This window comes from Xiphophorus couchianus, chromosome 10, assembly GCF_001444195.1.
Source record: "Xiphophorus couchianus chromosome 10, X_couchianus-1.0, whole genome shotgun sequence".
NCBI lineage: Eukaryota > Metazoa > Chordata > Actinopteri > Cyprinodontiformes > Poeciliidae > Xiphophorus > Xiphophorus couchianus.
The window spans coordinates 15,966,156-16,229,387 of NC_040237.1; the positions used below are offsets into that span (position 1 = coordinate 15,966,156).

The window sequence follows — 263,232 nt, forward strand, 5'->3', positions numbered from 1 at the left end:
GGAGCAGGAAACCACAAAGTGGCAAAAACCCCGACTGCTCCCAATCTGACACATTCGGGAAAGTGAGAGCGGGACATTCTATAATAGAACAAAAAACAATTGTTCTATTGTTTTTCTCGATTCTCTCAGCTGTCTGTCTCTGTGTCTAATATTCCTCCTCTTCTTGGCACTTCTTTTTGTTCTGCCCTGCTAAAACGACTCCCTCGGTTCTTGAGGCCCGTGTGAAGCCAGACCTGAGGAAGGGAAGCCGAAAGGAAACAAGTAACAGATGGTGCAGGTGTTCTTGCAGGGCGATTCCTTTCACCTCGCAGGCGACTGACACCTCCTCACTTCTCGTCTCCTGCTTGCACTCAGAGCCTCCAGGGAGACTCTAGGAGGCAAACCTGCTCGCCATCTTGCTCTTGCTTCTCACGTTCTTTCAAGGACAACATCTTTGAAAAGAAACTTCAGTTACCAAGTGTACATTAATACGTCATGAACGCCTATGTCAACTTTGGGCTCTCAGAGACTTATTTAAAGGGGCAGTACCATGTATTTTTCAGGTTAACAGTGCCATTTTATAGCATAATCAAGTAACTGTGTTAATTTCAGTTGGTATAAAATTGATATGTACATCAAATATGATGCACGTAAATTTGACTTCATTACTTAACACCTTGAAATTGGGCCTCTGTCTCTTTAAAAACAATTTTTTCTGGAACTCTGCCTTCAGGAAGTCATCACACCATGGCTCCTCTATTAATTCTTTAACGATGTTTTTACCAGCGTTTCACCGAGAAGTAGCTCCTATAACGAGCTCAGCAGACGTGCAGATAAGCCAGGTGTTTGCTAATTGTTGCTGGCTAGTCTGAAGGAGTTGAGTGGGGAAATTGCGGGGGAGGGCTGCTCTGTGAGGTGGAAACTTGGAAACTGCAACTTCGTCTTCCTCGAAGGCGGGGCTAGATCCACCCAGGCGTTTTGCACAGCTGAATGGTTGCTACGGGAGATTAAAGGATTTCTCAAGCATGTATAAAAGAATCAAGGCAACACTCCAGTGTATGTTTTTGATGAGTGAACAACATTATAACATGATGTGAAGCTCAAAAGAGCTGATTTATATCATACTCCCCCTTTAAACCTCTGTTGTTCCATCATGAAACAATTCAAACAAGATACAGGCTGGTTTAACAGGCTGGTAAAAAATGTGATGTTTTTGAGATTTTCTAAAATCCTTACATGCATAAGTATATAAATACACCCCCAAACACCTGGATTGATACTTTTCCATTTAAATGACAGCAGACAAGTTATTGATTACAGCCGTCTGTGGCTAGCTAAAATCCACCAATGCTTCTGATCCCCACTAAATATACCTAACCACCAAATACACCTAAATGTGAATCCTGAACTGTGAATGGCAAAAGGTCGGCTGCGGTTGGTTTCCTGCTATAATCCAGATTTGTAAGGATGGAATGTGAGAATGTTACTAATGCTTCTTTTTAGCTTGCTTAATCAATGGTCAATTTGTTTTGATGTTTGGTAACGCATCTGGTGACATTATAAAACAGTAACTGGTGTCAAATTTCTCATTGAAATGCATTTGTGGGGCTAAGAATCAGAGTTGAGGCTTCAAGAAAATGTACAAATCTCAACGACTGAATATCTTGAATTCTCCTTTCAGGTCATCCCAGTAGCTCCTGTCAGACAAATACTTTTTATGTTGCCAAAGAGAAACTTTCAGCTGCCAAAGAAAAGTGTATAAAGCTTGAGAACTTTTAGAATTGCAAAAAAAAAAATAATAATAAGATAAAATAAATAAACTAAACATTTTCTCCCCCTTAAAATTTTCTCAGTATTAAACTGATTAAATGACCAGAAGACATTTAGCAACAGAAGCCTCACTTTTACTGTTCAGATGCGAGAAAATAATTTTATTAAATAAACAGGAGGAAAAAAATGCATGCTTTATATGCATTGTGTTTTGTTCTTTTTTTCATGTCATAGCCTCAGGATAAAATCCACAACAGTTGCATTAATAATGTGGCAAAGCACTGCTTGTTTGCTGCTATTAATTTACAGAAATTGGTACATGAAGCAGTTTTAACTTAAAAAAAAAAAAAAGGCTTGCTTCTACCTTTAGATTTGGGCAACCGGATGACAACAGTGCTGCACAAATTAATTTCCATACGGCTCACATCGGTGGTTTGAAGTTGTTTTCCATTAGCAGTCTGGCATTTACAGTCAAGCCTCAGTATTTTGTACAAGTGTTGCATATTTTTTAATAGGATGCTGCTGCAGAGGTAACGCTTTACCACTAATAGAAAATATTAGACGGTCGAAGACGATGTTTGCATAATACGGTGACTTGCAAAAGTGTTCACTGAAATGTTCAAGTTTCGCCATCTCACCATAAAGTCGAATGCTTTTTATTGGGATTTTATGTTCTATACCAATGTAAGGAAAATTATGGTCCACAATTAAAAAAATAAATATATGTGCCTTTTATATTAACCCCCTTTAACTCAGATGTCTCTAAATAAATTCCAGTACGACCATTTTCCCTCTTATATTAGAGAACAGGGTGTCTAACGTGCGGCCCTGGGGCCACATATGGCCCTTGAAATGATTTTGACTGGCCTCCCTGATCACAATTCAAGAAAGGTAAAAATTTGGCCAACAAATTAAAAAAAACAACTGATCCTCAAAAATGTGGAAATCATCTTTTTTATGTGTTCGATCTTTAGGGATTTACAAATTTCTTAAAAATCATGCTTAACATTCGAGCAGGTAAAACAAAACAAAAAAAATGCCGAAATTATTTTTGCTTTTTTTTTTTTTATTTAACAAATTTTGTGGCCAAAAGATTAGTTTAAATTTTGACGTTTTGGCCGCAGAGGCAAAAACTTCAAGTGTGAAGAGGGTGGTTTTGTTTAAAATTTAACGTTTGGACCTACATGTCAAAGCCGCCACTGAACTCACTGCACCTCATTGTAAAACCTGGCAATAGCAGCATGATCCTGTGGGGCTGCTTTTCTTTCAGCTCAGGGAAGCTGCTCAGGAGTCGATGGCAAGAAGCTGAATTCTGGAAGAAAACCAGGAAGAGGAATTTATTTCGTTATGTCTGCGAGGCACTGCACCAGAACTTTCTAAAGCTTTGGTATTCACTGAGGGGGAAGTCAGGAAGCAGCAGATTTTGCAGGATGCAGTCTTGTCCTTCCCATAGTCAGTGGCCCTCCTGCGCCATGGCTCCGTCCAGGAGCAGCTGCCGCAGTTCCTGGGGCTCGGTGACAGGCAGAGAGCAGGTGAGATCCTGGCAGACGTAGGCCGTGGCGGCGCCGTCCAGCTGGGTCATGGAGGACAGCGCTGGCAGACGTTGGCACAGGAAGCTCTCTGGATTCCCATCGGTGTGCATCACAACCTGTCGGGGGCAACAAAACAAAAAGCAGGCGGGAGAGAGAAGTCAGTGGCTTGGCCCTAAAACACTGCTCCGCACATGCTGGGCACCATTTCAATCAAGGGACTTAAAAAAAAGAAATCAAGAAAGGAGGAAGAATTGTCCTGTTAAGACTGTTTAGTCAAAGAACGCCAGCTGACAATCAGGGAGCTGGTGTCAGACCTCTGATTTTTGGAGTTTGATGCTTCCACACCCATTAAAGTGGTAGTATTATGTATTTCTCAGACACATAATCCCATTTTATAGCACAATAAAGTAAATATGTTACCAGCACTTATAAAGTTATAAAAATCAAGCGAGTACAGACTCAGACATCTGACTTTGTCATTTCATGCCTTGAGATTGGGCCTCCGTCTCTGGAAGAAGCTCCTGCTCTTTCTGAAACTCCGCCTTCAGGAAGTCAACATGGTTCCTCTATTAACCCTTTAACAATGTTTTTACCAGCGTTGGGGTGATTTTACATGTGTATCCATAGCGATGCACTCTGAATCTCGTTCTGTAGGCTCAATGACAATAAAAGGCTTTGGACTTTTTTGTTTTCTTAACTAAAGTCTGAGGTCCTTGTGAAGCAATTCCAAGAAACGCCTCAAATGCTTGTGGGATGAGTCCTAGTCCAGGCTCAAATGCCTAAGATATAAGTCAGACAGGTCTCATGTCATTAAAACCCAAGTTCTGGTCCAATAATCAAAGTCATCAATTCACAGAAGAATTTGCTGTCTGTGGCTTGTATACCAGCTATTTCAGTTTCCTTGATGTTTACCTGAGTGTTGTGGAATTTGTTATTGTATTCGCGGCAAGTCTGTCTCAGCAAATGGATATCTTGAAATCTAATGGTTGTTGGTTCTATTCCACCTTCCTCTTGCCACATGTCAATGCATTTCTGAGGCAAAGTATTTTAACCCAAGTCGCCTGCAGATTTGCATATCTGTGTGTGATTGTGAGAAGATTTGTGGGTGAATGTGCTTTGAGTGTGGCTAGGGAGGTATAAAAAATAAATTCAATCCAATTAGGATTTATTTCTAAGAAAGAAAAATGGAGAAAATTCCACGACAATGACATAAAGATTGATCATGAGTCTAAATCAAGTCAAGACTGTTTTTGCTACTTATGCGTTTAAGTCCAAGTCTGTAAAAAAAAAAGGAAAAGTAATGCAATCACTTAAGCCTTAACGTTTCAATCATTTAGTGTCAAGAGAACCCTCCAGGTTGGATCATTATCTAGCATGTCTTTTTTGTGTAGCCATAAAATGCTGCAAAACACACACACACACACACACACACACACACACACACACACACACCCACACACCCCTGCAACCAACCCAAAATAACATTCTCAAACTGCCGTGTTCAGTTGTGGCTGATTGACTGTCATGGTCCTTTGAACACTAGCCAGTAAGAAGAACAGCTTCTGTGAACCAATCCAATGTTCACCTGTCCACTAACATCCATGCTAGCTTATCAATAAAATGTATTTAAAGATCCAAAACTATTGGTCGTTGATGGATTATGTCTCATGATGACTGAAGAGCAGATAGAAGAGTTGCCTTAACTTTGTTTCTGCTCATGATGGCATGTTAGTATTTCAGTGTGCTGCTAGTCAGGTAGCAGAGTGAAGTTAAAGAGGGCTGCCCTGTCTGTGCCCGAGGCTGCTTCCTGTCAAACGTGTGTCATTTCACCAGATTCAGAACCGAGTGAGATGAGCACATAAACAGAAAGCTGGGCCAGAAAGGATAGACAGGCAAGGATGGAGTGGAAGACAGCATCGGAAAGGTGACTGTCGTGTGATGGGCTGAACATATTTAACATCGGAATTTACCTCATAAATAAGGAAAAGCGGCAAATTTTGAGTAACAACACATCGAACAAAACCTGGAGCGCTAAGCACAGTTTGGCTGACCTGTAGGATAATGGAGATCTGTTGTTTAAGGTTACTTTAAAAAGATTCAAAGAAATTTCTTGCAATATTTAGACGGGGTCTTCACAGATTTAATGCTATTTGCTGGCGGGTGTGGTCCCCAACGCCCTGAAACACGGAGGGGCAAACTTAGCTTTTACCCCTCAGTTTTAATAACAGGGTGAAATCTGTTTTGTGTTTTGAAGACTTGAGGTAAGAATTAACTCATTTTAGCGTGTTTTCACACCTAACAGCCAGGCAGATTTGCATCGATTGGAGACCAAAGTTGCAACATGCGTTACATTTTCAGCTGATGCGATTCAGTTTCACACTACACTGCATAAAACGATCCAAACTAATTGAAAAACGTGTTCCCCTCCTCGCCTGTGGTGGCGCTGGACCAAGAACCACTGAAGACAGCAACGTGAAAACCTCAGAACTTCCTACTTCACAGAATGTAAACAAAAATGGAGTAGCGTCAGATTTTAGTGGTTGTAGGATTTCTCTTGTAAGAACCACGAGCCATTTCTCCCGCTAGCGCTAGACTCACACATTTATTTTGGTCATATTTACCCAGAATGCCCTGCGCTACAGTTCGCTCCCTGCTTTTGGATTGCTCTCCGGTCTGCTTGAAGCCACATATGCATTCAGACCACGCCAGAGTTCACGCCAACCGAACCGAGACCTAGATTTGTAGGTGGACCATAGCTCACCTCGTGAGTTGTAGTGTGAATCTAAAGGTAGTAAAGAAACTTGTTTGGACTGTGGGGTCACTCTAAAATCCACTTTGTGTGCAGAGCATGTCCAGGTTACGGCGCTATGTGGGAGAATTTTATGAGGACATTCTCCTGCCTGGTGATTTCCCCGTTAACAGGTCAGCAAATGGCATAAAATAACCTCGACTACACAAAAGTATCTCTACATGAACCTTTACAACAACTTTGTTTGAAATGTTAACAGCTGGATTGGTGCTTCACATTTTAAAATAAAGTTCCATCAATTTAAGTACAGGGTGATATAAAGGTCCAGTACAGAATGCTCTATGAAATAAACCTGTAGCACCTTTAAATAAAAACCTTTATTTGATACTGTTCTTTAAAAATGTCCATGTTAATGACAGATTACATCACTTCTGGTATAGGCATTTTATTCCCTTGCACTGTCTTTTCTGTTTGGAGATGAAGGGGGGCTGTACAATATATGTGTTGCTAATGATTTGACTCGCGCCAAATAAACAAATACTTAATTAAACATCGTCTTTCTGCTTTGTGTGCCTTGCAAACATAGACCCCATATAATGAGTAATCTTTCCAGCCACTGTGAAAAATTGTGCTTCTGCAAATTTTTCTCATTAACACAAAGTTCTTTTCAGAAAAAAAGAAAAATGAAATTCCTTATTTCCATGCCAACACAAGGGTATTATTGGAAAAGTTGCTTCTAGCCTACCTCTGCTGTCTTGACAACCAAACATCTTCCTACCTTTCCACCACTCTAATTTCTAAAACATTTTGATTTTGCATCAAAAAGTGTCACTAAATATATTAGTGACAAAGAGGCCTCAATTGTATAAGCTAAATAATTAGCCACAATCCAAGCAGTGTTTTTGCGACATGTTGTGCTGTGTGCAGAGACATTGTGTGCTATGTAGCACCATATTCTAGAATAGAAAATATTACTGTTATAATGTATGACGTATGGAAACAAGACAAGAGGAACACACTTATTATTCTGGGCAAATTTTGCATCAACTGTTTTGCTACAGTGACAAAAAACAAAACATTTAAATACTAAGAAAATGATAAAAAGCTAGGAAAAATGTAACATGCAATCAATTATAAGGGCAGTCAAGATAGATTTTCTGCCTGAATGGGGGGCAAATTCAGTTGGCTAAATAGTATACCTCATCACACCACAATATATAATTTCAATCTGTGTTGCTCCTTCTTACTGGCTAGAAGCACCTGCAGACAATCACGCACTGACAAACCGGTTAAGGCTCGGTGACGATTGTGCTGGGATGTGGTCCTAATCAAGTGACCGTTGCTATGGAGACAGGAGAGGATTTCCCTGCCGAACCGAGCCCTTCTCTCCCGTCTCGACGACTTCTCTCTGCTGTCGGGTTCGTGCGGTTCCAAACTGGGCCCGGACCGCGTCCCGGCCACGTGCCCCTCGACGGAAAGGTCACCCTGCAGTCTACGGCGCGGATGTGTGCGTGTGAGTGATGGAGGCCGAGGGCGACGCGGACAGACAGGAAGACATGTAAAGTGCAAATGTGATGAACTGAAAGCAAAGCGTGTCGTCTCTCAATCCGTGTAGCGCAGGCTGTAGCAGACAGCACAGTTGGCTGCACATGAGAGCACAGTCAAACTCCCACAGGGTTAATCCCCCCCATACTGGGCACCCCTCGGAAAAAAAAAAACCACACACACACATCCACACCTTCACACGTATACACACGCACAAACTCACGCCCACCCGTTAGACGTCCCTACACTGACAGCTCCCTCCTACTCTGCCTCTCTCGCTCCTGCCAAAGCCGCTCAGCTCAGAACAGTGTGTACCTGCGCCGACAGTCACTTACAAACACACAACTTTAAGAATCATTTTAAGTTATGACCTCATTTAGCCTGAAGGCAACTACAGGGCCAAGCTTAGTCAGGGAGGCAGACAAACAGAGTGACACACCAAGTGACACGTTAAGCTGCTGTCATTACCTGAGAAAGACTCATGACAGAGAGAGTGTTAGAAACACGGCGGCAGCCAGAACCTGAGGACGTTTACTCCTTCTGATTAAACACTCACAAAGGAGAAAAAAACCCAAACAAACAAAACAATATTTGTTCTGTGTTCACAGGGAGGCTGATTTGGCAGTGAAGCCCTGAGACAAAACCAGACACATGTAGTTACACCTGGACATACAATCCAGGGAAACCGGGAGGAAAATGTAACGCTTTGTTTTTCTGTTAGAAATTGCCCATAGCGTTCATTTCCCCATCTTAAATGATGGGGGAAAAAATTTCTCCTGGAAAAGATTATCACTTGGTATTTACTGCAATGTCAGTACTGTCTGAGTGTAAAACTGTGGTTAAGAAAAGAAAAAAAAAAAGGTGTTTTCTGACATTTAAAAAAAAAACCTTTTCACAGTGTGTTTTTTTTTAGGATTGCATATGTTAGACCAACACAAAGTAGTCCAAAACTATAAAGGAAAAGGGAAAAAAATACATGGATTTCAACATTCTTCAAAAATAAAAATCTGAAATGATTTGAATACAAATGATACATCTGTATTCAACACACTATTATTCAACGACCTGTTGTGTTTTGGTTCCTCTGATTTATGGGAATGGAAATTTCTCTTATTCGTCAAACGAAAAGTAATCAGAAAAAAATGTGATGAAAGCTTTTAGAAGTGTAATCAACCACTTTATTTTGAAAGTAATGTTTTGCCTACATGACCTTTTTTTCTGTTTAAATCACTTTTTCCCACAAAACAAACTTATTTGCGCATGTCAGAAATCTTTGGCTACGATTTTCAAACTTCTGGTTTTGATGCTTCCTGTTTTTGGTCGAACTGAAAGAGTTTTGAGTGCCGAGTACATGAACATCTACGGCGGGGCCTAAGGAGGAATGATACCAGATAGGTTTGGCCGTTTATCGTATTGTCATTTTGATTTATCGTTGCCGCCACAATAAATTCCAGTTAAAAAAATTTAAAACCCCCCAAAACTGTCCGTATTGTTGGGATTGTTATTTTTACTATTTTCTTCAACTGTTTGTTCAGTTAAAGGTGTATAAATTAAATATCAATAGATTTTAAAATTTGAGTAAATGCATTTTCTGTGTATTGCCGTGACGCAAATCACACTTCATGTGACTCGTGTCCTAAAGGAGCGTACAACAAATGGGAATGTTTTTCAAGAGCAGTATTTGTGTTTGTGGGACGAATTGCTGAGACACACAATCACAGCCATACAGTAACCTAAACAAAAAGGTAATAAATGGTTATAGTCACCTTTATTATTATCACAATATAACCAAAGAAATGAAAACAAACTGTAATATATATTAAAAAAAAGCATTCTTGTTTACTTGATGCCCAATTCACATATGATAGAGTACTGGAGCTTCTTCTTAACTTGATATCTGTTGCTTTTTCTTACTGGGCTTCACTCTGAGCTGCTGACAGCCTCAACACAACCCTCTTTACTAAATCAGTGCTGTGTGGACCAAGGGCTGAAGATGCCTTGGTGTCTGGGTAGAATTAATAGCCTCTCTCTTCAGCCAGGCCCCGACACCTACACCACACTTCATCAGCTCATGCTGAGTTTAAGATGAAAGGAACCTCTCGTTCGTTGATGTCAAACAGATCATGTCAACGTACAATGCTTTGGCGATCAGGTCTGGCCTACGAGGTCGCACGGACAAGGAACACACGCGTAATAGTACAATTTTTATCTCAGCAGGGCCGCGTTGTTCCACTCAAATATACAGTTTTCACAACTGCCCTACAGGGGGCGATAAGGTCGATGTTAAATATACACACAGGAGAAGAAGAAAGGAGGGGCGATTCAACTAAATAAACTCATTTTATTATTCGCGTCATGTTCCCGTAAAAATGTAGTTTTTTTGTCATGGATTAACATCCCAAATTCACCAATGTGTTTCTTTTTATTACTTCAACGGACGTGTTCATCCTTTTGAGATCCACAGTAGAGACTGATAAATTGGTCCATAACAACACAGGCTGCATGCAACCCGTTTTACTAAACACAATCAGTCCACAAAACCACTAAAAAGTAACACAACTACCTCCATTTTTATTTTTAAAGTAAGAAGAATATCAAACTGGGGAATATGCATTCTTATTATTAGAGTCAATAAAACTTTTCACGGCACTTTACCAAAGTGCACAAGCTATTTTCCACTTTGACATTACATTGATGCAATGGTTCTTTTTTTCCCCCAACTGTTCATAAGCAGAAAAAGTAACATCTGGGCTCCATATGATGTGTTTCATTAGACCTCATGTCACACAGTGAGCCAGAATCAGGATTAACAAAATTTTTGTTTTCTTCCGTCTTGTCACTAACCCCAGTCATGTTTCCTACCATGTGTTCACATAGCATTACACCAATGTATGCTGTTTTTTATGAAACAAAAACCGGTCAAGGTTTATAATAGCGAATAAATATATTCCATAAGTGTTATGAATAAGGCAAATAATGAAGTTTATCAATCAAACCTTTTCTAGGAGTGAGTATTTTTGGTCCAAAATCTTAGATGTGATGCCACAAGGTTAATTTAGCTGATTTTACTCATGTATTTGAAGAGGAAAATAAAAATTTCCACAGCGCTCCGATGTAAAGATGTAAAACAAAAGTTTATTCCACAGTTTTTTGCGCCGTCCTTTACAAGAGCAACCAAATTCCTAAATAACCTCCACAAAACAAACTACGGTTGAAAAACCGTGTGGCTCTGTTGATTTTACTTGCAGCGCCTTTCCTTCTCTCTGCTCTCCTCTAACCATCGTTAAGGCTCCAGCGCGGCACACCTCATTTACAAAAATTGCAAAATGGCCAATTAAGTTATAAAGCATACAAACTTAAATTAAACACTTATTCACAATAAAACATGAAATTAGCTACATGCAATATAATAATGATACCTAAACCTCAACAAATGCACTTATTAAATTACTAATTAAACAAATAAGTTTTAACAGTAACTGAATATTTTGTACATTAACTTGGCCTCCACATTAGATTTCTTATTTGTTTTTTTTGCCAAGTCTTTATTAGCACTTTTCTACATTGTGCTAGCTAAAACAGATTCTCCCCAAATTGATGCACGAAGCTGCCCCGATGGAGCCTTATTCATAGTGGCGATATTGTGCAGAACCGTGGTAAAGTTTGATTCCTTTCTGATTCAACCTCAGACAAAGACTCAAGCTTCATCGAGGTGCTGGCCTCGACTTCTACATGGAACAAATTCACTCCAATAAAATAACTCCATCTTCTGCTGACCAGCGTTCTTTGGACAGACGTGACTTCTTTACTGCTGTTCCTGTCAGAGATCTGTCCCAAAGCAGACCTACTCTCACCTGCTACCAATTAATCAAGCACTTCGTTGGCAGCAACAACAGACGATCCGGGCGGTTGGTGGACACTTTTGGAGTACATGAAGTTCTTAAAGGTCAATAAAATTGTTCTCTTGACAATAAAAAACATTTCTTTGATTACGGGTGTACCTTTTAAGCCAATAACTCTCTGTGGCAAATTCATGTGTACCTGATCACTTTGCACAACAATCTAGCAACACTAATGTACTTTGTAACCGGAGACACCGAAGTTTCCAAAGTTTGTAGAACCCAACACTTGTGTCACTGCTTTGATTATTGAAGTTTCAAAAACATCAAATCTCTATGACATTAAATCTGGATTTCTACTCCTAAATTTTTGAGGTGCTTTAAGTAAAGTTGGGCTTTATTCATACAATTTTTAAGAAATAATAGAAGTTAAGAACGGTAAACAAACTGGGAGCATTAGATTGGCCATAGTGGATGGTACCAGTGGGTACCATCCACTCTTTTCTTTGTTTTTCTGATAGTTGAACTGCGACTGACCGAGCGGCTTGTGTCGTATCTGTTCATCAGAGAAATGTTGAAGCCGAGCGTTCTGGCACTGTTAATGAACGAAATACTTTGAACTGCTTTCCTTCCTCCGACTGCCAACGCAATCCTGGTTTCCAAATATGAGCTTTCCAAATATGGGCGGTCCAAACAAACAGTTTAGCTGTAGTAGTTTTCCACTGTTCCTTTTTTAAGTTTATGTGATAGATTTTACAGGCTTTTATGAGCAAAGCAATGTTTTTCTGTATTTAAACAGTGCTGTAAACTGTGGGAAAGCACTTGCAAACTTTGAACCTTCCCCCGTTTTCTCACGTTACAGAAACAAACATTGATCTATTTTATGTAATAGATCATCACAAACTAGCACAACATTTTGAGGGAAAATTCTCACCATTTTTGCCAAATAAAGACCTGAAAAATGAAGTGTGTGTTTGTATTCCTCGCTGCTGAGTTGCTGCAGGTCTTTTGGCGTTATGCTCTTCCAGCTTTGCACATCTAGAGGCTGACATTTTTGAACATCCTTCTTTACAAAATAACTAACTTGGTAAGATTGGATGGAGGGTCCTTGAACAGCATTTTTCAAATCCTGCCATTGATTCTCTGTTAGATGTCGGTCTATACTTTCAGCCAGTCTAACACATGAGTAATGCTTTGATGTAAAACTTTTTGTCGTATGTATATATGTTCAAGGCTGTTGACCTGCAAGAAGATGAATCTCACACAGTTTTCAAGCCTCTAACAAATTTTCTTTTAGTACTGCCCAACATTTAGCCTATTTAACTTCCCATCACCTGATGATCTTCCAGTTTGTTTACTATGTTTTCTGTGGCAAACCGCATTAGGGATTTCTTATCAGTTTCTTCCAAAGTTCAATTATGAACTGATCTGATCAGTTCAGAGTGCCTTTTATGTCTCCTAAATGACTAGAGGCAAACTACAAATAGGACCTTATGTGGCTTTCTACTTCCCACTCTTCCATAAAGACCAGATTTATGTAATTTATGAAACCAATAAATACAAAATAAAAAGATTATCCCCTGGGTTGTTGACCTCTGGAGCTCCTCCATAGTTAGCATTTGACTCTCTGAGGCCTTTAAAGAACAATTGGTCTTAAGTTACCCACAGATGGACTCTTTATGAAATTGACTGTAATAGTGAAATATTTAGTACTATATGTTGGTCTAACACTTAAAATCTAAAAAATGGAAAAAATGCTCAAGGGTTAGAAATACTCAGTCAAAGCACTTTAGAAGAAAATTAAACTCCATTAAAAGTATTGAAAAGGGGAACTGAATTATGCATTTACGGTACACATTTAATATGTCAAATAGACATCTATTATCCCACTTCCCCACCCTATGGCCCAACAGGATCCTGCAACAACTGAATATAATTTGTGCAAATTGGTTAACCCACATTAGATCACTAATTACATGAGATGAAAACATTCGCATTATTACAATGGCATATGATATTAACAGAGAGGGCCAAACGTAGGCAGGCTGTTGGCGTGATGTATTCTCAAACTGGCTTCTTCTGTGTTCTGCGAGGGTGTTTTTTAGTGAACCGACACATGGGATTAGCAAAGAGTTCAACGGATTATACAGCATCTCAAACAACAGCAGGAAAGCAGCTAAGATTGTGAAGGTGCAAGCTCCTCCTCCTCACATACAAGCTTTTGTGGATGCATTTGCAAATGGTGGAAATGACTTGCTAAGAAGTTATGGGCGACCCTTGAGGTTGAAACGACTGGATTTAACATAAAATAAATACGTGAAAGTGTAGCGTACAGACTGATGATCTGCAAGCGGCAGGGGAAAGAGAAGAGGATGCGTGACTAGCGTGTGGTCAGAACTTTCCCACAGCTGCCAGTCAACCTGTGCTTTGCTCTCCAGCTGGTTATTGAGCACAGCGGGTCATTACGAGAGTACAGACAGATCGATTCTGCAACAAAAATCAAGAGACAAGCACGCGCATGCTTCTCTTTACTTGGAGCTTTAAAGAGTGGGAAGGCCAGCGAAGGCAGAAGATTGAGGTGAGGAAGCTCAGAGATCACCACGGAGGCCCGTGAGAGCGCCTGGCTCTAAATCCTCCTCTCCACTGTGGTTGCCTGGGCTCTCTGTATCTCCACCCAGCTCATTCATCCCTGCACTCCATGTCGCCCCGCCAACTCTTCCACAGGTCTCTGAGGTCTTGTTATGGATTCCGCGATGTTTCCCCCCTTTACAGATGGGTTCAAAAATGAGTCTCTCTGCGCTTAAAAAGGCCATGTTCCTCAATTCCCCCGTCATATTTAGCTGCCATTCCACCCTCTAATGCGCTTCTTCCTGAAGGACAAGGGAGATGGGAAACATGTCTGCCCATAATTATTTCCCCCTAAGAAATTCTCACACCTCGTCTTTTAAATCCTTTATAATCCCTGGAATACTTTTCGCTCTTTCAGTCGCGTTACCTGTGATTTCTTAACATCGTCGGGATTACACGTATGTCACTTAGTTTCCCTCTCTAAATAACCTCCAGATGGGGCCGCCTAACCACCTGACCGCACCGTGGAAGCGTAGAAGTGCAACACCGACTCGGAGCTGTGTGGCAGGCGTTAAGGGAGTACGAGCAAAGGATGATTAATAAGCAGTTCTAACAGCGGCATTCAGGCCGGCAGCCATCGGGTCTCCGGTGGGAGTTGTTGTTGTTCTTGTTATACAATATTCAACACACGAGGGAGGGCACCGGAAAATCCCAAACTGATTTATTTAAACCGCTGTCACCAGTCGCAACTAAGCAATCCGTCCCTGCCTCGTCATCAGAAGACACAATGTCTGTCAAAAGTGTGCACACCCCTGTCGAAAAGACTAAGACTAAGGCTAAGACTATTGTTTTCAGAGAGGTACAATATGTAACTTTTATGGAAAATATGTTTTTTTTACATATATGCTAAAACTGTCAACATGTTGTGACAGTTTGTTACGAGACTGATAATCTGCGAAAGTATTGATCTCCTCCACTTCCTCTCTGAGCTACTATTGCTGTATTTTGCAAAGTAAGGGCATTTAGTGGTGTGACACTGGTACAGTCATACACCAAAAAGACAGGCAGCTGGGATTGTTCTTTCTACAAAGCATTAATTCAAAGCTGAATACAAAATACGTCACCATGGTAACTTTTGTTTTTAAAAACATTTTGGAAAAACATATAATTTTCCTTCCACTTCAATATTGCGCACTGTTTTTTTGTTGTTGTTGGTCTGTCATTAAAATAGCAAAGATCTGAGAGCAGTTGTTGCTTCTAATGTGACAAAATGTGGAAAGGTTCAAGAGACATTGATATTTTTGCAATTTGTTAAATGTTATGTATTACCTTGCAGAAAAGATAGGGGAAGCGCGCGCGCACACACACACACCAAAATAGCAGAAATTGGTAAGTGCTCGGATCTGGCTAATTGCTGGAAAGAAAGCATCTCTATTTGTTTTCCAACTCCCACCCTGGTGTAGTTTCGCCACCAGCACATTCAGCACAAACCTCGCCTCGTCTCTAATCATGATATATTTCTGCTTGATAGAAAAATTAACCACAATTTAATGCAGCAATTACAATCAGGCTCAATGTTTCAGCATGGCTGAGTGCTGTAATTGATTCAAACACGCAAAGAAAATGCAGCAGATACTCAGACTGCTTGTGAAATTAAATAGTAGATTAATCAAATAAAGTAAAGATTGCAGTGTGTGTGCTTAGACCAGCATGAGTTCATTTCTTAGCTCCCTATTCACCACAATTAGTTTGTGCCTGCTTAAAATAAGGGGAAACAGATGAGAGGTAATTACACATAAACTAGACATGTTCTCTGTTCATAGCTACCTAATGTTATGTGGAGCACAATCCCCTTACGCCTTCTTTCTTCTGCAACTTCCATTTATCGCATTTAAACATCCCTAAATCTCTCATCCCATTCTTTGGCGCTTTAGCAATTCCCTCCCTAGACCCCAGCATACACTTTGTTTTATCCGCCTCCCATTCATCCCCCTATTACAGCAGTTAATTTTACGAATTACATAACAGGACACACATTTTGTTCTGCTGGTCTTAGTGTATGTGCTCACATAGTTTTTTTTTTTTTTTTTTTTTTTTTTTTTGGGGGGGGGGGGGGGGGTTGCCAAACAAAGGAATTAATTACAATATGTATTTAATAAGTCTACATGCCAAAAGTAAAAGGAGTGTGTTGAGGAAAACATTTACCAACATGTGTGTTTGCTTAAGTATAAACTACAATTGCTAACATGTCCCATTGTCATTTCTATAAAAATCGCATTGATCGTTTGCAAGAAACTTAAGTGAAAAAAACAATACAGCCATTGTCTTGTGATGCCCACTAACAGAGAAGGGCATGTTGGTTATCCTTTGTAACTATAGAAGTTACAAAGGATAACATAAGAACTTCAAATGAATAAACTACATGAAGTTGCATGTCAGGTTGTTGACATGCAACTTCAGCCCAGGGTTTCCCCCAGAGTAATATTATCTAAGCCTGGCGGGCCACCAGCCTTTACCCCCGCCAGGAATTACTTCCCCTCACCCCCAACCAGGCTAAGTATAGTTTGCCTATTTTAAATAAGCTAGGTTGATAATTGACGTATTGAACTGGGCTTGAGTTTCCACACTATGAGGCTTGCTAGTGCATGTTAGAATTGTAACTTTTAACACAAAAACACGGTGGGCCGCTAATGGACGGCCCTAGCACCCCCTCCCACTGGGCTTAGCAGGTTTTGTGGGGGAAATCTTGTTAAAGCCTTTTAGCTTTCAAAATAAGACTGAGGCCTTTTTAAGAATTGCCTATATAGGGTTTTCCCTGCAGGGTAAAAGCAGAACAATCCAGTAAGACAACCTGCCAAAAGAGTTGAGACTGGGGTGGACAGATCGGAGTATCTTGCAGTGAAAGGCATTTCTACAAAACACATTGACTCATGAGGGATGACAACAAATCCCCCTCACAATCACTAGTTTGTGTTGGCTTTATACACATTTTAAATCCCAATAAAATACAATAAACCTGAGCTATAGTCTGTACTCTGCACTGTCTGAGTGAAGTGTGCGAATAAATGTGACTCAGCTTATTTTTAATATGTATGCAATAGTGTGTTATTGATAATTCGATAATTACCAATTATGTAAAGAGTGTTTTTGTTTAAAATGACAAACTCTACTTCTAAAGCAAATGAGCCGCAGGCAACAGCTTCCCCATGTTGCCAAGGGTTTCATGGGTAAATTGGCTACAGGTAATTTAATCTGTTGATGGGATCTGTGTTGTCAGCAGATGAGAACATAAATTCCAAATAGAAATGATAAGCTTAGGCAATGTGCACCAGTGCGTAAGGGAAACAAGATTTTGATTTAAATTTTTTTACACAATTAATGAATTGTTCAATAACTGGAACTGCTATGTCCAGAATGCTCACTGACCATTTCTACATTATGTTCCTACATTCCCACTGCATCTCAGGTTTTCAATTAAAAGTGGAGATAAATATTTAGAGAAAATGCTGACATTTTATATAATTTTATTGTATTATTTCAAAAGATTTAATATGAACCTGTTTGCATTGAGTGTCTTGATTCAAAGGAGTCAAGGTACACAATACCCTGTACAGAGTTCAGTGCAGAATGTTTGTGACCAAAGCTTAGTTGTATCCACAGGCGACATGAATACGGAACGTTTATCCAACGTGTTTAAACGTCGTGGTGCGACGTGTTGAGGAATTAAGTAAATATTTTGTGGTTATTCAGTGAAGAATCATAAAGACATTTAAAAGGCTAAAAAACTTGGATGAAAGACGTGGCAATCTCTGCGTGACCATTTTGTAAAAACAAAACGGAGGATGCAGGGACTAGGGCTGTGTTGATATTGATTCTACGATATTCTACAACTTTCTAAGAGAGTTTGATTAAAGCAGACTGAACAGGGGTTTTTAGTTGCTAAACCCTATTTAGCAACTAAATAGGGTTGCTATTTAGTCCACCTTACTACTCGCATGAATTGCAGACGTTAGTAGGATAGTGTAGCTGCTGGATCGTCAGCTGATGTAATCGGATGCTGTCCCATATTCAAATTGCATTTCCTCTACTGTGGCTTGTGGTTTGACCAGGCCTTTATGGTTAAGTCTCATTTTATGTCAAGGAATGCATCACAATGCCGACATTTATTCTTGTGGCAGTCAGCTGAATCGAATTTCTATCAATTGACTTTGAGATGCTATAGCTATCCAAAGCATTTCCTCCACCTCTGTGCTCGCTACTGATTTGATGTTCTTAGGTTAGAGCGCCATCTGAGGATTGTCACCTAAAATATAATAAACTATACTGCATCATGCATCTAGCCCTGACTGAATGAGATGATCCTCAACATGCATCCTGCTCAATTATAGATCCATCTTGTTATCCATTTCAGTGTAGGTCTCTTGTCTCTCTGCAGTTATCTGGAATAGCCTGATGTTGCTGCTGCCACTGGCTGATACTGCACAGCTCATTTATATTTCAGATGGGCCTCTGTTGCCTGACGGTTTGTGTGTAAGGAGGAAGGAGGGAGAGAGATGGAGTGTGTTACTGGACAGCTCCTGCGTTAATTCATTGTTCTAGTTTTTTTGGGTGCTGGCTGATGGAGTTAGAACAATTCAGTGAGGCATGAAGCTGTGTGCGAGTATGTGCTTTTCTACTTCCCACAACAAACTATTTTCACCCCCAATGGATTTTCTTATACTTGTTCCAGACATTTTCATCAGGTTCCAAGGACGTTGGAAGCATCATCAAATCTGCCAACCAATAAATCAAAGTTTATCATGAAGTGGTGAGACTTTTTTTTTTAATGGATAGAGGTGAAAGCACTGAGAAATATGGTCCAGGATCACATAAACGGTTGGATGGTTGAGAGTTATTGAGCTCTTCACAAATAGTTGGGTGTCAGGACTGGCAGAAGAACTAGCACTCAAAGAAAAAACAAACAAATTTCAAAACCTTGAAGCTGCAGTTACAATTTAGACCTTCTACTGCAAGTCAACAAAAAGGCTTTTAGGTCAACTAATGCCTGAAAAGAGATGCTTCTGAAGTCATTACAGGGAGCAGAGGGATGGAGAGAGACTCAGGCTGACCTTTAAAGGGCGCTACTTACAACAGCCAGCACCCCAGGCACTGATCTAGGCCAGTTTCAGCCTCCATCTACGTGTTATGTGTCTGAAAAATGATAAGTATCTACTGCAAATCCACTATCGGCTGAATAAACTAAATCACCCCGAGCTATGTAGGGGTTGCTGCCAATACGGGGAGATGAGAACCCGCAGTACTGACAAGGGGACTGAATAGCAAGTATTTTCTTTAGCATTGGCTCCGAGTTTGAAAATAGTGGACCCAATTCAATATTCAATTCAATATTACTTTATTTATCCAGAAGTAAAACTAAGTACTATAACTCATCATCGAAGTGTCTTCAAAGAGATGATGGTGATGTGATGAGGAGCGAGCTACAGTAGGAAACAGTCTGATTGAAGACACTAGCTGCGTTTCCATTACAGCTAGTGGCAAATCTTTGTCAATATTTTACGAATGTTAAAAAAAACACAATTTCACACTTATTTTCCTTCACGCTGATTGGCTGTATCCTTGGATAAACGTTAGACTGTAGCTATTACCTTCAGTGGAGGTGCTAAGACAGTTTCCACTGTGCATAATAAGGCACAATTGGTGTTTGAACCATTAAAATAAGCAGATATGAATGTCTGGCGGTACATGACAATCATGTAATTACGTTCACAAACAAGTTCTATGGCTAAGATAAGACATTTTGAATTACTGGTACAGCGGTGGATGCAGTAGAGTTCTTGGTATTTAAACAGACCCACCATACTGTGTGCCTAAGCTAACCAGGAAAGGGAAGACACACACAAATGAAATGTATCTAGGTTGTAAACCACTGCATGTTCTGGACAAAAGCTGAGTATTTACCTTAAACGGTAAAAAGAGGGAATTGACTGCTGCAAGAAGCCCTGAGGTGTCCGAAGCCTCCCTCTGACCGCAGATCACAATCTGAGGGAGAGGAAGGAAACACAAAAGAAGACAATAAAAATGTGACACAAAGAAAAAACAATAAAATAATAAGATGGGGAGGGCATGACTAGAGTGAAAGAAGACGCTTGAAAGGTGGCTTATAACAGGAAGGAAGAGGGAAAAGTGGTGGTGCAGGTCAGAGTTTTATTTGTAGCACTAACAAGGGAGGCAGGTGGTTTCTCTGAAACTGCCTGAATCCTTTGCTCGTTACCTTTCACCCAATCAACCTGAGACATCCCCTGCAGGTCATGCATGACGGACAAGAAGCGCCCCAACCCGGAGTCAGACCTCGTTATCTCCATCTGTGTTCTCCCATTCCTTTCACTCCAAAACCTTTTCCCACCGCGTGACTGAGCAACGCCATCCTGCTAGCGTCCCGGTTTCAGTGGTTTCAGGCTAAACTGAGGATGTTAATATTTCAACACTCGATTATATAACCCGAGTTGAACAGCTCAAATAACCCAGTAAACACACAAGAGGGGCAGTTATAACATGAGAAGAAAAAAAAATCCTTGCGTCCAGGGATGGAACGGGCGTCCTGGTGCGGGGGATTGTCCTCAAACAACCTGGTGAAGTTGAAATGAGGTGGAAAAAATGCGGTTCGCTTTTCCGGCTTTGTAAGTCACGCGAACGGGAAATTCCTAAACATCTGTTGAGTGTGGTATTTGCAAGAAAAGCAATTGCTCTTTCAGTTGTGTTTTCCTTCGAGGAACCGTCCAGGAGTTATGTCTGGTGGAAGAGGAGAAAGCTCTGAGGCCTGGTTTGAATCTTCCAGTCGTGGCCACTCTAAATGAAGCAGAAGCTGTTTAAAACACTGATAAAATCCCATATCTGTCATGATTGCACCTGTGCTGTAATTACCTTCTCTAAAACCTAAGATGGAAAGATCAATCTTGAGAACGAAATGTCAAAAAGATGCAGATTTGAAACCGAAACCGGGTAAATTCTAAAGAAATAGTAGAGCAAACGCGCTTTGGTGAGGAAGTTCATTTCATAGAATAAAAAAAAATGCATACAACAGGATACGAATCACAATCATTAACTAAAATAATACCTTCCTGCTTATTCACACTCCTTTCCTAATAGAACTTTCTCTTTTTTATTTTTTTTCAGTGATGCATTTCTTCTTTGCAGCGTTCCCGAACAGAAATGTTCCAGTGCAATCAATACGCAGACGCTCATTGTTTAAACAGCTTCTTCCTCTCGTGCTGCATAATGTTTTGTTCAGTTTTTGTTACTCGGTAAAAGCCGTGTCTATTATGCTTGCTCCATTTGTCATGCGAGCAGAAACACTGACTACTTTCAGTAGGCGGACATGAAAATGAGTTCCAGGGAACATTCAGGTAAACAAACCCGCTCCCCCCCCAGCTAAGCTGTCTTTCAGGCCTCACGACCGACAGATGAGAAACAGATGGGTTGGGTACTGCACAGTGGTCTATGATAACTACTCTGTCAATATTAACAATCTTGTATAGCGGGAATAGTTAAAGTGACCCAATAAAAGTCTCGATCTAATGAAGCAGCGTACCTGTTTAAGTGTGTAGTGCTGGGCCATGAGAGCCCGGACCATCTCAGGCAGAGCTATGGGAATACTGGTCAGCCGGTCGGAGAATGCTGCCAGCAGCTGCTGGGACTTCTGGAGCCACTCTTGTCTTCCAGTGTAGTGGTATAGTCGCAGCAGATTGGAAGCTGAGACGGAGTTGGCGCTGGGCTCTGCTCCATCCTGATCTGTGACACACAGGAAGGTTCAATAACTTCATAAGCCTTTAATAGGTATCGACCTCTGACCATTCCACATTGAACAAATTGTAGATATATAAACTGTAGAATCCTGGTTCCTCTCTTAGGCCATTGTCTCGTTTGCGCCCCCTACAGGTTTGCCATAGAATTTAGGTCATGGAAGAAGATTGATTTTTATGTCTGTTGAACCCTTTCTGTATTGATCTGGCATATTGTTTGGATCACTGACCTACTGAAAGTCCCAATGAAAGTGATACAAGTTATTGATTAATCTAAAGTTGATCGATCCTACTGATCAATCCTATCGATCGACTAACCATCAATTAATAAAAACCAATGAGGTGGAAGATGGTGGTCAAAAGGTGCATGCATATTTCAACTACATGTTAAAACAACAGTGCTATCAAGTCCCCTGGCATGACAACTGCAGCGGATCTTGGCGGTGCTGTCTAAACGTGGAACCTTTTCTCCACCAACACTGGAAAATACGGTCTTGTGTAAATGTAGTTTGAAACTACCATACTGCAACTAATCTTGTATTGGGAATTCATATTCTGATGTGTTTTTTATTAGAGTTGTATATTTGATGAAACCATTTCAGCTATTTGCTGCATAAAAAAAAGAATGAAGTCCAACTGCCACGTATGGATAACGTGTCCGTTGGACACATTATCCAGGACATTCAAAATGTCCTGGATAACCAAGAGCTTACACCAAACTTTGTGTTAACAGAATCTTTGATTACAGCTACAAAGATGACTGCTGAAAAGAAACAAATTATTTTTGCTGACATTTTTTGTTGCCCTCTGAACAAGGTTTTCAGATAATCATTAAGACCTTAAAAAGGTGTGTTTTGTGTTCGATCCTCCCCCTAAAAACACACATTCACCCCAGAGCTATAAGGGGTTTTGATGTGCTCTGTGAAGTGATTCTTATCTTATGCCAAGGTCTGGTTAGAGCTTGGGGACGATTTACAAATGACCTTTAACCTCTCAGCACATATGTATATCAAAATAATGCCTGCGTTTGTGAGTGCTTCAGAATCCAAAGCCATTTTTACGTCTGACTGTGTACCTTGGACGCAACCTAAAAATAGCAACAGTAACCCGACAGAATTATTCAGCTGAAGCCACATGAACGTAACTATATAACGCATATTCCATCGTTTTTGTGACAAGCATGAATTAAAAATCCCAAAGAGACACGTGCACACTGACGCATGAGAGACTTACAGAACGAGCGTGATTTCGCCCAGCTGTATGCTCTTTGAGAGCCCCCTGGTGGGGAAGACTTTAACAAACCTTCAAGTACACACACCAGGGTTTGGTAGGCGAGTGTGTCGATTTCCACATATCACGTTTTCCTTCTCTTAAGGAGCTCCGTCAAAATGAGGTCGCAAACGCACACAGAGAGAGAGAGAGTTGTGGAGGGAATTGCTGCTGCCATCGACAAAGAATACAGTCGCTGAATAAAACACCGCCTACACTGTCATCAAGTTTTAAAGTCATAAAACAGATTTTTTTTTTTTTTTTTACCTGGTGTACTCTAACTTGATGCGTCTGTAATATATTTCTTTCACCTGGGAGTACGTCTGAAAAGTGCAGCACTGCCTCAGGAGACAGAAACAGTTTGCAGTCTCAGGAAACTCAGCTAACTGAAAATAAATTCAAAGAAAAGCAGGACAGACAGTGTGGATGACTTTAACCTTCCTCTTCCGACACAAACACGCAGGCATACACACACACGGGAGTCTGGCAAAGGCTGGGACACGTACAGAGACATCGCCTTGGAGGTAATCTGTCTACAGCTGACAGGCTACGCTGCTGGGAAAGCCATCCGACGCCGTGTCACTAATGGCTTTCAACCCGATGTGGCGCAGACGCCATAATGGCACCTTGAGTCCCCTCAGAAGGGAAACCACTCTCGTGTCAGCTCCAATAAAATACAAGTGGGGCACACTTTTACATATTTACATGCATTCATGTGTGACATATGTACTGCTTACCAGGAGGCAGGGGTCAGAAAAACTTGTAAGAGAAAGTTAATGGAAGCATTGACCTTCTCGAGACAGAGACACAGCTGGGTACAAACAGACTGGAAGGGGAGCACGCAAAGTTAATGGCAGCAAAGTGTTTATCAATGGCTTTGTATAGGAACGAGAGAGAGTTGTTTTAATTATCCAACGTCTGTACAGAGTGTGTGTGCTGCTTCTTTTGGTCATTTTCCATAAGACAGTGGAAAAAGTATAAATGTTGGTTGTGCACTTGTATTGAAACTATAATTTCAATAAAATCTGCTTTTTTCTTCCTTTATTTTTCAAAAGGATAACTAAATGAAAAAAGAAAGACAGCAAAGCAAAACAAAAAGTATTGGCCCAGGAGTATTTGCTTTCACTATGTGACAGGAAAAAAAAAAGTACGGTACACAAAGTCTGAGGCTGTTACGCCCAGATTGGATTATCTGGAAAGCTGTAAAGACAACATTTAAATAAAATATGTCTGCAAGAAAGATCTCAGAAAGCAACACATTGTGTCCCAATCTAAAAAAATGCAAGAACAGATGAGAAGTTAAAGGAGGAGTATTATGTGTTTTCCAGGGGCAGAATGCCACTTCATAGCACAATCATGTTACTTTCAGTTCATATAAAAATGCTGTATCAAATATCACTTAAAAGAAATTAGACTTCATAATTTAATGCATTAAAATTGGGTCTCTGTCTCTTTAAAAACTCCTGCTCTTTCTGAAACTCCGCCTTCAGGAAGTCATCACAACATGGCTCCTCTATTAACCCTTTAACCACGTTTTTACCAGCGTTGCACTAAGTGAGCTCAACAGATTCACAGTCCGCAGGGCTGAATTCAAACATCCCGCAACCACTTGACCACACATCTAAAGTGTGATGAAAAATAGAAAAAGTAGGATCAACAACAAAACAAAAACCACACTGGAATTTCATCAGTGACTTCATAAGTGAAAGATGGCTAAACACAGAGGAACTAAGCCTGGAGTACGTCTGATGGAAAACACAAATTCAAAAGGAACACTCGAAGATGACAGACGGATTATCTTTGTTAATAACATGATCCTGGAAAAAGACACAACAAATATAGAAGCACCAAATCAAGTGTATCTTAAAAAAAACAACAGAGAAAACAAAATTAATTCATCAATTTGAGACATTTTGAATGCAGATGATGACTAGATCCAAACCAGAAGCTTGGACCCGACTGATCAAAGGTAAACAATAGCTTGCTAGCAGCTGAAGACAGGCTAGAGTGCACATCAAGGTTACGGCCATTTATCTTCATATCTGAGCTTTCACCTACTGGCACGCAACATTCAAAAGATACGTTCTTATTTGAAAGGCTGCAAAATCATGTGAAGAAAGCGGGGAGAGTCACAAATTAAGAGGAAAAAAATAAGGAGGTTAGTGAGAGACGACAGGAGCAGAGTCGGGAAGTCGATTTCAGACTCCCGCTGTACTTTGCGGCGCTGTTCCAATCTGTCAGAAGCAGATGGACTGGAGACGAGTTTGACAGCTCTGGTGATCAAAGCAACTCGAGAGGCAGGGCATCAGTGTAGTAGGGGCTTTTTATGGCAGAGGTTCGCCGTGAGTGACTGACGGTTGCTAGTGTTCTTTCGGCGGACGGAGGAGTTCAATAATCCTCCCATCTTTTATCCTTTATCAAGTCACCTATCAGTCCATCCATCTCCTGCTGGCAGCCTCTTTTCTTGAAGTGTAGCAAATGAGTGAAAGTGGCAGGGATATTACAGTAAAGCCTTCCAGATCCTCTGAGCTTGAAACGATCAATATGGCGTAGGGTAACAGCGGGGAAGCAACAGATTCGTGATGGACGAATAAATTAGTGAGTTTCTGACAAAAACAATCCGTCAAATTGTCTGTTGTTCCAATAATACAGACATGTGTTCATACCTCTGCTTTTCATCAGGGTTGTTTTAGCCAAACCGTTGTGATGCGCAGCCATCTGCAGTGCCTGTGCGGTTCAAACCTCGAATTTATTCAGTGTTCGGAGCTCTCCATCCCTCAGACTGGCCAAAAGCACAAAGGTCCACTGCAGCAGGAGTTCTAATCATCCACCTGTCCATCAATCCTTTCTTTATTTCACCCCTGAAGCTACGAACCAATACAGAAAACTGATGTAGGCAGAGTTTAAAGCACTCCTCATGAAACGTTGAAAACACATCGAGGTAAAAGACAAGCCCCGACACCATCAACAATGCTGGCTTATCTTTAACACAGATCTGCACCAAGCATTGCTACAGAATTCATGCGAGTTTCACCAACTCAACTTTAAGCATTTTTAAGACCATAATGAATAAAATTCAAGACCTATCGGATGACAGAAGTGTACAAAAGGTTGGCAACAGAAGTAAACCAGTGGCTAACACGAGCGTCATCCAGATAACTGCTGATAAATTTACACTTACCCTTAATAGACAAGAAAAAGCCAGCTAGATTTTCTCCACTGTTTGTTCTATGAGAGAATTAATAAATGTCAGTAAATTTTAAAATATGGTTAAATGCAGTTACTGTGTGCAGTTTAGTGACATTGATCATAGTTTTTCTTAAAGTAACTGGCATGCTGAAGAAGCCTTTTTAAAATCAGAATGTTTTTCTAGAGCAATATTTGTGTTTGTGGTGCTATGAATGCTGTGATATGCGGTTACCTAAAAAAATAATAGTTTTATTTATCATAACTTTTATACCACAAAATATTGTGGTAAAATTCTGTCCATATCTCTCACCTCTTCTACTCGTCAGAGAGTGTAAATCAAACATCTCAGCTCTTCGTAAAAATAAATAAAATAAAAAATTAGCCGCTCTTATGAAGATACATTTGGAAATCCTGGGTTTAAATAGGATTGCTCTTCAGTAAAAGAGTAAGTTTGACGTTTTGGTTCTCTCTGAACGTCAGCCACTTTTATTAAGGCAGACTTGTTCAGATGCTCGTTAACGCAAATAATGAGCGAGGCTACCACGCACCCTCCTTCAGTCGCAGCAGAACCGCGGCGTCACTGGGCTCGCTGCAGAAGTAACCTCCGCCCTGGTTGTCCCAGAACACCGCATCCTGCCGGGCCTGCAGCTCCTCGGCCCACCGCAGCCACTCCGTCTGGAACGTGGCCTCGTACAGGTCCAGCAGGCCACAAACGACAAAGGCGTAGTCGTCCAGGAAGCCGCAGATAGGCGGGGATCTGGGCGACGCACAGAGGGAAAAGAAGAAATGAGGACATTAATCATTAAGTATTTATTGTTGGAGCAACGTGGAAAAGCACTGTGATGAGCTCCACTGGTGAACTAGTTCAGATCTTGTTTTTTTTTTACACTTCATATTTTATACAGCAACTGTCTGTGCAAACCAGAATAGAAATCCAGAAAAAAAACCCCACATTCTCAGGTAGGGCGGAGAAAAAGATATACTTTCATATGTCTGCCACAGGTATGATTTACAATATATAAACAGACAGATCTGCAAATAGTAAGTACACCTCTAAATAAGAAGTTATACATACTCATCAAGGGCATGAATACCATTAAAATTTAAGATCTTTAATTATTTATATTTATTATTATTATATAATAATATATAATTATTATATTATTATTATTATTATTATTATATAGCCCGACTTGGCGATTCCGATTTTGGCCGATAACGATTATTTTAGAATAGAATATATTTTATTGATCCCCAAAGGGAAATTGCTTATTTGTTGAAGTCTACTCCATCTTAGCTAATCAATACAAAGTTTGTAAAATATATATACTGTATATATACCTAAGACTGATCATTTGAAAATGACTAGATATAAACAAAGAAATAAATAACAAGCAATCACATGCAATATATTAATCAATAAATAATCTATAAATGAGCACAGAAAAAATTTTAATGAAATAGCACAGACTTTATTTATGACTGGCACTGTGACAGTCGCTAAGACAGTAACAGTGGTGTGCTTACTGTTTATTGAGTGGGAGTTGATTTCATGGCCAATGGGAAGCTGGGCTTCACAGTGAACAGTGATGGTGTTTTTTTCTATAATTTGTGGCAGGTTTAAGTCTTGGTAGTTCCTTGTACAAATCTATCGAGTTAATAGAACTTTCCCATTAATCTTCAAGCTTTGATGAATAGTAAATCTGAGCTTTACAAAATCAGAAATTCCATTCAGTCAAGAAAGACGTCTAAAAGCAAAGGGTACATCTCTGTTTCAAATTCTTTAGAGTCGTCAATCCCTTCTTCTCCATGTCTAAAACAACCTTGTATGGCTGATACCGATTCTGAAGTACTTTCTTCCTCACTGATAGTACTGCGTCACCACTTTTTATAAACTGTTGTTATTCCATTGTTTCCCGTCCCTCCAGTTCTCACAACGCCACCTCCCCCTGATGAGTGAGTGCAAGAGGACGGACTGTGACAGGAGGCCAGATAGTGCTGTGTCAGGCGAGGCTGATGGTGGAGAGGGTGAAAACCTAAAAGTGATTTGGAGGAGATGAAGTGCATTCTTGTGAGAGGTCATAAAGAGCCATGAAGTCACGCTGCAGTGAGACAAGAAATCGGTTGCGGCATCATTCGAGTTAAAAGGAGTCAGCAAGAATCAGGATGGGTATGACAAGGTCGCAAATGTTCGGGAGGGGGAACTGATATTTACAATTACAAGCAGCTGTTGCAATATATAAATTAAAATACTTGAAACAAATTTGTTTGAATTGGCATCAGTGCTTTCGTAAAAAGCATGCAGCTACTAGCAAAAGGTGGAAGCAACACTAGAAGTTGTTAACAAGAAGAAGATGGCCCTCAGTACATGTTGCAATGCAACAACCGCAAGGTGGCAGCTCTGTGCATCAAGTGAGATGCTGTAAAAGTTTAAACGATTGGATCTGATTTTACTCAATGGCTTACGTTTAGTCATTATGTAAGTAATGCGTCAGCTTGACCGTAAATGAAGCTGCGCTATGAAGCTTACCAGAATTTGGGTGTGTTGTAAACAACTATACCCTAAGGTGAAGAGAGAAATGTGGAGCTTAACAACGTCTTTGCTAGCAATAAAATGTCTTAACCCTCCCACGGTCTAAAGAGCCAGGGTCCTTTGGACGGCGGGGTTGCACTGACAATACATGGGCTTTTACAAAAGTTTTTTAGTGTGGTTTATAGAGCTGACAGTTTGACTAGACAAAGACCGCCTCCTCTCTTCCCCACTGTCTGACCATGACATCTGCCGCACTCTTCCTGAGCGTCGCACTAAGATAGCGGGAGGGTTAAACATTCCTCTTGGTTCAATTTTAATAGCTCAATATTAAGAAGATTGAACGACTTTGTTGACTTTTTCCGCTGTTGCTTCTAAACTTACAGGCAGGAATCCTTAAACTAGCACAGAACGTCATCGTTCACAACTTTTCCTTCTGTTTGCCGATTTGCCTGGTTGAAATTCTACCTTGAGGAAGAAATCTACCTCGACGGGAGAAATGGAATTGCGTAGGAAGACAATTTCCGGGCTAATTGGGAACTAATTTATATTTAGCAAACCAGCTCCATATGACATTACTGGTAACAAAACAGCTCATTCCCAAAGTAAAACTACTTTCCACCTTCCTTCTGCTCCTTATAGATGTAAATGCATTCAATTTTTGGTTGGCAGGAAGAAACCCCAGAAAATCCACAGCACCAACTCCACATCCTATTAACCCAGTTAGTCTCAGCCCCTACTATTCCTCCTGGTAAATGGGCTCACGGCCCATACCTGCCCTGGTACATAAGGAAGCTGAACCAGGTCTGAGAAATGAGCCTCTGTAAGCACTTTCGAAGACGACACCATTCTGAACGGGACGGTAATGAATGAGACGGGCGCCGTGGAACAAGGCCAGGGCGGTTAGGCACAAAGTGTGCATTTGTTCATGTATGTGTTTCAAATTGATTATGTTCCATCGAGCAGGTTGTGGGACTCCTGGCACATTTTTCTGCTGATTCAATAGCATTTCACACTCACTCATTCACAGTAACTGGGACACAGTGGCTGGCCAACGGAACAAGGCCAACTGAAGTTGTTGTGCTGGATCAACAAGAGAGTCGGTATTTGACTAAGGGTGTGTTCTGAGTCTTTAAAAATATTAAAATCTTAATACACTTGCTGAATGATATTAATTTAGCTAGTTAAAATTAAGAGTAAAAAGAAAAACTCTTGTCTCAGCCATGAGAAATTTAGTCTGCAACATCAGTTATTCAATAGGCCTTGAAAATGAAATTAAAACAAGGCCAATCATGATAAAATATGCAGCCTGATGGACGCTAGAAGAAAAATGCAATAACCAAGCTGTTGGATAAAAACAGCGTTACAATAACCAGGTTGCATGGGACCATGACGGCTGAAAACTTATTTACCCAGCTATTATGGTTGCCTGTTTTCATGTAAACAACCATGAACATTTTATAGGTTTCTACAGTTTTAATACAAAAACCATCTTTTGATGGAATACTTAAATATTTTTATGAGAAGGTGAAACGTGCTTTTTATTATTTATTATTCTATTATATTTAGGACCAAACACACAAGTAAAAGTCTGCATAAAATGGCCTCAAAAGGCAAAATTAAGTGAGCATATTTTAGCTCAAACAACAAAAAAATTTCAGTGACACTACAAATATATTTATACAGATACAGGGATTTTGTGTTTTTGACTAAATAGTGTAAAACAAGTTTAACACTGGTAGACAGAGGTAGGATTTACTTGCGTGTAATTGCTGATATGCATCTGCAATGTAGGGTGGGCTCTATTTACTAATTTGGTATTTTGATTAAAACTTTACCTATGCATGCCTCACTATTTGTATTTTTATTTGTGAAAGAGTTTAAAAATCATGGCTTTTTATTCCCCCTGCCATTTCGCAATCATTTGATCTTTTGTGGTGGTCCATCACATAAAATCCAATTCTGTGGTCGCAAAAATCAAGCAATTTAGGGATTTTTTTTAAAGAAAAGTTATGTCTAAATCCAATCTGTCTGCTTGTAATTTTTTCCAAATCTCTTTTTTTCTATATGTAGATTTTGGACGGGGTTTATTGAGGAAAAAACTACAACATTTGTTGGAAAAATATTTCTCAAGGAGCACCACAAAATCAGTGATTTTAATTACAAAAAAAAGAAATCATAAAAATTGAAGGGATTGCCTGATCAAATATGTGATAAAGTTTAAGCGGTATGAGTGCTTCACAAAGTACCGTATCTTACATCTGTTCCAGCTCCATCTGGTCTCCGCGGTAACAAGATCGGAGCATGTTCTGCTGATCGGGGTCCCACAGGTGCACCTTCAGGAAGTTTCCCGCTTGCACCGCTCTCTCCAGCAGCACCTCGTTCCCCAGCACGGCTCCAACCCGAGCGAAGGCAGACAGCATCAGGCCTGCAATGGAGGAAGCGGTAATAATGATGCTCGTGGTGGTGATTAGCTCCAAAATAACTCCATCTCATGTTAAAACATCACGTTCCCTTGCCAAGGTGCCAACGTGTAGCCCGCGCCAAAATTCCCAGCGCAGTTATTTCTGCCCCCCAAACCTCTATTTCTCTCTTTGAAGTTTCCCCACGTTCTCTCATCCTTCACTACATCCTTCCCTTCCTCCCTCCTTCCGTCCCTCCACACCTCTTTCATGTAGAGTATCAAAGCCAATGGCGCACAGCCCGGTCTTCAAAGTGCGGCGGTGGCGGACAGGTGATTAATGGAGGAGTTTGTTCATTAGAGAGGAGAAGAAGAGGCTCGGGACTAATTGGAAAGTTCTCGGGATGGCAGGGCCTCATTACCTCGCTAACATACCATCAGGAGACATCCAGTGAAGGAACCCAACTTGTGGGTGAGCATGACTGTTTGTTTATGCGTGTGCTTAGTAATTAACTGCATTTTATAGATGATGGGCAAAACAATGGAAAGGATCGTTAAGATTAGCGCCACGTTAATGTGGAAAAACAAAAGTTTTATTAATTGATACACTTTTTTCCCACCTTGAAAAACTTTATCATAGTTTGTCTCGTCACAACTGCAAACCTCAGTGCATGTCACTAGCTTGTCATCTGATGTGGGTTACAATCCAAAATGGAAACCGTACAAGACACGGCTTTCCACTATTGATCCTTCACTGAATGGACAATCCCCACTGTTAAGCATGATGGTTTGACTGCAGTCTTTGCAAGTTGATGTCAATGGATGTTTTCCATCCAGTCTTTGGGTTGGGTAGTTTTACAAATAGATTAGGCAAAAACGTACCCCAAAGTTCATATCCCAAAAAGCTAACAGTTGCAACTGCAGCAAAAGGAGCTCCAACAAAATGTTGAGTCAGTGGAAGAGGAAACTTAAGTTTCCACAAATTTCAGATTTTATTTAAGAATAGCTGGAAAAAAAAGTTGAAAAGATTGCTTCCACTTCACACTTAGGCACCGCTTTGTGCTGATAACATGAAATCCTAATAAAATACATTAAAGGTTTTGGTTGTTATATGACAATCAGTAAAAAAAAAAAAAAAAGAAAAAAGAAAGTAGGTATTGAAATCTGAGATCTGCTGCTTTTACTTTTCGCTGCCTTGTCAGACTTGGGCTTTACCATTCCAGGAAGCCAGTATCTTGGTGTCCAGGTGGGGTCTCGGGCGAATCTGCCTCACCTCTGCCATTCTGCCTCTGGCTGAGGTCATGAGTTCGTTGAATTTCTCAAACGTGATGCCAAAGTGAGCAGCTGTTAGCTCCGCTGAATAACGGACGATCAGCACATTTTTCCCCTGCAGCTCCCCGTGTGGATCCTGGCAATAGAGAGCATAACGTCTTCACCAACACTGACCCTTAACGTCTGTGACAGTCGCCATGTCGACGAGCGGAAACCGTCAAAAGCAGATATGGCCGTAATGTTAAAATAATACAATCAGACCTGCTCGGCTGCAACGTTGCCTTGCTCCTTGACTCCGTAGTGGTGCATAAAGACGTCTGCGAGCGTGGCGGCTCCAACCGCGCCCTCTACCACATCAGGCAGGAGCTCCCGCACTTCTGAGGCTGTCCACACACAGAAGGCTCCCTCTCGCTTCTCCAGCCCCCCTGATGCTGGGACAGAGTCAGCATCTTCTGCACTGTAAAAGCCTCCAGACTGGAAAACAGCGCAAACAGTGCTAATTTATTAACACGATTGGTAAAGGTGTGGTAAAAGGATCTAAAATAAATAAATCCATTAAAAATTTATGAGGAATCAACCATGACAGAAATTTTCTGGGGACATAAATTTTCACAAAAAAAACAGTTACGACAAAATACCTGGAAAAACGTTTCTAGAAACTTCTACTTAGCGACCGTTGGCACAATAAACAGTGGCAAGTGTTATTAAGGTGAGAGTTGGGTCTTTCATCAAAATAGTGATCCAAAATATTAAACCAAATCAACTCATGACAATTAAATACTTCAAAGTACTGACTGCAGGAATACCACTAATACTGCAACCAGGGATTTTGATCAAAATAATTATTTCCTAGCAGATGTTTTTCCCCACTGAATAAGTGTTATAAAATTAAAGACGAGATATTTTAAAAAAATCAGTCAGATATTGGGGGGGGAGGGGGAAACCCTACATTTTAAGATTTAACAATTCTTAAAAAATTTTTACCAGAGGGGACAATAAATGTTGCCAGCAACATAAATAAATAACAACACTATAAAGACAATTACATGATTTTTAAGACATAAATATGCAGATATAAGTTATTTCTGCAGCTGTACCTCCTTCCCTCCTATAAAATATTTCCAAAAACAATTTCTCAATAATTGTTTATATTTCTGTTATTTTTTTTGTCAATGCATAAACCAATACTTTCAGGAGTTCCCTCAAGGTCCGTTCTTAGCCCACTGCTGTTTAACTTTCTTCGTTTTAGGTCAAATACAACATTTTGCAAAAGTATTCTCATGTCATGCACTTTGCTAATTAGCTAATTAGGTGACTTCTGAATGTAGTTTTATTGGTAAAACCTTTTCAAACTAAGAACCACTTCCTGATGGTCTCTGACATAAAATCCCAGAAGAATACAAAATGATTTGCAGTTGCATTTGGAAATGTCCAAGGGGTGAGAATACTTTTCCAATATTTTATGTCTGACCGCCGATTAAACAATGCTCTTAATCTAAGCCTACGAAAGCATTAACATTACCGCCTTATTTGACGGTACTTTAGAAAGACCTACAAAGCCATGTAAGCTCTCTGGTTGTAATGTAATGTAACGGTTATCAGAACTCAGGGATTCTGCCTCCCTAAAGGAAGCGACACAGTAAGTCACACAAAAAAGTGGAGAGAGTCTACAGAAAATTATCCTGGGCATGGTACTTCATTAAATTATAATTACTTCATAAATCTAAATAAATTCAACAATAAAAGTATGGTTTTAATTGTATGCTCTGTTCACTACTGTCCCCTCATTAATCAAAGAGGAGAAAGGCTGACCTATACACGAGAGCGAGGCTTTAACAGGATTTGTCAGCAATGTTCCACTCAGGGCCCCAAGGGACGTACGAACATACTAGCAGTACTCAAGAGCAACTAAGACAGTTTTCACACAGAAGACAGCAGCAGCCGAGCTGTCGATGATTCACCTTGTCACTCAGGTCCCTGGAGACGTACAACAGTATATCCTTAGCCACGTCGGCATAGAACTGCTCACCTGATACCTGGAAAAGAATGGAAAACACCTGCATGAGGACTATGATTCAACCAGAGCTCGACCCCTAACGGTATCGTCTTGTGATTTATCAACAGGATGTTCCCAGCAGAACCTTACAAGAGCACTCAGGCTACTTGTATATCATCATTAAACACAGCAAGTGTATGTGGCTGTATTTCAGCTCGTGTCTGTTGGTCTTTGTTATTTAGTTTGAGTCTACACACCAAAAAATAAACAGGTCAGTGCAGCAGACTCTGAGGAAGATACCACAAACTCTGAGACTCGGATTCAACTAGTTTTTACCTAATCCTAAACAAAACACAACAAAACCCCATCAATTGCGAAATGGTAAAGGCTCACCCAAGTCTCACACTCACGGTTTTCGTCTGGCTCAGTAAAGTGCCAGTGAATAACTTCTTTACTGTCCTCAACATTCTATCTGCTGTAATTCACTGACCTTTTCTCTAGATCTGTGATGTTTGTCACACAAAGACACTGTTGGGAAGAAGGCATAGCAGAGACTGTACTTCCTACTACAACGAAAAAGTACCTTGGTAAAGTGTAATTTAAGGTACAGTCTACGACGCCGCCATCCTGGACACAAACTGTTTGGGTTTTTACATTCAAGCCAATGCTACAGAGCATCATTTGCAAAATCAAGAAAGTTTCATCTCCCATGTTGCTTCTCTGATGAACACAATTGACACCTTACAGAAAGACTAGTCAGCTACTTTACTGTGAAACAGAAATACACATACTGGCACCATTCTATAATATATGTTGCACAAAATATGAGTGTAAGTACATATACACTTTGTTTTTATCTCCTCTAATGAAGTTTACATTTAATGTCTATAAAGTCTGAGCATGTGAAGCTAAAGTCAAAATCCTTGTTTGTAAGCACAAACTCGGCCAATAAAGCTGATTCTGAAGAGAAATCCAAACCTGAAAAGCGGTTATGTAAGCCACAGCCAGCTGAGCCTGGTCATACAGCATCTTCTCAAAGTGAGGAACGTGCCACGAAGAGTCCGTGGAGTAACGATGAAAACCCTGGAAAAACAGCCGCAAGAATGAGGTCATTTCCAGTAATACTGTTAGAAAAGACATACAGCCAACACCAATGCTGTATGACTAAGAAAATGAAGCTCTAACGGTCTCATTGGGCTTTTAAACTTGGTGAGATAAACTAATATTTATCTCACCACAACACACACTGAGGAGAAGGGGAAGGAAAGTTTTTTAAAAAATACATCTACAGTAAACTCTTGGTTGGAGAACCGCAGCACAGAGTGGCATCTTAGGGTCATTGACCCTTTTAGAAGTTAGGTTTTACAGCAACTGATTTACAGACTGATGTTATACAGAAGACACAATATTTGCATGATAAATTTGCAAACATTTATGCATGAATAATTTCCTACGTTCCCAGCATGGATATGAACCTGTGCAATGTGGTCGTGGATGCCTCCCAGTGCCATCATTCGGAGTGTGTGCAAGGCCATCTGGAGTGCCTCGACCCCCTCTGAGGTGGAGCAATTCACGGACCAATAAGACATGAGGAACATCAGATTCACTGTAGAGGGACAGAACAACCAGCTCACATGAGTTCTCATCCAGCTGGTATACATCTGTGAAGCAGATCTGAACTATGGTGCAAACAGAACAGAGGATGGGAAGAGCTACCATTTTCTTTAGTCATTTAAGCTAAACCATCAACCATCAGGACAAACGGAAACTAGAACGTTGCAGATGAGCACTCTGGCTCCAGGTGAGTCTACCTGGTGAGGGGAACTTTGGAGCATCTTTAAAGCCTCCGTACTCTTCCTCATAGGAGTGGGCCAGCTGCTGGAAGCAGCGATTAGCAACGTCTGGGGCCAAGGGAGGGCTTTCTCCTGGGTTCGCAGTGATGGTTGTGCCTTTCTTTAGAGCGTCGATTATCCTCTCACCATTGGACTCTAAAGTCGCTCGGTTGTTCTGCCACTGCAGAGACGAAGCACTTTTCAGAGTCTCTAAATGAACACATTGCAACGTGACGTCACGCATGCAAGATCTTGCCCCAGCTCCCTGCTGGAGGGCAATAACTGCTCAATAACAATGACTGCAATTGGTTTTAGCTGTCAAATTGTCAACATAACGCGCTAAATCTTAAATGTAAGCATGATGCATTAAAGAAAAAGGGATGTTGTGCTTAGCTACTAATTGCCAACACTATGACATCTAGATGAGGTTCAAGAGAATCACAATTCACAGGTCAGAAAAAAGTTCTAATTAAAAAAAAAAAAAATTGCGATGGTGAGGGAAGTAGGCCAGTTACAGTAGCTTGACTTTGACAACCTTAACATATAGATAGAAGAGCGGTTGAGTTATTCTTCAACGGTTTTTCTGCGTTATTTTCCTTTTGTTGCAGCGCACCTCACTGAATTCATAGCACCTTCATCTCCAGGTTTCATTTTGTTAATGGAACTGTTCTACCACAGCTGCGTAGCTATAGATGGCATGTAAAAGAGTAGTCTTTTTGCCCTCCAGCGTTGTGCACATGCACAAAATATCTGGATGCAAACAATGACGTGAAACATGTCTACAAATAGCGGTGCACCGAATGTCTTCTGGCCCATCACCAATCTTTGAAGAGCCTGACCTGTTGATTCTGACTTTGGCTGATATTGATTTTTTTTTTCTGAAAAGTCCCCGGATACAGAGACAGAGTTGCCAAGTTAACAACAATGGAGTGACTATTGTTAACCGCACGCATGCAGACGCGAGTTGATGGACTGGTCTGCCTGCTCACAGCAGAGGGAAAGCGGACAGCGGCAGATTTTCAGACATTTGCAGAGGCAGATAAGACCTGTTTGTCATGCAAGTGTGGGCTGTTCTCCCAAAATTCCGACCTATTGGTGCACGCCTAATATTTAATATTTACTTCTTAATATTTTCAGTTTAATTATCGAGTGTTTCTACAAAGTGCTGCCACCTGTTCAATGATTCTTATCAGAACTGTCTTGAAGCCTGGTCTTCTTCCTTGGTCCCTCGGGGGGAAGTAAGTACCTCCGATAAAAGGTCGAAGATCAGGAGTTAACCACACACTCATGGGCCAGCCTCCACCACCACTTGTTGCCTGACACGAAAATAAACAAATAAAACAACCAAATGCGAAAAACAACCTTTGTTGAGAAAAAAAGTCTAACAAGAAACACACAAACCTGCACAAAGGTCATGTAGACCTTGTCCACGTCGGGTCTCTCTTCTCTGTCCAGTTTGATGCAGACAAAGTTGTCACTGAGGATTTTTCCAATCTCCTCATCTTTGAAAGACTCTCTCTCCATAACGTGACACCAATGGCACGTTGAATAGCCCACTGGTGGTTGGAGACGATCGTAGAGAATCAGTAGGCATAACTATAGCAAATGCAGAGTGCTGAGAAAAGATTTCAATGTAAATCTTTTGATAAGTGGTGTGAAGGTTATATTGTCTTAATCTTACAAAATCAGAGCCTGGCAGCTACTTTGAATAATTAATTGAGCTTACTGTTCAGTTTGATAACTGGGAACAATTGGAATATATGTATGTATGATTAAGTTGAAATCAGTTGAAATTTGTTGTGAATTGGCACTATATAGATGAAATTGAATTAAAGCCTTTCTTTATATTTCATGAAGGATCCCAACTGATATATTTTTTTCTTTTGAGATTCTCTGTTTTGAACTGACTGAAACGCAACAAAATCCAATCATCTGGTCTTAAGTAATAATAATAATAATGTTGAATTGAACGTCTTACCTGATAAGAAGATGGGTTTGTCTTCCCTTTTTGCCTTTTCAAACGCCTCATGTCCCCATGGATACCTGCAAAAACAAACAAACAAAATCACATTCCAACATACCAATTTATTAAGATGAATAAATGTCAGGTTTAAAAGGCCTCACCAGTCGACGGGGTTGTGTGCATGTTGTAACAGATATGGCGACCGCTCATTGGCCAACCTGTTTGTGTGTTTGGGATGAGTGGACGGTGGATGGCTACTCCCTGATGCCATGCTCAGGAACACAGACGGACTGTACACACAGCAAAAATACAGCCACTACAACAACCAGTACTTTTATCTTTATTTCAATATACAAACTTGGTACTACTGTGTATTACTTTGACATGCATAAGCGGAAAATGTAAAACGGGCACACTGTTAACTGGCGTTATAACTATACCAGGGCTGCAGCTAACCATTATTTTATCAATTGACTATTCTATCGATTATTTTTGATGATTAATCAATTCATTGCATTAAAAAATGGCATATTTTCCAGATTTTCATTTAAGCCCTTTTTTTTTTACACAGTATTTGAAATACATTAAAATATGCAAGCAAGCAAATAATTCAGATACAATTTTCAGTAAGAAAACAAAACTTTTGCTTAAAATGCAATAACATACAATTCCTTGAATGAATGCTTGATCATTTGTAGCAAACCTGCATCTACAGCAAAAATAAATAAATACGGTCTACTAATCTGTTGATTAATTTTGGGTTTATAGGTGAATTGAAAACGGTGCTTAATGGGAGACATGGTTTACAGAATTTGAACCAGATGAGGCTAAAACTGCCACTAGAGGAGTTCATCCTAAATTCAAAATAAATAAGTTATTTCAAGAGTTTTGGCTTAATCACTGCTCTCACTGTGTTGTATCAGCAAATGGCCATTTTTAGAGGCTGTATCCTCCTATTAATGTTTACTCAATTGCTAAATTAGTTGACAATTATTTCAATAATCAATTAGTCAAGATTAATTTGATTAATCGATTCAGCACTAAGCTATATACTCTTTCTAGAATTGTGCCGCTCAATGAGACAGTCATAGAGCCACAGTCTTCAGTCAGAGGCCTTTTCAGTTTCGTTGCCAGACTGACTGCCAGACCTCTCCGACCCACAGCATCACAACAAGCAACAACTCTTTGAAGACACTTGGATGATATGAGTTATGTCAGCATTCAATTTACCTTCAGGATAAATAACTGACTTTTTTTTACTGAATTAAATTTCTGAATTTATTTTCTATTAAAAAAAAAAATTAATAAAAATGCAGCTGTCTGGCGCTAAACTGTAATAAATTTACACAGTATAGGTTACAAGGTTAAGAAATTGCTAACGTTAGGCAGGTACACCACTCAGGAAGAGCTAAGTCAAATTTCTATTTGAGGAAAGTGCCAGGATTATAAACTTTGGTTGCAAAGGAAAGTAGGTTGCAGTACAAGAGTTATATGAAAATGCAATTATCGGAAGGGGTAATTATACTTATACATTTATTTATTTATATGTTGGCTGCAACAGATGCCTTCAAGTGTTTGCAATAAATGGCAATGATACTTTTAATTTGCATTGACAAATTTTGGATAATTTTTTATTGCAGAACGGTTTGTAAGCAGGCACATTTGAGAACTCCAAACTTAAATATTCTTGTTAGCCTTCCAAAAGAGGGCTTCCTGGAGCGCCTGAGCTTAAGGTAAAACATCTCGTGACTGGACATGGTCTTTTATTATTTTCTGCTAGCATGCTAAATTTATGGTGTCCCCAATTAAAGCAATTCGTCCAGTACCTGAAATGGAAGCTCCACACCATTCCACTACTACCACCATGTTTCTCCAGAATGCATAATATAATAAAGCAATTATATTCACAGTATGCTAACAGCTATAGGTGTCGATATGAGCCAAATGGTTGCAAGACGAAAATTATTTCATATTTGCGCAGTACTAGGTAAGCGAACTATCTGTCAAACTCCATTTAATTGTTTTACAATTTAATATAACTAGACTTCCAGGTGTAGATTCGTCCTCGTGTACGTATGAGCGTATACCTTAAGACAAATTAAGTCTTTTCCCTACTGTCGGGGAAAATATTTACATTACAAAAGCAATGAATAAATGAATTTTTGACATGCGAGCCGCACCGGTATGGCTAATTCTCAGTGTTAGCTAGGACACGTCTGGTCGTTCTCATGGTAACCAGTAACAAAAGCTAACGTGTGCTATGAAGATAAGTGCTGTAACATTTTTATCTGTGCCGAATTTAAGGAAAGGGTCTTTTAACTTGAATTAATCGTCTTTGTTCAGCAGTGCTCTCCTCTTGACAAAGGTTAACGTTTTGTCATGTTAAATACCAGTTTTCGACATGGAATTTCAAGCGGCGCTAACTCTCCACTGTTATAATTCCACAAGGAACAAAATGACAATGACGCACTGTAAAATATCGAGCGCTCCTTCCTCTCATTGTCAGTTGACAGGAGGGTTGTTTAATTATTCCGAGCTAGCCTTATTACCTGAGGTAGCTGGCCGACACCGGCTGTGGTTGGAGGAGCAGCTGTGACCCTCCTCTCAGAGGATGGGGAATGTTTTGGAAACCCCTCGTGAGACCAGCTGAGCTCCGCCGCGGACTGTCGGCTGCCAGAGAGGACGCGGCCACGACGCGTGCGGTCCCCGCACGAGTGTCTCTAAACGCCGACCAACGCCATGCTTGTCTCAACATCCTAATCCACTAAGTGCATTACTTTAGCGTACTAGCGTTAGCTGCTTTATTGACATACAACAGCCTACACTTGAAGTGTAGGCTGCATTCTCCTCATTTGACACAAGATGGCGCTCGAGGCAAAAAAAAAAAAAAATCAAGTTCACATGAAGCATTGAACTTTGTTTCAAGAGTTTTCAAAGTCTGGCAAAATATTCAAAAGATTATAAGTTTCGAAAAATATTTAAATTTCTATTACACTAACTAGCTTCTGTTTTTTCCTCCCGTTCTTCCTTTTCCTTCCACCCTCCATTCTTTCTTTGTGTCTTTTTCCTCCCTGCTTTCTCTCCATCCATGCTTTTCTTACGTACCAATTTCCCCACCTTGTGCCATTTCTTCCCATCCTTCTGACCGTCCTGTTTTTAAACTCCCTTTTCTGCCCATTGCCTCTTTTCTTCCTTATGTCCTACTTCTGTTCCTTCCTTGTATCATTTACGTTTTTCTTTCATCCCCTGTGGCCTTTCTTCTTTCCGTGCATCTTTTCTTTATGCCTTTCCTTTTTTGCTTACTGCCTCACTTTCTTCTCTCTCCTTTCTTCTGAGTCACACCTCACTGTGTTCCTTCTATCTTCGCTTCTCTTCCTCTGCTCCTCTCCTTCCTTTTGTCACATTCAAGCTGTAGAAATATCAACAAATCCCGTGTTGTAAACTGTTTATACTGAAAATAAATGTTTTTAATTTTCTCAGAACTGTTAACTCTTTTTAAAAAAAGAAATAAAATCAAGATAATTATGGAAATTACATGACAATTGTGCATTAAATCTGTAACATTTAAATTTTGCTATCTGATGCCAATTTATGCAAAAGATTGCTGTCATTCAAGAATAAAAAACAATGCATAGAAACAAGTAAAGCATCCAGTGCTTACTTTATATTTATATTTAAATATAAATATTGCATATTTATATTTAAATATAAGTCTTTAAATATAAAGACTAATATTTATCAAGTCTTCTTGATAAATATAAAAATGTATCTTTGACAAAAAATAAATTAATAAAAGAGGTAAACACGTTTTCATCGTCCTTTCGCCCGTTTCAAGTTGAGCTTCACAATCGTTGCGACGAAGTCATCTCGAGTCACCACGTCTGAGGCGACGATGTTCATTGGCGTCTTGTCGTATTGCTGGTTCACCCACCGTAGCAACTTCGGCAGACCCCGTCGCACAACGTTGGTGAAGTTGTCACAAATGCGAAGGATGTACCTGAGGATTCCGGTGTCGTGGGGTAGGGTCGGATTCAAGCCACAGACAAAGAAATCTGGACAGAAAGGGACACAGATGTATTTCAGAGGCACGGAACGTGGAGTGAAGACACGAGTCGTAGTCACCAAAAGGGAACTAAGCCAACAAATAGTTGTAGAAACAAGGAATACTCACGCTCGAAGGATTTTTCCTTTTCCAAAGCCTGACAGAGTTTGGCCGTAATTACCGCACGGTCCATGCTGTTGCCATAGTAATAAGTTATTTTTCTCCATAACACAGGCTGTTGAAATTGTGTGTTGTCGTATGAGACTATTATGTTTTTGCCTTGATTCCAGCAGCTCTTCAGGGTGGGAGAGTTCTGTGGTGACACATTATTGTTGCCCCTTAAAAAGCAATACTTCTGAGAGATTCGTGACCAAAAGATGGTCAGCAAAAAACATTACCGTCTTTGGGAGGAGTTTGTTTCCAAACAGATTTTTCATGAAGGTGATGAGGTGGTCGTGAAGCTGTTTGGAGATGTTTTTGTCAAACCCCTCAAAGTGGGATAAAGACAAGATGACGATTTCTTTAGGATGACTCTCTGCCCACGTGTTTATTTCCCTGAGTACAGTCTGAAATTAGGGTGTTGGGGGAGGGAATACACAGCCACACTCAATTAAATCTTCTTTATTATAAATCTTCATTGCCTTAGCTCATTAGCACAATGAGCTAACAAACCCCCAAGAAACATGAATGACTTATGGAGGATTTACACTTTGGTCCACGCTTACCCTTCAGAGATTGTTTACCTCAACATCAGTTCGGGTGTACAGGCCGTGGTGAAAGAAAAGCCTGGTGGGATTTGTGTCGGTTGGCTTGCGGGCAATCCTAAGGTCAAAGTAGCGAGCACCGGCATTCAGCTGCTCGGTTATGCACACCTCCTGTGATCAAAAGACCTGGCAGTTCAAAGCCCTTTTCCATCCCCCTTAGAAATACATTTGCTGTTAAAACGTTCCTTACCTGAGTGGCTGCCCAAGTGTGGATGATTTTACGCAGGAAGTAGATTCTGCTAAACCTCCTCAGTCTCTCGGGCTCGATGATTCTAGAGTCAACGTCCAGGTCATAACTCATCGAGTCATGGCTTCCTAGAGATGACACAAGAAAGATCATGTAGGAATGCCACTGCTCTGGGTTATCGGTATCTACAAGATAACCACTTGTATTCAAATTTGGTTTTCTAAAATGTTGAATCTAATATAGCTTGGGCTGCCAGTGTTAATTAGTCAGTGTCGCTGTTTTTTGAGGATCTTCTTACTTTTCCATCAGAAACACCCATTCCGCTCACTCCAAAGGATTGACTGAGATTTTATGAAGTTCAGTTCAGACTTCTTGAATGAAGATCATACAGGGGGTTTAGAAATTTCTTCAAACACAAATATGAAAATCGTGCTAGCTTTTGTATTCACCTCCTCTGACTCATTAGTTTGTAGAACCATCTATAGTTGCAATCAGAGCAGCCGGTTCTTCAGGTACACCGCCACCAGAGTAAAACATGCAATGAGTTTTGTATTTTTTTGGTTTTGTTGTATTTAAAACAATATTGAGGGTTTGAATATTCTGCATTCAATGGAATATTTACTATTGAATATTCAATATTGACTAATGAATATTCAATACTGAACATATGTTCAACATATTGATCATGTTGAATGTTGCGTTGTTTTTATGAAATTAGTCTGATTGTTCCTAAAAAGGGATTTGCAAATTAATGTTGACCCAAAGGATAAAAATCACAGTTTTGCACATTCATCTTACAAAAGTAGACAAGGTTTTAAGCAGTCGAGTTTGAAAAAACTTAAGTCAATGCCCGGCAACAAGCATCAGATATTGGTCAGTCAGTCTTCAGGCTTAGCCAGGTTTGATGAATGGTTTTGACCAAGTCTGCTTTGGAGAAAAACTCACTGGATATTTCAAGCTCTATTTGATGTACATATAAAAAAGAAATTCCCAAAATACCAATGTTTTTTTTTTGTTTTTACAAGATAAGTTAATTTCCCAATAACTTTCTCGAGATCATGAACTGATTGGTGTGGTGTAGTGTGTTAAACCTGATTCCATCCGTCAAATGCACGCAACAACAGTGATAGAGGACTAGTGAGTGTAAATACACTCATTGAATAGTTGCACTTGGAGGTCGTGCAAAATCCCAAGGGGTAACAAATAAACCTCTGGTTGCACTTTGGACACGCCTACTCCAACAGAGACCATTTCTCCATTACCTTTGACCCGCTTCATATGTCCCTGCTGCTGAAAAGTAACAAAACGCGAAAAAGTTCAAGGCTTGTGAGTATTTTTGCAAAGTGATGGAGACTGTTTACAAGATTAATTCAGTTGATTTCCATTTTTAAGGCACTCTAAACTTCTCGGGTAGGGCTACACCTGTCGACGTGGCGTTAGATTAGAATCAGCTTAGATTCTGATAAACAAGCCTACATTCTTTGATCATGACTATGTTCTTGCCACTGTGACAGAACCGGAGTTTCCCACCTGGTATGGCCAGTTTAAACAGAGGAATGGTGTGAAGCTCAGCTGGCAGTTGCGACATCCAATCAGTGTAGCTCATGGTTTTTCCTCTTTTAGTATCAAACGACCCAAATCTGACTCCTAATCTCCTAAAAACAGAAAAATCCAAGAGTAAACCTCGCCTGTTCCAGCTCATAAACATAAATGGTCCAGGTAGTACTCACCCTGCTGAGGTATACCTCTCCTCCTCCTGTATTCCGGCAGGTCTGGCTGTGCACTTGTGACTTACTATGCACGAGTGGCTGAATTGTTACTGTTCTCTGAACCATTGTGGGAGGAGAGAAGCAGTTGTTTCTCCTGTTTGGTGTTGAGGTTCTCTGATTTCTTGTGTAACTTCCTCATACAATCATTACTACCTAACCTGCCCAAACAGACACAAAACAAGTCTTTCAGCTTTCAACGTAAACACTATAGCAGTTCAGCTCCTGGTTACATCATATTTTATCTGGACCCAGCTTTAGTGTCTCTGAACACAAATGAGGCATTTTTTTAAACTCATAAGCCGAGTTTATGAACTACTTGGAATTACAGCCCTACAAGTTGGATGGTTAAAAAAAATTCCTTGATTATCAGGCGACCGGCTACAGACATTCTAATGACATGTTTGTGTGTGGCAGACCGGTTGAGCCACAACCAAAGCTACGTCCCCCGTCATGCTATCACGGGCAGCCGACCAATCCCTGCTCGGTCTGGGCAGATTTCCTTTTTGTACCCATGCAGAAAGTAGCAGAACAGTAGAAACCATTTTTAGAGTGATGTACAGTGACAGTTTTTCACCACATGTATTTTACATATAGGTCAAAGGTTCTGGTCAAACCAAATATAAGCAAATATCCCCAAAATTTTCCAGATTTTTATTCCTAACCTACAAGAAAGACCATTTGTCATTTCCCTTCTACTTCACGTTAATACACTAAATCAGGGGTGGGCAATCCTGGTCCTCGAGGGCCGGTCTCCTGCAACTTTTAGATGTATCTCTACTTCAACACACCTGAGTCAAATAATGAGGTCATTAGCAGGACTCTGGAGAACTTGACTGCACTTAGGAGGTGATTCAACTATTGGATTCAAGTGTGTTGGACCAGGGAGACAGTCAAGAGTTGCAGGACACCGGCCCTCGAGGACCAGGATTGCCCACCCCTGCACTAAATTGTGCTGCAGGCCTCCGACATGGTGAGGTGCTGCATGCAGCGTACTGCCCTCTAGTGACCGAAAACATTCACTGCTCCATCGTCTGCCTCAAACACTGACACAGAGCAGTGACGCACAAACTGGCCCGCTGTTGTTCAGGTAAGACGTCAGCTTGACAGAGACAGACATTTCTGCCCTTCCAATCTGTTGGGGGGTTTTTTAGGAGAAATTTTCAAGAAAAGCACACATTTCTTTAGCAAAATGAGCAATCAGGACAATAAGCTACAGAGAGAAGTCCGATTACTCAGAGCGGGGACGGAACGATGGCTCCCTCTGAGGAGGGGGTCAGTCTAGCCCACTCTCTCACCGGGAAATCCTGGGATGCATTTAGTCGTCAGTCCTGCTGGGAACACGTCCCAGATGCATCTTCAGGAGTACCTCCTGAAGATGCATAATGCAGGAGAAATGCTTTTAAAATTCATAATTGAAGCAAAAACGTACAGATTTACACAAAGGTTAACAACTGGGTGCAGCATTTCCTAACTTTAAAGCAGAGATGTGGGTCTTTATGAGCATTTGCACGTTATTTCATGAACATGTCCTCATGCTGAAATGCAGTTTAATGTCATGTAAGAATAAAGACATTGATAAAAAAAAAAAAAAGGGAAAATTTCCAGGTTTCTGAGTCTACTTGAAACATGTCGAGTAGATGTTTTGTCTTGTAAATTATCTCTATAAGTTACAAAGAAAATTTACAAAGATAAAAATCTTTCATTCTTCTTAATTATGCACAAAATATTTGGGAGTCAGGAAATGAATGGTTCTTATTTTGACTCGATGCCCGATAGTTTATCAACATATGAGAAACAGAAAAATAATTACTTTTCTTTGACCTTGTTCAGTATTAACGTATTTCGATATCATCACAATAAATTGATATTTTGACTCCGTTTAAATCTACCTAAAACTACTAAGGGTCAGGTAGGCAGAAGTGATGAACTGCTCTGGTAGAGCAATCTGTTGCAGAACAACCATTTCGAAATACATTTAATGCAACTTATTTACTGCTCTGAAAGTGTTTCTAACATCAAGTGTCGTGGCCATTTATGCTAAGGTTTTGTAGTTTATAATTTCTACCAATTTTTAGTTCAGAGTCTAGGATTATCTGGCACCAGCTGGTGAAGACAAGAGAGAGTTGGGTGTCTCGGCGGTAGATTGAAGTGTTGCACTGTGGCGAATTTGAACAGCAGCTGAACGGATTAAGAAGCTGCGACCTGACATGTAAAGACGGGATTAGTAACACCTGCTGAGCACCTGAGAAGAAAGTATAATCTGAGGGAAGGGCTGCAGAGTACCTGAGGGTACTGTAGGGTTAATTGTCTGTAAAAGGATATGGTGTTAAACTGTCAACCTGACAGTTTCTTGATTTTCTTTTTTACAGACAAAGTGGTGCTGTAGAGGACACTGGGTCCTCCTCCACCTTCCTGAGATCAGAACCCCTCCTGTCCATTTGCTGCTCTATGACATTTGCTTCCCGTTTTTTGAAGTATTAGTCTATCAATTAATCAAAGAAATTGAATGCTACTTTGAAACACAGAAGCACAACAGCAAATGTACTACAGTATTAAAGTCTGTTCATAATCTTGTCTGCACTGCTATTAATATGTATTAATACTTTAGAACTCTTGGTACCTAATGGCGTTCTCAATTGAACAAAAGTTGTTTAAGCTTATCTTTGTATTAATCATGACCTGGATGACAAAATTCAAAGTCTATAAATCCCAGATGTGTTCTTTATTTATGGTGCATGAGGTCTAAACACTAAAGATACATATTGTGTTCCTTCTATTGCAGACAGTCCCTCTGGACAAATTGCTATTTTTTATGTGCAGCAAGACAGGCTAACATTAGCCAAAGAAATTAAGGTATAAAACACCTCCATTAAGAGGTTAAGGTGTAGAGGTTGAGATTAAGTATGTTTAGAAATGAATTTGAAGTACTTTGGTAACTTCATTGGTTTGTTATTTTGTGATATTCGTGTCAAGCAGACGTGCAGGTGGTGGCAGAGGAAGATGTACAGCTTTAAGAGATCGGAAGGTTCTCATTAGGGTTGGACCAGCTTGGACATGTCACCTGCTTAATATCTAGCCCAGGGGTGGGCAACTCCAGGCCTCGAGGGCCGGTTTCCTGCAACTTTTAGATGCATCTCTACTTCAGCACACCTGAGTCAAATAATGAGGTCATTAGCAGGACTCTGGAGAACTTGACTGCACTTAGGAGGTGATTCAGTTATTGGATTCAAGTGTGTTGGACCAGGGAGACATCTAAGATTTGCAGGACACCGGCCCTCGAGGACCAGGATTGCCCACCCCTGATCTAGCCACACTGTAAATGAACCTTCTACAAGACAGCTTAACTTTCTACTGTTATTGCAGTATTTCTTAGTCTGAAGTAATGGCTCTCAATTAGAAAATGGTAGATCGGAGAATGGGGTTCCCAGTGGAGGAGTTGTCTTTCTGTCTTGCTCATGAGTGATTGTAGGATGGAGGAGGGCAATAGGTACTCAAAAACTGAAACTTAGTCTTCCCTACATTCAGATTTAAGAAGCTCTGAATACTTTAGTATGAAACAAGATTGCTGGCTATGTCTGTAGACATTTGAATAAAGTTCAAGTATAAAAGGGAAGGAAACTATTCTTAGGTGCCCCTGTACATGTTAAAATGGTGTCAGTTTGTTGATTGTTTCCAACATCCTGAGGTCATAATGAAGGGAAGCCTAAGATCAAAGAAACCATACTATTCTGCAGATTAAAATTAATTCCTTGATCAAAACATATGGTTTTAATTTTGGCAATCAGTAGGAAAACATGAACCCAACAGAGCTAGCCATGATTTCACTGCGAGTAGAAATATTGTGTAGCTTAAGAAATGGTACATCATCAGCACCCATCCAGTAGGAAAACATGTAGATGATCCTGAGCAGTTATCACTTCCCTAGTCTTCCTAAAACATTTTATTGCATGGAAAGTCATTGCTAAAAGTCTCAAGTTTGGAATCCTGCTAGATACAGTATGCTAGTTTTGTTGGAATGGAGACAAAACAGGATGTTTTGTTTTTTTAAAAAAACGGATTTAACAGAAAGGCAGTTCAAAAACTTGTATATATAAAAGCTTGACTGACTCCATAAGGGCCTGAAGTCTTACTTGAATTCGTCTCAACTTCTAACAAGCCATCTAGTTAGTAATTATTACTATGAGTGGGCTTTATTTCTACAAAGAAATTAGGAGAGGTGAAGATAATAAGATAGTAAATAAAGTAAATATTTGTGTAAATTTTATTCTTTCATTAATCGATTATTGCTTTGAATCTAACTTTCCTTTTTAGAACTTGACTGTGAAAATAGAGGGGAATTTGATTTAGCTACTAATGAACACCAGAGGGCAGCAAAGATACTTAGCAGGAGCATAACAAGGAAGTAGAATGATGAAGAAGAAGAAGAAGAAGAAGGGGGAAACATTGCGACACATCAAAGGTAGTATAACTATAAATACATAGACTCACGATGTAAACAAGTCATTTTAGACGAGAGCAGTTTAAGGTTTTTGTGTCTTTCTACATTTAAGTTGAGGTATTATTGCGCTGTTTTTGCAGACAGTGTGTCTGAGACAAACCACATATATTTGACGATACAGAGCGACACATGACTATCAGTGACGTTTCAGAGGTTTCGATTTGATTAATGAAGACTTGAAATAATGGGATATGGTTCGGCTTACTTATAGCTCACCAGAACTTTACCGAATATTTCGTAATTTACAATATTTCCGTCGGCAGGACTCATTAACTATGAAAGCAGCAATCCAGAAATAAATACTTGCATTCAACTGTGTGCTGCATTTCTCATGCCGAATTATTTGGAAGATCTTCAAGATTAATACGGAAACATTGGCTGACGTTTACCTTTAACGTCCACAAGCGTTTCTGGTGTTGCACATAAAATGATTAAGATTTTCGCTGAAATTTTGCTCAGAATGGACTCTGCAAGGTTTTCGCTTTTTGTCACGTTGAAACCTTCAGCTGTCTTGTATTTCATTGAGCTTTTGTGTGAGTACCAAGAAGTGCATAATTATTAAGTAAAATGAAAGCACATTTTTATATATATAAAAAGTCTGATAAGTGTGGCGTGCTTTTCTTTTGAGCCCCCCTGAGCCAACATCTGGCTCAGTCTTAAGTCATTTGCATCTTTTAGATTTTCTTCCAGGATAGTCCTTGAACTAGTTCCATCCAGCTTCTCTCCCCAGTTGTTAGAAACAAATTCCCACAGCATTATTTTTGCTGCTACCTTGTGTCGGAGGAATGGCGTGTTCAGGATTATATGCTTGATTCAAGCTGGGATGTCTTTTCTCCTAACCCTGCTTTAAACCTCTCAAATTCTTTCTCCCCGACCTGTCTGCTGTGTTCCTTCGTCGGCCATGATGCCGTTTGTTTTTAATGTTCTCTATCAAACAATTGACATCTTCACAGAACAACTAGATTTATACTGAGATTAAATTATGCAATGACTGACAGCATTTAGGGGTATTAAACCCAATTATCTCATACAAACTACACTCAAAAGGACGCTCAAGCCAAATTTAACTGCTGTAAGATGGACTTTGTTAAACATTTGCAAACTGCCTTTGTGTTAAAAATAATTGTGAAGTTTGTACAAGCCCATCCACACTGCTAGTTATGTGACGTGCTTCTAAAATAAATTCGTATTTTATTGGAAAAAGAAAAAGTGGAAAAATCAAGCATTTAAATTGATTACAATGGCAATGGCGTATTTACATTCAAATAGGTAAAATCCATAATGAAACCTCCTCTAAGTACACTGACAGCTGTATTTTTTATTGTTCAAACAGCTAGTATACCTTAATATCCATTACACAGTGGAAACTATGTTGGTTTTACAACAATCTTCCTTATCTCTGTTTTTAGATGTTCAGCCAATCAGCACAAAGTAAAGTTAATGGTGCTCCTGGATTGGCTGCTTTGCAGGGAAAAGGCTCAATCAGCAAACAGAAGGAGGAGTTGTGAACGATTTACTTTGCTGTTTTACAATTGTAGTTTGTCTATATAGGGTTGTAGTTTGGCAATGGTGGCGGAGGAAGTGAACGAAGCCATACATGGTCACGCTTCCAAATACTGAGCAGTTTAAGCCGGAGCAAGAAGAATGCTTAAGACATTTTACTGCTAATAAAGATGTTGTTCGGATCAACACTTTTCTCTTCGCAGTAGGGGATGATTGTTTACAACGTATTCACTTTTCGCTTAGCTTCACAGTGTAGCTGGTGCATTACATATGTCAAGGTCAAACATGGGCGACTGGGTAAAATCGGATCCGGTCATTCAAACTTCAACAGAGTACATGCGGCCAGGCTAATTTAAGATGCGTTTTCTCTCAAAATGGTTGCTATGGAAACTTGGTGACAGCTAAAAGACGCCACTCTTTGTCGCAGTGGAGATTTCTTGACAGCCTTACCATCCGCTGTGCCTTCAAGTCAATCCTTGTCCTTCCAAGTTGGGAATTTTGTTTTTTTCTGACTTCAACATTTTTTCACCAGGTTCTATGTACCAGCTGAGGACCTCTGAGGAAGAAGAATACAGCAACGAAATCTCCAAACTCAGGCAGGCGGTGTTACAAAACAATGACATACTCCTTGACAACATGCTCTGCCAGGAGATTTACAAGAAAGTCATTAACTGCAGAGGGGGATGGGGCATCGCAGGCACTCCCCTCCATGCCGCCGTGTCTAAAGGCCACCTCAGCTGCCTGCAGGTTCTGCTGGCCCACGGCGCTTTTGTAGACACCGTAGACGTCAAAGCCCAAACGCCTCTTTTCAACGCAGTTCGCGGAAGATACCTGGACTGTGTCCTCGCCCTCCTCGGAGCTGGTGCCAACCCCAACGGAAGCAAGGCCAACAACAGCTCCCCGGTCCTCACCGCTGCCAGGGAGGGCGACGTGGAGATCCTCAGGCAGCTGCTGGTTCACGGCGCCGATGCGAACTCTCGTTCTAAGGTCCTGGTGTGGCCCTCCTACGTCAGGGTGACCAGCGGACCGCTCTACCTGTCTGCGGTTTACGGACACATGGAGTGCTTTAGGCTGCTGCTCCTCCACGGCGCTGACCCCGATTACAACTGCACGGACGCGATCTTCCACAGTCTAGCCAAGCCGCCCAGAACGGTGCTGGAGATGTGCCTCAGGTACGGCTGCAGCGTGGAGTACATCCAGCTGCTGATCGACTTCGGTGCAAATGTCTACCTCCCTACGCTGATCATCGAGAAGTCCACGAAGCAGAACGAAGCAGTGGAGCTGCTCCTGAGTGAGAGAGGTATCCACTCAATATAACCAAGTTACAGTGTTTTGTCAAAGTAGTCATATCCCCTTTTCATTTTATCACAGCCAGAAATCTTGAATGCGTTTTATTGGTATTTTACCCGATAGATCAACACAGAATTGTGCATCATCCTGAAGTAGAAGGAAATTTCCCATAAATTGTATGTAGAATAGAATCATTTTTATTGTACTATAGTAGGGACATTCAGGTGTAACAGCAGCAAGTCAAAGATATGCTGGAGGACGTAGCTTCACACAAAGTCAAAAAATGTATGGAAATAGGAATAAGAAACAAATGTAAAAAAAGATTATCTCTTGTAGAAATGTACGAGACAAATATTTATATATTTATAAAATATAAATGTCCATCCATCCATCCATCCATCTTCTTCCGCTTATCCGAGGTCGGGTCGCGGGGGTAGCAGCTTCAGAAGGGAGGCCCAGACTTCCCTCTCCCCGGCCACTTCTTCCAGCTCTTCCGGGGGAATCCCGAGGCGTTCCCAGGCCAGCCGAGAGACAGTCTCTCCAGCGTGTCCTGGGTCTTCCCCGGGGCCTCCTCCCGGTGGGACGTGCCCGGAACACCTCACCAGGGAGGCGTCCAGGAGGCGTCCTGACCAGATGCCCAAGCCACCTCAACTGGTCCACCTCAACTGGTTTATATTTACTCAATGATGAGTAAATATAAATGTACATTATAATATTTAAAAGTATATCAGTTATGCATAACATTTTTAGTAATGCATCAGTTATTAAAAATAGCTAAACGATTGCACTTATATTATGAATGATTGACCTGCTGTGGCCCGAACGCACCGGTCCGCTCTGAATTGCGTAATCAAACGTTTGTGAATCTCTCTACCGCACACAGACAAATTGGCTTTAGTGAAATTTCAAGCATCGTTTCCACCAAAGTTTTGAAATCAAGGAACATTTCTCCAATTAAAGTGATCAGAAATCGACGACACTCTCTGAACGAGGGATAGCTGATCCCAGCAGGACTCTGTTTGCCTCCATAACTCTTCAATGCATCGTCAGATAGTGAGATGTATCCTCTAATGGCAGATTCCTTTAATAAAACACTTTTTTTCCCTCATTTTTCCATCTTCAGGAACTCCCAAAGCCTTGACCTCACAGTGCCGACTTGCTGTGCGAAGACACCTGAAAAGCATCAACAAGATCCACTGCATCAACGAGCTGGACATGCCAACCAGTCTGAAACACTTCCTGCAGCATAAAACAATCCCTGTCCATGTTCAGTAAAGAAGAAAGTGTGCGTTATTTTATCATGTCTTAATTTCAGTTTAACAGCGGGTCTTTGCATAACGTGTCTTAAAATGGCTTCCGTCTCTTCATGGGCTGCTCTGTTCAGAATGTTCAGTTAGAAGATTAAATATTTTTTCTACTTCTTAAAGATGCGTTTACTTAGAATTTGCTGACTCGGTTTTGTGCAGGTGTATCTCGCTGAATGAGAATATGATTAGAAAGGTTATTTACGTCAGACATTTATTCCACACAGAAGCTCATGCCGAATTAGAAAATTCATTCAAGAATTTCGTGGAGCTTCACAGGGAGTGGACTGAGTCTTGAGTCAACACATCAATAGATGCTTCGCACATGGACTACAAACGTCGCATCACTCCCGAGCCAGAGACAACAGAAGCTTCTTACCTGGCTGTGGAGAAAACGAACTGGACTGTTGCTCTGTGGCTCAAAGTCTTCTTTTCAGATGTGAGTAAATTCTGCATTTCACCTGGAAACCATTGTTCCAGGGTTTGGAGGAAGAGTGGAGAAGCACGCAATCCATGTTCCCTGGAGTCCAGTGTGATGTTTCCACAGACTTTAATCTCTGAATTATAACTTTAATCTCAGAAAATGGCATCCTTCAACCATGTCAACAACCACAAAAAAAAAAAAGTCATTGAAGCTGGTAGCTCCCAGGTGTCCATATGCATTACATCAGCATTCCTAGAATAAACTTCAAACTACTGGCTTTTTTCTTTTAGTGCCTCTAATCTTCTGTAAACAAACTCTAAAAATGACTGAAAGAAAATCGCTTGGTCGCTTTATACATTTGCAACTTCTGAAGTTGGCCACTAGATGGCAATAGATGTTGCTGCATTTGAAAGAAGAAAAATCAAAGATGATCTCTGCTGCATAAAAATATATGTAGTAAGTGTAAAATTAACTTACCCTCTTAGTAGCATGCCTTCACAGATTTAATGTTGTTAAATGATTTAACTGCATAAGTTTCTAAATCAAAACGCATTTAGAACGTTTAGAACGCATTTACTGAGTCATGTTGCCAAAAATGATGCGTTTCATATTCAAATGCAATACTGACCCTCTCTATTAGTACATCTATAGGTCAGTCAAAGAAGAAATACAGAAAATGTTCAATTTGTTCAAAATTTTCTTAAAGGTAAGCTTTCATTAAAAGTAAAAGCACCAATAATTATAGAGTCAAACAAACAAAATACAGCGCCCTCTGGTAACGGGAAAGTAAAACTTAATCGTTTCTCCTTTATATTGTTATTACTGCCACTTGGAAGCTTTTTGTTTTGATAGATTTTCAGTGAATATCGCACGCTGCTATATATTAATCCCCAATAAAATAAACTACAAAACTGTTTTGTTAGCAGATTTTTAATATTTAACGAGTTGAATGAAGGCTTCTAAATGTACTTACAGGATTAAGATCCTGCCACTAGATGGTAGCATCTTCATCGAAGGAAACCTTAGAGTAGTCTAGATATCTTTAAACTTCACCCAAATTCTAAATTTTATTGCCTATTGTATTTTGAAGTAACGCTTCCCTTCCCACGTTGGCTCATGACACAATTTTTTTGTTTGTTTAAAGAAAAAACTAGAATTAGCTCTTCTATTATCTATTTTGTCTGATTACACCATTTTCCAAAAAATGAAATCAAATGTTACGACCTTATGATTACTTTGAGTAGCCCTTATTGCCAAATATTTCTTAACTCTTAATTATATTTGTTAACTAGTTTTACTTCTACAAGAGTAAAAATATGCTAAAGTAGCGCTACTCTTAAACACATTTCTTTTTTTTTTTTTTACCACCTTTGTTTAAAACGAATCCTGTTAAAGCAGGTGTGATTCCCCTGATCAACCAGGAGATGGCAGGAGACTTGCGCTGCCCTGCAAAAAGCCCCAGCAAAACCACCTGAGACATTTTACTCCATTGTGTTACAACAGAGGAGAGAGGCAAATTATAAATTAGATAATAAATTATAATATGTGAAGAATACAAGAAACACCAGATTCAGTACATTTAAGTTACTAGTATGATGTACCCTTATTAAATCCCATAATGCCATGTTCAACTGAAAAAAAAGACAAAAGAATAGTTTTTAAGCTGTCATATTAAATATATTTTTTTCTGAAAAAACATCAGCAAACAAAACCTTCACCAGCACTTGAATCACAAAACCTTCCAGTCTTATTCAACTGTAAGAATCTCATAGAAAACATATCAGTTCAAGTACAGCAATCATTGCATGTTAAAGTTTGCTCACAGTTCAACTTCAAGTAGTGGTAATTAGACTCAACTGGTTCCCTTCTTTAAAACTGAGGTCAGCTGTGCTTCTCTGAGCCTTGGTTTATTTCTTTTCGCTCGCCGTGGCGTCCTCAGCCCAGCCCCACATCTAGTGACATCATCACGACAAATCCCAGAATGGAGGTCCACGAAGCCAGTCTGCCGTTACCGCTGGCAGCACCAAGAGACAAGAGATAACAGCAGAGGACAGAGAGGTAAATGACTCATAAAAAAGTAGTACATTTCAGAAATCTAGAGATTAATCTAAAAAATTTCAAGAAAAAACAAGGAAATTTCTGAATTCCAAGTCAAAAATTTCAACTTCTGGAAACTTTTTGAGAAATGTCCATGTTTTCCTGGGAAATTTATGAGATTAATTCCAAGATTTCAGTTTTTTTCCTTGCAAATTTCAGAATTTTAGAGAACAGAAATTTCCTTGATTTTCCCAGAAAATTTTTCAGTTTGCTTTCTAGCAAATTTCTGACTTTTGATGCTCAGAAATTTCCTTGCTTTCTTTGAAAGATTTCTGAGATCAATCTCATAACTTTGGAGTTTTTTTCTTGCACACCAAGTTCTTTGGCGGAAATGTTCTCCTGTCGTTTTTTATCTACAACGGCCCTGATACGCTATTGTACATTAGCACTCCAGCCTTCTCTCCAAACGATGGCCATATTTTTCCACTAACCTGACTTGAGCCTCAGGAATGATGTCATCCACGACGACGTAGACCATCGCTCCGGCAGCAAACGCCAACGCGTACGGCAGCAGAGGTTCTGCGAGTACGACTGCGACGGCGCCCAGCAGGCCGGCGATGGGTTCTACCATTCCACTGAGCTGACCGTACCTGGTGGAGAAAGTGACGTCGTGATGGAGCATCTGCTGTAGGCCAGAACATTTACAGAGCGGATAAGAAGGTTTACCTACCAGAAGGCCGTCCAGGTTGAGACCCCGGAGCCCCTCAGAGGCAAGCTCACCGCCAAGCCTTCTGGGAAGTTCTGGATCCCGATCCCGATAGCTAGATTTCTGAAGGAGAGCAAACCACCAATAATCAAATAAATGTTGATTAAAAAAATATAATCAAGCGACATCCTGTCAAATGTCTTAATTTACTTTGGGAAAAAAGAGAGAAAAAAATGTGGAAAAAAAATAATAATTTGATTTCCAAGTAGGAGAATTTGGAGTTTCTCATGAAACAACCTCAAAATCCATTATGGCTACTTTGCAGGTAAAAAACTTGAATATAGCTGGAGTTAGAAAGATCGGCTTGTTACAGATTCCTGAAAAAGTATTCATACCTCATGAACTTTGTTGAACCAAATATTATATTACAATTTTATGTGATGAACCAACACAGTGGTGCAAAATAATAAAGCAGAAGGTAAATAATGCGTGACTAGACAAATCTAATTTTCAAATCATTGCATTCATAATTAGCTCCTTTATGCCGACACCTCTAATTGAAGTAATGCAACCATTTGCTCTCTGAAGTAAACTGCTTCTAGAAGAATGAATGAAGTTTGTTGTTAAAATGGGACAAACTGTGGAGAAGTTCAGGAGATGTGAATTCTTTTGCAAGACGCTGTAAATATTTTACACCAGCAGGTTGAGTTGCATCAGTTCACAACTTGACCAGGACTGGGTCCACTGTTTTCCTCTTCCTCTCTACTCAGAGTTCTTGAAATGTTCTCCCCTGCTCTCCTAGTTGAGATGTTTCTAAAGGGGCAAAGGTCAGCTTCCTTGAACAACTCACCGTTTCTGGTTGTTTCTAGCTCTGTGTCACAGTTAATTCATCTGTACTGACCTTATAAATAATTGATATCAAGATTTATTCTTAGTCCAACTAAAGTCAGCCCAAGGACCACCACTAGCTATACAGTTTGAGGAAAAACAGTTTCCAGTTAAACAGGATTTTGCTGTTAAAGCTGTTCTTATGTGTATCCTCATATTAGTAATGATGATATGGATTTTACTCTTCAGGAACAACAACATGATTTAATTTAGCGATTAAGTATTTAGCTGAATATTCAAACTGGGAGGATTCTAACAAAGTGCCTGCAGTTGCTTATTGAGCCACTCAGCAAATTATAAACAGGAAAACCGAAAGTATAAACAGTGGGATGTGAAGGTCAGTGTACCAAGAAACTTAGAACATCTAGGAACTTTAATTTTTAACGTTCTAACAACAATTTTCAATTTTCTGATCGGATGGGGAGGCTGCATGCAAAGGGAAATATCAGCCTTTTCTCATAGAGCTGCACAAAACATGGCAAACTATAAATCATTTACATGTCATATAGTCACACTTATCAAAGTGTTGCATTGCTAACACTGAGTCGGCTGCACATTTTTAATTGAGTCGTTTCTTTCTCAAAGGTAACAATGACAATAAAAATCTGATTCTGACTTCATGTTTCCAAACAGAATTTTTCTCCTTATATCATGCAGCCCTATTGCCCAACATTACTCAGTATACAATAAACATAAAGCCGGTTGTATGGAGATTAAAAACATTGTCTTTATATAGCCCCTATTCTGAAAACTTAGAGCAGGTCCTTTACTGCCTAGAACACATTCAATCTAGAAACTGGGCATCTGTCACAGAATTCTTGGTCGTAAATAGAAAAAAAAAAAAAGAAGAAAAGTGAGAGTGACTAAATTTGAGATCATTTTTTGTTTTTTCTCCAACACCTGCAGAGACCAAATGGTCCGGGACTTTTCATACACGCTCTAGATGTGGCTTTAAGCTGGGCTAAGTTAATAGTTGACACACTGAGCTGGGCACAAGGGGTCGCACACCAAGCGCACCGTTCCCACCATGCGGGTTGGCAAGACGAGTGCTGCTTGGTCGTGCACTTTTGAATTTTTGGAACTCGGCACGGATCGCACGTGCCACTTTTCACCCAAATTGGATTATCTGGAAGATGTTCTTGCAGAGCGGGTCGGTCCTCTTACACTGGCATTTATATAATCCCTCTATGAAGGCTTATGTTAAAATGTGGCACCAACGTACGCGGATCACGCGCGCTCAATGTCAACTTTCAAAAGAATGACTATAACTCAGCTTTTAAGAGCTTCAGAGGAAAACACTGAATAATAACACAAATTCAAAGCAAAAAGAGATCTGCAGTACCCACAGAATGTTAGCATACTGTGGGTAGCTATGCCCACTGAAATTACTCTAATTCTCTCCACTGCTTGCACTGAGTCACATTACATGGCCTCATTGGCCCGAAATAACTGCCCAAAGGGCTTAACATAATCTTAATCTCAAAGGACTGTGGTGAGACTGTGGACCTCTCACCTCTTTGTCCTTCTGCTTCTCTTTCCTGAGGCTCATTTTTCTTATCAACTGAACAAGTCAAAAGCAGCTAGTCTGCTTCTCTGGTGCGGTATCGCCAGATTGGAAAAGAACTTACTGTGATAAGATTTACAGATGCAGAAACCAACCACATCTACCACTCCTGGAGACGGACTTGTAGATCTGTCATTGCATCCATAACCAACTGATGGATTTTGATTGATGCTTCTCTCACAAACCTCTCCAGTCTTTGTAGAACAGCTGCATTTATACTGACAATAAATGACACACAACTCTAATATATGAACCAGTTCGATGTCTTCTGAGACCAAATGGTTGCTAAACTTGTTGGCAAAAATGGTCAAGTGGAAAGAATATAATAAAAAATTCTAATCTGATTTTGTCTAAATGCTCAACAGTGAAATCAGACAATATTTAATGAAGCAGGTCAGATTTTTTTTTTCTAGTACAGGGTTGTGTAAAACAGCAGAATTATGTAATCAGATTTTCTGAATAGTGGAAGGCGAAGCACCAGCTGGTTGCTGCCCCAAGATGAACAAATTTTCTATTTATACTGTAAGTGTATCTGCAGAACCACGTAGCTCTGCTGAGGAGCAGATTAAGCAGGTAATTCCACGATGTAACCACTAGATGGCAACAGCAGGCAAGCCCTTTCATCTTGAAGAAATGCATAAAACACGTTTATTTGAAGTTTATTTATACTAACAAATTTTAAAAGGTTAACATTAAAACATATTTATATGTAAATGGTCATTATGTTTTTGCTGTCACAAAAAAAATCTTCTAACATGATATGTTTGAAGCAAATACCCAAATTAAGGGATTCATTAATTAGGACTGCGTTTTTCACCTATTAAAAACCTTGATAGTCATCTTACCTGGCACTCTCAAAGGTAGCAGAAGGTGTTTTTCCTATGGCTCCAAAACCGACCCCTACAGCCAGGCCCTCTGCAGAGGCGGAAAAGAAATGGCAGACAATTGATTTTCATCAGTTTGTGTTCCACACTATAGGAAAGAGGAGGAGGAAAAAAGGTCAGCCTTAGAAACAGATAACTAAAGCAGCAAATGACTCAATATCACAGGTTACTACCTGTGATATTGAGTCATTTGCTGCATACAGAACAGAAGAATGAAAGAAAAAGAAAAAGATATCACAGGATTGTCATCTCACTGAACACAGTGAGGATTTCCACTGTGTATCTTTTTCTTCGCTTCCTACAGTCAGGTTTCCAGCCCTGATAAATCTGCAAAGGCAGCTCCGAAACATGTTTGTTGAACTACGTATGTATTAAGTGCTACAATCACTCCAGACTGCTCTGACTTACAGAGCTCAAAACATATTGTACTGTATGTACCCAAAGCTTCAATAACTTGGAACCATCTAAATTACTTTTAGTCCAGACAACCTCTGCCTCCACTTCTACGCTACCTGTACTGCTAACCGTCTAAACCACTACCTAAAAAACAAATTAGACAAAGTAACTGCAGACATTTAGCCAACATTCACCAGGCCTGTAATCCATTCATTCCTCCAGCCACTGGGGGGCACTGTTATAATGCAGGGTGTATAGCTGGAGTGGAGCAGTTTGCCTTTTACCACCCAAATCTTGATGAAAACTAAATATGGCATTACCAAATTCAGCGATGACTTGCTTGACATTCAGGTTATTCTTGGTAAGCTTGTGTATCCACCTTATTCCTGGGAGGTTTACTGGGGAAACGATTATGGGTCTTACTTCCGGCGCCGACCGGAAGGAGCTGTATTTCACTGTAATTTGTAGGGTTTTTTGCTAATCTATATTCATGATAGACGTTACATCTCTCTTTTCGGTTATAATGCAATATTTATTTAAACCTGTTCATGGACACACAGCCTGCTATCAGAGAGCTGCTCAGTACAGAGGATCATAATTGTGAGTTTAATCACGGGGAGCAACAGGAACGCGATCATTAAGTTTTGTAATGGAATGACTGTGAATTAGCGGCGCTGCTAGCAGCTCGTTTCTCTGAAGAACTGACAGTAACAAAGAGAAAAGCAGAGAAGCTGCTCAGAGATTTGACAGGTTTGTGCAGACAGTATAAAACACCAGAATTACATAACATTAACTTGGTGTGATGTGAATTTGATTTTTCGTTTGAATTTAAAAAAAAAAAGTTAATGATACGAGTATTTATTATTATGATTGGGCCAGCAAAATTTATTTATAAGACAAAATAAAATATCTGGGATTATTTAGTCCATCACAACCAGAACCTCGAGGTTCTCCGTTGCTGAGTGTTGCTGCAAATCAGTGGAGAAATAACCACAGCTGCTGCGCTCCAGACCGTAATACGCTAGCGCAACTTGAAGAAATGCGGCCATTTCTTCAAGTTGCCCTCCCTCCCTGCAATAGCTGTAGGTTGCGGTAAACCAATATACTCACATTTAAGCTTTGATAGCTGGTGTTCCCACATATTTTATAGCCTAAAAGCTCTGACGAAAGCCGGTTAGCAAGTTGCTAACATGTGAACAAATGAGGGTTCCAGTTAGAGGCTGAAGTCGCCCCATAAATCAGGCAAAGCCTCATGGGGGCTAGGAATAAGGTGGATAAAACTATTTGAGATCCAGAAATAGGGCTTCTGATGGTTTTTGGTTAATATTTTAAGGATCCTTCTGAAGGATTTCTACAGTTGTGACTGCTGTAACACAGTCACTGCTTCTCTTCTGTGTTCTGACCACCCTGTGCAGTGTCCCCCCACTGTCGCCCTGGTTATCTCATTGGTTATGCTTGTCACACAGGCTTTAAGCACTCTTCATTCAAACCGAAAGCGAAAAGGTCACGGCGAGCGATGTATCCGTGAGCGCGTTAGTGTGCTCGAGAAGCTCGGGAATGTGTTTGCGTGACCCGTGAAGACAGATCTACTGGCTGTTTTGCACTTCCCGCTGTCACGGCACCTCTCCACACTGATTACAGGCTGTCGGGGCTTGAGGACAGGTGTGGGCTGGTCAGCCGCTGAGAGCCTTCTGTAACACGAGGGTCATGACGCTGAAGCGAAAGTGGTGGGATTGTAGGTCCACAGTCACCCTTATACAACCCTGCATCTTTCCTGCAAGGATTGAGTGGGTATGGAGGCTGAATGAAATCTCGATCGATTGGGCGGATTTTATTTCGCTTTAATAAAACATCTACTTCTTACACATCATGCGGCTTAAGAAACTTTCCAGCAGTTTGTGTCTTCATTTGCAGCACCTCCAATGTGTTTTGTTTTTCAGCTCTTGCATCAAATGAATAGAAAATGAAAAACATGGACTATTCAACCACATGTGGTGCTGAGAGCTGCAGCTGCACCCTCGATGGTGTTTAATTAGTCCTGTAAGCTGTGCCCGGAGTAGCAAACTCCTCTCTGCAGTTACAGTAGGAGTAGATGCACCACAGTGCACAAGAGTGGGATCGTGAGAAGTTGTGAGTACTTGTGAGACCAACCATACTCAGGGGTGAGCCTAGATTATTTTTCTTAAGGGAGGTAGGCATGGGCACAAACTGTAGAAGGGTCACACATGAAAATTGAAATTTTATCCTAATGCATTGCCTTAGATTAGATTGAATAGTGAACAAAACTTTTTATTTACACAAAATGAATCTGTTTAGAATGTGAAAACTATGGAAATCCCTCTCCCCTGTGAATCTCTCCAGCTCTACCTGGGAGATCCCCAAGGAACATATTGTCCCTCTAGCAAGTTCTGAGTCTGTGCTGGACACTCCTCCCAGTGGACACTGAGATGCCCTGGAGACTTCCTAATCAGCTAAATAATGCTGTCCATCACAACAGAATAAGACATGCCTTTCTATCCATCTTGCTGGTATCTATTTATGCCATATACATAGGTATATTTACGGCATAATTATTAGGTACAATGGCACTGAAGTAATATTTAAAATGCAAATACAGATGGCTACCCTGTATTCAGAGAATACAGTGGATGATTAAGTCAGTGGGCAATGCAGATTTTCATTATAAACACCACAGGGTCTCTCAGTGGGCTAAAGTCTGGAACAGAGCCTAGGTACTCACCTGATGTTGCTATGGAAGGGGTAACCAGAGGTCATTGAGAAACATCCTGAAAGTCTTTCATTGGGAAAGGACTGACACTTTTCAGAGATTCTTGTCAGGTGGTTGGACGAACTGTCTATCACAACACAATACCAGTGGAACCAGTTACCCAGTCAAACTCTGGTTGCTTCTACCAGGGATGCTACAGAGCAATCAGGTCCATTCATTAATATTTATATAAACACTGAATTCCTAAATCTTAGGTGTTTTCACACCTCATAGTCTGATAGACTCTGTTCAATTGATCAAAATTGCAACCCTTGTTACATTTTCAGCTGTTGAGTTTCACTTTCACATTGTACTGTCAAACGATCCAACTAATTGAAAAACCTGTTCACCTCCTCGCCTGTGGCGGCATGGCAACAGGAACCACCAAAGGACACAAAAATCTCAGAAGACGACATGACCGCAACTTTCTTCTTCACAATATGTAAACAAAAATGGAGTGGCATCAGATTTTAGCAGTTTGAAGATATTTATTTTGTCTTTGGCAAAGAACCACAAGCTATTTCTCCCACTAGTGTTATACTCACACAATTGTTTTGGTTGTATTTACCCAGAATGCCCTGCGCTACAGTCCGCTTCCTGCTTTTGGAACGCTCTCCGCTCTGCTTGGCGTATGCATCCAGGAGCTGATATCACTCACCAACATACTGCGGGTGGTGTTAGACATTCTGTGTGTGGTCAAAGCTGTATTTTAACAGAAAAAGACTGACCAATTAAAGCTTATTTAAAGCATTTCTAAGGAGAGAGAATATCCTCTCTAAGCAGACCATCGTCTTCTCCAGCTTGAGTGGAAGCATCCGTTTTTCAAACTTCATTTCTGATGCCTCTCCCTCCTGCTCTTTTTGTAAGCACACTTGTCTTGCCTAAACTCCTGATTTTCTTCCCTTTTCTAAGCTACCTGACGCTTGCTGATAATAAGTTAATCAAGCACTAGTGGGTAAAATGGTGATGGTAAACGGGCTGAACTTACACAGCGCATTTTCTGTCACTGTGATCACTGAAAGTGCTTTAAGCTACAGTCACATTCACCCCAACTCTAAAACACGCACATGTGTATGACAATACACAGATCGGTAGGAACTTGGGGTTAAGTGCCTTTCCCAGCAGCCCATTGACATGTGACAGGAGAAAGATGAAATCGAATCAACGACCTTCCATTTCAAGACGACTACTCTACCCACTGATCCAGTCACCCCAGATACTTTATCACCCACGTGCATCATTGGTGTACTTGGTTTTTTAGAGCCTAAAGATGAGATCATTTTTATTTTGTCTTAACGTTTACAAGCTTAGAAGTGACAAATTAAATACGTTTTTCTCAATGTCTGGTAGTTGTTTTCTTATCAGAATGACCTGTCTGATTAAGAGTATTGTATGTTCTTCTACTTTCAATTAATCCTTTTTTTATGAATAGTCTGGTTTCATTGATGCAAAAATAAGAGACTATAAGGAAAAATGAAAATAAAGGAAGAGGTAACAGGAAGGATGGAAGGAAAGAAAGTGAGATGAAACAGCTGTAGGTCTGGAGGGCCGAGGAGACACTTCATCATAATGTAACATCTGTGATTACCTCTATCAGTGCTTTCTGCTTCCAATCAACTTCCATCCGGTTCACTGAAGGCAGACATCCGGAGTCTAAATTATCTGAATAAACAACCTTTGGTGTCTTTGGATTCCCTTAACTATCCATTTTCAATCTTAGATTGCTGTAATACTACTGAGTCAATAGAAACTATTGCGTACACAGTGTTCTACTGAGCCTGAACGCAACACAAGCTGCAACAGTTAGGACTGTGGATTGGCTTCAACATCCTGTTGGGTACGTTAGCAAATTCCTTAACAGATTAATTAGTTCTTTGATTTTTCTCTAACTTGAAAACTTTTGAGCTTTTTTTTTTGTCATGTTATATTATTCTCTCATCAAAAACAGATCTAGAATGTCGCTTTGATTCTTTCAAGCATGTTTGTGAAATCCTTAAATCTCCCATGGCAACCATATGGAGGTGTCTAAATGCTTGGTCTCACAAAGAACCGCCTACGTATCCAAAGGTCCACCATGAAGATTCACCCCCCAGCTGAGCTTCCACTTCACTGACTGCCTGTTCCCTGTGGCTTCCCCACTCAGACTAGTGGCAGCAGCAATTGGCAAACACCTGGTGGAAATGCAAGTCTGCTGGGTTTATCATACGAACTACTGCTTAGTCCAATGCTACTCAGAATGGTTGTAAATGACGTCTTGAGAACCAGTATTGTGATGATGTGGTGAAGGTGGAGTGTGAGAAACAGCAGGAGCTTCTTAAAGAGACAGAAGTCAATTTCAAGGCATCAAACTGAAAAGTCAAATTTTTTTAAATTTTTTTAATAAAGGTTTTGTTAGCTCTAGTGACCTTTATTTTACAGTTGTTAGACAGGAAGGTGGGTTATGAAAGAAGGGGAGGGCATTTGGCAAAGGTCGTCGGGCCGGGACTAGAACCCGCGACCGCTCGTTGAGGGTTGAGCTTTACCCCTGTGCAACTGCCGCGCTCAAAGTCACAGTTCTTTTGAAGTCATGTTTGACTTCATTTTTATAACAACTTGACTGTGCTATAAAATGGCACTGTCTGGCTGGAAAATACATTATACCCCCGTTAAAAAAACCCAAAAAGAAACTAAGATTCATTCCATTATCATAACTCTAATGAAATGTCTGGGAGTTATGAACACCCAAGAAGAATGGTTGAACAATTTCCTTATTTAGCTCAAGAGTCAGATTTCTGGACACATTTGTTATGGCCAAGCTCAACATTTTACTTCAAACACAGAGGATAGTACAAGTTTTCAGAATTTCTTTATCAAGAAAAACTTGAAACTTGTGGCCTAATTAAAAGAGCTACAACAGAATGGCTTAGCTCCAAGCATAATCATGTGTTACTATGACATGATTCAACCCAATTTAATCATAGAAAATCAGTTTCATATCCTTCATCTACCTTGCTCTAACCAAGAAATTATCAGGGTAAAGTTATAAAATGGATAATTTTGGACATGCACTCACTTTACTGGGGAGGAAGTTTTTTGAGTAAATTTGTGTTTCTAGATGTGAGCAGCAGTCAATCCCACCCATTTCCTTCTCCATGTTCTATGCTCTTTTAAGAGTCTTCTGGTACTGCCACTGACAGACTATTGTCACAGCAGCCACTCAATTCCATTCCACATTCTTTTAATCTCCACTCCTCACCCGCTGACACACTCCTTCCTCCACCGAGCCAAGCATCTCTACCTCCACTCTCTGCTCTTGTCTTCTGTTCAGCTCTGCGACTTTCATCTTTTCTTATAGTTCTTATCTCCATTGCCTGGAAATGACTAAAAGTAAGATTTTCTATGGATGATGTACAGTTGTGGTCAGAAGTTTACATATATTAATCGTGGAAATGAATATCAACAATTTTGTTTGTTCATCATTTTCCAGGGTGCAACTATATATAGTTGAAGTGATTTAGGACAGCAGCTTCAGCCTTTCGACGACTAGCCACATTAGCTGCTACAACACACAGTACAACCGAGCAGTTACATGTTACGAACAGCAAATAGCCATAAAGAGCTAATATATAAACAGATCATTTTCATTTCATCCGTCGTGTTTACTACTTTACTGATGCAGATACAGGAGTGTTGCTAACCTTTTTAAATTGTTGTAGTGCTAGCATAGCGCCCAAAATCACTTCCCTTTTCATCTGTCTGATTGCAAATTATTCCCAAACGTTTGTGTTTGCCTCGTTGGCTAAAGAGTATCTAAACTTTTTCCACATTATTATCCCGTTTGTGCCATTTTAAGCCATGCCAAAGGCCAAGGTCAGTCATCTAATTGTCAATGTTGACTTTAACGTTTAGATGGCTGAATCGAAGTCCTGTGTTAAACTTTGATGTCCAACAGACTTGAATCAAATGGCTGAATCACCTCCTCAGTAGGAAGCCAAGTTCTCCAGACTCCTGATAAAGACCTGATTATTTGACTCGAGTGTACTGAAGCAGAGAAAATCCTAAAAGTTGCAGGACACTGGCCCTCGAGGACTGGAGCTCAAGACCCTTGCCATAGGCTGACCATTACCAGGGCTTGTTTTTGTATCACCATGTTACAACCATCATGGTACCACTACCATGCTTGGCAACAAATATTGTGTCTTTAATTTGAAAGCCTTCATCTTGACTTCTCCAATCACACCAAATTGTGTGATCATTGCCATGCCTGACCTTAACATTTTTCTAGGCATTTGACTCATCTGTGTGCAACTATAAATCCCCGCATTGCTTGAAGTTCTGTTGTACACCCACTAGCTCTTCTTCTGCTGGCACCATAATAGTCCAATTCAAAACTGGCTTCAATGTGGACAGTGACCAAAATGTTCCAGTACTTTCCAGCTGGAGTAGCCCTGCACTTTACCAGAACATCGTAAAGTAATCATAGATGATTTGGGTCTTTTTTCAGAGCTTGGCATAAGGGTGGTAGATCAGATCAGTTGTCCTCATGTACAACTCTTTAAAGGGACACTCAGCTATTTAGATATGCACCCAAAAGTCTTTACCAGTTGTCTTACAGTTGTCCTTCAAGATCTTTACCAAATTTCATTGGTCTTTAATTTCTTATAACAAATCCTTTATGGTGATGGCACAGAGAAGCTAAAAAAATCTAAAATAATTAATGTATCAAGTGCTCAAACATGGTATAAGCTTAGAAAGGACCCTGTCGGCCCCAAAAAAGCTTTGATCAAACTCAAAACATTTGAAAACTGAAACAGTTATTTGACTCCAAAAGTGATCTTTTAGCTAATAAGGCCATTCAGTGAAAATATGTTCCATTTGCCTTATTTTGGTCAATCCAGCTGGTTGCCATGACCTTGATTTGGCCATCACCCTAACTGGGAACAAGCCTAAGGCTGGCCATGAATGTTGGGTACTGTCTCTGTAGTGCACCAACAGTGTTCACATCCACTTTGAAGATCAGATCCTGCTATTATGCAGCTGCTTTTTGTGGTGTTCAATGGCAGGCTTATGCCTTCAGGGCGACGACTTCTACTGCGCCGCAGACAGATGGGTGTTAACCTAATAAGAGAACTCATCATGCCCTGGTAAGATGCACTCGCTAAATGGTCAGTTTTTATTTCAGCACAAAATAACTCAACAAATTACTCCTCCACATCAGTTTTAATACTGACTGTAGCTTTCGGCGTAAAGTAGATGTAAGCTTTCATCACCTTGAAACAGCAAATGGGTTTATTACAGGGTACGGACCTCTGCTTGTGGATGATGTAAAATTATGATTACTTAGGGGAAGGAGCGCTTCAAAGAAGCCAGAGAGCTACCCAACACTGGAAATTTGGGAAGCAAAATTACACACTGTTAGCATAAAAGAACACATCTGCTTCTAAAAGACACTTAATGTCACTAACTAAATACAAAATCAATTTTAACAGTAATGGCACTAACATTTACAAGATATGCTAATGGTTAAATGGCTAAATAATAGCTCTATCACATTAAGTATCTGTCCTGCATTTCAATGGCCTACAAAGGTGCTCAGCATCAAGTTAAACCAGGCTGAAACATGTTTCAGAAATTATTACATCTTTTGCATAAGATTGGCAGTTCTGAGATGAACACATAGGCTGCAGATTTACATTATTACTATGACGTTGATACAAGTGTGACCCAAATGTCTTAGCAATAACCTAATAACCTTAATCTCATGTTATCTATGCAGGCAGTATGGATAAAGATTTACTCACCTCGGCAGGCTGAAGGCTTTATGTGACTTCAACAGATGGCTATATCCGTTGAAGCAATGCGACCTATTTTTCTTTTTTTTTTATTTCAAATTTCAGTATAGGAAACACATGGAACATTGAACTTCCATGCCAAAATGGACAGGAGAGGCGTAAAACAGGGTTTCTGCATGTTTCATCAAATCAACCAAATTTAGGACTTCTTCAGAACATTATGAATGACATATAAAACCTGTATCACGACAGCAATGTACAGAAGAAAATCCCATATCATATATAAGCACAGCCTCACAGTGCATGTGGCTCTCTACAGCCTCTTAACCCCCATAGTGCCAAGCTTTTTTGAACAGAACACAGGTGGCATTGTACGGGTTGGCAACAGAAGTTAGCCAGTGGTGAAAACAAACGTCATCTAGCCAATTGACAATAAATTAGCAAAATTAATTAGATGCTAAAAATCCAGCTAGCAAGCAAGGGTATATTAGCAGGTTATTTCTGGTAGCCTCAACTGCCTCAAGTCACAGAAAGCAATGACTTTTTACTATTTTCCTTTCAACATGGTGTTTGTTTTGCAACATGAAGCTACAGAAAAGCTGGAAAGGAAAGTCTTCTATGATAATTAAGTCTTTGACACTGATGGCTAGTGCACAGTATGCAGCAGTTGAAATTCCTGACTCAGTGTGTCTTGCTCAGTGGAAAGAAGTCTTTCACAGACAGATATACACCATTACTGGATTCACCAGTCAGTTCAATCGATGTTGTTGGGTTATTTAGATACTGGCTACAACTGTGATAATCTTGCCTCTGGCCTTCATTTCAAACTGCACACTGAAAATGACAGATCACCGCAGTCTAGGCTGAATATTAAATGATTTGAGTCAATCAATATCAATGTTGCTGGTAATGTCTGTTTTCTCAGAACCTGTCATCTTGTGTTAAGAAGCCGTCTTGAATCTTTTTTTTTTCTTTTTACCCCTCCAGGGGGTCTTTTCTGGGCTCTAGTGTCCCTTATATGATAGTAGGCTGACAGGAAACGGGGAAGGAGAGGGGGGAAGACATGCGGCAAATATCGTCGGGTCCGGGAGTCGAACCCGCGACGGCCGCGTCGAGGACTGAAGGCCTCCAAATATGGGTCGCGCTAACCCCTACGCCACCACGGCACGCCCAGCTGTCTTGAATCTTAAGGCCAATTCTAGGTTTAGACCTGTAGGGGTCGGTCACCTTCCAGGGTTCATGACTGAACCAATGGTTAAACAGAGGTTTAACTTATTTTTCAGGTTGTGGCGCCTGAAAAAACAACAGAATTGGCAACGCTGCATTCAAACAGGGTTCATGGGTAGAATATAGCTATAAACAGAGAAAAAAAATCCATATGTATTATGATTTATTAAAAAATCAATGTCATACTTGATGGTTTACCCACACCACCAAAGGTTTGGGCTGAAATGTCATCTTTTACGTCATATGAGAATATTTTTCTGTCTGCATCACTGATTGTCACCTTGGTAGATGGAAGTACAAGAAAAACCCTGACATTTCATTAAAAAAAAAAAAAAACAAAAGCTTCAGCTGCAGCTCAAATACATTTTAAGGCAACACATTAAGTTATTTTTTATAAGCACTAAATACTATGATTTTACAGTGCTTACAATAAAAAAACAAAAAAGAGAAGCAATAATTATTCCCTCTCATCCTTATATAAAATACAACATTGGCTATTATATTACAGTACTGTTACTCAAGGTTTCTTGCTCAGCCTGGTGCTTGTGCGCTCGGGCAGTCATTCATCCAGTACTTTACTTGGTGACAGTAAATTTGAAAATATCACTTGATAATTATGTGTTATTAAAAGGTTGGAAAAGTAATACCTGAACACCAACTATAAAGTCTTAGAAATGCGAACATTTCAAAAAGACTTTAAAAAATAAGCAATGCTTAGCCTGGTGGGGGCACAAGTAAGGTCTGGTGGCCCACCAGGCTTATATTACACTGGGAGAAACCCTGGTTACGGTAACATTTACTTTACTTGGATTTTGCTACATAGATTTAAGCAAAAATATAAGAAACATTCACTAAATGTTGTAGTCTTCCCATGCTTACTACAATTCAGTATCTGCTACTTTCAAGATTATAATGCTAATACATTGTGTTCTGCTCTTTGTGAGCCTTTTTCCAGAGTATTTTTATCTGACATCTATTGTGATGAAATGTCGAAATGAAAACAGAACTTTAAAACTGGACGATTGAACATTTAAAAGATTTGGAAATTAACTTTCAAATCCTTGGTGCAGGATAATGGTAAGTTATTTGACACACACAAAAAAATCACCAAGTCCTGAAGAAACTGTAAGTACTTTTTGATAAAAACGCTCTCAGCGGACCAGTTGTATACAGGTTTATAATTGCAGTTTGTTTACACCCACAGATTGAGCGCAGGGGCTGTTAAAGTCATCATAATCGCTTTGGCGGAGCAGTTTAATTCAGATGCTACCGAGGAATAAATGAAAACAATTTTGCACCTCATCAAAATTTAGCAACATTATTAGGGATAAATTTAGACAAGCCTGTCAAGTGATCAAATATTAAACACAACCCACCGCTGCCTGTCAATTTCATTAACTGCAGTGGTTTAATCCACATCAGATGCAGAGTATATTTTGAGATTACCTAAGAAAACCTCTGGCCATTTGACTCATGTTCTTACAGAAATGCAAGTAGTTATTAATTAATACAGTTAATGATGGCCTGTTTGAAGGTTACCGCTTTCCTTCATATTGATGCTACTCTATGCATCGTGTTTAAGCTTTAGTGAAATATAATCCATAAACCCTTCACTACAATGAAACTGACAGTAATTAGGAAGTCTCTTCAAAGGGCCGACTGACAAACAGGTCATCTTCAACCTGCAAAGTAAAATCTTTTCAGCAGGCACTCACACAGGCACCCCCTTTGGGTCTCATGCAAACAGGCCTCATTATGGCTGCATAAAAAGTCTCTTTGTACAGCAACATGTCTTGCATAATGAACGGAGTGACCGGCGTTTTCATCCTTTAATGAGTGTGCTTTTTGGTATCAGGTGCCGTAATGATATGCAATCAGGGTTCCACAAGCAGCATGACTCTCTAATAGGATTTTTAATCTAAGGTTAGTGGGCAGTGCATTCCTAAGGTACAGATAGAATATACCTGGTATTTATGGAACAAATGGAAATCAATTGAATTGATGCAACAAAAAAAGTAAAAAAAAAAGAGAGAGAAACTAGGCTTCCACAATCATTTTGTGATTTGATTCGAGTAAATGGCTAATTGCCCACAGACTCATGCCTCCTTCATGTGCTCTAGAATTTAGATTTGAATCAAGTAATCAGTGCAAATAATGTAATTTTCCCACTAATCAAGGAAAGCAAAAAGGAACAAAATAAAACAGGCCAACTGAAGTGTCAAGCAGTGCATAATTAATCCTATAAGGGGAAACAATTGTTTAACACTTTCCTGAATAACTTAAATAGGTGGCACAGTAAATGATCAGTGGTGGGAACTGCTAGCTAAAACGTTAGTTGCACTGGCATAAGTAAATGTAAAGAGAAGCAATAATTATAAACATGGTATTTAGCGGAAGCTAATGCTAAAGCGCTAACTTCAATTCAAATTATATCTGCCCTTGAAAGATTACAGTCCTCCATCTTTTTTTTTTTTAAGCAGGACATTAATACAAAGAAGCATCATAAAGTCTTGGTGCATTACGTTTCCTGCTGACCCAGCAGCAGGAAAGACTTCAGAGTCAGTTAATACTTCCATCATCACCACCAGGCACAGAAACATTTTGACACTTACAGCAAAATCTGTGACTTTTTCATTTGTGATCAAAAGAACTTGACACTTTATGACAGCTGACGCTTGAATAGTTAAGAGGAACTCGGTCTGCGCTGCTAGAAAAAAAAAGACTCACAAAATGAGGGCTTGAAATAAATGCACAACTGTAGGGTAGTGTTGGCTCTAGAGATGTTTAGGTAACAAGAAGTCTAATTAAAACCAAAGGATTTCTAACGTGGTTAGATTTGCATATATGTTTATTTACATTCCAGTGTTTGGTTCTTCTTGAAAAGCCCTTTTCATGTCGCAGACTACTCTAATATCCGGCAGTGCTTTTGTCTGAACTGTTGTCAGCCAAGAACTCAAAGCTGACAAAATACCACAAAACACTTCTGATTCTGATTTCAACAACAGCCTGGAAATAAGTTGCCAGAAAGAAAAGAAGAAAAAGTTGGATGAGCAGCTGTGATGTGGGGATGAGAAAACGATTTTCCATCAGCACTATGCGACCAAACGCATCCAGCTTTTTCACTGGCAGAAATTTGTTTTACTCAATTTCCTGTGTTTAGTTGAGACTATAATGACTGGCACAGTTACAAAGGGTTACATTTAATTATTGGCAATGTGGGGGGTCTTGATGCTCAATACTGATTTTCTTTTGTTGCTAAAAACTATTTTCTTTTTTGCATGGTTGTTCATTCTACTGAATTAAGATGCCAGTGTGAAGAGAGTTAAGAAATGTGGAAAATTCGCAAAGTTATTTGCTTTTAGTGTTTGTTACAATGACAAACTGGGCTTTAAAAGGCTCACATAGCCACACAGCCAAAACTCTACTGATGGGTGTTTATTGGGTCGGTGACCCTGGAGTTAATTGCTTCTCTTTGGCATCTTTTACTGCCAAACAGAGGCAGGTGCATTGGTTTTCAAAGTAAAAAGAACAAAGAAAAATGATCGAAATGGAAAGGTGGTCTAGCTTGTTAGAACTGACGGAGTGAAGTCTATCTTGTATTTATTGTTAGAAAAGGTCAGTTCTGGTTTTTTCACTTCTGTTTAGACTCAAAATAGAATAAACTAATGTGGTGGGGTGTTTTTGTTGTTAAATTAATGTTGTAGGTTCTATCTTTTCCTGTATCTCTTTTAGCCTCTTTTAATTGCTTTAGACACACTGCAGCTTACATAACTATGTATATGGGTGACTGCCGGCAGTCATAGATAAAGAGACTGAAACGGATTAAACTACCCTTTAGGGAGGGTACAGATTGCAGAGAAGAATAAAAAGCTAAACTTGCGCTACAGTCTTGGCCTCACTTGGTTCCATCCCTAAGGTCAGCTAAGTGTGGCGCCAGCGCTGGACGGAGAAATGTAACTCTGTATCTGTTCCATTTCTATGACATGTATGGCTTGGAACTTTTGATAATTTTTTGGCATTAAAGCCTGTTTTTATATATAACCAAATCTCATTACTTCTCAAGGTAATTTACACTGAGGGGTTCTGGTCGGGTCCTGAAACTGGCTAACGGACCGGGTGGAGCACAGAGACAAAAACAAATGAACTCCAACATTAACCCTCTTACTGTTGGGTGAATTCATTAAACTATAACTGTGCAAATAAACAGATGACTGTAAATTTCTTTGTAGCCATTTCTAATACTTGTTTTTGTTAAAGTTTGTGTACTTTGAGGCCTTTTGTTGAAAAGGCTCTCAGAGCAACTGGGGATAGGAGAGAACGCCAGACACACATGGTTCTGGTGACTCCTTAGGGCTGGATAACAAAACAATGTAAATTCAGGTTTTATTGCAAATAATATTAAGATATCATAAAAAACATAAATTCACAGAAATAAGAAAGTAGTGAAATTTAAGAGTTTTAATATAGCATGCTAACTAAGCTAACGAGATAATTCTTGAAAAAATATTTGGGGAAATATAAGAACGCCATTTTTTTGTTTGCCAAGACAGAGAGAAGTTTTTACTGCCTAAAAAAATCCCTAAGTGTAGGATATCTTAGTCCAGGTTTAACTAATTCATATGTATCAAGTAGTTTATGTTCTGTCAAGAAAACTGGTAGGGGGTTTGAGATCTATCCAGGTACACGCAGAAAAAGGTGCATGAAGGCCTGAAGGAAATAAAGCAATCTTGTGTTTTGATTTATAATGATTGAGTGTTTTGATAATGATTAAGTTGAACATGTATGAATACAATAGGTAAAATGACTGTATGTAAGTAATCACTGAATGATTCTGAAAGTGTACGAATCATGATCTGTAGTAACATGACAACAATGAAATGATTAAGGTTTGATGATTTATAATAAGTGAAAGAGGTGATTAATGCTTATGATTAATGCTTAATGGAAATCAGCACATAGTTTTTAATATTTGACTGTGTTTAAAAGTTAATCAGAGAAAAGCACATAGTTTTTAATGTTAAAAGGAAAAGGGGAAAAAGGAGAAGGGGAACTTGTGAGTTCCTGCTGTCGCAAGCAGTTCTGAACAGATGGCCAGACGCACAGGATGGGTGGGGCGGTGTGGTTGGCTAAGAACAACACGCTGAGGAAAGGACGGTACTTTCCATCCCAGCCAGCAGACAGGAGGGGCCGACGGGGGTTTCCGTGAAATCAGCAGATGTTCAGGAAACCACGTAAACTAACACTCCCCATACACATACATGGCAGAGAACTGTATATAAGCAGACGGAAAAGGAGAAGTTCTTGTTCTTTGTCTGCGGCACCGAAGTAGAGCTAACACGAAGAAGCAGATCGAGGAAACAACAGCAGACCACACCCTGGAGCCACGGGGAAAGCTGAAGCTTCGTGCCACCAAAGGGAGACAAGTTCCAATCGTCCAACCCGGGTTCCTGATTCGATCGTCGGTCTTACCTCAATCCAAACATTGCAACAGACTTGGAGAAAAGACAAAGGTCCCGGAGGGATAAAAGAGTTGGGTTTTCAAAAGCAATTGAGCCCTCTCCACTTTGCTTCTATTCTAAAGAGGAATTTTCCACACAGAGGACAAAGACTCAGACCAAGGTTTTCGGACGTTCCTGTTGCTAAAGATCCACCACCAACTGGGTATGAGTTGAACTTGCTTCCTAAAAAGCTATCTCAGAATCTGCGACATAGGTTAGGAAAGAGACAGGATGGTATGATTGTACATGTTGATTATATTACACTGCTCTTGAATTATATACAATTGATTATTGATTTGTATGTCACATATCCCTGCTTAAGCTTGCTTAATAAATTCATACTCTAAAATTCTAATGAGGTTGGTGGACATTGGAATTAATCGAGTCATTTATTCATTTTTCAGTTCTTTTAATAAGGGTAAAACTAATGTACATGGTTCTAGAAAAGAGGAGGCTTCATAATTTCCTTTGGCGAGAGTAAAATAACGACCCAAGGACTTACATCCGAGTCACTAAATTTAATCTAGCCGGTTCCAAGAGCAAGTTATATTTTAGAAAGCGAGCTACCGTTAACAGGAGTGGTTATTGGAATTATGCAGCTGTGAGGGCTACTCAGCTGACTGTTTCTTAACTGAAAAGGGTCGTAACTTCTGGATTGAAGGTAGTTAGAGCTAGACGAATCGCTTTCGACACCAGTTTGAATAGATTATCTCTTATAGATCTCATTTAGGGTAATACCCAGGTCTTAGAGATTTTCCGGACCTGTTAGACAGAGAACTGGTCAGTAGTCAGCCCCGGAGGGTTGTGATGAAGTGGGCGGGGCTAGCTATTGAAGGATAACGGACAGTTCATCTAGTGGAGGAGTGACTTTAATGCTAAAAATGCCTTGGAAATGGCTCAATTTTGTTTTAACAAATAGAAAAAAGGTTGCATGGATCTCAAATTAAGTTTGATAATTAAAAGTATTTTAGATTTAAATAAATTCTAATAAACTGCAGGTCAGACTAAAAGTAAAGTGAAATGGTCTATTAGCTTGATCCAAAGCATTAACCAGCTTTAGCACTGTAGGCAGCTAACAGTTAGCCTACCACAAAGACAGAGCTATGTCCACGTTGTCTTTTCTTGTAAATAACATAAATGCTGCTAGATAAGTGACAAAAAAAACCCAAATATCATCACCCCAAGTCCTTTTACTCACCAACTACTTCAAGACAAGTGGAAAATTACTAAGGAACTACTTCATTTCAAATTCAAAATAAGAGTCTGAAAGCTAAATACAAGGTATTGAGACTGAATCACTCACATTCATCTGCAGGGTCAATAATAACTTCTTGAATATTATAAATTATATAATACGTCACAACAATAATGGGACACCACTTTGCAGGAAAACCTTCTTACAACACAAAGAGGCTTAATTAAAAGGGATATAAAAGCACTAATATTTTGGTATTTGTTCTATAGAAAGCTAACGACAAACTACACACGTTTTGTAACGCTAATGAAACTTCTGGTATAATGCATCAGTATAGACGGCGTCAAAAAATTAAAGAACTTGTGGCTACAGCTTAAAACTTCCCTTTGGTGAAAACAGTAAACTTACAGACCTGTAACTTCTGTTGTCTCTCCTTTAATTTCTCGAGAGCACCCTGAGCCCTCCCATCAACCTCCTTGTCAGTCCGTCTCAGAAAACCCTCGGGTGCTCTCTGTCGAGCTCCTGTTCCATTTAGTTACGTTTAACCCTGTATGTTCCCAATAGCGCTTCCAGTCCAGCTTGCTTGTGCCTCTTACAGAAACAAGAGAGCAGACTTTCATCAGCCAAAGCAATTGGAACCGTTTTTCTACTACTAATACTGCCAAAGTTTTTCTTTTCTTATAAATCTCAAAGCATATTTCAGTTCCGAGTCTTTTGTATTTCTGTTTAGTACTAAAATGTACAGCAGTTGGCGGATAATAACCCATGCCTTTGTTACACTGCGATAGCACTTTATGGAATACTGGAACTGCAACTTCTGAGACTACACCAATCAGCAAACCACAATCTATTATCGTTAAAAGGCCTACTGCATTTTACACTTGAACTGAAAAAAAAAAGAGCAGATTTGACAATGGCTGCACATCTGTTCCCAAAGCCTTTTCTTCCTCTATAAAAATAGGGCTTATTTTTGACTTCATGTGCTACAATCCAGGTTTTTCATAAGATAAAGATAACGTTGAATGATGCATGAAAGATAACAGACAACTTTTGTTGTGAAGACCAACTTGCATGACCAACTACTGAGGAAGATGTCAACTGACTGAGCTGACCAAGTGAGAAAGCATGACATACAGCGTGCTTGAAAATGGAGGCTTGACTGCAGAGTCATTAGCCAACCACTAGCCAAGCGCAGAATAGGTTTTTGGCTTTTAAATGTCTCTATAATAACAGTAAAGGTTAGTCATCATTGCCTGTTTTAATAATTCAAACATCAAATACACTGTAATATACATCAACACGCACAGTACAAATTGTCTTAGCCGTAGCGCAGAAGCTAATATCTACAGACGTCTTTATCTCCAAATTTGGGGGCATAGCCAATCAGCACCCAGGAAAAATAATTGGCACTTCTGGATTGGCTGCTTTGCACATACCAGCCAATAGTGTATCCAGTAGCACTGAATTTGGTATTTCAGCTTCTCAAGCTGCGTTTCTGTTGAAAAAGTTTAGATGCGCGTTAGAAAATATCTGTGAATATTGAACTGCAAATAGGTGGGGGGTCCACTGTAGAACTCATTACATATTTGCACATTACTAAAGATTTAAGATTTAGAAATTACAGAAGAAAATTTTTTTACAATGGCAATTAATTTCCAATAATTGTGTCATTAGAAACTGATGCGATTTGGGAAAACCTTGTTTCCAAATCGAGTTGGTTTGACACAAATTGTTATGCAACACAGTACTGCAATTTATTCTGGTATTTCAGCTGATCCTACGTTCCAAACCTTTATTTCTTGTCGCTCCCTCTTACCTGGTATATTATGAATGGTGATGGCAAGGATAAGTAGGAGAATTCGCCGCCAGCTGTTGCTTGTTTGGCCAACTCCTTCTGGTGTTTTACTTCCTGCTTCTTGTCCATCAAATTGGCCTGAATTGGGCCCTCTTCTTCTTTGGTAGGCCTCCCCATATTCAGATTTGTCTGTGAAAAAAAAAAAAAAGCACAGAAAGATAAAGTAACACAAACATTAAGCAACGTCTTCACAAATGGATTACCTGAAGCATGCATCTAAAACCTAACTTTCTCAATGCTCCATCTCCCAAAAACAAGTAACACTAACAAACAAGTAACTCTGTTATGGAGTAGATGAGACTGTAGCTGAATCGGGCAGCTTCCTGGTGTGAAAATGTGCAAGTGTGACAAGACTTTTCCAAAACCAAAAGCTCTCCTCTGAGTGAAGCGGCCCCAAATAAAGGTTAGAAAAACCCTGAAGGGCTTCAGCATGCCTCAAATTAACGCCTTCAGTTTACTCCCAACAGGAGTGCTTGTCAGCTGCTGGAACAATGCCTGAAAGCTGCACACGGCCAGCTGCCACCGACAATGTCTATTAGGCTCCAGAGTGGAAAATCAAATGAGCAGGCCCACTTCATGCAGTGAATGGGCAGCTGTATGGAGAGTCAACTCCTCTTGCAGGGCCCTTTTTTCTCCTTCCTTCATACACAAAAAGATTATCATTGACTATTGGGAAGACGATGACGATATTTACATATCCGACCCCGGCTTCAAAAGATCGCCATGAGGCCCTCACGAAGCTATTGAGGATTGCTTCTTAATACTGTCGGATCACACGTAAATATTAGCGCTTTCTGAGTAAAAGCCGCCTTTCGGCTCTAATTGGATTGCCTGGCAAATCCAGAAAGCCGCTGTATGACAGTGAAAGTCCCAAAGGAGTTACAATTACATGGAGAAATCTGCATTTCAAATCAGTGAACATGAAAATGGGCTTTACATACATTTAGCAAATACGCATTGGCCTCTGCAATTACTGAAAGAGCAGATTTGACAATGGCTTATATTGACAATATTTTAAGCCCTGGTAGGTTTAAAATAAATTAACCTCTCATGACTGTAGCACAGTTGCACAATGTTGAATTGAGTACATTTAATGTCAAATGGATGGTTCTGCAGCAACAAGGTACTGTGATCAATTCATGGTTGGAGCTTTTCAGTCTGGACCTTGCATAATTTCTATGCATTGGCGGAGCAATGTTTAGTTAACTAGAGGTTGTAAACTACTTTAAACTTTAAGTGGATGTTTATAAAGGTTCCTCTTGTTTGTCATTTGTTGCTCTGTAGTGGATTGGTGAAAATCTCTCTTGATCACATTCAGATTGAGACCTTGCCTATTCTTTATAGATTGTCTAGACTCTTGTGTCGTCTCTCATTCTGTCCTCTCTTCAGCTCAGGTGTTCAATAGGACGAATGTTGACTTTATTTTGGATCACTATCATTCTTTTCTTGCATAGTTCAAAAGATCTTGATTTAAAATGGTGTGTTTCGAAGAGTTCCCAGCAACCTTCCGACCAAAAATGGCGTAACAGCACAAGTATTCGTCTCCAAAATATCCAGTATGGCCTTGTTGGGCTGATATGCACAAGTGCCAAACGAATACACCGCTGTTTTGTTTAAACAGCAGTGTATTTATATCCTTTACACAAATTTAGGAAATCAAAACAGACACAGGCAAATAATATATCTAACTCCAAAGTCAATGGATAAAACACAAGATCAATTTCAGAGTTAAAAACCCCAAAATAAACATTATTAAAACTTTCCTATATATAAAAACTGCAGCAGGTACAATTTCTAAAAAAACAATTGGTCTCTCTAAATTGTCCTAAGTGTGAATGTGTGCGCGCAAGGATAAGTGTGTTAGATGAATATTTGTTAAGTGTCTGACAGTAAAATATGAAACTGAGAATCTGAAAATTCCTCTGACTCTGCTGCTGTCCAGAAACAACCAATCAGAACCAAAAGACAAACATTTGGTTCTGATTGGTTTCTAATGTGTTGAATGTGTCTCAGCACATTCAACACATTAGACTACTAATGTACTGCAGCTATGCAATTGGCAGAAATACAACCTAACATTATATCATCATTATTTATAGAATGATTTAGAAAACAAAATGCTATACAGATTTATCAAAACTATTTCGACCCATATTAGAACTTTGCATTCATTTCCCTTCATTTTAGTTGCTGTGATTTTGCTTAACACAGACATTTTCCCTAATCCTAACCCTATCTAAAACTTAATTCACATTTTACCTCTAAATGTTACCCCTGACTCAAAGCAATGAGTCCATCATATTAGGACCAGGCTTTGGTCCTAATATGATGGAACTAATATGACACTGGACATATAATGGTGCGTTCACACCAAACACGTTTTGAGAGTCAGGCGCATCAGATGTTACATTCAATATCTATGTGGAGGCACGTTTGGAGTTCCTAGCGGCCGATGGGAGCATTTTCATCAAACGAGTCCATGGCATCCAACACTCCACATAGACTTTGAATGTAAACCGGACTCACTTGACCCTCTATAGGAGTTTGATATTAATGCATCATTAGAATATTCAGTTCCATTGGTAACAATGACATCCGCAGTGATGTCATAACTCTATGATATCACAAAGGAATCTCTCTCTTGACTGTGGCTCACAGACAGCGTTTTCTCAGACCTGTTCCACAGTTCTATCGCGACAGATCACTCTTCAGAGCACTTTCGAAATTAATCCTTTCAGAGAAGAAATAATTTACCAGAATATAGATATGAAGCAACAACAGAATACTTGTGAACATGAAGCTTTTCCAGCTGAGCTTTCATGGATCGAAATGATGGAGCAAAACATCCAAGTCGACTACGACGAAATCCTTGTTTTTGACGACGACAGCGAGCCGGAAGATGAATCATTGGAGATCCAGGGTGAACCAAGTCCTTCCGGCGACTTTGAGAGCCCAAGATCATTGGAAGTCGAGCAGAAAACAACTCCTTCTGCTGGCTTCGAGATCACCCCCTTAGTGGAAAATGTGGACGAGACTAGCCAACACGTCATCAATCTCACAAAGCAGGTAGACGATCTTAAAGAAGAACTGCAGAGTAAGATTTTTGTACTCCGTGAGGAAAGAGACAAAAGGATTGCATGTCAGGCTGAAGTGAAATCACAGCAGGAGGAGATTCATAAGCTGCAAAAAATGTTGGAAAGAGAACGTCATCTGCAAGTGAAACGTGAAGGTGAATCAAAGAGCATTCTTCAACAGCTGGATCACTTCAAGAGGGAGGCAGAAAAATATGAATCCCGCAATAAAGGTCTGATTGAAGTAATGATTGAAGGATACAAAGAGAGACTTAAATTTGAGGAACAGATCAAAACTCACACTGAGCAAGCTTCCAAAATGAAAGAACAGGAGGAAAAAGTGAAATCATTGCAGGGTCAGGTTGCAGACCTGAAGATAAAGTTGAAACTTGCTCTGGAAAACAACCATCCGAGAGTCTCCACCCAACCAGAGGTCCCCCTGCAAAAAGAAGACTCCCTGCAAACAGAAGAGACCAAGGAAAGACAGACCTCCAATCCATCAGGGAGGTCCGAGGAAAGATGGACCTCCAATCCATCAGGGAGGTCCGAGGAAAGATGGACCTCCAATCCATCAGGGAGGTCCGAGGAAAGACGGACCTCCAATCAACCGGGGAGGTCCGAGGAGAAACAGACCTCCAATCAACTGGGGAGGTCCGAGGAAAGATGGACCTCCAATCCATCAGGGAGGTCCGAGGAAAGACGGACCTCCAATCAACCGGGGAGGTCCGAGGAGAAACAGACCTCCAATCAACCGGGGAGGTCTGAGGAAAGACGGACCTCCAATCCAACAGGGAGGTCCGAGGAAAGACGGACCTCCAATCAACCGGGGAGGTCCGAGGAAAGATGGACCTCCAATCAAACGGGGAGGTCCGAGGAGAAGCAGACCTCCAATCAACCGGGGAGGTCCGAGGAGAAGCAGACCTCCGATCAACTGGGGAGGTCCGAGGAAAGATGGACCTCCAATCAAACGGGGAGGTCCGAGGAAAGATGGACCTCCAATCAACCGGGGAGGTCCGAGGAAAGATGGACCTCCAATCCAACAGGGAGGTCTGAAGAAAGATGGACCTCCAATCAACCGGGGAAGTCCAAGGAAAGATGGACCTCCAATACAACAGGGAGGTCCGAGGAAAGATGGACCTCCAATCCAACAGGGAGGTCCGAGGAAAGATGGACCTCCAATCCAACAGGGAGGTCCGAGGAAAGATGGACCTCCAATCCAACAGGGAGGTCCGAGGAAAGATGGACCTCCAATCCAACAGGGAGGTCCGAGGAAAGACGGACCTCCAATCCAACAGAGACGTCCGAGGAAAGATGGACCTCCAATCAATCAGGGAGGTCCGAGGAAAGATGGACCTCCAATCCAACAGGGAGGTCCGAGGAAAGACGGACCTCCAATCAATCAGGGAGGTCCGAGGAAAGATGGACCTCCAATCCAACAGGGAGGTCCGAGGAAAGACGGACCTCCAATCCAACAGAGACATCCGAGGAAAGATGGACCTCCAATCAAACATCGAGGTCCATGCGACCAACCTCCACTGGTTGCATGGAGGGGCTTCGTGTTGGCGTTGGCCTGAAGGCCAGTCTAAGCCCGGCTCGGCCTTTACGCCGACCAACACCCAAGTGGTACTAACCTGGATAACAATCCAAACCCAGGTTTTGCCAACACTGGGCATTATGAAAATTCAATGTTTTACCCAAATTTAGGAAATCAAAACTGATACAGGCAGCAAATAATATTCCCAACTCCAAAGTCAATGGATGAAACACAAGATCAATTTCAGAGTTAAAAACACCAAAATAAACATTATTAAAACTTTCCTATATATAAAAACTGCAGCAGGTAGAATTTCTAAAAAATTAAATGGTCTCTCTAAATTGTCCTAAGGCAGCGCTTCTCAATTCCAGTCCTCAGGCCCCCCTGCTCTGCATGTTTTAGATGTGCCTCTATACCAGAACAGCTGATTCAAATGATTGCATGACCATCAAGTACTGCAGAAGCCTGTTAATCACCCATTATTCAATCCAGGCGTGTGGCAGAAGGGAAACACCTAAAACATGCAGGCAGGGAGGGCGTGAGGACTGGAATTGAGAAACACTGTCCTAAGGTGTGAATGTGTGTGCGCAAGGATAAATGTGTTAGATGATGATGGATGAATATTTGTTAAAAGTGTCTGACAGTAAAATATGAAACTGAGAATCTGAAAATTCCTCTGACTCTGCTGCTGTCCGATTGGTTTCTAATGTGTTGAATGTGTCTCAGCACATTCAACACATTAGACTACTAATGTACTGCAGCTATGCAATTGGCAGAAATACAACCTAACATTATATCATCATTATTTATAGAATGATTTAGAAAACAAAATGCTATACAGATTTATCAAAACTATTTCGACCCATATTAGAACTTTGCATTCATTTCCCTTCATTTTAGTTGCTGTGATTTTGCTTAACACAGACATTTTCCCTAATCCTAACCCTATCTAAAACTTAATTCACATTTTACCTCTAAACGTTACCCCTGACTCAAAGCAATGAGTCCATCATATTAGGACCAGGTTTTGGTCCTAATATGATGGAACTAATATGACACTGGACATATAATGGTGCGTTCACACCAAACACGTTTTGAGAGTCAGGCGCATCTGATTTACATTCAACGTCTATGTGGAGGCGCGTTGAGGGCCAATGCGGCCGTTTGGCGCGTCAAGAGAGTCCATGGCGTCCAACACTCCACATAGACTTTGAATGTAAACCAGACTCACCTGACGCTCAAAACGTGTTTGATGTGAATGCACTATTAGAATGTTCAGTTCCATTGGTAACAATGACATCAGCAGTGATGACATCCCTCTTTGATGCATCAAAAGAATCTATTTGCTAGAGAAGTTTACCAGCGACACACCTTGTTTTTGTATTAAAAAAAATTTTGATGTAAAAAAAATTCGGAGGTGAACAAGCAGGCATCATAATTTGGAAATGGTGTTTGAAGCCAACAGGCAGGTTTAAGGACGGAGCAATTGGTGCGCACCCCGTCGTGCCCACTACAACGCTTCAACTACAAACTATAAACCTAGCTTAATTCCTCTTTACAGTCACTGTTACTGGTGCATAAAAAACTTTATTTACAATAAGCAAACAATGTTTAGCCTGGTGGGGGGGCAAGTAAAGCATGGTGGCCGCCAGGGTTATAGTACACTGAGTACACTGCATTGGCTATGCGCCCTTATAGTTGCCAATTTATTCATAGAAACAATCAAATTAATTTGATTATAAATTAATTTATAATGATGCACCTTTATTTATTATACCAGAATACTCAGCAAACCTTGGTTGTTGTGGCTGTTTCCCCCAAATTTACTCTTGGTTGGTATTTTTAAAGTGTTTAATGAGCTTTACAGAATCTTGGTGACCCTCATAACACCAATCCTTGCTACAGTTCCCGATGTTTAAAACGTTTCAGCTTTTCTGACTGTTTGTCGGGCGAGTTTAGGCAAATATCTTTCATAAGTTATTTATTGACTTATGAAGAGCATTTGCTTTACTTGAAGGTTGTATTTTCTTGTTTTTCTCATTTTGAAAAGTGGATGAGGGACATTGTACTGAGGGTCATAGCTATATTTCAGGAAATAACTAAATGATTAATTACAAGAACGGTTGCATTGATTTATTTTACCATTAGGGATGCCAATATCCGAGACATTTTTGTAGACGTGATTTTTTTTTAATTTTTACTGTGAGCTAATACAGCTGTGATAAAGATGAATTTTATGCCTTTTTGCACATCTTTACCAGCCGTCACTGTTATTGTGAGGAACGCTATATTCAAAGAAACATCGCCATTCAGGTTGTGTAGAAGTCCAATATGTTTCCTCCACTCTGCATTTCATTTGCTTTATCTGCTGAAAGCTCCATTGACAAACTGCTCTGAATGTGCAATTTCATGCTGCAGTTTACCAGGTAGCTGCAGGTGTTAAATCAGAGAGGGTTTCAAATCCTTTTCATTAATATTCAACTTATACCCTTTATGTTCTGATTTCTTTCATCGTTCTACGTCTTCACCTTGCAGCAAGAACAGCATGACGAACCTCCTGTGGCTGAAAAGCTTGTTTGACCCAACCCTTGAGAAAAGCCATTTAGCAGTGGAATTAACAGTTTTCTTCTTTAAGAGGCAAAACTGAGCTTTGCTCTGCTATATTATGGACATTAATTTGGCTTAGAAGCTCAGTGTGAGTGATGCAAGTCGACTTTCTATGGCTATTGTCAAGAAAATCCGAGCTCATCCCACTTCCCCATGCTGGAGATTTTAGTTTAACAGTAATAATAAATAAAGTTATCTTTAAAATGAATCACTCAAGTGACATCAAGGCCCAGCAGTAGACTTAAGTGTCAATAAAGTTAGTTTAGCAGTAATAATAAATAAAGTTATCTTTAAAATGAATCACTCAAGTGATATCAAGGCCCAACATTAGACTTAAGTGTCAATAAAATAAATCTAGTTGTGTGTGTTGTTTTTGTCTCATGCAAACTTTGCTTTAATTCAACTTTTTTCTATCTAATCATAAGAAATCATAGTCAGTCAGAGAGATTCATTAAACAGGAAAAGCAGGTTTCCTGGAAAAAGAGGAAGTTTCCAGCCTGCAGATTTATAAAAATAGCTGAGACTATTTTAAAGCATGAAAGTTTTAAAAAATTAAATCTAAACATTATTAGTAATTGGATAAGATTCAAAGTAAAATACTTATATGAATATTGGTTTACTTGTAATAATACACTTATATTTGTGGGAACTACAAGAAAAACAAGTAACTGTAACTTTAGTAGTAAATAATTAGAATCATGTATTATTCTTGGTTTCTTTTCAGAAAAACATCTGTAATAACTCACATTAAGATTATAATAAGAATAATTAATAAGTTATGGTTATAAAATCATAAATGAATGATAGATCAGAGAAGCTGAAGAAAATAAATGTGATATAAGTTATGGTTATAAAATTATAAATGAATGCTAAATCAGAGAAGCTAAAGAAAATAAATGTGATATAAATGTGATTTTGACATTAAACTTGAAATGGTGTAAAAAGGTGTAACTGCAATTAAACATCACTGATATGTTGGAGGTAGAGAGTAGGTGAAAGGTTGTGCAGGCAAGGGACACAGGAGGTTGAGCAACCCTGAGACATTGGCACAGACATCATGACATGATGTCTCTTAAGACAGTGACGGATATGAGATCATCTGTCTAAGCAGACAGCAGGCGCACCAGGGGGGTGGATAAACCCTATAAAAGGTGGGTGCAAAAGAGGAACCGTTCGTTGGATCCTCCGGGCAGCTTCGAGCCAAGATCGAGATGGACAAAGAACTCTGCAGCTGAAGAAGAGCCGGGGCCACGGAGCCGGAGACTGTCCTGCACATGGAGACCAACCCGTCTGGCCCACAATCTGTGGCTTCGAATCGCACTTCTCTCATCGGCTGGGTTCTGACCCCAAAGACAAAGATGAAGACAAAGACAAGGAAGAAGAACTGGTGCCTTTTTTCCTGCCAGCACCAAGTCCTGTGTGACCTCAGCATCCATGCGGAGAGGAGGCTCATCAGACCTGCGGAGATCCTGGCCTTCGCCGATCAACATCTTCCTCCTGCTGCCACACCTTCTTCATCATCAAGCCAGGTCTGGGGTTCGAAACGCCAAACTCCGTCCGTCTCTCTCAAAGGTTCCCTTTTTTAGTTCTCAGTATCAGCAGTAGGGAAAGATAGACTAGATGATTGATTTTACTTATTTGATTATTTCTGCTACTGAATTAAGCTGTACTGACCCTTGCAAAAATGCCTTACTAATAAAATATTTAGCATAAAGAAAATCTAAAAGATGTTGTGGACATTCAGTTAATGAGTCACCTTAAAGTTCTTTGATGGTTGTAAAATAGCTGTGATGTTTGATTCTGGAGAGGAAGAAGTGGAAAATGTTTTTAGGTTGCTGGTAGCCCATATTTAAAACCTCATCCTTGGGACTCGCCCGAGTCACTAAAACCTACCTGGTTCAATAACAAATGCAAGTTGCAAAATAGAGAACGAGCGACCGTTAACAGGTGTGCTCTGTGAAACTAGTTGGCTGTAGGCTGCTCAGTCTGGCTAATTCACAGGGGGAAGAAGGGTGGGACACCTGGATGTAGGCCGTCAGATAACCAGGCGAATCGTTTCTCGAAACCAGCTTAAACAGAGTTTACTTCAGTTCTGGACAGGGTAAATCCCAGCAGATTTAGGAAACTCAACGTACCCGTTAGACGGAGAGCTGGTAGCACATCTCCCCTCTCAGAAGAGGAAGTACGAGAGTGAGAGAGTAGAGACAGAAAGGAGGGGGGGGGTGTTGCGCAACAACACTATCTCTAGGGTGTCAATTGTTTGAAAAATTGATTTGTTTTGAGAGGCATTAGTATTCAGCCTAAAGACACACTCAGCTACACAATTTTTGAAAAAAAGAAAAGCAATCCTGAAGGAAAACGTGTAGCCAGGTGTTACAACATGAATTCTGTGCAGATTTTTGAAAATGTATTAGTATTTTAAGACACAGCATGTTTGCTGCGAGGGTCATTCATCTATGCGAGAAACATTAAGGATTTCAGTGCATGTAGACGGATGTAGGGAAGTCCAATTAACTTTGTTGACTTTTTGCTTTGATTGGGATTCCAATTGGATTATAAAACTATTGAAGGGAAAACCCCAGAGCTGAGAAATTAGGACAAGACACTGACATATCTCATGCATGGATAAAACAGCCAGATCACTAAGCTAGCAATTGGTGTTGTTTGCAAGCATAAAGTTAATCCAGTACGAAAATGCTCTCTGACAATGTATATAGCTAATGTGTCCTACCAACCTCAGAGTAAAAAGTCACATTACAGAAAAACCCCGATTGATATGCCCTTCAAGAACCTTTACATTTTTCAATGATATGAAAAATGTATTTGTCTTTTAATCACTTCAGTTTCTATTGGGCACTGAAGAGTTAGTGTCGGACACTGGACTCAAAACAAACAGCAAGACTTTGAGAAAACCATTTAAATGATAAACAGGGTTTCAAAGATGCTCTCTGCCCGACCCAACTTGCATCAATGCCATCAAATATAAATGCACAGCCAGCTACATTTCTCACACTCTTGCAAATAGAATACAAATGAATACAAATACAGATACTGATCCGTAATCTGCATTTCAATAATTTTTAGCGTCTTGAACACAACCTAATTTGCGCTAAGCCTTTTTGGAGAATTACACAAAGGAAAACAAATTCTAAGACTGGGGGAAAAAACATCTTTCAAACAAATTGCTACATCCATTCTGAGCGTCATGATTAATGGCTAATAATAATTCAATGATGGAATATTTGCATGTCATTCCAAATGAGATGACTCCATTATGTGAATGCAGAAGCAACAGAGAGAGTAATTTACTCAGTGATTTCTCTGCTGCCTTCATGAAATGTACTGCCAATAAGCAGTTTATCGTTACACATCACCCACTGACTTCTAAAAAGCAAGGATTGTTCCGCTTTTATCTACTACTACATTAACTCCTAAAAAGAAGAATGTTTTTATGCCAATTCTGCCGAATTTGTGTTTTGTGCCTCTCTCAATACTTTTATTGTCCCTTTCCCAACCTATGTTCTGCTCCTTTGTTTCTTTTCCTGTTCTGCTGACTTTTTTGTGTTACCCTTGGAGATTCATTCCAGTATCTTGTGTCCCCGAGGTCAAAATGTGAAATCCGTAATGATTCAACTAGACATTTTAATTAATTTTATAAGGTAATTGCAATTTAAGTGAATCTTGAGTCCAAATCTCAAACTCCAGGCCCCGTTTCTGCTATTAAAGATTAACATGTTCAAGTGTTTCAAGTTGATAAACTAGCATGTATATCAATATATTAGTGCTGAGAAAAAGACAGTTGTGGCAGTGAGTTGCAGAACTGCTGATATTCTTTATCTTGGTTGCCTACAAGAATGCTTACAATTTTGTTAAAATGGAAGCCTGTTGTAACCGTTTTGGAAATCGCAGCTGATATAAATGTTTTAATTAGTTGTTTTACTTCGCTGGCCGTAACAATGTAAGACACAGATTCATTGTTGACGTCTAAACTGTTAACCCTCCTCTGTTTTCTCTCGCTCCCTCCTCTGCCCATCCCTCCACTTGTCTCTATCACACACATTCTCGAACACGAGCAATTGACCTCGGTGAGAGCGTTCCAACTGTGTAAGCTGGGCCATGTAGGCGGCAGTAAATAGGAATTATCTGGCCTGGAAAGGTCAACTGACCTGGACTCTTGCTGGAGGGCCCTCTGGTTACACCCTTAATCAGAGGATGCTTTCAAAGGACAAAAACCCTCAGTCCATTTCTCTCCAATTGAACTTCCCAAACCATTAGGCCGTAACAAATGGCTGTGTGTCCACACACCCTGTGGACACATTGCTGTATCGCTCACTGCTAATGATGGCTGTGGGGAAGTAGCTGAAGCTGTTTTTCTGACTCGTGTTCACTTTATTGTGTGCAATTAGCCAATCTTCAATTACTACCAATACAAATTTAACTAATGTTATAAAGCAGCTATGTGCAAACATCCTCATGTCGAGTACATTTAAGATAATAAGAAAAGAAAATACAGTAAAAACCAACTGAGACTGTAATAGTAAGGACTGGCATTCAATAAATAAATAAATAGATAAATAAGGATATGGTACAGTATGCAGCTGTACTAGGAGGTCAGACTTTCATACAAGATTATTTTTTATTTGTCCACTGGTAATTACATTTCTGGAAACACACTGTTACAATTTGTAAAACAAAAGTGAGATTTTGTAAAGGGAACAGAAGATTTGTCATGAAATAAAACTTTTTAAAAGAATATTACAACTTGTTAAAATACTGTTCCACATTAATATCTTTATGCAGTAGCTATGTACCATCCCAATTTGGACTAAAGTCTTTGATATTTTTGAAACACTGAGTGTCTAAGAGGAACAACAATTTTACACTACATGATGTTGGTGCACAGTGACGCCTCCAGAGAGCGTTGCAGCCATGTTTGCGACCAAAATTTGAGAAACCACAGCTTATCTATGCATTTTAGAGACTGGGTTCACTAATAATCTAAATGCTTTTCAAGCTTTGCAATGATGTTCATGTTCAAAGAGAGAATGTATTGACCGTTGCAACTCATATGTCATATGTTCTGCTTTTCTGCAATTCAACATTCTTAAATTTTGCAATAAATTCATGAGCAGGAGTTCTTTAGCAAGATTTGTCCATACTCGATTGACTGGAACAATGGGTTATGTCGACACAGAAGGCTAACATGCTAACGTCAACCTAGTAGTTAGCAAACCAAGGCGCATTAAAACAATGTCCGCTGAAGAAGGAGACAAGTTTATTGAAAACTGATGTTCCAATCATTAACCTCGTGCCAAAGAAGCATCCTACAGCCAACCTATAGAGTCTAGATGAAAAACAAAAAGAAAAAAAATGTTGAGGTAAAGGAATCAGGAGGTTTTCCTCCCTTTCGCTCTATAAGGACTGGATGTGATGGGCAACTTTAAGAAAACATCAGAACTTCAACAAATTCAACGTCAACATGGATTCAATGAACCTACTGTAAACTGTAAAACTGCTTTGACAATATAGATAAAGACATGATTATACCACAATGTGAGAAACACTCAAAAGTATTTAAAACGATTAAGAATAAAGCTACAACTGAGGATGACCAGAAAATTGAACGTTTGATGCTCTTATGTCGCTGCTATTGACATTTCTTAATAGCTAATTTAAAAAAATCCCTAATGCACTGTATTATTGCTTTTTAAAGTCCAAATTTCAACGCTGTAATTACACACATACAGTATAAATACTGTCGCCTAATCAGTTTGGCAAAATAAGAAATATACCACAGCATTAATCTTTTCAGAATGTCTGTGCATTTCATCATCTGAGGGACAAAACGTTACAACGCAGTTCATTTTCCCAGCCAAGGTAGACAGAGAGCTATTGAGATTAAAACCACTGCCAAATCCTTTCAACTTCTTGATTTATATATGGACATCAGAATTCAACTTAACGTTTTACAGTCATACAAGCCAAATTTATAAATGAACAAACACAAATGGTAAACTACAGATAAAGTACAGCTGTAGCAAAGCAAAAAAAAAAAAAGAAATAATTTGTTTTTGGAATTCTGCTTTTTCCCACAAGGCTTTAGGTGACATGAGCCAGGCCTGCTCGTTTATTTTGTAAAGGTGTGTGTCTTTGTTTAGACGTCTAGCAGAATAATGTCGCACAGAAAACAAAATGTACTTTTTGGAGTTATGTTTATTTTTCACAGTACAGGTGACCCCTACCTGTTCATGGTTTAGCATACGCAGTTTGGAAAGTAACTCCAAAATTTGACTATTTGCCAAAAAATGCAGCTTGGGAAGCTGAAAAACCCAGGCGCAATGCTACGCGACACGCTATTGGATGTTTGTTTTTCCAAAGTAGCCAATCCAGGAGAGCGAATCATTTTATTTGTCACTGATTGGCTGTCAGACTGGAGACAAAGAAAACTGTAAGATATTAACTTCTTAAATAGTGTGAAGACTTTTTCCACAGTTTTTATTAATGTATATTAAGATAAACCTGGTATGTGAACCTTTAAAATATGCAAACATCTCAAGTATTTACAAATTTTGTCTTTTTGTGGGAGGTTGAGAACTTTAACCCCCATGAATACTGGAGTTGTTCTGTATGTCAAACTTTTTTTGTTGCTGCTTTCTTGGCCAGGAGTCTCTGGTAAAAGAGCTTATTTGTAATCTTAAGTGGTGTTCCCATTTAAACGAAGGCATAATGAGAAAATTAAAAATAGTTCTCCCATTTATTGATGACTACTTCACTGTACAATAGCATAAATATGATGCAGTGGATTTGCTTTGTACTCTTTTCATGCCCGATATCTGAGCTGAAGACTATAATCAAGTCAAAAGTTGCTTGAAAAGGTTGCAAACACTTATTCAACCAGATTATTGCTTGATTTTTTTTTTATTCCTTCCTAACAGATGTGTTTGTTTACATGACGTGCTGCATTGAAAAGTGGAAAAATCTGGAAATTATTTATTAAAGCAACTATATAAGGAGGCCATAACTATTAGGATTGTTTTTACTGTTCAAAAAAACAAAAAGAAGTAGACATTTGGAGGCAGAACTAACAAAAGGAATGTGGTTAAATCAAATGCTGCTTGACAGCCAGTCAAACTAATGTCACCAAAATGTGTCAGGTTATAATACAGTCAAGTTAATCAGCCTCTCAACCGGCAAACACAAACAGCATATATTCATGTCTTTTTATAGATAAAGTAAATTTACCACGTGGTATATTTACTCTTTCAGTTCCTCTCCATCACATTAAGGATTGAGAAGGACTGTAGAGTGAACATGACTAAAAACAGATTTATTTGATGTGTGCAGTTAAATGTTCAAGAAAAACGTAACCGTGGCGACCTCGTATGTAGGTGAGCAACACGACAAAAAGAAGAAATCTTTCAAACTACCCGCCAGGGATTTCGGTTGTCAGAGGTGATGTGTGACAAAAGCGTCTGTCAGACGTATAATTACTTGTCAGTGTGAAATATTTCTATAGTTAGTTGAAAGCAGAAGCCAAATTTTGCTGTAAACTACAAACCTTTCAGACATGTTTGCTTGTTTGCTACAAAATAAGAGATAATTGGAATCAAGTTTTCTTTTTCCCCCCCACTGGTATTTGGTGTAGAGTTAAGTCACATAAAAATTTAAATCATTAGTGTTGCAAACTGAATTCAAGTGGAGTTGTAAATAATTGTATATTGTATATAATTGTAATTGTATATAATAGCAGTGTTGGGGAAAGAGCAGGATAATATCAGCCGACTTCTATCTGTATTTTGGACTTGCTTTATTTACTGGATTTTAATGGCTTGTGGACAATGTCAGCACTGTGAAATAGGATATGTCTGGCTTTTACAAAACAGTAAAGATATGGAAATATTACTTTCTGGTTGTGTTTCTGTTCCTCTTGGCTTGGCAGTGACGACAACGCCAAAAATACACACCAGGTTTGTTTCTTGCTTCTCAGAATTTGTTTGTATCACTTTTTAAAGGCTCTATACGGGTGGGGAGAAAATAATATCACTGCTCATCTTTAAAGGAGTCATAAGATTTTTTTTAACATTTTAATTTAAACTGCTAATTGCAGCTTCACAGTAGCTGAGTTTGCATTGACCGTATAATTGTTCAATTTGACATATCGAAAATGGAAACTCGCAGATTTCAAAAAAACTTTTGCCTTTTGACAAGATTTTTGTGCTACGATAAGGTGTCTGTTTTTTTTCTTCTTCTTTTTTTGGCTGTATTGAAATTGGTTTATTTCCCAAAACTACAATGGAAACATTTTTTGTAATTATTACATGATCAACAACCGGATTTTACAACTGGTGCAAACCATGAAGAAGACAAAAGGAAGTGATTGGAGGATCATGGAGCAGCATCTCACCTGAACGAGATTTTAATAGACTTTATCTAATACACAATTTCACAGCAATTGTGAAAATTGTGTTTTTTCGACATTACTGGAACTTGGAAACACAGCCAGTGTAAACGTGATGCTGATTGTAATTTAAACTCTGTTTGTATCCTCAGGATCGGGACACTCTGAAGCTTTTAGGTCTGTTACAAACTACTCTGTACCGTTTTCTCACCGTCAGGTTGAGAGGCAATCCTTCTCAACCTGAGGCATCTCTTTAGATTATTATAATTCAGTGTCAGAGTGTAAGCGCTGTTTTTGCAGCTCTAAGAGATTTATGTGTACCTCCGCCTAGGTGAAAAAATTTTCAAATTCTCAACAGTTACACGTTTTCTTGGATTCATTAATTTGAGTTGTTAACGCTCAGCATCTGCTGATGTAATGGACCTCCTCCACAGTGGAGTTGCTCAGAAACAATGTCCGGAATAAAGGACAGTTGCAAGAAAATAAGTGCCCACAAGAATAATCTGGATCTCAAAATTTAAACGTTCTTCTAGTCGATACTTCTGAAAATCTTTTTCTGCCATTACAGATAAAACCTTTGAGGTCTGTGTCAACACACCACGCACATGTGGACTGAAATGCTTGGTCTTTCACAAATAAACTCAGTCAAACTAATATCATTTCAAGTTCAGACAGTATGAATACTTTCTCAAGGCATTGTATATTCAACCACAGCGAAAAAAAACAAACATTAATTTTTTGAAGTGTTAAAGGACTGATCAGCTCTGAAACAAAATGTTTCCAAATATTCATGTTTGTGACTAGAAAATGCTAAAACAAAGATGTATAAGTTGTATGACGACTGCAATAAAGGACAATCCTTTAGACTTAGTGTAACATGGATGTCTAGTATCCTCCATAACATCAAACTTTCTCATAACTTAGCTATAATTTGCTTGATCAGATGAACGTCAACGAGCTGAAACTCATTGACATTGGTCGGACATTGCTATGGTTCAAAGAACCAATCCCCCCCACTCAGCAGGATCTAGGTAAGAACTGTGACTCTTCAAGGTTGTAATCACACACTGCTTACATGAACACAGGTCAGGTGTGAAAGTAAGCGAGGTGAAGGCTTGTCACTAAAAGCTAATGGCTTCTACCAGCAGAGATCAGTTCAAGGAACACCGTTCTTACAGTAAGCGGCAGAAAAAGGAGAGCAATCGTTTGTGGCGTTGGTCCATCAAGAGGAAGTAACTATTTAAGGTCAGATTGCTTGAGAATGTTAGTAAATATTAAACAGGCCTCCTGCTGATGACTGAGTGGTTTTTTACTGGAACGCTACTTAAAAAATTGAGTTTTGTTTTTTGTCTTTTAGCTCGCATCTGGAACGTTTTTACTGGTTACTACGAGTTAAATTTGTTGAGTCACCCTAAATATGTATATACATTAACCCCCGGTCTTTGTATTTCTTTGCCAGTGAGAGCTCAGTAGGGGTAAGTCTTCGGCTTCGGCTGTTTCTGACGTCGTTTTTCATTTTCAGGCAACAATGAGGACAATTTGTCAGCTGGGGCGCGTCTATTCAAACCGCTGGAGTTTTTCCTTTTTTCTTTTCTTTTTTAAAGTAGAGCTTTTTCATCTGGAAATTATTTGAAATTGGGGACAAGATTGATAATTCATAGTTTTCATCAGGACTTTATGGGCGTTTGCAAAAAAAAGATAAAAAGACAAGAAGTGCCCTTTATTTTATTTTTAAAAAAGAATATGCATATATAGAGAAAGTATTACATTTTTATAATCTCAAACACTTCCATAGACATATTATGTGTCTGAAAATAAAAGTTTAGTGATTGGTTAATGACCAATCACTAAACTTTTATTAAAAAACCACTTAAGAATTTTACATTAAATGAAGGCTTATAGGACTAACTAGACATCTTGGATTGGGTCTAAAGAAACTTTCTACTTAATTGTAGTAGTTCTGTTATTTTAACATAACAAGGGAAAGACAACAACCAAAGCAAGTTTTGGCATCAAAATTGGGCTTTTATCTTACTAAAGGAAGCAACTAGTCTTCTGTAGGTGTGTGTTTCTGATTGGCTGTCTCTCTACAAGGTTGACAGAGAAATTGTAGCACAAAAAGCTTTTTTGCTTGGTCCTTTTCTTTTGACTCAGACAGGCAGACTGTCAGTTCTGGCTAAGGTTGTTGAACTGTCGAGTTGGATACAAAGGGAAAAGTGCTAAAGATAATACCAAAGGGATGGTAAAAGCTGTAATTTTGCTAAATTTTACACAAAAATAAACATGTAGTTTAGTGAATGATGGAAATAAAGCCATAAAAAAACAATCTGAAAGAATGATCAGTCCTTTCTTACGAACTGCTGAACTACCAATCAAAGTTTAATTTGGAGTGACGGAGGTTTTGTCCGCTTTACACAGACAATAAAAATATGGGTACAAAATAGACATGGGGAATATGACAAATAACACAAACTAGAAAAATGATTATATGCCAGCAGGGATATTATCAGAAAATAACAGCTGATAGTCAAAACAGGTTATTTTTGATTCATAGTTGCAGTAAAGTTGTTCTGAAAACCCCTCACCCCCCAAAAAGTTTTTGAAAGGTGAACAGTTAAGCATAGTCGGTGTCCATTTGAAAAACATTCAAAATGGACACAAGTGTTAATGCACATATGCATTAAAAGTTGCATTAAAGGTCCATTAAAAGCACCATCTTTGTATTTTTTGGTAAATAATGGCACTATAATGCAAATAGGACACTTAATTGACTTCTAATGCAACTTTTAAAAAAAGTGTCATTATTTACCAAAGGACTCTTTATGACAGCAGTCATAAACATTCATGAAGACTTCTTCATGTTCATAACAGGTGTTATATTTATGACAGTGTCATGTCAGTCTTATGCACGCCCCTTCAAATAAAGTGTTTCCTTACAAGGTTTTAACACAACTTTGACTTATTTCTTTTATTTACTTGTTTGTCGGATCAAACACAAAATTAGGACAGATTCCTTTTTTGGAAATGTTCACTGGGCATTTCATTGAGCTGTCAGAGTCAAATTAACCAAGCACTCTGCACTGGAATGAATGGCGTGCATGTCTGAAAAGAGATTTCATGATGCGTCACTGCTGTTCAATGGCTTAAGTAAGGAAAGGAAAAAAAATTTAATTGGCTTTCCTCAATTGAAAAATAATGACCACCTTCTTCAAAAATGCTTTTTAGGGGTAATAGCGGGTAAATACAGCAATCAGACATTCATTGAACTGGACAGTGTTTGCTGCGGTTATCACTGTGATCTGTAATTTCACTGGGGACGAAGGAGTGAAAACGAAACTGCAACACATCCATACTCTGTTTTTGATTTGTTGATCTCCGTTTGAGGTGAATGTGATTTCCTGTGACAGCAGCTATGCTTTAGATGACAAACGCACGGGGAGGAAAGCCACGCATCGCACGAGCATGTCGTTATTTCTCTGCCAAACGACTGACATAGGAGCCTTTTAGTCAGATTGACAGCTTGGTTGAAGCCTTTCATTGAGATGATTAGTCTTCTCCCAGTGGTCTCTCTGACCTTGATAATAAATCTCAGACACATTATTATTTATTCAATGTGTGCATGACCAAGAAATGGGTGTGCCATCATTTTCCTTCTCTTTGATTTATCTGTTTTGATGTGATTAATATGCAAAATCCCACACCAGGTTTTGAATTCTGCTCTCAACTTGAAGTGCAGCAGAGGTAATGGGCCGGGGCCTGAAAGCTATAAGGCCTGAGTAGTGCAACAATATGCTTAGCAATACAAATTGTACATTTTATGCTAAAAAAAGCAAAGGAAAACCCAAAGCTGTAAATCTTTAATGAAATCCACAACCAGGTTCAAAAGGTGTTCAACATGATGATGCGTGAGATTCAGCACTAACAGCTGAACAGAGCATTGCTGGTAGTAAGTCAGGCTCGTTTCTGACTTACTTCTTCAAAAATGCGTTTGGACTCCACCAATGTTGCCCCTTTTCACCAGTTCTGTTCATATCTTTTATAGACACAATCTGAGTGAAGTGATTGAGGGGATTGCGTCTCTGTTCTTTGCAGATGATAATGTCCTATAGCTTAATCAGATCAGGATCTCTGGCCTTCCCCAGAGCGGTTCACAGCCGAGTGTGTAGAGCCAGGATGAGTGTCTGAAATCATGTTCTTGAGTAGAGTGCCTTCTCCGGGTGAAGGAAGAGGTTCTGCCCCAAGCGAAGGAGTTCAAGTATTTTTGGGTCTGTTTTACGAATTAGGGAAAAATTGAGAGGGTGATCAATAGGGGAATTATTGTTGGGTTTGCAGTGAAACAGATTCTCTACTTGTCTGTCGCGGTGAAGTCAAAAACCGAGACTCTTGACTTGCCGGTAAATCTACATTCCTACCCTCATCTATGGTCAAAAGTTTTAAAGTGTTTACCAAAAGACTGAGATCACAGATACAAGCACTAGAAGTGACATTGCTTCGTAGGATGTCTGGGCTCTCTCTTACAGATACGGTGAGAAGCTCGGTCATCTGGGAAGGACTCGGAGTAGAGCTGCTGTTTCTCCACGTTGAGAGGAGCCAGTGAAGGTGGCTTGGGCATTTGGTAAGAATGTCTCCTGGTCAGGTGTTCCACACACATCCCAATGGGAGGAAGAGGAAGAAACAGACCCAAGACATGCTGGTGGGACCAATATTTCCCAGGTGGCCTGGGAACTACCTCAGGATTTCCCCAGAGGAGCTGGCCCAAGTGGCTGGGGGAGAGGGACGTCTGGGGATATTTGCTCAGGATGCTACCTCCAAAGGAAATAAAAGATAATGGATGGATTGACTGAGCTCAATTTGAAGACATCTATTAAGACTCTTCTAATATCTGTTAGTCACATTTGCCAAGTACATAGACGAAGTAAGAAATTATGCAAGCTCTTTATTTTTCAGCAAAACTATATTTCAGGTCTTGTAGGTCACTTTAAAATTTGACAGAGGCATATTTTTCATTCATCCATTTTGCAAATTTTATGAAACTCGCACACTAATCTACACCAGCGTGTGGTAATGAGCCCCACTGAGCTGGGCTTGTTCTCGAAAACTAAAACATGACTTGCAGTGTGTGTGTTCGCATCTTCGCGTCGCGCCTCGTTTAAGAATTTTTCCTGCAGTATTTTTGTAATTAAAACAGCTGTCCTCATGTCCTCCACACACACAGGACTGAACCTCCTCACCTCTATCTCTCATCTCCACCCTGCAGTGAGGCTCAGGAGACACAGATCAGCCCCGTCCACCCACCGCCCGCGATGATTGTGTTTTCTCCTTTTAAATCTTGCAAGACTAACTCATTCCTCTCTCTGGCACTGCTGACCCTAAATCGTTCGCTTTCCCCACTCCAGCGCGCAGCAGTAATCACCCTTATCCTCATCCTCCTCCGAGTCCTCATACTTCACCGAGTCACGCTTCACCAGCACAGCTCTACCTCTCTCTTCAGGTCATTGTGGTAGTAACACAAACGCCAAGTAGCACAATCCTGCTGTTTACAGTTTGTCTCCTAATGGACCATGTCACTTTAAAATTGTTGTTCCATGAGTAAGAAGATAAAGAAATACTTTCTTGCTTCAGATAAGAGACTTGATACATACAGCCAGGTTTGTATTTACACATCAGAACATAAAATTGATCTGGTTGTGCAAGATTCTATAAGTAGAGGCTCGGTAAAGCTATTTGCTTCAGAGCAGTTGATGCTTTGGAGCAAATAGCTGAGTGTCAACACATTCCAAGGAGGAAATTCATCAATGTTGACCTTAGAAAAACAATTGCGCCTGATGGGTTTTAAAAGGGGTTATAAATCCACTTATGAACAATTTAAAGTATGTATTTCTGCACTTAGATTATCCACAAGTGGAAAACATTCAGAACACCAATCTTCCCTGGAGTGGATGTCATGGCAAACGTTACCCCCAAGGTCAAAACTGTCTTGCTCAGAGAAATTGCTGGATAAAATCAGCTCCAACTGACAGCCTACAAGCCTCAGCATATTAAACATTCAGGAGAGAGAATTAAGAAAAAAGAATCACAAAGTAAAGCTTCTTGAAACGGTTAATGGAAGCAACTACGGATTTGCGCCTATTTTCATTTTATTAATTGTGGATTATTCGCGGAAAATACGGCTATTTGTAAATTTTTATCATATCATCTGAAACATTTGAAAGAAAATGCAGTTTTGGAAGCTCAAATACCATGGCGTTTGCAAAGGAACAAATGCAGGAGGACCATTTATTTTCCTCAGCACTGATTGGTGGTACGCCCAAGAGCGTTTTTATTAAGGAAGACTAGCTTCTGCAGTAGTGGAAAAACAGTTTCCACTGTGAGAGTTAATGCATATTAAAGGAGATGCATTGCTTGAACTAATAAAATATAAGTTATAAGCGTTTTTAGAGGTGGCCTCTAGAGTTTGTAGATTTTGGTGATCTTAAACTCTGCGAAACATCAAAGCTTCTTCCCCTAAATCACATATAATGCATCAACTTGGAGTTAACCAAGTTCCATTTCACAGAACCACAAGAGTTAGGGAACAACAAACTCTTCTTTATGCCAACATTTTTTCCAAAGTCATGGTGGAGGCAATCAGTTGGTAGCTATGACTTGTACCAAACAGGGCAAAGCAGCCCATGATCCCAAAAATATCCAATAAACCACAACACAAGAGTTAAAAACAAAGGAATGTTGCAATACAAGAGTCAAATTTGAGACTCTGACTTAAATAAAATGCAGTGTGACCCGTTGGAGAACTGTTACATGTAGCATTTAGAAATAATTGTGACTAATGCTTACTCTTAAGAATGATTTCTATTAGAGTCAGAGGGCATAATCTCCTTTTCCCTCCGAGTGACTAATTTTAATCAACTAAATAATCAGACATAAACGAACCCAGAATGTAGATGAATCACATTTAAAGCACAGATAAGAAAACTCGTTGCGGTGCATTGATCAACACATTCAAGACTTTCACAGTTTCTCGGTGGAAAACTTTCAGGAGAAGGTCGATGTTCAACTTGGGGATTGTCGACTGGGTTTTTATTGATATGCAAATGACGTGTCGAGAGTATTGATCTGAAAAGCGCACAATGTTTTATCTAAACGACAAGATTAAAAATCTCTTTGCAGTGACAGAGCTGACGGGGATGAGTGATTGCATCCGTTCTGGTTGTGAAACGCGGATTTGAAAACTAAAACATGTAAAGCTTTCTAAGCCACACAAGCAGCACCATTATAATTAGATTCTATCCATGAATTCATTCTTTTTGGATGCATTTTTTGGGGGGGGGGGTCTCGATAAATAAATGCAATGATCCAGCTGTTAGTTTCCCGGTCATCTGCCTCCCTACAAGTGTGTACGTGCTCTGCTACATAAATGCGCTAGACCAAGCACGCGTCCCCGTTCCCGCCTGTCATCTGTCATCAGCCGTGTTGTCGTTAGCAACAGCCTCCCAGAGCAGCCTTCGTAACGTCATTCTGCTAATTAACAACAAACAGTGTGACACCCAGTGATTTATTGCCACTGTCCCTCAGCTCCAGATCTGCCCAACGCCGAGGTGCCGGGCGCTCACAGGGAGACTGCCGTTACCTCAACGCCAACAACGGAAATAGTTTCATCATTTCCACCGCTAACCAACTCCCCAAACTATCTTACTTCATGTTTTTTTTTATTTGTCTGTCTGTGTCTCTTCTCTCTTCAGATCCAATCAAAATGAATTATGATAGAGGGAGAATTAATTCTCAAGCATGCCTCGCTGTGTTTCTTAATCCAATTTGGCTTCTTCGGTTTTTGCCTGCCTCTCTGCTCCGTTATGTAACCCAGGATATTTAAAGTTTGTCTAACTCCAGACTTTTTGAGGTTTTCAAAGAAAAATGTTCATGATTTCTTTTGTTGTTGTTCCCTGAAGTAGGTTGAGAATGTATTTGAAAGTAGTGCAGAATTCTGACGTGGAAGGGGGAATAAAAAAGAAAAAGGACGCTTGGTTTTTAAAATTGAAAAGTGGTGTTCATTTGTATTCAGTCCCATCTGACTTAATGACTTGCAGAATTAATTTCCGCAGTATGACTCCACCACATCTAGAGACTGAAATGGTTCCCATTTTCCTCTTCCAAAACGGCTCCGACTGAATGCAGAGTGTCTGTAAAGAGTCATTTCTGAGTCTTGCCACACACTGCCGTAATGCTTTACCTCCCTAATGGAGCAAAGTCTTGTCACCCTTGCTACTGAAGGCTAGGTGCTTTTTAGGCTTGTCAGTTTCACTGTAAATAATAAAGAAAATGTTTGGGAAAGAGTGATGTGATGAAAACAGAGCTGTTGCTTGGGAGCCAGTTAATCTGCTGGTTTTAAAGGGAAGGGAAATGCTGTGACCAAAGAACACTAATGATAAAGTTTGTTGCTTTATTGTCATCAATGAATCGCAACCTAAAGCAGGTGGGTGCCACGACTTGGTGACCAGATGTGGGAAGAGTAATAAAAAACATTAGTGGCTTCATTTCTGATTTTTTGTCTTATGCTGAGAATATATTGTTGTCCTTCACTCTTTCAAAACGCAATTATTAGAGCGCTAATGAAGAAAAGTTATTTGCAAACTTTAAGTAGCCATTTTTTAAGCAAAGATGTTTCTAGAGCACAAACCCTGATTGGCTAGGGAGAAATCACTCATCTGTCAATGGTTTTAAAACGTTTAACAAGAATATACGTTCTTAATGGTGCCATCCTTTGTTTCAAGGTCAATTAAAGCAACATTTGTGAAAGATTATTTATATTTCCTTGCTGCTTGTTTGCTTGGGTTTTTGTTTGTTACATTTTCCATACATCAGCTGTTACAGATTTCTATACTCTCACTCTTCCGCAATAACAGAAACAACTATTTTTAGCTGACTTTCCTAAAAATAACAAAAACTAGAACCTTCAACATTATGAAGCTATAAAACAAATGCACGTTACATCTGGTGTTAAAATTTCATATATAAATGAAACTTTATTTTTTCATTTCAAAGATTTCACTTTAGCAGAAACATCTTGTAGCCACAGCAGTTTTTACCTCAAGCCAATCATCAAGTCTTTTCATATTTTTAGCAAGCTGTCATACATGTTGCATAATTGACACATTTTTCATTCCTGTAATGAGAGCTTAGCCATCAGAAGACAATTTCGCTGGAAGTCGCTCAAGAGTAATTGTGACGAACAATGTTCTTGTCATTTTTAGACCAATTGTACACTTTTTGTAATGGTAATGGGAAAATAATACCACAGGAAAGAGCATTTATCTTCTACTTTGTGGACAAGTGATACTGCAACTGGAAAGTAAAATGTAGAAATATTCTAAACCAATTTTTCTCTCTTTTTTTCATGCTTGCAGGAGACTGGGGATTATCAGGTTTTTGGTTCTGTGGGAGCAACAAAACAAGACAAAAACGAGCTCTTCAGTTCTGAAACAGGAGCTTATTTTTGATGAGAAAGGGAAAAAAAACACGATAAGCATAAAATATTCTCAAGTTCAATCACAAAACTAAGAAAAGCTTCTCTAATTGTCCACTTGTTATAATCTTTTTCCAATTAAACACTGAATTCTAACACTAATTTGTTTTAATTGTATTAAGTGCGCAATCAGAAATATTAGAAACAATCATTCAAGTTAATCAACAACCAAATACCACTTCATAAAAGAAACTAAATGCGATCATGTGCATTGGCTCTTGGAAAGGGTTTGTTGTTACACGTTTTATGTTACAATCACCAACTTTATTGTGGTTTATTTGGATTTTATGAGCTATACCAACACAAAGTAGCACATAATTGTGAAATAGAAGAAAAATTACATTTGGGGATTTTTTTTAAACTAATAAAACTTTTTAAACTAATTTTTTAAACCTTCACACAATGCAAATGCACAACATACCTTACAAATTTGTATTTGCGCACAGTTTTTAAAAACCATGTATGAATGTCACCTAAGCAAAGCTCTCCATCCTGTTCACCTGCAGTCTTGACCCCGTTCTTACTTTTGAGCAGCAACTCTCTGATGATCAGAGCCTTAAAATTAAAGTGGAGAACAGGTCAGGGTTCAGCAGAAGTCTTTAATGTCATTTCTCATCTAGCCCTCTCACCTGAAATATCAAAACCATCGGCAGGTTCTCAATCAATCTCGGGTTCATATAGCTTAAGGTTTTATTCTTTAGAAACAAAATAAAGTGATTCTATGTAAAGAATCTGTTTTGTAAGGAAAATAAACCTAAAGGAAGCATGCAGCTATGCCTAAAATAAACCCCTCCAGGGTTTTTCATTTTGACAGCTTCCATCTATTACAGTTATTCAACTGGCAGAGGCACTGATTGCTGGAATTATGCGCGGTAGAGAAGCTAATGGTCCTTTACGATATATAAATGATGCCAGTACAAACTTTATGAGCTCTGGACATCCTTATAGATAGGTCAGGTAGTTTTTAAAACATACATGGACGAAAGAAAAAATTAGGAAAGAGTAAGAGAAGGTGAGGTAAAAAAGATAGACAGAGGGAGGGATTGCAAAAGAAGGCAAATAGGTTAAACGAAGAGGCTGTGGAATTGGGTGTACTGGGAGTTACAGGACGAAATTAATGTGAAGTGAAGATAACGGAAAATGGTTCTGCATCAGGTGTTTACGAAATCTGGACGACAAGGTCCCAGTCATGATTTGAAGAGGACTATTTGCAGCGCACAACAAGCCACTTGAATATTATCACAAGAATTTGAATACGGAAATGCTAAAGACGGAGCCGCACGGAGAGAGGTGGGAATGAGAAACGTCACTCACTGTGCTGATTAACAGTCTGATAAAACAGCCAATATACCAGCGCCACAAATTATTTCAGCCAGGCATGAATATCCAGTAATTACCGACCGTGAGGACAAAGCGGTGCATTTATCTTTTGAAGGGAGCAGCAGCTGGACAAAGACTGGCCCACTGCTGGTTCTGAAGGGCCATTTGTCCCATTTGGGGTCATGTTTTGTTCCGAGAAAGAAGAAAAACTTTTTTTTCCAGCCTTTTATTGTCCCATTTCCTCCATTTCGAGTCCAAAGTAAACATTTTTGATTCAACAAAGGCATGAGAACCTCGAGTTTTCTTAACTACTGGCTTAATTCACTATTGGTAAATGTTGGCGTTTGTACTCGGCAACCGTTGTGTTGTTGAGCAATACGTTCTTGTAATGCTGCATTTTGAAATTCAGCTCAGGCTTATTTAAATAGAAATTGTCAACATCAAGGGATCATACAAGACTAACAGGTCAAATTCAAAAATAACGAAAAAATACTAGAAGCATGTTGAAATGGTGGTTTTATTTATTAAGGGAAAAACCAAAACCAATCTAGCCTTCCATCAGGAGTTAATTGTGATACTTTTGTTTAAATTTTTTTTTTTAGAAAGCTAAATACAATTCAACAAGATAAACCTGCTAAACCTGTGGAAACCATTTAAACTAAATCTGCATGTGAACAATGAAGTAGATAAAAAGACTTCAAAAAGCAACACATCAAGCCCCAATTACACAAATGTCAAATCAAAATTGCCGACATCCATCGGCCCGGCCTGGAAAGCCAGCGACAGTCATGATCTACAAATTGAGAAAACAAGAAGCAGTAGTGAAGCTTCCCACAAGAATCTCTCCAAGAGTTCACCGATGGCTCATCTAGTAGGTTACAAAAAACTCAGACCAATTTCTCAACTGTTGAAGGCCATACATGCCTCAGTTAAAGCCAGTGTTTATGATAGAATAAAAAAAGACACTTAGACAAAAAAGGTCTTCAAGGGACAATTCTAAAACAAAGCAGTCAGTCTAAAAAAATACAAATTTTGGGCAAACAGTCTGTGGACTGATGATACACAGTGGAACTTACTTCATACAGCGTATCTTTTAGGCCAAAAACTACTTTTTGGAAAAAGACTCAATCATATCATCTTCTAAAGCAAGCTGGTAAAAAGTTGTCCCCTAAAAGAGTCAAGCTGACTGCATCGAGTCATTATCTTGGTAGCAATCCCTTCTGCTGAGCACGCTTACATAAAAGTTAAAGCTAATCCATCCATTTGGGAAAAGTTTCTCCTTAATTTAAATGTGTAATTATTTCAGCTAATTATGTAAATTCATGTTGAGGCAGAACAAGCTGTGAGTAATGTAATTAAAGTATTTTTCAGTCAGACACCGCTCGGAACCTTTTCACTATCCAATCTCTACAATTGTGTTCACTGAGCTGAAAAACCTTCAAAGGAATCAGCCTCATTCATTTATCGAGTGACTTCTGGCCGTCTATAAGACATCCATCAAACCTTCAGAAATGAAGCGGTCATTGCAGAACCATATAAGGTGTGCAAGTGATCAATATAGAGGACTATGAATTAAATTAGATATGTTCTACAAGTGTGACTTCTAGTGAAGAGACAATTTGTTTCTATGTTTTTCCAAGTCCGGTGTTGCTTCAATAGTGAATAACTATAGGTATAATTATGCTTTGCTGTGTTTTGTTGGTCTACAACAGTAAAATAATTCTGGAGGTTCTTTTTTTTTTCTCGCTCTCGACTGCTACTCAGCACTGCGCACGAGGAGAGGTGGAAAGAAGAGAGACTAAAACGCTGAGATGGATGAAGTTGTGATGAGATCAGGACTCCAAACCTCAGACATTAAGATTTCAAACTTCTTATGTCTTTTGAGTTTCTCAAATGCTCCTTATTAGCAGGAACTCTGGCACTTTGAAAGAACAGGTTGCATCACGCTGATGTTGGCAGTTTTAAAAAATAATACAATTCAAGAGCCACGATAGGCATGAAATTATCATAACACACGGCTGCAATATTTGACGTTTTTTTACATCATTAAAAGATTTTGCCAGCCTCGACACCAGTCATCATCCCTTATCAGTACTTTACATAAACACAGCTGATTTCTGATGCAAAAAGAAAAAATGTCAACCTAATCAGACCAAAAATGTAAGGAAATACAGCCTTGATGATTTTGATTGAGTGCTACTGTCACAATACAGATAGTTTTTGCCAGAAGGCGGTTCATATAAAACAATAAAATATGCAGTTTGCAATTAAAACCGGCCACATCCTCTGATGTGATTCGGGTGACAGGCGGCAAGAATGTGTCAAGACGCAGGAGAGCGATGACAGGCAGAAAGAGATGAGCGAGAACAGAGAGCAACGCCGATCGACAGAGAAAGAAAACAGGTGCAGCTACATTCTCATATGTTCGCTGGCGATCGTTGCCTGGCAACTGTTTGACCCTGATGTGGATATTATATAAGAGCAAACGGCGATCGCACGTCCGTGAAGCAGTAAAATTATCCACAGCGCATTGGTAAGGCCATCTAGGCCTCGTGTGTGTGTGGTCTCATTAGAAGTGATGGTGTAGCGAGTGAGAGGTGAGAAGACGGAGACGAGGTGTGACAGAAAACCATCTCTCAGCAGAGACTATTGATCCAATTAGGAGCCAAATGGCATTCTCTACTCAGACTTCTCAGGAATCAATAATCCTCTGTCTTACAGTCTATGTTTACTTGGGAAAGAAAAAGTTGTCTTGTTTGTTTTTTTCCCCTGATCCAGTAATATGGTAACTTCAAGAAAGGGGTGTCTAATATGCTGATCTGAACTTTAATAACCACATCAAATATATCATAAAAACGTCATACTACCATCTAAAAAATATTGCTAAAATTACACGACTCATGTCCCCACAAGACTCTGAAAAATTAGTTCATGCCTTTATTTTTAGTAGACTCGATTACTGCAATGGAATTTTTACTGGATTATCAAAAAAAGCAATAAGAGAGCTCCAGCTTCTCCAGAATGCTGCTGCAAGAGTCCTAACTAAAGCAAAAAGAGATCAGCATATCAGTCCAGTTCTAAGATCCCTGCACTGGCTGCCTGTTGCTCGAAGAATAGAATTTAAAATCTCCTTAATGGTTTACAAAGCACTTCATAATAGAAACCCAGACTACATTTCTGATCTTCTTCAACCATATGTACCACTCAGACCTTTAAGATCATCAGAATCAAACCTTCTAACCATTCCAAGAGTCAGAACTAAACACGGTGAAGCAGCTTTTAGTTTTTATGCTCCAACACTCTGGAATAAGCTTCCTGCTCACTGTAAGACTGCCCCTACATTGAGTTTATTTAAAACAAGGTTAAAAACCTTCTTATTTGACGTTGCCTATTCTTAAATTTGTATTTATTATTATTATTATTTTATTTTATTTTTTTTTTTTAACTATATTCAAATTTGTAATGTTTATTTTGTTTATTCTTATTCTGTTGTATGTTGTTTTTAACTTCGTTGTACAAGCACTTTGAATTGTCTTTGGCTGAAAGGTGCTATATAAATAAAGTTGCCTTGCCTTGCCTAATATGCAGACCGAGAGCCATTTACAGCACTCAGGAGGATTTTTTCCCCGGTCTTTCACCACAAAGCAAAAACATAAGGGGATATTTTTACTGATAAAAACAAGTTACAGGTCCATACAAAGTAAAATAACCTTAAAATGGGAAATGTCATGAAGAACCTCCAGAATTATTTTACTGCTCTAGAATTTAAAAAATGGATTAACCCCATTATTTGCTTTCATTTTGATTTGATAGCAATTAGGAGCAAAGAGATCCAGCAACCTTTGGTCAAATACATATGTGGGTGTACCCAATTCATTGTCACTTGTTTCATACCTAATTATCGACATTACATGAAAAATAAGATTTGGCTAAAGCTAACAGAAAATAACTGGGATGTTGTATCCTGATTTTAGGGTTATGGTCTTATATTTTAGAGCTAAAATTATTGAAAAATATTTTCTGTGAACAAATGAGGTTGTTTTATCAAACAGTTGTATATTTAGTTTATTATTCAGCATGCAAAAATGTTACATCTAACTTTTAATAGAATTGTTTTTGTGGCGATTCTGGTGTGTGAGAGTGTTTTCTAATTAGTTTGCATGAAATGTAATGTATGGAATGAGTTTAATCTGAATCTACCTGAACTTCCTTTATAGCCTCTAGAGATGACTTGCTATAGAGCTTGCTTGTACTAAGTCAATATGTAAAGAAACTAATAGTCATTATAAAGAAATAGTCTAAAGCACAATAAAATTGTATGAAAAACAAACAGAAAGTTACATTTTGATGCTTTGTGCAAGAAAACACGTTCAGGACTTAGCTATCCGTACAATGTTTTTGCATCCGGTCCTTGAATTCTGTCGTTTGTAGAAACCCGATAGAATTCTCATACTTACTCTGCTAAAGAGAAAATCTGTCTTTAGCTTTAACTTGTATAAACTCAGGCAGAACTGAGCAACAGCTTTTTGGGTGGGAGTGGAGCCACGTTCCTAAAGGTGAGTGAGAGTTGTTCTTTTGCTGGTCTGTGATAACAAAATGGCCAGGGGAATTTCATAGAAATAGTAAGGTCGAGTAAGTTTGGTCGCAAACTACTCTCAGAGCAAAGATGTGAAAGCCTACAAGGCATGACAAAATGCACCGACACCAGGCTGGACTGTGACTCTCTAACTCAACCAGAATCACACATTGTTCATGAAGTCTGGGGGAGCTTTTATATTTGATTAGATCTCAACTGTGCTGTGGAGACAGCAGAGTGATTGGAGCGTTTGACGCATGGTCACGATCTAAAGAGCGTTTCCAGTTTGTTTCAATTCTCTCGCACCCATTTCCTTCCTGCGGACTCCACATTTCTATACAGCAGGAAAATGAAATTGTCCGTGTGCTTCGACACAAAGACAGCAACCTGCCAAACATCATGTGGGACTGATGGCCACCGTGCCTAAAGCCTGTAGTAAACACCAACGCCAGATTCTCCCAGCACATTTCAATGGGTCATTAGAGGAGAGTTATCTTCCAGCAGCGATGCACAAGTGCTCATTTTCCTACCTGCCTGTCCATCTGCCTCTGTTTTTCTCACAGTCTAACACCATAACTCTGTTTCCAGACACATTTAAGACGTAGCCGAGAGAAAACAAGACTCCAATTAGAAGTGAAGCTGTGTTTTTGCTGTCTGTTTGCCGTCAGGTAATGTTTTGCAAGCACTTAGCTTCCTTTGCAAATGTCATAGAAAAAAAAAAACGATCAAGTTTAGGAATTATGACATGAAACGGTATTCACGCAGTTTCTACTTCAGTTTGATCAAATTGACTTTTTCTTTTTTTTGGCAATTACAGATGCAAGTGTTTTGGGGTATGTCTGAATCACACCCCATCACCGCAGAACTTGTACTTGTCTTTTCAACACATTCTGTATGGGAAACCATGTATGCAATTCCTCCATCCTCACAATTAAGCAGGACTTTTATGCAGCTTTTATGCTCTACTAATCAAGAATACACTTCCAGAAAACCACAAAACTGTTGAAACACTTTGTTCCTTCAATTCAAGAGTAAAAAACCCCATTTGTCTAGAGCTGGCTTTCAATAATAATAAGCAAACACAGATTTATTCTAGTCCGGTTTGACACTTTCCATTACTTCTCTTGGCTTTGCCACTGAATTATAATTTTTTTCTTTATTGTGTTATATGTTTATCAGGTAAAGCCCTATAAACTGCCTTGTTGTTGAAATAGGCTTTAGAAATAAACTTGACTTGTACTGGCACATTACAAAAATCCCATTAAAATGTATTGAAACTTATGTAATGTTTACAAATGTGTAAACATTGTAGTAGCTTGAGTACAGCTAACCTGTTATTAACAGGCCACCTAACTTTTTCTCTACCAGTGGTGCCTGCTGACCTTTTCTTTTCTATTGGCAATGAGTACATTGCCAATGCACTGTTGATCTAAACTGCAAATATAATAATAATAATTTGGCATGTGGATTAAACAGCATTGTGAATTTAAAGTGGCTCACCAAAACTTAAAAATGACCCAATTTTGTATGCATCTAATGTTGTGTGTACTGGCATCAACTGTGGTTCTGCAGGTACTGAAGAACAAATATATGTATTCAAGTTGTTATTGTGACAGATGGTGCAAGAGAAAGCAGACCACATCTTGGCAAAACTGCTACAAAATATAGTTTACCCCATGCTGTGAACACGTCATATTTTAGTGTTCAACTTCAAACACTGATGTAGTAATACATCTATCCAAGAGTTAGATTTCAAACATCAAAAAGCTGCATTTCACTTTTGTTATTGCTTTATGTGATGGTTTGAGGCCCTGGAACTTACCCAGAAGAAGATGGACTGCTCCCTACAAAACAGGGGCGAGGGGAAAACCCCGAGTTTCTCTTGAACAAGAGATGTCTGTGATTTGTTTCCAATAATGAAAGTGGTCCCTCAGTCAGTCATGGTGAAAAATGAGTGGAGACTAGAGACGCTTGTCTCCATTTCCCGTCTCAGCCACAATCTAACCTGCACCTGTGGTTTCCTAAAATGGACTGAGGCTGAAAGAACAGGATTTTGAGATAAATACCCCAATTCAATGTAGAAAGACCACAGACCAGGATTTGAACCCAGGAAACCTTTTACTTTAAGCCAGCAGTGCTACCAACTGCACCACTGTGCTGCCCACCAAACTCATCAAGTAGACAGTAATTGTGGTCAACACATATAGCTTTTTTTTTCCAATACAGAAACCAATTCAAGTTATTTATTTGCAAGTTTTTAATCTGCTCAAAATGAAACTGATTTGAATGTTTCCATGAAACAAATAGATCTTTTTTTTTAAACAAAGTTAAGAATTAAGAGATACTATGTCTAATTGTTTTCTACTTCATCTATGAAAAGTATTTTAAGTTTATAATCAGAACTAAGAATGTGACGTGGCTAACATATCCATCCAAGTCTGCTTTAGAAATTAAGTCACTAGATGTTTATGATCTTAACAATAAAATTATAAGAAAGCTGAAAATTTGCTTAATGAAAGTTTAACACTGTGTTGTGCCTAACACTTTCCATTTACATAAGATTTGAATTTGTCTGCACATAATTGGAAATTGCTTGCGTCAGTAAAAATCTTGACCATAAGTCAAATTTCTACTATTATTGAATAGCAGGATGGAGATGAAGAAAATCATTCTGTGGACCACAAATGATTCACTGGCCACACTTTGACCTTAAAATGACCCAAACACCCCCACACCTATGGGATTGGTAGATATTTTCAGAAACATGTCTCAGTTAAAAATCAAAGCTAATTTCATATTTAACAAGTTACCAGCAGGATAATATTTTTAATAATGACACCCAAACCCACTCATTAACACCACAGTTGGATCAATAACAATCCCTGTTGTCTAAACTGAGCATGTTTCCAAAAAACATTGGTAACACATCCAGCTCATGTATCCAAGTCACAAACAGGCTACATTTATAATGAAGATCATTCTAGAGCACATTATTGAATAAAGTTAATGGAAAATGGCCACACTCCTCAATGTAATTCACAACACAAACTCTAATCTTTGGTGATGATAAAAGCTTGAACAATATTAGATAAATTCATTTGGCCAATTATGAGAATCAATAAAACTGAAGTTTATTTGCATCTATGAAACAAGTGCAAAAAAAAAAAGAAACAATTTCATCAATTACCTTCAGAGTACTGTAATGTGCTCTGTGTTTTATCCCGATTGGCCTGCTCATTATTATTACTTTATTTTAACCATAAAAGTCCCATTTAGATTTAAAAGAAAAATTCTGATCTTCCAAAGATAATCTGTAGAAATTAATTGAGTGGCTGCCACTCTCTCTCTCCGAGCACAGAAACTATAAAAACACGAAATGACTTCACAGAAATTCCTTCGACTAATTAAATGCTACAGTATCCACTTCCAGACGGACACAAACCTATTAAAACAGAGCGGGAAATGAGAAACAGCTCCTCTCCTCTCTTTAAAAACCATGTACCAGTCAAAGCTGAAGAAAAGCAAGAAATGAATGACAGCAGAACAACAAGAGAGAGAGAGAGTGGCACATGTGTTGGAGTATTACAGAAAGCCTGTGGTGTGGACCGTTTTTTCCCCCCTTTGGTCTAACTCTACGGGGAACAACAGGTCTCTCCAGAGCCCTCATAAAACCTTCCTGCTTCTTTCCTCAGAGGCTGAGAAAGCATTAGTATCCCTCATCGTAGAGCAGCGGGCTCGGGTGTAACACACCAGCAGAAGTGGCGACATGCCAGAAACGTGTTTATGTCAGACATAGGCTGATTCTTTTTACATTTCAAGCCCGAAAGCTTATCATCAGCCTCATTTTCTAAACGGCTGGCAGAGTCGATGTTAATCTGCGTGTTCAGGTGCATCTCTTGAGCGACTGTTTGGAGATGTTATCGCCGGAATCTAATTTGAGCTACATGTCAGCGGGTATTAAGTTGGGATGTCCCAATGCAATCCCAAATCTTTCTATCCCAAATGATCTATGATCATTATCAAGAGTTTAACCGTAATGCTAATGGGGATACCTTCTATTTTCTGGCATTTAATGGGATGAATACCTACTTTCCCAGCCCAGACAATCACTCAAAATAAATGGTCACATCCAAAATGATACACTTTAAGAGAAACCAGCCAATAAATACAAGCTAAAAAATATTTGAAAGAAACCAAGAACTCCTTTTTTTCAGTCTGATAATGAGCAGTTTTAGACAAAGTCTTCCAACTACAATAAATACAAAGCTGGATCTTTTCAGCTTTGATGCGGCTTAAATGGGTTTGAAGTATTAAAGCTATTAACATGAACATATTTGGGCATAAAGACATGAGCTACTTAAGCAGTACCACTGATTTAGTTTTTCTTCTGTCATTTTGCAGTGTTTTTAGGAGAAATACTAATCTGGAGTAAATTGCCTCCAAAAACATCCATTATAGTTTTCAGGCTAGAAAGATAATCATTAGCAGGCAATGCAAAAATAAGACAATGCATCATTTTACTGGTATCTTATTCCAACCAATCAGTGAGTGGGAAGGTATTAGTAACTTTCCACAGAGAGGAGATTCTTTACGTGTGTAGGAGGTTTGGTTTTTCAACTGGTATATGAACATAAATCCAAATATTCAATTAATTGGTTTGTTTGACCTGTATGAAGAAAGCTGACTTGTATATCAATATTCTTCAGACTTAAACAACTCATAAGAGAACATAGTGCAAGTGACTGAATCAGTTTTCTGAACAAAAAATAATCTAATTGTGATTCAGAACTTAAAGATTAGTACGTAGCAAGGTAAGCGTTGCTACGATTCCATGCAATGTTGTCAACGTTTAACTTCAGAACCTCGTTGTACATGTCACAACTTTGCTCTAACGAACTAACAACCCCAAACAAACTGTTCAAAATAAAGATGGATTAAACTCTCAGAGTTTTCAGAATCACCTCAGCTAATCAGACACAACCTCCTCAGTTTCAAGTCACGCTGCTTTGAAATGATGTTCGGAGGGTAAACTACGTTAAGAAAATTAGCATAGTGACTATTGTAGCTTGTAAACGCAACAATTTTCAATAACTGCCAGACTGGTTGCCACAAACCCACCATCTTTTATGTAACGTTTTAACTGAGATTCAAAATGTTTCTGGTACAACTTCCCAAGGTCCATGAAGACGGTCAAAGATGTGGTGAAGTGAAGACTCCTGCAACACTTTAAGTACTATAAAACTTTGTTTGCAGACCAATGCAAATAAAGTTGTTTCCTAGTACTTCAAGTGTTGAGTGTTCACCTTAATGGACTATAAGAGCACCACTTTGTGATAGACTTTGAGAGATAAAAAAGAAACAGTAGAAGCTTTCCCAAAGTAGCTACCTGTACTGATGGAGATACTTTAAATGCTGCATGACATCAAGGTGTTTGCTCTTTGCATTTCTGCCTCACCAGGGCAATCGTCTTTCATTATTTATACCAACATAATTTTACTTTTCAGTTTTCAACATGGCTTCTCAAGCAACACTATAGCTTCAGCAGGTATTTGTGGTGATAGTCATACATACTAATTCCACTGCCCAGCCTGTGCAAATCAGATGTTCTGCTGCTGAAGGATATTCCCAACAACAACATATTTAGCTTTAATCACAGCTTTAGGTATTCTCAGGGTGTGAGAAGGAATCCGACAGGCAGATTTTGTGTAAGTCTGGTCAAAACATTTTCAGTAAATCTAACGAACGGAATCATGATGTGCTCGGTAGTAAGCATTAAGGCATCCCTCAGATCACAAATATGGCATCCCCCCACATCCCCTCCTGTAAAGATAGATCATGTTGACAGCATCTTTGCTCCTGGGGGTGTGTGAAAACGTGTGTATTATGTAGGGCATGTTTTTCCGTCTCCTTAGCTGGATTTCTCAGCACCTGTCTGACTCTGTTGGAGGTAATTGGCTGTGGTTGACCTCCTTGAATTCTCATTATGAGTACCACAGGTGTGTCCCAATAGACTTTTGTAGCCCATCAAGTACATCATCCCAGCCTTCCTACTGGATGATGATTCCTCCATTTCTGAATTTCTCTCTGTATTAGTTACTTGTGTTAATGTGACAGTACATACCAAGACAGAACAGAATCAATGGCAGTATGTCCTTGCATCTATGAAATGTTAGCTTGTTTCTAGTCTTAGCAATGCTGGCACCATGGTGCCATGGTGTAAGTAAATCATTGTACTGATTTACTTACCTTCTTGTAATTACTTCAAACACATCTTATCGTGATCTGGTTAGTTTTGGAGTTGAGTTAGTTTTACGATTACTTTCAATTTATTGAAAAGTGGTTGGAGTTTTTGCCATTTGGCGTTTCCTACATTGTTCTGAGTTATGTTTATGGGTAGACGGCCTACTTGGCTTGTTAAAATGCCTAAGACGAAATTTTATATTAGTTTGATAGTAATGCACGATTACTGGAACCCTTAAAATAATTAAGGTTCTACTGCTTTCAATTAGTCTGAACAAAGACCTGTTTTAAGAACTTCACTTGCCAGGCAGTCATGTAGCTTCTTCAACTAGTTTTCTTACTAGCTGAAGAAAACTGGGACTGCTTTTCACATTTGGTCACCTTAAATCTTACTAAACAGGAATCTGATGTGGTGTTCCTCACAGCTCTGTTCTTGGGTCACTGTTAATCAATTTCTAAATAATCGCCCTTCTAGGATTGTGAAGTATTACAACAATTCCTACTTCACTTTTCTAACAGGCTCACGGTCATTTATAGTCACTGAGTGAGTGGCTGTATATCATCAAAAAGTGGATGGATAAGAATTTTATCCATATTAAGAAAACAAACAGAAGTTTGCAATTCTGGTTCCAAAACATGTTAGAGAACAATTGATAAGAATCTGAAATACCTAAGAGAAATGACAAACTAGCCACATATTATCCATTTAGAAATTATCTTATAATACAAAAAATATTTATGTACACATATTAGAAAAAGTCACAGAAAAACTACTGCTGCCTGGCTTTTTTTCATTAGGTAATTCATTGGTTTTTATTGATCTAAAAGTACAGATATCAATCAGAAAACTCATCCAAATGGCAGCGTTATGTTTTTATGCTGCTTCTCATTTCACAGATTTCCAGAAAGTTGATGCCCTCATCCACGTCCGCTTTAGAAATGCACTTCCAATTAAAATAGGAAGGTCAGTTTCTTTAAATCAGAATTAAAAGAATAATTGTTTAATACTGGTTTCAAATAAACCTCAATCTTAGTAGTTTGATTTAAATTAGCATTTTATTGCATCTTCTACTCCGTCAACAGTTTAAATTTAAATGTTTTTTTTCTACACATTTCATTTATTTTAATATGGTTTATGCAAGGCATTTATTTTCTTTTGAATAGCATTTAAAAGGCCTAATTTTTAAATGGTGCAGCTTCAGTAAAAACACCTTCCTCTTGCATCAACCCTGATTCACTACCAACAGGGTAGTGACTTTTGGCAAAAGTCCAAAGGACAAGCACTGTAGAGTCCAAGAAAATTTTTTTAGCAAATGCATTACATAGATTGTAAATATATTTGAAATATTCTGTGTTCAGAATCTGTCTGCATATATAATGTGTTTGCCACAGTAAGATTAAAGCTGAAAACCAGAACAACTCTGCAGAATGTGAAAAGCAGCATGTGGAGAGTCAAATTGTGCACGCTACTTGCCCGCTTGGCATGCACTGTGAATTTTAGATCTATTCCCATTTGCCACTTTATATTACATCCTAAGATCCAATCAGGAGAGCTAAACAAAGTTTGCACAGTTTGATCCCCCTCAACGGTGTCTGAAATATTTAGGGTGCCATGCATAACATATGAGAAGAAACTTGAATGGTTTTATGAGTGTACAAGAGATTTTTTTTTGAGTGGGTACTTGCTAACAAGGGATTTCTTGCCACTTCAGATACAAGAAGCAGCTATATGAGCTATTAAACATGCTTCACCTCCTCCTACAGCAGGAGAAATGGCCTGGAAACCTACTGAACACAGTACAATATTATTCTATTCTGCACATGAATTTGTTATTGTTATTATTGTTCGCTCTCCTGCAATGAAGTCAAGCAGAAATGGTGCAATTTAATTCACAGTGACTTGAACAGTATGCTTCACACAGAGCAAACGGATTTCGATTCTTCCAAAAGCTACCACGTTAAATTGGACTGAGCTGCTTTGTGGGTTCTTTACAAAACTGCTCCCTTAAATAACCGAGACCTGGATCCAAAATATGTCTTGTCAATGTTAACACGACAACACAGAATCTGAAACTTTCATCCAACTATAATTCCAACGCGTTGAAGGGGAAAATGTTCTCCAGAGCCAACAGAGTGCAAAAGTACAAAGACATTCTGTTTGGTGCTTCCTATAGGATATGAGATTTGTTTTCAGGCAATTGATGACAAATTACAAGTGAGCAAAACAAGAACATCAATTGAAGAAACAAACCTGGATAAAAGGTGAGAGGGAACTGAAAGTGCTTGTTGTCTGTTGACAATCTGGAAACAAGTTGTTGGACTTAGCAAGAAGAAAGGAAGCCAAATTGTTGGGATTAAAAAGCTTAGCAGAGTAAATTTAAATACATCCGCAGTCATGGTAGGTTTGCAGTTGTGCCATAGTCTTTCCATTTTTAGATGATGGATTGAACAAAGCTCTGAGAGATGCTTAAAGTTTTGGATATTTCTTTGTAAACTAAATACTTTAAACTTCTCCAGAGCTTTGCTGCCTGACCTGATCTGCTATGTACCTGCAGCTTCCAATTTCTAATTATGCAAAAATTTGCATTGGAATATGGATGATTTCTCAAGGGAACTGTTTTTGGTGAATTTGAAGGAGAATTGAACTAATTTGGATGAAACCATCATGGGGGAAACATCAAATTAATCAATCCATTTGGATTCCACTTTGGCTTTATGAGAAAGTGCTTTCATTTAAAGGATTTTATCAAGTCAAAATTGGCTCCATTCATCTGTTTTTAAAACTCTTTCACCAATGTTTGTCTTTTCACATATAGAAAGTCCCACTATTATGCAGGTTAGTTGTCTGAGCCCTCTCTCCTCCATGCCGCTCTCTTTTCCCCTCTAAATGCCGTGGGAGTGTTTTGGGAGCAAAATTATCTAAGCACATTCATCACAGCAAAGAATAAGCAATTCCGTAATTATTAACAAGCTTAGAGAAGAGGAAAAATATGTCAAAAAGGCAACCGTATACCGTCCACATTCATATACCACACATCTAAAATTCTTGATCCAGCTTTCAGTTTGTCTTCTGTGATGGCTAAAAAAAAATTTTTTTTTAAATCATGAAGAGTCCTTGGAACCAAGAGAAACGTTTGAAAAGAGATGTAGAGATTTTAACTGAGATGAAACCCAAACGCAGATAAAAACAAAAGGCACAGAATTAAATCAGACTTTAAAGCAAGAAGAGATTTCAGATTTCAATCATCCTGAATTAGTCAGGATGATTGAAAAAGACAAAAAGTTTAAACAAAATTACTTAAAGAATCAGAGATAAAGAAGGGCTATGTAAGACTTTAAGGTTAAAAGTAAAGGTTGGTAATTGTTTTAATTTTAGGCCACGGAAAGCTTTAAATTCTGAACATCTGCATGAGTATAGTCCAGAACTACTGCAGTACTCAGCTTGGTGTCTTTTTTCCCACCCCCTTTCTTATCATATCCGTCCTGTCGCCCAGCAGCGTGCGACTGTGCGAACTCCCTCCTCATGTTCAAACCCATATCTTTAGCAGAAACCTCCATGGCTACAATTAGGCCTTCCTCTGCAGGTGCTGTACTGAAACCAAATCGCCACAGATCTGACGCTGACGAGCCTTGACTGAAACGCATTTACTGTTTTGACGCTCGGGTCAGACTTTTGTTGCGGAAGCATATGTTAGGATGACAGGTTTTGACGTCGCGGGGGGGATCGCCACTCGGTGAGGTTTAACTGACAGTTGGGCGATGCCGTTCGCCCAGTCGTGACTTCTTTGTGAGCTTTGCTGTCGTGTCAGGCTCTGGCTTCCTCCAAGCCCAGCATGTTGCCGGAGTAGAACAGATGTTCCGCATGTAGCCTCTTGAAGATAGTTTGCTTTTCCAGCAAAAGCAGAATCAAGGTTGTCAGATTGTTGGCGTGAAGATGATTTTAATTTGTGCATCAAATTAGTGATCTTTGATCTTTCAATGTCAGCCCTTTTTACAGGGGGAATTAAAACCTTAATTGTTATTGGTCTTTCAGGGTGATGTGAGCCTTTGGATGTTTTCTTTTATGCGTGTCTTATGAAGAGACTATTTGAAAAGGGCTTTGAATCAAATTAGAAAGTGTTACTAACAGACCGTGTAGTCATTTCCTACCATCGTGATTATGTCTAGCCACCCAGGTGACTTCCTGCCACATTATCCAATCTACCATTATTTCCGAGGCCAGGAGTTTTCAGAGTATCTTTTGTCAAGTTCATTCATGTCAGAGCATTTGGGGGATTTTTGTATTATTTCTCCACTCCAGGAAAGGATGTTACATGGTTTTAATAAGCAATAGTGCAGTAGGGGGGTCCAGATATCAGCAATAAGGCATTTCTTTCAACCCAATCTGATTGGAACATGAATCAAAAATCCCCTCTGTATAAAAGTGAAATAATGTATTTATATTCACTAAAAAACAGAATGAGATTTTGATTTTTCTAAATCCAGACAAGACACTAGCTGCACTTTCATTAAAAATGTGCGCAAAACTGTCAAAATCATGCTAGTGTCGGAAAACACCGGCAATTTTGCAACTGCGGTGCTTCCATTAAATAAGAAACACAATTAAAATCCTAAATTAATAATTTTGTTCACGCAATAAGTCACTAAAAACATGTCTCATCATCTTCCTCCAACTACTTCCTGTTGTCGTCTTCTTTGCGATTTCTGCCAGTGGTAATTTTCAGGTGTTGACCTTGCTACGCGAATAAAAAAAATAAAAAAAGTGTTTCCATTACAGTTTTGTGAAATAAACTAATTTCGATACGGCCAAAAAAACCCCCCCAAAAAAACACCTCATCCGAGCGCCAAAACCTTTTATTGAAAAAGGAATTTGAAATTGACATGTTTCCACTGATCAGATTTATGTTCTAGATGTCAAAATGTGTGATTATAAGGTCAATGGGAGCGCATTTAATAACTTCTTATTAGATGGTCTTCAGCGCTGAGAGATTTTATTGTTAGACTAGTTTTGATAGGTCATTTAAAATAACATCAGAGCAAATAAATACTTCTATCATCAATCGGCACTAAAAATGTACATCTGAGCCTCCCTTGGGTCTTAAAACAAGTTAAAAAAAAACAACCCATCATCATTATGCAACCTCCGCTTTAATGTACAGACTCTAAAAGAGGTGGAAGTAAGTCACGTAAAAATGCCTCTGAAGTGCTCAGACTGTCACAAAAACAACCCATATTTGCAGCCATTTGGATTAATTAAAGACATTTAGGTTGCCAGCAAGCACTCCATGTCTGTGTGAGTTAATTGAATGAGGCACCCTTTTTTCTTATTTGGCTAATCTGTGTGTCAACAGGAAATAAACGGATATAATTAGAAATGCCAGTAACGTCTGTCTTCCGTTTAGATGGAAGCTTTAAGGGTGCATTAAGGTTTCATAATGAACCGTGGACACCCAACCGGGAATTAATTATTTCAAATGAGCTCCAGCAAAGCTTGTCCCGCTGGTAAAGGCCGAAGGACTCACTACTAAAGAGCTCAGCTTCTTTGTACACAATTAAAATATAAGAATGTTTAAAAAAAAGAAGAAAAAAAAAAAAGCTACAATTAACTTCTACTTTCTTTTCGTTTATAAGTTTAACCTCAATAAAGAAGGCGACTGTGGTTTTGCTTTGGAATATCTCTTGTAAAAATCAATGCCCACTAGCAGTGACTTTCTTCCTCCTCTCTTTTCTTCCATTGTTAATTAAGCAATGATGGGATACTCCAGGGGAGACAGTAATTGACACAGATTGTGAGTTTTACTGACATGCAAGTCAGATGAGGTGTTAAGTTTGTGTTCTCTGTCCCAACGGGGGAAATTATCTTGTTCCTTTTTTTTCTTGTCTCACTATAACATTGTTGAATGTTATAGTGAGACCCTTCACAGGGTCCAAAGTCTAAAGGTGTGGAGGTGCCTGAGGACAAAAGTCCCCTTTAAATTAGCTTCTAGTTAGGAGGCCAAATGATGAAAAGTAGGTTTGCTATAGTCATGAATCTCCTGATAAAGAGATGCATGCCTTGTTTTAATTGTGTGTGTGTTTTTTTTTTTAAATCCAGCTTAATGACTTTCATAAACTCACCAGCCACTTTAATAGGTACACCCTCCAAGTATTGGGTTGGACTTATGCGGTCAGAATTTCCTCAAGGAAAAATTACTGGAGTTCAGTGAACTCATTGTGACATTCAACAAAAACTTGGAGGATATGAGCGATATCATGAAGGAATATAGGCACAATGTGGTCATTAAGGGATGGACAGTCAAGAAAAATACGGTGTGATATTAGAGCCAAAATTAGGAGTATTGCTCAACCAATGGTTGGTACTTCCTTGTAATAGGAAGTTGCATTTCCATTACAAAGCCAGATACTGATCTGGTTAATGAAAAGCTGGGACCAGTAATTGAGCGATCAGCAATGGCCAATGCTAACATACGCCAACAATGAAGAGGCCTAACATGCCAAGACTGGTTCCACTGGACTGACTGCTGACCCTTAGCACGAACAGACTGGAGGTAGCTTTGGAGAGATTAACATTTAGTATGCCTCAGCTGGTCACCCGCTCGATTAGAGACGTACATTTATTTGTAAAGAAAACTTTATCAAGAAAAGGTTGACATACAACGTGTGTAAGCGACACGCACTGGTTGGATTGGTGTGTGTTATTTTGACAGAATTTACTGTAATCCAACATGGCAACAAGCCTAAATATTAATGACACACAAGTATCAAAATGAAGAAAGCAAGATCTACTGTATATCAGTCACTGACCAGCCTAGGCCTGCAAGTTATTAGCCTTTCCAAAGCTAACACCAGCCAAGCCATGCTAATGGCCAGCAGAGAGGCAAGGCAATCCTGTGGTTACCAGGTTTCTAGAAAGTAGCCTCTGTGGCTGTGGCTGATATGTTACTGGGGAAAAAGTCTACTGTTTTTGTGTTAGTCTTAATTAATCTTGTTTTATTATCTTGCATGCTTTTCTGCCAGTAATTGGAAACGTCATTAGCTTCTCCAGTCCTTCTCTGTTACTGGTGAAATGAATATTTATGATTTCACAATAGATGTAGCCTTCTGCGAGAGGGAAGTAGCTACCGCCGGGTGCACAATAGTCTTTATTTTGGGTCAAGTACCATGCCATTAAATCCATGTGGTTTAAATGATGCTAGCTGCCACTAAGGCCCCCAAAGTCAATACTGCCTACCCTAATACACCACCAGCCTGAAAGTTTGGTGAAAGGGGGAATGGATCCATGTCTTCATGTTTATTTCTGCCAAATTCTGACCATGCCATCTAAATGTTGCAGCTGAAATCAATACTAATCAGACCAGATTATTTGGGTTGTTTTATCACATAAAACATCTTGAATTTAAAAAGTATAACGCAACAAAATGTGGAAGGGCGACGATGTCTTGCAATTACCCAAACGTTTGTTTGATGCCATCTTTTTTGTGTTTAGTATATTTTTACTGTAGTAAAAATCTAGGTTGTCTCAATCTAGGTGGTGACAAAGAGGTTTTAAGAACATTTCTCATGTGGAGCTGCTCTGCTTCAACTCATAAACCAATAGTTTCATTGTGAGGAGTAAGCCAACAGGGCCTTTTTTCCCCCCTTTCCCCGTCCAAAAGTGTTAATTTGTGATAACGGAGGACAAATATAATAAAAAAACTTTTGTCCTCTGTTTGGATTAGATCATTTCAATAGTTCACCATAAAGCCTATGTAATAGCTTTACTTCTTTCAGCCGTCCACTTGAGATCATTTACAGTTTTAACCAAGCCGATAATCTGTTTAAACTATTTATATTCATTGATTTTTTTGAATGTATTTATTGACTAGTTTATCTTTCTTGCAAGATAGGGTTAGTACATTTTCCCCTTCAGTGGAAAACAGATTGTTGCGACAATCAGATGCAACAATCTGTTGAGTCTGATTGTCTGAAACGCAACAGGAAGTGTGTTGATATAGCCATCATTGTTTGTAGTGACAGTGAGATGACAAGCATGCATGGAATGATTACTTGCAGTGTGATTGTTAGAAAAGCAGGATAATTTCCCAGGAGATCTTCTAGAGAAAAACACCAAATAGAAGAGACATACTGTTCAGACTCAACTGAGAGTAGTAATCAAAAAAGTGTTCAAATAATTTTTTTTTCTGTTTTCAATCTTCACATATAGTTATTTGTTTGCAATGATATGTCACTGCAACAACTGGTCCACAACTTCCAGTAGAGCATGGCTTTCTATTACAGTTTAACTCTATGATCTACATCAGACTCCTTTGCGTTTCAGAGTCTCAACGGTTGATTATTTGCTTCCAAAAATATATTAAAAAAATAGCTTTTTACTTTTATTTAATCTTTTTAGGCAAGCACAGAAAAGGTTAAATAACCTTTAAAAGTTTGAAACCAATCAATCTAGTTTCTAGGAGATTAAAGGCAAAACAAAGAGACAAGAAAGGCACCATAGAAAGATCTGTAAGTAGCCATCAGAGAAGGTCAAGTAAGGTTTCTTAGCCAATGGAGCCACTCTTTGTGCCTTCTCTGGGTTTCCATCAGAACAAAATCATCCATTTTTCTTATAGTGGCAAAAGAAAAAAAAAATTGTGTGACCCCAATAGTTGCAGGTGTAAATTCTTAAATTTCCATGCAGTACCATTTGGGCTTCTGAAATGGAGCACAAAACAGCTGATGTGGGTATATGAAGAGGTTGGGGGGGCTTGCCTGTGACAGGTCCAGCTCTACCTATCCTGATGGTCATCTCATCAGAGTCTGACAGCTGGAGCAACGGATCCTCGGCTTTTTCCTTTCCCAGCTTGGAGTCGCGGGGCAGAGCCAAGGCAGCGTGGGGGTTGGTGCAGACGCCCTGATGACGGCAGAAGAAGACAGAAACGCAGAGGTCAGGTCAAATTGGGTTTGACCTCAATCACCAGATTGAGAAATAACAGCTTTTAAAAAAAACAACATAATTCATCTCTGTAACTGACCTCACCAAGTTTTCAAACATGGTATGTTTCAGGGGGGTTGAAGCAACATGTAAGCGACTTATTGTACAGCACCCCGCAAATGGATTTATGTAGGTTGTTTTTGTCCAACATGGAAAGTTAATATGTGTAACTTAACACTTAATACAACAAACCCAACCCTGAAAAATGGAGGTTGCAGCACTATGCTCATCTGAAAACATATTCATTGTGGAAGTGATCTGCATGACTGCACCTGAAATGCAGTCATTATTTATCATCTTACATGTTTGGTCAGTTTAAGCTGGAAAACTGTTTCATTTCTAGTCATGTAATTTTTTTTAATGTGATAATTATACACGATATGAAAAGGAACCAATGGAACCCCAATGTGAACTAGCCACCCAGTAAAAAGAACTATCTGGATATATGAGCCTTCATTATGATGATTTCCTGCTTACAGTTAATCAAAACATGATGTTTGAAATTAAAATATTACATCAGACCAATAAAAAAAATAAATACAGAAATATATATTTGATTAAAAGTTTGTTTAATACCTGTGAAAGTGTTTACAACTTTCAAAAGTACTTTTCATGTGCATTAGAACACATTCTAACCTGCTGACAATGACTGTTAGTGTACAATTGCTCTGTCTAACATAAAAGATATTCGCCTCCTGTCCCTTTTTTGTCCATTTTTATTGGTAATGTAGGTTATACACAAAAGACATGTAAAAACAATTAGGGTTAAAAATGTTGACCATATAGATGAAAACCAAACCAGATTTTAAAAACTCAACTAAAACATAAAGACCTAAGTAAATCCAGAATTATCTACTTAGGTCATGCATGTCTTGGGTCCAAATGGAGGAGGTAGGTTGGTAATTGTGACCAATCAAATCAAGAATCAGAGGAATGTTCGCATGGAGTTATGAACATATTTTGGGTTATAGGTACTCTCTGGATACAGTATACATCTCTCTTAAGAGCGTCAACAGTATTTCTATACAAGGTAAGTGATGACAAAATTTAGTCACCTGTAGTGATGCCTAGGGCAGTTAAAAGCTACTTTTAACTCAATGAAGGCATGGTAAAAGTGTACATCGCTGCTCTGTGACTTGTTAGCTTGGATTTCCGGGAAGAATGAAGCCTTGCTATTTATATCCAGAGACGTTTGAGAGTGTTTGCCATAAAACATACCCAAAAGAACGCTTTTGGGGCAAGTGATGTTTGACTTAATAGCTTTCAAATATCCAAAGACTCCCCGTCATGAGCTGTGCACTCCATTCCTTTCCAACAATTCCCCCCACTCTCCCGGTTTCCCGTTTGGTCTTGGGTGCTTGTGCATGCAAATTTCCGCTATTGCAAGAGTTAGTGTGTGTAGGTCTGGCACCACTTGCATCCCTCCAGACTCCACTTCAATCAGGCAGTCACACCTCGGCTTCATCAGCTCCCCTCCTGCAGTACGCCCACAAAACGCATCTCTGTCTGCCGCTTACTGCGAAGGAACGGCTGAAAAGTTTGTCCTCAGTTCTTTGTCAGTCACTCCTTGCTTGGTTGTTTTTTGTTTTGTTTTGCTCAAGCTGCTGTCCTTGTTCAGGTTGACTCCCACATCTCTTGTAAGGCTGAGGAAGCACATGCCAGCCAACTTGTTACTTCTAACAGTAATCCGTCAGGCAGCAACAGGAGAGATTCTCTCAACTTAACTCAAGAGTGAACCTGGCTACACTCCACGCTTTGAAAATGAACCCACACACCTCAGCTTTGTGTCGCAGCATTCAAATTCAATTTGAACTGCAGATATGAATCAACAGTTTTTGTCTGAATAACAGAAAATGAATCCAACCTCCTCCTCCTCATGAAATTAGCTATTTAACTTTCCATCTGGGGCCTTGCACTTTTACACATTACAAAATGTTACAAACACACAGTTCATTGGGCTTCATTTGGAAATTTATCTGAAAGGTCAATAAAAAGTAGCCAATTTCAGTGGAAGTGGGAGAAAAACTATGTATATTTACAGTCAAATTTGAAAAGTGTGCAATTGTCTTCGTGACAAAGTAGTTAAGTTTGTATTTATTTACCACTTATCCTTTAAAAATACTTCCACTTTCCATTTTCTTTCTAAAATTGCTTTAGTTTAGACATAACTGTCATAACTTTGCTTCACTTACTATCCCAGTTTTGTTTGTGGTAGCATTACGATGAAGTTTACATACCAGCATATGTTTTTTTTTCTTAATCATTATTCCTCTTCTCTGTTGGGGTATGTAAACTTATGAGCACAACCATGACTATGGGAAAACTAAAGTTTCTAAGGCGTTGTGCACACGTAACCAGATATTTACAAAAACAGATATCTCCGCCACATCATTTTAAAACAGCAAAAGCATACACACGAGTTCTGTTTCAGAAAAGTTTTCATCCATAAGAACCAGCACAAATCTGCCCCTTAGCGTTGCTTTAAACATGCCAAATCCATAGGGGGCAGTGTAGCGCACAGCTGAGACCTACATCAGTCAATTAGATTGATTCAAAACAACCACGACTTCCTTTTAGAGATTAAACATGGCATCAGTAGGTTCACTTGTGTGGACCAAAAAATAAATTGAACTACTTTTAAATAACATTCAAATGCAAAGTTAATAAAACACAAGAGAATGTTGATTGGGAATTATGTCAAAGCAAGTATGTGGATATACTGACCCATTATTTGTCACAGATTATAATGCATGGGATCGGAAATCTCCATTTCCCCCCCCACTCCTCCGAGTACGCACACAAACACAAATATGGAGTTTTCATAAATAATAATTTTTAATGGTATGAAACTGAGTTTTTATGTGGATGAGAGGCCAAAACACATAAAAATGCATTCGTTTCCCCAAATATCTGCTATGTGTGGGCTAGGCCAAGAGGGAGAGTTGCCAAAAGGGATTGCTACTCAAATGTGCAAAACAAAGAGATCGTCGGCATACGTGAGAACATCTATAAGAGCAGGAGTTTAGCCAATTTACTGCTCTGAGTCATTAAAGTGCTCAGAAAATGGCAGACAGAACACCTGATGAGGAATCAGCTATGCCAAATTCCACCTTTCCCTAACAACGTTCAAATTAAAAAAAACATTTTAACAAATTAAATTTCAAAATCTATCTGAAGCCAACACATAAATACTAGACCAAACAACAAATTAACCACACAGACAGGTGTGGGCCTAATTAAGTGGTTTTTGAAAACTGGTGAATTTAATGAACCCAGAGGCAGCATATTCATTAGTAAGCCATTAGCAGAGTAAAGTCCAAAAGCGGGGGTTAAAAAAGATGGAATAACACTTGCAGGCATTTATTTTCCATCCTGTTTCAATTGGCAATGATTGCATCACAGCTGGTCTAAAAGCAGGTTGAGTGATTAAAATGTTTCTGTGTGCACAGATTGTACTGCGTACACAAATCTAAACCAAATGAAACAGAAATGTTGGGATCTTTACTAACAAATCCCTGAAAACTTCACCCAGTCATGAAGAAGATTGCTGTGAAATTCCTCTGCAGAGCTGAGAAGAAGTGACCGTGCAGAACTGTAGCCTTGCTGCTAATAAATGGCTAGGAGAAGGGGTGGTTTCAAATAGTGAAGGATACGTTTTACTGGATGGTGTGTTTTGTCTGTTTGACTGGTTAGAAGCTAACTGAGGTAGCTTTACTGCTATTCATTTATACAAGGGTCTGATTATATTCAGCAGAGCAGTTAAAGAAGCGTCTACAACAACAGTTATATAGTGCAACAACGCCTATTCACCGATTTTTCTGTGGAACGTAACTGCAAATTGTTTGAGGAATGTCATTAATTTAAAAAAAAATCTATATTTTTTAAAAGAAAATGGAGCTTGAGAAGCTAAAATACCTAGGCTCAATGCTACTTGACATATAATTGACTGGTGCACTGTTCATTTTCTTTGACTGGCTCTAACCCAAGAGTGAAGGAAGACCAGGAAGGCTATGGATGTTAGCTTCTGCGGTAGTGCTAAGATGGTTTCCACTGCGTATATTCATATTTAATAAGGTATACGTGGAGCGTGACCTATTAAAATAGAAAGTTATATGTAATTTTAGGGGGAGTCTCAAGCATTCGCAAGTGTTTGTGGTCCCAAACTCCTGCAAATACGCAATTCATTGTATGTATATAGTTTTGTCTCAAAGCTCCATTTATTATGAGGTGGTTCAAAGACCAAATGTATCAGTGAGTTGGTTATAATTTCCACACCAGATTATAATTGAGAGTTCATCTCTCAGTTAAAGCAAAGGGTGGTTTAACGAAGCATTGATTGTGCAGGACTGTATACAAAGGCATGCAATACTTTTTCTGATTTGTTGTTCCAATAAAATAGAGTCAGGTTTGTGGTTTTAGTGCGACAAACTGTGAAAAATTATTCCTACTTTTACTGGACACTAAATGATTACAATTTATTTAAAAAACCTGGTAAGATCCAGAAACAGTAGGAAAGACACAAGTGAACATTTGGTGTCACTGGTTGCCTGAGAGCGTGGCGTGACCACCAGCCAACAAAATGGCTTAAATGAGTGATTTCACTGGTTCCCTCATTTATTATTTTTAAACATTTTAAAGCAAGTTGTTGCTACCTTTTAAATGAGAGCAAGCCCTGCTAAAAGCTTCTTGCTTACGTGTTAATTGTCACTTCATGCAATGTGCTGCTATGCGAGCGGGCAAGTATGAGTAAGAATGTGTTCATCTGAAAATGCGTGTGTGTGTGTGTGTTCTGTATGTGCGTCACATCATAGATTAGCTCGCATACCCTCTCCAAGAATGTCATTAACCTACAGTGGCCTTTGGTGACAGCCCATGATACAATCTCATCAGCAGGTCCTGGATCTCCATTAACACGCCTCCAGCAGCAGCAATTCCACTCTGTTCATCACTCAAAATCCCTACCTTTGTTTTTATCTGTTCATCTATTTACAGACACTCTCCCAACTGATAAGCACAGTGTGGGCAGTAGACCGTACCAAGCACAATTTATGAATCAAATCCTTGTTAAAAAGTCACAAAAGTTGAATGTTGTATCATCATGCTTGGACAAAGTTAAAATACATAATTTAAGGCTCAGAAATGATATCAAATTAATGGGCATGATGCACGTTCTGTGGGTTATTTAGCTAGCAAATTCAGCAGATGCAAGAATTTCCCCTTTGTAGCTACATCTATCTATCTCAGTCTATTTATCTTCCTACATTTTTGACTTAGCCAGCTAGCTAGCAAAAATAGCTGGCTAGCTATACACGTCTTGGCTAGCTAGTTAAGTTAAGATAAACATATGGGAAGATAAAAATCTACCTTCCCACTCTTTTGACTTAGCTAGCTAGCAAAAAATAGCAAGCTAGCTTTTCTTTCAGCTATTTTTGCCAGCTGGTCAAATCAAAAATATGGGAAGATAAATTTTTATCTGTGGGACAAAATGTGGGAAGCCAGTTTTTAGCTAGCTAGCTTCAAGAAAACAAAATACGAATCCAAAAGCCACACAGGGACTAATGCAGTAGTCCACAGGTAAATTTTAAAATTGAAAAGTATCTGGAGAGATCAAAGGGCCTGGGATTATTTAATGGAGGGCCATCCAGATAAAATACCAATGGAGTGAGTTGAAATTAATGCCAACATATTTTTTTTACATTAGCCATAATTCAAAAGAGTTTTTTTCCAACATTTGATAATGTTGGAATATACGCTGGAGCCTTGACATTGTTTCAGTTTCTCTAGCGCCACTTAAATACAATTTGAAACAGAAGCTCTGCATAGAGATTTCATTAATCATAAAGAGGTTTTAAAGAATCTGTAAATAGTTTGGAATATTACAGTCCAGGCCTGAAATGCTCTTTTATTAGCTTTTCTACTATTTGAATCAAGTTCAACCAGAAAAAATAATTTTGAATTAGAGGTCATTTTTAATAAATATTAATTTATTAAAAAGAGGTGGGTGAAGGGACAGGGTATTATAGAAAATTGGATCTGAGCTTTATATCATGTTACAATTTCATTACCTCCTCAAAAACACACCTGGAGTGTTTGAGGAATCCTTGAATTGCATTAAAGTTTTAGTTGCTCTAGCCAGAGTTCAGAACTAAATCTGACAGTGAGCTCACCTGAAGAGGACAAAAGATGTTCTCACAATACGACTGATTTGAAAAACTTTTGCGAGGTAGAGTGAAGAATGCACTGCAGCAGGGCTCTGCAATAGATAAGTCCACTATCTGATGTTTATGTGATTTATTCTGTGTGAAAGCCAGAGAACGATCCCCGAGGACTTGTCACACACTTGGATGAAGTTGAAAAAGTGATGAGTAAAAAAAAAAAAAAAAGAAATAAAGGATGGGGAACGTGTAGAAGTGTAGAAACTGTCCTGTTTTCATCAAAGACACACCAACATCCTGTCACGTATTTACCCACACGGAAACCCGCATGAACACGCCCTCGCTCTCTCTTGATAGCTACTGGTGCTCTTGTGCCATCGCTGCCTCAGATTACTGGCTGTGCTCGGTCTATTTGATTAAAATGTCTGAATCAGTTAAATCTAACTGATGCTCAGACTAAAACACCAAAAAACTTAAGTCTGCAAAGAAAATAGAATTACTGTCTCTCTGGGATTTCAATTAAAACAAAACAAAAAAGGTTGAAAAACCCTCCAGGTTCCAATTATTCACACATGGATGGCTGCATATAGCAGTTTGTCAGCGAGATCTACAATAAAGGTTGACACCAGTGGATAGACATAAGCTGAAATTATTATCTGTTTTTCGGTATTGGCCAATGCTAAACATCAAATGTCGGTATTGGAAGTGGAAAAAGTGCATCCCTACATTTTATCTGACTTTTCGTCATTGACAAATGTGATAAATCCGGATGAAAGCAATGTCTGAAGAAGACGTCGTAAGTCGTAATTTTGTGATAATACCGTCAACTTCTACTAATCAACAACTTCAAAATCCGATCCATTCCTACTTCCATGAGCAGTGCGCTGCTGTGCGACGTCTACGTTCTTCTTCTGCGAATGTGGGTTGCTTTGGGGTCATAAACACATCTCTTAGTCTGATACTAGAAGTTCTTTTATCATCTAAAATATGTAAGTAAGCCAGAAAAACAAAAAAGCAAAAACACACCAAATGCGTAGCTTAGAAAATCTTTTACTCAATTCACTAGAGTCACAAAACCTTAAAAGTGGCAAGTTTATGACCCGGTTTTAAATTATTCACGATGTCTAGAATCTGCTTTCCAAACGGCTGTTTTTTTTTTTCTTCCCTTCGACAGGCACCATAACATCAGAAGGCTGTAGCATTCAGAGCAGCTTGAAAGGAAAGCAGGCACTAAAAATGTCTGCAAATAAAAGAGGCCAAACCTCCCAAAACATGGCTACTAAGACTATATAGTGTCTCTGAAAGTTGCTCTATTTAATATTTAATTTCCCTTTGGGATCAGTAAAGTATTTTTTAATTTTCAATTTGAATTAAAAAGACTTATTTAATTTTTAGTGGGAAGTATATGTATTGTCAAGGAAACTGGTATGGGGTTTGAGATCTTTCCAGGTACACGCAGAAAAAGGGCATAAAAGCTTGGGAGAAATAAAGAAAGAAAGGACAAGTTCCGAACGCCCAAGCCCGGGTTTCTGATTCGGCCGTCGGTCTTTCCTCAACCCAAAAATATTGCAACAGACTTGGAGAAAAGACAAAGTTCCCGGAGGGATAAAGAGCTGGGTTTTTGAAGGATTTAAATCCGTTCTATTTTGCTACTATTCTAAGGAGGATTTTTCCGCATAAGGACAAAGATTCTGACCAAGGCTCTGGATGTTCCTGTTGCTAAAGATCTATCAGCAACTGGGTGTGAGTTGATTTTGCCCCCAAAAATCTATCTTAGAACATGCGACATAAGTTAGGGAAAGGAGACAGCATGGTATGGTTATACATGTGGATCTTATTATACTGCTCTCGAATTATATACAATTGATTATTGATTTGTATGTCACATATCCCTGCTTAAGCTTGCTTAATAAATTCATACTCTAAAATTCTAATGAGGTTGGTGGACATTGGAATTAATTGAGTCGTTTAATCATATTTCAGTTCTTTTAATAAAGGTAAAACTAATGTACATGGTTCTAGTAAAGAGGAGGCTTCATAATTTCCTTTGGTGAGAGTAAAATAATGACCCAGGGACTTACATCCAAGTCACTAAATTTAGTCTAGCCGGTTCCAAGAGCGAGTTATATTTTAGAAAGCGAGCTACCGTTAACAGGAGTGGTTATTGGAATTATGCAGCTGTGAGGGCTACTCAGCTGATTGTTCCTTAGCTGAAAAGGGTCGTAGCTTCTGGATTGAAGGTAGTTAGAGCTAGACGAATCGCTTTCGACACCAGTTTGAATAGATTATCTCTTATAGATCCCGGTTAGGGTAATACCCAGGTCTTAGAGATTTTCCGGACCTGTTAGACAGAGAACTGGTCAGTAGTCAGCCCCGGAGGGTTGTGATGAAGTGGGCGGGGCTAGCTATTGCAGGATAACGGACAGTATATATTAGAATGTGTGACTGTATAAATTTGGGTGGATTGAAAGTCAAAGTTGTAAACTGCATCAATTAAAGAGCGCTGCAGGCATCAATATCACCCAAAACAAAAGAGTTGTAGAAAAGCATAACTAAAAGAAAGAAATGAAGTTATTATTTATGTTGTTTCTAACATAAGGGTACAAATACTTTTTTGCAGTGCTGTAGTTTTCCATGTTGTACATTTCGGAATGTAACACGCATATAAATGCCAAAACCTTCCTGTTACCAAACCATCCAGACCTCCGTGTAGTTTTTCCGAGAATCATTTGCAGACATGTGAAAACTTGACTTCTGTGTAGTCTGATAATTTACAAGTTTGAAAGTGCCACCTGGGTAGCGCTCTATTCAAGCCCGGGAAAGTTCTGCAGTAATTTTAGTCATTTTTTTCCAGCAGTCGTCCACCCCCAGATTGCTCCTTGCAACTTCCGCTGCCGAATGCGTCTGGCAAAAGTCGGTTCCTGTGGTCCGAATGTCCCCACTTTCATCAAGCAGACAGGTCAGCATGACTGTTATTAAAGAGCGCCGCAGGTACTGTCATCATGAAAACACTCTTTATGCACACAGCTGTTGAAACAACTGCTCCCCGTATCACATATGCTAAGACCGGAACACCGTAATGCACCGACTGCTATCATTTCCCTTTTAATACATTCATTTGCATCTAAATGAATGTAAACCGAAGCTTTGTTTCCAGCAATTACTGCTTACTCTGTCATCCTCCTCATAGATGAGCACTTTACCCGCTGATGCTCGTTCAATGGCCTTTTCTACCCACACTGACATTTAAAATAATCAGCGGTGGGACAAAACGAAACAGAACAGCTTTTACCATCGCCATGTGTAACAGCAGCTCCCCTTTTTGCATTAGAACGCAAAAAGAACGTCATTTTGACACATATGTTCGGACACTCATTCATCACGAAAGGCAGTTGATCAAAGCTAAGAAACGATGTCAGTCCTTTTAAGCTGCCTTAGAATATCATTATGACCGAAGACAAGACAGACGAGGATTGATGATCCTCTTCTGCAGCCTTGAATGGTTAAGAGAAGCTTTTTGGGTGAATCAAACACCACAAGTGGTCATCATGGATCATCCAACATTGTTACTGCGCGGCCAATATGCCAGAGTGTAACAGTAGTAGCTGTTAAGCTATTGGTCTGAAACCTAAACCTCTAACCCAAAAACAGCACTTCTTCTAACAGGACCCGACTTTGGGCCCCATGAGGTGTAATCTGTCCTCACAAAACAGCAGTTGTTAGAAAAACAAGTCTGACACGCACACACATGCACAGTTTCATGGTAGCTTAACATTAGCAGGTGTGTGTAAATGTGCAAATGGGCCGACATCCTGTCAAGTCTGGTATCCTGCTACTAATTGATGAGCTATTAGTCCAGTGGAGAAAAAGAAAAGTACTGCTCTGACATCAATGAGCACACACACAGTCCAGCACACACACATTAGCGTGTGTAACAAGGTATGGCTCCTGTTGATATCCGAGTGTGAATTATAGTAAGGATGATTATGATGTCAAATTGACATTCTGTGAAACAAAAAGATACACATTAGCTCTACATGCTGAACAGGCTACTAATGTCACCTATTAGTAAAAACAGACACAATTTGGATAAAAAGGACAAAGTTTGCAGAACCAAGTCCATAAACAGTATTCCCTTAAGAAACTCGATTTTTGTACATAGAAAATCAATAGAAGAAAACCACAGTGGAGAGTAGGCTGCAGATTACTCATGTGTTGAATTAGACCACTTGCAGCTATGTAAATGTACTTATGCTGACCAAAAGCCTACAATTGCAGGGACAAAAAAGAAATGTTCCTGGAATCGTAAGAACATTTCTTTCCTACATGAAACAGGAAGCTGGAAGAAAAAGAAAAATCAAACAAAGGTACTGAAAATTATTGAAGTGTGGGCAAATAGATCTGTCATGGTAAATTTGCTGGACAATAAATTGTCCCAGAAGTTATTGCGATTATAATATTGTTGTTTTTTTTAGACCATTTTCAAGTACCATAATGGAAATGGCAAAATAATGCAAGGAAACATTCTCAAAGATCCAAAACCTTTTAAATTCTGATGAACATTTAATACTGGAAGAGAAAAATATGTTAAATATCCAAATTAAACAAACAAAAGAAACAACAAATTATAAAGTCTCTGTAGGGCAAGTTTGTCCTCCAAAAAAAAGGAGCTTGTTGAGACCAAAGCACCAGACTGAAGACTTCTGTCATCCAGGTTTTAGTAGGAAGAGGGGAAAAAAGAAAAACTAATCATTCAAACGGAAATTATTGAGCTCGTTTTAATATGTCATGCAATTAATTGATTTAGTGCTTATTGTAACAGCTTGTACAAGCTTTTATTTATTTGTATTGTTTATGTGGTAAGTATTTTGGTGTCAAGTTCAACTCAAAAGCATTTTTAAAAAGAAAAATGCTTTTTTTATGTTAAAAATTATATTTTTAGTTTTGAGTTCTGAAAAAAAGGGGGAAAACACATTTTAACATCTTGTTAAATGTTTCATTCGTGGTACAGAATAACAGTAAATGTTGACCACTAGCTATTGACTTGTTAAATTTTTTTCTATTCATACCATACCTACGTACTTTTTGGGTTAATAAATGTGGTTAAAATGGATTTCAGAAAAACTATAATGGAAAAGGTGCAATTTGCAAAAACTTTCACCTTTAATAAAGTGAAAGTGATAAGGCTCCAAACATCGTTTAAGCTCCAAGGGACAGAGGAAGAGAACATAAATGCTCTTCCAAAGTTCAGCTGCTTAGTGAAGGGCCTTGAGATGGGCGAGTTGCAGAAATTGCAAAATAATGACCCTGGGTCACACGGTCAGTCTCTACCTAGAGGTTTCCATAGCGTTGAAGAACTGCGCACACACACACACCGACACACCAAGACAAAAGGAGGTAGGTGAAGAATTAAAAACAACAGCCTGAGAGAGAAAGTTAACAAGCTCTGTCCACTCGCAACATGCGCCCACCAGGCAAGTCCCCGCTTGCATTTGGTGTGATAACAAAAGCTTCAAATTCAGCCCCCACAGCTGCTGTTCTGGCTAAAATAAAGCACTGGCGCATGAGTATAAAGAGGCATTTGTTTTTATTGATTTAGCTGGCTAGACGGTGAACCATTCTGGGTATATGAAGGGAGAGTTCAGAACTTTTTAAGCAAGGTTCAGTTAAAAGGTTAGAAGCAGTTAGCTAGCGCGCTTGGGTCCAAAGATTTACTGAGGCTGGAGCTAAAAGCAAAGACCAAAGGAGATTTCTTTCATCTTGAAACAACTTCAAATGTCAACTCAAGGTGTGCGAACGCCATCTTATGAACATTAAAATAGTTGACAGAGTGAATGTTTAAAGCAGAAAACGGAAATTTAGATTGGAAATGAAGGTGAAATTCCTGTGTAAAGCCATTTGTTACAAATTTGGGCTTTGTAATGGACGCAAATTTTAAGTTGGATAAACAAATCAGTGCCGTTGTGAAAACGAGCTTTTTCCATTTGAGGCGGCTTGCTAAGATTAGGAATATGGTACCAGTGGATTATTTTGAAATATTAATCCATGCTTTTATTACAACACGACTGGATTACTGTAACTCCTTATATGTGGGTGTCAGCCAGTCTTCTTTGTCCCGTCTTCAGCTGGTCCAGAATGCGGCTGCTCGGCTCTTAACTGGATCGCGGAAGAGAGAACATGTTACCCCGATTTTATATTCTCTGCACTGGCTGCCAGTACATTTCAGAGTGCATTTTAAGATTCTTTTATTTGTATTTAAATCTTTAAATGGCCTTGCTCCCTCCTATCTCTCTGAGCTGCTACATATACACTGTCCTCCTCGAGCTCTTAGATCAGCGAGCCAAATGAACCTGGAGGTGCCGAGGACTTCCAGGAGGCAGAGAGGAGACAGGGCGTTTGCTGTTGCAGCTCCCAAACTTTGGAATTCTTTACCTATGTTGGTAAAACAGGCCCCCTCTTTAGCAATTTTTAAATCTGCTCTTAAGACTTACCTTTTTCGGTTGGCCTTTGATTCGGTTTGAGATGCTGCTTTTCTGTATTTATCTGGGTATGTTTATGTATTATATAGAGTGTTTTACGTCACTGCATTGTTGGTTTTGATGTGTTTTAATTTTGTTTTTATTTGTTTAATTTTGTGATTGTACAGCACTTTGGTCAGTGGTACTGTTTTAAAGTGCTATATAAATAAACTTGCCTTGCCTTGCCTAAAACAAGAACTACAAACATTCTGTAAAAATGTTTTGGAGTCAGAGTAATTGAGTGATATAAAATTAAAGTCTTGAAAGGAGCGAAAATATTGTATATTATAATAATGATCGATGCTGCCCAAGGAGACCCCAATATGTAACCTGACAAAAGGAGATTTTAACAATATTTTCACAATCAAAATAACTTCCATTTAGTGTTTTTATTTTAAAAATTGGTTTCACAAAGCCAAGCAATTTGTAATCAGTGAAAGATTTTATAAAATTACTGTTTCCATAGTCGTTTTATAACCTGCCTAGTTTTAAAACTCTCAAGCTTATCCCTGGACTTGTGCGGGTTAATTTATTCAGTTTACACTAAGATGGCAACCAGCTGCTCTGATTTTATTTTGGAGTATTAGAGTAATTTCAATTCTTGCCAGTCTTTTACTCTTTAAAAGCATTGCTATATACATATATATAAAGGTGTTTTGTCCCATCTTTTACACTGTGCTGGTCTTCCATATAAAATTCTAATAAAATACCATAAAGTCTGTGGTGGATTTCAACAATTTAATTGTATTTTATGATTTGTTTAAATCAGTAAATGCAAATGTTTGGGAAATGTCTACTACAACAAAAGACTGAGCAGAAGTGTTGGATACTATTTTGTTAAGCACTGGTTGTACATCTATTGCCTTTAAAGTCTTTGCATCTAATCTTAAGAAGAGACACGGCCAGCGCCTTAAAAATAAGACTTTAAAACCGCCTAGAGACGAATTTGACTGGGGCGCCGTTTCTCTAAAACAAGGGTAATCTGGTGGAAACACACTGGGAACTGGCCCAGCGAGACCAATAAGCAGAAAGTCAACTGGAATATATCATCAGCTTGATGAAAGTTTAGTTTGGACAGTCTGCAAAAACAAATCTTGGAGGTCCAGTATCCAACCCAAACTGCTTTCCGTCTTTTCCCTATAAACACCCGCCATCATCTTCACATCGTCTGCACATCCAACGGACGCTTGTGCGAGTCCCCCGACCCGCTGGAGACAGCTTGTTCACCGTTAAGGCTGTTTACACTCTGGAATGCGACTCTTTATTTGGCTCAGGGTCATGCATTTAATTCATCATGCAGTAATCCATAAATATGCTGTGTAAATATTCTGTTGGGAGTCCTTGGCTTTTCTCACCCAATTGAAGGCAAGTTAGTCCAGCAAACGGATAAAAACACTTTTCTTCATTCCATTTGAAAATACCGATTACTTCTCTATAAAATGCGGCTGGTTGATTCTACTAATACAACGCCACGATTTCAATTTTGCACAGACATGTAAGATATTTTATGTCCCACTATAACATAAATTAGGGAGCATATGATCAGATTTAGAGGCACTCTGTTATTTCAAGTGACCTGTGAATGACAGCTGTGGTAATCTTAAAGCAATTAGCATGCGGCTAATTTCCATAGCAGTGTAGACCAGAGCTAAACGGAAGCCGTTTCTAAACCACTGTAGCTATTTTTATAGCTCACGGATTGCATAAACAGAGCACGTACTTTCTTGGCATGAATAAAACATTTCCAGCTCGCTGATGTCCCAGAGCCAGTGTGGCGAGGCCTTATTTATGGAGACAGCAACACAGCAGCAGTTTGCAGCTAATCCTGGGCTGCGTTCAATGTCGTCAAAGAGCAAAATGTGTCGATTTCGATTATAGAAGAATTACAGCGTGGGAATGCAGGTTTAATTTCAGGTTTTATTCTGCATGGTTTTGAACCAGCTCCGCTTCTTCAATGTTCTGCTAAATTTGACAAAAACTGAATTTCATTTTGAGGTATTTCAAACAATTTTGGCAAAAGAGAGTCTATTATTTCAATTCCTATAATTGTCTTGGGTTATTTTTAAAGATTTGATGAGAAATCAGTGGGAGATCACATATCGGGGGAAGCACAAAAGGCATAAGAAGCTATTTAAAATGAAATTTCATTTAGTATATATCAAAACATGTCTACTGGTTATTCAGGTTCTGACAGAGCGAGAGAGAACAAGACTTTCAGCAGAACGCAGGAAGCTTTTGTAAATTGTATTCACAAAAATCGACTTAAGGAAAAAAAAGCAGAAATCAGTTACAAATCTGATTGGTGAATCTCTAGTTATTTCTGATTAAAACACAATTTTCTGTTTCCTGCATAACAAAACATCGTAATTGTCAACTAATGAATTTTAGACGATCCAAATTTTGTTTGGTAGTCCCTTTAGCAATTACATAAATGAACCTACAAAAAAGGTAAGGTCGCTCTCAAGGATTGAGAAACATTTGCTTCCGACAAAAATATTTTCTTTATCTTTTAAAAAAAAGAAGTAGAAAGACAACTGAAGGCTGCCAGCGATTTGTCAAATCTTTTACTGAAGTGGCGTAATAAGAGTTATAGATCCATAGAGTCTTTGGTCTGACAATGGGCTATCTGACGAGCCCATTGTCTTGGGCTATTAATAATAATAAATTATTTTTCTGTACTTTTTATTTTCTCGTATTGTGCTTGTTACGTTTAAGCACAAAACTAAGGGTAAATAACTTACTGAATGACAAACTGAAGTGATGGACCGATTAATAATGTTGACATCCAACTGCAATGTGGCCAAGTAATTATTTCCATAAAAAGCAGAAAACAAACTGAACAGTTGAACTCAAAGCTTTCCACTTGTATCAAAACTAAATGTAAAAGAGATATGATGCTACTCCTACATTTGTTAGGGTTATTTGTGAATTTCCAATAATGAAGACAGAAACAGCTCTGTAACATGGCCTTGATATTTTGCAACCCAGTTCAGATACCAGTTGCTTAAATAACAATTTTCAAGCGTCCCATTTCTGTGTAAAATTTTGCATTAAGTAGCTTTACAAGTTCACAGTTCTCTGTCTAATAATCTGTATAAAAAGTTTCAGTCTGGTTTTACTACATTTGGTTAAAAAACCACCAAATGATCTTCTCGGTGAGCAGGGGTGTACCACTAGGCTCTGCCCTGGGGCCCATCCTTTTCATCATTTACAATTTTTCTTTGGGTGAGATTTTCAGAAAACATCTAGCTCTACTCTTCTTCTAAGCCCAATACCAAACTTTTTACGTCTTCCCTCTATAATTGTTTACAGAACATTCATGTTTGGTTTTGCACATAATTTTGCAAATTCAACATAAATGGAACAAACTTTCTTTGGCATCAAATCTACACTCTCCAAATCTGGCAGTTTGTCTTCACAAATCAACAACTCTACTGTCTATACCTGCTTTACAGTTGAGGGTTTGTTCTTTTATTACACTCTTTCACTGCCTAGATAAACAACATTACCCAGTCTGCTTACTTCCTCCCCCTGGACACAAACAGCCTCTGGGTTCCACTCACCCCCACAGCACCACTGCTCTGAATGCGTTTGTCAAATTTGGTCTTTATTACTGCAACACTTCTTTTCATGGCATACCCAACATATTCCTGCTCCAACATTTGGCTTCAAATAAAAATTTTAAGGTTAAAAAACAAATAAATTTGCTCACCTCACCTCCAGAATTCCCATTTATGCATCATATCACATTTTTGCTTTAGAAACTTCATTGGTATCCAGACAGATACCATAATGGCTCTAAAATTCTAGTTTTAACATTCAACCGCACCACCCAATTTGATATCTCACTCAAATTGAACTTTATGCACCCTCCCCGAGGATTAGGTCCACCTCTCAATCCACTCCTTTAACTCAGTTGTCCACCATGAGAACAGGATTTTTTTTCCTCGACTCTAGAATGCCATCCTTCAAGACTTTCGTACAACATAATCTCAGAAAACTTTGAAGACATGTCTTAAAGCCCAAATGTTTGGACTTTTCTTTTTTTTTTTTTTTTACATGACTTCTACTGTATATTCACACTCGTTGCACAACAACTTCATGTATTTTTAGTGAGTACTTTATGTTGTAGTCATGGTTACATAGATTTTTTAAATTTTTTGTGCAATGTTGCTTTAATTGTTACCCAAATGTAGGGTTGGACGATATGGTTTAAAACTTATCACGATATAAGCATAGCATATCAGTCGATATTAATGTCAGTATCAATAATTATTGATGAGTATTTTGTTTTGAATATCTTAAATGTTGCCAAACTGATGCCGTGACCTTTACTGTTTTACACTTTGCACTGTTTTCACTCCATGCTGGTTTTTTGAAATGATTTTTAAGACGTTATGAGGCACAGTGGCAAAACAAGAAACTGCTGCTGTGGAAGTTACTCAACAGGTTGTTGCTAGGTAACCAAAAAATAAGTTAGTTCATGCCACCAACCTTACTTAGTTGTCATGAGCAGCTAAAGCCTTTCCTCTGCCTACATTTCCCAGAATGCTGTGTGGCTCTGTATCGGAGTTCATTGAATATTCTATATATTAAATATTCTATCAGATGTGTTATCTATTGATTTATTGTTTAGCCCTACCCAAATGTAAGGTGACCTTGCGGCTTACCTTGAGATAATTATTCTGTATTAGTCAATAAATAATAATAAACCAATCAATATTCTGTATAAACACTAGTAGCGCTAAAACTAACTTGAGTTAAGTCAAAAGTTCAGATGAAGGGCATAATGTTTTACTATAAAGCGATGAAAATATATAAATTACACAAAATATGGAACAACAAAGTAAGTTTCAAGTCAAAGAAAGTTTCAGATTACACAGCATTAAATATGAATAGTGGAAATAAAATCCCCAAAAGAGCTTCACATAATTGGGGAAGTCCGCAGTGAAGTGTAGCGACACATGATTTGGGCAACTTACAAACATGCTTTGTATGCATCACTCCAGTCATGAACACAGAGTGCTTTAAATTCATGAGGGTGAAGTGCATTTATTTAGAGAAACCTAGCAGTGACTCGTCCTAAACGGAGAGTTTCCTGTACAAGATCTGAACCAACAAAAGAGCCAACGTGGGACAATTAGAATTAGACAAGCAATTCCCTCTTCCTCTGATGGAAAGCACAGAGGGAAGCCAGTCAGTCACTTACATTGTTTATCTTGGCAGAGACAGAGAGAAAATTAAATGTAATTGCAGTGGGATTAGTTGGCTTCTTATTTAGTGTGTGCCATCTCTAGGCAGGTAATGAAGAAAAAACACAAGTAGCAGCAAATACACAATTTAGCACACTAGAACAGATTAAATGAATTAGTACAAAAGAAAAGAATAAATTAGAATATGGATTAAAATCAATAGAAGGTCATCGGTGAATGCGAGACGCTTGCATAGAAGTTAATTTGGCCTTACCTTAAAGCCTGTTTTAAACACTAAATCTTTCTGGATCTCTAATTTGTTCAAAACTCCTTTTCTAACCAGGGAAATAGACCTAAGTGTAAAGGACTAAAAGTTGGAATGTGACGATACATCCAGGTAGTGGGATGCGATGAGATTGGGTTGACAATTAGAAGTTCTGCATCTGTGTTGTGGAGAATCTTAGGTTTCAAATTCCATGATTTATCAAGTTCAAGCACAAAACATCTTGAAGTTAAGTCATTGAACAGACTTGACTGAAGTAAACCATGTCAATATCTATTGTTTGATACGATGCAAGGTAGTCATTTCATTATTTTGGAGACGTGTAACAAGATCTCGTCGTACAGGAGCTCACAATATTGAAACATCACAACATTTCTCGTCGGGGTTATTGCGAACTTGACAAGGACTAGCCGTTTGTGGTCAGCATGGCTTCATCTGATGAAGTTGTAGTAGAAGATGCCCCGACTACTCTTAAAGATACAGAGTGACTGACATGACATGGACAATATGCAGTATCAAAGTTGTTCAAACGCTGAAGAAGAAAGCATCGCTATGACGACCGATGGCTGGACATCTAGGGGAAAGAACGAAATCAGTTTGCTGGATTTGTGGCAAAATCAATTTTAAAAAGCTGAAGAAAAGCCTTTTAGGTACATAATTGTTATCTTTGAAGTTTTCTTGAAAGTATTGCTAAATCTTGTCGTTACATTTTCATAAACTCGTATTTCTCGTAAGAATCGTATTTCTTCCTCTTGTAAGCTTTAGGTATCGTTAAATTTTGATCATCTTGCACAGTCGTCATGATTATGTGGAGAAAGAAAACAAACTTGTCTCAATACCACAGATTGAAAAGAATTTATAGGTGGACATTGGTAAGACGTTGGTAATTATTCTGATGCTGTATGTCAGGTTGTTATTTTCATTTGTCATTATTACTAATATTTTGTATCCGTAGATTTCCTTGTCTTATTATGAGAGTTTGTTATCATTTTGTATATGTAGTATCATTTGTTTGTTGGCTCTTTAGCACAGTATCTTGAACAGGCACATGTTTTAATTCCAAATTTTTGATAATTATTCAGTTCTTAAGTAATACATTTCATTAAGTTGAGGTAAGGGGTAAGAACTATATAAGTTTTCATTTCTTACTCCTTTTCATTTTGTTCTTGGTTATGTATTCACATGTTTTCTCCGTCCTGCTGATTGCTTGCTTTCTTGTTTCAAATATAAAAGGATATAAAAGACGGATCCATCTATCAATTTTGTACAAGGTTGCTGTGGAGGAAGACGACTGATAGTCTTAGTCACTGTTCACCACTGCATTATTGGGCTGAACATTAATACAAGCATAACATATAGGCAATATATTTTTAGAAAACCCAATAGTAAAGGTACCTTAGTTTAACATCACTGTACAGTTAAAAGTCAATACAGCACAACTTTAAAAAATGCAAACAACCAAAAACCCACATCCTAAATCAAATTTGCCAAACCAAATCTAATTATTTGGATTATAAATGGGGACATGAGGAATGTCAACTGCAGTTTGATTTGTTACAGAGCAAAAAATATTTATATATATATTTGGCACAATGGTGAGTTTTTCACTGAGTGCATTTCAGTGAATCAAGTCTGCCATTTGAAATGAGCGTTTGTGAATGACATGACTGATGGAATAAGGAAATCTGAAGTGATACTCGCCGAAGGTGATGAGATTTTCTCAGAAAATGAGAATGTATTTCTGAATATGTTGGAAAAGTTTCCAAATTATTTACATGCCACCTCTTTCTTATACATTTGGGTCCAGCTATTCCCCCTCTGTGACCAGAAACTGGCTTTTCTGCCCGTTTTTGCCCGCTCTATTTTCACAGCACTCCTATAAAGACTCATGATGCCTGTCTGGCGTGTGCTCCTTTGATTTGAAGCAACACGAGAAACAGCCAGCTTGAGAGTGCTCCAAATCCATCACACTCTCATCTCCTGATAAGAGACAGCCCATATTGTTCGCATGACAGGGGGAGAGGAAAAAAAGGCGAGACAGTTGCTCAATATATCGACAATAATCCCACTTTAATGCGCTTATAACCTTTTTGCTGATCCCAAATCCCTTTTTCATTCTCCAACACTCCCTCCACTCTCCTAGTCATGCCAATTTATCCTATCTAACATATTAGACATCATTTATTTGTTATGCATACAAATCCTGCCAACAATTGGCAGTCTTTCACTTTAGAAATGAAAGAGTCAGAGCGGTAATAACAGCGAGAACGTCTTACATGCAAAACAAGCGCTACATAAGAGAAGGAAGTTATTAAATTTCCATTAAGGATGAGAAGAACTTCCATTTTTAGTCAATTTGTATGGATGAAATAAAGCAACCAAATAGATCCCATGTGAAATATTACTATTTGGAATGAACCAAGCAGAAGCTTATCAAAAGGGAGATGAAGTCATCAGAGATCTCAGTTCTGCCAGAGAATCGTTTTGAAGTTGATGAGTTTCCTTTCCAATCTACATTAATAGCTTCTGTGTTGTTTTTCCTAGTGTAAAGGACCAACATCAAAGTGGAACGTAGCAGATGAAGCAAAACTTTAGAGAGACTTGGGTGTTTAGCTGCTGATAATTAAAAAGCACTACAAGCATTTATTCTGAGCGGTCCTCATTACAGCTCACAGCCAGATCTATAGCGTGCCGTTATTAAACGTATGTAAGGATAAAAACTAATACAACATATGATTTGTGCAAAATAACTATTGGACATTTGTATTATAAAGCTACTATTAGTATCTTGGTGAAGGCCTTTCAGTATGTGGTATGTCATCCGTACATGTGTATTAAACTCTGAAAAACATTGACAGGGTCTCTTTCACATAATTTTGAAATCTCTTCTCAGTGTGGAACTTTCCTGGAGTTTAGCACATCTTCTAATACGTATGCGATGTGTATCATTACACGAGAACTTGTAATGGTTCATCAGAGATGACGACGAACTTTGCGATTAATCCAGACACTGAACGGACCCATGAGGCGAAGAAGAATGGCAACGGCATATAGTGCCCTGGCATGACAACTACAGCGGACCCTACACAGTGCCCTCTAAACGTGAAACTTCTCCCCAATCAACATCCAACAATATCATCAGTTTCCACACAGTGGCCTCATGTAAACAAAGCCGTAGTGTGTTTGAGGTATTCCAATTCTTTTAAGTGCCTCCCACCTAATCAGTGTAGACAATAGCAGGGAAGAACAATTTGGTCAATCTTGAAAGTGTGCCAGTTGCATTTTCCATGACAAATATATGCTCATGTTCCAATTGTTGGTGTTCAATTCAGTAGTGCTAGAGAGTGCCCATGAGCAGCTCTACTGTTGTCAATACATCCAGATTCAAATTCCAAGATTCTACAGTTGTTTTTAAGGCACTTACTAAAATGTAAAAGTTTCCCACCTATTTATGGTAGAAATTTCAAGCTTTAAATATGGAATCTGATTGATGGACAAACAGACAAATTCAAGTTTTAGACGATGAGAATGCCTTTTTTTTCTCCTCCTCACACATCTTTTCTTCATACTTTTATATATCTGCAGAGTATTAATTTTACAGACTGGCAGTGAGCACTTTTGACAATAAACACAATGGCAGTAATAAAGCCCAAAGGCCATAACAGTAGCTGTTATGGGGGCCCTAAGGTTTTGGTCATTGAAAAACACATTTGTTAATGACAAAATCAAGTGCAACTCTTTTCGTTTTAAGTATGGACATAAATAAAACGGCTGTACATGAATGCGTGAGTTTTATTTCACACCCAATTAAGAACAAATCTTGTGTATGAGATTTACTGTCACGGATTAATTGTACCTGCAGTCCAAAACAACTTTTTAAACATCTCAGTCATGAGAGTCATTTGGCAGGTAACTTATTCAAATCAGCTCTCCTGGAGCTTGGGCCAGATGAATCTTCCAGTGCTGGATATAATAATTGGAAACTAAATAAGTGAAATGGAACACGATGTAAATTTGCAGTCCTACACTTGGCTTATTTCAGTGGGAGAATTAGAGAGCAGATGTCCCTGTGAAAAAAGTGGAACTAAATGAAGAATGTTTAAATTGTTGCCTGCATCCATACCTTCACAGAGCACTTATCAGAACAAGCACACTGCCTGATAAACTGGCCCCATCATTCCCGCACTAATGAAGCCACTTGGAAAAACAATCCTGTCCAAGAGTCAATGCCCAGAGTAAACACTTTTTGCATAACCAGCATAGAAATGCCAGAAATGAAGCTGGGTGAAATCCTGTAATAGCAACACAACTTAAGTCTGCTAGCATTGAACAGCGTCACCCAGAGACAAAAGATGTCTAATGCCTGACTGGTGAATATCTTTACATAATCTCCATTGAAAGAGTTCATTAGACTGAGACTACAAACTCTGTTTGATTGACTTTGAAATCTCTTTTCTGACTTCAACTCTCTATTGGAGGCTTAAGTTATCAAACCTCCAACTGGGCGAATCCAGCCTGGGGATGATCTGGATTTTAGCATAGACTGTTGAAATATTGGTTTAACTCCATGAAAAAATGTTGCTTAATTTTACCCACAGCTGTCTTTAAGAAAGGTTTTCCTTTCATAGCATCTGATTTGATTTAAATAATAAACTCATCCCTCTTATCAGGCATTTCGCCACAGGCATTACAAACAGCAGGAAATCAAACCACTGTTGAAGAAGAACAGTCTGGACAAGATGTCTCCAAATCTTCCATTCATCAGTAAGATTATTGAAACAGCTGAGTTTATCAGTGAAATAGCTTCAACCGGTTTTGACGTTTGTCAGTCTGGTTTCTGTGCTTGCCGCCGTATGGAGACTGCCCTCGTCAAAGTGTTCAATGACATCCGAACCAAACTGGATTGGATCTCAGGGCATCGTACGACACTGTTGACCTTGGTAGATTACTTGGGCGACTAGAGAGCTGGGTCAGACTTTTTGGTTCAGCACATGACAGTTTTACTTCAAGGACAGAGACTTCTTTGTTTCACCAGGTAACCTTTCATCAGAGTTAACAAAAATCACATGCTGAGATCTCCAGGTTTCTATACTGGGGCCACTTCTATTCAATATCTACATTTTCCCATTAGCTCAGACTTTAACACACGAGAAGAGTTACCATGGTTATGCAGATGATACATAGATCTAAAACAATGTCACCAAGTTAATATACATTTTCCCACTACCTCAGATTATAACACATAATGTTACGTTTCTGTGTTCCTGTGAAATCAAGACTGTTCAGACTGAAAAGGCAGTAAAGGCAAAGTTAAGGACTGCATATTTCTTCCAAAAAATGTGTCCATTGAAATGACCATTATGTCATAAAACTCTTAGTTGTCTTCCTTTTGATATTGGAGAGTTTAACATATTTGGGTTTTAATGAGCTCACTTCTAATTGAAAAGAGGTCAGTTCCATTCTAACTCTTAATCAACAAGAAGTGAGTAGCTTTCAGTTCTTCTTGTCTATTGTTTGTTTTTGCATGCTTTTTTTAGCAGCTTACTTAAGTTTTTCTTTGGCCACAAGCAGAAACTAACTCGGATCAAATGTGATTTAGTAGAGTGCTGGCACAGGTTCTATTTGGACTCTGATCTGTTTTTTTGAATATGATTTACTATCATCTGTTCCATATTTATTCTTTTAATTCAAAGTAACCCTAAATGTATTGGGAGATTTGCTGTTCTTTTCATCAGCTTCATGGAATGGTGTCATTCATACTTCAGATAAAAGTCATCCTATAGATTAGTGATGAAATCGATCTGATTTTTATCACCACAGACTTTTCAGCTTGGACATTAAAATGAAAGGGATAAAGTCACTAGAATGAGTATGCATTTTTTTATTCATTTATACATTTTTCCAGTACTGCAGCGCTTTAGACTCCCTAGAAGTTTCAACTTTTAATGGGTTGTTCGGTCGGTAGGATGTGTTGTTTCTTTAATGGGAGCAGGTATTAAAGGGCATTCACTGTGCAACAATAGTCCAACAGGACTAAGGACTTTGGATTTTTAAAAGATGTTTCCATGGCAACAATGCCCCTCTCAAATGCATGAGTGGGGGAACAGAGGCTCTAACAAGGGCTGTAGAGTCGCTATCACCTTGTTTCCACACATATTCTTAAGAGGCCGGACTCATTTGTATATCTCCAGTGTATCAGAGTCAGAGCCAGGCTTTCTCCCTCTTCAATGCTCTTTCCATTGGCTTAATACCCCTCAGATGCCCCCCAACCACAGCCAAACCCTACACTCTGATCAGCCCAGGGGCCACTGAGTTTGGAAGGTGACATTTCATAGGGAAATGATTATTCATAGGTAAGCCAGAGCAGTAGGAAAAACACCCCCACACACATACACACACCTGCACACGCAGCATCTTGCGTACATTTCATCATGTGATATTCAGCATGGAGCATGGGCTCCGTGTGCGTTTTCTGTGAATAAATAAGGTGGAGAACCGCTGCTGGCTGCATGAATCATGGGGGCTCTGTTAGACTTTTGCAACCTGCAGAGCGGCCCAGGCTGTGACCGCCAGGGACAGAACTCGTGCTTCAGTACACACATGCACACACAGCGGGAAGACAAACATGTTCACTGGGGCTACTGGGCATGGCCGTCATCGTCTACTAGGACCCAACGATCTAAAACCTCAGCGTTCAGCCAAGGCTGCTGAGGACACAAGGTTGAGCATGACTGTGAATACTCAACATGTCTGCATGAAGAACACTGAGGCAATCAGAAACTACCCTTCAACAGTTAAATGCTTTTATTCATGGTCAAGTGACCAATTACAAGTTCAAACCATTAAGAACTGCACGTGTTTAGTGTTCAGAAGAGGCCAGTTTGAATACGACATGCTCTGACCTTTTCACACAAAAGTTCAGAAATACTGATCGTTGCATCCCACCAAGACTGTGAATTATACATTTAGGCAGATATTAATGTTAAGCTCTATGCAGATGATTCTGTGATGTAAATACATGCAAAATTTAAACCCACAATTCAACCAAGCAAACAGGTGCAAAGGAAACAGTGTGGAAGACAAACCTTTTAATCTTTTTGAGGATTAATCTTGAAATAATTAACCTGTAATTTATAACGTAATATAACATTTTCCAATATTCCGCATATTACTATTTGAATATGGTTTCAACAGCGCCTGCATTATCCATTAGGATAATGCAGGATCTCACAAAACTCAAATCATCTTATCCTGGCCTCTTAAACAAAATGATGAGTCCATTTCACTGCAATGGGTTCCACCGTGACTAGATCTCAATCCAATACAGGTGATTTGGGATGTGGTGGAAAGGGTGATTTTATGTGAAGCTGACAAATCTATTGCTAAATTTACGTCTCAAAGATTTAAGGCAGTACTCTGAAGGTAAAAAGGAGGTAACCGCAAGGTAGACCTAATAAAGTGGCCAGTATACGATGTTTGATCCAGTCTGGAAAGGCTCTTTAAAGAGGCCACTGACATAAGTGGGTCAAAGGAAGCAGGTTAGTGTGGAAAATGTACAGGAGTAGAACTCAGCAGAGCCAGTTTGCGGGCTCATGTAGAGAAACGCTTAGTAGAAAATTGATTTCTTCAGTAGTAAGACTACCCCAGCTTTTGAAAGAGAGAGCTGACCCAATAGCAATCCTTAGAGATTTGCCAAATTTAGACTGAGTTACTTTAAAAAAAAAACAACAACCTCCAAACCCAGTTAGAAACTGATCCAAACAGTCCTGTATAATATTTTTTTGTACAGTCCAGAAGTCTTCAGATTAAGATTCTCAAATTTTCAACATTAGTCTTACTCAATTAAGCATTTGAGAGAAGCAATACAAAAAAAAATGATATAGTGCACAGTTTGTATCGCAACAGGCCAGTGGTATCAAAACTTTCAGAACAGCAAAGGGAAACAAACTTTACACCACATCTGCAGAAAAGGCCTTTTCTTGATCTTCATTTTCAAAGCACCAGTGGACATAGATTCAAGCTTGAACTCATTTAAATTAGATAAATAGATTACAAACATTGCAAAGGCGCAGTATGAACACAATAAGATCTTGAGATTTTAAAGTTGTGCGAAATAAGACAGGTGAGAATAAACTGTCCCTAAAACTCAGCCACTATTTTCTCTGTCATTTACTTTAAATGGCTGCCGTGAAATAAAAGAAGGACAAAGATGAGAGTCAATGAAGTCGAAAATGCCGGTGGCAGAAATTCTACAGAAGACTTTAAGAAAGAACATGGCATCAAAGACAGTACTGGCAACGGGAAATTATCTGCACTATGTAGAGCACTTGAAACTGTAGTTAGGAAAGAATTTAATTAAACCTTGTACTTTTTGCAAGCATTCCCAACAGCTGCATAGTAAACCAGACTGAATACATTAATTCCTCTCAGGACTCCCTGATGTCCATTTTATTTCCAAAACAGCAGTTGTGCCGGTAACCCCCCACCCCCCTAATATTATCTAACTAAGGCAGATTTGGAAAATATCTTTCCGAAAGTGACATCACGTTTCATAATAAACATGACTCATCCAGGAAGATTTGAGGAAAAATCCAAGCAACTGTACATCGACGAAGGTCAGTTTTCATGACCACACTCCCACAAAGACACGAGGTAAAAATAGTCAAGGACAATGGGAAAAAAATAAAAAAATACTGCTAATCAGAAAGAGTTGTACACCGGATCTAGTTTTGGTTAATCTTAAAAAAAAAAAAAAAGCTCTTTGAAAGGCAGTCATTTGGCTAACTAAGTCAGATGTCAAACTCGTTTTTTAATAATAAAAAAAAAAAATCAGAAAATTATTTCAAGAGTAGTGATTTTAATTCCCAGGCTCTGAGAAGATAAATAACACATAGCAATATTAAGAGCTACCAGGTCAAGTACTGAGATTCTAACACAACTAAGCCTGTTTATTTTCATCATTATGTAAAAACCAGAAGGGTTTAAGGCAACAGGTTCCCAAGCAATTTTCTAGTAAAGTCCACTAAGAGTGTGTGTACTGTTTAGTGCGGATGATGTTACAGAGTGAAGGTGACTTCATGTTAGTTACTTTCAGTACAAGTAAGGTATATAATAAGGCCAGAGGAAGAGTGAGAATCTATTTAAAAAGAAACATCTTCTATGACAGATTAAATTTTATCTCTTTGGACTCCAAACATCTGTCTGCAATGCAACCTGCTGATTTTGGAAATGTTGGCAGTTGCTTAAAAAAAATTTAAAGCAAAGATACTTGGTCTACAGGGCACACAATCACTCATTGGTACAGGTGCTGATGATAAATGCAAAAACTGAACCAATTGCAAAAAGATTATTTTTTCAAATGTCATCTTTATAATAGTTTTGCTTTAAAAAGTTGTATCCTGTACATTGTACAGCAACTTCTGATTCCCACGTTTCCTCTGCTTCCAAGATAAATGATGACTGACCTGGTGCAGATGTAAAAGCTAAAAACAACACGTTTAGTTTTGTTCAGCTTTCTTCAAGAATTATATCACATAAAGTCCAGTTAGAATGCATTGGTTTGTGGTTGCAATTTGCCAGTTTCTACACTTTCTTCTTCATGTCCAACCTGTTGTGTTTTGGCAGGTAAAGGTAAAGAATTACACCTCTGACGTTTTTGTTTCAGTATGCCTTCCCTTCCACCTCCAGCCTCATTTATTCACCCACCCAGCAGCCCAGGTAGCCACAAGTAATTTCCCCTCCAACGTCAATAATTAGTGTTCGTCTTCAGAAACCACATTAATTGGTCAAGCTGTGACATTCTGACCCTATAAATAAATTATACACACAGACAAATTGTTTGGTGAAATGATGGGTGTTTTGTTCTCGTTTCTTCACACAAGCAGTGTCATACTTTAATTCAAGTTGGGTTTTTTCACCAATAATCTTCACATTGAGCTGAAATTACTGCAATTAAAGAGAACAATGGTTTATACTGTCTAATTAATGAGTGGTGTTGCATGATTCTGTCTGAGTAGGTTATATAATTTCAGGTTTTCATTACACTACAAAGGCCATATATAGGTACTATTCATTAATGAATAAAATAGCCTCCACAACGCACTCAGACGCCCATTCGGCAGGAGGAAATGCTGTCTGCTGACGTGAGTAAGCCAAGAGGTGGTCTCAATGTGGGGCAAAGAGCCATTAATAATGCACGAGTCGGAGCCTCATCCTTTGCGAAAACACCCCGTCAACCTGACTGAAACAGAACAAATCTCACTGAGAGCGGTGCAGAGTGTGGGACTTAAACCTTTCTTCTGCCTTCTGCTCTCGGCACATAAATCCTGCACTCGGTACATGATGAGCGAGCCCCGAGCTGCACCGAAAAGCAGGAACGTGCAGTCAAAGTATCAGGCATGACACAGGCGTGAGTCATGCATGATTCATAAATCTGATGAGTTCAGACTGTGAATGAAACCAACAAGAGCTGTCTTTGTTGATCTCCGATCTGCAAAAGGAAAACAGTCGTATTTCATCAGTCCAAGGATTCAAACAAGTCAAGCGTGATCAAAGTACTCCATCTTCACCTTGATGCAGTGACGCAAAGCAAGCAACTAAATACATGACTCTTTGAATATGTCATTGAAAGATCAGGCTAAATCTAACTTGCATCAATGTCATTTTAACAAATGTATTATAAATTTAAAGAGGCCAAATTCAATCATTGTGTCATAAAACAGGAATTAAGCAAACCAGACTAAAACAGGATAAAATGCTACAAACTGTATTCCTTCTGGCTATTGTAAAAAGTCCTAAAAAAAATTCTGATTCATGAAAACTGACAGCAGAGAAGCCTATGCATTCATAATTTGGAAAGGTGAAGTTTCGAGTTTTTTGACAGCAACTAAAGGTTGTTTTCCCCCCTAGAAATGTCTTGTAGTTTGTTCTATTGTCCAATCATCTCAAATCAGGTCCCTTTGTCAGTTGACAAACTACATTAGAGACTATGTCACTTTCCTGCTGCCATTCTTTCATAAACGCCAGACTAGTGGAGTGCACCACTGATGGCAGTTCCGTCAACACATTCTCCAAACCAGAGCAGTGGATCTTTGAAGCTCCTCCTGAATTAGCATGGCCTTCTTGGTCAATAACTTCATTGTCTCGCCTTTTGGTTTTGGTAACTGGCAGGAATGGCCCATGTCCTGGCCTCTAGAGCCATCATGCAGCAACTGTTAGACACATCCCTTCTACAAAAAATAAAATAAGCTCTTTCTTCTACTAAATAAATCCCTACTATGCATTGGCAGATGCTAAAAAGTTCCATTAAAATACATTAAAGTTTGTCATTGTAAAGGCACACATTTTGAAAATGTTCAAACTGGTGACCTCAAGAATGACTCATTGGTCGAACACTTTGTAATGTACGGATATTTTTTGTTTGAGAATTAATTTAGTCTCCTAGCATAAATAGTTTGCCATGAGCCGAGCACTGTGAATAAATCTTTAGAATTGTAGCTCATCTATACAAAACTGAATAATTACATAATTTAAATTCCCGTTACACTACTAGGGTCTTCAGGTCTTCTGTTAGAAAAATTTAAACCCAAAGCAACATTTAGCTAAAAAAATACCTAAAGATACCAAACAACTTTGAAACGTCATGCAGATTATAACAGGAAAAAGCGGTTTCAATCAAAAAGGGGAGAGTCTGACATTCAACATCTCTTGTGATCCTCATGTGGACATAAAAATAAAGTTCCATCCATTTCAATAGAGCACATTTTAACTCACTAAAGCAACTACTTCCTGATGTTTATATATCAGGAAGCAACATGAAAATGTCCCATCTAAATGTGGTTGAAAAAAGCAACCAAGTCTGACATTCAACATCTGTTGTGATCCTCAAGTGCTTGTGTTCATCGTTGTGCTCCTGCTGTGGAGAATTCTCATCCGTTTCCAATCATATCTTCTGGCTAAATTTTAAAATTTAACATCAGGACTCCCCAAGAGTGCCAGACTGTCCAATCTTGTTGCTGTAATCAAAACCCTTCAAGCTGCTATGCTCTTTGTGTCTCTTTGCATCTTAGTACTGCCAACCTTGATTCTACTTCGACGGACGTTTTTCTTGGATCCTCGAATCTCTTCCAAGTTCAGACCACAACTGCAACACTTGCGTCACTAACCTCAATCCACAGCAGTCCGTTGCTATCCAACTTATTTGTCTACATATAACTGATCTGCCTGGTCATATAACAAAACCATCACCAAAGATCCGTAAAACTACCAGAGGTAACACATAAATTCAGGAGCATCATCTTGTCGTAACAACAAAAGTTTCTTGTTGTAACAAGACACTGCTCCTGAATTTATTTATGAGCTCTGGCAGTTAAACGCCTCTGTACAAACCATTCCTGTTTCTGTTGCTTGTTGTACCAATAAGGTTAAATCTTTGCATTCCTCTTCACCATAAAATTCCTCTGAGATTCTCTGACCTCGTTCTTTTCTACCTCATATCATTTCCTGTTCTGCCACATAAAAACACCGGTTTCTCTGAGACATCCCAATGTTATCGAGTTGTACAGTAAATCTTTCCGTAACCTTATTTGACTGTTCCCATATGCTTGGGGGGGTTTCTAGTTCTTTAAAAAAAAACACATAGCATGAAAAAAAGCACACAGAGTTGCACTTCCAGAAAAACTGGACATACAAATAAAGTTCCATCCATTTAAAAAGAGCAAATTCTAATTCACTAAAGAAACTACTTCCTGACATTTATAGAGCTGCAGCATTTTAATTCATGAACATTAATGATAAACATAAGTACCCAGAGTTTTAACTTGGAATGAGCATTTCATGTCATCATTCCAAGGTTGTATTTGCATCCATTATGCAAAATGTTGCCTTGCGAAAACAGAAGTAATTGTAAGCAGGCTGATAACTGTGACCAAACTGCAGTTTTTAGACGTAGTAATCAGTCGATGGCACAGACAGTTCCAGGCGCTGATTGTGTAATTGCAGTGGCAAATCACATGCTAATTACATGCAGACGGAGTTCAAACTCAATGAAAGGTGATGGCAATTCTTGTACTTCAATATGGAGCATTAAAACATTTTGTGAACTCAAGTACTCACCTGCGCTTTTGAGGTGATCGTGCTAAAACATCTCAAAAAGTAATACATCAACAAAGAAATTCAAGAAGGTGACAAACACTGAGATCTCAGTCTGGTCAAAGCTACAACACCATTTCAAAGGCTTTTTGACTACAGTAAGAGCCATTGTTCAGAAATTAAAAAAAGATTAGAACAATGGTGAACCAAAATAATTCTTGGATCACATTGATGACCCATTCAGGGAGTCAGAAAAGAGACCAGAGGGCCAAAGGACTGCAAACGTCACCTGACTCACTCAGTTCAAAAAAAGAAACTGGTAAGAAACTGTATAAGCGCAAAAGTTGAGGCAAAAAACACTTACCAAAACAAACATTACAGCCCATTAACCATGTAGATGATCCCTATGACTTTTGAGATGATATTTCATTGGCTGACCAGCTTTAAAAAGGTTGTTGAAGCTGCGTTTACCTTAACTTATAGCATAAAGTTCACACAAAATTTCAACAAAGGAATAGGAGACTCACAGTAAGCCATGGTGGTAGTAGGGCGATGCTTTGGGCTGGCTTTACTCAGGACCTGGAGGCCATGAGTGTTTTGTTTTCTACCAGTATATGTAGGTTTCAAGATCATTTAGGGTGCATAAACACCAGTCCTGTTTCGTCCACTTTAGTAGAACTCTTGCCTAGAAAGTCTGATTTGTTTGGAGAGGTGTGAAAGAGGACTAAAAAAGGAAACTCTGGTAAAAACCAGTATCTCAGTTTGGTTTAAGTGAAATCTGGTGAGGTTCAAATGTATATCTGGACGTAAGCAGACCGGAGACCACTCCAGAAGCAGGAAATGGACTGTAGCATTGGGAATTAAGGGTAAATACAACCAAAACAAATGCTTGTGCCTAGCGCTAGAGGGAGAAACGGCTCATGGACTTTTGCCAAAGGGAATTCCTACAACCGCTAAAATCTGATGCCACTCCATTTTTGTTTACATCTTGCAAAGGAGGAAGTTGCTCTCATATCATCTTTGGAGGTTTTTGTGTGTTTTTGCTCAGTGTAGTGCCACCACAGCCTAGGGTGAGGAAAGACGTTTTTCAAAGGGTTTGGTTCGTTTGACAGTGGACAGTGAAAGCGCACCAGTTGAAAATGTAACAAATGTTGCAATTTTGATCCCCAATCCCCAACCTGATAGTCCGAGTGTACCGGACTATCAGGTGTGAAAACACCCTAAGATGCTGTTGTATGGATTTGAACATACAACAGAAAGAGCAGCAGCTGAAGTTCCAGCTCCCTCTGCCCCTCAAAAACTCTTCAATGTGGCTGAATGAACAAAATTCTGTCAAAAGAAAAAAAAGTGGGAAAAGATTTCCCCACAGCAATATAAAAGAATACCAGTTGTTGGAAATGCTTTTTGGCAGATGTCGCTGCCAAGGGTGTCACTAGTTATTAGGCTCAGGGGGAAACATCTTCCTCACACATGGCCAGGCTGTTCTGGATTGGCGTTTAATAAGTGTAGTCATCTGCATTCAAACAAACTGCATTCTGTATTTTCTCTGGTTATTATGGTTATTATTAAAATCTTTTTGATAATCTGAAACATTTATGTTTGTCAATACAACAAAAAATGACAATTATAGTAAAATTCTTAAACGACCACATCTCTACATTTGTTAACCTCCAAGAAGGACTCTTTTAGACCAAACTGCAAGTTAAAGGCAAAATGTTCTCCTATTAAACTTTCATAGCCAGCTATATATTTTTTATGAAGCTGTATTGTACATGCTTCTTCTATTTCCCTATGTGGCAGCCAAGAAAAAAGTCAATGCCTGAAATGAGAGCTTTGCATAACTGCTGCAAAAACAAAATCTGTGTAACGCTAGAACTAAAACTCCCAATTATGATAAGATTAATGTTTCAGCCTAGTTTTAAGAAAACAAGCTGCATAATTAAACTTCCCAATAAAGCTCTCCCTCTAAGGCACTACTAGAGTTTAATGAAGTAAGACAGAAATTAAATGCAACTCATGTCAGCAGGTTATAGGAACCAAAAAGTGACTTCCAAACACTTTCTGTCTCCATCTAACCATGTCTTTTTAATCTTATGTTAATGCATCAGTAAAATAAGGTAAGTGGTGGGTCAATGTGGAAGACTAAAATAAATAATTTCACAAAATGCGGACAAACCAAAATAACTTCAGGCGTTCATGAAAGAGCAGGAAAACGACCTGAAGAGCTCATTTTGGTATTTCTTAAACTCAAGTCTTAATCATACCTTAGGGATTGAGGCTTCAATTAATCCCTGAGGTCTGAAAGAGTTGGTTGTTTAATTATATGAAGTTCATTTTATGCAATTCTCCAAAGGCCAGTGTGACTTTCTTTTTGTTACCTAAATAACTGGTATGGGTATTTGATTTGCAAGACATACCACTATCAGAGCAAAGCAGGCAAGATCTGGTGACTCCAAAGTCACAAACTAATGGCTGGACATTCTCCTTCAGGATTTTCTGCTAGAAAGCAGAATTCATATCCTAGTCATTGCTTTCCTACATAATTCTGCTCGATTCTCATCTCCCTTCAGTGCTCTGTTTGGGACCAGCCTGCAGAATTCATGGTTCCATCAATTACGATCCAGAGGCAGCACTACCACCACGACACTGCCATGTTTAGCAGTTTGTGTGATGGTTGTTTTTCCAAAATGCTGTGATAGTTTTAAGCCAGATGTAACAAAATGCACAACTGCTGTATCATCAATACAAATATTTCCACATATATTGAGAGATGTTTTGGCAAAAGTGAGACAGGCCTCTGTGCTCCAACCAGCAATGTGTTTGGCTTCGAATTCACCAACGGCAGCCAATTCTTAACTGAAGAAAATCTATAGTGTCCGAGATGTTGTCTGGGATTATTTTGTGACCTCTTGGATGAGTCGTCAATGAGCTGGTAAGTTGACTGCCCCAGGAAAAGTTTACCATTGTTTCATGCTTTTTTATGGACAGAAGTTCTCGGTGTTGGAGTCAGAAAGCCTTAAAACTTAGCCTTAATGCTTTGTCTAACCCTTTTAAGACTAAAAAAGTGGCTTTGAAATCTTGGGGTATAAAAGGCATTACAAATAAAATCTTATTAATACTTTATGTTGTCAGAAAGGTTCAAGTAAAGCGACTTCTCGTCACAGACTTGGCAAGAATTAGGGTTTTGGGGTACAATTGAACCAAAGAACGTGGTTTATCACACTTAAGAGCAGCATTTACACATATACATTTTTACATGGGAATGGACTGCTTAAACAAAATGATCACTTTTAAGCTGATCTTTGTATTTACTCAGGTTATCACAGTCTGACATCAACATTTTCTTTGTTGATTGAACATTTTTTAAGAAACAGGGGAAGCTTTGTTTTTAGAGACCAGATCCGATTACAACTTGACTTAACACTGTAAGAACTTACAATCTAATACAGGTAAGGTGGTTTTGTAGAATTGATGCATTTCAGTTGAATTTCTACTGCCATTTAGATTCAAAATAACCAAGCTCAGCAACCATCCATATATTACATCAAGGATGTATATAATTACATTTTTCAGCAATAAAATGTGGCATTTTGTTTTTTTAACACTTAAGCTGCAGCATCCAGAGAACTTAGATTTCTTTGATCCTTGTAGATTTAGAACCATGGCCTTTTTCTTTGCTACATTTTAATTATCTGCTGTTGCAGGAAATGATGTGGTGAGAACAAATGAGAAAAGCAAATCAATGAGCTAGAAAACTGCAAAACAGATGGAAATGCTAGAGGTCTTATTTTATGCTCATCTTGTATATCTCTTCCAACATGAGGCATTTCTTTAAATTACCCGAGAAATTGATTCTGTACTAATATTGGGAATTAAATGTAGCATATAAGTATATAATAATTTAAAACATGGTAGCTTTACTGATGTCTAGGGCTTTTCTTTTAACACAATACAACTCCCATCTTCACCCCGAACTCTGACAGCCTTAAGTAAAGTCCTGTTTAGTCACTTGACTTTAGAAGTCACCAAATTACTGAATGGAGTCCATTTGTTTGTGATACAACTCAGCATAATGTTATCTGTTCTATGAAAGTCTCATAGGTTTGTTAGAGAACTGGAAAAAAAATCCTCCTGAAAAATAAATACAACAGGTATGGAAGAAATCTTTAAAGTTTAAAACAGGGTTAGGGTATAAAAAAAACTGAACCAAAGCTTCCAACATTTCTGTTCAATATATCTAAACTGACAGTCCTGGAAACGAAAATTGTCATTGTAGAGGTGGTCATTTCGGAGGAGCCTCGAGATTTCACAACTCGGATGGGTGAATCTGTTCGGAGGACGGCACTCAAAGTATGACCCTTAAACAGTTGCGGAAAGAAACTGTTGTGGAAAGAAAGCCCCTAGGCGGTTCTAGGGAGGCACTCATAAATTGACCCAGATTTCCTCAATTTTTGGAGGTCGGTGATTGGATGATACATAAGGAACCGATCTTATTTACTTCCACAAATGTCTGAAAAATCAGCCACTGTACCCGCTTGGTCTGCTATGTGAAAGGGTTGACAGCCAAAACCCCACCAGGTCAACAAGTAAGGTTAACTGTAGCTATCCCACTCTTGCCAACTTAGTGACTTTACTATAATTAGCAACTTTTGAGACAAAAAAAAAAAAAATCAATGTCAGCCAAACTCAGAATCAGCAAGTCAAGCTTTTTAAAGTTTGTGAATTAGCAATAAGCCAGAAAACTGCTGTTAGATGTTTCTCCCTGTATAGGATGTGGATAATATTTGGAAAAACTGGCTCTAGTAGAAAGTTGATCATCTATTTTACAAAAAAAAACAGGCACAAATGTCAATAATGGACATGCATAGTAGGTAGAAACATAACCCCAAAAGACAGTGATTCTGTAGGAGAAGGTGGTCTTTTCTCTCAGTGGTGCTGACAACAAAAGCATGGCACAGTATACAGACTTATTTGTGACAGATTGGGCGAACATGTATCCTTTTACTTGAACAAGTGCTTTTTGTTGTTTTATCGCATTCAAAATCGCAACAAAATGCATTGAACAATTTCACAAGGCATCTTTATATCCATTAGACCTAACCACGGGCTCATGTCGGGTCATAACCTCCAAAAAGCACTTGCTATTGGTGACAGATTGATTTTTAAATGCTCTTCTTTGAAGCCTGCACACATTCCTCTCTCAGGCCCATGTGGCACACAGCAACCACATCTCTTTAGACAGAAAAACAGCAATCAGCTGAAGTCAATGTTGCTGAAAGACACGCAGCCAGTGCAGGACAATGTTAAAAAGTTCAAGTGATTTCTGATGCTATAAAATGCATCAGATAGACAAAGGCACAACGGTTCCCCCCCAAACGTAGACTAGATAAGGTATCAGTGTTTCGCCAGAGTCATTTGCTAAACAAGCGCTCAGCGAAACATGCTCCACAGACCAAGCCGACACCTTAGATAAGGAACTCATCGCTTATTCCCAGGCCATCATAAACACGTCAGAGAGGAGATCACAAACAAATTGGATGGATCTCAGCGAGACGACGCACGCTCATTAAATGGTCGCAGCGGCACGCTGAAAGCAAGACCACCCGTGATATATTGAGGGACAACAGAGAGCAATGATGTTCTGAAATGCAATTATAAGTGTCCGACATCAAAAAGGCAGGTGTAGGAGGGAGTCAAAGAGCAAGAGCCAGACATGGCCCTGCAGAGTGGAGCGGTGTCAACAGATGAAAGCCTTCGTGGCCAATTTCAAAAAATTTAATAAGGAGGTGGCCTACAGTGGAGAGGAATATGGAAATAACGAACCATCAGTGTAATAAATGGGCAAAGAGAAGACATGGAACACTTTTTTGACTGTATTTCTGCCTGATTGTGTCTCACCGCCTAAACTGAGTTTCAAAACAGCCTGAACACAAAGCAATTAATTGGAATATTAGCAGTAGCAGGTTGGTGACAGGTACACCAACCTGCTACAAAACAGCCTGAACACAAAGCAATTAATTGGAATATTAGCAGTAGCAGGTTGGTGACAGGTACACCCAGGGGTTTTACAGATGCCGCCATTTTTCTTCCTTAGAAGCTGTCCAAGGAAAGTAATTTGACTAATGGTGTTGTGCAAATGAGAACATGCCTGAATTAGCATAAAACATTTTAAAGAACAAATAAAACCAGTTTTGTAAATGATTGTAAGCATATTTCCAGAGAGCCACATAGGCTGACATTGTATTACAAAAGTATACATACCCCACATTGTACAAAAAAGCAAAAGAATTCATATTTTGAACATATATATGTATTTTTTATATAAACCTTTAGGTATGGCACGAATATGCATATATTCCCCCAAACTCACCACCTTTAACCCTCCCGTGATTTTAACGCGATGCTCAAGAGGAGCTTGGCAGATGTAAAACAGACAGTGGCAAAACAGGGAATGTGGGGGTGGTTGTTCCATCAGACCGTCAATTCCCGAAACCACACAGAAAAAAAAGTTGTAAAAGTGCACAAGGTAAAAAGGTTGTGAGGTCCAAATAACTCCCTCTCAAGCCCACAAGAGGATTAAGAACAACCTTCTGGGGTTGGTCTGTACCAGTTTTGGACATTTGAACATCTCCTCATTGTTCTTTGCAGTATACCTCAAGTGCGCACAGATTGTGCAAAACTAAACTACTTCCTTCTCGCTTTGTCAACTCTTCTGCAGCATCTAACAGGTTTTTCTCCAAGATTGTATTTAGCTATTTTCACATTCCAATAAACTCTCACCAGCTTTCCTAATATTGCTGAAGAATCCCCACAGCATGACACACTGATATGTTCCCTAAAAATAAGTGGCAAACTGTAAACAGGAGATCCATTGTTGTTTTTCCAATTAATTTCTAGGCCGAATAATGCTCAATTCTCAAGGCAAGATTTTTATGCTAATTTTTGTCCTGATTTGCCCCTTCTGACAAGTTCAAGAGGCGATTATCAGGATGGCTCTCAATGTAAAGAAATATTCCTGTGTTTTAAGAGTGATTTGGTCCGCTCTGAAGAATGTCAGGACCACTCTTATTCCAATCTGCAGTATTCAACATGTTGGACTGTTTTGGCCTAATATCCCAGCATTTGGGGTGTTTCCCAAGGACAGACAAAATGCTGACATCCACTGACCTTCGGGTTTAAGTGTACGTGGCCGAACACTTTGTCACCAAGTTGCTGTCACTCCCAATCCTTTCATTTTTGTAGAAGACTGCTTATATCATACTGTAAAATATTTAGTAGTGGGGAAGTTTCTTGACTAGACTTAATGCGCAGGTGGCATTCTATTGCGGTACCATGCTGGAATTGATGGATCTCCTGAGGGCAGCCCATTATTTCCCAAATGTTTGTGGAAGAAGTCTCTATGCCAAGGCGCTAGATTTCATCAACCTGTGGGCATTGAAGTGACAGAACAGCTGAATTCAATAATCTGGATGGCTGAGCTTCTGGCAATATAGTGCATGTCATTTGGTAGAGGGAAGCAGGTAGAAGTTGAAAAAAGCAGGAGAGAGTATTCTCTCTTTTCAGCCACCTTTACATACAGCGTAATGGTGCAAATATTTCTATTCCCTATTTAATATTGATAATGTAATAAACAATTCTGGAAATCCTTAGCCAATGTGAAGGGACTTCAAAGTTTAAATAAACCTTTCACTGAGGATTAACTCTTGAAGAAATGCACAAAAATATGTGAACACAGTGTTAAGTGATAATTCTTTCATGGTATTTTTTTTAAAGCCTTGTAAAAAAAAAAAAAAAAAAAAAACATTTATGCCAAAATGTCACATTGTTGAGGAAGTCATAATGAAAAATACACAAGTAGAAATCCCAACAACAATGAAATTCTGTTCAAATACATTAAGTTCCTATTCTTTCAGTAAAAATTAAATGCATTTACAAACATGTTGATATTTTTGTGAAACTCGTTTTTTGAGAAATTTGTTTTTGCTTTGTCATCTATTGTTGTTTTGTCTAAACTGTCAGTTGCATTTGTGCAGAGAAATCTTCACAGGATTGTTCAGTGAGAACTGACGTAAGCAAAGCCAAGAGGGAACATTAGGAAAGAATGTGATTATGGTGGGTTTACATGATGCCTCCGTGGTCTGGAGATAAGGAACATATTGAGCCAAATCAATCAGTTAGTTCTGATTGCTGTAAAACATCAAGAAAAACAGCTAAAGAATTTCAGGCAAAACTTTCTAAAGCTGCTGGTAGTGGTTTCCAAATTCCTGCTGAACATTAAACTTTAAGAAAAAGTTGACAATATATTACTAAAAATGCTATGGATCTGTTCCAGAAAAGCAGAGTTACCATAACTCTTAAGCACACCTTAAACAACCGTAGGTAAAAACTGTAACTAGTTAGAGAAACCTTGGCAACAAAGTAAAAAGCTTTGTTGTGTAATGATGAAAGTTTTAAACGTCTTTTGGAAATGATGGACCTCACATCACTGCAAGCTCTCTAGTCATTATGGCACAATTTGAAAGACTGAATCATGATGGTTAATGGATGCATTAGTGCACATGGCAAAGGTAATTTTCTCTTCTGTGAAGGCACCATTAAATCTGTACCATTTACACAGACCACATCCATTCAATCGACCACAACAAACCACATTCTGCCTGCAATTCAACCTGAATTTATGTTGTGTTATTGTACAAAATACATTCCAAGAACAAATAATGCAAAAAAAACCAAAGAACGTTCTATATCAAATTTAACCTTATCAATAGCAGGAGCTTTATCCCAAAATTTGCAACACCAATCACCCTGCTTCCAGTTGAATGACTGGTGACTGACCCAAGCCAGTAGCCACTAGCTCATCACTGACCGTACCTGGGGTAATTAGTGATAGCTCCTGTTTTGTCACAGGTTTATTCCTTTTCATTTGACTGGTTTAACATTAAGGTCTCACTTTAAAAATAGACGGGATCAGTTTCAGCATAAATGGCCTCATTTCATTAATTGCACCATAATGATTTCTAGTTTCACTAGTTACAGGTGGTAATTACAGGTCGTGTTTTTATGACATTTTCATGTTTAAAATGTTGACATTTTCTTGGAGGTCAATTTTTACATAACCAAGCTTAAGTCTTCTATTACATTAATGCAAGACCTAAAGTAAATTTCATTTTACACATAAAGGTAATTAAAAGGTCAGTTTGAACCTCCATTTTCCCCTAAACACACCAACCGTTCTCTATCCATATAATAACCAATAGCACACAGTCTGAATTTTTAAATTCAGACATTTTATTTATTTTATAACAAAAGAAATGATGGAAATAGATGACCATAAAAAAGCTTAAATTTCTAAAATAATTTAATCAGATAAAACAACATGAGCAAACAGCAGAAACAAAAATGATACAAAGAAAGTCAAAAAGAAAGGCAGAAGCAAAGAAAGAAAGAAAAAGGTTTTTAAAGAAAGAAAGAAAGCAGGTGAACTCTTCTGGTGTCTACTCCACCAGAATTTACATCAGGTGGATTTGGGATACATCATAATTCATATCTTAAATGTAAATATAGTATGCTACATATGAGTTGCGGTTGCTTCTGGCTCACATCTTCCCGGTGCTAACACTATTTGTATGTTATGCTTCTTGTGCCGTCCCATCTGGGCCGTTGCACGTACTTTCGTTGCCCTCTGAAGCTTTGTCCTGGTCACAGCGATCGCTCTCAGCAGTTGGAAAGCTGACTTTCCTACAAGCTCGCTCACTGATGTCACAGAGGGTGAGTGGACACAGTCCAGCCAAATTTTCTAAACCCAACTCAGAAACTGAGTGGACAATTTGAAGTTATTTGCTGCAGCTACATTGTCCTCCCTAGGGACAATAACTTTAATTACTTGAACTCTGGGCTGAGCGTTGTTTGTGTGATCTCTGGAGGGAAGATTAAACGTCTGTCCAAATCAGCTCTTCCCTCATGACTTGAATGACGCTGGATGAGATCTCGTCTGTGATGCTACCTCATGGCAAGCCGCCCCTAGCCCAACAAAAGCTATGAGCTGGTGATCTGTCCTTGAGGGGTTATTGCTGTAACTCTGCATTCCTTCAGGAGCAACCTCTGCAACACCTGGTGGTGCTGCCAACAGAAGTGCTCCTGGGCCAGAGAGCTGAAAGAATGGCATGGGGATGCAGGGTTTCGTATCATCAGTCTGACGGGCCACCAGGCTTTACATACTCCCCCACCTGGCTAAACATTGTTTATTTTTTACAGGTCAAAAATTATGGCAAAAACGGGCTAAAGAGTGTCTTTAATCCGTGAAAGATGCCAGTAAAGATCTTTGGTTTTACAGTCACCTTCAAAGCCGTGTCCTCATGACAGCTAAGGAGCACCAGATACAAGTTTCTCAGCAAAGGTCCTCTGCAATCCAGAGCCAAATACGACTAATGTCATGTTTTTCTCAATATAAACAGAAAGTTAATAAGATAGAAATCTTCATTCTCAAACTGAGATGTCTTGCTGACCGAGAGCCACTGACGCATTCGGTCAAATGACTCAAGCTGGGCTTTTACTCGACTAGACATCATCAAACATCCCAAGAAGGCCCATCTCTGGATTCCTCCTGTGCCGAAAACAAGTCGGGTAAACAAACAAGAAACCGGCAGAATTAATCATTTTGTCAAGTGGCTCTGTCAAAAACCATATGCATCATATTTGCTGTTGGGAAGTGCTATCAGAATGGATTAATGACAGTACAGCTCTGTTTGCTTCTTTCATTCCATGCTTTTACGCAACGATGTCATTATTCACATTTCGTCTGTTCTGCTCTGGAACTATATATATATATATATATATATATATATATATACACACACACACACACATCCTCATATGTACAGCTGCTAAAACCGGCTCAAACACCTATATTTTGCACAGTGTGGCACTAAAGTGGAATACTTCAACTCTCATTGGACCCACCCTAGTACGATATACATAACTGTTAATACTTTTCAGAAAGAAAACTTAAACTGCATATGCCACATTAGGAAAGCTCAGTTAGATTTAATAGACACATCAGCCCATCCAGATGCGACGCCACTTTTCATTCTTATTTGTCACGGCTGATGACTTCCTGTCTAAGTCATTTGCTGTAATGGGAAACAAGAGAGTCTGCTGGAGCAGAAACGGCTTCTGTAGACCTCGGTCAGAATATCTGCAGCATTTGTTTTATGATGCTCTTAGCTGAGTTTTTTTTTTTATTGGGTAAATTGCAGGTTGGTCATTTTATGATTATTTTTACTGTGACAAGCAAATTGCTTTTACAACCTTTTATATATTTCTTCCATTTCCTCCTTTTGATGTGTTCTGCTTTCATTCTGCTTAGAACTCTGAAATGGATCCCTGCTTGAAAAGAGTTACATGTACAGCCGAGATGAATTGAAGCTGCAGGAGAAGGGAGGTATATAAAAAGCCGTGCTGTGATTTGAAACTATTCCCTGTAGGTCATGGGGTCAGCAGATTTATTTGGAGCTACTTAGATTTTGACTTTACAACTTTTAATAGAAGTGACAATTTGTTCCTGGTCTGGGGATGTAGTTTATTAATGAAAAATGGTCTCTGTACATATACCTCTGGTACATCTTGAATTAACCGATTTAATTTAAGTGCAGAGTAAACTCGATCACATTGCTTTCACAGCGCAAGTCCTATTGAGTCTCTGCATTCTTGCACGATTCAGTAATCGCAAAAATTCATGCTAATTTTTTTTTTTTTTTTTAAATCAAGATATCCCCACATTTTTCTGTACTAATAATTGTGAGTATGTTGCACATTTCCAGCAAAAATCGTAAGAAAAAAATATTGGGTTTATCTCCTACCTGCAGGTAACAGCTTACCTACTTCTACTACTCTGCTGACTCACCATTACTTGATGTCAAGTTAGTCTGTCATTGATACAGCAAGTAAAAAAATTGAGCTATTTAAGTTCTAAAAATTTTAGTCTTGTTAACAAGTCTGTCTGCTTGTTATTGTTCCACTTATTTTTTTCTTCTAGATGTAGACTTTGGAAGCGGTTTTAAATGAGGGAAAAAAAATAAATCACAAAAATCCTTGCAAATATTTTGATACTATCACACAGAATCAGTAGCTGCATTACCATTATAAACATGTGCAAATCTGTCTATATTTTGCTAATGTCAAAAAGATAACATTTCACAATTGTGGTGTTTCCATTAAATGAAATTAAAATCGCGAATAAGCTTGTTCACACAATAAGTCATTAAAAAACATGGCAGCGACAGATTCAATGCAGTTCTACGAAATACATCAGTACGGCTGAAAAACCACCTCATCCTAGCACATAATCTTTTTAAAAAAATAAAATTTTTCTAATTTTGGTTTCCATTAAGCAAATGGATTTTCTATAATTTCAAGCTGTTCAGTATTATGTCTAAAGAAAACACAGGTATTGATTTTGACTGCAAAATCCTGGAGGGAGTTTTTACCTTGGTAATTTCAACACATAAGTGTACAGTTTGGGGAACTAACTTGTATCTATGGATTTGATTACATCCATCTCGCTTATTTTGCGAAAAGGAAAAAAAAAAACTGAAAAAGTTTCAATGAATCCTACTTGTCAGGGCTTCACAGTTACACCAGCTCTCTGTCACACAATCTCAGAGGGTGAAACTCTGTGTCCTCAGTTCTAGCCCAGACACAGCAAACAGTGAAGATGTCATGTGTTTGCTTTGGTCGTTGTGTCTTCTATAGTCATGATTAAATACTCCATGTACCCAGAGGACATAAGCATAAATCAGGAGATTTATGGTTTACCATGATGCAATGCTCCTTGCCCGTCAAGACTTCCATTGCCTCTAAATGCGCCTTTTAACTTCTGATACCAGCTTTTCGCTCTGTAACACCAACACCCAGTGTATGTGGGTAGCTTCTGGCCTGACAAGTCATGCAACAGAAAGGCATCGTCATTCACTGCTGGTAAGGGGTGTGTTTTGTCATGAAACCCAATCATGTACTGTATATCCCTGTGGTTGTAACCGTCTACATCTGATGTAGTTGGTGCTTACAGGAAGACTCACATAGTAAAGTCTGAAAGCATGTTTGTTTTTACAAGTTTATGAGTATATGAATATTTTCACTTCACATTAACTGTGCTATTGTACATAAAAAATAACTGATAGGGCTCAATGTTCTACAAAATTCATGTTTTTTGACATACGGTATGTTTTTACACTAACATGCATGGCTAAATTAACAGCAGCTCAAGTATGATATTCCACTTCCTGGATTTTTCTTAATGTTAGGTAACAGAAAACTTACAATAATAAATTAAGTCTAAAGATATCTGCAGATTCTTTTTTCATTCTTCTTTTGCAGTATATTTGCACTGACATGTGGTGTGTAGCTAATGACTGACACAAAATATAACTGATAAAAACATCTGATTTACAATTTACTGCCCATTGTTAATCTAACACAATCTGTGTTTTCTCCTTTACCTACGGATAGAACAGCATGGTTTCTGGTTTTGACAGGAAGGCATAAAGCACAAAAATCCCAATAGCAAGGACAAAAAAGACAAATTAGAATTTCTGTAATGAAAGCTTTCAGAATTATGGAAACTCACATATCCATTTCTTTCTGTATTACTGTTCATACTTTCCATTCTTTCACAGGATCTTTAATGATGAAACAAGGTGTGGCACATGAACAAAGTTAACGTCTATGTTTTTGTAAAAAAAAAAAAGATTTCTCCCACATTCTCTTTTTCAGGAAGGGCAGGAAAGTTGTGGGAAATACTGTAGGACCAATAAACACATATTACTGGAAGAGTTCCACAGCCTTCTGGTTACCTGGTTTCATCACCAGGCTAAAAGCCCCTTTTTGCCCCTTCTTGTTGTCGACCTAGCTCACTTGCTTCCTAACATCCTCACCCCGAGTCTCACTGTTAACTTATCGCTCTCATCCCTCTCCCCCTGACTCCCTACTCTGTGTTCATCTTGTATTTCCTTCATCATTCTCCTCATTCAGCCCCAGTGTTTGTTGAAGAGCCCGTAAAACTGAAACCAGCAGCTGTCCAAACACTGATGACCCCTTGCGGTGTTTGTGGGGGATACAGGAGGGGGGACGTCAGTGCCCCGCTTGCCACCATTTTCCCAGCTAATTTTCTGCTGTTGTAACAGCTCAATGTATTCACTATTGTCACCATGACATGCCGCCCAGACTGCAAGAGAGGGCAAACGGGAAGAAAAACGGAGGAGCTGTGGAAAATATGGTAAAGTAGAAACAAACTAGGTTCTGCAGGGGGATCGGGTAAAAGCAGAAAACAACTGCATGAAGCAGAACTCAAAACGGCATGAAGGATAAATTGGCATAAATGATGGCAAGAAAACACAAGTCAATGTGTATATGTAATTTTAATTGTCTACACATTCTTTCAGGTGTTAAAGTGGATAAGGCTTTTAAATCCTTCCTTCATTTTTTTTTACTTAAATCATTCAGTAGTGGTTTGTATGAAGTGGAGCTTCAATGCTTTGGTCCGAATTCCTGATTATTGTAGGCCCCCCTTTTTTTTACCCCGGTTTGGAGGCGCTTCTGAGAGCAGCTCGTATCAGTGCCGTCTCTCTAAATCTGTCTGAGGAACTTCCTGTTTGGCCATTTGTACCACAAGACAAAAATGGCAAAAACAGTTCCAAACTTTTTATGTACTAGTGCTATTCAAAACATGCAATAGGGCTATGTCCTCAAGGAAATAAAAGCTAGCACAAAGAGCTAACATGAGCAAAAGGAATGATGCTAAAGGTATCAAAACAACAAACAAAATCATGTCTCAAATAGTTTGTTGACATTTCAGCGTTCGCCTCAACTTCCTTGAACTTTGACTATGAGATCACTGCGAGAAATAAAAATGGCAGATTCAAGAAAATTGCTAGCCAGATGTCCATGACCTCGTTTTTCAGTTTCACAGTAAATACTGTGATGTAATAGTTCAAAGAACGTAATATGGAGTAGAGAAAACTGACAGACTGAAAAATATGAGCCAAACAGATAATATGCAGTACTGGGAAAGACTAATTCAACTTTTATGAACTCCTAAAGACTACAAGTACACAAGAAAATGTATTCATGGGCTAAAAAAGTGGATTTTAGATCATATGTTCCCTTTCAGTAAAATACTAAGAGATGCATTGAAATGGTGACAAATTATAACTTAAGATTATCCCCAAATACATGGAATAAGGAGCACTTATATTCTAGCTAAAATGATAAAATACAAGATTTCATAGCTATGCAAGTATGAATCCAATAACATACTCTGAATTTACCATAGGTAGACTTTCATAAATGTTCTATATAGCAATTCTGTTCCAGTCGAGTTTTTACAAAAATAGTAAATTTTTTTAAAGCTCCTCTGACTCCAGACCTCCAACTGCGAAATAATTTCCCTGCTGGGATGAATAAAGTAATTCTATTCTATAAGCTACAGCTAAAATGAGCAGATGTCTTGAGTCATCAACATCCCGTGGCCAGTGAACGTTCACGCCCCCCCAGAGTTACGCTTACTTAATCTTTCACCTGATTGGATGGAATAAACATTGGGTCAGGTGTAAATCGGAGACTTCTTCCACTTTCTATCTCAGAAAACTGAGTACTGAGCAAAGGTGGTACAGAAACATCTGCTTTTTATTTAGCTGCTGGCTGAGATGAGAGAAAAAAAACCTACATGACATAAATGAGATCTTAATAGCTACAAGCTGCACTTGTCATAAGGTCCTATTTGTGTTTCAAAGCCTAAAGGGGAAAAAAACCTTTCTTAAATCTGTATCGAATGGGTGGCAAATCATGTCACCAGTGAGACTGTGACAAGAACAAGTGTGCGATGAAGCATGAAATATGTATTAATAGATGAACCAATTACTGACTTTTGGCGAATTTACAATTTCCCAAAAGGAATATCGGCAAATTGTTAGATTTTAGCTAACTTCAGACTTTCCTTATTAAAACTGTTCAATATTTTCTTTATTTTGTGGTTGAATATTCTCCTCAAAACAAAATGCTTATTGTATAATACGATATATTTTCTTCTAAAACAGTCCCAGGTTAAGCTGTACAAGTAAAACCCAGCTAAAACAAACAAAAAAAACCCTGCAAATTCTAGTTCCTTGAAAAAAAAAAAAAAGTTTGATTTGATTTCAAGTCATACTCAACAAGATCTGTTCAAAATTAAGTTTGAGAGATAACGTATTTCCAACCTCATCATCCTTCAGATGTTTCTATGGCTTAACAGGAGTCAACATGTGGTAAAGATTGGGGTCTTCATAAGGCCCCACAGTTCAGTATTAGTGTTATGAACAAAATATGAAATTAAAGTATACAGAAGTCCAGAGAAACCAAAAAGGATCTGAACGTGACAGAAAAAGGCCGTCACATTCTGCTCCGAGTCTCCATTGTTCTTGCTGGACTCCATGTGGACGTCATGTTTGTTCGAGTGTGTGTCGCGTTGTCCAAGCAGGCATGGTCCGCTCCCTCATATGTAATCTGTGTCACTGCTGCTGTCTCGGTGCGACTGCAGGAGCTTAAGGCAACAGCTGCTCTCTCCTGCGCAAACACTAGCAGCACAGAAACCTTTCTGCCCTTCTTACACCAAACCAAATAATTCAGATTCCCTTTAAAGGGATGTTTTTAGACAGAACCTTAAGGTATCATCATTTCTTATTTTTCCACATTTCCACAAAACGTGTCCAGTAAAAAGTGACTGTTATGACCCAATCATAAGACTGCTTGCCTTATGATTGGGATCAAAAATGGTTCCACAAACAGACATGAACAAATAATTAGCAAGAGCATGACGGTAGTAGGAGCGGGATAAGTACAAACCTGAAACAGGTTTCATGATAATATAAATAAGTATCTGTTTTATGCTAATATACAGTAGTTGGCAATAATCCTGCCCAGTGTCTGTGTTTGTAGTTTTGAATCACATGTTCAAGCCTAGTAGCGCTAGTTTATGGTCAACTTTTGTTAGTTTCACGCTGGGTTTTCAACTTGAAGCAAAATGTTTAGTTACTAAATTCTTCACATTTTGAATTAACACCATTTGATAAGTACATACATAGGAAACTGGAAAACAGTTTTAATGTAAATAGGGATTTGTTTCATGCTAATATACTTTGCAAATGTTGTCCAGTGTTTGTATTTATAGTTTTTCATCACATGTTCTGGTTCCTAAAAGCTAGCAGGCTAATTGCTACACCAAGTTTCTGGTTGACTTTTGTTAGCTTCAGTCTGTATTTTCAACATGAACAAACATTTTAAAGACAGTCACTTCTTGGCGCCTTGAATTATCATCATTTGTTGACACTGAACTGTGTAGTGTCTATAAAGTTTTTTCTGATGTTACTTGTGTTTTTTCTCAGTCACAGCCACAAACTCCTTAACAGCTGAACATATTAGCTGCGGGCATGAGGAATTCCTGTCATCTTACCACTTTATTATTCTGTATTTTGTATTTTTGGTTCTCTCATACACTATGAAGCCGTTCTCTTCCAGCCACGTGCCAGTCCGTACCTGCAGGAAGTTGAGGCCATAATGTGGCTAGCAGCAAATTGCTAATATTTAAACATATAACGCTAACTTCTTCCATCTGGCACATTTATTACCTTGCTGTGTAGATAGGGAAGCTTTACTGAGATTTTCTTCATTCCTCATAAACAATGAGTCAGTTTTTAAGATGCTTTGCAAAGTTTGTAGAGGTAATTGGCTTTCTGGCTACCGCAGGTGGCAACAGCTTACATAAGGCCTCATTAACATCCTTCCAAATGTCCTTTTCTGCCCCCCCACAGTCAAATTACACCAGAAAATGTCTTTGTTTTTGTCTTTTTAACTTGAAGTAATGGATCCCAGCTTTAATTCTGAGAATCATGTAAGCAGCTGAAATGAAGCAGAAAGGAAAAGAGTTTTGTGTGCCAGCTTAGGGAGGAAATGCCTCAGTTTATAAGATTCATTTATTCATTCAAGTATTGATTATATTTCAAAATGTGAGCCCTAGTCCCACAAATACTGCCATTTTTAATCGCAGTATTTACTCATTTGTTGTGTTTGTGTAAGGCAGGGGTGTTAGAGTCTATGTTCTGCTACTTTTACACCCACCTCTGGTCCAGGACCTGAATAAAACACAATCCTGACCGACAGTTTTGTTAATGACCTAATTATTTTGACGAAAGTATTATGGAGAGGCTCGCCCAAACGCTGAAGGGCACCGTCCTTGAAGGGCTGGAGTTTGAGATCTCCGGTGTATGGCTGAGTTTTCTCATTACATAAAAGTCAACATTCCTGTTATCTTTCAAGAACAGGGCAGTCCAAGAGGAAACTTCTTGCTTCTCACACCTCTCTCCTGCATTATTTCTCTGGAAATTATTACCTCGAACCCAGCACTGAATGCTACATTTTTCTGAAATAAGCAGCAAAAAAGTCCTTGTTGATTCGAACCCTAAAAAAATATATAACTGTCACTTGGGCCATAAGTGTTTCTCGCATAGCTTCCAGTCACTGAAGAGCAGCAGCTCTCGGAACCAATTATGTAATTAGCTGAGGCACACAAGAGTGTTCCAGGTACTTTGGTACTTTAAAAAAAAAAAAAACTTTGACTCACCTCAGAAAACCTTTAACTATTTCTAGAAACTTCTCACAGTATGTGTATTGCTAGAGAACGTGGTATTTTATCCATGGACAGTCCTTTCGGTCAGTTTGATGGAAAATGTGTTTTCAGTACATGTCAACCACAATAGTCCTCATTATCCTTTCAGACAAATACGAGATTCTTACCAGCATGGGCAACAGCAGGTCAGCAAAGTAAACAAAAGCTGCTCCAAGTGTGAATCCCACAGCCACCGGCAGGAAGGCGAATGAACCGTACTTCCCAGAATCCTCTGCCATGTCGATTGCGGGTGCCAGCAATGACCAATAGGATGCAGCCAACATTACCTAAGGTATGCAAGAAAGGAAAGAAGAAAATGACTGTTTATTAACTGCACTGGAGTTTCTGGACAATGCAGATTTTAAACTAGAAATAACAAGCGTAGAATTTTATTTCATCTTTTTGCTGCGTTTTATGATCAGGGATCATAAACGGCTTTACTCAAACGATTACCTACGGCCCAGTTTCTTTTCTCAGTGTCTGAGCAAAAGGAGTTATGTCTACACTGTTGATTTAAGCTGGTGTTTCATGGTGCACCAGTGTTTTGTAAATTCTGCCATTCGTCACGTGTGGCATTTCCATTGACTTTTTTTTCCTTCTACGGACAAAAGCAATATCGTGAGGAGGATTTGGACAAAACTGTGGGTGTCACCTGCATAATGTTTTTACAGCTATACATTTCATATTTCACAGTTAATTTCTCACAAGTAGGACAAGAAAGTGAAAGTGAGACATTCAGGTACTTCTGTTAATTGCTACCATGTTTTAAAATGACTTACAAATGTAAAGTATTCCTTTGAGGAAAACTACAACAGGTACCTGGATGTAGCCCAATCTGCTTTTTTTTGCTGCCTTTTTTTTAAAAAAAAATTGTCACAAATAGATAAAGCAGACTTAAAATCCAGAGAGTACTTTTTCTGAGACTTTTAAATCTCTTAGTAGAGTCCTGGTTTGAGTAGTATCCAAGCAACTGTTACTTTGTCCTCCTCACTGGACAAATTGATAATTATAGTATATTCAAAGCAGCTAAACTCAAGGTTTTGTAGTATTTTCATTTTGTCAAACTTCTGATAGACTTTTTAATAAAGATGGTTTAAAATTTAATGGGATGCTTGAATCTATGGTGTTTGGTTTTTGTACGCTTAGTTAGATAAGAAGTAGGTAAAATTTATATAAGTGTAAAAACCCCAGTAATGGTAAAGGGTCTACTTTCTGTCCAACATGGATTTTTATATGAACAAAATCTCATACTGGTCCTTTGACACCAGCTTTCTTACACAATCCAACAGCAGGGGAAATACAAGACGGAAGCTGCCAATCAAAAGCAATTTAAGGCTATTGTTCAACCAATCAAGCGCTAAAACATTATGTAACTTCACAGCCTCTGGCACTAGGTTTTGTATAACAATGTCTTGACAGTATGTGCTTTAGTGCAATTCTGCGAGCCGAAAACTCACTTAGTTCTTTTCTGATTTTTGTCCAACTGTCAAAAGTGGGCACCAGTCAAATTCTTGCAATAATCGCCGATAAAATAAGGCGCTTCCATTTCCAGACGCTTTCTCATGAACCTGTCTGGGCTTCCATCTTACAAGTTGGAAAAGCCATGACAGTTTTTATTGTAATAATATAAGATGCAGTAAAAACCTTAAACAAAATATTCTTTTTAAACACATAACTGTAAGTTTGTGTCCATGTTAAAAATGAGGTTTTGGTTTTTGTATGCTGGTTTTATTAAAAATGTATGTTTTCTAATCATAATAAATCACAACTTCTGCTTTGAAAACATATTTGAGTGATTCACTGTCACTGTTCAGAATTTAAGTAGTGAAACCACCAGATATATTTTTTTTACATTTTACAATCATAAACCCCAATCATGATAACTATCAACATGTGTTACAGTAATGGTTTATTTTTCAAATGCATTTACACATGGGCCATATTTCTTATACAGTATTACTCAATAATAGATTTAACTAAACTTCAGGGAATGTTCAGTGCCTAAGAGATTTCATTTGTATCCATCCCCTGACTTATACTTTTCATTAACTAAGATTTTCTTCTTTTGTCTTCATGCTGTAAAAGTATATAATGTAATTCAAGAAGCATATACTCAACGCTAATGGGCTTCTGTGTATGGGTAGGGATGCCAAACATTTATTTTTTTCTATAAAGTATCTTAAAATATCTTACAAATATATCTATTTTACGCTGATCAATGATGGCAAATTTAAAGGCTTTTAGATTTCAGCTTTTGTAGTTGCAATGGAAGAGAACAAATGTTCAACCTAAGAATCCACACCATACTAATAGCCAAACAGTTTCCTACACAACCTTTTAAAAAAGAAAACTAAAAATTCGGAACAAGCAAAAGACGTAGATGAAAGATGTGGCGTCGAGAAAGACTAGGAATTAAATTTCTCGCATGTGAGACACTGCGAGAAATAGAGTTGAAAGATCACTGCAATGCTTCTGCACTTTCCAAATGACAGCCAGCAGAAAATGTATTATTTAAATGTCAATCACGCGACATCACTTAACCCCACGGAGAACACCAAACCGACTTGGCTGTCTTAAGATATGAGAGGGCAAAAAGAGAAAAGATATCAAATTTGACAAAACCTACAGTAAAATGAATTTAAATGCTTTTTTAATCTCTATTGAACTAGCCAAGTTCAATGAGAACCAATGGTTTAGTATCTTTTATACAGATATGAACATTTCAAGATTAAACTGCATTGGACAAATAAAAATAATAAATATCTACAATGCGTTTCTCTGCAACCAACATTTCTATTTCTGTTTTTCTTCCATTACGTTTCTACCCACGAACCTTTGTTCCATCTCCTTTGCAGCTGCCACACCACAGGCCCATTTCACAGGATCCACTTTCACTCATTAAACTTGAATGGGACAGTCTCTCCAGGCAACCCGAGTACCTGTTCCAATATCTATTTTCAACTTTTATTTTTAAGTTCTTACCACTGGCCAAACATTGGGAGTTTCTGCTCTCAAATGATAAAAGTATTCTGCTCATGCATATATTAATGTCTACGGGTAAAGCTTTTCATATATAAATGTATTACTAAGAGTATTGAGTTTAATCTTTGCTCTTGAAATGAAATGAGACTGTAGCTGCTTCTATTATATTTAGGTACGCTGACATTTTCCAGGTAAGGTTTGTAATAAACTCTCTTACTTCCTGTGTTTAGTATTCAACAGCACATCTATGACAAACGCATTCTGAAGCAGAGGAGTGTAAAGCCATTTAGCTCTGAGAGAATAAATAAAAGATTATATCTGACGCCTTGTTTACTGGCATCAAAAATCATCTATTGTTACGGCTATAAGCTTTGAGAGACACGGAACGATTACCTTTGCTTTAACTTTGAGAATTTCTATTGAGAACAGGCTCTTATGTTAAGTGATTGGACAAAATGCAATTAATTTGAATGATTTTAGCAATAGCTACTGGAAAATTGATTTTAAAAAATGACATGATATACTCCTGATTCAATTACAAGAACAGATCTCGTATTAAAGGTGCTGGTGCCACATTGTAGCTCATCAGGTCCATGAAATCTTTACAGTATACTAAAATTAAGCATTTATTTAATAAAATTTTGTAAATTGTCAGTAATGGTGTTGACACATCATGGTTGTGACGAACAACTTAGGAATAAAAAAAGAAAAAACTAAAGAACAACATAAGCGAACCAGAGCTGCTTAGCCCCCTTAGCAAAGGAAGAGGACCTGGGGTCCTCTGAAGTTCTGATGCCCCCCAATAATGCCTGATTTTTTTATTACATTCTTTTTATGTCTGACTGTGTTGACAAAAACTTGGGACAAATTTCAATTGAGTTGAAAAATATATAAAAATGATTTTTAATTACATTTATTGATACTTTTATAATTATTTATTTGAATACTTTTACTTAATTGTCATGATATATTATCTTAGTATTTCTTGATTTGTTTTAAACTATTATAATGTAGCGAGTTCTGCTCCAGGACAAGGGATTTTAAAGACACCATCCACCTACTACAATGTTTAAAATAAAAAATATTCAGCAAACACCACAAAAACATACATTGTTATGCTCACATGGCCCAGGTTAGTTTAGTCAGATATTCCAAAAAAATCATATTTTGTGTATATTTTATTCAAATTTTGTGCTTTATCCATAGGACCCGTTTTGTCCCTCTTCTCAAGAATCACAGACACAAAATGAGCCATTTACTGAATCATCAAGACATTCAAGGGAAGAGTTTCAGTCACAGTGAAGAAGGTGCCATGCTTGACTCCTAAATAGGATCCAAATATGGGATAAGGTTATGCAGCTATGATGAGCATCCGTAATTAGGTAGCATGTACACAGCTAATGTTAGCTTATGCTCTCTGATATTTTCGCTCCTTTGTTGTGTAAATTATCTTAGCGCTGCACAGCTAGCTTCAGGATGCTAGCTTGCCTTTCTCTTTTGATCTGTCTTATAGCCAAATACTTCAAAACAATGTTTTAACTTTTGCCTTGTTAGCTACAAAAGGTAATTAAGGATCAACTCTAGTAGTCTTTGCCATGCTAGCAGAGTTTTGATTCAGCCACCTCCATCTCAACTTTATGCCAGTTTTCTGACCTTCCTTCCTTCCTTCCTTTTGTTAGGGCTCTTAAGGGCCCAAGTTACTGCTCTCATATATTTGCTCTGACTCTTGTGTTAATGATTATCCTGACCTCCTAATCCCTATATACACCTTCACTTTAAGAACTGAAATTTGAGACTGGAGACTTGGAACTGAACAGAATTATTCCCTAGCAAATCTACTTTGTAAAGATTACTGAAACCTTCATTCTACTGATGGAAATATGGAAAAATAGTATTTTAAATGTTTATTTTAGCATTTGGTGGTAGGCTGCAAAACTCATACAAAGAGGTTTAAGAACGGACAAACTCTGAAAAGTACAATGAAACATTATATCCTTTCAGAAGGTGTTTTAGAGATAAAAATAGAAACAACTATCAGAAACTACCTACTAATAAATGTTGGTGAAATCTGATACCAAAAGAAAATAAGCGTAAGAACTCCCTGCTGTGTTTAGCAGCAACAGTTGGACAATTTCCACAACATGAAGACCTCTCAAGGCAATAGACTCAAGGTATTTCTGTGTCCTTGGTTTCCTTTCATTCCATTTTCTCTTCTCTGTGATAATGCTAATGGTCTCCCTCAGTGTTGATTTGTGACGCCCGGTGTTTTTGATAAAACAGAAGTACGTGACTCTGCTGGAAGGCGAATAGGCTGGACCCCATGAGAGAATCAGACAAAATGAGGTTCACTCAAATTGAAACACACACACACACACACTTCAACTGCTTCAATAAATCAGGCTCACCTTGTTATCGCGGAGTCGCTACTGCAATAAGAGTTGCACATTTGAAGTGGAACCTTAGTAAGAAATAGAGTGGGCGGACTGAATTCATGTCCTGCTATCAGAACCACTGTGGATCTATACCAATCAGTAAGCAAAGATTTCACACAACAGAAGGTTTTCATCTTGTTATTTTGTATTCAGCCCCAAAAGGCAGTGAGTGGCTACCCGCAGATTGTACTTTGTCTTGATTTCTGCATAGGATGAATTTTAAGTCTGTCCACAGCATTTTAAATCAAGACCAACCAAAGCTAACAATTTCCATTTGTAAATAAATAAAATACAACTGAAAGACATCCTCACTAGTTCATAAATATGCCAAACTTATTTCTGAAGCATTCTCACAGTGTTTTGAAAATGTCAACACAATCATCAGCATGATATTTTCTAATGCGTGCCTTGCTAGAACACATACAGAATTAAAAAAAATAAAATAAAATAGAAGGACTAGGATACAGAAAGCATAAAGCCACTAAATCAATGCGGCCACCATTAACGCCGCTCTTCCAAGCACAACGGGGTTCTCTGGTCTTACAAGACTTGAGAGCAATCATCTGGGTGCAGCATAATCAATTTTGTAATCAGCGAACACCAAGCTGAGCGGGAGGTTCCATCTGAGCAATGGGAGTCAATTTCAGAAAATAACAGCAAGCTTTACAGAGAATGTTAAGTGCAAGTGCATCGATTGGTCAATGATTTCTGCAGCAAAACAAGAATTTAGTACAAGATGTATGAAGAAAGTTGACCAAATGCTTTTGAGGACTAATCCTTACAAAGTGAAATATAGATGTAACAAACATATTTAACAGTTTTAAATGTTTTAGAAAATATCTGATTTATACAAGTTATTTCCAGTATTGACAATTGTTTATATCTTATGCAGTTGACCTGACATACTAGACATAACTTACTGAACTACACTCCGACTCATGTTGACCCTTTCCTGTCTCTACAGACCTTAGTAATTGGACATTTTGAAACGTCATATTCAAAATGTCAGCACAATAAGCCTTTATAATTACTTTTATCTTGTGACGCGGTCCTTCAATATTCAGAAAATTCACAAATCATTCCAGACAAGTGTCCTGCTTAAGAAATCCATCTCTCCTTGCCATTTTCGTGTCCAAGGCTCCGTTTACACAGAAACCGTAACCAGCCACTGCTTTCCACTTCTCCAATGATTGGTGTCTCACATCAGCAGTTTTTAATACTTGGTCTCAGAGTGAACCTTTTTAGGGAGCACCGACCAGCAGAAGTGTGTTCAGGAAGACATCAAAAACAATGGCGGGAAGCATTGTCCCATGTCGTACTACTCAACTTGTTCAGTTTAACAACTTCTGATAAGGAATGTGTTACATGAGCACCTGGTTCTTTGGAGGTAGGTTACTGTTTTCTAAATGAGGTGGAAGCTAAGGGTCAAAAGCACATGTGCGTTTCAGTGACATGCCTAGATCACAGCGCCGTATAGTGGCTTGGCATGACAACTACAACTGACTCAAGGTGTCTTTGCCATCTCATCTAAACGTGGAACTTTTCCCCAAACAACATCCGATAATACTGGACGTTTCCCGATGTGTCGAGTAAAGATGGTCGAAATGAACCACATTGCTGCCATGTGATCGACTACTTTGCAGTTTGTATGAAAGAAAAATTACTACCTCATAAGGTGGCAGAGGAGTGTAAATCTCTAGTTTGAAGTGTGTGGTAAAATATTTCTATGAGAAGATGAATTAGCAGATTACCTTTGAACTAAGCTAGTGTTGGGTTTATTTATTCCTCAGAAAGTAAAGACTTAATGCAAACTGAATAATTCATTTAAAACTCTATAGTACAAGCAGGAAGGAGCTTCTGGATTTCTCTAAGTTATGTCTCTAAGCCTGTAGAGCTATAGAGCTTTTTCATTCCAATAGATGGGCTGTTTTGCCAGCAGAGGATGGTAGCTCGTCTAATCCCAGCCTTTATGTGAAAACAGTAACATTTGGATAACAAGAACAGAGACACACATGAATCAAGTTGATTAGTGCACAAAGACCTACTTTACAAAATGAGCTTCAAAAAGCACTTGAGGCAATATGACTCTTGCATATTAAACAGATGATATAAACACGTTTCTGTCTCCCCATCCAGAAAGTTTTGCTTTCTGCAACAGTGGGCAAATGTAAATTAAACTACAGCAAAGGTGAGAAAAGGCCAGTTTGGGCAGACTGAGTGTGATCTATTTTAATAACATGAAATGCTACTTCAAGGCTCTCTCTTATTGGAAAAAAAAGTGTTTCTCTCACCATTTCATTGTCTATTTCATCCACCCTGAGTATTTTAATTTCTAAAGGACTCTGACTTTGTCCCACCTGATGTGTCACCTTCAAGCTTTTTTAGTTCCCGTTTGCCATCATCTCTCAGACTATTTTAGTCCTTCTTAAAGTCAACCATCATTACATTAACAGTACTGGTCCTGGTATTTTGTGTATAGTGCCAGGTGGCCAAAAAATGATTTTGAATGAACAATGATGATTTAGCATACGACAATTCTAAACACGTATTAATAAGATATTAATGTATCCGTTTTATGAGGCTGGAGTGTCTAAAATACCCCCCGCAGGCAGAAGAAGCTTAAGTTAGAAAGATTTTAACCCCAGCCTGCTGCCAGAGTGAGGAAACACCATCTCTGACCCTGAACCGCTTATACAGCCTATAATCTGTTATGCAGGACCGCTATACAAATGTTTTACACATTTTGATTTTTTCAAACCTGCGAGGAGGCAGCAACCACCCGTCTGGTTTTGAGGCAAGATCTAACAGTTTGAGAGTCAGGGTGTGAACCGATGAATAATGAGAAAAAAAAAAAAGCACGACTGATGCTTTGTGTGGCTCAGATTATATGGAGCTATTTCAGCTTTGTTAACCGTAGGCTGACCTGATGCTTTGCTAGAACTCTAACAGAGTTAAATTACTCCTGAAAGCTCGGGATTATAGTGTACTGGATGTTAGCCCCTGCTGGGCCGAACTAATGTCTAAAATGCCGCACATTTAGTGGCATTTTAGATAATTACAGAGCACAGCATACCACATGCTTTCTGTGATTCATCCAGTGCAAAGCATTCTGCAATCTCTTTTAAGTGTACACCTAAATCCATGTAATCCAGGAAAGGACTGAAGCTGTAGCAAAAATAAGTAAATGCATAAAGCCATGCTAAATCTATACACCAGAATATTTCTCTTTTCTAAAATAAAAAAAAAACGTTTTCAATGTCACCTTGCAGCATTTCATTAGATGTAAAAAAAAAAAAGAAAAAAAAAGCTTTTAGCAAACTACATCAAAAGCAGATGTAATTTATTTCTGGTCTCAAAGCTACAAGGGTCTGTAGAGAGAGGAGAGGATTTGGTAATATTCTATATCAAGGTCTGCAAATTTGCTGAAGCGTCGTGTTGCATTTGTGGCTGTGAGTGTTCAACACAAACTTAAACTCACCAAGTTTAAGTAAATCGGGTAAGCAGTGTTAGTCCTGTAACACTATTGTGTCCCTTGTGTCAATGCTCAATGACTTGCCTTCCTACACATCAGACAGTTGTTTAGGCATTTCCATCCATTTTCTTACACCCTTATCCCATTGGGATCAGGAGAGGTACTAGTGCCCTTTCTAGCTGTCAACAGGTGAGAGGCGGTGTACACCCTGGACAGGTCGCCAGTCCATGGCAGAGACAGGACAAACAACCATGCCCACACACACTCACACCTAAGGAGAATTTACATAGACCAATACACCCAGTAAGTTAATTGAGTTGTGGGAGGAAGCCAGAGTACCTAGAGAGAATCCAAGCATTCACAGTGAGAACAACTATGCAACTATGCCACAGGTAAAATTGGCAGAAATATTACTCAAATGGTGCAGCAACGATCTAATCATGATACACTCTGCAGACTCTTTGTTTGCACTGAAGAAGATTTGCTCATATTAGCATGCTAAATGTTTAAACTACGTATAGGGCATTCAAATCTTAATTTGACATCAAAATTGACTGTTGTCACGGTCAATATGACCAAATCCATTCAAACTTGTAAAAAGCATTTATGAAAACATTCAAAATATTTCATAGATGCGACAGGAACTGAAGGTCCACAAAATGTGATGTATTTCTTCACATGTAGACCCAGAAAAGACTCTCTCTCTCCATTCACAAACAAAATCCCTTGGGGTGGAGGGGGAAACCTTCTCCAGGTCCACAAAACATATTAGAGTTTTGTGCGACCTCCACATGATACGCTCTGCTTCTTCTCAATTTAACACTGAAGCAAAGCAACAAACAAACCGTGTACACGACTGAGCAGGAAGGAAAAAAATGAGTGGATGGATGTGGCAACAGACAGATGGAAGGATTCAATAGTTTGAAAAAGCAGCTTTGAATAGTTAGTGTGCTTTTGACTGCAGTTAATTTCAAACATGTTTTAATTAAATGCAATCAAACAAAATAGAAAAAGCCTATAATCTGTTATGCAGGACCGCTATACAAATGTTTTACACATTTTGATTTTTTCAAACCTGCGAGGAGGCAGCAACCACCCGTCTGGTTTTGAGGCAAGATCTAACAGTTTGAGAGTCAGGGTGTGAACCGATGAATAATGAGAAAACCTGACTTTGTATTCCAATATTTTATGCTGCAATGCAGATGACCCTGAAAGCTTGAAAATATTTTTGCACAAATGACTGAAAAAACTACAACTTTGAAAAGTCTGCAACCAGCGGTAAAGAACAGTGGAATTTATGTGACATTATACACACTTACTGGAAAAGTCTTTATATATATTCTCATATTGTGTCGCACTGCAACTACATCAGTACATCTCACTGGAATGTGCATATGGAACAGACCAACACAAAATGGTAATTATGAAACTCATGTAAAATCATACATCTTTAATTATTTATCGCCGTTATAAATCTGTAGTGCTGTGTCTAGGTATTTCTAGTTGAATTTTCTTTCAAATATTTTTAGAAACGCTTTTGAGAAAATTTGTGAGTAGGGCAGGTTTTCCACAAGGATATATAGAAGATAAAAGGACTCAGTGCTTTGCTACTAATAGTCGACACTATAATAGCTACATAAGGTCAGGAAAAAGTTTTAATTTTAAAAAATAGTGAGGGAGAGGGAAGTAGGTCATTTATGCTAGCTTGACTTTGACAATTTTAACATGTAGATGTTCTGCAGAATTCTATAAATAGGTAAAATAAATGTAAGGTCACAAAACTTAATGGGAATGAATGCATTTGCTTTATGTAAAACTTTTGCCATTTTGAAGTCTTTAAAAGAGGCTAAAGCCTGATTTTAATATAGCTTCATATATCCTCTAAAGATTGTACTGTACAGCCCACCTGGCATTAAAACAGTATTGGTTCAACAAAGAACTGGAGTCCTGAAGGAGCACTTTCAGGGATGCATTAGGGAGGGAAACTGGTAAAAAAAAAAAAAAAAAGATAAAAATGAATACAGATGAGCCACCAAATGTGATGGGGAGAAGAGGACAGATCAAACAGCCCCAGCAGTCTCTGGAAGCCACATTATACTGCTCTTCACAGACACGGCTCTTGGTTGAAAATGAAACGGAAGCAAAGCATGAAGTTCCTATCTGTGAGTACTAAGCTGATGTGTAACATCCAAACACTCCAGTTGCAATGAGGCGGCACATCTACCATGGGTGTGTCCTTAAGAATAGAATCTTGCTGTTTCAATACAGAAGCGAGTCCAGATTATACTTCATTTTCATTCCTTTTTCAACCAATATGATGATTATGGCATAATGAGAGTTTGACCTTTCAAAGACTAAAACTTTAATTTGTACAAAACACACCACACTGAAACTGGAAGACATTTTAAATATGAAAAACATCAAAGGATTAAAATAAAAACCACAAAACTAAAACCATAAATAAAAATGGATTATGATGTTTCTGTAAATAAAATTGCCCTCCAAAAATATCATCAGAATGAACATGGGTCATAAATTTCCCAGATATTAGTTAGCATGATTTCTGTTCGTTGGTCGTCAAGCCAGGTTCGTTCAAAGAAATGGGTATGTGGTAAATGACACATTATATGCCTTCATAGAGTGCCATGTTCAGCTTTCCTTCTTCCCACTGCTTCTGCTATGGCTTAATTTATTGTATTTTTACTGGCAGCTTCGGTTGGCAGAGCAGAACTGTGAAAGGAATTGCTTTGCTACAAGCCGAGGAAACACTTTCTCACTTGCTGCTTTAATTTCAGGTTATTCTTGGCAGCTACTGGCAGTCCAAAGTGAACAGAGTTGATTGAAAACTTTATAATTTTGTGTTAAATCCAGTAACATCATTGATGGGCTAGCAAAAATATTCAGAGAGCTAGAACTTTTTACAGCTAACCAACAACAACCAAAACTGTTCCAAGTATGGCTCGTGGGCTTTTGCTAACGTCAAAGGAGAAAACCTACAACCGCTTAGTGGCACCGCTAAAATCTGATGCCATTCCATTTTTTTTTTTAAATAGAAGTCAAGTTTCTTCAAAGGTTTTTGTGTCGTTTCTTCACCGATTGTTGTTGCAGTGCCCCCAGAGGCGAGGAGGTAAAAGGGTTTTTTGAAGGGTTTAGCTTGTTTGACAGTAAAATGTGAAAGGGGACGGGACCAGCTGAAAATGGAGCAAATATTGCAACCAGTATGCACCAATAAACTTTACTCACTTCCGAGACAAATACAGATATCTGAGGTATAGCACTGGCTGATACCAATCCGATACAGAAAAACAGCGCTGACCTGACCTAAAAAGGTTCGTCCTCCCCCCCCCCCAACGCAGACAAAGATGTACTGAGTTACAAATTTACTCAATAACTCTGCACCAGTACAGCACACTGAAATACACCAGCAGCTTCACAAGCTTGGCCAAACATGTCAAAATCACAGAATTTTAATTAATTCAGTCAGTGCAATTATCAGTATGATAGCCAATGTAAAATAAAGAAAGAAACTGACAAAACAGGTCGACTACCTGGGTCAAACATGTAGTCTAAAAGGAAACCTGCTTTCCTTTCAGAAAGCGAGAAACAAACCTTGCACTGGTTCAGAAAGTATGATTAGAAATTCTAAAAAATAATGTAAAATATATAGTTAAAGCATGAAGTTGCTCAGAGCAGAAGACAGAATTGGACTAAATAGATCTGTCCTTATGAATTGGTACATTGCCACCATAAGCAATCTGGATTATTATTTTTATTTTTTTTCAATATTGAGACCGATTCAGATATTAATATTGGTTCGAGGCATGTCGAGTTGCAATTTTGGTCCCCAACTGAACCGAGACAGATTTGTTAGCTTTAAAACAAAAACTCCACTAGTAACAGCTTCCAACATTATCTCCGTATTATATTCTTTACACTGGCTTCCTGTGCGTATTTATATCTCTTAAGGGCTTTGCTTTTTATTAATCTGAACTTTATGTGCGTAGCAGGTCCTTAAAGTCGTCCAGCCAGCTTTTATTTGATGTTCCAAGGACCAAACTGGAACAGGTGAACGGGTCTTAGGGTGAACGGGTCTTTTTGGTGGTTTCACACTCTTTTAGAAGCAAACTGAAGATGGAAAAAGTTCAGAAAAGCTTTAATGTTTTTTTTTAGTATATACCAATTAGACTACAGTAGCAGTGTTTAAGTAGCTTAAGTATATGGCTATGTTTTGTTTTTTTTGTCGTTTACCCCGTAGTGTTTCTTCTTGGTAGTGGGCCTGGCAGGGGTCAATAGCTGCAGGGGAAACCACCATGTTTCTCACAGGCGTTGTAAGAGACCATCTGCAAATTTAAAAGGTTTATAAATGAAATATTCCAACAGTCCAGCAGCTACGTGGGCCGCAAAGCCAACAAGCACCCCAATGGCTGAAATAATTCCCAGAAAGACAGCGAGTAAAAAGCAAGCAGCCAAAGAGCTGTCTGTTTGCAATGAAACAGAAAATGATGTAAGCAGGAAGGATGGAGGTCAAATTGTGGAGTAAACAGCACGAATGCGTTGAAAAAGAGAGATGCACTTGTGTGAATACGGGACTGGCAAATCAAACCTCCGAAAAACAAAAGCAACACCTTGAGGAAGGATTTGTGTATCAGGATCTGGAGTGGTGCTGCAAGTGTTCTAGTTTGCTCTGAGAGCTCAATCTCACATTCAGCACTTCAATACTCTTCTCTGTGATCAAACACTTGGTGTTAAGTTGAAACACTTCTTTCTGAAGCACGGCAAATGGATGCGGTTTGAGCAATGACATCTTTCCATAACCTTAAACTAGAAAACAAAAGACATTATTGGCATGATTTTTTTAAAATTTAGCATTAAAATACACAGTAATAGAAAAATCTTTACAGGATAACAATGTGTTTATGTAGCATTGCGGAAATAAAACATTATTCAACCGCAGTCTAACTGAAATATTAAACAGATAGGAAAACCAGCTTACATTGTAGATGCATCAATCATTTATGTCTGACTTTAGTATATTTGGAGTTTTTCCAATAGCTTTTCTATATTAGATCAAACAAAAACCATACAAGTTCATTTTTTTAACAGATTTTAGAATTTCAAACTTCCCGGAAAATATTTCTAAAAGGTTCAACAGTTTAAGCATTTTTAAACAAAAGGCAGACTCAAAGGGGAAAAGAAATAGATGAACTTAGCAGTAATATTCAATCTTCCTGTTATTTGTTGAAAGGTTGGCTTTGTCTTGAAGCATAAACATTTCTGGATACGTCATAGAAAATACAGCTTCCTTTCCTTTGCAAGTCCTCCATTTTCACACAGGAGATGGTTGTTGTTACTAGGACAAATTAGGCTTTTATAGTGTTTAGGTATGATAAATTGAGGGACCAGGAAAAGATCTGTCTTTTGGGTTTCTGAGCCAATCATGCCAATTGGAAGATTGTTACTATTAATAATAATAACAATGGCACTCAACATTTTACACCCCAGTTGTTTGAGCTTAGTTAGGTACTCTCAAAATATTTGATGGTCTTTTAATATCCCCAAAGTCATCCTCCAAGTTCAGTAACCCAGCTATAACCTGCCACACTACTAGAATTATGATACAAAATAATTTAAGACGGCATTCAATCGTCTAAAAAGTGATCATCCCAACTAATTCACCACAAGGTAAGGCACGGCAATACTGAGACATTAGCATATTCAATTTTAATGTTCATTGCTGAACACCTACAAATTGTTTAGAAAGGTTACAAAAGCACAAAAGTTTTTCTTTCAAAAAAAAAAGAAAAGATGGCAGGACATTAATGATTTTGAATTGTTTAGCAGCTACTGGACAAGGTCTTGCATTCATCAAGTCAAACGAGAACGCCTCTGTATACCAGAGTACTCTAGAGTAAACGCGAGGCCATTTGTTCAATAGCTATAGTTCATATGAAACAGAACAATGATTCCAAGCTCATCAGGAATGCTACAATAAAACAAAAACTATCTACAAACCTCTATGAACTAAAGAACTTTCTGCAATAACTCCCCAAAAATACAGGAGAGGTAGATAAAGTCATTCAATAATGGGAAACTTTAAATGACTGCCACTACAGATCCATCAACATAGTATTAAACATCACAGAGGGTGAACTTTCTATTCCCCATGAACGTATACTGAGTAATCATCCACAGTAAAGCCTAAACAGAATTTGTTCCATCAACTCCTTCAAAAGCTATTTGCAATCAGAGTTTCCTTTATCCAGCATCAGACTGAAAGAACATGTTTTACAGATGTAATTTCCTCTAAATGAAGGTACAAAACTGCTGGTTGTTGGCCAAGTTCTTCAGACAGATTGAAAAATGTGCCTCAAATGCAATTCTTCAAGGAAACTGCCTTAAGAATTGCTAGCTAAACCATCTAGCAGAAAAGCATTATGAGTTTATGACATAATGCAAATGGATGACATATCTGCAAATGAAAAAAAAAAAAAAACAAGTTGCCATTTCACTCCTTCAGACTGAACTTTTTCACTTCAAAATTATTCCTCAGAACATTTTGTACAGACCAATTCCAACAGTCCATAAGGATGTTTCATACTTTTATTGATGACACACAAGTTAAAACAATTATCTATAATCTATTCAGACTACTGTAAGGTCATCAGAGTTTAAATTTAAGCACTTAAAGCAAGCAAAAATGGCTGAAACAGTACACATAGTTTGTAAGTAAGAAATAATATTCATCATTATTTATCGTTGTGGTGAAAAAAATCCTAAGAATTTCCATTCATCATAAAGAGAAATTCAATCAGGTATGTTTAAAGACCTTCGAAACTGTATTGTCTGAAATTAAATGTTTGCTACGGTCCCGTAGGAGTATAGATGAATATCAGCACATTCAAAAATATAATTAAATATAGTGCAATTTAGTGCCATTTTAGAGATTTTAATGTCACTGGTGTTCTGAAGAAGCCTCTCATAATGATTATATCTTAAGAGCAGAATTCATGATTTATGACTAGGCAACAAACTCTTCGAGATGAAAACCAAGATACACCAACTTTCTCCGACCCTTGTCTCTGAAAAGAACAGTCATTTATATGTTTTTCCCCTTATTCAGTGTCTTCTCGGAAAAAGAAATACAGAACTGGCCGCCTATTGCTGGTCACTTCATATAATCCATCGATTTTATAATATCACGGCACTTGACATGTGCGGATATGTTGAACACCACTGTTTTGTCAGATTAATGTCAGTGTTTGAACTACGCTGTGTTCACTGCGATTTGACATGCAGCAACACAGCAGAGGTCCGTTCAAATAAAACACACAGCAGATTTCACTGTCACTTCCAGCTGCCTACGGCTTCAGCTTTTGTGATTCTGATGTGGCGCGTACGCCTGGAACAAATATATCTGGAGTTAGTCTTCAAATTTAATAGACTGTAGATTCCAAAGATAAGGCAGACGTCTACCTCCACTCTCCAATAAACCATTTTTAAAACTATTAAATACAGGATTCTTCCATATTTTCAAGTACTTCTCATAATGTTCCGCAAATCTGAGTACAGACCTGGTCCTGTTATTTAAACCGAAATGAATTTAATTAGTAGGGATATATATTATGCAATAAATCATGAAAAAAAGACAATGCTGAATTTACCTTCTTATTCGGCACAGTCGTAAATGGTTATTTAATGCATGACTATTGCCCTGCCTTTCCCCCCCCTACCCCACATGCATTTCTCATAAACAAGTGTTTAATGTGCTTTGGGTTCTGTTTGAAATTTGCTGTACAAATGAAAATTATTTCAACACAGATCGTTTAATTTTTTACTTTTAGACTTCACAAATCAGAACTAGCTTACTGTACACAAATACGGGTTTTCAAATAAAGTTTAAAGCCATTTTTAATCATTTGGGGAATCAATAAAAACAAGTTTTAATGTCTTAGAGAAAATAAATAAATAAAACTGCAACTGTAAGGTAGGCTGCTAGAAAGTGCAGTTTGATTACATAGCAGTTCAGCTGAATGGTGTCCTTCACTGTCTCCTGCCTGTCTGGGTGTCTCACATCTCCAGCGTGAGAGACGCAAGAAAAAAGTTAGATCTAAAAACTTGCTTGTGATGGCGGAAAAAGACGAAACCATCAATAAAACGCAAATTTAGAGCATGGCACACAGCAGAAAGCCATTCATTTAGAGCCAAATCTCATAACTCCCCTTTTGAAGTGGTAGTAACGGGCCACTCTCAAAAACTTGACCCCCCAGAGAGAAAACTGTGGTGAGTGGATCCAAGCTTCAGGGTCTCAGATTGCTGCTTCTCATCAGTTTGCAGCATGCCAAACAATATTTTGGCAGTACTCCGTGTTCTCGGTATGGAGAAAAAAAGAAAGAAAAAGTGATTAACATCACTTGGAGACACCGGCTTCATCACCTCTGTCTAACAAGAGGTCGTCAGGAGTTTAACATCCATATAAAGGGGGTAAAAGAAAAGCTGGAGATTTGAGTAAAGGAGGAGAGGAAATGATGTACGCACAAATTAATGATAGGTCATTAGGCTTCTTCCTCAACAATCACAGCTGAGGGACGCTGCGCACTGACACTTCATGACGCCATATTATGTAGTGACAAAGGCTGTTTTGTTTTTTTTCCTTAGTTCTGTGAGCATGAGTGTCCATCTGTATCCAAATCTGTTAGTGACGGCGCGAGTGCGTGTGTGTGCGCGCATGTCATGGACTCTGGGAATGCAAGTTGGAGGAGGATCTGAATCATGCAGATCACCATGCATTCACTGACATGAGCCACACAGAGGATCCCTGATATTCACGTGGGTTAGGGACCACAACTGTCAAGAAATACATGAGACTCCCTCTAAAAACGCTTGAAACTGCTTGTTTTAATTGTTCAAACACCAAATGTAGCTCAAAACATACGAATATGCACAACGTATTGCTACATAAGTATTGCCAAGATTACCGCTATTGCAGCAGTGTTAGCACTACCGCAGTAGCTAATATTCATAGTGTTCCTAATTTCTGCTCAAGGACTCAGAACGCTATTAATCATGATTAATTAAATAATTGTCAACTAATTTAGTAATCAATTAATCCTTAACTGGCATCTAGAAACTCAAAAAATGGCAATTTCTTAAAAGAACCCAACACTCAGAGCAGAAATTAAGCCAAAAACAAAAAGTTGTTTTAGGCACAACAAATTTTTTATTCTAAAAAGAAATTGAATCATTTCTTTTGCATTTTATTTCTTTATTTTAATGCATTTCTATTACTGAATGAAACGATTCAAGTCGTTAAACAGCAAAATCAGCCAATATTTTAACCCAATTAATCACTTAATGATCAATCAATTATTAATCAACTAATAGAATAATAATAGTTGTGAAAAAAAAACCCAAATCAAGTTACATTCCACAGGGAAAAAACAACAAAAAAAAATCACAGGGAATAGTCAAAGTCCAAATGTAAATCTAATTGAAAATGAGTGAAAAATGTTCAAGCTTTTTTCAAAAATAATGAGAAATGAGGGGAAAATGCAGTTTGTAGATGTGCTATGCTGGCAGAGACATTCAAAAAGACTTTCATCTCAAAGTGCAAAGAAACATAACTCAACAAAGATTTGACTCAGTGAGGCTGAATGCTAATGCACACCACACTTTTCAGATCTCCATTTTTAAAGCTTCGTTTTAAACCATGCATTAATTTTCTCCTGCTCAGTCTGGCACTATTCTGTATTTTTCTAACTTATAACACCCAAAAAAATAGATCAAAATTTGTGGATGTCATGTGATAGAATGTGAAAATAATCTGGGGTATGAATACTTTAGTAAGGCAATGCAAGTACGGCAGCATGAACATGGACATATGCATGTGGTAGGAGATTCCAGAATTGAACAGAGAGCACTGAGTTTATGTTTAATGTAAATCTTTCACTCTTCAGTAAGACATTTTCATTCGTAAACACATTCCTGACCTCCCGAGTGTTTGTCCTTTTTCCTGTTTTTATTACTTTGCCTTATCCATTTGCTTCAGGCTAGATGTGTTCATAATAATTGCTAACTGAATGTAAAAACATTTGCTATAACAGATTAAAAAAAAACAAACTCAACTTTTGTTTTGGTACAAGGTCAAATGAGGGGATGCGGTGACCTAAGAACGTGACCTATGGTGGAGTAAAACTTTAAATGAATTTATGAATCATTTTGTTGTGTGTTTAGAGTTAAGGCCAGAAGCCTCTAGTTCAGCATCTACCACCCGATGAATGAAGCTGTTGCAGAATTAGAGAGAGCTCTTTCAGTAACAAATTCCATATTTTAGGTGCCCAAAGGAGTTAGCGTAAATTCTTCCCACATGTGTTACCACTATTAATTATCCCATATTAAAAACATATTTTTTGTTAGCTATCGATTTATTGCCTGTAATGCAGCTCAACATGGTTATGGAATGAAATATCAGACTTGTATTGCACTTTTCAGGACACTTAAAGACTATTTACATAAAATCCTCATGCACACTTTCACCCGATGATGATGGCAAGCTACTGGATTGTATATTGTGCTATCGGCTGTTCTGATAATCACCAGCAGGCAAGTTGGGTGAAATGTCTTCCTCAAGGACACAATGACAGACACGGATGAGGCGGAAGCTCAAACCAGCGACCCATCGATTGCAGGACAATCTACAATGCCACAAGACTCCCTTATAATAATCCAACTCGCTGTTTGTAAAAAATCTCTACGGGGAGTGGATTTGGAGTTTTTAATTACAATACCACAAAGCACAGAGCACATAATGTTGTGTTTGTGTACCGAACAGATTACATTGACAACCTCACCCAGTAGAGCGGTTACTCAACTGTCATGGAAGACCATCCAAATTATGCAAAGTCAAGTTGTGGTTCACTGCTAGGCGCTAGTAGAACAGGGCAATTAGGAGTTCAGACTTTTGTGATCATACTGACAGAACACACCCAGAATAATATCAAATGGTGAAAAAATGGTGGTAAACTTATCGGTCAGTTTGACAATTCTTTCTGAATGGGTTTATGCACTTTTTAGCATTCGTTATCGTAGTTTTTGTGACCCGCCCGGTCTCTTATCCGCTCACTTTGCTCGGACTCCGGTTAGCTGAAATGACGCCATTTATAAACTTAGAAGGGAGGGGCGGGAAAAGGAGGACTGAGGGATTTCATTGAATAAGCCCAATATCAGTCAGTAAAATCAACCAATGGGCTGTCGCGGTCAATAAAAATGATATTTCGAGGCGCGCCGTGGTGGCGTAGGGGATAGCGCGACCCTTGAGTCCTCGACGCGGCCGTTGCGGGTTCGACTCCCGGACCCGACGATATTTGCCGCATGTCTTCCCCTCTCTCCTTCCCCATTTCCCGTCAGCCTACTGTCGTATAAGGGACACTAGAGCCCACAAAAGACCCCCTGGAGGGGTTTAAAATATTTATATATATTAAAAAAAAATTATATTTCATGTTCTATTTTTGTTAGATTATGACAGCCTAGGGCCTCCCCATATACAGTATGTATATCTGTATCCCAGATGGTCAGTCCTCCCCTGGACAGAGTACAAACTGAATAGAGCTTTTTTTTCCTGTTCAAATTGTCAACCCGCCACAGTGGCAGGTGCGTTGCTTTAATTTACACGCCACTTCATACTTTTACCCGCATTTGGCCAGTGGCGGGTGCTAATTTCCACCCCTCCCTATCGTAGTCTTTAATTAAAACATGACTTATTTTACAGAGGAAAAGACTTTCAGTTTTACTAGAAGAAAAAAATAAGTGTCATCAATTAAATTTGTTATAAGGTTTATTACACTGACATTTACTTTGAGGGGTCGTTAAACTTGAAGCGAGCACACAGGTTCTCGAGGATAAATCAACTAAAATTACCTTTTGATAACAATCAAATTGTGCTAGTATGTATTTTCGCCTGTAAAGATTTCACCATAAACAGACATTTTGGGGAACGGGTGCGCAAGTGGAAAAAAGGGCACCTTGTGCGGCACACGTAACCATCTGCTACCAGTGTGAGAACCTGCCTTTTTCCCTCAGCACAAACAAGTGTCCTTCTGAAATCTTTTTTTTAAAGAGGCACAGCTTGAACATTATGCATAAGTACTGTTTAGAAATTAATAGCTATATAGCGTAAAACATTTTTTTTTAAAAAGATTTCAGAAAGATACTTTTTAGTCTAAAGGTAAAAGGGCAGGTGCTCTAGCACCTCCTAGGAGCTAGAGCACCTCTATCTAAGCACATTGCAGACCACAGAACTTAAAAGTCTGAAACCTAACAATGTTCTGGAAGCGTGTAATTTGTTGCCAACATGATTTATTGATGTTGTAAAAACAAGCTAATCTGCATACAGTATCCAATGCTTTTCATTTGTCTGTTTCAGCTAGCATTAATTGAGTTTAAAAATGTTGATATATTGACTGGTTTATCATAGGTGGTAAAATCTCTAGGAAGTCTTTCATAGATTCATAGGTCTGAACAAGCTTTCACATTATTTTTGGATTCAGTGCCAGCTTAGCTTTCTAACTGGCAAGATAATTACGTTTGCCAATGAACCGATTTTTCCTGCAAGAAATCGAAATAAAATGTAATTGAAAGAAAAAGACTGATGGGGATTTAATGATCTTTTCCATTTGCAGCATAAAACCTTCCATATGATAAGACTAAGTCCTGCTTCAGGGGAATACTTACCTCACATTTAATGAAATTAGATGTGGCATCAGAAAGTGTCAGAGTTTATATGAGGTCTTGGGGGAACTCGGCATGCTGTGGTGAAACATACTAGGATCTGCAGTGTGTGTATGTGTCGGTGTGTGAACTGTAGAGTTCAGAGGACAATAAACTCACCCCGGCTGCAAAACCCAAACTTCCATCCAAGATCTGCTTCTGAACAGGGCAGATAAGAAAAAAATAATGAGTGCAAGTCAGATAAATCGATGTGTTGAAACCTTGACAACATAAAAGCAACAGTTCGGTTAACCTTTTAATGGAGACAACCTGTCAAAAATTGCTTCGATGCCTACAGAGTCAAATGTTAGACTGTGAAAAGGCAACAACTTTAGAAGCAAAACCACTCAGTCAGCAGAGGGATTTCTCACGTGATGCGGCAACACAATGTCAACAAATCAAAAGAGAAGCTAGCGACAGTAGCTTAAAAAGTGTGTAATTTGAGATCCGAAGAGCCTAAAAGCAGAAAACATTGACCAAGTATATACATGTCTTTTCCTTTCACAGGTAAGAGCAGGACGAGTGAAGGTCATGGAGCTTTTCGAAGAATCGCTTTCCAGCTATTTGTTTTGGAAAATGGCTCCTTTTTCAGAGTTTGACTTTTGAGAGTCCAGACAACTGAATTTAAAATGTCATAAAAATTTTTTCTTTTAAAGTAGTATTTCAAGTTAGATATCTTTTGCATATAGCTTTGTTCAGGCTTATTGAGTAGAAAAAATACTTGAGGTTTGGGTTTATAACATTATTAGAAAATCATTTTTTTCAGCGTGTGTGTTAAGCAGCAGAGTGCAGGCTAGCTAACAGAGCCCGACTAATTAACCATATAAAATTGGCTCATCGGGATTTTTTTTTTTTTTTTTTTAAACTGCAACCTTCAGTTGTGCTGGTATTTATTTGCGTGGTTTAATCTCTTGACCATATGGGATTGCATTTTGCTTCTTTTCTTTATAATGTTTCAGAGCTGGTATCTATTACCAGCCCTCTCCACTTCAAAACATATTTCAATTGAGAATTCAAAGATGTTCTTTTTTTTTTTAGATTTGATATTACTCCCCCTCCCCACCCCCCAACAACTACATACAAATATCTCAAAAACATAAGGGGCAGCAAATTAGTTGGTAACACTGTTGGCTTGCAGCAGGAAGCTCTTGGGGTCAAATCCTGGCTTGTGGTCTTTCTAAATTGAGTTTCCAAGTTTGCACCACGTCAAGCATCAATGCAGAGGTTTCAGATCATCTTAGATTGCACCAGAACTTCACCAGCAAAGCAGCTTACAAAAATGATCTGCTGATTGGTTTTAAAATTGTAAAATGTGTCAAATATCTTAACAGAAGGGAAGAATAAATAGTTTGAGTGCATGTGTATGCATTAGCAAGACACATACTTGTGAGCGCTCACACTGACAGTTGTTTCAAGTGTTAGCTCATTTTTTTCCCTAAATGACAGGATCAATCAAACTGTTCCATAACAGATTATTAAACACTTAATCAAAGACAGGAAACGAAATCAGCAGGTTATCTTAATTGAAAATATGAGACAGTTTTATAAGAGTTTCTAATTAATTTTACATAGCACAGAAAGCGATATGGCAAGACTGTTGCTCTTTCAATGGCTCATTAACTGTTAAAAACTAAATAAAAACACTAGATCTCTAATTCGAGCAAAACTTTAAAAAACATGGAAAAAAACACACACACACACAAAAAAAAAAAAACACCAACCAGAAGGAAAAAAATTACTTTGAGACTAATGGTAACGACATCACCATGCCATGTAAAACCACAATTACCTCTTAAACTTTTTTGAAGTAGCTTAAACTCATTCACAATAGACGTAGAGCATCTGTAAACATTAATGTTCAAGTCTTGCCAGAGTTTGTCAGATTGGATTTAAGTCTGAACTTTGGATAGGCCATTCTAACTTATGAATATGCTCTGGGGGATATGAGTAAACGGAGCTGAACACATGGCTGTTACACTTATTTTTTGTGTTTCATGCTATCTTGCGTTTGATTATCACATAAAATCCCATTGAAAAAAAAAGTTCAAGGGATAATACTTTTTCAAGGCACTGCATATGCTTTTTTTCTTCCTGCACAACTGAGACACGCTTTTGTTATACACAAGTAATTTGAAGAATCAACAAGCATTTCACGTTTCACATGAAAAGCAAATTATTAACCGTTAAACGGTGGCAGAAACGGTGAAAACGGGAAGGACCCTTGACTGATCAGAGGGTTTAAATTGAAGACTTGCTGGTTTGATCAAATTTTCATTGTCATGTGTTCAGATTCTGTTTGACCATTCTGTCATAGAGGATTGATTGATGGCAGGCTCCATCAATGTATTTGAGGTTCTCCAGAGGCAACTCCCTAAAGGAACTCTGGTTTTTGATCACTGGGTTATTACCTGCCAGCCCGATCGAGGTCTTTTATCATCCAGTCAATTTACAGAAGGACATGAGAAAGGAGCATGTACTCAAGTTCAGGTAAGTGTCTACATGATGTATTTCAGGCTTTCTAATCAAAAGACCCCTCAAAAAACCTGCTTTTGCTTTGTTATTGAGCTTGGAATGCACAGTAAAGTTATTAAAGCAATCCAATTTAGGAAAACTAAAAAAGAACAACAGCTGAAAGGATAAGAAACCTCCATTTGGCTGTATGAACTGGCTGTGTATGTAAAGTTGGGCTGGAACATGCAAGCCATGCAGATTCAGGAGAAAAGTTTGAAGAGTTGTTGAGATCTCTGATCACATAGAAACGATTCAGCTATTATTTGGCTTGCATAGCTGAGGTCTAACATGCTAATCAGGGAGCTTTGAAGCTGCTAGCTGGAGGATTTTGTGGGTAGAGTCACAGACTGTATTTGCTTTGCATTCTGTCTTTACATTAAGCCATAAGCTAGCTTGTTCCAACCTCCAGCTTTGCATATATGCATGACTAATAACCTAAACATTTTCAAACTCTATCAACCGAAAATAGAACGTGCGAAGCTGTCAGTGTGTACCTGTCGGCTGGAGAAGATGAAGACGAGGGCGGCCCCCGCGGCGGTCAGACCCCAGGTAAACAGAGTGCCCAGCAGGGCCTGGATCACAGGGCTGTAGCCTTCCAGCATGGTGCCACACCTGGCAAAGCAGGACACAAAGTCAGTCTCTAACCAAACCACCATTATTCTGTAGTTGCTTTACCAGCTGAGAAGATTACAGTGCCGATAAGTTCTCCTCTAAGGCTAAAAGACATTATCTTGCTAACCTACTGAAACCTTTGCCATTTTGTCACAATAAGGCTTCAAATGTCAAGGTATTTTAGTGATCAATCAACACAAAGTGGTGCACAATTATGGAAGGAAAATTATATGTGATGCTCAAATTCTTTATGCATTTGTGTTCACCCAACCGAATGCTTTCTAGAACTTTTTTTCCTACAGTTACAGGTGCAAGTCCTTATAAATTTACAGACTGGCATTTTTGTCTGTTCTTTGAAAAACAACTCAACAGGGTAGTTATTTAGCTCAATAGTAAAGCAGGTGCAGCACATACAGAAGCTATAGAGTGGACTCCTAGTATTTGTTAGGGTACGGATCCACCATTGTCTATGAAATGCTAACATCTGCGAATACCTAAAAACACTTAGAACTGCCTACTTTAATTGTTCAAACACCAAATATGTGTTGATATTAATTGATATGCACAGTGTAAACCGTCTTAGCACAACATCTACAGTCTTTCCAATCTATCCAATCAATGCCAAGCAAATGAATGGCACGCCTGGATTGGCTGTTTTGCAAAGGAGAGCCAGTATCGTGTTAAGTAGTGTTGCATTGAGGCATCTCAGCTTCCCAAGCAGTTTTTTTTTTTATTATTATCAGATATGTTCTGCGAAAGAATCCACTAACAGGGAACAGATTTTCCAAACCAGCGCAAAAAAAAAAGAAGTGAATATTGAACCGCAAATAGGCAGATGGTTGACTGTAGTGCCACTAATGAACAATGACTACTGGTTTCACAAAATCAAAAATAGCTAAAGCAGAGATTAGTTATGTTCAAATCTTTGAACAGCGATTCTTAAATCTAACTGGATTTAGATTTGAACTTTGACTGGGCCATTCTAATAAATGAACATGCTTTAATCTAAATGATTCCATTACAGATCTGTTTGAATGTTTAGCAGGGGTCTCAAACTCCAGTCCTCAAGGGCCGCTGTCCTACAGTTTTTAGATGTGCCACAGGTACAAAACACTGGAATGAAATGACTTAATTACTTCCTCCTTGTGTAGATCAGTTCTCCCAGCTTTGCTAATGACCTAATTATTCTAGTCAGGTGTGGTGCAGCAGAGGCCGATCTAAAAGTTGCAGGACTGCGGCCCTTGAGGACTGGAGTTTGAGACCCCTGGTTTAGAGTCATGGTATGGCTTGAGGCCAGTAAGCTCAGTTTTGGTTTCATCTATTCTGACCACCTTCTTCCATTTGTTTGCTGGGTCCACCGTAGAGGTGCAGAAACAAAAAAGCCAAGCCAACCTAATACTGGTAATTTAAGTTACAGAATTTTATGCACAAAGACATTTTTGTTTAAATATAAACTGATGGAATTTGATACAGTGTGGAACCATATTTTAAATAAATTTGTTCACGTCGTCTCTTCCATAATTTCAAAATAATATCCAGACCATTTGAATAGAGAAATTGGTTTATGAATCAAAAATTGTTCCTGAATCGTTAATTGTGACCCTAAAAATCTGATTTGAATCAAAAGACACTGAAAGATTTGCACCTCTAGTCGTGGTTCATGGCAAACAGCAAAAGGAGACTTCGAACAGAAAATTTGACTGACAACTCCAACATCAGCATGTGTGTCCTGGAACTCATCCGTTTACTGATCCAGGAATCGTCCTCTAAGACTGTTTCACCAAATTAAGATGTAAACAAGCATGAAAATCCTGTTTGCTGTGGATTACAATATCCTGCCCTTCTTTATTTGCTTCTCTGTAACCACACCCACAGTGGACTGACTTCCAGCTCTGTAGAAATCCACTGACACGTCACATTGCAGGTTGAATCATGGCCAAATCATTTGCCAGACTGACTAGACTGTTCAGACTGTTTCACTCCCTCATCTTAATAGGATACTTTTTTATTTTTTTTAGTTGTTTTAAATGTGGTTTTGTGGTTGTGGGTGATATCAACCAAGGAGTTAATTGGCAAGGGGGGAAAACAATCCAGATTTTCCAAAAATTAAGTCCTCATAAACAAAAAAGTTTTAATAATTTATAAAAACCAATGCATCATCCAGCCTTAATTGAATCAAATATGAAGCAAGAAAACATCCACAGCAAAAGACTTGCAGTTTGGTCAAGAAGTTCCAACTTTTACATCAAAAAACCTTTGAATAATTGTTGTCCCCTTTAATTATTTTTTGCATTTTTCTCAAAAATTCTGAAAAAAAAAAAAGTTTAACAGAATGATGAAGCACCAATTAGGATTTCAAATGTCAATCTGCAGAAATCTAAATGCTTCATTCGGTTGATAAAGCTCATCCCACATTTAGTAATAATTACTGTATTTAATGTTTTGTTATGATGCTATTAATCCCACTATATTAAGATGATACATTTGAAACCAAAAGTCTATATACTCCAATTAAAAAGACAAACACCTTTATTTTTCACTGTCTGAAGTTAAATCAGAGCAAAATTCTCATGTTTTAAGTCAGTTACAATTAACCAAATTATTTCTATTTGCTAAACATAATTTCCTCAGTATTTGGTAGCCTAGTTTCAACTGCACATATTTGATACCTTCTTTGCATTTACTCATTAAATAATGGTAAGCAAACCAGTTGATGGTAATACAATTACATTTTTGGACTTGCAAACGTGTTTATATCGGACTTAATGGTGTCTGAAATTAAAGGTAACTTTCTTTTTTTACCACTAAATATGTAGAATAAAAGTAAATTAATTACCTTTAAATATCAGAAGCCACTTTCTTCAATCCAGATTTTAACCCAACATACAATAAATATATTTACCTTGAAGTTGTTGTAACGGCTAATTTTATAATGACAAATGCTAACAGCTGTGTGTCGTTGTCAACATAATGAGGCTCCGGTTTAGTGGAATAAAGTGCAGGCTGTCATTTTCAATTTAAAAGCTCAAAGGCATTTTTATTCATTCATTGTCTAAAGGCGCTCTTAGGGCAGCTTTGCTGTGGCGAAATAAATTCAACATACTCCTTTAAAACACGTCAAGTTTGCCTTCGTGTGTTTCGACTCCTTAAGGAGAAAGTAGAGGCTAATGGATTCCTTTTTATTACCAAAGCAGGATAAATGAGGAGCAACCGAACAACCTTACAATTCTTACTCTTGCAAGACAATACTGGTGGCACTTCGTACACAACCACTTCTTTTAATAACAGGGAGTAATGTGTCTTAATTCGTCTGAATTTATTTTCCGAAACTATAAACGTAATTGGAAGTTTTTCAACAATAAAGTCGAGAGTACTCACTTTCTACCTGTGGCTCTGTGGACTCCTCTGTATTTACTTCCTACTTCCTAGAGCACGTGTTTATGACAGCTGACGCTCCGCCCCCACTCGCAGCCGATTGGCCAGTTCTTTGACGGCGGGAGTTTTTACTCCTGATCGAAACTCGATGAATAAAATTGTAACAAAAACATTTTTAATCCCATAAGGCGAATTTAGAATTATATTAATAATAAAATCTATTAAACGCTGATATAATTAAGCGAAACTTAATAAATAAATGAATTTAAATCAACTATACTGTTCAATTTGAAAATATACTGGGCAATTAAATTAAATTAAATCCCGTTTTAACAGCTTTGAGGTCTTTTTGCAAGTTACTTGAGCAATAAACACTGGAGAAAATACGCAATTAAAACAAACAAAAACAAGGAACATGAACATGGGAGCAATTACTTTTAAAAAGGAAATACACACTCATCGGTCACTTTATTAGGTAGATCTTACTAGAACTGGATTTTATTTTCCATTTCAAAGGAACCTTAGCGCTTTGTGGCTTGGATTAAATAAGGTATCAGAAACATTTCTCAGACGTTTGGGTTGACATTAATGTACAAGTACGCAGTTGTTGGAGAACAGAAACTCATTTTCATGTTCAAGAAACCATTTGCAGTAGTGTTTGCTGCCAGAACTGGTCCATCCTTTAATGCGCTTTGTCAGTTTTTTTTGGGGGGGAGGGTTTCAAAACTTATTTTTTATCCATTTTTTAAAATAGGTTTTTCTTGGTTCACCAACAGAGAGAGAAACATTGTGTACACGTATGGCACAAACATATTTCAAAATAAGTAGATTCAAGATAAATGACATTTTGATCAGGCGAGTCAGTAAAGGCCTGACTCATTAAAAGCATTCACCCTGTTTATACCAAATTATCAGTCTGTTATCATCTGAATGCTAATAAAATCGAGTCATTAGAAGTATTTACTACAGTATTTGTCTCTAACACCTCACATATTGATGGTGTTGTAAGAAAACAAGACTATTGTAGATCAAATCAGTTTTTACAATAATAAAATGTCACAGAGCATTAAATGATCTTCAGTGATCACTTATTTACATTTCCTGTTTCTCCTAAAGAATTTGATGACTTTAAAATATAAAAAGGACCTGAGATCTTTACTTCTACTTTGGGCATGTATGTTTATTTTTGGATATTTTGCACAGCAGTGATCCAACACAGATTCCTTTCCCTCCTCTCCACTTACAGCTGGAAGCTTCCTGAAATGCTTTTGCCATTTATCTCACAGGGAAATCTGGGCTATCTTGAACTTTGACCTGCAGACCGATTGAACACATTTTGAGCTTTTTTGTGTTGTCATTCAGAATTTCCTGTTTCTAAAGCGCGGAATCTCCTCCAAGCGCCAAAGTTCAGATCTTACACCACATCTGATTTCAGTTACTTTTATGGCTGACTCATTGGTCTGGATGGGTTTTATGCAACATACCAGCCAATTAACAAGGACAGTCTCCAGAGCAATTTGTTTTGTTTTTTTTAAATAAAAGACACAAATACTTAAAAGGAATTTTAAACATTTCTGGGAAAAGTTTCTGAAAAAAGATGTCTTATGGTTTTCTGGGAAAACATTTTTTTTACAAACATTCCTAAAATGCTTCATAGTCCTCATTTCGTAGTTAACGAAGCTGCTGGGGGTTAAAGGGAAAACAAACTCCACAAAGCTGTGTGCAATCATATAAGATGTTCAGCCTATTAAAGGAGCATTTCTGCTCCAAGTGCATCTGATATATAATACAATATGTGGATGTAGCCATATCATCTCGTCTTTCTTATACTTAACATCAGCTAAGGAGTGCAGACTAACATTATTAGCTTCACTGACAGATTAAAAAGTTATGCAACATGTTAAGCTCTCAAAGATTCTGCAGTTCAATTGAAATGACGCTGCCCATTTTCCAATTCGCTCTTCATAAATGTTAAAGGAAATACCTTAAATAACCTGAACATTTTAGTTGTTTATACAAATATTAGCATTTTGTCACTTCTGTTGTATTTCTGTCAGGTCTGTATTAGGTGTTGGCATTTCAGCGAGTGGATCGTTTTGTGTTGTAAGAAAAATGGGCGTTTAAGATAGAGGGGAAAAAAGATGCAAGGTTATTCCAGTTAATTTTATTCGTTCTAGTTCACAGTAACAGTCATCTGTGGTGCATGGCTTTTTGCATGTAGAGGTTTGTACCGCCTTGCCGGACACATCATGTCAGGGATGTGGGTAGACAGGAGAGGTGTTAGCTGCCCGGTACAAGTCCTGCTGGCAGGAAGGAAGGGCCAGTGACACCAATCTTCAATCCATATCGGATTGTTCGATGACCCTCGGCCCCTGAGGCAGGCTGGACTTCTTATGTTGCCGTAGGAAATGCAGGACAAAGTACCATTCCATGTTGACTGCTTCTTCAACAAAAGGTTCAACAAGGGGCCTAGAAAGTACTTCAGATCGGTCATTCAAGTTATTTCCTGATAAGGGCAATGAGCCTGATGGCGGGTTTCTTGGGCATCAGGATGATTGGATCATTTGAAGCAGGAAGAAGCCACACACAGAGTTCGGGAGACTTGTCAAACGTCTGAGTGAGGATAGGAGCTAGCTGGAAGAGAGTTTATGTTTCTTACTTGGCCACCTGAAAGCGGTAAGGCAACTATTGACGACAAAAATAGTTTTTTCCCCCAAAGCTAGAGAGACATCCTCTCTTACTTTTTTTTATAAGGGGAGGCTTTGTCTGATTCTGAAGCCTCTTCATCGTCCATCCTCCTCTTCCTGACGTCAACATCCTACTGTAAATGATGAGGCAGACCAAGTTTTGCTCTCTTTGGTCACTGCTGTAAAGCAAAGCCAAAACGTTTTCTATTAGCATATTAGCCATTAGCACAGTTAGCATCACTAACTGTAAACAATGGTTTCTACTAACAAACTCAAATCCATCATGTTCCATAACACACAGAGGCTGAAAGCTCTATAACAGAACAGCTGAGCCCTGCCGTAATTAATTTTATCTTCATATTTTTAAAGCAAGGGTTTCCAAACTGTTGCCATTTGAGGGCCAGTAACTTTGTGTGGCTCCTAATCACATTTCACAAATGATGCAGATGGTCCCTTTTTAAAAAATTGAGAATGGGATGTTTTACAGCAAATTCATATATTCTTAAATGGAAAAAGTTCAGAACAGAAAGTAATTTTCTCTGATTAGTCATGTTTTTGCTTCCATTTTAATATCATACTAAGTAGGGCCTAAACATCAACCAACTTTTTACTCAAAACAGACATTTATTTGACTTCAACTACATCAAGGGTCTCCTTTTCTAAAAACAGACTAAAAACACTTTCTAGACCAACCCCATCACACACATTCAATCCAAAATGCTAGGAAATGGTCGCCTTCCTTAATCAAATATCTACAAGTCGTTTTCAGACCCATTATAATTATTTCTTACTTTCTTACTTACAAAACATTTTTTTGTAAAAGCGCACGCGAGGTCAGTGCGACCCCGCCGTACTGCGCACAGGGTAAAAACCTTGTGGGATCCTCTTAAGACCACGGGAGGTTTAATGAACCACATGGACCGATAACATTAAATGTTAAAAGTTTAACCATTTGTGTTGCACATGAATCTTACGGTTACGGTTTATTCTCCTCTTCTTTGCTGAGGTTTGCGGTTTCATCCGATCATATCTATATCACAACATCATCTCTTTGTCATTTCTGTGAAGGTGACATTGATGGGCTCGTCTGTGCACATGTCATCTCCACATCTTCACAGTCCTTTCTCCTTTTAGCTGGGATGGCGTCTGGGCTTCTACGGCAAGTTAACCAAACGACTGTTCAGATCCTTTTAGTTCTACTACTTTCACAATTTGAGCGTTTCTCCCAGTTTCTCCGTAACAAAAGAAATAAATCAACTGACCTGTTTCCAGATTCTGCGTTATCATTTTGGTCTATTTTTGTTTTACTTCCAGCACTGCTGGAGGACTTCTCACTGCAAACAGACAATGTTAGTCCTTATCTTTCCACTGCAGACTATGTTCCAAATGGTCTCTAAAGACAGAAACACTTACTGGATGCTATTGTCCGCCAGATGGCTCTTGGCGACAAACGGATGCAGAAGAATTTCGCTCGGCGAGATCCTTTTAGCTGAATCCAGCTTCAGCATGTCTGCTACCAGCTCGACAAAACTATCTCGCTCGCTTTCACCTCCATTTTCATCGGACACGTTTTCACGCAACTGATGTGGGATGAAACAGAAATTGTGAGGAAATGGAAACATCATCAAATCGAGCTTGATTTCCTTAAATGTCCCACCATGTTGAGGAAATCCAGAGTCCTCTGTGGAATGAAGCTTACATTTTCTATTTGAGTGTCTCTCTGTAAAATGGATGGCTTAGTGAGATATGTTCGAAATGCAAGGTGGCGAAATGAAGCAATGATAGTCAGGAACGGCCACCCAAAGATTACCCTCAATGTCCACGGGCCACATGGTTCCTCTTCTCCATCATTTTTGTTGAAGAATTGCATGGTATTCAGCCCTGAATTTAGCAGATATTCTGGTGGATTTCCAAAGGCGAGAACAATGTGTTTTATCTGAGGGTACAATACAGATTTGATTCACACCAGATGAATCAAAAGGGATTAAGTCAAACCTCTTCTTTTTTATTATTTATTTAATTTTTCTTTCAATCCGCAATTGGAAGTGGAGCTTTGAAATATAAGATTCTTTGTGTATTTGAGCCAAAACAATGATGTCAAGTCTTTTGTGTGGATCCCCTTAGAATGTAATACTAACCATTTCGTTTTCATTCTCTCCAGGGAACAGAGCAGAACCGGTAAACATTTCCACAACAATGCAACCCAAAGACCAAACATCTATCGCTCCACTAAAGGCAGCTCCCAGCAGGACCTCTGGACATCTATGAGAAGACAAATATATAAATTCTAATGTAATGAACATTAAACACCTGGTTGTTTCCTTCTGAGACTGATGGGAGAGATCTTACTAATTTTTGAAGAAAGGTTCTGCAAAAATGTAAAAACAAAAAACAACAACAAAAAAAACCCAACAGCTAACCAAAGAAATCCACATTAGTTTATTCCAGAGGATTCAGTTAACAGATGGGCTAAAATACAATCGTGAAACAAACCTGGTCTCAATAACATTTGTGGTTTATGCTAGTGCCAATTTATCAACTTTTAAAATATCTTTATATTTAATTGGGCCTTTATTTACAAAGAAAGCAAAAATAAAAATACGATGTTACAGCTGCTAGCACGATACAGTTTTGTCAATTTTTGCACAGCCTTATTTTTCTATTGGGTAGTTACTGTTAACTAATTATGTGTTGTGTCATCAGTACATGTTCCACACTGGAATGGAACATGTACCATGAACAACAATCATTATCTACTTTTAAATCTGATTTGGTCTTGGTTCCCGACAGACTATCCATTAGCTTAGTTAGCATTAGCATTAGACTTGGCGTTAGCCTAAAAAAACCACCTAATTTTGATTTGTACAAAATGAAAACACCATTCAGGACACTTATCTAATGTTAACATATTCATTTATGCTACCTTTTAACAGAACTTCACTTAAGGTAATCTGTGATCACTAACTGCTGTGATTTGTAGCAAGTCAGAGAAATCAATGTAAGCTAGCTAGTAAGTACGACTCTTCCTAGTTTCCTCCTAATATTCTCAGCTGTCCAAAGTTACAGAGGAGTTAGAAGTTTGGTACCTGTACCAAAGGGTCTGAAGAACTGCTCCTCTGTGTTCCTCTGGATTTTTTAGGGCCAAACCAAAGTCAATGATTTTGACCCTCACAGGTTTTTGTCCTTCATCCACGATCATAATATTTTCTGGCTTTAGGTCTGCATGAACAATCCCCACACTTTGAAGAAAGTCCAGAGTTGTGGCCAGCTGCGGGCAAGTACAAATATGAATTAATTTGATTAGTTTAGAAAAAGAACTGAACTTCATTAATATATTCAAATAGCCTACTAATGGATGTCACAAAAGGTAAAACAGTTGTGATACAGTGATTGTCCTTTTTAATAAAAGCCACAGTTTTCCTTTGAAAGAAAATGTGTATATATCTGACTTTTAAACAGTGGCAACATTATTTACCAGAAAATGGTGTAAAACTCTACCATTGGATATCTACTTTTTTTTTTTTTTCAGAAATTTTGTATAACTTTTCGAGGATTTTTATTACACAATTTCCATGTATTTTGGTTTGCATCAAACCAAAATAACCCTAAGTATTACTCATTGTAGTCACGCAAACACATTTTCTTGCAGTCAGTCGTCTATGAGCCGAATGTAAGCAATTACTAGAGAACTGCAGGCTTCAAATTGGGTGAATCATCCTCTTATCTAAAATTTAAAACGTAACCTGTACAAAATCTCCTGAAGCAGACGGCTGCCTTTCGTACCCAAAAGTGTTTCAGGCATTAACTACAAAATGATGAAGGCGTGAAAAAACCGGCCTGTTTTTACAACCTGATCAACAATCACTAAATGCTTGGAAAATTTCTAATTTACCTTTTGGTGAGAGTGTGTGCGCTTCTGTGTTGCCTTGTTGTGGACAATCAACCTGTCCAGGGTGTACCCTGCCTCTCACCCAGTTACCGGTGCAAATAGGCACCATATCCTCTCCCCTCTCCACCAACCAGCCCACAACCCTACATAGACGACCAACCTGATGCACGATGGGACAAATTTCCTTTTGTTCCAGGGAGCGACGTGGCTTCTTCCGCAAGAAGTCGGTTAGATTTATATCCAGTTTCTCAAACTCCATATAGTAACATCCCACATGGGTGAAGGAGTCGTTCAACATGACGATGTTGAACTTGTCTGAGCCAAGTCCCTTCAAGTACTGAAGTATCTCCACCTGATGAGTGAATTTGATCAGGTTTAATTTCGGCTGAGTAAAAAATGTTGGTGTTCAACTATTAAGTAATTTTGGTGGACATAAAAAATATTGTCAAATAAAGTTATTTAAATGTTTATCATATTGATTTGTAAATGTAACATCCAATAACTTCTAAACTAACAAAAATCAAATCTCACATTAAAATTTGACTAAAGATGCTGGTTCAGTTCCATTCAGTTTTCTCGGTCGATGCGGTCTCTGCTGTTTGCAGCGTTTAAAACAGCAAAGACAGCAAAATCACCTGATCACAAAACCTTTTCATTATGCTATTCACAACTGTTATTGGGATTGAGAAGTAGTTCATATGATAAGCTCTGCAGAAAGATTATGTGTTGAAGTTTGTAGCCAGCTTAATGTCAAATGGATGGTTCTGCAGCAACAAGGTACTGTGATCAATTCATGGTTGGAGCTTTTCAGTCTGGACCTTGCATAATTTCTATGCATTGGCGGAGCAATGTTTAGTTAACTAGAGGTTGTAAACTACTTTAAACTTTAAGTGGGCGTTTATAAAGGTTCCTCGTTTGTCATTTGTTGCTCTCTAGTGGATTGGTGAAAATCTCTCTCGATCACATTCAGATTGAGACCTTGCCTATTCTTTATAGATTGTCTAGACTCTTGTGTCGTCTCTCATTCTGTCCTCTCTTCAGCTCAGGTGTTCAATAGGACGAATGTTGACTTTATTTTGGATCACTATCATTCTTTTCTTGCATAGTTCAAAAGATCTTGATTTAAAATGGTGTGTTTCGAAGAGTTCCCAGCAACCTTCCGACCAAAAATGGCGTAACAGCACAAGTATTCGTCTCCAAAATATCCAGTATGGCCTTGTTGGGCTGATATGCACAAGTGCCAAACGAATACACCGCTGTTTTGTTTAAACAGCAGTGTATTTATATCCTTTACACAAATTTAGGAAATCAAAACAGACACAGGCAAATAATATATCTAACTCCAAAGTCAATGGATAAAACACAAGATCAATTTCAGAGTTAAAAACCCCAAAATAAACATTATTAAAACTTTCCTATATATAAAAACTGCAGCAGGTACAATTTCTAAAAAAACAATTGGTCTCTCTAAATTGTCCTAAGTATGAATGTGTGCGCGCAAGGATAAGTGTGTTAGATGAATATTTGTTAAGTGTCTGACAGTAAAATATGAAACAGAGAATCTGTGAAAATTCCTCTGACTCTGCTGCTGTCCAGAAACAACCAATCAGAACCAAAAGACAAACATTTGGTTCTGATTGGTTTCTAATGTGTTGAATGTGTCTCAGCACATTCAACACATTAGACTACTAATGTACTGCAGCTATGCAATTGGAAGAAATACAACCTAACATTATATCATCATTATTTATAGAATGATTTAGAAAACAAAATGCTATACAGATTTATCAAAATTATTTCGACCCATATTAGAACTTTGCATTCATTTCCCTTCATTTTAGTTGCTGTGATTTTGCTTAACACAGACATTTTCCCTAATCCTAACCCTATCTAAAACTTAATTCACATTTTACCTCTACATGTTACCCCTGACTCAAAGCAATGAGTCCATCATATTAGGACCAGGCTTTGGTCCTAATATGATGGAACTAATATGACACTGGACATATAATGGTGCGTTCACACCAAACACGTTTTGAGAGTCAGGCGCATCTGGTTTACATTCAATATCTATGTGGAGGCGCGTTTGGAGTTCCTAGCGGCCGTTGGGAGCATTTGCATCAAACGAGTCCATGGCATCTGTAAAGGAAGAGTTATTTATTAAAACTTTGAACAAAACGTTTGGCTCGTCTCTTCCTTAAAAGGCCCGGATCCTCTCGGCGAGCAGCGGGCAGCTGTAAAACGAAACTAAACACGGCGTGTTGACGTCACAGATCACAGAGTTTAATTCATACAAAGCAACGCATGAATCAGTTAACAAAGCTGCAGAGGTACAGAGATATGCATTTTATCACAAAATAACAACAGACAAAGACAAACACGAAACACAAAACACAGAGACAGACAAAGGCGCCCACGTGGAGAAAAAATGAAAAAAACTCTCTCTATTTTCCTCCTTACACGTCATCTTATACCAAAGAGGTGTTTCCGTATTTTAATATATGCAAAGAAGGCGTTCCTCCTGTTGACCAACCGAGAGCCACCTTGGAAAAACGTAAACCTTCCCCTAAGTTTTAATGACAAAACTCAAGAGTCATTTTAGTTGTTAAAGTTATAAGTTAATTTCACAAAACCTATTTTACTCCTTTGGACTCAGCATCTCCCAAGATTTGAATCTTTGCCTTATCACGAACAATATTTAAAAGGTGTATCCGAAATTAAACATAGATGTTTCCAAGATTCGAAATCTGTGATCAACTCCAGATGCAGCTCAGAGCCCCTGGGAAACCCCCAACCTCCGACCTCTAGGCAGGGGAAGATATTATTTATGGCCTGCTAATTTAACGCCTTTCAAGAGAATATTGTTTTATGGCTGCTCTAAGTTACAAACCCTGCCAGGAGAATGTTTATCTCTGCTTAACATTTATCCAAATAGGAATGTTTATCTCTTAAACGCACATGGCATGAGATTAGCCATATTAAACACTCAACAATATCCATATTTCCTTAACACATCCAACACTCCACATAGACTTTGAATGTAAACCGGACTCACCTGACCCTCTATAGGAGTTTGATATTAATGCATCATGAGAATATTCAGTTCCATTGGTAACAATGATATCCGCAGTGATGTCATAACTCTATGATATCACAAAGGAATCTCTCTCTTGACTGTGGCTCACAGACAGTGTTTTCTCAGACCTGTTCCACAGTTCTATCGCGACAGATCACTCTTTAGAGCACTTTCGAAATTAATCCTTTCAGAGAAGAAATAATTTACCAGAATATAGATATGAAGCAACAACAGAATACTTGTGAACATGAAGCTTTTCCAGCTGAGCTTTCATGGATCGAAATGATGGAGCAAAACATCCAAGTCGACTACGACGAAATCCTTGTTTTTGACGACGACAGCGAGCCGGAAGATGAATCATCGGAGATCCAGGTTGAACCAAGTCCTTCCGGCGACTTTGAGAGTCCAAAATCATTGGAAGTCGAGCAGAAAACAACTCCTTCTGCGGGCTTTGAGATCACCCCCTTAGTGGAAGATGTGGACGAGACTAGCCAACACGTCATCAATCTCACAAAGCAGGTAGACGATCTTAAAGAAGAACTGCAGAGTAAGATTTTTGAACTCCGTGAGGAAAGAGACAAAAAGATTGCATGTCAGTCTGAAGTGAAATCACAGCAGGAGGAGATTCATAAGCTGCAAAAAATGTTGGAAAGAGAACGTCATCTGCAAGTGAAACGTGAAGGTGAATCAAAGAGCATTCTTCAACAGCTGAATCACTTCAAGAGGGAGGCAGAAAAATATGAATCCCGCAATAAAGGTCTGATTGAAGTAATGATTGAAGGATACAAAGAGAGACTTAAATTTGAGGAACAGATCAAAACTCACACTGAGCAAACTTCCAAAATCAAAGAACAGGAGGAAAAAGTGAAATCATTGCAGGGTCAGGTTGCAGACCTGAAGATAAAGTTGAAACTTGCTCTGGAAAACAACCATCCGAGAGTCTCCACCCAACCAGAGGTCCCCCTGCAAAAAGAAGACTCCCTGCAAACAGAAGAGACCAAGGAAAGACAGACCTCCAATCCATCAGGGAGGTCCGAGGAAAGATGGACCTCCAATCCGTCAGGGAGGTCCGAGGAAAGATGGACCTCCAATCCATCAGGGAGGTCCGGGGAAAGACGGACCTCCAATCAACCGGGGAGGTCCGAGGAGAAGCAGAACTCCAATCCATCAGGGAGGTCCGAGGAGAAGCAGACCTCCAATCAACCGGGGAGGTCCGAGGAAAGATGGACCTCCAATCAAACGGGGAGGTCCGAGGAAAGATGGACCTCCAATCAACCGGGGAGGTCCGAGGAAAGATGGACCTCCAATCAAACGGGGAGGTCCGAGGAAAGATGGACCTCCAATCAAACGGGGAGGTCCGAGGAAAGATGGACCTCCAATCAACCGGGGAGGTCCGAGGAAAGACGGACCTCCAATCCATCAGGGAGGTCTGAGGAGAAGCAGACCTCCAATCAACCGGGGAGGTCCGAGGAAAGATGGACCTCCAATCAAACGGGGAGGTCCGAGGAAAAATGGACCTCCAATCAACCGGGGAGGTCTGAGGAAAGATGGACCTCCAATCCAACAGGGAGGTCTGAGGAAAGATGGACCTCCAATCAAACATCGAGGTCCATGCGACCAACCTCCACTGGTTGCATGGAGGGGCTTCGTGTTGGCGTTGGCCTGAAGGCCAGTCTAAGCCCAGCTCGGCCTTTACGCCGACCCACACCCAGGTGGTACTAACCTAGATAACTGTCCAAACTCAGGTTTTGCCAACACTGGGCATTATGAAAATTACATGTTTTACACATATTTAGGAAATCAAAACAGACACTGGCAAATAATATTCCTAACTCCAAAGTCAATGGAGAAAAGACAAGATAAATTTCAGAGTTAAAAACACCAAAATAAACATTATTAAAACTTTCCTATCTATAAAAACTGCAGCTGGTAGAATTTCTAAAAAATTAAATGGTCTCTCTAAATTGTCCTAAGGCAGCGCTTCTCAATTCCAGTCCTCAGGCCCCCTGCTCTGCATGTTTTAGATGTGCCTCTATACCAGAACAGCTGATTCAAATGATTGCATGACCATCAAGTACTGCAGAAGCCTGTTAATCACCCATTATTCAATCCAGGCGTGTGGCAGAAGGGAAACACCTAAAACATGCAGGCAGGGAGGGCGTGAGGACTGGAATTGAGAAACACTGTCCTAAGGTGTGAATGTGTGTGCGCAAGGATAAATGTGTTAGATGATGATGGATGAATATTTGTTAAAAGTGTCTGACAGTAAAATATGAAACTGAGAATCTGAAAATTCCTCTGACTCTGCTGCTGTCCAGAAACAACCAATCAGAACCAAAAGACAAACATTTGGTTCTGATTGGTTTCTAATGTGTTGAATATGTTTCAGCACATTCAACACATTAGACTACTAATGTACTGCAGCTATGTAATTGGCAGAAATACAACCTAACATTATATCATCATTATTTATAGAATGATTTAGAAAACAAAATGCTATACAGATTTATCAAAACTATTTCGACCCATATTAGAACTTTGCATTCATTTCCCTTCATTTTAGTTGCTGTGATTTTGCTTAACACAGACATTTTCCCTAATCCTAACCCTATCTAAAACTTAATTCACATTTTACCTCTAAATGTTACCCCTGACTCAAAGCAATGAGTCCATCATGTTAGGACCAGGCTTTGGTCCTAACATGATGGAACTAATATGACACTGGACATATAATGGTGCCTTCACACCAAACACGTTTTGAGAGTCAGGCGCATCCGGTTTACATTCAAAGTCGAGGGCCGATGAGGCGTTTGGAGCGTTTGACTCGCTCGTCAAGCGAGTCCAACATTCCACATAGACTTTGAATGTAAACGACTCACCTGACGCTCAAAACGTGTTTGATGTGAATGCGTCATTAGAATATTCAGTTCCATTGGCAACAATGACATCCGCAGTGATATCATAACTCTATCATATCACAAAGGAATCTCTCTCTTGACTGTGGCTCACAGACAGTGTTTTCTCAGACCTGTTCCACAGTTCTATCGTGACAGATCACTCTTCAGAGCACGTTCGAAATTAATCCTTTCAGAGAAAAAAATAATTTACCAGAATATAGATATGAAGCAACAACAGAATACTTGTGAACATGAAGCTTTTCCAGCTGAGCTTTCATGGATTGAAATGATGGAGCAAAACATCCAAGTCGACTACGACGCCATCCTTGTTTTTGAAGACGACAGCGAGCCGGAAGATGAATCAGCAGAGATCCAGGGGGAACCAAGTCCTTCCGGCGACTTTGAGAGTCCAAGATCATTGGAAGTCGAGCAGAAAACAACTCCTTCTGCTGGCTTCCAGATCACCCCCTTAGTGGAAGACGTAGAAGAGTCTAGCCAACACGTCATCAATCTCACAAAGCAGGTAGATGATCTTAAAGAAGAACTGCAGAGTAAGATTTTTGAACTCCGTGAGGAAAGAGACCGAAGGATTGCATGTCAGGCTGAAGTGAAATCACAGCAGTAGGAGATTCAAAGACTGCAAAAAATGTTGGAAAGAGAACGTCATCTGTAGGCCTGTCGCGATAAACGATAAATCGATTAATCGTACGATCAATTAAAACTATCGACGTCATTTTAATTATCGGCATTATCGTCTCTTCCGGCCTTTTTCTCTTTCTGTTAATGACACCGAATGAAAAAAGGCTCAACTCTGGTGCTCTCCACTAACTCCTCCCTTCCTCATTTCCTTAGTGTAAAGCCCAGCACAGACGAGCTGTAGGCCGATTGCCCGTTTTCAAACCCTAACAGATCACACATTAGCCGACAGAAATCCTAGGTATAACCGTTCCACCGGGTTCCTGCCGTGTGGTGTCCAACAATGGGCACAGAATAATGGCTACAAGTTCAGTTAACTAATTTTAAAACCTGGCATTAATCAATGCTTTACTACAATCTACCTGCAACGCATGTGGCTAGTGTCAGCGTAAAGTCCTGACTGAATGAAAATCATTATAACCTATTTACGTCATGTTAACGGAGAACAGCTGAAAAGTTACCGGGTTTATCAACTGCGGTAGCAATTTCGCTCCAACTCCTTCCCTTGTCATTTCTATATTCTTTGCATGTTGAATAAACATTAATGTTATTTCCACATATCATCTCCAATGTCCGCTGGACTTCGGGTTGCGCCGTATCAGCTGTTTGGGATTCCCCTCCGTAATTTCCCCTCAGAAAGCGCTGAGGGAATCTGCGCTTTCTGATATGTTGCCTGTCACATTCAACAGGCTGCGTTAAGATCCCAGTCGGGGAAAAAACCCTGATTTAGATCGGAGGACGATCTACCGTAACACACCACACAATCTTAGAAAGATCAACGTTTTAAGATTGTTGTAAAGGGAAAAATAGGAGCAAAAAATCATGTAGTGTGAACTATTGCATCAGGTAGTCAATGTGCCCATCTTCTCTATTTAAATCTAATTATTACTGAAGGGCAACATAATATACAGACTTCATAATCTGCACTCGTTTGGTTGAATGCAGTATTTATTTCCACTTTGGCTTTATGTTGTTTAGTTTTTTTTTTCAAGTGAGTTTTTTGTTAATGGAGACTGAGAATCCATTTGATTTTCGTTTTTGGTTGTTTATTTTGTTTATCAGTTCCAGTGTTAAATGTTCTTTTGAAAATAAAGTGTATCTATCTTTGGCAAGAAATCGCATGGATTATTATGTAATTTCCATTAAATCAGTGTAAAAAGGTCTTCAAACAATATTATCGTTTATCGCAATAATTTTTGAGATTGTGTGTGAATGGTTGTTTGTCCTGTATGTCTTTGTGTTGCCCTGCGACAGACTGGCGACCTGTCCAGGGTGTACCCCGCCTCCCGCCTGGAACGTAGCTGGAGATAGGCACCAGCAACCCTCCCGACCCCATTAGGGACAAGGGTGAACAGAAAATGGATGGATGGATGGATGGATTTTTGAGACAATTAATCGCTCAGCAAAATTTGCTATCGTGACAGGCCTAGTCATCTGCAAGTCAAACGTGAAGGTGGATCAAAGGTTTCTTGCTCTTCCAAAATTACAACTGACAAGAACGTTCTTCAACAGCTGGATTACTTCAAGAGGGAGGCAGAAAAATATGAAACCCGCAACAAAGGTCTGATTGAAGTAATGATTGAAGGATACAAAGAGAGACTTAAATATGAGGAGCAGATCAAAAGTCACACTGAGCAAGCTTCAAAAATCAAAGAACAGGAGGGAACAGTAAAATCATTGCAGGGTCAGGTTGCAGACCTGAAGATAAAGTTGAAACTTGCTCTGGAAAACAACCATCCAAGAGTCTCCACCCAACCAAAGGTCCCCCTGCAAAAAGAAGGCTCCCTTCAAACAGTGGAGACCAAGGAAAGACAGACCTCTAATCAACCAGGGAGGTCCGAGGGAAGACAGACCTCCAATCAACCAGGGACTCTAGAGGAAAGATGGACCTCCAATCAAACATCGAGGTCCATGCGACCAACCTCTACTGGTTGCATGGAGGGGCTGCGTGTTGGCGTTGGCCTGAAGGCCAGTCTAAGCCCAGCTCGGCCTTTACGCCGACCAACACCCAGGTGGCACTAACCTAGATAACTATCCAAACTCAGGTTTTGCCAACACTGGGCATTATGAAAATTCAATGTTTTACACAAATTTAGGAAATCAAAACAGACACTGGTAAATAATATTCCCAACTCCAAAGTCAATGGATGAAACAAGATCAATTTCAGAGTTAAAAACACCAAAATAAACATTATTAAAACTTTCCTATCTATAAAAACTGCAGCAGGTAGAATTTCTTAAACATTAATTGGTCTCTCTAAATTGTCCTAAGGTGTGAATGTGTGTGCGCAAGGATAAATGTGTTAGATGATGACGGATGAATATTTGTTAAAAGTGTCTGACAGTAAAATATGAAACTGAGAATCTGAAAATTCCTCTGACTCTGCTGCTGTCCAGAAACAACCAATCAGAACCAAAAGACAAACTTTTGGTTCTGATTGGTTTCTAATGTGTTGAATGTGTCTCAGCACATTCAACACATTAGACTACTAATGTACTGCAGCTATGCAATTGGCAGAAATACAACCTAACATTATATCATCATTATTTATAGAATGATTTAGAAAACAAAATGCTATACAGATTTGTCAAAACTATTTCGACCCATATTAGAACTTTGCATTCATTTCCCTTCATTTTAGTTGCTGTGATTTAGCTTAACACAGACATTTTCCCTAATCCTAACCCTATCTAAAACTTAATTCACATTTTACCTCTAAACGTTACCCCTGATTCAAGCAATGAGTCCATCATATTAGGACCAGGATTTGGTCCTAATATGATGGAACTAATATGACACAGGACATACACTGCCTGGCCCAAAAAAAAGTCGCCACCTGGATTTAACTAAGCAAATAGGTACAAGCCTCCTATTGGATAAGTACTGCATAGGCGATTATCTTTCAGTTGGCAACAAGTTATTTAACCCCAGCTGATGCAATGAGTAACTCCTCATTTCTTAAACAACCATGGCAAAAGACACATCCTGTGGTCGTGGAAAAGACGTTAGTCTGTTTAAGAAGGGTCAAATCATTGGCATGCATCAAGCAGAGAAAACATCTAAGGAGATTGCAGAAACTACTAGAATTGGGTTAAGAACTGTCCAACGCATCATTAAAAACTAGAAGGATGGTGGGGAACCATCGTCTTCCAGGAAGAAATGTGGTCGGAAAAAAATCCTGAATGATCGTGATCGGCGATTACTTAAAAGAAAAAGAAGCTTGTAGCTAGCTTAGCAGCAGCGCATACGCTATGGTCAAGCTGACTTGCAGACAGTCAATATGTCCAAATTCAGGGGCTGGTGATGGCAGCTGGCTGTTAATGCAGCGGTAGTCAGAGCAATGCTGCAGGTAAGTGATGTATTGATAAACTAATCAGATATTTGAGATTTACACAGCTATATTCTCACTTAAAAATATTGTAAAAGTTCATGTTGTGTCACTTAAAGTATAACATAGCAAAATACTTGGCCGCTCTTCACCCCCATTTGCCTGAACATCTGGTTTGGACCCGCAATGACTATCATGGGACAGTGTGGGCCACGAAGGATACGCCTGGCCCATCCTTCAAGTCTGGTGGAAAGTAGGGCACATTTGGAGGATTGTTCGAATTCGGACAGGCCTTGTTGCGGCGCTATGATGTAACCGGCCCACAAATCTGGACCTCGAAGGACGCAGCACCGGGATTCGGACAAGGCTTCAGCTTCCTAACTGAGAGTGACTGTGACTCGCATAGCTACGGTTGTCAGGGATACGGAACGTTACAATTTTGTTGAGTTAATTTAAAAGAAAACATAAAGCTCAAGGTCAATTTGACCGGATCTAATTAGTTAATTAATTAATCACAAAGCAATCATTTGCATACATTAGGAGACGAACCAGACAAACAAAATGATCCTATAATGAGATGGCCCGACTTTATACTGCAAGAACGCCACCGTACTCATAAAAAGTAATCTAGAATGTAACTAATTTAGAATGAATACATTGTAAATTTGAGTAACATTCCCCTAATTACTAGCTCATAAATATAGATTGAAATCTAGCCAAGTAACCTAAAAGCAAATTGCAAAACCAATTATATTGCTCAAATTCAAAAGGTTTGCTCAGTCTGAAGCTTTTTCTTTCACCTCTTTCTTTGCTACTTCCATGTATCTCTCGTTCTTGATGACTTTTAAAGCCACCGTCTCATTGGTGGTCAGTTTCTTGCTCTGGACGACCGCTCCGTAGGCGCCACTGCCCAGGTAATGCTCCATCTCGTAGTCCGAGGATGGAGATGAAATACCAATCCCCATCTTCAAAGGTCTGAAAAGCTCAAAGGCTTTAAAGGTGTCAGCTGAAATTGGAGGATTTGTGAGGGAAAAGCAGAACAGAAGGAATATGATGAACAATAAATCCTGTTTATCAGATATAGGCTTACAGAGAAGTTCATCAGTAAATATAGTAAATGTAAGCTGAACCGAAATAAAGCTAGCTATTTATTTACAGATAGCTTTAACATATAGTATTAATCAAATGAATATTTAATAAGCTGAAATCAATTACTCTTGGATAATAGCATCAATCCGTCCCATAAATCCATGTAATGTCATTAAAATGCATCAAGAGAAACACAACAAACAAATCAGCAAATAAACTCATAAACTTTGATTTCTGATTTCAGCCTTGATAAAGGGGAACTCACCGTACGGTTGTCAAAGTCATGTGACATTGATAGATGTTCCAAGGGAAATGGCTTAAGAGAGGTTTCTCGTCAAAGACGAGCAAATTTTTTCTCAGTCAGTCGAAAAACCATAGTTTGTTCGCCAGAAAGAATTGAACAGAAATGGTAGTGGAAAATTCCATTTCTCCTCCAAAAATCTGTTGAGTTCCTGTTCCGTCACAGTGACTCCTGACATCACAGTGCGATTCAAATGGAGGGAAAGGAAAAAAACATTTCATAAATTAATTTCTGAACTCTTATTTGAAAGAACTCTTATCATGAAATAGTCATGATTGTACCAAATCAGTACCAAACGATGCGGCTAGTATGTATGTTTTTACCAATAAGTATAGAAAGGCTGGACTGCTGTGTGAAGAAGAGAACAGCACAAGCGCAAAAGCTAATTTCCCTAATTAGATTAATTTGCTAATTGCAATCAATGACCTTTCCTGGCAGTCTACTGTATTTTTTATTTTGTTAAAGCAGCTGTGTTACAGGCAACGTTATGGAAAAAGCATGTGTGATATTTGTGTTCATTAAAAGTTAAATAGATCTAGGGGCGTGCTGTGGTGGCGTAGGGAATAGCGCGACACATGTTTGGAGGCCTTGAGTCCTCAACGCGGCCGTTGCGGGTTCAATTCCCGGACCCGGTGACATTTGCCACATACAGTATCTTCCCCCTTTCCTGTCAGCCTACTTTCATATAAGGGACAGGAGAGCCCACAAAAGGACAAAAAAAAAGTTATATAGATCTTTTTGTGTAAAATCTGGCCTATATATGGACTTTTTTTAGTGGGTGTGTCTTATATTCAGAAATGCTCAATACTGGACTATCACTGGGTTTCTGTTACAAATGTGAGAACATTTTTCTCTGTATTCTGCTAATTGTCAAAACGCAATTTTGCAAATGCAGCATTTCCACCAACGCCGCATTTGTATTAAATAAAATTAAAATCACGCGTGAATAAGTTGTTCACACAATAAATCATTAAAAATAATGGCTGTGACAGATGTTAACAGATATATGAGATATAATTCAGCCATGGCACTAGCGCTCATCTATCAGCCAATCGGAGGAGACGTCGGCGTCTTGTTCTCGCATTCACGCTTTATATTTGTCGTTTATATTTGCTAGCGGCTATGTATGCGGCGATTTGGGGAAATTGTAGTCGGTGATTTCACTGAAGAACCTATACATGGTTCAACACGATTCAATGACACACAACTTTTTGTTAACTGTGAGATGTTGTGAGAGCTCTGGTGGAGCTGCACATTGTCAGAAAAAACACAAAAACAAACTACAAACCACGAAGACGACTACTTCCTGTCTTCTTTGTGGTTTTCGCCAGTAGTAACATCCATCTCTTGATCACATGCCTGGTGCAAAGGAAGTGTTTCCATTACAGTTCTGCCAAATACATCTACTAGCAAACCACTGCATCCTAGCACAAAAACTATTTATTCAACATGAGTTTTTTTCAAAATTGCTGTGTTTCCATTAAACAAATTTATTTTCTTAATTTCGATTTGCGCAATTCTGTGGTTAATGGAAACTCATCTACTGATGTTGGCATTTACCAAATGGATTCACTGGATATTGTTCTTTTGCTGACTGATAGAAAAGATTAAGTTGTTGTCCAGTTGGCATAAACTAAGGGCAGCTACTAACAGCAACAACTAACAGCTCTCTGTCAGTTTTAAGTAAATGGATTATTCATAGACTTTAGATACACACGTCCACACTTTTGCTACTTTCTTGAAATTTAGAAAGCTAAAGTATTAGCTGAGCCCAGTGCCAAAAAGTGGAACTACAAAAAACAATTGCAGAAAGATAAGTCTCCGCATGATTTGATCTACCTGTAGACTGGAGAAGTGACGGATCTAAAGAAGAACCGACGAATGGCTAACGGAAGCTGGATCTGTCGACACCCCAAAGAGACTAATGATCACAGCAACAGAGGAGGCCCTCAGCCTCAGAGAGCAATGGAGACCATATGGTCTACCACTGCTCCATAACACAAGTGTCCAGTGATGAGCCTGAAACAGCAGAAGAGATTGGCAGGTAAATTCAACGCTGAACGCCATAATAAAGTCAATGGAACAAAGTTCAAGAGCATCCGATGAGTGTAGACCGCAAGTCTTACAGTCAAAGGTGGATACTCAACCGTGTTTGAGTTTTTGTTCTTATCATCCACCTACATGAAAGTTATGTTGAAATCTGAAACTATGAAGTACCACGTGCAAGCTTCAAATTGAAACAGTTTCCCCTTTAAATGCCCATGATTTCCAAATCCCAACTGGAACTGTGTGCTTCTGTCACCAATTAGTCTCCCCGGGTCCCCGCTGATTGTTTCTGAGAAGCAATAAGCGGGCTGAAAATAAACCTGATTCCCATAAAGGCAAACAACGAAATTAGAAAGTGGAATTTCTAGACTGCTAAGTGTTGGGGCTGCACAGTGGCGCAGTTGGTAGCACTGTTGCCTTGCAGCAAGAAGGTCCTGGGTTCGATTCCCGGCCGGGGTCTTTCTGCATGGAGTTTGCATGTTCTCCCTGTGCGTGCGTGGGTTCTCTCCGGGTACTCCGGCTTCCTCCCACAGTCCAAAAACATGACTGTCAGGTCAATTGGTTTCTCTAAATTCTCCCTAGGTGTGAGTGTGTGTGTGCATGGTTGTTTGTCCTGTATGTCTCTGTGTTGCCCTGCGACAGACTGGCGACCTGTCCAGGGTGTACCCCGCCTCTCGCCCGGAACGTAGCTGGAGATGGGCACCAGCAACCCTCCCGACCCCATTAGGGACAAGGGTGAACAGAAAATGGATGGATGGATGGATGGCTAAGTGTTGAAAAATGCAGTTTGCAATTCCTTAAATGCGTGTTGACCATGAAGCGATCTGATGAAACAGTTATGTCAGCGGTGACTCAGGCTTTGCTTCAATAATTATATCACTACATGTGAGCTGCAGATGGCCTCTGTCTTTCATTGGAGCTCTTTTTTTAGAAACTTACATGGCTCTGCTAAAGGTTGGTTTAGCCCTGTGGTTACTGAACCTAAACCTCTAATAAAAACAACAAAAACAAAAAAAACAATTGAAGGGTCCACCATGACTTTAAAACCAAGATCTTGAGGTGTTAGTTTGGTCACCTCAGATAATTAGGTCAGCTGACGAATATTTTGAATGACTTTGGAGCGTTGGATTTGTCCCCAAAGGCTTAAAAAAAAGGGACAAAATTCTTAGTCACAAATTTAGTTTGACATCCACCAGACTTGTAAAAGTGATATTAAAGTTTCCCAGGGGAGAAATCTTCGGTTGACCCCCTGATTTGCTCTAGCACTTTTAGTTGTTGACATTTTAAAATTAGAGTCACTTTGACAAACTGCTGCTGAGTCATGTGTATTTTGAGCAGAAGGTCTGAATGAAAAGAAGCAAGAGTTATTTTTAAGTGACTGACTTTCATATGATGTAGCAGGCCATGTCATATTTTGGAATTAATAAAACAGTTTCGAATCAAATTATGAGGTCAAACTTATGCTGAATAAATCAACATTAGGAAAATATTTTTGCATATAATCCTGTTTAGTTTGCACACGTGAAAACTGCTTTTAAGCAGATCAGATCAGTCGGTCATATCAGTAGTTAATGTTAGCTACAATCATAGCGACCTCGTCTCTTAAGACCGTGGGAGCCTTAAGGCGGTCTCCTATCCAGAGGAAAGAGAGTTTTGCTCTTCCACATTGATAGACATTAGTTCCGGTGCTCTGATTGTGAACCTCCGTTTCAGAGGTCCCACTAGTACGAGACCCCAAATTAGACCAAGAAAACTTGCCTGATAACACCTTAGGATCTTGTAGAATGAGTTAGAGAATTGTTTGTTTTCCTTCCTGGACCTGTTACCCTAGCAACCCGGTTTCAGATTAGTGGAAGACAATGCGTGATTGTTTATTGCATTGTTTTTTGTATGGAACTCGAAAGGCGAGATTCTTTTCAAAACTCTTAGTGAATTTGTTTATAGTTGGCAAACAAATTTTTACATGATGCGACTAATTCCATGCATACTACATACATGTCTTCTGCAGAAAACCCTCCGCCCTCCCACAACTTTGGTAACATTTTATGGGATTTTTCTTCTTCTGATTTGCTTTGTCCTTATTCTGTTTCTGTTAAACTTAACATTTTTCCAAGCAAGAAAACAACACGCTACAACTGTTTTAGACAGACTCATTAGCCCTACGCTGGTTTTGAAATTCTCATGATGTCCTTCCTTTGAATTTTCCATGTCTCGTTAAGGTTTACATCATTGCCACCATGGTTGTTTTTGGAGTAGAAGTGTTTATAGCCGCTTGGACTTTCAGAGGGGCAGTAAACAGCCGCCAGCCCAGGCAGGGGGTAAAATGTGTAATCGTTTTGGTATGGGAATAAATACACCACAATCAGTTTTGCCTTTTTCTTTACAAAGGAAATCAGATTGTTTTTACACGTCTAACAGTAACAGTCATCCCGTGCCTTGTCGAGCTCAACGTTACGTTTGCAGAGTTTTGAAGTTGGGAGCTTATCAGAGGACTTTGAATGGCCCTGTGCCGTGGACATGACTGCCAGTGTGTCTGCTGAAACACCATTGTGAAATAGTGGTTGTGAAATATGACGCAATGGAAAAACTTTCAAATTTAGCTCCGCAAAACAAAATCTTTCTAGTTGTGCTTTTACACGGGGGGAAGGGCATTGTTGGGAATTGGAGGTGTCAGTTCCTGTCAGTAGGTTAAGCAACAAGCCAATTACGAATGCTGACTACAAAGGTGTTTTTCTCCACTTAATTGGAATCAGTTTAACAAGACACGGATGACAAGTCTTGAGAAATGTGTGAGGAAATTCATATGAGCTGCTCAAGCTGGACTTTTCCACATGGTCATGTAATAGCAACAAACATTAGATGGAATGTTTCTATTACAGAACTTAAAGTAGGCCTGTCACATAATTGTAAAATGAAATGCATATCCCACATGGGTTTTCAGATTTCAGTACAAATATTAATTCTGATACCCACTAAATACAATCGAGTGTAACCATTCTAATTAGCATAATGGCATAGGACCTACATTGAAATATTGTGCATGAAAACATGATTGTGTGTTTGACGAGTCAAAGTCTAAGACTTGAGAAAAATGCATTTCCACTGGATGATGCTCTCCATCCAATCTGAGTAAATGAAAGCTGAGTCTCTACATATGGAAAACAGACTTGCCAAAATGTGAATAAGGGATGTGAATACCTTTGAGAGGCACCACATGGTGAGAAATGTTAGTGCTGAATTGATATAATGCAGAATCGCTGTAAGCAAAGATGATGTAAGAGTGTGCTGGAGGATTGTTTGGCAAAAATTGGGAATTCCGGCTATGCATGTCGACGCAATAACAGGATGTGTGGCCATCCCTCATCCAGCATTTAATATGCCCTGCCTCCCTTACCTCCACTTCATCTCTCACTAAAACTTTACATTCTTTCTTCCCCTTACAAGACAAATAAGGTAGGAGGGTATGAGGATGATGGATGGAGTCAGAGGAGAATACGGCAGCCTCCTATGTCAAATGTCAAAAAAACAAAACCGCAAAGAAGACTTTTCCTTCCCATCTGCAGATTTGCTCAGCTCGTAGGCCATAGAAGTGGGTGGTCAGAGCAACGATATAGTGTTATTATCTGTTTGGGTTCCATTGCGTAACCCACCGCTGAACTGTGAGGCAGAAAAGAAGCAGGAGCCAGAGGTGGAGGGCGGGAAGGCACAACTGATGGAGGAAAGAGAGGGTAAACAGAAACGAATGTTGATGGGAAAAGATAGTAGAGAAAAGTTATGAAAACAAAAGCTCTACGGAAGATGTTTTGAAGGGTTTATCTTGGAAATGCCACGACAGAGAGCCACGGAGTTCATCACAGTCATTGGAGGCTGATGAACAAGAGGAGGGAGGTACATGGGAGTGTCTCCCACACATGGAGCAGCAGACACACACCGAGAGGGGGGGAAAGAGATATAAAGGGGCTCTCAAGGAAAACGAGTGTTCAGGCAAGCGTCCGAGTCTTCCCCACCCTGCTTCTGAGAGTGTTTGTGAAGAAACTCACGCCGCTATCAGATGAAACACTTTTTCTTGTCAGTGGATCAAAGGAAGTGTGACAGGCCGGATTCGAATAGCTGAGTTGAAGAATCTGAACCAAGAAACCTGCTTGATTTTCAGATTTTCCACTTGAGGTGTTTACTTATCTCCCACTGAGAACTTTTTCCCTCCAAGAGGAAAATCCACTTGAAGAAAACTTTTGTAGTTCCCTCCCTGCTGAAGCGCAACAGTCACTGAGTTTTCATTGTTATTTATATTGTTTCCTTTACCTCTCTAGACAAGGAGTTGAGACACAATGGAAGCATCTTATGTTTTTTATGTGGACAACAATCAGTCGTACCTGGAGGAGCATTTATACTTGGAGGACAACATCGACGGCTTTGGCATCATCATGGCTTTCCTCTACCTCGTGGTCTGCATTGTGGGACTGGCTGGGAACTGCCTCGTCGTCATTGCCATTTTGAAACTGGACAAAATGTCATCCTCCACCACGGTGTACATATTCAACCTGGCTTTGGCCGACGGACTGTTCATGGTCGGCCTGCCGTTTATCGCAAGCCAAAACTTTAAGAACCAGTGGGTGTTTGGGAACACGGCGTGCAAAGTTGTCATGGTCCTGGACGGCATCAACCAGTTCACCAGCGTCTTCTGCCTCACGGCGATGAGCATCGACCGCTACATGGCCCTTGCTGAGCCACTTCGGTTTGCCTGCTGGAGAACTCCGCGCTGCGCCAAGGTCGTCTCAGCGTCCCTGTGGTTCTTCTCTCTCCTCACCATTCTCCCGATGGCCTTCCATTTCACCGCCGATCATGGCTTTTGCAGTCCGGACTTCGCTACGGACGCCTTGTGGCTTGGAGTCCTCTCTTACACCTTCATCATCGGTTTTGCCATACCCTTTGTGGTGATGATGGTCTCCTACGCGGCTATGCTGATCTCTCTGCGGTGCCGGCAGAAGCTCTCCTCTGCACCAAACCACGAGGGACGCAGGCTTGAGCAACAGCTAACCAAAATGGTCGTGGCGGTGGTGGTAGTGTTTGGCATGTGTTGGCTCCCATTTTACATCTTCAACTTCCTTTCATTGCATTATAACAGCTTCTTCCCGTCCTTCGTCAGGGCTTTTGAATTTGCAGTCTTACTGTCGTATTCATGGAGCTGTGCCAACCCCATCCTCTACGCCTGTCTGTCTGACACCTTCAGGAGGCACTTCCGTACCTTGCTCTGCCCTGGAATAAAATCCTGCCCTGGAGTGCAGTGCAGCGTTGAACAGTACGACCAAAATGACACCAGCGTACGGGATGTCACTCTTCTGGCCTAAGAACCAAGTGCTGATGCTTCATTTCTCAAGCACTGAACAATACTTTTGAACTTCTGTACATAAATCCAGCAATATGATTGCTCTTGTTACGAGTTGAGAGTCTTGACGAACTGAGATTTTGTTTACATCCTGTTTAAAGCATGAAAGGCACATAATTATTGTTTTAGAGTGAGTCTGTATATATTTTATGAGCTTGTCGTTGCTGGATTTTATTGTCTGCCTGGGGTTTTGCATTGGACTGTATTTTCACAAGCAATGAATTCTGTTCATCTACATTTGAAGAGAAAGTGTTTGGTCAAGAATCTGTTAATCTCTCCTCTGTACTGTTTATGAATGTTGCTGTACAGCTGAAGATTATTCATGTGTGGTTAAAATGAGAAAATCTCTTCCAAAGATTTTTTTCCCCACATAAAAATGTAAAAAAAAAAAAAAAAAGGTTTTACCAAATAATCCAATTGAATTATGCTTTGATCATTTTCCTCAGCAGTCTTTGTGTATGAATACCATGTCTTTGTAAAGTAAAAATGTACCACTTCCTTTGTCTATGGAATTATTATTATTATTATTTTACAACTCAACATGTGCTCCAATATGTTTGGCATTATGAGCCTTTCCAGCAGGTCTGAAAAAATGCAGCACAAAAAAAATAAAATAAAACTGAAAACAGCTTGAGTGTAAACAGAATAAAAAGGGGTCATCCACCTTTGGGTTAACGCCAGCGTGGCCACACATAAACAAGTCCCAACTGAGCCAATCGCGTCGGCACGTCTCCCTCAGCTGGCTTGTGTCTCGGTGGTCAAGTGTACAGAGGGAGGGCAGCAGAGTTGTGTGTTTGCTCTTTTCTGGCGGTGTGTGTGCTTCGAGTACAAACAGTTTCACACTGAAAACTCCCAAAGTTGACAGGGTATTCTGTCCAAAAGTTTGGACACACTTTCTCATTGAATTCAATGAGAAGGTGTGTCCAAACTTTTGGTCTGTACTGTATACATATATATATATATATATAGATGAACTCTGGTATGTCACCCATATACAGTATATATATATATATATATATATATATATATATATATGCAGGTGTTTCAGTTTCATTGTCCAACCCCTGTATATATATATATGTACTGTATATACATATATATGTATATACAGTACAAACCAAAAGTTTGGACACACTTTCTCATTGAATTCAAACTTTTGGTCTATACTGTATATGTATATATATATACATATATATGTGTGACCAAAAGTTTGGACACACCTTTTAATTCATTGAGTTTCCTTTATTTTCATGACTATTGACATTGTAGATTCACACTGAAGGCATCAAAACTATGAATAACACATGTGGAAATATGAACTAAACAAAAAAGTGTAAAACAACTGAAAATACCCCTTATATTCTAGTTTCTTCAAAGTAGCAACCTTTTGCTGTGATTACTGCTTTGCACACACTCTGCATTTTCTTGATGAGCTTCAAGAGGTCGTCACCTGAAATGGTTTTCACTTCATAGGTCAACCTGCCCTGTCAGGTTAATAAGTGGGATTTCTTGCCTTATAAATAGTCATGAAAATAAAGAAAACCCATTGAATTAGAAGGTGTGTCCAAACTTTTGTTCTGTACTGTATATAATGTATATGTACATATTGCATAACTAGATCACAGCTATGGAAACCAAAAAACTGAAATATCTTTGCTGAAGATTTTACTGAAGCACTACTTCTTAATGAGTGTGTTTGCAATGTATAGATTAACACACAGAATAATCTATCCCACAGTATACAGTAGATGAAACATATTGATGTTGACCCAGCTCAGTGCAGCACGTAGCATCGATTACAACAATCATATCCCATATAACTCTTATCCACTGATTTATTTACTTAATTCATGATTCATGGAAATTATAGTTGCAGGGTAGGCATACAGTAGACTCATATGCAAGGTCATGTAATATTAAAACGCAACATTACAGTATCCACATGCCAAAAGGCGATTTAAATTGAAAGTGATAGAAACATTTTTGCATAAAAAATGTTGCTCGTGTGGAGAATGTTTGTCAGAACAACAACCTGTAAAAATATTAATATCCCCATCAATATTATTATAATAAACTTCAATGTGTTTTTTATTACCATTTCATGTGACCAATCAGCAACTGTAAGAAGAACAAATAACTTTACAAATATAAATCAGAAAAGTGTGACGTGAATCTGTTTGCATATCCTTGAATAAAATCCTATTTTTAGTAGTCGCCTAAATCGTGCAATACTGTGTGTTGTAATTAATCTTCCGCAGGTTTTGTAACATAACATTAATGAGCGAACACTCGAGTGAATATGAAAGTAGGCCAGACTTTTAGCGATCTTTTTCAAAAATGTAAAACGCTTTCACATGAAAACCCCCAATAAAACAACCTGAGACATGTGGAACTTCTCCTGGTGTGAATAGTTTTTGCAAAAGCTCCGTCTTTAAACTTCGTGTCAAGTTGTGCGTCCAGAACGCACAGTTTATTTTTCTCATCCTTTCCGGATTGCTACGGTAACCTCGTGCTGCACACGCATCACATCGCTGAGGTAAATGTGTTTACAGTTGCCTTAGTGGGATTTCCACACATGAAATAGGACAAATCTGCGTTTTTGCTGGAGGTTTGCTATTCGTTCCCCCTGTTTGCTTTTTTTTTTCTTTTTTGATTTGAACAGTAATTTACACTCAAAATCATAAATCTCTGAGACACTGTGCGTACCCTCGGTGAGATGAAGCAAACTAAGTGTCTCGTCATGGCTGTCTGCTCTGATATTTCCCCCCAGAGGGCATCCTGTGAACTGGAAAGACTCTAAATGTCAAGCCTGGCTGGGATCCACTGGCTGTTTGAGGCTCAGTGTAAAGATAGCTTATAGACCTCTGCCAAAAAATGTAAAGACGAGCAGAATACAAATGGAGAACCGGCGACTCGTGACGTACAGGAGGTAGCCGCCCATCAGAACCACACGCTGAACGTGAACTGAGGCGGTTCTGATGTATAATTCACTGCAAATGTGCGTCAAAATGTAGATTTTTTTCTTCAGAGAAATTAATTTAGAGCCAGAATGCTAATAAAAGGAAGCGTAGCGCATAAGGAATCCCAATTATTGTTTTCATCTGGTGTTATTGATTTTAAGCTGCAGTTGGTGCCTGAGGGGGAGGCAGGAGGTCATCGACTGTCGCTGCATGTCATCTGTCTGTGAGTGGGAGGCTGATGTGTTGGAGGTTACAGCAGGTAGCGATGAGAGGATAAAGAAAGCGCCGAATCATCTGTGCGGAGACTCTGGAGCTGAACTGGGAGTTTCTGCACTTTTACTACTGAGCATGAAAACATTTCACACTTGCTTTAAGTTAATATTTTCACCGTAACTCGCATGTTACTAAGTCGGGGTTTTTGGACAACTTGTGACCCCCGTTGACAAAACCCCCCCCCAACTATTTTTCGCTATCTTTAAATTTGATCTGTTTCTGTTCAAACATGTGCCGCTATCAGGACAAAGATGATGCGAGTTTCAAGTTGTGATTTCAGTTATTGAGGAAAAATTTTGCCAAATAAATGTAGAAAAAACAGTGAATGCTACAAACTAGTGGTGCTACACCTGGCAGCAGTCAAGTATTTGTAATAACTGGTGATTACTGATGATACACAGCTCTTTATTACGATGTCACCAGGTGACTCAGAACCCATCCAATCACTGAACAGATGCTTAGAACAGATAAATGTGTGGATGTGCCAAAACTTTCTCCAGCTGAACAGAAACAAAACTGAAGTTATTATTTTTGGACCTAAAGAGGAACGATCTAGAGTTATAGATCTAGAGTCAATGCACAGCTTCAGTTATTACAACTGAAAACCAGCGATCAGGCCCGAAACCTGGGAGCAGTGATGGACTCTGACCTGAACCTCCAGAGCCACATAAAGACAGTTACAAAGTCGGCCTTCTATCACCTGAAGAACATTTCCAGGATTAAAGGACTAATGTCTCAGCCAGATCTAGAGAAACTCATCCATGCGTTCATCTTCAGTCGTATTGATTATTGCAACAGCGTCTTCACAGGTCTGTCCAACAAATCAATCAAACAGCTGCAGCTGATCCAGAATGCTGCTGCTGGCGTTCTCACTAAAACCAGGAAGATAGAGCACATAACACCAGTTTTAAAGTCTCTCCACTGGCTCCCTGTAGCTCAAAGAATAGACTTTAAAATACTGTTGTTAGTTTATAAATCAGTGAACGGCTTAGCACCACAATACATTAAAGATCTGCTGTTATTGTATCAACCTTCCAGAACCTCTCAGGTCTTCCGGTTCTGGTTCTGCTCTGCATCCCCAGAACCAGAACCAAACGAGGAGAAGTAGCTTTCAGCATCTATGCACCACAAATTTGGAACAAACTTCCAGAAAACTGTAAAACAGCTGAAAAACTGACTTCCTTTAAATCTAGACTAAAAACCCACCTGTTTAGGATTGTATTTGAAATGTAATCAATTACCAATTTATTGATGGAACTTGACTTAATGCTGTTTTGATTATTGATTCTATGTTGCATTGTGTTTCTGTGTTGATATGATGGAAAGCACTTTGAAATGCCTTGCTGCTGAAATGTGCTATACAAATAACATTTGATTGATTGATTGATTGATTGATTGATTACATCACAATGGGAGAAATCTTGGCCCAGTCCTTGCAGAGTTGTTTTGAATTTGCCACAGCAGATGGTTTTCTAGCACAGACTACTTAGGGTCAATCAGTTTTATGTCTGGACCTTGAGTAGGCCATTCCAAAAACTGCACCAACAAGAAGTTATCCAGGTCCACGCAGATGTCCAGATGTAACAAACCATCAAAAAAAGTTCCACATTTGTCTCACCAGCCCATATTTACCCAAAGGTTTCTTACATCCTTAAGATGTTTGTTGCAAATGTGCAATGGGAGATTGAGTTCTTTTTGGTCTTGGCTTTGAAAATGTCCCCTAGTGTCTCATTTTGACCAGTCTTTTTCTAATTTATTAACACTGACTCCAACTGAGTTTAAAGGTGGGTTTTAATGAAATCAGTTTTCAATGTGCCCGAGTCATCACATACTTTTCTATAGTGAGACAACAGTTACATCGCTAAAGATTAAGGAGTTCACCGATTCCAGATTTCTGGCTGTTAACCAGTCTTTTAAAAAAGCCTGATCTGTTGATTCCGATTTTGGCAGATACCAAAATATTTGCCTGAAAAGTTGCGAAAAGGCAGCGACAAAGTTGCTGAGTCAGCTACAGTGGGGTGACTATTACCCGCGTACGTTCAGACGCGACTTTTTTGGCCGGCTCATGTCAAAGAATAAGCGGACAGTGGCTCATTTCCAGACCTTTGCGGATCAGCGCAGTAGATCAATTTGTCATGCAAGTATCAGCCCACCACCCAAAATTCAGAAAATCGTTGCCAAGATACCGTCTGACGAATTTATCTTTGCATCCTTATTATGATTGTTACTTTGGATCAGCATCTTCCTCACAATTCCAATCTGAGCTGGCACAAAACCTCAAACTGAGACAAGACCCTTAAACTTAAACTTAAAAATGCAGCGTGAAAAAAATGTGAAACATCTTGTCAATCAAGACTGACTGAGACTGATTGTCTCAGTTCTCACTGATTGTCTCAGTTCTCACTGCTTGTCTCAGTTCTCACTGATTGTCTCAGTAAGAACATGGTGGAACGATGTCACTCTCCGTCAGGGGCAGTTTGTCATGAATAATGTAGATCTGATGCAAACAGGTTCTTGTCATGTTGAGGTCAATCTTTCGAACCCACATGCGCAGAACACACTCTGGAGACGGGTAGCGGTAAAGGTGATTTATTAAATACTGTGCAAACAGGTATGTACAAAGGTGGTCCGGAACTGGTGCTCGTCTGTGTGGTTCAGGATTTTTGCCGGTGAGCTCGTCAGGGCACGGAGAGATGAACCGCTAGGATCCGGAGCTGCAAGCTGGAACGAGGGCGTGAGTTTCTCTAGAGGGCGGACAGGTGGATGGAGGGAGATCTCTGACAGGTGCCGGAAGGGATCCGGTTCGTAGAAGTTCGGAGGTACTCAGGGCTTCACGGAAACAATCTAGGAAAGGCAGGCACAAGAGGAGGTTACTTGGAGAATAGGTGGTCGGAGGTGAGCAACAATGATAGTACCATCACAGGCTAACACTCTGGCACTGGAGTGTCGGCGGCTCCATCCTGATAAACCCCTCCAAACAATGGTAAGTGGCAGCAGGTGTGCCGCTCCAGGTTCACGCCCTCCGGAAGGTCCCAGGATGCCCCCTGGTGGAGAAACTAGAGACCCCCCCAACCAGCCTTCCCCAGATCCTAACAGTACCCCCCCCTCAATGACCGCCACCTGGCGGTCCAGCAGACCCAGAAGGGAGAGAGGAACGGTAGTCCGAAATCAGAGACGGGTCAACAATATAAGAGGTGGGAACCCATTGACGGTGCTCAGGCCCATAACCCTCCCAATCCACTAAATACTGCCAACCCCTACCCCGCCTACAGGAATCGACAATCTGGCGGACAGAGTAAACGGGGCCCCCTTCAAACTCTCGGGCGGGCGGAGGGGGTTCTGGTGGCGGGTGCAAGGAACTGGAAACAACGGGCTTGATTTGGGAAACATGAAAGGTAGGATGAACTCTGAGTGAAGAGGGTAGCTGCAGACGGACCGCTGATGGACTGATAACCGATTCGACTTTGTATGGCCCAATAAAGCGGGGGGACAGCTTCTTAGACATAGATTTCAGCGGTATATCCTTGGTCGAGAGCCAAACCTGTTGACCGGGAGTATAGACAGGTGCAGGTTTCCGTCTGCGGTCAGCAAACCGGCGGTTCTGTTCCAGGGTACGATTAAGGGCGGACACCGCAGTCTTCCAGATGGCCCTGCAGCGGCGGATGTGGTGTTGTACTGAGGTGACAGCAATGACCTTCTCATCTGAAGGAAACAACGGAGGTTGGTAACCTAATGAGATTTCAAAAGGGGAGAGACCAGTAGCGGAGGAGACGTGAGAATTGTGAGCATACTCGACCCACGAAAGGTACTTGTTCCAGTCGGTGGGGTTGGTCGATGTGAGGCATCTGAGCATAGCTTCCAGCTCCTGGTTCATGCGTTCAGTTTGGCCATTACTCTGTGGATGATAACCAGAGGACAAGGAAACCTTAGCCCCCAAAGCTGCACAAAAATGTTTCCATACCCGCGCTACGAATTGAGGTCCCCGGTCAGACAGTATCTCCTGCGGGATGCCATGTAGTCGAAAAACGTGCCTGACCAGGAGCTGAGCCGTCTGAAAGGCAGAGGGGAGTTTCTTTAAAGAGATCAGATGGCAAGCCTTGGAGAACCGGTCAATAACTGTGAGGATGGTGGACATACCCCCCGAGACGGGTAGTCCTGTAACAAAATCCAGAGCAACGTGAGACCAGGGTCGTTTAGGGGTAGGAAGCGGTTGGAGCTGACCAGCCGGAAGTTGATGGGATGGTTTATTACGAGCACAGATGGAGCAGGCTAACACATACTCCTTAATGTCCTTGTAGCTCGACGGCCACCAGAACCGACGGGATATGAGCGAAATAGTTCTACTGACCCCTGGGTGGGCAGAGAACTTGGTGGAGTGCATCCAATTGATGAGTCTCGGTCTGACAGAAGTGGGTACATAAACCTTGTTGGGAGGACCGGTACCAGGATCGGGTTCAGATAATTGGGCTTGTTTTATCAGATCTTCAACCTCCCAAGTGACTGACGCGATGGAACAATTGGGGGGCAGTATGGGGGCCGGAGACCTGTCAGAATCGTCAGGGGAGTACAACCGGGAAAGCGCGTCTGGTTTAGTATTTCTGGAGCCAGGGCGATAAGAAATGGATAGGTTAAACCGGGAGAAAAATAACGACCATCGTGACTGTCGGGGGTTAAGACGCCTAGCAGTTTTCAAATAGGCAAGATTTTTGTGATCGGTCCAAACCAGTACAGGGTGCGTTGTGCCCTCCAGCCAATGTCTCCACTCTTCAAGAGCCAGTTTGATGGCGAGCAGCTCACGGTCTCCCACATCATAGTTTCTTTCAGCTGGAGACAATCTGCGGGAGTAAAAGGCACAGGGATGAGTCTTATGGTCAGAGTCTGAAAACTGTGAAAGGACGGCTCCTACACCAGAATCTGAGGCGTCCACCTCAAGGACAAACTGTTTGGTGGGGTCAGGTTGGACGAGTATGGGTGCATTAGCAAATAACGATTTTAGCTTCGAAAAGGCGGCGTCTGCTTCGGGAGTCCAGGAGAAGGTGGTCTTGAGTGAAGTTAGAGCAGTTAACGGCAGGGCGGTTTGACTGTAATTTCTAATAAACCGCCTATAGAAATTTGCAAACCCGAGGAACCTTTGGAGCTGCTTCCTGGTTTCAGGAACCGGCCACTCTAGAACTGCTCTGATCTTGTCCTCTGATGGTCTGACCTGTCCACCCTCTAAGACATAACCGAGAAATGTAACAGATGGTTGATGAAACTCACATTTCTCAGCTTTGACGAACAGCCGGTTCTCCAGTAACCGCTGGAGAACAAGACGGACATGTTTCTGGTGTTCTGGAAGACTTTTAGAATAAATCAGAATGTCGTCAAGGTAGACAAAAACGAAAATGTTCAGAAAATCCCTCAGGACATCGTTTATCAGGGCTTGAAAACAGGCTGGGGCATTAGATAAACCAAAAGGCGTGACTAAATACTCGAAATGGCCTAATGGGGTCTTAAATGCAGTCTTCCACTCATCCCCGTCCCGTATGCGTAGGAGGTGATAAGCGTTTCTTAAATCCAGCTTAGTAAAGATGGTGGCTCCTTGAACAGGCTCGAACGCAGATGAGAGGAGGGGTAATGGATATTTATTTTTAACTGTGATTTGATTGAGACCTCGGTAATCTATGCATGGTCTGAGAGACCCATCTTTCTTTTCAACAAAGAAAAACCCCGCCCCTAACGGGGAAGACGAGGTGCGGATTATTCCTGCATCAAGGGACTCCTTAATGTATTTTTCCATGGTTTCTCTCTCTGTCCGGGAAATATTGTACAAGCGACTGTTAGGCAGGGGAGCTCCGGGTAACAGATCTATCACACAATCGTACGGCCGGTGCGGAGGGAGTGACAGTGCTTTTACCTTGCTGAAAACCGCGGCTAAATCGTAATACTCCACCGGAACAGCTGAGAGATCAGGTGGGTCTGCCTCCTGCTGGCCCTCCGGTGACGGACCTGGCGGCAAGGCTGAGCGGAGACAAGACGAGTGACAGTTAATGGACCACGAAATTATGTGTCGTTCAGACCAGTCGATGTGGGGATTATGACATTCTAACCAGTCGAAACCCAGGATGATAGCGGAACTGGCTGCGGGAAAAATAAAAAATGAAATCTTTTCATGGTGATTACCAGAGATCAGAAGATTCAGCGGAACAGTTTGGTGGGTTATCTGATGGAGTGTTCTGCCGTCCAGAGCTGAAACCTTCAAGGGGACCTTTAAAGGAACAGTTTCAATGGACAGTTGTTGCGCGAGGCTGGAATCCATTAAATTGCGCTCACAACCGGAATCAACCAGGGCTGAAAGCGTTATAGATTGATCGTGAACAGAAAGAGTGATGGGTAATAGTAAACGAGGAGATTTTTCTTTAATTTGATAGTCCGCCAGCCTCCTCGCATCTACCAGCGGACCCTGGCTTTTACCTTTGTTGGACAGGAAGCGATGAAATGGCCTGCTGCGCCGCAATACAAACAGAGTTTGGCATTCATTCGTCTCTGCCTTTCTTCGGGGGAGAGGCGAGTGTGCCCTATCTGCATGGGCTCTGCCTCTGCTGCCGGCGGAACGACTGCAGAAGAAAGGTTAGGTGACAAGCCCTCCACAGCCACTCTCACAGATGGATTTCTTTTACCTCTAGCCCGAGCGCGGGTTCTGTTATCCAAACGGATAGCCAAACTAATCAACTCCTCCAGGGTCTTGGGCTCGTCTAAAGTTGCTAGTAAGTCCTTTATGTTATCTTGGAGGGCGTTGTAGAAAGCACTTTTAAGTGCCGGAGGGTTCCACCCAGACGCCGCCGCTTTAATGCGGAAGTCAATGGCAAACTCAGCTACGGTTCGCTGACCCTGTTTAATTTCTAGCAGCTCTCGGGAACTTACAGTCTTGTCTGAGTCTTGGTTAAACGCTTGTTTAAATTCTTTCAAGAACTCCTCAAAGGTGCAATCATAAGTTGTGGATGAAGAAAACCTCGACTCTGCCCAGTCTAACGCCTGGCCTGATAAGTGGGAAATTATGAATGAGATCTTGGCTCCGTCATGGGAGAAACAGTGCGGGGAGTGATTAAATAATATAGTGCACTGGAAAAGAAATCCTCTGAACTTACTCCCGTCACCTGAGAATCTTTCCGGGTTAGGTGGCCGACACTCTGAAGACGTGGAATGGACTAGGGCTGCTGCGATACTGGGACTGGGTGGGGGAACTGGTACAGGTTCTGGAGACTGCTGACGGGATGACTGTAAAAAACCTGCGATTTCATCAAGACGGTTATTTGCCTCGATCTGGCGTTTATTTAGTTCTCGTAAAGCAGCATCGTGGCTTTGAATTAGGGAATGTTGTTCCGCTAAACTTCTTCGGAGTGCATCTGCTGGGGTTTGTTGTTGGCCAGAGTGTTCTGTCATGTTGAGGTCAATCTTTCGAACCCACATGCGCAGAACACACTCTGGAGACGGGTAGCGGTAAAGGTGATTTATTAAATACTGTGCAAACAGGTATGTACAAAGGTGGTCCGGAACTGGTGCTCGTCTGTGTGGTTCAGGATTTTTGCCGGTGAGCTCGTCAGGGCACGGAGAGATGAACCGCTAGGATCCGGAGCTGCAAGCTGGAACGAGGGCGTGAGTTTCTCTAGAGGGCGGACAGGTGGATGGAGGGAGATCTCTGACAGGTGCCGGAAGGGATCCGGTTCGTAGAAGTTCGGAGGTACTCAGGGCTTCACGGAAACAATCTAGGAAAGGCAGGCACAAGAGGAGGTTACTTGGAGAATAGGTGGTCGGAGGTGAGCAACAATGATAGTACCATCACAGGCTAACACTCTGGCACTGGAGTGTCGGCGGCTCCGTCCTGATAAACCCCTCCAAACAATGGTAAGTGGCAGCAGGTGTGCCGCTCCAGGTTCACGCCCTCCGGAAGGTCCCAGGATGCCCCCTGGTGGAGAAACTAGAGACCCCCCCAACCAGCCTTCCCCAGATCCTAACAGTTCTCCCCTAAAGCCTTCAGGAGTACTAAGCTCAAAGGAATTTAACAGATTTTAGTGGATCAAATATCTCAGTTTGGAAACAACAAAGCAGACATGGAAGCCTGCCTGTGGAACATCACAGCTCAGAATCTTTTTTATGTGCAAGCTGTGCGCTCCCGTGGTTTCCGTCTTGCGTCTGCTGGGTTGTATAGGTTTGTGCTTCGCATGCAAGAGTGGCATCATCATATTGTCTCGCATTGCTTCGAGCAATCGTCGCGATCAGAAGAATGTTTCTCTTCTATTATCAACTCTGTGACTGTTTCCAAGTGTAGGAATGCTCACAATAGATCAAATTTTTTTTAAAAGGAAGCCAAGCGTGTGGAGACTTGTGCGATCTGCCGTCGTTTCCATAAAGTGAATTATAATTTACACTGACCTTCGTTTTTGTCTTCCTACCACAATCAAAAGTCACGTTAATTGATTGGCGGGCTCGAAGGGATCGTGTGGGCGTGAATTGTGTGTTGGTCCTAATTAAAGCACAAGCAGGCTGCCTGTATTTTCACCAGGTCTCCCATCCTGCTCTGACTGATCCAGCCTTCAACTCTTATGTGTAATTAAGACCAGATGCAAACTGCCAGAGAGGTTTCTCAATAAAGGATATTGATGGGACCTCCGAGAGAGTAGATGTGTGTGTGTAGGCGTGCGGGCGCGCGTGTGTGTTTGTTCATGACATGATTAGAGTTTCGGATCAATAAAGGTCAGTTCGGCAGTTTCCTTACCACGTTTAATGTGTTTGTCTGTGTTTTCTTTCCTGTGGGTTTGTTCTTTATTATTTTCACGCTCCTTTTTATGTCAGTCCCATCCCTTCCGCCTAACATTGGATCTTTGATTTCAGCTTCTTTTTTTTTTTCCCATTCCTCTACTGCAGCGGACATAGCCAGAGAGCCTCAACGTGCACATGCAACGTCGTCGACTGAATTAAAACTGCTGGTGGGAAAGTTTAATGAACTTAAAAGATTAACCTAAAATCCCCAAAGTGCAAGTGACCATTTCATTCATAATTGTTTTTTGTTTTTGTTTGGTTTTTCTGTAATAAGTTCCGTAAAGACTATTGATTTTAATTTTGATTTATTTCTCTCTTGTGGAAACTTGAGGCAGTAAAATGTGTCTGAGTCATAGCAGTGTCCCCCGTTGGTTAACTCTGACCCTGGAGCTATTGACTACACATAAAGAATGCACATCAGAGACAGGAAGCAACTCAGCTGATTAACTTCGTTGTAACTGAGCAAGAGCAACAAAAAAAAAAAAAAGGAGAATTTTGCTCTTTAAGAGAACTGGTGTGCTATTTTTCCCGCTTGGAAACATTGTCACAGTAGGTTATGATTTTTTTGTTTTGTTTTGTTATTGTTATCATCAGCAGCAACTCCCTTATCTGTCATAAATCATCTTTTTCCAGCCTCTCCTGTGAGGCGATGCTAACCTGATGGCGCTGCTCGTCTCCTGTGAGCCGTCAGCCCCTTGGGTCAGAGTTTAAAGGAACCAGCAGGGCCCCAAACCCATCGCCAGATTGTCCAACTTCAACCTGAAATGGTTTTCTTTTGATATGCTTCCATTGATCTCAAGTTGCTCATACTTTCTTTGTGCTCTAGAACCGCTGATCTCCAGCCTGTCCTGTAGTTTCATTAGTAAACATCTACGGTCTTCCTGTGTCTTGTCCTGGCTTCCCCCCATGCCCAGCAAAGGTCTTCTAATAAACACAAGTTTCCACACGACACGGGTTGGAGGCTTAAACTGACCGTGCACGGACTGTATCCTGATTCCCCGCTGAAATCAAAAAAAAAAAAAAAGAAGGTACAATTCGTCTAAGATGGCCGTCTTCGTCAGAAAATCTCTTTAGCTTTTGCCCAAGTAGATGACTACAAAAGATCTTCAAACGTTTGGTTCAGTATTTGTATTGTTACTCAAAGGGTTTCTACAAGTTCATCCACTGGAGTGAATGATCAGAAAAACAAACATAAAAGTCTAAGTTCTTTTCTGGCTTAGGACTATGTTTTAGATATCAAGGGATGTATTATTTAATTGCCTTGTCAAATTAACGTATGCGAAAGGTTTGGGTTGGAGGTTCGAGTTGGAGCCTGAGAATGAATCATTTGTTGAATGTCTGAAGCGGAAATGGCCGGACGGTGGCGGGTCCTGAGAACGACACGGACTGAAATGTAGCTTCCAGTCAGATACTTCTCCCACCAAGTTAATTCTCCGAGTCACCACGCCAGAATCGCCTCAGACGCTCCCTGCCCTCCTTTTATGTATTCTGGCTAACCAACTGTTGTCTTTCATCCGGAATGAGAATTTCTCAATTTCTGCAAAATCACTTGTTAGAAAACTTAAATCTGCTACAAGTAATTTTCCAAATATTAAAACCCAAAAACCCCATCTTCACAAAAACCCAGAATGCACATTTAAAATATCTTTGAGGAAACATATGTGTATTTCTCCCCCTCCCCCTCTCCCTTCCAACCTGGTTACTTATAATTCCTACTTTTCATGCTTGGGCACAACACATTCTCATGAAAATTTACGTGACTCCAGACTGAAAACCAATTGGTTTTATGTTTCACTCTTGTGGAAATTAAAGAACAACAACAACAAAAAAAAGACATCTATGAAAGAATTTGAAACAGTCTGTGTGTTTCATTTTATTTCCAATTTTTTGTTGTATTTTTTTGTTTTGTTTTGGGTTTTCTTTTTTTGTTTTTTTTGCTGATGCAACTGTCATTAAAATAAATTCTGTTAATTTTCAGGTATTAAACTTTCAGTTATGGTTTGGTCATTTTTTCCAGGCTACAGTGTTTATCTCCATACTGTCATAAAAGTCAGGTTATTTGTTGAAGGGAAAATGAACATGCAGCACCTTTCAGTCACTCTTCCATGCAAACGTTCAACTAGTCTATTGTTTTCTAGGCTCTCTGAAGATCCACCAATGTTCTTGAATCTTCTCTGATTCTCTACTTAGCCTTCTCTCTGGGCTGGTCTAAGGCTAACTCTGTTTGAAACAGTTTTAGATACGACAGACTTTATTCCAATGAGTGGTTTGATCACTGATAGTCCAGTAACATGAACTTGTCTACTTTAATTTCCTTCCATCTCACAATATACATAAATAGTCCTTAAACATGGTATTATCCTTATGCTTATGGTCAAAGCTAAATGCTAGCTAGGCTACGGTAACTACTATGGATTTGGCTGTTTGGAAAATAGCTTTCATGCTACGGTTAGCCGCAGTAAGCTGCTAGCACTCAACTCTAGCACTGAAGAATTTACTAAAATAGTGCCAAAACACTTTTGTGTGTCCATTTAGCCGCCATCTTGTGAGAGGTTAAGATGATCTAAACCCGCCATCTTGGGATTCCAGAACTAAAATTAGATTCATCAATGCAGTGACTGGAAGATTAATATTCAGTTAAAACGTTTATATATCCATAGTGGACTGTGATGTTACTATACAGTGACATCAATGCATCATTTTATTGGTAAGTGGTTCACATTTTTTATTTGCATATTATTTGCACCATAATCTGACATGGACAACCTTTATTTTGAGCGCATTTATTCCATAGGGGAAATATCCCCGTATTGTAGGAATTGTTTTCAAACAGTTATTGGCACCCCTATAAAGTCCTACATAAAAAGTAAATCTATGCTTTATTTTGTAAGATAATCAGATTACTAAATTTATATTTAGTAATCCATGCCGTCCTGTTTCCCTGGGGCTTTTGTATGAAACTGAACAGAGAGCTTCTTTTAGCAGCTCTTCAAAACGGGAACATGCCGGTCTTCATTTTGCCTTCAGTTGAAGTTTCCAGTGACCTTTCCTTGCTAATCAAAGACATTTAGTGTTTTTTTCCTCTGCTACTCCAGCAGACACATTTCAAGACGGTTAGAAACAATCTTCCTCTCTCAACCCCTTTCTGCGGGTGTGAGACATGAATCTGACCTGCTGTGTTTTCATAGAAAAACATATGTTCTCAGACTCGTCCGCAAGGATAATGAATTCCCATTGATGTACAATGTGTTGAAGATAGAAGATACCCAGACAAACAAACTTCACACTGAACAAAAAAAAAAAAAACAACAAGAAAAACAAAACATTGTTCGCAAAGTTTTTATAACTTGTTCCATCGAGTACGTATTGATTCCTCTTTAATCTTTTGTTGCGTCTGTTTCAAAAGCCACCTCGTTCTTGCCTGGATGGTTTATCTTTATTTTATTTTATTTTCCGTTTCCATCACATGCTTTCCCTCCTTGTCTCTGCGACAGAACGCATCCGTCTCAATTGTGCTCGCGTTCTGGTCAGGAGGGAACTAACATCATCTAGATTCCCACTGGAAATGATCCTGGGAACACGAAAAGGTCAGTAGAGAAGCCCAGAAGAGGTTTATCGATGGGCTGTTTTTAGGTTACTGGGGATGTGATGAGAGTCCGACTCCCACAGTGATAAGGTGGGAGACGCATGGAAGCGGAAGATAATGCAGCAAACTAACTTCTTCTGAGATCCTCCATAGGATCCCGTTCTCAGAAATCACTTCTATGCAAAACACAGCCTCGTCTTTTCAGATGCAGGGTTTCTGCATCTCATCATTTTTTTTCCCGAATGCAAGTCCAACTTGTTATTAATTATAGATTGTTTTTTTTTTTTTTTCATAGAGCATATCTGATTATTCAGATAAAAATAAATGAGGAAGAAAAACAGCTTGGGAAGCTAAAATACGGAGTGTTTGAACATTTTCTCTTCGATGGGATAACAAAGAAACACTGAGTTTCAACTTCCGCCTGAAACCCTCAAAATGTCCACAAGTCTCTCAGAAACCAGCAGGTATGCGCAATTTGGAGGTGTGCGCACTCTCCCAAATCTTAGAGAATTCCAATGCATGTTGGTCGCTATGCACAAGAGGCTTGATTATATGGACACAGACCCGGTGTGGCAATTTTGCATAAATTGATATACACCGCTTGAAGCAGCATGACAGTGGATATGACAGAGAAAGTCAAGTGTCACCATAAGTTCCATTAGCTGTGATAAATGCTCAACAATATCTGAGATTAGTGCGTCAGATACATCACTGTGTGTATAATGAAGCAATTAAACCACATTTTGCTTTTTGAATCGAGATCAACTTGTACACATGCAGAGATAGAGATAAAAACAAAGATGTACTCCAACAGGAAGTTGCCACTAATTACGGCATAAGCAGCAGCCTAATTTAATTGGTTTGAAAGGGCAAACAGGGGCAGGTATTGGAAATGTGGCTGCGTGACCAATTAAAGGTGATCAAACAGAAGGGAATGAGTTGTACCCCACTGTGAAGCATGCAGGGTTAGAGGCCAGTTTGTTTTTGCCAAGACATAAATAACCTAATCTGACAGTGTTTCCAGGAGCAACATCCAGGTCGTCAAGGGGAACGGCCCCCTGACAACAAAAACAGAGATTACGCTGGTTTTACTCGCCCATCCCATCGCCCTGTTCCACAAAGTTTCTTCATTTCTTGATGAAACCAAATTGACAATTCTGTTGTCCATCTTTGGAAAATTAAACATAAGATATGTAAATTGTTGACCAATAAATAGGGACAATATGTCTGTCCCTTATGGATGTCCACAATACCTGAGTTGTTTTTTAAAACATATTGGTTGTCAAACGGCAATAAGTTCCGTCAGACTGAAAGTTTTGTTTGGTGAATTTACAGCATCCTCCACACTTAAAGTATACTTAAAGTATACAATGAAAAAAAAAGTTGTATACTTTTGTTAAAATTAACATTATGGCCTGACAGTATAATATACTGTATGTATAACACAGTATAATATCTGTATAACACAGTATAATATACTGTATGTATAACACAGTATAATATCTGTATAACACACGGGGAGCGGCAACGACAGTGAAAGGTGAAACCATAGCGACGACGACACAAGTTGAAAATTTTATCAACTTGTGTCACCTTGACACTAACGAGCTAATTATTCCTCACTGGAATTTATTTATTAAACTATACATTTATTTTTATTTATTAAACTTAATTTTTCTTTTAACAGTACTATTATTATTACTTTTTAAGGACATATTATTCTATCTTTTCAGTAGTGATTAGATGCTTGAGACGCAGATTTCGCTTTTCATTCATAAGTGCAACAATAGCTTAATTTGCTTTTTTAGCATTACAATCAAATGAAGCTCATGTAGACATTGAAAGCACCACAGGGCCTCAGTGATTCATATTCTCTGAGGATCTTTAGTTGTTTTATTCTAATCAACGGTCTTGGATTGCCTCGTGTTACAATTAAGTCACTTGTGAGGTTATTTATCAGAAGCAGAAGCATCTTGAGCAGCTGACTGGAGATTTAAGGGTCGCGAGGACGGTATTATGAGTTCAATCAGGGGCAGCTCCACTGAAAGAGACATAATGTGCATGTCTCGCTAAAAGCCTATTCAAATACCAGGTCTCCTTTTCAAATACCTAAAACATAAGAGGTAAGTGGAAGGCAGTTTTTGAATGCCTGAAAACAAACAGAACATATAAAAGAAAGTAGGACTTGTTGTGAATTTCAGACCTAACCTCTAGTTCCATCCTGATCAAATAAAGTGTACTTTGTTTCAAATGTTATTACTTTATGCCAGCAAATTTCACTCCAAGATCGTTTTGGTGTAGTCAAAGTCAAGTTAAAGACCACAAATGAAAAAAGGAGAGACAAAAAAAGGAAATAACAGAGATAAATGGCTTCCAGCACAAATGTTAGTATAGTTTTTGTAATAATTATTATTCTTTATGATACTGCAAAACGATGTGACATACAGTATAGGTACCATGACTGGAAAAAACTTTTATTCCCTTTGCCTTTTTCTTCTTTATTTTTTTTGCCATTTTATTGTGTTACAGCAAAACCCATTCTATAACATTTGGATTTTATTTAACAGCAACTCAAATTCTAGTACAAGGAATTGAAATCTTTAACTTTTGGCAAAGATTCTCAACTGTCGGCGCAACCGTGAAAGTTCAACATCGGTCAAATCCTCCTCTTCCTCTGCTTTCAGTAATGGCTTTTCTCTCGCAACTCTTCCACAAAAGGTCACAATTCTTTATTTCATGATTCATTTTTGCCTTACCGTAGGATTCTGATTTAAATTGTGGGGGTTTTCTTGCAGCTCTTCCAGGCCTCTTGGACTTTACGATTCCCGTTCACCTCACCAGTCCTGTCTGTCGTGGCATGTAGCCTGCTGGCTCCTGAATGAAAAGAGAAGAGTGATAAATGATTAAAATGGCATTACTTCCATCAACACTCCGTGCATGGATCAATTTTTCAACAATATTACACACACGGGCAGGTGAGGAGTACAAAATGTTCTGTTGTCATTGGAAGCTGATCTTTGTAGACAACTTGTGTCCCAGAGTGTGATTTTATTTTTCTCAGAGTTCACAAAAACTGTGAAACTTAAAAATAGACATCCAGACCTTCATATTGGATTGATAAAGGTATTGAGTACTGAAAAAATTAAATAAAATTTAATACAATGTTTTTTGGCTGTATTGGAGTTAGGGTAACATCCGATTTCGCAAGTCGGATGTTACTACTGCCGGAAATGACGAAGAAGACGACAGGAAGTGGTAGGCAGATCATGGCGCACCATGTTTTTAATGACTTGTGTGAACAAACTTATTTATGTGTGATTTTAATTCATGTGTGAAAATAGGAAATGCAATTTCCGATTTTCCTATTGTTTCAGCAATAAGAAAATGGTGAAATTGTGTTTTTTCGACATTATCAAAATAGCGACAAATTTTTATGCACATTTCTAATGGAAACAAAGCCACTTTTAACCAACAAAAGAAACTAAAGGGCCCCATATTTCTATCGACATTAGTCAAATCAGCTTCCTCTGATTTTCTTTCTGCTTTAGGTTTTAGTCTCATCAACAGCATAACAGTGAGGAAATACAAGGATGTTAACTTTGGAAGCAAAAAAACCCCATTCTTTTGCTTTTCAAAAAATTTTAACATGGAAACAACACAGAAAAAAACACAAGATGACACAGCTGGCAGGCGATCTGCATGTGTTCAGATGGTTGCAGTAGTCATAGTAACATCTAAATGTTTACTGGGCACTTTACATCTTAAAGTATCGATTAAACTGTAGCCACATTTCCAGTATCTGCCTCTGTTTGCCCTTATCAAAGCAACAAGGTCATGTCAAGTTTAGTGCAGGTTTGACATGAACCAGTCAGTCCAAAAGGGGGACTTCTGCGGTTTGACGTCAAACCGCAGAAGTCGGTCAAAGACACACGTCAAAGACACACCTACATGATCACACACAAAAAAGCTAAGTCAAATAAAAAAAAAAAAAGAAAATACAGAGAGGAGGCATTAGATGATATTTGTCTCTGTGACAGAATTCCAAAACTTTTGTAGGTGATGTCCCCTCAAAGAACTTTTTAACATCAAGGAGAATTGATTTGTCAGGGAAAATTGATCAAATTGTCTCATCATTTCTTTATTGTGGCGTGTTTTAGAAAGTAAACAAAGCACGGTCTCGCTCTCTCTCTTTCTCTGATTGATCTGATGATTTCCTCGACTTTTGCGGTTAGAAATATCAGGTGGATTCTTCACATAAATGACGTCATGAGCTAAGTTTCAATCGACCATACAGTTGTGCAATTTGACGTTTTGAAAATAATCCAATTTCGGAAAAAAACTCGTTTTTGATAAATAAAAGTTTGATGAATAGGTGTTTTTTTTTTTTTTTTAGCCGTATCGAAGTTAATTAATTTTGCAAAACTGCAACGGAAAGGCTTTTCTGCATCACGCGTGTCACATGATCAACAATCGCATGTTGCTACTGCCGGAAACCACGAAGAAGACGACCACGGGAAGCAGTTGGAGGATCGTGATGCGGCATGTTTTTTAATGACTTATAGTGTGAACAAACATTTACGTTTGATTTTAATTGTGTTTTTTATTTTACAGAGAAACCGCAATTGTGAAACTGTGGTTTTTTTGACATCAGCGGAGTATTGACAAAGAAACCTTCTTCAGAAACATTCACAACGCCACAGGTCTGACAGCACTTCTCAACTTAACCACTTCTGCTGGAGGATCCAGTTCAATTCTAATCAAAATATGTAAGCAGGATTTGTCACCAAAGATCCCTGTTAGGTTTTTAAACTCTTGCTTTGAAATGAACAGTCACTGCAGTCCACTTTCAAACATATTCCCAGAAGTGTCCGCTCAGGCACAGCTATATGAAATCCAGCTCACAGGCATGCATGCTGCAGCTACATTCATTTGTGAAAGAATGGGAATCTCTCTCCGTAGCTCAGTGAATTACACTCGTGACATTTTCTCACTACTAAATATTCAACAGTCGACTGTCAGTGGCATTGTGACAAGAATAAGTTATTGGGGATTTGGAGCGGAATATACAAATAAAACTATAGAGTTTGTGCAAGTTTCGGAAGTGCTGATACCCGCAGACCTCCAAACTTCATCTGGCCTTGAGGGATCAGGCCTGGAGCTGTGAAGTTATCTCTGGAATGTAGAGAGATAGCAGATTTATCATGGCCTGTCTACACTGTAAAAAGAGTAAAGGTTTTTGGTGTGGATGGTGTTATAGGGCGAGGCTGATTTTCACAAGCTGGGCCAAAGCAGAAACCATAAAGAAATGGTTCACCAAGTTCAGAGTGGTAGAATTTAACTAGCCTAAACAAGAGTCCTTATTGAACACATTTAAGATGAGTTAGAGCAGGCCTTACTGTCCAGCATCAATGTCTGACCTCGCAAATATGCTTCTGGAAGATTTCCCCATAAACCTTCCCAGAACAGCTAAAGCTTTATAGCAATGATGGCTAAACCAACGACATATTCCAGGATTAAGAGTGGGATGTTAGGGCAGGGCATAATCGAGCTAAATATCAATAAAAAAATCTGTAATGGCATCAAATCGATAAGAGCGTGATACTTTCAATACTTTTGCAATTTCTCTTACACGTGTCCAGTCAATTATGAAAATGTGCAGAGTTCAATCCAGAGCAAATACTGAAATATCAAATATCAAGAGTTTACATTTTCAATTTGAGAGCATGACTTCAATGTTTATGTTCAGAATGTCTCCTTTCTTTCAAATATAACCTGTTTAAATCCCCCATAACTGTAGCTTTATTTATCTATTCAGACAACTGAATAGATAAATAAATCTTACTCCATATATAGATATTTACTTTAAGATTTAAACCTCTAACCCTATATATGAATGTAGCTGAATGTTAACTACTGAATGGAATAATAGTATTCCTACTTAAGTTGCAGACTCAGGAATTATTTCTATTTCTATACAGCTACAACTACATTGTTTTCTACTGTAGTTGGATAATAAAAAGCACATGTCATAATTATAATCAACTAACTCAAGTCGAATCGCAAAACTATTAAATCCCAATTTTTATTTAAAATATTGGTATCGGTATCGGTGATATCAGCCCTGTATTTTCTTGGTATCGGAACGATACCAAAACTTATATTTATATATGTAACAGTGGATAAGCAAATAGTGCATATTTGCTAGCAAATCCTGAATTTATAAGCAAAACCTTTTGAATAAAATAGCTTTATTTTTAAATGTACATAAATGCCCCTAAAAAGAATAAAAATGCATCTTTTTTCAGAAGAGCAGCAAGATTTTTGGCAAGAGGCGCATTTTTTTTATTTATTTTTTTTGTCTGCTTAACACATTTTCTCAGTTTTTTTTTTTTAGTTTCCTCTTTTTCATCCTTTATTTCTCAGGGCTTTTATTTGCCGTCTCGCGGTGTCAGACACGCTGTGCACCCATATGAGGCGCAGGACATCTTTTCCAGCCCCTCCAGGTGTGAAACGTCCATCCAGGCTCTCCGTCACACGCTGCTTTTTGAGAGCAAGTCGATGTGCAAAATGTGAGAATGATCAGGGAGAAGGGAGGAGGGGGGAGAAGCATCGCATACAGGATAAGAAGAACCAAACCGGTTTGTCTGAATAGACGGACTCTAAGGAGCTTCACGGAGCCCAGCTGTGATTTAAAGGTGCTACAGTGTGCAATTGTGTTACATGATCAGTAGTGAGTAGGCATCATATAGTCGCTTAATAAACTTCTTCTAATCCTTCGAAGCAAGGTCTCTCACCACTAAGCTCAAGCAGACATTCGCTTTCCTCCTGGAAGTGAAAGGGTTTAGAGATGAATCAAAGTCCCCGTTACGTTCCAGGAACCATGCTGGGAGTGACCCATACTGCAGCAAGCACCTCTTCGCAAAAAAAAAAAAGGTCAACAGCAGCGACACTGGAGGGGAAATTAGGCTTACATGTTTGAGAATCTTGCATAATCCACGAATTTCTAGACTTAAGGCAAATTCAGCTCAAAGATTTTGAATTGTTAATGAAAACCAAGTTTTTTTGTTAGTTTGTTTTTCTTTGGTGGGAAAAAAAAGGAAAAGTTGTTTAATTCCCTCCTTTCGTGAGATTTTTGTTGGAAATGTGACTTTCACGTCAACTCCGAAAGCTACAGAAGAGGATCAGGGCCACTGAAAAAAATAAAAATAAAATTCTGACTTTAATCTCAGGATCCTGAGATTTTTTTTTGTTTTTTTTCGGTGGCCCTAATCCTATTCCGTAAAAAGCAGTGAAGTAATTTGGTTGAAAGATTTTTATTTTTATTTTAACTCATTTTGTTCCCTTGTTATGCGTTTGGCACAATATATATGGTCCAGTATCAAATTCACTCTGTGATGTATTTTGTAGATCTAAAACTGGATTTAAATCATGGTAAAAAAAACCCCCCAAAAAAACAAACAAACAAAAAAACCCAACTTATTTTACATGTTAAAACCTCAGTGACAGACGAGATTTTCTTCATAGCCAGGCTTTATGATGTGGGAACTGAACTATGAGCATTTTACCCACAGCACACCTGAAATCCAGATTTTAGGTGAAGCCATCACCTTCCTGTTTGCTGCAGCATGAAGCAGCATAAATGTGCCTCCTATCTTCAGAGAATCTAGGGAGAAATAGGAAAGAGACTGATATATATATATATATATATATATATATATATATAAACTGTTCACTTCTCATTCTATGTCCTGGAGGCAAAAAGAGAGAATGACTTTTGGGTTTCTGCCTCAGTTAACAAAGCCAACCTGATGTACAACTCAGCAGAAAATGGACAATAAAAAGGAGATTTTGAAATACCGGAAGGCAAAATGAGACTGTAGTGACTGTATTTAAGTTTAAATAAGTTGAGCAGTTATCAACTGGGAATTTTTACATCCACCTTAGGTTTTCCTGTATTTACAGCAGATCATGGCGGTTCTTTCCACTTTCAGATCCTTTAGTATGGGCGTAAAATGTTGCCACATTTTACTGTTTTATTGTCCTACATGTTCATTCATTGAACATGTCTTTGGTTAACTCTACTAGAGAAATTATCATCCATTTCACACTCAGAATACACTGCTTGTCGTCGTTTGTTTCTTTTCCCGTTTACTTTAAGTCACCTCACGTTCCTTTTCACACGTTGCCTCGGCGACTCCGATTAAATTTAGATTTGCTGCCTTGACTTACGGTACGCTGCTGGAACGCTGCTCCCAGGAGACACTAAATACACTAAATATAAAATAGAACAGTGTGATTGTGTTTACATAACTCTTTGTCGTCTGAAGAAATCGAGAACTCAAGCGCAGCACATCAGATCTGCAGTTTGGTTCAATCCGCGTTATGAGCGACCTGATGGTGAGAACACAACGTCCCGGTGAAAGTTGGATTTTCACAACTATTTCCAATTTCACAAGAATCTAATAAATTGTTTGGGTTATACGCAAACAAGAAAGTAAATCCATAATTGTAAGCTATCAAATGTTTCATGGTCTCTTAACTTCAATGTTTATTGAATATCCGTTAACTCGTCAACTAAGGACAACTGAAAGCTTTTGAAAATAAAGCAACTAAACAGACTGGGATTGTCTTGTTGGATATAGTCGCAGTTTTAGGATTATTTGTGAGTGTGATTAGTCCAGTTTGGCTTTCAGAGCAGTGGCGTGCACAGGTATTTTGTGGGGTAGGTGCTCAAGTAGAAAAAAGGGCCCCTTTTTTTTCATTGAAAATCCAATCATTTTCAATGTCCCGATGAGTGTCGTGTGTCCGATTAAAAGTATCTTTTGAAAATAAACCTAATTAAATCTATTAAAGGAAAGGTGGGCAATGTGTGTAAATATCTGTTTCAAGAAGATGTCATGTTGAAAGTGGATTTTTTAAATTTTTACATTAAAAACATGGGGGACTTTTGAGATCCAGTATGAAGAGTCAAATTTAAAAGTTTGTTCCTGTGAAATTTTATTGAGGCTCAGCTTGAAAGGGACTCGCGCTGATTCAAACCTGTAATCAGTGGTGAAATGGCAAAACCAAATATTTTGGTTTGGGAAAGACGTAGCAAATGACGTTTGTTCTCTACTCTCTGATTCGAGATGTTTTTGATTAGTTTGAGTCTAAGGACTTGGGGTGGGGAAACAAAGTCTGTTTACTTGCACTATTACTATAACATAGTGATGAGAGCTGCTCCAACCACCATGTCCAAACCCTACACTTTGAGGCAATACTCAGGTTCTTGATGACTAACCTCCCTCTAACTCAAAGGACCCTTCAGTCACTGATGAAGGCTAACCTCCATCTTGGCCATGTGGAAACAGGACAACATCCAAACTTAAAGGAAGCATGCAGACTCCCTGATACTGACCTGCAAGAGGCACAAACCTCACATTTTCAGAGCAGAATATGTTTTCTCAGCACACAAGCACATTAAAAAAGGACCACACTCATGCCCACACAAGCTAACGTCTAATTAGCATTCTACCAGCATCTGAATATGCCTTGTGCATTAACAGATGCTAGTTTCAGCCGTCCCTGTTTTCTACAAGGAGGGATGCGGGGAGGAGGACAAACGGAACAAAAGCAACACAAGATAGTGAGACACGCGTATGACAGTCACCTCTAAATTTCCATTTCAACTCTGACACCTGCCCGTCTCTGCCAGATGAAAGGCAAAGGGCCTCGGTGTCGGAAGTGCCCTTATAAAAGAAAGGAGTCTCACACCTCAACACTGAGAGGTACTCATAATACACCTGACCTGACTCCCGGCAGGTACAAGGAAGTGAGCGTCAAAGGCTTCGTCATTTCTCACACACACAAACACGTAGGTGTGTTTGTGTGTGTGCTCATTTTCAGCAACAAGGCAATACAAAGTGCTTAAGGAAATGAATTTAATGTACGTTTTTCTTTGTTGATTTGTCGAATTTTGGTTCAATTTAATTCAACTCAGAAACACTGTTTATCCCACCCCTCCTTTTCAACTCCTCTGGGTTTTGGGGTCATAGTTTAGGTATTATGTGAGCTTTTCTGCTAATGAGCTGCTTCCAGTTGTAAAATTAACCCCTTGTTGACATAGCTATGCATCATAGTCCAAATTTTTTTAAAAGCTAACAGCAAAAACCCTTCCATCTGCACAGCATCCAAAATTGGAGGAAATAATTGTCCAAAAACATGCAACACCTCAACCCGAAAACGCAAAACCAACTACGTTAGCTAGTTAAGTCATGCTAGCTTCTTTGGCAGCTAGCATGGAGTCAACATCTTAACAAATGTAGCTCATGGCTTTCCAACTAAATATTTAAAACAATCTCACTTTTATGCGAGTGTTGGGTTGGATTTTTTTCCTAATGGAAATATGTTGAATTGAAATATTGGAGCAGTCTTCTTTTAGCCAGTGGTAAATGTGTGTTGCTCCATACAGCTGAGAAAACTCCGGTCCTTCCGATACTTTCTCTGGCATCATATAGAAGAACTTTAAACCATAGCAATGACGGGAAAATGTGTCGTTTTGAAGCCATAACCTCAACAAAAACTTGGTTTACCCTCATCCAGGTATACTTATAATTAGCAAGGAACAATTTAAGCTTGCAGAGAAATTTTGACCTTTTGATATGTTTCTTGTTGCCTGTTTCACCAACTATTTGATGCATTCCCAGGAATCAGACTGTGTTTAATAAATCTGTTTGCTAGATTGTTCTATCATCCACCCACTTAGATTTTTTTTTATTGCCTCCTGTCTGTGTTTAAGGGCAAGCCCACCATGGAGTTCACCTTCAACCTCTTTTTGTCTGACTTTTTACTTCGGTACCAGCTCCACCTCAGGGAGGCTTTTGGCAAACCTCGGTTTGCTGTACTTCCCGTTTCTACAACTCTTCAACCTCCTAGCTCCCACCTCTAGCCAGCCTCTTGAATAATTTACCGCAAGTCTGCAACAAACCAAGCTACCTCTGAGTGAGTTTCCTCCTTCGGGTCCTACACTTCTTTTCTCGTACAATGGATCAGCCGTGGCAGAATATTTTGGAGAAAAGTCAGCCTCTGTTTTTCCTCTACTATCGACAACACGAGGGAATTCAACTTTAGTTTCGGAACAGCACAGCTCTGCTGCAGCTTTGTAAGAAAAGTTTTCAAAACTCACCAGTTTGACTACGTAAAATTACTGACAAAGAAAGACGAAAATCAATGAGGTCAAATGCAGCGATGGAAATAAAACGGCAACAAGAAAAGGTAGAAGATAGTAAAAGCTTTGTTACATTTCTGTATGTTTTTGTATGAAAATGTATAAATTTCAACTATCTTGTTATAAATCTGTTGGAAGGGTAAATTGTCTCTGTTCCCAGTTGATATGAAAAGAGTTTTGTACATCATTAAAAAATTAGAAAATTATAGTATTGAAACGTCAATTAAAAATCACCAGCAGAATTAAAGATTAACTTGTTGGTATTCACACCTTTATGACTAGCCAAACCAATGCTAGTTAACCAAACTTGTAACAGTTCAAGCAGTAAACTTAGTAAAAATGACAGATTTTGTCTCCACCAAAGGCATGTGGAGGAAAACAAAATTCGCTGGAACTTGAAAATCACTATAGACTAAAATATCTTTCTGGCAGGAAGCAGCTGAATTCTCGTGGCTACCCACATTCTCTAACAAGACAAAGAAAGAAAACCCCTGTGCTCTCCGGTTTAAAGATTAAAACTGATCTCGAATTAACCAGTTTATTGAATTCTAAACAGGCAGATAAACTTCATTCACTTCCGGAAACACTTTGATGTGCTATCACAGGCTTTCGAGTAAACCGTTTTCATCGCAATACTTCATAAATATGGCACCTTTTGAAGGCCTCCAGGCCCTAAATGTTGAAAAAGGTCATTTCTGAGTTCAAACCGACACAAAAACTGACAATATGCAATTGCTAAATCTGTCACAAATTAACCAGATGCAATAAAAAAAATGAAAGAGAAACTAGGTGACTAACAAAGAGGACACATCCCATGTACAGAGATGCAAAGTGACCTCAGTCGCAAAATGACTACAAGGACATGCAAAAATGTCGAATGAGAGAAGAAAATCCGCCCCAAAAACGACAGTCACAAAAATGACTACGTCAGGATGTCTGTCCATCCATCTGCTCTGTTCAAGTAAGACTCCATCCAGTCAAAACATGAAAACACTGAAAACATTTATGCAAGGGCCAAAAAAACTGTCCACGAAACACACCCAGCATGAATCATTGAGAGCTACCCTGTTGTTTCACAATGTCCGTTTTTTGGGGGGGGGGGTTAAACGTTGCTGTCGCGGAGGACCGAAGGAAAACCAGCAGAAGAACCTTCAAAACCGCTTTCTAATGTATTTGACTTTGAGGGCCCAGCGCGCTTCTGCTTGTCCAAGTCGGACGATCCGGTTGACGAGCAGCACCTTGGCACTCGCCCTCGGCGATGGCTGAATCACACGAGGAGCGCGATATTATGTGCCACAGCGGCGCGCTGTCACCAAGAGTCAAGGCTGTTAAAAGCAGATAAATCATGTCAGGAGGAATGCCTACTTCTCTCTCCCCCCGCTGTCGACTTCTGCCTGCCAATGTGGTGTCAATGTTCCACCTTTTGGGTCCTCGGCGATTCAATCAGTCACTCCGAAAATGTATTCGTGTGCTTCGCGTGCCGGGAGTCATGAAACGTACGTGGAGCTGGCCCAGGAGAAGGTGCAACGATAGTTTGTGAACTGGACGACGGGCAAAAGCAGCTGGGGTGCAGAGAGACAGAGCTGAAAATGGGTTTTGACACCTTTATTTTTGTACTTATTTAGTTGCTTTTTCCAGTAGCACCTTGTCCAAATAAAAACAATGTGGTTAGAACAACAAGAAAAGCCAAAGTCTTCTATCAGTGTCTGTCCTTGAAATGTTTAAAGCAGTAGTTCTTAAACTTTTAACTCAACAACCACCGAGTCTTGTAGCAGCTAAATTAAAGTTTTTAAAACGTACGAGTGCATAAACATTAAAAGTTTTGAACCACCGGTCCTGCAGTTCAAAGTCGTTTAGTAAAATATCAGAGAAAGTAGCTGCTTTGCCATTAACTGTGAAATTGCACAAATTGAAATTACTCAAATAAATTTGCTTAATGGAAACGGTGCAATTTCAGGAAAAAAAATCATGTTTTTCGGTGTAAAGTTTTTGCGATAGGATGAGGTGGTTTTTCACATCACACTAGTCACGTGATCAACAATCGGATATTACTACTGGCGAAAACTACGAAGATGATGACAGGAAAGAGTTGGAGAATGAAGGTTTGTTTTTAGTATTTTCAAACGATGTGCATCTGGCTCCACCAGAACTCTCACGGCATCGCACAGTTCATAAAACATTGTGTGTCAGAGGAACACGTTGAATCCACAGCTCTTCCGGAAAATTGTCAACTACATTTTCCACCAAATCGCCGCATACGTAGCTGCTCCCAAGTATAAGCGGCTTGTCACTATAGTGCCTGTATAAGACGCCGACGTCTCCCTTCATGGATGATTAGCACCAGCGCCTTGGCTGAATTATGAACATATCTCATGTAACTGTTTACATCCATAATTTGAATGACTTATTGTGCGAACAAGCTAAGTACCGCGATTTTAATTTTGTTTCTTATTTAATGGAAACAATGCAGTTGCAAAATTGTGCTTTTTTCCCACATTAGCAGAATATAGAGAAAGATTTGATTGCATTTGTAATGGAAACACGACTAATTAGAGTCACCAGAGTTTTTAGTCTAGCTATGAGGAGTTCTGAAGGGTTAGTTTGGGTTTCTGGAAATGGGGTTCTGTGAAGGTTTTATTGGTAACAGCTCCCTTATCTGTCACAGAAAGATGCCAAAATACCATTAGCTTAATAAAAATTTAAATAAAACATCAGACAAGTGCAAAGCTTAACAGCTAGTTCGACATAGGCCTTCCGTTTTTGTTCACTTCAGAGGCTTAAAAGAAACTAAACCAAAGATGTTCATATCGCTCGGATACATGGCTATTCTAAAAGATATTAACAGTGTATCGTTTCATAGCTGACTATTGCTAAATATCACAGCTAGCTGAACAGGGGCTAACGCTAAAGTCACACTTTTCTATCACTTTCATGAAAAATAAATTTAGCTTACAGGAAATACTTCTGACAGTCATGGTGTTGAAACTACATATGGAATTTAAAACGTTTGAACAGACAAATTCATTTATATGTAAACAATATTTTAGTTTTAATAAGCCAGACAGGGTTAGCTCATTTTATCTAGGAAACTAAGATTGTCCCAAAGTTCCTCTTAGACCAATACCAACTAGGCACACAGGTGAAATTAGTTTGAACAGCTCAGATAGCATAAAAGTGATATTTGCATATCAAATAAGCACAGCATTGTACTCTGTTGCGTCCTTCCCCTTATGCCGGTTCTCTGTCTCACTTGGTGATGAACTGCGACTTGTTTCCCATTATTGGTGTTAAAGAGTGGCTAAAAAGATTTGGTTCTATACTAGAAACGAAAAGTGTGCAAATAAATTCAAATCGACAAGATACGAAGTCAAAATAATAACACCGACAGCTATACTATCACTTTAATAAGTGATATTTTACTTTAATATTTTTTTTTAGCAGCAGTAGGAATAATTGTTACCTTGCCTTGGTGACCCATCATATTTTTACTCAAGGTTCATCATAAAACCGACCCATACCTAATACCAACTCAGAAAATACTGATACATCCATCCTGACAGCACTAGGACTTTATCAGTTTTTCCATTGAAAAAAGTTAAACTAGTTGCAGTGCATGATTGCTAAAAAAAAATAAACCAATCAGTAAGAAAGTGGCTGAATCCCATTTTGAATTGAACTCCCTAAAAGGTTAAAACCAACATTTCCTCGAAGGCAACCCAAGTACCACCGGCAGTATTTGTAGCTATCACAGTTCAAGGAGTTTGTGTTCAAAGGGGGAAAATAAAAAAATCTCCACGTTTGTGTGCTTCCTCAATCAAGGCTCTGTGGAAGGAATAAGACGTTTGACCTTTCATATTGTTTGTGGCGGTGTGGAGGAGACAGGTGGATTCTCCCATCTGCATAGTGATGAGTCAGAGGGGAGAGCGTCTGACCTCGAGCGTTTGATCTTTTTGCCTCATCGCAAGCGGACTTCAAACCAGGCATCATGTTGACTCGCCTGTGTGTAAGAGTTTAAGGCCAAGTCGGGAAACTATTGGCTTAATCAAAGTCCAGAGGTCGTGTGGATGTGTTTGTGTAGAGAGGGGAAGCACAGAAAACTCAGACGTGTTTTAAGCACCAAAGCACATACAGAACAAGAAGAACTTAAAAAAATAAAAAAAGATTAAATCATTGCTTTTATTCCAGTGATTCCCTTTGAACCGCCTCCAATTGCAAAGCGTTAAGCCGGCCGAGGTAATGAGCAGCAAAATCGTTTCGTTTTTAAAAAAAAAGTTGTTCTTCTTTGTCGATCACAGGCACAGAATGCTAATTTGCTTCCGAAGTGCAAAAGTATCAACTTCAAATAATTGTTTTTTTTATTTTTTTGCATCAATAAATACATTTCAAATAAGATCAGGTTTGTGATCAAACTGCTTTCAGCATTTTAATTTGTGAATTAAGCAGAGCAGATGCTAAGCACCGTCTGCAACTGCGAAGATCTTCAGGACTTCTGAGGGGAAAAGCGTTTATATTCTTATTATCGTAGCATGAACGCATGACAGGATGTCACGCTATCGTCCATCAGACTTTGATTGGGTTTAATTGTCAACCATTGGAGGAAACGGAGAAAAAACAATCACATTATCTATGAAGGATGTTTGGTATGGGATGCCATTTGCAAAAAAAATAAGAGAAAAATGTGAGTGTTGATTTTTCTAAGTCATATTTTTGCTACATTTATAAATAAAGACTTCCAAACCAAATATTTAGTTAGGAAGCTAAACATTAAGTTGGCAAAAATAAATATCTAATATGGAGCTAAATATTTATTTTGAAAATTAAATATTTAGGTCAAACTACATATTTTTCAAATAAAGTATTTAGCAAAACATAATATTTAGATTGATATTTAAAGTATTTATCTTGTTAACTAAATATTTTGGTTGCTAATTTTTAGTAAGCAGGCTAAATATTTAGCTTGGAATATAAATATTTAGTTTGCAACTAAATATTTAGTTAGCGAAATAAATATTTCATTTGTAACTAAATATTTAGCTTTCAAAACGAAATATTTAGATCAGACTTATATGACAGGGAATTAAAAATGTTGCTTGCTGCTTAAACATTTAATCTAAATCTGATCTAGTTTAGTAACTCAGACAGCCAGCACCTTCGATATGTTTTTAGCGTCTGATTGTTTTAACACTAGCAGCCATTTCCTTTCCCTCTGACACTCAGAATATAGCACACACTTTACTTCATATCTATAGTTTAAGTTTCTTTCAGAAATACGTCACAAGAATAAGGTTTGCAGCTGACCTGGTGGTCAGAAGTTCATTGTTAATTCTCTCTGTAGATCTTCCTGCAGCAAACATCTTTGATTTCACTTTAACTCTCAGCTTAGACTGTCAGGAAGCGGTGTGGTGAGGGTTGGTGAGGCAGACGCTGTAGACCCAGATAAGATGAAAATGATGTCTTTAATGATGGGAAACACAGTCTAGGAATGGGCCGCACGGCCGAGCTGAAGCCAGGGCTCGACGCTGGTAGCAATCGCTAACAAAACTGAAACACGGAAGACAGAGCGCACATTCGACGAGGACCCGACAGAGACGCAGACACACAGGTGGCATTAAATACATGGGAGGGTAATCACAGAAACGAGACACACCTGGGAACAATCAAGGGGAGGACAGGACAACGAAGAGACTCAAGGACACAGAAAACTCTAAATAAACACAGAAAAACACAGATCCTGACAGTACCCCCCCCTCAAGGGCGGCTACCAGACGCCCAAAAAAAAAAAAAAAACAGAAAACACAACAAGGGCGGGCGGAGGGGCGCCGGACGGCGGGCCAGAGTCCAAAATAACAAAAAACAACCCACCATTGTGGGCGGAAACACGGGAAGGGCCAAGAGTCCAAAAAGAAACAAAAAACTACCCACAGGGTGGGCGGAGGCAAAGGAGGCGGGAACCACGGAGGTGGTCCGGCGGTCGACCGCGGCTCTGGAGGCGGGAACCCCGGAGGCGGCAACCACGGAGGCGGGAACCACGGAGGCGGTCCGGCGGCCGTCCGCGGCGCTGGAGGCGGGAACCCCGGAGGCGGGAACCACGGAGGCGGTCCGGCGGCCGTCCGCGGCGCTGGAGGCGGGAACCCCGGAGGCGGTCCAGCGGCCGTCCGCGGCCCTGGAGGTGGCGATGATGAGCCCCGGGGGCCGCCCACAGACGGCGACGACGAGCCCCCCGAAGCAGGGTCTGTGGTGGAGAACAGGGGGTCTCGGTCGGAGCACTGGGGGTCTCGGTCGGAGCACTGGGGGTCTCGGTCTCGGGTGGAACGCAGGGAGTCTGGGTCTCGGGTGGAACGCAGGGAGTCTCGGGAGGAACGCAGGAGGTCTCGGTCTCGGGAGGAACGCAGGAGGTCTCGGTCTCGGGAGGAACGCAGGAGGTCTCGGTCTCGGGAGGAACGCAGGAGGTCTCGGTCTCGGGAGGAACGCAGGAGGTCTCGGTCTCGGGAGGAACGCAGGAGGTCTCGGTCTCGGGAGGAACGCAGGAGGTCTCGGTCTCGGGAGGAACACTGAGGGTCTCGGTCTCGGGAGGAACACTGAGGGTCTCGGTCTCGGGAGGAACACTGAGGGTCTCGGTCTCGGGAGGAACACTGAGGGTCTCGGTCTCGGGAGGAACACTGAGGGTCTCGGTCTCGGGTGCGCCGGCTGGTGAGCCGGCTGATTCGGCCTGGGGTGCGCCGGCTGGAGAGCCGGCTGATTCGGCCTGGGGTGCGCCGGCTGGAACGCCGGCTGATTCGGCCTGGGGTGCGCCGGCTGGAACGCCGGCTGAAACGGCCTCGGGTGCGCCGGCTGGAGAGCCGGCTGATTCGGCCTGGGGTGCGCCGGCTGGAACGCCGGCTGATTCGGCCTGGGGTGCGCCGGCTGGAACGCCGGCTGAAACGGCCTCGGGTGCGCCGGCTGGAACGCCGGGTGAAACGCTGGTAGGAGGTGCTGGTCCCGGAACTGGAGCGGGATCTGGGCTGGCGGAGAAACTTTGCGGCTTGGGAGGCAGAGGTTCGCCAGCCATGACGGCTAGGGCCGCCTTACGCTCCCACTCTGCCTCCCTCTGCAACTCCACCAACCCCGGGTGCGGAATGCGAGGAACCCAGTAGTCCAGCACCAGAACCATGCGCGTGGCAAAACCCAGTCGTCGGCAGGCGGAGTAGGGTTTCGCCATCGCCTCCACATAATCCTCGATAGTTGAGGTAAGATCGTTTAAACCCTCTGGGTCCATGATGTGAGATAGCGTGCCTCACCGTTCTTTGTTCGTGGTCGGGTCCTTCTGTCAGGAAGCGGTGTGGTGAGGGTTGGTGAGGCAGACGCTGTAGACCCAGATAAGATGAAAATGATGTCTTTAATGATGGGAAACACAGTCTAGGAATGGGCCGCACGGCCGAGCTGAAGCCAGGGCTCGACGCCGGTAGCAATCGCTAACAAAACTGAAACACGGAAGACAGAGCGCACATTCGACGAGGACCCGACAGAGACGCAGACACACAGGTGGCATTAAATACATGGGAGGGTAATCACAGAAACGAGACACACTTGGGAACAATCAAAGGGAGGACAGGACAACGAAGAGACTCAAGGACACAGAAAACTCTAAATAAACACAGAAAAACACAGATCCTGACATAGACAAAGTTCTAATTCTCTTTTGAAAGCTTTTGGGACATTTTTTTAAATCATTTTTTCCTTCTTCTCATGGCTAAACCACCAACTTCTTACATATTAGATTCTTATGGGTTTTTTAAGAGACTGAAGTGAAGGTGAGATGTTGACCTTAGCAGCCAACGCTATACCACTTCACCTCAGTTATGCGCTGGCAGTCAGAAGTAATTCATTCAGAGCGCTGCTTGAGATTTATCCACATTT

The 263,232-nt window shown here is 39.3% G+C and overlaps 6 protein-coding genes and 1 long non-coding RNA gene across 12 annotated transcripts; 3 read left to right on the plus strand and 4 right to left on the minus strand.

Annotated features, from left to right (window-relative positions):
* Positions 1-1,895: 1,895 nt before the first annotated feature.
* On the minus strand, positions 1,896-41,251 carry spata20 (spermatogenesis associated 20). Of its 2 annotated transcripts, XM_028030076.1 has the most exons (16): positions 40,783-41,251; positions 38,395-38,523; positions 38,249-38,313; positions 37,672-37,826; positions 37,443-37,586; positions 36,250-36,451; positions 35,914-36,044; positions 35,417-35,521; positions 34,404-34,478; positions 32,704-32,916; positions 32,386-32,578; positions 31,029-31,197; positions 26,788-26,996; positions 21,571-21,770; positions 19,941-20,021; positions 1,896-3,397 (listed from the first exon to the last, which is right to left on the minus strand). In XM_028030076.1, exons 1-16 carry the CDS (start codon positions 40,986-40,988, stop codon positions 3,203-3,205), a joined length of 2,472 nt encoding a protein of 823 aa, XP_027885877.1. In that variant the 5' UTR covers positions 40,989-41,251; the 3' UTR covers positions 1,896-3,202. The 2 variants fall into 2 exon arrangements, with proteins under 2 accessions (XP_027885877.1, XP_027885878.1); XM_028030077.1 differs by lacking the exon at positions 40,783-41,251 and having other exon boundaries at positions 37,672-37,885; positions 38,395-38,485.
* A 235-nt stretch (positions 41,252-41,486) lies between these two features.
* On the minus strand, positions 41,487-45,304 carry LOC114152252 (PI-PLC X domain-containing protein 1-like). Its single transcript, XM_028030078.1, has 7 exons — positions 44,957-45,304; positions 44,757-44,881; positions 43,230-43,354; positions 43,019-43,150; positions 42,674-42,841; positions 42,405-42,588; positions 41,487-42,285 (listed from the first exon to the last, which is right to left on the minus strand). Exons 2-7 carry the CDS (start codon positions 44,830-44,832, stop codon positions 42,044-42,046), a joined length of 927 nt encoding a protein of 308 aa, XP_027885879.1. The 5' UTR covers positions 44,833-44,881; positions 44,957-45,304; the 3' UTR covers positions 41,487-42,043.
* A 4,052-nt stretch (positions 45,305-49,356) lies between these two features.
* LOC114152140 (ankyrin repeat and SOCS box protein 12-like) lies at positions 49,357-54,486 on the plus strand. Its single transcript, XM_028029888.1, has 3 exons — positions 49,357-49,454; positions 51,529-52,296; positions 53,410-54,486. Exons 1-3 carry the CDS (start codon positions 49,403-49,405, stop codon positions 53,559-53,561), a joined length of 972 nt encoding a protein of 323 aa, XP_027885689.1. The 5' UTR covers positions 49,357-49,402; the 3' UTR covers positions 53,562-54,486.
* Positions 54,487-55,527: 1,041 nt separating this feature from the next.
* On the minus strand, positions 55,528-203,177 carry slc39a11 (solute carrier family 39, member 11). Of its 2 annotated transcripts, none has more exons than XM_028029887.1 (10): positions 203,120-203,177; positions 199,624-199,741; positions 196,739-196,777; positions 175,099-175,257; positions 124,838-124,958; positions 78,764-78,931; positions 60,055-60,124; positions 56,782-56,880; positions 56,543-56,701; positions 55,528-56,028 (listed from the first exon to the last, which is right to left on the minus strand). In XM_028029887.1, exons 2-10 carry the CDS (start codon positions 199,729-199,731, stop codon positions 55,950-55,952), a joined length of 1,002 nt encoding a protein of 333 aa, XP_027885688.1. In that variant the 5' UTR covers positions 199,732-199,741; positions 203,120-203,177; the 3' UTR covers positions 55,528-55,949. The 2 variants fall into 2 exon arrangements, with proteins under 2 accessions (XP_027885688.1, XP_027885687.1); XM_028029886.1 differs by having other exon boundaries at positions 124,817-124,958.
* A 2,090-nt stretch (positions 203,178-205,267) lies between these two features.
* Positions 205,268-223,110, minus strand: LOC114151740 (homeodomain-interacting protein kinase 2-like). 4 transcript variants are annotated; one of them, XM_028029114.1, is made up of 13 exons: positions 222,920-223,110; positions 221,045-221,251; positions 220,491-220,696; positions 209,853-210,044; positions 208,890-209,071; positions 207,942-208,065; positions 207,614-207,739; positions 207,461-207,523; positions 207,217-207,383; positions 207,066-207,137; positions 206,778-206,957; positions 205,858-205,982; positions 205,268-205,750 (listed from the first exon to the last, which is right to left on the minus strand). In XM_028029114.1, exons 3-11 carry the CDS (start codon positions 220,653-220,655, stop codon positions 206,858-206,860), a joined length of 1,191 nt encoding a protein of 396 aa, XP_027884915.1. In that variant the 5' UTR covers positions 220,656-220,696; positions 221,045-221,251; positions 222,920-223,110; the 3' UTR covers positions 205,268-205,750; positions 205,858-205,982; positions 206,778-206,857. The 4 variants fall into 4 exon arrangements, with proteins under 4 accessions (XP_027884915.1, XP_027884914.1, XP_027884917.1 ...); XM_028029113.1 differs by having other exon boundaries at positions 205,268-205,982; XM_028029116.1 differs by lacking the exon at positions 209,853-210,044 and having other exon boundaries at positions 205,268-205,982.
* A 3,780-nt stretch (positions 223,111-226,890) lies between these two features.
* LOC114151688 (somatostatin receptor type 2) lies at positions 226,891-229,010 on the plus strand. Its single transcript, XM_028029038.1, has one exon. It carries the CDS (start codon positions 227,455-227,457, stop codon positions 228,472-228,474), a length of 1,020 nt encoding a protein of 339 aa, XP_027884839.1. The 5' UTR covers positions 226,891-227,454; the 3' UTR covers positions 228,475-229,010.
* Positions 229,011-231,092: 2,082 nt separating this feature from the next.
* On the plus strand, positions 231,093-234,421 carry LOC114151705 (uncharacterized). Its single transcript, XR_003596989.1, has 3 exons — positions 231,093-231,107; positions 232,085-232,086; positions 234,256-234,421. It is a non-coding gene; the product is annotated as an uncharacterized LOC114151705 (long non-coding RNA).
* The last annotated feature ends 28,811 nt before the right edge of the window (positions 234,422-263,232 follow it).

What these genes read in the sequence shown, in the direction of transcription:
- spata20 (XM_028030076.1), bottom strand. Translation starts at nt 40,988, where the DNA reads ATGTTGAGACAAGCATGGCGTTGGTCGGCGTTTAGAGACACTCGTGCG. An exon ending in GTGTCGGCCAGCTACCTCAG is followed by an intron (nt 38,524 to 40,782) that starts GTAATAAGGCTA and finishes CTGTGTGTACAG; the next exon opens with TCCGTCTGTGTTCCTGAGCA. An exon ending in TCCACGACCACATTGCACAG is followed by an intron (nt 35,522 to 35,913) that starts GTTCATATCCAT and finishes CTGTTTTTCCAG; the next exon opens with GGTTTTCATCGTTACTCCAC.
- LOC114152252 (XM_028030078.1), bottom strand. Translation starts at nt 44,832, where the DNA reads ATGAGCTACACTGATTGGATGTCGCAACTGCCAGCTGAGCTTCACACC. An exon ending in ACACTTGGGCAGCCACTCAG is followed by an intron (nt 43,151 to 43,229) that starts GTAAGGAACGTT and finishes TTTTGATCACAG; the next exon opens with GAGGTGTGCATAACCGAGCA. An exon ending in ACACCCGAACTGATGTTGAG is followed by an intron (nt 42,842 to 43,018) that starts GTAAACAATCTC and finishes CCCTAATTTCAG; the next exon opens with ACTGTACTCAGGGAAATAAA.
- LOC114152140 (XM_028029888.1), top strand. Translation starts at nt 49,403, where the DNA reads ATGATGAAGAAGAAGAAGAAGAAGAAGGGGGAAACATTGCGACACATC. An exon ending in AACATTGCGACACATCAAAG is followed by an intron (nt 49,455 to 51,528) that starts GTAGTATAACTA and finishes TTTTTTCACCAG; the next exon opens with GTTCTATGTACCAGCTGAGG. An exon ending in GCTGCTCCTGAGTGAGAGAG is followed by an intron (nt 52,297 to 53,409) that starts GTATCCACTCAA and finishes TTCCATCTTCAG; the next exon opens with GAACTCCCAAAGCCTTGACC.
- slc39a11 (XM_028029886.1), bottom strand. Translation starts at nt 199,731, where the DNA reads ATGCTGGAAGGCTACAGCCCTGTGATCCAGGCCCTGCTGGGCACTCTG. An exon ending in TCATCTTCTCCAGCCGACAG is followed by an intron (nt 196,778 to 199,623) that starts GTACACACTGAC and finishes TGCCCTGTTCAG; the next exon opens with AAGCAGATCTTGGATGGAAG. An exon ending in GCTACCTTTGAGAGTGCCAG is followed by an intron (nt 56,881 to 60,054) that starts GTAAGATGACTA and finishes GCTCTCCTTCAG; the next exon opens with AAATCTAGCTATCGGGATCG.
- LOC114151740 (XM_028029114.1), bottom strand. Translation starts at nt 220,655, where the DNA reads ATGGGGATTGGTATTTCATCTCCATCCTCGGACTACGAGATGGAGCAT. An exon ending in TTTGTCCCATCGTGCATCAG is followed by an intron (nt 209,072 to 209,852) that starts GTTGGTCGTCTA and finishes ACTTGCCCGCAG; the next exon opens with CTGGCCACAACTCTGGACTT. An exon ending in CTGGCGGACAATAGCATCCA is followed by an intron (nt 207,138 to 207,216) that starts GTAAGTGTTTCT and finishes GTCTGTTTGCAG; the next exon opens with TGAGAAGTCCTCCAGCAGTG.
- LOC114151688 (XM_028029038.1), top strand. Translation starts at nt 227,455, where the DNA reads ATGGAAGCATCTTATGTTTTTTATGTGGACAACAATCAGTCGTACCTG.